Source organism: Salvelinus sp. IW2-2015, linkage group LG11 (genome assembly GCF_002910315.2).
Source record: "Salvelinus sp. IW2-2015 linkage group LG11, ASM291031v2, whole genome shotgun sequence".
Classification (NCBI taxonomy): domain Eukaryota; kingdom Metazoa; phylum Chordata; class Actinopteri; order Salmoniformes; family Salmonidae; genus Salvelinus; species Salvelinus sp. IW2-2015.
Genome location: NC_036851.1, coordinates 41398595 through 41644688, shown reverse-complemented (window position 1 = coordinate 41644688; position 246094 = coordinate 41398595). Strand labels below are relative to the sequence as shown.

At 42.7% G+C, this 246094-nt stretch overlaps 8 protein-coding genes, 1 non-coding gene and 5 pseudogenes across 27 annotated transcripts; 8 read left to right on the top strand and 6 right to left on the bottom strand.

Annotated features, from left to right (window-relative positions):
• Positions 1-3938: 3938 nt before the first annotated feature.
• Positions 3939-21578, top strand: LOC111970740 (RNA polymerase II elongation factor ELL2-like). 2 transcript variants are annotated; one of them, XM_070445745.1, is made up of 9 exons: positions 3939-4169; positions 10823-10870; positions 11733-11854; positions 12075-12226; positions 16196-16455; positions 17876-18000; positions 18112-18184; positions 18408-19137; positions 21524-21578. In XM_070445745.1, exons 2-9 carry the CDS (start codon positions 10847-10849, stop codon positions 21568-21570), a joined length of 1533 nt encoding a protein of 510 aa, XP_070301846.1. In that variant the 5' UTR covers positions 3939-4169; positions 10823-10846; the 3' UTR covers positions 21571-21578. The 2 variants fall into 2 exon arrangements, with proteins under 2 accessions (XP_070301846.1, XP_070301845.1); XM_070445744.1 differs by having other exon boundaries at positions 3939-4275.
• A 188-nt stretch (positions 21579-21766) lies between these two features.
• On the top strand, positions 21767-44336 carry LOC139022547 (RNA polymerase II elongation factor ELL2-like; annotated as a pseudogene).
• A 5793-nt stretch (positions 44337-50129) lies between these two features.
• Positions 50130-51931, top strand: LOC111970425 (glutaredoxin-1-like; annotated as a pseudogene).
• Positions 51932-58390: 6459 nt separating this feature from the next.
• On the bottom strand, positions 58391-90863 carry rhobtb3 (Rho related BTB domain containing 3). Its single transcript, XM_023997150.2, has 12 exons — positions 90268-90863; positions 89596-89824; positions 78506-78698; positions 74874-75031; positions 74328-74436; positions 72564-72968; positions 67364-67473; positions 66568-66677; positions 65386-65555; positions 64143-64309; positions 60748-60844; positions 58391-59903 (listed from the first exon to the last, which is right to left on the bottom strand). Coding segments are annotated over exons 1-12 (1869 nt in total). The 5' UTR covers positions 90270-90863; the 3' UTR covers positions 58391-59784.
• A 20217-nt stretch (positions 90864-111080) lies between these two features.
• LOC111970655 (Rieske domain-containing protein-like) lies at positions 111081-115217 on the bottom strand (annotated as a pseudogene).
• Positions 115218-117923: 2706 nt separating this feature from the next.
• On the top strand, positions 117924-122423 carry nudt2 (nudix (nucleoside diphosphate linked moiety X)-type motif 2). 6 transcript variants are annotated; one of them, XM_023997147.2, is made up of 3 exons: positions 117924-118094; positions 120428-120560; positions 121079-122423. In XM_023997147.2, exons 2-3 carry the CDS (start codon positions 120434-120436, stop codon positions 121399-121401), a joined length of 450 nt encoding a protein of 149 aa, XP_023852915.1. In that variant the 5' UTR covers positions 117924-118094; positions 120428-120433; the 3' UTR covers positions 121402-122423. The 6 variants fall into 6 exon arrangements, with proteins under 6 accessions (XP_023852915.1, XP_023852914.1, XP_023852916.1 ...); XM_023997146.2 differs by having other exon boundaries at positions 117925-118094; positions 120431-120560; XM_023997148.2 differs by lacking the exon at positions 117924-118094 and adding an exon at positions 118158-118244.
• Positions 122424-124121: 1698 nt separating this feature from the next.
• LOC111970739 (endonuclease domain-containing 1 protein-like) lies at positions 124122-125291 on the top strand (annotated as a pseudogene).
• Positions 125292-125696: 405 nt separating this feature from the next.
• On the bottom strand, positions 125697-136618 carry LOC111970423 (ubiquitin-conjugating enzyme E2 R2). 3 transcript variants are annotated; one of them, XM_023997142.2, is made up of 6 exons: positions 135995-136618; positions 135127-135316; positions 132070-132156; positions 131872-131969; positions 131006-131140; positions 125697-129011 (listed from the first exon to the last, which is right to left on the bottom strand). In XM_023997142.2, the coding sequence occupies exons 1-6, from the start codon at positions 136078-136080 to the stop codon at positions 128720-128722; spliced, it is 888 nt and encodes a 295-aa protein (XP_023852910.1). In that variant the 5' UTR covers positions 136081-136618; the 3' UTR covers positions 125697-128719. The 3 variants fall into 3 exon arrangements, with proteins under 3 accessions (XP_023852910.1, XP_023852911.1, XP_023852913.1); XM_023997143.2 differs by having other exon boundaries at positions 135127-135313; XM_023997145.2 differs by having other exon boundaries at positions 136297-136618.
• On the bottom strand, positions 128105-128266 carry LOC111970787 (U2 spliceosomal RNA; annotated as a pseudogene).
• Positions 136619-142159: 5541 nt separating the features above from the next.
• Positions 142160-168427, top strand: LOC111970422 (ubiquitin-associated protein 1-like). Of its 3 annotated transcripts, XM_070445767.1 has the most exons (8): positions 142160-142329; positions 143691-143786; positions 157341-157381; positions 157508-157632; positions 157874-158650; positions 158820-158966; positions 159890-159991; positions 165487-168427. In XM_070445767.1, exons 3-8 carry the CDS (start codon positions 157348-157350, stop codon positions 165625-165627), a joined length of 1326 nt encoding a protein of 441 aa, XP_070301868.1. In that variant the 5' UTR covers positions 142160-142329; positions 143691-143786; positions 157341-157347; the 3' UTR covers positions 165628-168427. The 3 variants fall into 3 exon arrangements, with proteins under 3 accessions (XP_070301868.1, XP_023852908.1, XP_070301869.1); XM_023997140.2 differs by lacking the exon at positions 143691-143786; XM_070445768.1 differs by lacking the exons at positions 143691-143786; positions 159890-159991; positions 165487-168427 and having other exon boundaries at positions 158820-159216.
• An 11697-nt stretch (positions 168428-180124) lies between these two features.
• LOC111970420 (DDB1- and CUL4-associated factor 12) lies at positions 180125-196389 on the top strand. Of its 5 annotated transcripts, none has more exons than XM_023997138.2 (10): positions 180125-180566; positions 187741-188031; positions 188192-188464; positions 188591-188651; positions 188786-188979; positions 189097-189162; positions 191577-191739; positions 191904-191915; positions 192697-192875; positions 195726-196389. In XM_023997138.2, exons 1-10 carry the CDS (start codon positions 180504-180506, stop codon positions 195882-195884), a joined length of 1461 nt encoding a protein of 486 aa, XP_023852906.1. In that variant the 5' UTR covers positions 180125-180503; the 3' UTR covers positions 195885-196389. The 5 variants fall into 5 exon arrangements, with proteins under 5 accessions (XP_023852906.1, XP_070301839.1, XP_023852907.1 ...); XM_070445738.1 differs by having other exon boundaries at positions 188192-188488; XM_023997139.2 differs by lacking the exon at positions 191904-191915.
• Positions 196390-198376: 1987 nt separating this feature from the next.
• LOC111970419 (ubiquitin-associated protein 2) lies at positions 198377-230051 on the top strand. Of its 4 annotated transcripts, none has more exons than XM_023997137.2 (27): positions 198377-198464; positions 199992-200129; positions 200328-200405; positions 200899-201009; positions 206844-207012; positions 208948-209031; positions 209176-209242; positions 209349-209446; positions 209753-209805; positions 210118-210188; positions 210653-210800; positions 210977-211268; positions 211667-211926; positions 215520-215707; positions 216025-216298; positions 216612-216648; positions 216743-216911; positions 218581-218629; positions 218730-219201; positions 219317-219408; positions 225814-225864; positions 225960-226050; positions 226228-226596; positions 226709-226813; positions 228427-228497; positions 228748-228930; positions 229295-230051. In XM_023997137.2, exons 2-27 carry the CDS (start codon positions 200034-200036, stop codon positions 229388-229390), a joined length of 3774 nt encoding a protein of 1257 aa, XP_023852905.1. In that variant the 5' UTR covers positions 198377-198464; positions 199992-200033; the 3' UTR covers positions 229391-230051. The 4 variants fall into 4 exon arrangements, with proteins under 4 accessions (XP_023852905.1, XP_023852904.1, XP_023852902.1 ...); XM_023997136.2 differs by having other exon boundaries at positions 208948-209082; positions 216752-216911; XM_023997134.2 differs by having other exon boundaries at positions 208948-209082.
• A 2072-nt stretch (positions 230052-232123) lies between these two features.
• LOC111970418 (nucleolar protein 56) lies at positions 232124-240134 on the bottom strand. 2 transcript variants are annotated; one of them, XM_023997132.2, is made up of 12 exons: positions 240038-240134; positions 236674-236763; positions 236461-236575; positions 236043-236207; positions 235616-235814; positions 235177-235364; positions 234733-234884; positions 234437-234537; positions 234000-234148; positions 233598-233719; positions 233000-233101; positions 232124-232738 (listed from the first exon to the last, which is right to left on the bottom strand). In XM_023997132.2, the coding sequence occupies exons 1-12, from the start codon at positions 240038-240040 to the stop codon at positions 232532-232534; spliced, it is 1593 nt and encodes a 530-aa protein (XP_023852900.1). In that variant the 5' UTR covers positions 240041-240134; the 3' UTR covers positions 232124-232531. The 2 variants fall into 2 exon arrangements, with proteins under 2 accessions (XP_023852900.1, XP_023852901.1); XM_023997133.2 differs by having other exon boundaries at positions 232124-232735; positions 240038-240133.
• Positions 234998-235121, bottom strand: LOC111970804 (small nucleolar RNA SNORA26). Its single transcript, XR_002878170.1, has one exon. It is a non-coding gene; the product is annotated as a small nucleolar RNA SNORA26 (small nucleolar RNA).
• Positions 240135-246094: the final 5960 nt, after the last annotated feature.

The following is a 246094-nucleotide window of genomic DNA, read 5'->3' as shown; positions in this document are numbered from 1 at the left end:
CGTGTGGCGCATCCTATCCTTCCTTAGCTTCATAGTTTGAGAGTGACGGTCCGCGCGGGGATAGGAGTCAGTTGATTGATCTCATAGCGCTCGGGTACGCCACCTAAAACTCCGCCCCTGTGCATTCTTTTCGAAGAAGCTAGCCCGGCGGAGCGAACTATGATCGTGGGGGACGGGAGTTTGCTGGCTGTTGTCCATGGCTCTGAAAGCGTGGAGACCATTGGCTTGAGAGGAAAAGACACCCTTCTCCATTTGGACTGACGCACGGCAATCTGTAGTACATCCGGGCGCGAGGAGGAGCCTCGCCAGGCAGGTGGCATGTGTTCAATAATACCGTTTTGAACTTTCATTATGAACAAGGTCATAGATACGTTATGTTGTCATGTAGCACTGTACAACAAACGGCTGTATGATACAGAGGAGAGTCCTCAGATCCACTCCCATCATTCCAGCCTCTCGCCTGGTGGCACCGGTGGTATGGGAGGTGGACGCGGACATCGAACGGGCGTCACGTTCAGAGCCCATTCCACCTGACTGTCCAGCTGGGCGTATGTACGTTCGTTTGATGTCCGCGATTTTGATCTGTTGGGCTCATACGTCACCCTCCTCTGGTCATCCTGGATCATGGTCGGACGGTGCGCTGCCTTTCTGGGAAGTACTGGTGGCCCACTTTAGCTAAGGACGTGGGTTTATGTTTCCTCTGTTCGGTATGTGCACAGTGCAAGGCACCTAGACACTGCCCAGAGGGAAATTACAACCCCTTCCCGTTCCACAGCGACCATGTATAACCTATCGTGGGATTTCGTGACGGATCTTCCCCCGTCGCGGGGTAACACCCACGATCTGGTCGTTGTGGATCGGTTTTCTAAGTCCTGCCGTCTCCTTCCTTTGCCCGGTCTTCCTACGGCTCTACAAACTGCGGAGGCTCTGTTCACCCATGTATTCGGCACACGGGGTGCCTGAGGATATAGTTTTCATCGGGGTCCCCAATTTACATCTAGAGTCTGGAGGGGTTATGGAACGCCTGGGGATCTCGGTCAGACCTCAGGTTTCCACCCCGAGAGTAACGGGCAGGTGGAAAGAGTAAACCAGGATGTGGGTAGGTTTCTGAGGTCCTATTGCAGGACCGGCCGGGGGAGTGGGCAGCTTACATCCCCTGGCGGAGATGGCCCAAAACTCCTCCGCCATCCTCTACAACCTATACCGTTCAGTGTGTGCTAGGTTCCAGCCGGTCCTGGCACCATGGCATCAGAGCCAGATTGAGGCTCCTGCGGTGGATGAATGGTTGATAGGTGGATAGGGGTGTGCACGCCCCCCGTTTCCTGTAGTTCACGATCAGCTCCTTGGTCTTACTGACGTTGAAGGAGAGGTTGCTGTCCTGGCACCACACTGCCATGGAGAGGCTATACAGACACCTTGGTGCCCAAATTGATGATGTATGTCGTGTAGCTGAGATCCAAGTCTGGAGATGAATGGATTCGGTTCAGTTTTCCTGATGAGCCCTTCCCAGCTAGCTAGTTTATATGCAGGGCTGGCTAGCTGGCAACAACAGCATCATGGCGCTAGTTAAAACGTGTTTAGTTTGATGGGAGAGGTCCACCTTCACATTTACCGCTACCCCAGTAATCACTCCTTTCAATGGGGCCCTGTTCCTAAGAGCAAAGCAAGAAACCGATCTTGCACTGAGTTGCGTGACACAAAGCGCCTGCTCCGTCTGGTTGGAAGAAAAACACAAATATCACAAGCCCACTACGGGTTACTTTAACTGACTCAACTGCACCCAACTCCTTTTCCACCCACCCTGAAACCACAAATGGATCTGCCAAAAGGCAAGGATCTACTTTTCAAAAATGTCACTCCTACTGGACCAGATTCTTCTTTCTCATGTCCATCGATGCAAGGCTCGGGCTCTGAGCTCTTCACCACACCTTCCCCTTCACTTAGCTTGCCATAACTAACTTCCATTTCACCTCTAGCACTCGACCTGGCATACTGCTCACTCTGTTTGTACTTGCCACCAGTCTTCACCCCCCTATCTCCCTTTCTATCACCATTTTCATCAAATTCAACCTCAACCATCCTCATTTTCTTCAATGCCTCCTTCCTCTTTTTCCTCTTCCATTCCTCACAGCTGAAACAGAAGACTGTCTCGTGCAGCAGTAAGTCCCCACACTCATAACAGAAGTTCCTGTGGTTCCCGCTTGTCTCTGTAGCCTTTTTACACTCAACTGTCCCCACAAAATCAACGCTCTTCTGCTCCTGCAGTAAGGAGAGGGAAGTACCTAGATAGTGTCTCCAAAATCAGGCCAGTGTTACAGCTAAAGCAYATTTATTGTAGGCAAGTTATTTTCACAGAAAATGTACAAATATTTTTTTTTCTTTTACAATTACACTGATAATAATTGAATGAACACTCTCCCAAGTCCCAACTTTGGCAGACAAGTTTCAAATTCTTGCTGAAGCCACAAGCACCAACTAGCTAGCTGGGAATGGCTCATCAGAACGACTGACTGAACCAAATCCGTTCCGTCTCTACTCGACTCTTGCTGCGTGACATATGTCATCAACTTAGGCACCAGGCGTGTCCATTTAGCCTCTTCCACACTGCCAGGTCACTTTTTGCTTTCAAGACATCTGGGAACTCCAAAAAATCTGAGGTCAAATCATGACGTCAGTGATCTTCAAGTCAGAAATTCAGACCTCTAGAAAGATGCCTGAGTTTCCGTCTTGGAATTCCGAGTTTGATGAATGTTCAAAAAATAAATCCCAGTTTGGATCTTTTTTATTTCTCCCAGAGTTCACAGTTGTCTTGAATGCACTGAAGTCAGAAGTCGGAGATCTGAGTTCCCTGTTGTTTTGAACGYGGAAACAATACAATCATCAAGTTTGCGGATGACACGACGATGGTAGGCCTGATCACCGGCAACTGGGAACTTGAATCTGGGAAATCTCTGACTTCCAACTTCAGTGCGTTCAAGACAACTGGGAACTCTGGGAAAAAAACAAGCTCCGAATGGGACTAATCATTTTGAACTGTCATCCAAGTCGGAATTCCAAGTCGGAAACTCTGGCATCTTTCGAGAGCTCTGATCTGAAGGTCACTGACATCATGATTTTACCTTGTTTATTCCCAGAGTTCCCAGTTGTCTTGAAAGCACCATTTCAGTCTTGCATGGCCACCCGCAAGTTAGCGTAAACAACATAAATCTTGTTCTGGAGGCAGCTCTGCAGAGTGGTCACTAGCCGGCACAGCCACAAAGTCATAAAATCTGATTTTAAACCTAACCCTGACCTTAACCACACTGCTAACCCTAATGTCTRACCTTAAATTAGGACCAAAAAGCTTTTTTGTTGTCATAATTTTTTACACTAAAGCCAAATTTGACTTTGCGGCTGGCATATCTAAGGGAAAATGACTCAGTTCTGCCTCCAGGGCAATACCTGCTGGCCACACAGTCTTGGGTGGACAAGCAGTACAGGATGGGACTAAGCACACCCCCTTGAGCTTCATAACAACATAGGCCTACTGGTAAATGCACGAGGGAGTACTTCGGGGGTACTCTGGTATAAGCAAAATATGTAACCAAAAAAGGTTGAGACAACTGCTCTTCCATGGTTACTGGTTTGGCCAGTATGCCTCTAATATTCTTTACTATGGGGGTCTCATCTTTATGAAACCCTACAATGAATATATATTGTTTTCACTATAAATTATTGTAAGAGAATCTGGATCGTGTCAGTGAAAAGCAATGGGAAAAAATCTTTGAATTTAATGTAATACCTGTCAGTAGTAAATAAATGTCAACGATAAAAACTTTGTAGGTGTCAGCAGCATACATTTCCACTAATTCCAAGTGGACATTATGATACCGTATTTTTCTATGACATAGTAGTGGACAGACCACAGCTGATTCGATCCATTATTTTCACTTCTCAAAAGAAAGAAATGACAAAYCCTAGCATTCATACACTGAAGGTGTGAAGACTGAGTAGGGCTGAAATTACATATGGAAATCACAAATTACATATGGMCAAAAAAAAATTGAACAAGCCCTTGGGGGAGTCCCTCCCTTGAATTTGTGTTAGGTAGAGTATCTAAATGCTCGGACATAAGACCAAGACGATGGTAGAGGGTTGGTAAAGATGGCGGCGCTCTCCGTGGATGGAAGGTATGGACTGAATTGTGGCCGACGGAATACAGACCAAGTCACTGTATTGCACGTAAAATTGACAGAGACAGCTTTCAGAGCGATAGAAAGGTACCAAACCTTTAAGGTAAGTTGAATACATGTCTTATAGCTTACCTTATACAACTACCGATGCTATCAAAACTGGTGAACTAACTGCCACGCACAGTCAGGTTGGTCAAACGTTATTCAAATTACCTTGCTAGTTAACGTAACTTACTGTCATACCAATAATGCATATGCCATGAAGTGAGTTAGCAATTTGTGGATTACAAATCAAAGTTTGAGAGAAATGGATTTGTGTAGTCGGTGTACTATAGTTAGCTACATTTGGTAATGTAGTTAACGTTAGCTGGCTAACCAAATGTAATTTCCCCAACAACAAAAAATTAACGTTTTCCCCAGCCAAGTCCACTTTTTTTTCCTACTCAAGTCAGTACTGAAATGTGACTGGTGAAATCGATGACTATTTTGATGGCAATTTCGCGTGACATCTTTACTTAACTTTAGCTAACTTACCGTATGTTCTTAAGCCAAGGATTGGCACTGTAGTCAGTGTTTTGGAGATGTTAGGAAATATATATATATATTTATTATTATTATTTTTTGGCTAGCTAAGGTAACTATCGTAACCCTTGATCATGAATGACTCTGTTCCATTACACATTACAGTAGCTAAGTCATTGGACGAAGGCGTCTTCTGTACGGGGGAGTTTTGTTAAGCGCACCGATGCTTGGTCTGAACATTAACACGCATCAGTTGTGGTAGCATGATAAGGACCTTATCTTTCATATCAGCGAGAAACAATTTTCAAAAAAACATAACGTTAAATGAATACACGCCATTATAGGGTTAGTGTTCCCACACGGCCATATCCCCATGTTACAGCGCGTGTTTACGGAAGACGGCCAAAACAGCAAAATACTCCCATCTAAACGTGAAGTCGAATATCAATTGCGATATGGTTCTAGAAACATAAAGCCCTTTACTTTCATATCACATCAAAATAATTTCACAAATTCAAAATACACACATACTGTACTTTTCAGTGACAACACCTTTTTGGCTGCCTTCCAYTACACACAGGAGTTCAGAGCATGCTAGATAGTAAATTAGCAGTACCTCTGAAAATAAGATAGAATAAGGTCCTTGGACCTTAAAGGTGCAATATGCAGAAAACGTTGCTAAAATCATAATAGTTTGCCTAATGTCAGTTTGTGACAAAACAAGCTGTCATTGTGTGGAAAATAATTGTACCATCTGCTGTGAAATATATTTTCCATAACAGAAAATATTGTATTTTCAGTTGTTTGAAGCTGGTGTACAAAACCGAAAGTAAAAGATGCAAAAACAAAATAAGAACAGGAAGCATAGGGACATAGAACAGATCTACYGCACCTGCTTTCAATGAGAATGACAGCTTTATAACTCACATTTCTATGTGAATTTGGTCGGGTCACCCAAAAAGTTACATATTGCAGCTTTAAGGAGTAATGGTAACAGGCTCCTAAAGAGTACATCTTTGGTTAGGGTCTATCGGTGACAAACGTCCTATAATACTATAATAAAGGAGATTGCAATCATAAGCTGAATTTATGACAATAGTCAAAAGTTAGACCGCCAATCTAGCTAGTTCAGAAAGCAATTATTCTGACTAGCTAGCTTGCTAGTTAACATCAACTTGCTGGCTAGCTATACTAAAAGTTTTAGTGGATACATTAAAGTGACAGTCCACTTAAATTATAAAATAAGTTGGCTAATGTTCCTTTTACCTTGAAAGTAGTCAGGGGTACTGTTGTCAACAGTGGATGTTAGTTTACTTAGCTAGCCATTGTCACCAGCTGCTACCATTAGGTCAAACCTGTTTAAGATTACTAAATGTGTATTTTACAAATTCACACCACCATGGTCTACCAATTTTTTTTTATTATTATTATTATTTTTTACATGTGTAGCTAGCTATGTTAGCACGTTTTATGAAATTCTCACCCAAAAATCACCTTTTATACAAAAAAAAGTCTAATTCACTCCGTTGTTACTTCTTATCTTCATCAATACATTGGTTTCATGCCAAACTATTTTTGGAATAGCAATACACCTTATTATAACAATATTTTGGCTACAGACCTATCCAGTTCCTCCACACTGAGTTTGTCAGTGTACGTTATGTTCATGATTCAACTATGTTCATGACTTAATTCTTGACTTAAATGTGAATGTTACATTGGCAAGCTCCCCAGGCAAGAAACTTTATTGCCAATCTTTATAATAAGCATATAGCATAGGCTACTTGACTGTGTTTTTATATAGAAATTATAGGCCTATTTAATGTTTGATCGGGTTATATGCTGTTTTCTTCAAAATACTAGTCGCTAGGGTTTTCACTCCTTTTACTTCTAATCTTGTGCTTGTTCTCTTAAAGCTACAGTAAAAGTTCATGACAGCATGAACCCTTTTAAACTAGTGCTTTTCAAGGACTTTCTGGATGGGAGAGGTTCCATTTGCACACGGATTAATATAACTAAGGCTATTTTATGGTAAGAAAACATTACATATGTTTGCAAAACAGTTCACACATTAGACCTACAAGATATTCACAGAAAAGGGCTAACAGCAATATATTTTTTTAACATAGTTTTGTCCAAATTTAGAAAATCTGAGGCTAAAATGTTTTTTCTTCTGTATTGGCCAATACATTTCCTCTGTCTAATCTAGTGTCCTGGTGGGCAGTAGTGTTGGTATGTGATTTGGATTTGGTCTCATTCCATGGCTTTGCATACCAGGCTTTTCTCAGTGGCAAACACAGAATCATGACTCAGGAAAAAAAAATGTTGTCACAGTTGCGCAAATTCCTATCACGTCAGCCTCTGGTGATTGTGGGCCCTTACGGACTCTTACCAAACCAATCTGTCGGGACCAAATAAAGCTAGCGTGTTAATCCCATGGCCGTACAACTTGTATTATCTGGAAGCACCTCAACAGAGATGCACTTAACGGGCCTCTGGGGCCTGTGATCAACTGGGGCCAGGAGTCCTGGGAAGTTCAATGGACTGTCAACAACACTTACATAATTCCAGAAACAAGCTAGTCAGACTCTGTAGCATATTCCCAGAATGTTCAGGCCATGGACCAATAAAACATTTTTTTTAAATCCTAATCCAAATTATTGGATTTGAAGTTGAGAAACTGGGCCTAAAGGATTTCATTCAGGGACGGTTGGGACTTAAAGTGTGTTGAATTAAGAAGTTAAGATCTTGGCCTGTTAAGTAGCCTAATTCAAGTCAGTGGTAGAAAGGGTGTCAGGAGGGGTGTCAGGAGCTGCCTTGGCCAATAGGAGCTTAGAACAAGCTGACAACAAGCCAATCGAAGTTGGAAGAAGAAGATGGGAAGATGGCGCCGAAGAACATGGCTGACGTTTTACATTCTCCCAACCAATTGTGCAATTATTATTATTTTTGCATTTTGTGTAACTTATTTTTTAACCTATTTTTTAACCTGTACATAACGTTGCTGCTACCGTCTCTTATGACCGAAAATAACTTCTGGACATCAGTTTCACACCTTTTGTGTGAAGAAAAGATGCCGGAAAAGGGGACGCAGATCGGGGATCCTTCTGAGAAGCCGGAGGCGAGCGAGTGAACTCTCAATGCCTTCCTCAAACATGCCCACCCCTTCCACATTCCTCAAACATACAAGTATTATACACCATTTTAAATATAAACTTCTTGTTAATCCAACAACAGTGTCCGATTTCAAAAAGGCTTTATTGCGAAAGCATACCTTGCGATTATGTTAGGTCAGCGCCTAGTCACAGAAAAACACAGCCATTTTCCAGCCAAAGAGAGGAGTCACAAAAAGCAGAGATCAAGAAAATGAATAAACAAACCTTTGATCTTCATCAGATGGCACTCATAGGAATTCATGTTACGCAATACATGTATGTTTTGTTCGATAAAGTTAATATTTATATCCAAAAATCTCAGTTTACATTGGCGCGTTATGTTCAGTAATGTTTTGCCTCCAAAAACCATCCGGTGAGTTTGTAGAGAGCCACATCAATTTACAGAATTACTCATAAACTTTGATATAAGATACAAGTGTTATAYATAGGATTAGAGAAACTTCTCCTTAATGCAACCGCTCTGTCAGATTTCAAAACTTTACGGTGAAAGCACACCATGCAATAATCTGAGTTCAGCGACCAAAACAAGCCATACAGATACCCGCCATGTTGTGGAGTCAACAAAAGTCAGAAATAGCGTTATAAATATTCACTTATCTTTGATCTTCATCGGAATGCACTCCCAGGAATGCCAGCTCCACAATAAATGTCTGTTTTGTTCGATAAAGTCCATATTTATGTCCAAATACCTCCTTTTTGTTCGCGTTTAGTTCACTCATCCAAATGCACAAGGCGTGAGCACAAAGTCCAGACAAAGTCAAAAAAGTTCCATTACAGTTTGTAGAAACATGTTAAACRATGTATATAATMAATCTTTAGGATGTTTTTATCATAAATCTTCAATAATGTTTCAACCGGACAATTCCTTTGTCATTAGAAAGGAAACGGAATGGAGCTCGTGCTCACGGCCACGTGCGATAAACAACTCATAGCTTTCAGCTGAGGCACCTACTGTGACTGGTCTTATTCGCTCCCCTTTCACAATAAAACCCTCAAACAACTTTCTAAAGACTGTTGACATCTAGTGGAAGCCTTGGGAAGTGCAATCTGACCCCATTTACACTGTCTATTGGATAGGCAATCACTTGAAAAACTACAAACCTCAGATTTCCCATTTCCTGGTTGGATTTYTCTCAGGTTTTTGCCTGMCATATGWGTTCTGTTATACTCACAGACATCATTCAAACAGTTTTAGAAACTTCAGAGTGTTTTCTATCCAAATCTACTAATAATATGCATATCCTAGCTTCTGGGCCTGAGTAGCAGGCAGTTTACTCTGGGCATGCTTTTCATCCGGATGTGAAAATACTGCCCCCTTGCATAACAGRTTAAATTAAGGTGAAATAAAATAAATAAAATAAAATCGTGATGGTAAGCCTGGTATGTGTATTGTGACAACACGAGCAAGTTTACTTGCGCTTATCATTTTTAGTGTACACTGTAAAGGGACATTTGCTGAAGGGAAGTTCCTGAAGTTTCAAAACAGCCAGGGAAGAACCTATTCTGCCGTGCCAATGTTTACTCATGTAGCTACCATTATCCGCAACCTGTTGATGTAATCTGACTACATGTGATTTACTTTATTATGATCAGACATACAGTGCCTTYGGAAAGTATTCAGACCCGTTGACTTTTTCCACATTTTGTTACGTTACAGCCTTATTCTTAAATGGATGAAATAAAAATAAATCTTCAGCAAACAGGTTGATGTAAATCTTTGCAAATGTATTACCTAAGTATCCTGCTTCCATTGATCACCCTTGAAATGTTTCTACAACTTGATTGGAGTCCATCAATCTTAAATGGAAGAAGTTTGGAACCACCAAGACTCTTCCCAAGACTTTCAGACCATGAGAAACAAGATTATTTGGTCTGATGAAACCAAGATCGAACCCTTTGGCCTGAATGCCAAGCGTCACTTCTGGAGGAAACCTGGCACCATCTCTACGGTGAAGCATGGTGGTGGCAACATCATGCTTTAGCGATGCTTTTCAGTGGCAGGGACTGGKAGACTAGTCAGGATTGAGGGAAAGATAAACGGAGCAAAGTACAGAGATCCTTGATAACCTGCTCCAGAGTGCTCAGGACCTCAGACTGGGGTGAAGGTTCACCTTCCAACAGGACAACGATCTTAAGCACACAGCCAAGACAACGCAGGAGTGGCTTTGGGACAAGTCTGAGTGGCCTAGCCAGCGCCCGGACCTGAACCCGATCGAACATCTCTGGAGAGACCTGAAAATAGCTGTGTAGCAATGCTCCCCATCCAACCTGACAGCTTGAGATGATCTGCAGAGAAGAATGGGAAGAACTCCCCAAATACAGGTGTGCCAAGCTTGTACTGAGTAAATGGTCTGAATACTTATGTAAATGTAATATTTCTGTTTATTTTATAAACTAGCAAAAATGTCTCATCCTGTTTTGCTTTGTCGTTATGGGGTATTGTGTGTAGGTTGAGGGGGGGGGGGATGTAATCAATTTTAGAATAAGGCTGTAACCTAACACAAAATGTGGAAAAAGTCCAGGTCTGAATACTCACTAATTCTGAGGTAATGCTGATATGTGACCATTTTGTCTGAGATGCCTATTATTTACACCGCTTTCAACATAAGAGGGAGTTCCATATTCCTACTCTAACTGTACTTTTGGCTCATTGCAAATTCATGAAACTATAAACATGCTTTTGCTAGCTAGCTTCTTAGCTAGTTGATTTGCCAGATGAAACACAATATATGCTTACCAATAGCATATGAGCTGTGACTGGTTGACAGAATGGCCTGCTTTTGTCACTTAATGAGAAACGGCTCTTTTTTTCCCTCTTTTTTTCAACCACATCTGTGATAATCCAGTTGTAACTGAGTGACATTCACATTATTGTTATGATGGAACAACTTACAATCAATGCTTATATTGAAAATGTGATTGTAGAGTCTAATCCCTYCCTCTCTTTTTCAGAATGTAACGTCCTCGCGGCCAACAATGCAATTCACGGGACTCCAAGGGGTAAGTATGTTCACATGTCAAATCTTCATTTTGACTTGAGAACTACAGTACTAGTTATGGGTCAACCCTGTGGGGGGTAAACCAAAATTTTAATGCAACCATTATTGAAGACTTAAGCAACCTATCATTTGAGCGCTGGTGGTATACACATTAAATACAATTCCTACCCTAGCTGGTGTAGACCCAAGGTTTTGTGTTTTCAGTGAAATATACATTTGTTAAGCTACGAGTTATATTTAGAGGCTTGTGGCCTAACTCTTTCCACCCTTCTGAAAGCATCTGGTTAACCTCTGACTACCTGGGCTGTACACTATGAATAGTTGAACTCTCCAATGTGTCTATCTATAAATACTTCTCTGGCAGTCTGCAGCTGGGCCCAGAGCAGAGGGAACACACACACACACACACACACACACACACACACACACACACACACACACAGAACAACTCAGACCTCTAAGATCTGCTTGTGTCATGCAAGCTCACGTTCTAATTAGTCTCAGATCTCACCTCTCAGATCAGTCTATATTGACAGATGCAACACACTGAACATCACTGTAAAGGGTTAATGTTACAAGACCTTGAGAAATTAGACCCAGTTGAGGGTTTTTTACAGATGGTTTGCTATTTGGCATGACTGACTCTGTCACATTCAAATATGAGCAAAATCTCTTCTTCCCGCCACCGGGCACTATAGCAGTAGAGGGAAATGAAATCCCATTTCCCTTCAGAATGATCGAGTACCTCTGTGCAATATGTCACTCCTGGCAGTTTCATGCATATAGGGAAGAGAGATGCTCCTTGTTTTCTGTGGTTGATTAATATTTTTTTTATTGATCTCCTTTTGATGTGAACCCCACAGCGTATTAAGATCCCAAGGACCGACTCTCCAGATGGATCTCAGAACTTTGACTTCTACCTATCCAATGTGGGCAAGGACAACCCTCAGGGAAGCTTTGAGTGCATCCAACAGTATGTGTCCAGGTAAGCACCCTCTGGAATGAAACCAAGCATGTATCAAATGCTCGCTACTGAAGACCCAGTGTAAATTGTTGTAAGCTGTTTCGTTAACTGAAATAATTGTCACTCTGGTGTCAGAATTTAATGTCATTGAGCCTTGTTAATGAGTAATTGGTTGAATTGAGATGGGTCCATGTTGAGAAACCCTGTGCTGTATGACTGAAACCCCCCCTGTCCTCTCCAGTTCGGGGACCCCCCACCTGGTGTCCCTGGGGGTGGTTCAAGACAAAGTCACGTTGTGTGCCACCAACGACTCCTACCAGGTGACTCGGGAGCGCATGACGCTGGCTGAGGAGGATGGGACCAAAGTCCTCAAGCCTGGAGGCCAGTTCAAAGGCAAGTTCCATCCATTTAAGCCCACATTTCCATTGTTTGCGCCTGACTAAGCCCTTTGGGTCCAGCCCTTTTTAAGGCTTGTTCACATTGGCAATTTGAAGTGAATCCACTCCAAAATTTTTGCATATCCGATTCAAATGTGTTGTTTTTCCTGCAGTCTAAACAGCCAAAATGCACATGGAATCAGATATTTCAAGACCCATTTCAAACCACATTCGTAGGTGGTTTGAAATCGGATACAAATCTGATTCCTGGCCATGACTTGTCTGAATGCATATAAATCAGATGTAAGTGGTTTTTAGAACTATTTGGCATATCTTGTTGCTTGCTAGCTACTCTGACAGTTTAACAAGAACGTGTGGTAGTTAACTAGCTTGTTAATTGTTTACGAACAAGTTAGTAAATGTGCTAGAAAGCTAGCTAGGTAGCTGATTAGCTTGTTGACTGCTGTGGTTAGCCAAAAAGGACTGATTTTGAAAGCTAGCATTAGTGCACTAACATGCTAGCTGTTCCCATAGACTTCCTATCATTGAATGACTATCCATTTAAAAGCGTGTCTCGGCAGATATAATTACGTATTTTTTTTGTAGCGGTGGCAACAATTCAGCAGTGTTTGGCCACCACTCCTAAATTAATATAGGGGAAACACYYACTTTGAGTATTGACACTGTCTGCCACCACAGCCATATCTGGGTTAGTCGCACTCTGCAAATAGTTCTTATTTAACGACAACACTGGTCTACAGCCAAACCAATTGTCTTGCCTTTCTATTTCTAATACACTACGACTGGATTAAGGTCGGCCGTGTGTAAAAGGGAAAGTAAATCTTGGGCTAATCTAATTTGGCTCACTCATCCCGTTTTGCCGGTGGAGATACGCTGCACATTCTCTCAATCTCCTTTCCCCTCGTAACAGCTCACTGTTGCTGTAACTGGCCATGCAAAATCTACCTCCACTGACCTGGGAGTGGACGGAGTTCTCCCACAGCAGAGGGCCATAAACTTAGTTTCACTGGCAAAGAGTTTTTCTTCAAGCGCCATGCAACAACATAGATTTGATGTCACCCAAATGGCCCATTTGCCACCAGTTATGTTTTTCTAAAAGGCAGTGTGCCCTATAGGCTTCTTTGTATGTGATTATAATTTTAGTACCTTGTGTTTTGCGCAACTATTTGACATGCCTGGATTTCAAACGTTTATTGAAAGATTTTTCATCAAACTGTTCGCTTTTCATTATGCCAGATGGTCCAGCACCATCATCAGACAATTGCTTTAATTTTTGGTGTGATTCTCATTACGGGATAAGGCCTAAAATACAGGATAAAATCTTTCTATGTCGCATGATTGCTCAAAACACAGCCAAACACAGTCTGAATAGGCGTTACAGTTTAGACGATCGTATAGCAACGTTCGTAAAGGGGTAGATGTTCAGGGCTTGTCCACAGTTTCTAATAGAAATAGAGTTCCAGTTATCTACATTAATTGGTATTGTTTATTTAACATGGCATTGCATGTTTTCTCAACAGTAAGCAGATGTGCGTCTTTGCTGGGATGGTTTTTACCTCCTAGGGCTGCTCTGGAACTATATTTAATTCTGCAATATGCAAGTTTAGGTGACCTGACCAAATTTGCAGATGTGTTTTTAGACATGTCATTCTCAATGAAAGCAAGTCTAAGAAATGGTAGATCTGCTCTATGTATGCTATTTATATGCTTCCCATTCTCAAGTTTTGTTTTTGCATCTTTCACTTTTGGTGTTGTACACCAGCTTCAAACACCTGAAAGTACAATATTTTTGCTTATGRAAAATGTATTTCACAGCAGTTTAGATGGTACAATGATTCTCTACACTAGCTTGTTTATTCACAAACCGAAATTAGGCAAACTATTAGAATTTTAGCAACCAGGAAATGGCTGAATAGTGCATCTTTAACTGCAGGAATCCATGAAATCTTTGCTCTCCGTACTCTCAAACTAGAAAAGTCAGTTAAACCAACCTTTCGGTCTAGTTTCTGCCTGTGGGGATTAATTTGCATATTGTGTCCCAGATGGAAACTGAGAGGGGAGCAGAGGAAAGGGGTAGAGTTTGGGCATGTAACAGCTGGCTCAGTAGAAGCACTCCTATTAACATGTGCAAAATTAGCCCTAACCTTCATTTATTTAGTTTGTTTAGGCTTTGTCCGTTATGTATGTTGGCCTGGGACCTTATGCAATGTTTGTTTTAAATGGGAGACCCATTTACTTGATGCCATTCAGAGTTTAGTACGCCAAAGTGAAATCATAAACACACAGCACTGCTACACGACACGGCAGGTCTGTTGGTTTGAATGACATGCATCAAATTTTATTGGTCATGTTGTGAATTGTTAGATACTACTGCACTGTTGGAGCTAGGAACACAAGCTTTCGCTACACCCGCAATAACATCTGCTAAATATGTGTATATGACCCATGAAATTGAATTTGATGCATGTCATGGCAGAAACTGTAATTCTGATAGCAAGCCAACAGAGCTGCTGTGATGGGTAGCTGTGTTTTTATTGTCTCCCATGTAAAGTCACTAGGCTGGCCAGCGCTGAAAGCAAAGCTGATTAGCAGCTGACGCAAGCAACTCACCTACTCCAGTCACTCACCAGGCCTTGAGACAGCAAAAATGTATGTGTGGTTTGTGCACATAGACTGTGAGATCTCTATCAGCATTTGCTCGGAGGAGGCGGCAGACGAGGGTACACGTTTTTCTCTAACCTTTAATCTTGTAGAGCGCTTTAGAATTTCATAATCACTGGAGAGCATTATGGAGAAATGTCAAGGCATCCTGACTAATCAGACAACTTATGAGCTGGGGGCCAGATTCTCTGGATCCTCTTAATGACATTGACTTTTACATTGGGAACTCAGTCTCTCCAAATCAGGCTTCTATGATGTATCTTGTACTAGTAACGTACAGTCAGTTCAAATTCAGTCCACATACAGTTCCGAACACACAATAGTTAAGTAGCAACTTTGACTCTTTAGGGCAGGGTTCCCCAACTGGCAGCACCCGGGCTGAATTTGGCCCACAGGTGGTTTTATTTGGCCCAACAACAAATAACTCTGAGCATTTAAAAATATATATTTTTATTGTTTGTCATAAGACTGTAAAAACACCAGGGAATCATCTCCAAGTGATTTTAATTTTGGAAATCTATTCAAGTATTCCCACGCATAATAGTGAGATACATGATCTTATGCAAATGTAAGCAATATTTGAAATTGTTTTAGTCATATTATACTTAACGAAAATATAAACACAACATGTAAAGTGTTGGTCCCATGTTTCATGAGCTAAAATTAAAGATCCCAGAAATGTTCCATACATACAAAGGTTATTTCCATAAAATGTTGTTCACAAATTTGTTTATCCCTGTTAGTGAGCATTTCTCCTTCACCAAGATATGCCACACCTGTCAAGTGGATTATCAAGAAGCTGATTTAAACAGCATGATCATTACACAGGTGTACTTTGTGTGGGAACAATAATGGCCACTCTAAAATTGTGTTTATATTTTTGTTCAGTGTATATCTGTTTCGACTTTCAATTTGACCAACCATCCGCTCAAGAAGAAATCTGCCTGCTGCTGAATGTAATTGATTTATCCCTGCTCTAGTGTTCCAAGTGCCTGCTGGCTTTCGTACTCATCTTTCAGTCAGTGTTCAATAACATTATTATGTTGTCATATTAATAAGAAAAACGTTTTAGTTAGTGACTAAGCTGCTAGTTAGCGAGGAGTGCCGTTTCTGCTGTAAACTCAATTGAGGTAAGCAATACAACATTTAACTGATTCATTTAAATGTCAGAGAAACAAATGATCAAATAAATGGATTGTGGACTTCTTAGGTTCCATAATGCCATGGTCTCAACGGATATTGGTTTTGGGCAGATTGTGTGCCATTTTTCTCAGCGTCACCTCCTTCGCCCCTCTAACTTCAGGTAAGAAAGTCCAGATCCGCAAGCCAGCGCCGTCAGGCTCTGAACCAGTCGCGGAGCGCAAGCGCTCCACCCCTATCAACCCAGCCAAGACCATCCGCAAGTGCCTTGCCAACAACCTGGTTTCCCAGCGCCCGTACCGCGACCGCCTCGTCCACCTGCTGGCATTGCGCTCCTACAAGAAGCTGGAGCTACTGGCCAGGCTGCAGCGGGACGGGGTCAGTCAGAAGGACCGCAGCTCTCTTGGGAGCACCCTGCAACAAGTAAGGCTAAGGCTAGCGCCTTGCAACAAGTGAAGCTGAGGCTAGCGCCTTGCAACAAGTGAGGCTGAGGCTGGCGCCTTGCAACAAGTGAGGCTGAGGCTGGCGCCTTGCAACAAGTGAGGCTGAGGCTGGCGCCTTGCAACAAGTGAGGCTGAGGCTGGCGCCCTGCAACAAGGCTGGTCTGAAAATGTGGTTTGATGCTCCGTATAGAGGGTGTGATGTAATTGCGGCACCTACAGAGGCATGCAGAGGCCAAAATTAAGCTCCGCACTACCGTGCGCCTTCCAAATTTTGTAACAATGTGGAAGGGCTAGCTCCGCATTGACATGATTGGTTAACGGTAGGTGGGGGCGGGAGGTCCTGTATAAACACAAACTCACTTCCTTCACAACTGCTCTGCGAAGCGCAAGAAGTATGAATGCCCTGCCTTCTGCAGAGGCAGTATCGCAGTAAATGCTGTACGCCACTGCAGACACCAGATTGACCATGCAAATCCTTTGAGGCTAGTAGTACCCCTGCAACAAGTAAGGAGGCGGCTAGTACCCCTGCAACAAGTAAGACTAGCAGCCTGCAACAAGTTTGGTTACAACTCTGCAACCATTATGGCTAGCATCCTGCAACAACAAAAGGGGGGTAGAACCCTAAAACAAGTAAGAGGGAGGAGAATAGTACTTTATTGGTTTCATATGAAACTGGGGGGGTTCCTAGCTATTTATGGCAAGTATGAGTAACTGGCAGCACTGTGTATGAGAAGACAAATGTTCCTGTTTACCCTTAGGACCCATTACCCTTCTTAGGCATTAAACACCAAATGCAAATCAGTCTAGGAGACCAATTCCCTGTAATACAAAGACCTTCATTCACAATTACTGAATTTTGAATGAAGAACCAAGCAGCAAGAACCAAGCAGCCATACATTAAAGTCAGTAGTCTTATTAGACACACACACACACACACACACACACACACACACACACACACACACACACACACACACACACACACACACATATAGCAAGAACCAAGCACGCACAGATCACACAGCAAGAATCAAGCACACAGACACACTTATACTAGCTATTGGAGATGATGTACTGAACTACTCAGACTGGTTTACTTTGCAACAGCAACTGTGGTAAGCTGACTATCCTTGCTTGGTATACAGAAAACACAATACTCATACTTGTTTGGGGATTTGCCTAGTGTTGTGATTGAATACAGAGATGCTGGATTTGAAATGCAGTGATTTCATACCCAGGTTGAGATGCAAGTAGGGCAGGCATTAATGGAAGAAAAGTCTAACTCTTAGGGAAAAAAGTAATACCAGCGGTTGTATTTGAATAGCTTTTAATGCTCCCAAATGATTGGAGAGCACTTTTTTTCAAATGGAAATCTTTTTTGTGGGTATATTTGTTCACAGGTGGCCAACCTGAACCCCAAAGATAACTCGTACACTATGAAGGACTTTGTGTACCGTGAGGTGCAGAGGGACTGGCCAGGCTACTCTGAGGACGACCGCGTTCAGGTTAATGCAATTCTGGCCCGGTAGGTCACAATACATTTCACCCTCCTGAACAGGCCCCTGCATTTCTTGCAAGCAGAACCTCGTGGTGACTATGTAGCAGCGACTCACAGTTGGTTCTCCCTCTCTCTCAGGAAACTGGGCCTTCCCACTGAGCCGCTTTCCTCCAGCAGTCCTCCTAAAGATGGCTTCCCGGGCTCCCCACAGGTAACGCTTCAACTCTACACTCTGTTAGACACACACCTTCAGTATTACTTGCACAAACCAGCGTGTAAGCTAACAGACAAGCCAAACCTGATGACCAGGTCTCTCCTGTAAAGAGACATTTTATCTCAAACCAAATGCTAATGTTTACTAAGATCAAAAATAGCCTTTTATCACTAATTCACAAAAGAGATATTTTGTGTTTTGTATTGTTTGTGTCTTTCAGAAGTGCCAGCCCGAGTTGCCGAGTCACTTCACTGACCCCTTGATGCCCAAGAAGCCCCGCATTTCCCATGTCACCAGCCAAGGGCCACCCACCGCCCCCACCTCGTCCTCTAGAGAGCGCCGCAGCGCCACTAAGGGGGACAACAGCCACCACAGCTCCGCTGCCACCACCAAATGCTCGTCTCTCCCAGCCAGGCCCACCACGGCTGGCCCGCCCCTCAACCACCTCCCCCCTCCCTCCCAGCTGCCCGTTTCTCACCGCCGTCGTCTGTCTCATCACCCTGGCCTGGACTCCAACTCCAACTCGCCCAGCACGCCTGAGGGCCGTGGCACCCAGGACCTGCCCCTTGACCAGAGCTCAACCTGCCTGGACCACTCCTCCTCACCGATAGCCAGGCCCCCAGGCAGGACCGCCGACCGCTATGGCTCCGGCATGCCGCCCCCGGCCAGCTCCAGCCGCCCAGCCCTCACCATCTCCTCTTCATCATCCTGTTCCTCTACCATTATCCCCCCTCCCTTGCCCAGCAGTAGCAAGAAGTCAAATAAGCACAAAGAGAAGGACAGAGAGAAGGAGCGGTGTAGGGAGGGGCGCAGCATCACATACGATGGCGTCAGCCCCCGAGAGGTACAGGTTGAGGACGGCCAAAGGCCCAGGAAGAGACACCGTGCCAAGGGGGAGGAAAGACGAAGGCCAGTCATCCCCGCCAAAAGCCCAGTCTGCTCAGACGAAGGTAGTCTACCTTAATGCCTTGGTTCGGCTCCATGCTTGAATGCCTTGTTAAGAAGGGAAAGGGATGAGTGCTTGCTCATCATGCAAGGCCTGATTCCAATCCATGGTTTTGTAATGACAGCAATGCACTACTGTATTAGACAACCAGGCATTGAAAGTGCACTGATGGTGTGAATGCTTGGAAAGGGCAAAGTGTATGCATGCTTTGAACACGATGGGCTGCTTGCGTATTGGAGTACGTTTCTCACTTGAGTTGTATGTATGTACAGTTGAAGTCGAAGTTTACATGCATACACTTAGGTTGGAGTCATTAACTCGTTTTTCAACCACTCCCCAAATTTCTTAACAAACTATCGTTTTGGCAAGTCGGTTAGGACATCTACTTTGTGCACGACACAAGTAATTTTTACAACAATTGCTTACAGACCGATTATTTCACTTATAATTCACTGTATCACAATTCCAGTGGGTCAGAAGTTTACTGTGCCTTTTTTGACTGTGCCTTTAAACAGCTTGGGAAATTCCAGAAAATGATGTCATGGCTTTAGAAGCTTCTGGTAGGCTAATTGACATCATTTGAGTCAATTGGAGGTGTACCTGTGGATGTATTTCAAGCCCTACCTTCAAACTCAGTGCCTCTTTGCTTGACATCATGGGAAAATGAAAAGAAATCAGCCAAGACCTCAGAAGAAAAATTGTAGACCTCCACATGTCTGGTTCATCCTTGGGAGAAATTTCCAAACGCCTGAAGGTACCACGTTCATCTGTACAAACAATAGTACGCAAGTATAAACACCATGGTACCATGCAGCCGTCATACCGCTCAGAAAGGAGACGTRTTCTGTCTCYTAGAGATGAACGTACTTTGGTGTGAAAAGTGCAAATCAATCCCAGAACAACAGCAAAGGACCTTGTGAAGATGCTGGAGGAAACGGGTACAAAAGTATCTATATCCACAGTAAAACGAGTCCTATATCGACATAACCTGAAAGGCCGCTCAGCAAGGAAGAAGCCACTGCTCAAAACCCGCCGTGGAAAAGCCAGACTACGGTTTGCAACTGCACATGGGGACATAGAAATAGAACTGTTTGGCCATAATGACCATCATTATGTTTGGAGGGAAAAGGGGGACGCTTGCAAGCCGAAGAACACCATCCCAACTTTGAAGCACGGAGGTGGCAGCATTATGTTGTGGGGGTGCTTTGCTGCAGGAGGGACTGGTGCACTTCACAAAATAGATGGCATCACGAGGAGGAAAATTTGGTGGATATATTGAAGCAACATCTCAAGACATCAGTCAGGAAGTTAAAGCTTGGTTGCAAATGGGTCTTACAAATGGACAATGACCCCAAGCATACTTCCAAAGTTGTGGCAAAATGGCTTAAGGACAACAAAGTCAAGGTATTGGAGTGGCCATCACAAAGCCCTGACCTCAATCTTATAGAAAATGTGTGGGCAGAATTGAAAAAGCGTGTATGAGCAAGGAGGCCTGCAAACCTGAGTCAGTTACACCAGCTCTGTCAGGAGGAATGGGCCAAAATTCAAGCTTGTGGAAGGCTACCTGAAATGTTTGACCCAAGTTAAACAATTTAAAGCCAATGCTACCAAATACTAATTGAGTGAATGCAAACTTCTGACCCACTGGGAATGTGATGAAATAAATAAAAGCTAAAATAAATAATTTCACATTCTTAAAATAAAGTGGTGATCCTAACTGACCTATGACAGGGACTTTTTACTAGGATGAAATGTCAGGATTTGTGAAACTGAGTTTAAATGTATTTGGTTAAGTTGTATGTAAACTTCCGACTTCAACTGGTATGTATGATGATTGATTAGTATGTATGTGCCAATTCTTCTACATCCAACCTTACAAACCAATTTTCTTTCATCCTTTGGACTCTAGCTCAACATACTCTGTATGTGTCCTGTAATTGGTGCCAACAAACCTCTGATCATGGGAGTTAATTTCACTGATATACCTTGTCTTTATGATAAGTGAAGATGGGTCCGCCCTGAGCAGCACACTCAGAAATCTGTCCACGGGTTCACTCTGACAACTGTTTCAAGACCAGTACTTTTGAATAGTTTGTTTTACATTTATGTTAGTTTAGTCATTTAGCAGGAGCTCTTATCCAGAGTGACGTATAGTTCATTTTAAGATGGGTGGGACAACCACATTAGTCATAGTAAATACATTTTTCCTCATAGTAGCTTTCAGCAAATTTAGAGCTGGTAAGAGGGAACAGAGTCAAGTGGTGTTGTGTTACAAAAGAAGAATTTGGGGGGGGGGGTGCGAGTCATTTATTTAAGGCTAGTAAGAGAGAGCTGTTCTGATGGTCAGTTGATGAAGGATTATTGCGATTGGTGTCTTTGTTATTCCCCAGACAATAAAAAGAGGCCAGTCCACTCCAGAAACTTTCCACCACTGTGATGCCAGATACTATGGTGATTACTTTTATTATGATTGATTTATTTGTTTCTATGTTGAACATGAAGCTTCCATAAGATGCTGTGCCATCAACCTTGTTTGGGATGGTACCCCCTTTTAGCCCTCTCAAATACAATTGATGGCACGTTGTGTGAGTTTCCTGATCACGTCCTGTGCTGCTGTCCCCTACAGTAAGTACATGGCAGTGGTGTCCATGACCAAGGCAGATTTACAAGGACAACTTCAAGCCGAGTATAGGGGTACCGCATCCTGCATGCCCGTGTGGAGAGATCACTCGCCACTTCACCCAGCTAGACGCTCGAGGCAGGGGCTGCCGCCTGGCACCAGAGAGTACCAGGTCAGATTAACAAACTACACACAGAACACCAGGTCAAATACAGACTAACCACCAGGTACCAGGTCAAAATACAACAAGCTATGCACATACTTAGGGTATACTACAATGCAGGTTCAATGAGTTAGCACTTTCATTAAACACCCAGAATTACTTTGATTTCTGGTTATTTAGAAAGCTAAATTTGATACTTTTTTTATTTCACTTTTATTTAACCAGGTAGGCTAGTTGGAACAAGTTCTCATTTGCAACTGTGACCCGGCCAAGATAAAGCATAGCAATTCGCACATACAAAACAGAGTTACACCTGGAATAACAAAACATAGTCAATATACAGTAGAGAAAAGAACAAAAAGTATATATACAGTGAGTGCAAATGAGGTAAGATAAGGGTTAGGCTAAATAGGCCATGTGGCGAAGTGATTACATATAGCAATTAAACACTGGAATAGTAGTATGCGAGAGAGATGTGCAATGAGATATGGGGTGCAAAGGAGGAAGAAAATAATAACAGTATGGGGTGAGGTAGGTAGATGGGCCAACCAACGAGAGCGGACAGGTACACTATGGTGGGTAGTGTATGGGGCTTGGTGACAAAACAAGGTGCACTGTGATAGACTGCATCCGTTGTTGTGTAGAGTGTTGGAGGCTATTTTATAGATGACATCACGAAGTTGAGGTCGTTAGGATGGTCAGTTTTAAAAGGGTATGTTGCAGCTGAGTGAAGGATGCTGTTTTGTGATATAGGAAGCCATTCTGATTTAATTTTTTATGATTGGAGATGCTTAATGTGGTCTGGAAGGAGTTCAGTCTACCAGACACCTAGGGTATGTAGTTGTCCGCGTATTCTAAGTCAGAGCCTCCAGAGTAGTAATGCTGGATGGGCGAGCAGGTGCGGGCAGTGATCGGTTGAATAGCATGGATTTAGTTTTTACTGCGTTTTAAGAGCAGTTGGAGGCCACGGAAGGAGAGTTGTATGGCATTGCAGCTCGTCTGGAGGTTAGTTAAGTGTCCAAAGAAGGGCCAGAGGTATACAGAATGGTGTCGTCTGCGTGAGGTGTATCAGAGAATTGCCATCAGCAAGAGCAACATCATTGATGTATACAGAGAAGAGAGTCGGCCCGAGGATTGAACCCTGTGGCACCCCCATAGAGGCTGCCAGAGGTCGGACAACAGGCCCTCCGATTTGACACACTGAACTCTATCAGAGAAGTAGTTGTTAACCAGGCGAGGCAGTCATTTGAGAAACCCAGGCTGTCGAGTCTGCCCATAAGAATGTGGTGATTGATTGAGTCAAGCCTCTGGCCAGGTCGATGAATACGGCTGCACGTAATGTCTCTTATCGATGGCGGTTAAAGTCGTTTAGGCCTTGAGCGTGGCTGAGTGCCCATGACCAGCTCTGAAACCAGATTGCATAGCGGAGAAGGTACTGTTGGATTCGAAATGGTCGGTAATCTGTTTGTTAACTTGGCTTTCGAAGACCTTAGAAAGACAGGGTAGGATAGATATAGGTCTGTAGCAGTTTGGGTCTGAAGTGTCTCCCCTTTGAAGAGGGGGATGACGCCGGAAGCTTTCCAATCTTTGGGAATCTCGGACGATACGAAAGAGGTTGAACAGGCTAGTAATAGGGGTTGCAACAATTTCGGCAGATCATTTTAGAAAGAGAGGGTCCAGATTGTCTAGCCTGGCTGATTTGTAGGGGTCCAGATTTCGCAGCCTTTCAGAACATCAGCTCTCTGGATTGGTAAGGGGATATGGTGGGGGCTTGGCAGGTTGCTGTGGAGGATGCCGGGCAGTTGACCGGGGTAGGGATAGAGCAGGTGGAAAGCATGGCCAGCCGAGAAGATGCTTATTGAAATTCTCAATTATAGTGGATTTATCGGTGGTGACAGTGTTTTCTAGCCTCAGAGCAGTGGGCAGCTGGGAGGAGGTGTCTTTTTCTCCATGGACTTTACAGTGTCCCAGAATTTTTTTGAGTTAGTACTACAGGATGCAAATTTCTGTTTGAAAAAGCTAGCCTTAGCTTTCCTAACTGCCTGTATATTTGTTCCTAACTTCCCTGAAAAGTTGCATATCACGGGGCTATTCGTGCTAATGCAGAACGCCACAGGATGTTTTTGTGCTGGTCAAAGGCAGACAGGTCTGGAGTGAACCATAGATATTCTATTCTCATTCTACATTTTTGAATGGGGGATGTATTTTAAGTGAGGAAGGCCTTTTAAAGAATAGCCAGGCATCATCTACTGATGGGATGAGGTCAATGTCATTCAGGATACCCCGGCCAGGTCGATTTAGAAAGCCTGCTCGCAGAAGTGTTTTAGGAGCGTTTGACAGTGATGAGGGGTGGTGTTGGTCGCAGACCATTACGGATGCAGGCAATGAGGCAGTGTTCGCTGAGATCTTGATTTACAGTGCCTGGTATCTGAGCATGTCTTTCTCCAAGCTGATACAGTTTCTTCAGAAGTATTCACACCCCTTGATTTATTCCACATTTTGTTGTTGGAGCCTGAATTCAAAATGGATTACGTTTGTTTTTTCTAACCCATCTACACAATTCCCATAATGACAAGTGAAAACATGCTTTTAGAAATGTTGTAAATTAATACTTTGTCATGTGTTGTGGACCTGGTTGTCGAACATCTCATTCCAAAATCATGGGCCTTAAATGGAGTTGTTAACCCCCCCCCCCCCCTTTCGCCTTAAAATAGCCTCTACTCTTCTGAGAAGGCTTTCCACTAGATGTTGGAACATGGATGCGGGGACTTGCTTCCATTCAGCCACGAGCATTAGTGAGGTCAGGCACTGATGTTGGTCGGTTAGCCCTGGCTCACAGTCTGTGTTCCAATTCATTCCAAAGGTATTCAATGGGGTTGAGGTCAGGGCTCTGTTCAGGCCAGTCAAGTTCTTCCATACCGATCTCGACAGACTATTTCTGTATGGACCTCGCTTTGTGCGCTGGGGCATTGTCATTCTGATACAGGAAAGGGCCTTCCCCAAATTGATGCCACAACGTTGGAAGCACAGAATCGTCTAGAATGTAATTTTATGCTTTTACGTTAAGATTTCCCTTCACTGGAACTAAGGGGCCTAGCCCAAACCACGAAAAACAGCCCCAGACCATTATTCCTCCTCCACCAAACTTTACAGTTGGCACTATGCATTCGGGCAGGTAGCATTCTCCTGGCATCCGCCAAACCAGATTCATCTGTCGGACGGCCAGATGGTGAAGCGTGATCCATCACTCCAGAGAATACGTTTCCACTGCTCCAGAGTCCAATGGCGGTGAGATTTACACCACTCCAGCCAGCACTTTGTATTGGGCATGGTGATGTTAGGCTTGTGTGGCTGCACGGCCATGGAAACCCATTTCATTATGCTTTGGTCATTTTCCTGTTGGAACGTAAATCTTCGCCCCAGTCACTTGCATTCTGAAGCAGGATCTCGTCAAGATCTGGTCACATGTGCCGAATACAACAGGTGAAGACTACCGTTGTTGTAAATATTTAACGCAATAAAATAACAATAACGAGGCTATACAAGGTATCAGTACCGAGTCAATGTGCAGTGGTACGGGGTAATACAGTGTATAAACATTATGTAGGTGTAAAAGTGACGAGGCAATCTGGATATTTAAGAGTTTGGCTCCATTCATTGTTCCCGCCATCCATCCAGTCCCTGCCGCTGAAAAGCATCCCTATAGAATGATGCTGCCACCATCATGCCTGACGGTAGGGACGGTGTTTGACAGGTGATGAGCTGTGCCAGGTTTTCTCCAGACGTAATGCTTTGTGTTCGACCAAAGATAAACTTTTTACCATAATCTTTTGCCTTTATGATCGGTGTCTTTCACTGGCCTTTTTGCATACTCCAGTCGTGCCTTTTTCTCAGGACTGGCTTCTGTCTGGCCACTCTTTCATAAAGCCCAGATTGGTGAAGTGCTGTAGATTGTCCTTCTGGCAGGTTCTCCCATCTCAGCCAAGGAACTCTGTAGTTCTGTCAGGGTGGTCATTGTGTACTTGGTTATCTCCCTGACCAAGGTCTTTCTTGCCTGGTTGCTCAGTTTGGTCAGATGGCCAGCTCTATGCGGAGTCTGTGTAGTTCCATATTTTTTTTCAATTTCCCAATGATGTAGACCACTGTACTTCAACATTCTAGAAATTGTTTTAAACATTTTCCCAGATTGATGCCTCATCACAATTCTATCTTGAAATCCAAGGAACTGTTCGTAGATCTCAATGGTATAGTTTCTGCTCTAACCTTTTTTTATTTTAGACGTGTGTTTCTTTCTAAATCATGTCTAAACAATTGAATTGCCCACAGATGTACTCCAAGTTGTAGTGACATCTCAAGGATAATCAAAGGAAATTGGATGCACTGGATCTCAATTTGGAGCATCATAGCAAAGGGGTGTGAATACTTATGTAAATATAGATTTATGTATTTCATTTTCAGTTAATTGGCTAAACATTTTTTGCATGTTTTCACTCTGTCGTTATGGGGTATTATGTGTGTGTCGATCTCTGAGAGAAATAATCCATTTTGAATTCAAGCTGTGAAATGTAAGGGGTATGAAGTCAAGGGGTGTAAATTAGAGGTCTTCACGGATCCACATTTACCTAAATACCTGAACTGGTCCGGATCCAGAATTATAAATGTCACGGGTCTGGATTGGATCTAATATGATTGTCTCAGGTATGTGTAATTTGAACTGACTTGTCTGGAAGGGCCCGTACAGATCCGAACGAGACTGCTGCAGTAGAGGGGGAGAGAGAAATTAGATATTTTATGTTGATGCTCTTGCTTTTTCATGAGTTGGGTGTGTAGCTTGTTGTTGGCCAATCATAAGTTATCAAAATCATCCTTAGCGCCTACTAACTTGATGAGACTCTCACAAACATGCAGTGATGGAAAAAGTACCCAATTGTCATACTTGAGAAAACAGTATAGATGCCTTTTTAATAGAAAGTTTCTCAAGTAAGTCAGCCAGTAAAATACTACATGGGTAAAATTATTTGGTTTTAAATATACTTAAGTATCAAAAGTAAAAGTATAAATCACTTAAAATGCCTTATATTAAGCAAAGCAGACAGCACCATTTTCTTGTTTTTAAAATTTAAGGATAACCAAGGGCACACTCCAACACTTACAAAAGATGCATTTGTGCTAAGTGAGTCCGCCAAGCCAGAGGCTTGCTCTAGGACACCCACAGGCCTCACAAGACTCGTCTGAAGGTCCCCCAGTACCAGTTGAAAACATTAATGGAAGTATATGAGACCGTTTTTAGTCCCAAAAAGAAGGGGTTAAATACATGTAAAATAAAAAATGGAGAGGGAGAGACTGAACAAGTTCCACAGATGTGGAATAATGTGTCCCTGAACAAAAGGGGAGGGGGGGGGGGTCAAAAGTAACAGTCAGTATCTGGTGTGGCCACCAGAGCATTAAGTACTGCAGTGCATCTCCTCCTGATGGACTGCACCAGATTTGCCAGTTCTTGCTGTGAGATGTTAACCAACTCTTCCACCAAGGCACCTGCAAGTTCCTGGACATTTCTGGGGCGAATGTCCCTCACCCTCCGATCCAACAGGTTCCAGACGTGCTCAATGGGATTGAGATCCGGGCTCTTCGCTGGCCATGGCGGAACACTGACATTCCTGTCTTGCAGGAAATCAAGCACAGAACGAGCAGTATAGCTGGTGACATTGTCATGCTGGAGGGTCATGTCAGGATGAGCCTGCAGGAAGGGTACCACATGAGGGAGGAGGATGTTTTCCCTGTAACGCACAGCGTTGATTGCCTGCAATGACAAGCTCAGTCCGATGATGCTGTGACACAGCATGACGGACCCTCCACCTCCAAATCGATCCCGCTCCAGAGTACAGGCCTCGGTGTAACACTCATTCCTTTGACGATAAACACGAATCCGACCATCACCCCTGGTGAGACAAAACCTTGACTCGTCAGTGAAGAGCACTCTTTGCCAGTCCTGTCTGGTCCAGCGATGGTGGGTTTGTGCCATTAGGCGACGTTGTTGCCGGTGATGTCTGGTGAGGACCTGCCTTACAACAGGCCTACAAGCCCTCAGTCCACCCTATTGCGGACAGTCTGAGCACTGATGGAGGGATTGTGCGTTCTTGGTGTAACGCAGGCAGTTGTTGTTGCCATCCTGTACCTGTCCCGCAGGTGTGATGTTCAGATGTACCGATCCTGTCCGTCCTGTCTCCCTGTAGAGCTGTCTTAGGCGTCTCACAGAAAGACATTGCAATTTATTGCCCTGGCCACGTCTGCAGTCCTCATGCCTTCTTGCAGCATGCCTAAGGAACGTTCACGCAGATGAGCAGGGACCCTGGGCATCTTTCTTTTGGTGTTTTTCAGAGTCAGTAGAAAGGCCTCTTTTGTGTTCTAAGTTTTCATAACTGTGACCTTAATTGCCTATTGTCTGTAAGCTGTTAGTGTCTTAACGACATTCCACAGGTGCATGTTCATTAATTGTTTATGGTTCATTGAACAAGCATGGGAAACAGTGTTTAAACCCTTTACAATGAAGATCTGTGAAGTTATTTGGTTTTGTACAAATTCTTTGAGAGACAGGGTCCTGAAAAAAGGACATTGTTTTTGTGTAATTTTTTTTTATAAAAAATATATTTCCTCAGCTTTTTTATATCCTAAATATAGGACAAACACTTCAAAACCTTGTTATTTTTTTTAACCTTTTTCTGTTTATGAATGTTATTCAATGTTTTTCTGGGCTATAGTAGTAAAGGCCAAATTCAATATTTGACGAAATTTCTATTTAAAATAAAAAATAAAAAATGTCTTTACCTAAAGTCCTGAAATTCCAAATCGAATAGTATGACTATGGATCATATAGCTATCTTAAAACAATTCCATATGTCAGCTTAGAACCCTCTGTCTCCCAATGGACTTTTAAAAATTAATTCAGACTTTTTATTTGAAACTATAGGCTGAGAATGCGCATGCACTGCAGACTCAATTAGCCTAGCTAGTATAACTAGCTTTTCCCAGTTTGATGCAATCAAGACATACTACATAATCATATTTGATGATAAATAACCTAGCTATGATAGCTATTAGTCTACTGTAGCGTGAGTCGGCCTGGTTGGTTGCTGTCTCTTCCACCCTGCTCCCCGTGTCACTCGCTCACAGTATAGCCCTTCCCCCGCCTGCTAGAGCTACACCTATCTCCTTCCTCTCGGGCTTTATCAGCTCCGATTTTAATAAAGTAGCTTAAAATACATATTCTGCTTCCCGCACTCTGATCGGACCGGGTCTGGATCCGACCAGGTCTCTATAAAAAAAAAGTAGTATTTTAATAATGCATATCGGGTCTGGGTGGGAAAGACCCAGGTCCATTTCAAAATGGGTCCAACTTTTTGGACCCTTGAAGACCTAGTATGATTACTTTGAAGGCACTGTATGCATTTTTGGTTGTTGAGTCAATTATACCATGTCCATTTTCAAGCTTGTCTTTCAAAAAATATATATAATTAAGAATATTTAGACAAATTTAGCTGGCTACCTCATTGATCCTGCTTTGTAGTATACCCCTCAGGTCATATAACAACTAGGTCTACACCAAAGAGTACCAGGTCAGATTTAAAGTCTGGTCTCAATGGAACACATGCTCATGTAAATGAAAGCAACGTTTTTCAACTTTTGCAGGAGGTACATGAAGACGTGGTGAAAGAGTACAACAAAATGAGACTAGTAAGTAAAACAAATACTTAAATAGCAAACTTAGTCAATTAGCTAGCTAATGTGTGTAAAACTGAATTTGCTAGGCAAAATAGTGTTTCCTTGCGTAGTTGCATCAAGACCCAATTTTGGGTCAAGCACTTGTTTTTGTGATGCAACTACGCAGCATAGCCATTTTGCGTCTTTGCATTACACACTTAGTGCATTCGGAAGGAATTCAGACCACTTGACTTTCTCCACATTTTGTTACGTTATGGCNCAGCATAGCCATTTTGCGTCTTTGCATTACACACTTAGTGCATTCGGAAGGAATTCAGACCACTTGACTTTCTCCACATTTTGTTACGTTATGGCCTTATTCTAAAATTGATTACATAAAACATTTTTGCTCATCAATCTATACACAGTACGCCATAATGACACAGCGAAAACAGGTTTTTATAAAATTATACAAAAAAAAGTACTGCTGTGCTAGCTGTACCACTAGAGATTCTGGGTTTGAGTCCAGGCTCTGTCATAGCCAACCGCGACCGGGAGACCCATGGGGCAGCGCACAATTGGCCCAGCGTCGTCCGGGTTAGGGGAAGTTTTGGCCATCAGGGATGTCCTTGTCCCATCGTGCACTAGGGACTCCTGTGGCTGGCCGGGCGCAGTGCACGCTGACACGGTCGCCAGGTGTATGGTGTTTCTTCCTGACACATTTGTGCAGCTGGCTTCCGGGTTAAGTAGGCATTGTGTCAAGAAGCAGTGCGGTTGGGTGGTGTTTCGGAGGACGCACGGCTCTCGACCTTCGCCTCTCCCGAGACCGTACAGGTGTTCCAGCGATGAGAAGACATTAACTGCCAATTGGATTCCACGGAATTGGGGAGAGAAAGGGGTAAAAAAAATATATATATTATACCTTTACATAAGTTTTCAGACCCTTCGCTATGAGACTCGAAATTGCGCTCCGGTTCATCCTGTTTCCATTGATCGTCCTTGACATGTTTCTACAATTTGTTCGGAATCCACCTCTGATAAATTCAATTGATTGGGCATGATTTGGAAAGGCATATCTGTCTATTTAAGGTCCCACAGTTGACAGTGCATGTCAGAGCAAAAACCAAGCCATGAGGTCAAAGGAATTGTCCGTAGAGCTCCGAGACAGGATTGTGTCGAGGCACAGATCTGGGGAAGGGTACCAAAACATTTCTGCAGCATTGAAGGTCCCCAAGAACCCAGTGGCCTCCATTCCTAAATAGAAGAAGTTTGGAACCACCAGGACTCTTCCTAGAGCTGGCCGCCCTGCCAAACTAAGCAATCGGGGGAGAAGGTCCTTGGTCAGGGAGGTGACCAAGAACCCGATGGTCACTCTGACAGAGCTCCAGAGTTTCTCTGTAGAGACAGGAGAATCTTCCAGAAGGACAACCATCTCTACAGAGATTCACCAATCATGCCTTTATGGTAGTGGCCAGACAGAAGCCATTCCTCAGTAAAAGGCACATGACAGCTCGCATGGAGTTTGCCATAAGGCACCTAAAGACTCTCAGACCATGAGAAACAAGATTCTCTGGTCTAATGAATTCAAGATTGAACTCTTTGGACTGAATGCCAAGTGTCCCGTCTGGAGGTATGCTGGCACCATCCCTATGTTGAAGCATGGTGGTGGCAGCAGCATGCTGTGGGGATGTTTTTCAGTGGCAGGGAATGGGAGACTAGTCAGGATCGAGGGAAAGATGGACGGAGCAAAGTACAGAGATCCTTAATGAAAACCTGCTCCAGAGCGCTCAAGACCTGACTGAGGCGAAGGGTCACCCTTCCAACAGATAGACAGCGAACCTAAGCACACAGGCAAGACAACGCAGGCGTGGCTTCGGGACAATGTCCTTGAGTGGCCCGGACTTGAACCTGATCGAACATCTATGGAGAGACCTGAAAGTAGCTGTGCGGCGACACTTCCCATCCAACCTAAAAGAGCTTGAGAGGATCTGCAGAAAAGAATGGGAGGAAGTCCCCAAATACAGGTGTGCCAAGCTTATCGCGTCATACCGAAGAAGACTGAAGGCTCTAATCGCTGCCAAAGGTGCTTCAACAAAGTACTGAGTAAAGGGTCTGAATACTTATGTAAATGTGATTTCCATTTTTGCTTTGTCATTGTGTGTGTGTGTGGATTGATGAGGGGACATTTTAGAATAAGGCTGTAATGTAACAAAGTTGGAAAAAGTCAAGGGGTCTGGATACTTCCCGAATGTACTGTACATGTGGTATAAATTAGCAATGACACTAATCACTAGCTACACTAGCGTTCAAAAGTTTGAGGTCACTTAGGAAATTGCTTGTTTTAAAGAAAAGCACTTTTTTGTCCATTTTAAAATAACATCAAATTGATCAGAAATAGTGTAGACAATGTTGTAAATGACTATTGTAGCTTGAAACGGCTGATTTTCKAATGGAATATCTACATAGGCGTAGAGGCCCATTATCAGCAACCATCACTCCTGTGTTCCAATGGCACGTTGTGTTAGCTAATCCAAGTTTTATTATATTTTAAACGGCTAATTGATCGTTAGAAATCTCTTACTGCCCTAAATGCCTCTGCTGATCCTACAGCTATTGTATGCAGTAATCATATGCCTATGAATAAGAGTAATACTGTTAGCATGGAGTTGGTGTGCCCAATTAGGAAGTCCATTGTGTGCAGCTCACCCTGCACTAATAAAAATAACCTGAACATGTCTACCTCTGCTAAGTTTCCCATTAAAGCAAGAAAACCCATTAAACGTCCCAGAAAGTGTTTAAATATAGCCCACATTAACATATGTAGCTTAAGAAACAAGGTTCATTAAATCAATTATTTTGCTATTAACAGATGACATTCATATTCTGACAATCTCTGAAACTCACTTAGATAATACCTTTTATCCAGGGGTTAGCAATACATGGTCGTAAGACCTATTGAAAAGACAGAAATGCCAAAGGTGGAGGTGTGGCTGTTTTTTAAATTCAGAACCACATTCCTGTAAAGCTTAGCGAGGATCTCATGTTAAATACCGTTGAAGTAATATGGCTACAGGTTCATTTGTCTCACCTAAAGCCCATTCTGGTGGGATGCTGCTATAGACCACCAAGGGCTAACAGTCAGTATCTGAATAACTTGTGAAATGCTTGATTATGTGTGTCATACCAATAGAGGGGTGTACTTTCTGGGTGATTTTAAATATTGATTGGCTTTCATCAGGCTGCCCACTCAAGAGAAAGCTTCAAACTTTAACTAGTGCCCGCAACCWGGTTCAGGTTATCAATTAACCTACCAGGGTAGTTACAAACAGTACAGGAATGACATCATCAACATGTATTGATCATCTCTTTACTAATGCTGCAGAAATTTGTTTGAAAGAAGTATCCAAATCCATTGATGTAGTGATCACAATATAGTAGCCATATCTAGGAAAACCAAAGTTCCTAAGGCTGGGCCTAATATTGTGAATGAGGTCATACAAGACATTTGTAGTGATTCCTATGTTGTGAAGAATATTTGTTGGTTCGTAGTGTGTAATGACGAGCAACCAGAACACTGCCCTTGACACATTTATGAAATTGCTTATCCCAGTTACTAATAAGCATGCACCTATTAAGAAAATGATTGAACTTAAATCCCAGTGGATTGAGGAATTTAAAAAGTGTATGGTTGAAAGAGATGGCAAATAGGTCTGGCTGTACAACTGATTGGCAAACAGTGCAAATTTAGAAATCATGTGACCTAAACTGAATTTAAAGAAGAAACTACACCAAAACAAAGATAAATGACAAAGAATGCTAGTAAAAAGCTTTGGAGTACCTTAAATTACATTTTTCGCAAAAAGCCAAACTTCGCTCCATCATTCAATGAATCAGATGGCTCATTCATCACAGAACCTACTGATATTGCCGACTACTTTCAATGATTTTTTTTAATTGGAAAGATTAGCAAACTTAGGCATGACATGCCAGCAACAGACRCTGACCTATATCTGACCAAATTATGATATCTGACCAATTATAAATTATTATAAGTCTAGCATTGTAATTTTGAATTCCGTAAAGTAAGTATGGAAGAGGTGAAAAAATTGTCTATCAACAATGACAAGCCACTGGGGACTGACAACTTGGAATGAACATTTCTTGAGGATAATAGCGGATGATATTGCCACCCCTATTTGCCATATTTTCGATTGAAGTCTACTAGAAAGTGTGTGCCCTCAGGCCTGAAGGSARGCAAAAGTTATTCCCCTACCTAAGAATAGTAAAGGCCCCTTTGGTCGACTATTTGAGCCAGTAATCAGCCTGTTACCAACCCTTAGTATTCCTTTGTAAAGAATTGTGTTTGACCCAGATACAATGCTATTTTACAGTAAACAAATTGACAACAGACTTTCAGCACGCTTATAGGGAAGGACATTCAACAAGCACAGCACTTACACAAATGACTGATTAGCTGAGAGAAATTGATGATAAAAAGATTGGGGGCTGTTAGACTTCAGTGCGGCTTTTGATATTATGGATTTACACCCCCTGCTATATTTTGGATAAAGAGTTACCTGTCTAACAGTACACAGAGGGCGTTCTTTTAATGGAAGCCTCCAAAAAAATCCAGGTAGAATCAGGAATTCCTCAGGGCAGCTGTCTAGGTCCCTTTTTTCAATCTTTACTAATGACATGCCAGTCTGTCTATGTATGCGGGTGACTCAGCACTGTACACGTCAGCTACCAYAGCGACTGATGTGACAGCAACACTTAACAGTTAGWTTCAGAATGGGTGGCAAGGAATAAGTTAGTCATACATTTTTCAAAAACTGAAAGCATTGTATTTGGGACAAATCATTCAGTAAACCTCAACTAAATCTGGTAATGAATAATGTTCAGTCGTGTGGTCAGGTGCCACAGAGGGACTTAGGAAAATTGCAATTGGCTCCGAACAGGGCATCACGGCTTGCCCTTGTAATGTTAGCTCTCTGTGTACATCCAACTATGCATGGCAATCTCTCCTGGCTCAAAGTGGAGGAGAGATTTAACTTCCTCACTGCTTGTATTTGTGAGCGGTGTTGAATGCACTGTCTGTTTGAACTACTGGCACACAGCTCGGACAACCATGCCCCACAAAACATGCCACCAGAGGTCTCTTCACAGTTCCCAAGTCCAGAACAGGCTATGGGAGGCGCACAGTATTTATTTGATMTTTTTAAGGGGTGGAATCAGCTTTAATATTGCGGATAGATTGTTGCTTCCATCAATGTAATTGTCTGCATCATTTCCAATCCCCCATATACAGTGGGGAGAACAAGTATTTGAAACACTGCCGATTTTGCAGGTTTTCCTACTTACAAAGCATGTAGAAGTCTGTAATTTGTATCATAGGTACACTTCAACTGTGAGAGACGGAATCTAAAACAAAAATCCAGAAAATCACATTGTATGATTTTTAAGTAATTAATTTGCATTTTATTGCATGACATAAGTATTTGATCACCTACCAACCAGTAACAATTCCGGCTCTCACAGACCTGTTAGTTTTTCTTTAAGAAGCCCTCCTGTTCTCCACTCATTACCGGTATTAACTGCACCTGTTTGACTCGTTACCTGTATAAAAGACACCTGTCCACACACTCAATCAAACAGACTCCAACCTCTCCACAATGGCCAAGACCAGAGAGCTGTGTAAGGACATCAGGGATAAAATTGTAGACCTGCACAAGGCTGGGATGGRCTACAGGACAATAGGCAAGCAGCTTGGTGAGAAGGCAACAACTGTTGGCGCAATTATTAGAAAATGGAAGAAGTTCAAAGATGAGTCAATCATCCTCGTCTGGGTGTCCCATGCAAAGATGCATCACCTCGTGGGCATCAAGATAATGAGAAGGTGAGGGATAGCCAGATACAACGCAGGCCTGGTCATGACCTGAAGAGAGCTGGGACCACAGTCTTAGAAAACTTAGTAAGAACTAGGGCGTCAATGGATTAAAATCTGCACGGACAAGGTCCCCCTGCTCAGCAGTGTCCAGGCTTGAAGTTGGCATGACCACCTGGAGATCCAGAGGTGGAAGGGAGAGGTCATGTGGTTAGAGAACAAAATAGAGCTTTTTTTGGTCCAACTCCCGCGTGTTTGAGGAAGAAGGATGGTACTCCCAAGCACCACCTTACGTGAAGCATGGAGGTGGAAACATATTCTTTGGGTGATGCTTTTTCTGCAAGGGGACAGGACGAACTGCACGTATTGAGGGGAGAGATGGATGGGGCCATTGTTCGCGAGATCTTGTCAAGGCACACTCTTCGCTAGTGAAGAAGCATTGAAACTGGTGTTCTAGATTCTATGGGGTTTTTATTTGTGGCTGGGGTCTTCGCAGACAGACCCGGAACGCCAGCCAGGGGCATAAGGAGTGGCTCTCATAAGAAGCATCTCAATGTCCTGGAGTGCCTAGCAGTCTCTCCAGACTGAACCCAATAGAAAATTTGGAGGAGCTGAAAGTCCGTATTGCCAGCGACAGCCCAAAACCTGAAGGATCTGGAGAAGTCTGTATGGAGGAGTGGGCCGAAATCCCTGCTGCAGTGTGTGCAAACTGGTCAAGAACTACAGGAAACGTATGATCTTTGTAATTGCAAACAAAGGTTTCTGTACAAATACTTAAGTTCTGCTTTTCTGATGTATCAAATACTCTATGTCATGCAATAAAATGCAAATTAATTACTTAAATCATACAAGTGATTTTCTAGATTTTGTTTTAGATTCCGTCTCTCACAGTTGAAGTGTTACTATGATAAAATTACAAGACCTCTACATGCTTTGTAAGTAGGAAAACCTGCAAAATCGGCAGTGTATCCAATACTTGTTCCCCCTACTGTATATATTTACCCCCAAAATATAAGCATATACACTTTTTTTTAATATACCTTTATTCCCTGCAACCCCCCCCCCCCCAAAATGAAGTAAACTAATAAACAGTAACACTTTTTATTTTTATTTTTTATTTATCCATTATTTTACCAGGTAAGTTGACTGAGAACACGTTCTCATTTGCAGCAACGACCTAGGGGAGAGGAGGGGGATGAATGAGCCAATTGTAAACTTAGGCTTCTACCTTCAGATTATACATATTTTACAGACACAATAGTTATATATTGTTTGTTTTTAGTCCTTCCTCTATTTCTGATGTGCATCCATCTATTTGTAACTGTGCTATTTCACAAAATTTCTGAACCTTTTATACATTTTTCAGACACCGTATGTTTTACAATGGTTATCTTGTTGTTATTAGTCCCACCCTTCAGCTCCATTCAACCCCTCCCATCTATCTCTTCACACCATCCATTTTGGATTTCTATTTGCCATATTTTTCAACTGTGCTGTGATGCTTCACAAAAGTACTGAACCTTTCTATTCTCATAGCTACTACAGATTGTAAATTTAAAGAAACATTTTTGCTAAAATAATGATTTATATTATTGATCGATTGACTGACTTTTCAAATCACCCAGTATTGTTATCTGCAGCGTTAGTACTTGGTAAATGATGCAAATCTTCAGCTGGACCTGTGACCAAAAACGAGCTACATATGGACAGTACCAAAATAAATGATCTAATGACTCTGCCTCTTTGCAGAAAARTCTGCAGAGCTGGGAAGATTGTATCCCCCATATATAACATTCTATTGGTTGCAAGAATTTTGTATAATTTAAAATTTCGAAGTTTTGAATCCGACGTTGTTTTGCGTGTCAATTCATAAACCATGTGCCATGGAATCGGTACATCAAAAATCGCAGTATTACATAGAGCCATGACTACATGGAACTCTACTACACCAAGTAACTTGTGCCAGTAAAATGTTATTTAAAATGTGATAATACACCTTATGGAACAGCGGGGACTGTGAAGCAACACAAACAAACATAGACACATGCATACAAACACACGATAACATACGCATTATACACAAATGTACACACAGATTAGATATGTGAGAGTAGAGGCCTGAGGGCATTTTAAAAATGTATAATTGCCTTAATTTTGCTGGAGCCCAGGAAGAGTGCCTTGGCAGCAGCTAATGGGTATCCATAATAAATACAAATACAGCCAAAGGGTGGGCTGGCTGGCTAGCTAAAGTACTCATTATGCATTAGTTTGCTAGTAATTAGCGCTGGCCACATTAGCTAAATATTAAAGGGATATTTTGGCAATGAGGCCGTTTTATCTATTTCTCCAGAGTCAGATTAACTCATGCATACCATTTTTGTGTCTGTCCAGTATGAAGGATGTTAGAGGTAGTTTCTGGAAGACTATGGGTATCTACTAGCATGTTTGCGAAACTACCTAGAACTTACTTCATACTGGACATTGAGACACACAAATGGTGTACACAAGTTTATCAGACTCTAGGGAAATAGATAAAGGGCCTCATTGCCAAAATCCTGACATATCCCTTTAATGACTTTAAAAATGGGCTAACCAAGGCTAAATCTTAATCATTCATTGGATTTATATAGCGCTTTTCTGTAACTTTACATGGTAGGGAGAAACTCCCCTCATCCACCACCAATATGTAGCACCCACCTGGGTGATGCACGGCAACCATTTTTGTCAGAACGCTCACCACACATCCGCTCTCAGGTGGAGAGAAGTGAGATATGCCAATTAGGAATGAGGTTAGGTTGGGAAYTTATCGTATGAGTGTTGACCCCAGGGTCATTGATAAGTGCCATGGGATTTTTTTATGACCACAGATTCAGGACACCTGTGTAATGTCCCATCTGAAAGACTGCACCCTATGCAGGGCAATGTCCCCTTCACTGCCCTAGGGCATTGGGATCTCCTTAGACCAGAGAGAAGACTGCCCCCTACTGGCCCTCCAACACCACTTCCAGCAGCAGCTGGTCTCCCAACCAGGACCGACCCTGCTTGGCTTCAGAAGCAAGCCAGCAGTGGGATGCAGGGTGGTATGCTGCTGGTGTGTTCTGTTGGTGTATTTATTTATTTTTCAATTTATTCCTCGTGTAATTATTTTTATTTGTTTCTCTCTGCATTGTTGGGAAGTGGAAAAATAAATGTAAGTAATGTAAGTAACATTAGATGATTAATTGACTTTGCTAAGCTTGGTTACAGCTGTCCAGGGAGGCAGACAAACAAAACAAGCATTCTGTACAGTTCAAGGGACTGTGTTTTATGAACCAAACACGACGTCGGAACGTTGAGCGGTCAAGTAACAGTAATTCAACCCCCCCAAAAAAACGTTATGAATGGCTCTCTAAACACTGCATATCAGGTAACATTATGGAGTCTAATTTCTTTGTGTATGTGTCACCCTGCAGCACAGCCCAAACTACCAGGTGGAGAAGCAGCGCTGCGAGTACCTGCATAACAAGCTGGCCCACATCAAGCACCTCATCGCTGACTTTGACCAGCGCAGTTCCCAATCCTGGAGCTAGAGCACCAGTTTCAAGACCACACAGTTTTGAGGTGGTTTAAGGGGTGTGCGGAGCAAGGGGGTTTCAACTGGCTTTTATTTATTCAGACCCCCTTGTCTCTGCTGGCCCCCCTTCTCGTAATTGTTTCTCCTGAAGCTCCTCTTCAATTCTACAACACTGGTCTACGAGGAAGGGAACTACATGYGTGTGGGGGTAGGGGGGATACTTAACACTTCTTGCTTACGAAGGACTTTATCCAAAAATGTAACTTATTTTTTAAAGAAGAGAAAATATTATACTTGTATTTAAGTTTTTWAAAAAGGGAGATGTATTTATTTTGGACTGTTCAGATGTGTGTGTGGTCCACACATGATTTATTGTTTAAAAAGTTTATATTTTCCGAAACCAATGCAAAAAACATGGGCCTTATGTGTTTGACTTTCTGAAGCCATTTTGCACACGAGAGGAGTGCACAGGGTACGCCACTCGGGATGAGTGGCGCAGTGGTCTAAGACACTGCATCTCAGTGCTAGAGGCATCACTACAGACACTGGTTCAAATCTAGGCTGTATTGCAACTGGCTGTGATTGAGAGTCCCATAGGGCGGCGCAYAATTGGTCCAGCGTCGTCCGGGTTTGGCCGGTGTAAGCCGTCAATGTAAATAAGAATTTGTTAACGGACTTGCCTAGTTTAAAAAAAGAAAATCCAATGTATCGTCCCAATTGTCAGAAGTTGCTTATCTTCCCTTCACCCTCTTCCTTCATGGTGAAGTAGATGGAGAGGAATCCACTTTAGACCATTGAGACGCAACACCAATATGTGTGTATGGGTTATAAGGGCCATGGGGGGGGGGGTAAATTTAGGAGTATTGTCCCCTGATAGCAGGGGGGCGCTAACCTGTGAAACATCAGTGTTTCTGTTCTCTGTGCAAAAGGGTGCCTTAAGGTGTTAGTTTACATGGGGGAATTACAACCACCTGGCTACAGGTCTCACACACACCAGCATGAAGTGTGTGTCTGGGGGGGGGGTCAAAAAGGGAATACAAAGGTCAGGGAGGTTTGTGTGTGAATGTGTGGGTGGGCGGCTATGTAAAATGGGGGGAGTAAGAGATTTTGGGGGGAACACGTGGGGGGGTGAGAAAATAGCTAGGTTTCCATCCAATTCATGACCGATTTTCTTGCAAATATTCTGAAATAGTCATTTTCCCACCAGACATGTTGCGGATAAAAGTCTGCGTGATGACGTAGTGCACATTTAAAAAAAATAAATAAATAAAAAAAAAAAAAAAAGTTTAGTTGGTTTCCATCGCATTTTCAACTACTGATGGTTTTGTCAGAGAAATGTTCCACTGGCAGTGGCATGTGCGCTCTAGCCAACAGCTAGCAGATACAGTGCTAGTAGGCTACCTACATGAGAGCGATTTTATTATTTTTATTTGTCAAACGGCAGCCAAGCATCGATCATTGTTACGAGAATAAGACCCTCAATATTTATTGGAAAAGAGCATCAAGCTCATCACTGTGCACTTTCACCAGCCTGTGAAGTAAATACCTTATTTCATCTGTAGCATAAACTGTATGCTTTCCCGAGGTGTAGTGGGAGGACCACATGATATGATTGCGTGACTCCCAAGTTTACATCGATATGATGGTTATATCAATATTTGCGCATAAAGGCAACCGCCATTTCTCACATCAATTTTATTGAAACAAAAAGATCCCACCTTGTCTAGTGTATTTTGTTTTGTCGACATTTGGAAAGTTGACCGACAAATAAGTTGTTGGATAGAAAGCATGTTGGGGAAAAAGCTGCTGTAGTCTTTTTTTTGTTTGACTAGCCAGAGCACTCAGGATCAACCTGGCTAAGGTTCGTGTTCGTAATTGGGGGGCTGTTCTAGAGTAGCCAATCTCTGGAAGGACTAGAGCGTTTCTTCGCCAGTTTATTTACTGGAAAACAGGCTGTTCTGTTTGATAAATTAATGCATCCACTAGAGGACAAATCTGTATTACGAAGACAAATGTATTATTTTCTCCTTGATTCCAGTTTTGTCAGTGCAGCAGAACTATGGAAGAACTGCGAATAGCATTTCTGTTTTAGTTTTTGAATTCAACTCATGCCGATTTAGTTTGACAGACAGATGAAGGCATGGATTGAGGATGAAAATCAACATCTTTATTTCATGATATCATTAATAAACAAGGTCTTGAGCTCAAGGGAAATATTATGTTTACAAACCTGTGTTAGAATGTTTGTCCCCCAAAAAATGAAATACTGTTCTGGTATATATCTGCATACTGGTTCAGCCTTTATTTATGAGACACTGATACTGGAGACAGGATATAAAATGTGTTCCCTGGAAGATGACATTTCTGTTTTGGGGTAGCATTCTAGTACTTATTTGAACTTTTTCTCTCTCTGCGTTCCAAGTGGGTGGGAAGGAACAAATCCAAAATTGTAAGTAAGAAACTGAAGATGATGCACTCTTGTGCATGATGTAAGGTCTGATAGTACTGTCGTCATATGATTGGGGCTTCTGTTGGATGGGTCTCTGCAGCAGAGGTAGTGTCACTTTTTAAAACAGGAAGGCCCTCTTCAGTCACAATTCAAACTATATTCCATCGTTACTACATTTCAGTTTGAAAGTCAAACTCTGCAAGGACCATGAGCTCAACATGCTTTAGAGGGATTTGTAGACATGAAAAATACTTATTTGGAGATCTCTGAAGCATCTTGACTAGAGGTCGACAGATTATGATTTTTTGACACCGATACCGATTATTGGAGGACCAAAAAAAAAACGATGCCGATTTGTATTATTTGTTTTATTTGTAATAATGACTGTTACAACAATACTGAATGAACACTTATTTTAACTTAATACATCAATAAAATCAATTTAGCCTCAAATAAATAATGAAACATGTTCAATTTGGTTTAAATAATGCAAAAAGAAAGTGTTGGAGAAGAGAGAAAAAGTGCAATATGTGCCATGTAAGAAAGCTAACGTTTAAGTTCCTTGCTCAGAACATGAGAACATATGAAAGCTGGTGGTTTCTTTTAACATGAGTCTTCAATATTCCCAGGTAAGAAGTTTTAGGTTGTAGTTATTATAGGAATTATAGGACTATTTCTCTCTATACCATTTGTATTTCATATACCTTTGACTATTGGATGTTCTTATAGGCACGTTAGTATTGCCAGTGTAACAGTATAGCTTCCGTCCCTCTCCTCGCTCCTACCTGGGCTCGAACCAGGACCACATCGACAACAGCCACCCTCGAAGCAGCGTTACACATGCAGAGCAAGGGGAACAACCACTCCAAGTCTCAGAGCGAGTGACGTTTGAAACGCTATTAGCGCGCACCCCGCTAACTAGCTAGCCATTTCACATTGGTTACACCAGCCTAATCTCGGGAGTTTATAGGCTTGAAATCATAAACAGCGCAATGCTTGAAGCACAACGAAGAGCTGCTGGCAAAACGCACAAAAGTATGGTTTGAATGAATGCTTACGAGCCTGCTTCTGCCTACCACCGCTCAGTCAGACTGCTCTATCAAATCATAGACTTAATTATAACATAATAAGACACAGAAATTCGAGCCGTAGGTCATTAATATGGTCGAATCCGGAAACTCATCTCGAAAACAAGACGTTTATTCTTTCAGTGAAATATGAAACCGTTCCGTATTTTATCTAACGGGTGGCATCCATAAGTCTAAATATTCCTGTTACATTGCACAACCTTCAATGTTATGTCATATTTACGTAAAATTCTGGCAAATTAGGTGGCCCAAACTGTTGCATATACACTGACTGCGTGCAATGAACGCAAGAGAAGTGACACAATTTCACCTGGTAAATATTGCCTGCTAACCTGGATTTCTTTTAGCTAAATATGCAGGTTTAAAAAATATACTTCTGTGTATTGATTTTAAGAAAGGCATTGATGTTTATGGTTAGGTACACATTGGAGCAACGATACGCACCGCATCGATTATATGCAACGCAGGACACGCTAGATAAACTAGTAATATCATCAACCATGTGTAGTTAACTAGTGATTATGATTGATTAATTGATTGTTTTTTTATAAGATAAGTTTAATGCTAGCTAGCAACTTACCTTGGCTTACTGCAATCGCGTAACAGGCAAGCTCCTCGTGGAGTGCAATGTAATCAGGTGGTTAGAGTGTTGGACTAGTTAACTGTAAGGTTGCAAGATTGAATCCCCCGAGCTGACAAAGTAAAAATCTGTCGTTCTGCCCCTGAATGAGGCAACTATCATTGAAAATAAGAATGTGTTCTTAACTAACTTGCCTAGTTAAATAAAGATTAAATAAAGGTGTAAAAAAAATTACAAAATAATCGGTGTCCAAAAATACCGATTACTTGAAATCGGCCCTAATTAATCGGTCGACCTCTAATCTTGACACTCATGAGTCCCAGCAGACTACTACAGTACAGGGTCCACTCCCAGCAAAATGGTGACTTTGTTGGAGCCTCACTCAAATAACTTGAGTGAATGGCTCGGTTTTATTTTTTTAATTTTTTTATGCTAGGCTACACACAACTCCCATGGTCTAGTCCGTCTCACTGCTCCCTCCTTCCTCCTTTTAAAGACTGCTACTAACAGTGCGTTTACACTAGGAAGCGGCATTGCGTGTGGAAACATTGGAAGCCATTCACTCTCAATGGAAGGAAAGCAAGAGAAAGTGGGCAGGGGGACCRTTGAGCGACGCGAGCATGGCCGAGGGAGCTATACAGGGTGGTACTAAAGTTGGGGAAAGCTRAACTTCTATTCTAATCCTCTGCAATATCGTGACACGAATGACCAATCGAAGCGCACCGTAGCTTCCAAACCCTACTGGATTGGCTGACAATGGCTGTTTATACGTTGCACGACCTAGCTTGCTTGTTAGCACCCACATGAGGGTGAGGCTAGCGTGAGAGGCTGGGGGAGAGGCTGTCCTCTCCGCGACCCTGCAGCAGCCAATTGACTGGTCAAAGGACATTCATTTAATGGGTCTTAGCAGCCTGCCATGTTAAGTGACTCATCAGAACTGCCAGGAAGGAAGGAGGGCTGGGGGAGCAGAAGCGGATTTTTTTTTGGGGGGGGGGTTCAGCAGTCTTACTGAGAAGTTGTAAAGGGCAAACAAGTGTTTTAAACACATCTCAATGTTTTGGTGTGAAAGATGACTCAGAACTGTATGGATTGTGAAGGAGTCCTGAACCTGCCCACCTGAAAATGCATTAAATCTGTAAAATAAAAGTCTACTTGGCTTTACATTGAAGATTGTAGACTTTCTTTTCAGTTGTATGCCATCTGCATATCCGTGTGATTATGGGCCTTGACCCCTGGTTAAGAGTTCTGTATGAATGCAACCCATGGTTATGAAGGCATGATTGGAAGCTTTGGAATGTTGTTTGATCATTTCCATGGTTATGAAGGCATGATTGGAAGCTTTGGAATGTTGTTTGATCATTTCGGGCTACCGAGACTTCACATTTTGTTTCATCATGATTAATGTGAAAAATCATACTGTTTAATATACTTGTCATGGAATGAACAGTCAGTCTCCTGGTTAGAATTGTAGACTGTTGAACAGCAGCAAACTGGACACTCCCACTGGCTTAATCTGTGCAAAGGTATGCAGATACTGCACTAGTGCACGCATGGAAAGGTCTTTTTTTGAATAGTTACAAGCAACATTGGTTGTACAGGGATTTTTGGGGGGGTTGTCCTTAAAATGTCCTTTAATATTTTCACACATGCAATGCATGCATGTTCCAGGGATTTCAAATTCTAGGACTGAGAAAATTATTTGCCATAATATATTTCACTTAACTATTGTAACTGAGGTGGTTCAGTGAACCACAGGGATGAGTAACCTTGCCTGAAGATGTGCTGGYTCCTAGAGAAAATGCCTACAGGCTTTAGCTCTACGGCCTAGCAGACTTATGGCACACAACTGACCCGGGTTCAAATCCAGCTAGTCACATTGGTGCAGCAACTTTGATTAAGTCAGTTGATTCCGAGGAGGTGGTCAAARGMGGGTGAATTGTAGCAGAGGTAGTTTGGTGAACCACCCTCATGAGTAACCAACCTTTCCTGAGATCTGAGGACTTGCGTTAGTTCCCCTAACACAGCCTTGTGCAGATGAGATGGGTTCAAACCCAGTCAGTCACACGCTATCAACAAATATACAGTGTACAAAACATTATGAACACCTGCTCTTTCCATGACAGACTGACCTGGTGAATCCAGGTGAAAGCTATGATCTCTTATTGATGTCACTTGTTMAATCATTTTCAGTCAGTGTAGATGAAGGGGAGGAGACGGGTTAAAGAAGGATTTTTAAGCCTTGAGACATGGATTGTGTATGTGCCATTCAGAGGGTGAATGGGCAAGACAAATATTTAAGTGCCTTTTGAATGGGGTATGGTGGTAGTAGGTGCCAGGTGCACCAGTTAGGGTCAAGAACTGCTACGCTGCTGGGTTTTTCACACACAACAGTTTCCCATGTGTTTCAACAATGGTCCATCACCCAAAGGACATCCAGCCAACTTGACACAACTTTGGGAAGCGTTGGCGTCAACATGGGCCAGCATTCCTGTGAAATGCTTTCGACACCTTGACGAAATAAGACTGTTCTGAGTGCAAAAGGGAGGGTGGATGCAACTCAATATTGGGAAAGTGTTCTTAATGTTTTGTACAGTCTTTTTTTTAAATCATTATTCCTTATGGCACCAGCGGTGGCCAACCCTGCACTAACACACACCAGGAATGTGCAATGCTGTCATCAAAGGAAAGGGTGGCTACTTTTGAAGAATCTAAAATATATTTTGCATTAACACTTTTTTTGGTTACTACATGAGTGTGTTATTTCATAATTTTGATATCTAAACTTTTTTATTTATTTTTATTTCACCTTTATTTAACCAGGTAGGCTAGTTGAGAACAAGTTCTCATTTGCAACTGCGACCTGGCCAAGATAAAGCATAGCAATTCGACACGAAACAAAACATACAGTCAATAATACAGTAGAAAAAATAAGTCTATATACAATGTGAGCAAATGAGGTGAGATAAGAGAGGTAAAGGCAAAAAAGGCCATGGTGGCGAGGTAAATACAATATAGCAAGTAAAACACTGGAATGGTAGATTTGCAGTGGAAGAATGTGCAAAGTAGAAATAATGGGGTGCAAAGGAGCAAAATAAATAAATACAGTAGGGGAAGTGGCRGYWGTTTGGGCTAAATTATAGATGGGCTATGTACATGTGCAGTAATCTGTGAGCTGCTCTGACAGCTGGTGCTTAAAGCTAGTGAGGGAGATAAGTGTTTCCAGCTTCAGTGATTTTTGTAGTTCGTCTTCCAGTCATGTGGCACAGAGACTGTAAGGAAAGATGACCAAAGGGGAATTGGCTTTGGGGGTGACCAGTGAGATATACAGTGGGGAAAAGTATTTGATACACTGCGATTTTGCAGGTTTTCCTACTTACAAGCATGTAAGGTCTTGTATTTTGTTATCAATAGGTACACTTCAACTGTGAGAGCCGGAATAAAACAAAAATCCAGAAAAATCACATTGTATGATTTTTAAGTAATTATTAGCATTTTATTGCAAGACATAAGTTTTTTTGATACATAGAAAAGAGAACTTAATATTTGGTACTTGAATCCTTTGTTTGCAATTACAGAGATCATACGTTTCCTGTAGTTCTTCGACCAGGTTTGGCACACACTGCAGCAGGGATTTTGGCCCACTCCTCCATACAGACCATCTCAGATCCTTCAGGTTTTGGGGCTGTCGCTGGGCAGATACGGACTTTCAGCTCCTCCAAAGATTTTCCTATTGGGTTCAGGTCTGGAGACTGGCTAGGCCACTCCAGGACCTTGAGATACTTCTTACGGGCCATCCTTAGTTTGCCCTGGCTGTGTGTTTCGGCAGTCGTTGTCTGCTGAAGCACCCAGCCAGCGACCCATCATCAATGCTCTTACTGAGTGGAAGGAGGTTGTTGGCTAAGATCATCGCATAGCATGGCCCATCCTCCTCCCCTCAATAGGTGCCGTCGTCCTGTCCCTTTGCAGAAAAGCATCCCCAAAGAATGATGTTTCACCATGCATGCTTCACGGTTGGGATGGTGTTCTTGGGGTTGTACCTCATCCTTCTTCTTCTCAAACACGGCGAGTGGAGTTTAGACCAAAAGCTCTATTTTGAATCATCAGACAAATGACCTTCTCCCATTCCTCCTCTGGATCATCCAGATGTCATTGGCAAACTTCAGACGGGCCTGGAATCGGCCTGCTTGAGCAGGGGGACCTTGTGTGCGTGCAGGATTTTAATCCATGACGGCGTAGTGTGTTCTAATGGTTTTCTTTGAGACTGTGGTCCAGCTCTCTTCAGGTCATTGACCAGGTCCTGCCGTGTAGTTCTGGGCTGATCCCTCACCTTCCCTCATGATCATTGGATGCCCACGAGGTGAGATCTTGCATGGAGCCCCAGACCGAGGTGATTGACCATCATCTTGACTTCTTCTATTTTCTAATAATTGCGCAACAGTTGGTTGCCTTCTCACCAAGTGCTTGCCTATTGTCCTGTAGCCCATCCAGCCTTGTGCAGGTCTACAATTTTATCCTTGATGTCCTTACACAGCTCTCTGGTCTTGGCATTGTGGAGAGGTTGGAGTCTGTTTGATTGAGTGTGTGGGACAGGTGTCTTTTATACAGGTACACGAGTTCAAACAGGTGCAGTTAATACAGGTAATGTAGTGGAGAACAGGAGGGCTTCTTAAAGAAAACTAACAGGTCTGTGAGAGCCGGAATTCTTACTGGTTGGTGGTGATCAAGTACTTATGTCATGCATAAAATGCAAATGAATTACTTAAAATCATACAATGTGATTTTCTGGATTTTTGTTTTTAGATTTCCGTCTCTCACAGTGTGAAGTGTACTATGATAAAATTACAGACCTCTACATGCTTTGTAAGTAGGAAAACCTGCAAATCCGGCAGTGTATCAAATACTTGTTCTCCCGCACTGTACCTGCTGGAGCGCGTGCTAGAGTGGGTGCTGCTATGGTGACCAGTGAGCTGAGATAAGGCGGGGCTTTACCTAGCAGAGACTTGTAGATAACCTGTAGCCAGTGGGTTTGGCGACGAGTATGAAGCGAGGGCCAACCAACGAGAGTGTACAGGTCAGAATGGTGGTAGTGTATGGGGCTTTGGTGACAAACAATGGCACTGTGATAGACTGCATTCAGTTTGTTGAGTAGAGTGTTGGAGCTGTTTTATAGATTACATCCAAGTCGAGGATTGGTGAGGATGGTCATTTTTACGAGGGTATGTTTGGCAGCATGAGTGAAGGATGCTTTGTTGCGATATAGGAAGCCAATTCTAGATTTAATTTTGGATTGGAGATGCTTAATGTGAGTCTGGAAGGAGAGTTTACAGTCTAACCAGACACCTAGGTATATTGGTAGTTGTCCACGTATTCTAAGTCGAGCGCCCAGAGTAGTGATGCTGCGGGCGGCAGGTGCGGGCAGTGATCGGTTGAATAGCATGCATTTAGTTTTACTTGCGTTTAAGAGCAGTTGGAGGCCACGGAAGGAGAGTTGTATGGCATTGAAGCTCATCTGGAGGTTAGTTACAGTGTCCAAAGAAGGCGCAGAGGTATACACAGAATGGTGTCGTCTGCGTAGAGGTGTATCAGAGAATTGCCAGCAGCAAGAGCAACATCATTGATGTACAGAGAAGAGATTCGGCCGAGATTGAACCTGTGGCACCCCATAGAGACTGCCAGAGGTCAGGCAACAGCCCTCCGATTTGACACACTGAACTCTATCGAGAAGTAGTTGGTAAACAGGCGAGGCATCATTTGGAACCAAGGCTTGTCGAGTCTGCCATAAGAATGTGGTGATTGACAGAGTCGAAAGCCTTGGCCAGGTCGATGAATACGGCTGCACAGTAATGCTCTTATCGATGGCGGTTATGATGTCGTTTAGGACCTTGAGCGTGGCTGAGGTGCACCCATGACCAGCTCTGAAACCAGATTGCATAGCGGAGAAGGTACGGGGGGATTCAAAATGGTCGTAATCTGTTTGTTAACTTGGCTTTCGGAGACCTTAGAAGACAGGGGTAGGATAGATTATAGGTCTGTAGCAGTTTGGGTCTAGAGTGTACCCCCCTTTGAAGAGGGGGATGACCACGGCAGCTTTCCAATCTTTGGAATCTCAGACGATTGAAGCAACATCTCAAGACATTAGTCAGGAAGTTTGGTCGCAAATGGGTCTTCCAAATGGGACAATGAACCCAAGCTACTTCCAAAGTTGTGGCAAATGGCTTAAGGACAGCAAAGTCAGGTATTGAGTGGCCATCACAAGCGAAAGATAGGTTAAACAGGCTAGTAATTGGGTTGCACACAATTTCGGAAGATCATTTTAGAAAGAGAGGGTCCAGATTGGTCTAGCCCGGCTGATTTGTAGGGGTCCAGATTTGCAGTTCTTTCAGAACATCAGCTATCTGGATTTGGGTGAAGGAGATATGGTGGGGCTTTGGAGGGTGGCCGGCAGTTGACCAGGGTAGGGGTAGCCAGGTGGAAAGCATGGCCAGCCGTAGAGAAATGCTTATTGAAATTCTCAATTATAGTGGATTTATCGGTGGTGACAGTGTTTCCTAGCCTCAGAGCAGTGGGCAGCTGGGAGGAGGTGCTCTTATTCTCCATGGACTTTACAGTGTCCCAGAACTTTTTTGAGTTAGTACTACAGGATGCAAATTTCTGTTTGAAAAAGCTAGCCTAAGAAAAACCCTTGAATGAGTAGGTTGGTCCAAACTTTTGACTGGTACTGTACACGCCTAACATGTAAATGGGAAGTAAATCAATCTGTAGGGATAGTGAAGCCTTATGACTGCAGCTGCCTACATTAGATGTGGTTGAATGATTTGTTGTTGTTGTTTTTTTTACACTGCCCCCCAAAAAATCGGATAACAAAATTGCTATTTCAGTGTTCTAATTGGAAAAAATGACAGGGTATCAAAAATAATACCATACTGCAGCTTTAGTAAGTGGGATATCCTTCGTTATATAAACACACCTTTTTTTAGACGCTATACCGAAGTTGACTGATCAATAGTTTGTCCGAGCGTTYCATATAACATTTCCAAGACATTATTTGTTGTCTTTTAACCAACGTCAGAATGGCACAGGAATTTGTGGAAACTAAACTTAGGGTAGACAGAGTTACAATATTTCTAAAACCATTGTGCYCGTATTGTGCCCGTATTGCGTGACGGCTAAAGAGATCTTGTCAAAGTATACATTCAAAGCTGGGCATTTAGAATTTAGAATCACAGGACGGAGAGATATGAGCAGTTTACARGACTACTTTTTGGAGATAACTGGGGCTCGGACGGTGAGTTTCTTATTCGAGTCTTGYCAGTATTTCAATACCTTATTCATTTGTTGTTGTGGGTGCAATACTGCATGCAAATTTGTATCTAGACAGTTGCGCGCGAGTTCAAATATAGATGTCGCTCAATTTAAGCTTTTTGAGAAGTGCTTTTCGGAGTTCACGTCGAGCGTAATAACTCGACGTCTCATTTTTTTGCAATGTCATTTGTATTGTYGTTCCAACAATAAGCAAACGAATATTGTACATGTTTTTATTTTTTTGTTTGTGTTTTGATCAGCCATCTCAATGACAACGCAATCCATGAACGTTGATTGGCTTGAAGCTCATAAACTATTCATATTCATTTCACTAGCCGTCATCACTGAATTCTGAATCCGTAATGAAGGTAGCATTTTGCTCATGCACAGCTTCACATTCACCTGTCCTCAAGTGAATTGTCATGCTTGCATGGATACATTACACAGTAATTTGATATATTGATTTCAGTCTGTTACATATCCCATCAACAATGAATAGGGCAGCGATCATCAAACAATTTGTTCTAGTCCTCCTAAGTGTCATTTTTGGTTAATGCTGGCCAGTTGATGGACATTATGAGGATTCCGCATCTCATGAAGAACTTTACATGGCCTAAGAAATGCTGGTTCTGCTTTTGCGATTCTTAATGACATTTTGCTGTGTGTGTGTGTTTGTAGGTCCCACGGGTGTTTATCGGTGAGGAATATGTGGGAGGGTGCAGTGAAGTGGCAGAGCTGGATGAGAGTGGGAAATTGGAGGGGATGCTGCAGTCCATTGGCGCTCTGCAGTGATGCACACACACTACCCCAGGTATGTGCACAGACACACACGAAAGGGAGTGAGGAGAGGGAAGCGCAAAGGATTAATTTGTAGAGCTGGAAGATGGGGAGAGAGTATGAGGGAGTCATTTGTCTCTTTGGTAGGCCCCCAGACTGGGTGGAGCCGTGGTGGTGCTTCAGGAGGCTGGAGACCAGAGTTCAGGGACCAGAGAACCACACCACCTGCTGGCCAAACAGGTCCTCTACAACCACCTTGGGACAACACATAGCCTAAGTCCCTAATGTAGATTTAAATAATATTTCTGTCCTTTTAGTTTACCCTTTTTGGCTCAGGATTGCCCCCAGAGGCAAAACTTCTCTATATTTTCTTTGTCATAAGCTTCCACCAAGGTACAGCATATGGATATTCTTCTCCAATAACTGAATAAAAAATGCATGGGTTGAATTGTTGGTAGCATCGGTCCAGCCCTCCTCCTTCAGAGCAAATGTGAGATTAGTGAGTCTGGCAACGCAAGATTAGATTGTTTGCAATGCATGTGTCATACGCAGTATATAAGGCAGAATGAAGTGAAGAGTGAAACAAGCTCTTTTACCTGCATCAAGGTATCCCTCAGCCTCTGTGCTTCTATGATTTTCATTTATTGGATGAAATAAAATGCATCACAACATGCATTTTCAGGATGCCCAGCCCACATAGGCTTATAAGACACTGTATTTGCTGTAGCAAAATAAATATTTGTATATGCATATGTAACAGTATAACTTTAGTCCGTCCCCTCACCCCGACCCGGGCGCGAACCAGGGACCCTCTGCACACATCAACAACAGTCACCCACGAAGCATCGTTACCCATCGCTCCACAAAAGCCGCGGCCCTTGTAGAGCAAGGGGAACCACTACTTCAAGGTCTCAAAGCGAGTGACGTAACCGATTGAAACGCTATTATCGCGCACCACCRCTAACTAGCTAGCCATTTCACATCCGTTACACATAGAGATCCCTATGTACATACAGTATGTCTAATATACACCAGTTGAGCTGTCAGTCACAACTGCTGCCATGGGCGGATTGGTCGTCTGGCAATTCTGGGCTGGTCGAAATTCACAAAAAAAGAAATATATATATATATATATATATTTCATTTTCACACATTCTCACACACACACACACACACACACACACACACACACACACACACAGTTGAAGTCAGAAGTTTAACATACACCTTAGCCAAATACTTTTAAACTCAGGTTTTCACAATTCCTGACATTTAATACCGAGTAAAAATTCCTTGTCTTAGGTCAGTTAGGATCACCACTTTATTTTAAAGAATGTGAAATGTCAGAATAATAATAGAGAGAATGATTTATTTCAGCTTTTAATTCTTTCATCACATTCCCAGTGGGTCAGAAGTTTACATACACTAAATTAGTATATTTGGCAGCATTGCTTTAAATTGTTTAACTTGGGTCAAACGTTTCAGGTAGCCTTCCACAAGCTTCCCACAATAAGTTGGGTGAATTTGGCCCATCCTCCTGACAGAGCTGAATATAACTGAGTCAGGTTTGTAGGCCTTCTTATACCCGCACATCTTTTTAAGCTATGCCCACATAATTTTCTAAAAAATTGAGGTCAGGGCTTTGTGATGGCCACTCAATACCTTGACTTTGCTGTCTTAAGCCATTTTGCCACAACTTTGAAGTAGCTTGGGTTCATTGTCCCATTTGGAAGACCCATTTCAGCCAAACTTCCTGACTAATGTCTTGAGATGTTGCTTCAATCGTCTGAGATTCCCAAAGATTGGAAAAGCTGCCGTGGTCATCCCCCCTTCAAAGGGGGAGACACTCTAGACCCAACTGCTACAGAACTATATCATCCTACCTTGCCTTTCTAAGGTCTTCGAAAGCCAAGTTAACAAACAGATACCGACCATTTTGAATCCCACCGTACCTTCTCCGCTATGCAATCTGGTTTCAGAGCTGGTCATGGGTGCACCTCAGCCACGCTGAAGGTCCTAAACGATATCATAAACGCCATCGATAAGAGACATTACTGTGCAGCCATATTCATTGACCTGGCCAAGGCTTTCGACTCTGTAATCACCACATTCTTATCGGCAGACTCAATAGCCTTGGTTTCTCAAATGACTGCCTCGCCTGGTTCACCAACTACTTCTCAGACAGAGTTCAGTGTGTCAAATCGGAGGGTCTGTTGCCCAGACTCTGGCAGTCTCTATGGGGGTGCCACAGGGTTCAATTCTCAGGCCGACTCTTTCTCTGTATTCATCAATGAATGTCACTCTTGCTGCTGGTGTTTAACTAATCCCACCTCTACGCAGACGACACCATTCTGTATACCTCTGGCCCTTCTTTGACACTGTTAACTAACCTCCAGACAAGCTTCAATGCCATACAACTTCCTTCCGTGGCCTCCAACTGCTCTTAAATGCAAGTAAAACTAAATGCATGCTCTTCAACCGATCGCTGCCTGCACCTGCCCGCCCGTCCAGCATCACTACTCTGGACGGTTCTGACTTAGAATATGTGGACAACTACAAATACCTAGGTGTCTGGTTAGACTATAAACTCTCCTTCAAGACTCACATTAAGCATCTCCAATCCAAAATTAAATCTAGAACGGCTTCCTATTTCGCAACAAAGCATTCTTCACTCATGCTGCCAAACATACCCTCGTAAAACTGACCATCCTACCGATCCTCAACTTCGGCGATGTCATTACAAAAATAGCCTCCAACACTCTACTCAACAAATTGGATGCAGTCTATCACAGTGCCATCCGTTTTGTCACCAAAGCCCCAATACTACCCACCACTGCGACCTGTATGCTCTCGTTGGCTGGCCCTCGTTTCATACTCGTCGCCAAACCCACTGGCTCCCGGGCACCTACAAGTCTCTGCTAGGTAAAGCCCCACCTTATCTCAGCTCACTGGTCACCATAGCAGCACCCACCTGTAGCACGCGCTCCAGCAGGTATATCTCACTGGTCACCCCCAAAGCCAATTCTTCATTTGGCCGCCTTTCCTTCCAGTTCTCTGCTGCCATGACTGGAACGAACTGCAAAAAATCACTGAAGCTCGAGACTCATATCTCCCTCACTAGCTTAAGCACCAGCTGTCACAGCAGCTCACAGATCACTGCACCTGTACATAGCCATCCAACTACCTCATCACCATACTGTAATTTATTTATTTATTTTGCTCCTTTGCACCCAGGATCTCTACTTGCACATTCATCTTCTGCACATCTACATTCCAGTGTTTAATTGCTATATTGTAATTACTTCGCCACCATGGCCTATTTATTGCCTTACCTCCCTTATCCTACCTCATTTGCACACACTGTACATTGACTTTTTCTACTGTAATATATTGACTGTATGTTTGTTTTATTCATGTGTAACTCTGTGTTGTTGTATGTGTCGACTTGCTTTGCTCATCTTGGCCAGGTCGCATTGTAAATAAGAACTTGTTCTCAACTAGCCTACCTGGTTAATAAAGGTGAAATAAATAAAAATATCCACATAATTTCCCTACCTCATGATACCATCAATTTTGTGAAGTGCACAGTCCCCTCTTTGTCCCCATGTGCAGTTGCAAACTGTATTCTGGCTTTTTTAGGGCCGTTTTGGAGCAGTGGCTTCATCCTTACTGAGTGGCGTTTCAGGTATTGTCGATATAGGACTTGTTTTACTGTGAGATAAAGATACTTTTTGTACCTGTTTCCTCCAGAATCTTCACAAGGTCTTTTGCTTTTGTTCTGGGATTGATTTGCACTTTTCGCACCAAGTACGTTCATTCTAGGAGACGGAATGCGTCTCTTTCCTGAGCGGTATGACGGCTGCATGGTCCCATGGTTCTTGTACTTGCGTACTATTGTTTGTACAGATGAACTTGGTACCTTCAGGTGTTTGGAAATTGTTCCCAAGGATGAACCAGACATGTGGAGGTCTACAATTTTTTTTTCTGAGGTCTTGGCTGATTTTCCCATGATGTCAAGCAAAGAGGCACTGAGTTTGAAGGTAGGTCTTGAAATACATCCACAGGTACACCTCCAATTGACTCAAATTATGTCAATTAGCCTACCAGAAGCTTCTAAATCCATGATATCATTTTCTGGAATTTTCCAAGCTGTTTAAAGACACAGTCAACTTAGTGTATGTAAACTTCTGACCCACTGGAATTGTCATACAGTGAATTATAAGTGAAATGATCTGACTGTAAACAATTGTTGGRAAAAATACTTGTGTCATGCACAACGTAGATGTCCTAACTGACTAACAGTTGTAATGACTCCAACCGAAGTATATGTAAACTTCCGACTTCAACTGTGTTGAGTGTGTGTGACCAGATTTCCACTGGTCTAATGTCCTTTGCTCATGTTTCTTGGCCCAAGCAAGTCTCTTATTTTATTTATTTAACTAGGCAAGTCAGTTAAGAACAAATTCTTATTTACATTGACGGCCTAGCTAGGAACAGTGGGTTAACTGCCTTGTTCAGKGGCAGAACAACAGATTTTTACCTTGTCAGCTCGGGGATTCGATCTCGCAACCTTTCGGTTACTGGCACAACACTCTAACCACTAGGCTACCTGCCGCCCAAATTATTATTGGTGTCCTTGAGTAGTGGATTCTTTGCAGCAATTTGACCATGAATGCCTGATTCACGCAGTTTCCTCAACATCAACTGTTCAGAGATGTCTTACTTAAATTCTGCAAAGCATTTATTTGAGCTGGTAACTCTAATGAACTCTGGGTCTTCCTTTCCTGTGGCAGTCCTCATGAGAGCCAATTTCATCATAGTGCTTGATAGTTTTTGCGATAGCACTTGAAGAAACTTTCAGTTCTAGACAATTTCCGGATTGACTGACCTTCATGTCTTAAAGTAATAATGGACTGTTTTTTCTCTTTGCTTATTTGAGCTGTTCTTGCCATAATATGGACTTGGTATTTTACCAAGTAGGGCTATCTTCTGTATACCACCCCTACCTTTTCAAAACACAACTGATTGGCTTAAACGCATTAAGAAAGAAAAATTCCACAAATGTATCTTTTAACAAGGCCCACCTGTTAATTGAAATTCCACGTGACTACCTCAAAGCTGGTTGAGAGAATGCCAAGAGTGTGCAAAGCTGTTATCAAGGCAAAGGGTGGCTACTTTGAAGAATCTCAAATATAATATTTGTTTAACACTTTTGGTWACTACATGATTCCATGTGTTATTTCATAGTTTTGATGTCTTCACTATTATTCTACAATGTAGAAAATAGTCAAAATAAAGAAAAACCCTTGAGTAGGTGTGTCCAAACTTTTGACTGGTACTGTAATAGTAATTAACCCTTAGGATAGGGAGAGACATAACAGCCCGGCATTTATATTTGCAATATAAGTAGTTGGGCTTTCTTAAGGTATTATGAGCCAATGGTAATCTATAAGGCATTTATACAGTAGTTTTTCTGCTTCATCTTATGTGTTTATTCATTCACTAGGATGTTGCTGGGCCCAGCACAAGCATTGTGTTCCCCTGGTCTTCTGGTACCATTGCTGTGGGAAAGTATGCTAAGCTTAGCAGAGACAGCTCAGAGGTCAGTGCAGTGGAGGTAGGATGAAAACAGAGACACAGATGTACTGCCAGTTCCTTAATATGTTGGCTCTATATGGAATAGCAATTAACACAGGGAGGTAACAGAGGCACAGTTATAGTGGTGAGTTGTATCTCCAGTGGTGCTTTTACATGTTGTATGTGTCTTAAACATGAGCTAGTTAAAAAACGAGGAAGACTTTCACTGGTACAGTAAATGTTGAGAAACGCTGTACKATAGTGTACTGCAGCCATACTCAACGAACGGGGTCAATATAGACCGAAGGTCCCGGCTTAAAAAAATWATACTTTTAACTTGCTGCTRTTGAGAATTGTAATAGTACAATGCACAAGCATTCATTTCGAAATGAATTTGGTAGTRCGTGGGTATATTTCCTCTTATATCATTTACTGACAGAACCTAGAGCTAATTTTAACGTGTCAGCTAAGTAGTGGAACTGGACATTTCTATCTAAGTATTGTAGTTATCATTGCCAGTTTACATGCCMWGGGGCCTCAACCCCYAGAGGGCCCACATTGATTTTGTTGAGTCACTCAGGTATCCCAACACACCCAAGACATGGCAAAATGTTTAGAATTGCAGGACAWTTGCTTCAAAATGGCAACATTTCTAAAAAGGGGTGGGAACAGTTTTGTGTCGCATCGGTCGCGAGGTGTTTTTTTTTCACTGAGCCAATAAATGACAATATACATCCAGACCTTTGCCATCTAAGAAATGTGTGACCCGGACCTTCTCAAATAGTAGTTGATGTACTGCCTATGTCATGTAGCAATTACTGCCTGTGGGTGGACTACCTGGCCTGATGACTCCTTGCTGTCCCCAGTCCACCTAGCCTTGGTGCTACTCCAGTTTCAACTGTTCTGACTGCGGCTATGGAACCCTGACCTGTTCACCGGATGTGCTACCTGTCCCAGACCTGCTGTTTTCAACTCTCTAGAGACACCAGGAGCGGTAGAGATACTCTGAATGATCGGCTATGAAAAGCCAACTGACATTTACTCCTGAGGTGCTGACCTGTTGCACCCTCGACAACCACTGTGTAATTATTATTATTTGACCCTGCTGGTCACCTATGAACATYTTGGCCATGTTCTGTTACAATTTCCACCCGGCACAGCCAGAAGAGGACTGGCCACCCCTCATAGCCTGGTTCCTCTCTAGGTTTCTTCCTAGGTCCTGGCCTTTCTTGGGAGTTTTTCCTAGCCACTGTTTCTACACCTGCATTGCTTGCTGTTTGGGGTTTTAKGCTGGGTTTCTGTACAGCACTTTGAGATATCAGAAGGGCTGTATAAATACATTTGATTTGTGTGTGTATGTAGCATGGGGGGGTTAGAAATTGTTTCAAGTCATATTGTGTGTGAGTTTATACAGTTTAAATTCAAGAGAAGCAACTAAGCTTCAGACTAACCTTCAACACATGACGTACTGTATGTGCATTATTAATGCATACTAACACACTCGTGACTGCTCAGTAAGAGATGTCTTCAGATGTACAATAACGATTCAGTAGGCGGTGTGCCAACGTGTACTTCTAAAACATGTTTTTATTCCGAGTGACTCAGGTCACCATTATCACTGTACACAACCATCCCCCATGGCCGGCTGGTCACCAAATAAAACACCTACACCCTCTAGTCTCCACATGCAGTTAGCTCTTCTCCAGACGTTACAAAACACCCCCTGGTACAGGCAGTACACAGTACAAAAATAGTTGCAGCACCATCAAATTATAATCTCATGGCAAAAAAAATACACATTTGAGGTGTGGTCAAACCAGAGGTGTTGTTTGGCTAGGGTTTCAATGATCATGTGTGCGCGTGTGTGTGTTAAGTCTCCAGGTGCCCCAATGCTGTTAAACATGGGTGCTCTCTTTTTGAGGATTTAGCATTGCAGAAGAACCCAGTAAGACAACCATGTAGGTCCACTATGTACTCAGTTATGGTGGCCTCGACCCAAATCAACTCCTATAGCCCTAGACATTTCTGGATGAAACATTATGGATATGAAGGAAGGGGACATTAACAAGTGTGTAGGGTGTAGTGCCATGGGTTGATTTGGGACTGGAGGATTGTGTCCATAGATTAAATAGACATCCTCTATAGATGCACAATCAATGGTCACGTTCATTAGACAGAACACTCCCAAACGTTTTAGATGCGTTTCAGCCTGTTCCTTTGAACGTTTCCCGTGCATATATGTTCATTTGAGCACCATCTTCACTTAAATAAAAAATATATGCATCTCCTGTGTGGAGATGGCAAAGATGATCACTGTCCATTCTACATGGATACACAGTTAATTTGCCTTGAAAAGGGTTAGGGTTCGCCATGGACACAGCCATTTCTCTACCAATAATCTCCGGGCCATAGATGCATCCTCTATGGACAGGTTATGTTTTTGCAGCTGCACAGTGCCTGAAGAAGGCTTTACATCTCAGGAACCACAAGTATGCTATAGCAATCTTCTGAAATATGCAGCCACCGCGACTGCAAAGATAAACCTGGAATGTAGCCATTTTCTTTTTTCCACCCTAGTATGTCATTTTGAAATTCTCCCTGGTTAAATAGATCAGTCATTTTGTCCCAAAGACAGTCAGGTGTTGATCTTAAAGGACCAGGGTGCGTCAGTCTTGCATTTCACCTCCCGTTGACGTCGCCTTTTGACCTTTTCTGCTCCACGCTCAACCCTCTGGGTCTTCTTTTCCCAAGCTGCCTAGCTTTCTGTTCCCCTTATTCACTGTCCAATTCAGGCAGATAGCTTGGAACTAAAGTCTGGTTTGTTTATAGCGTCTTCTCTCCTTCTCTCTCAAGTCCTCCCTGCCAACCTTTTCCCCCTCTTCTTTGTCCTCTGTCTCTTGCCCCACACCTTCTCCTCTCGGTCTCTCACTATTTCTCCAGGGTGTGGCGGCRGGTGGGTGTCACATGACGAGGCAGCGGGACTTCTTGAGTTTGCGTCGGCGCTGCTGATACTCGCTCAGCTCCTGCAGGTAGCCTCGGGACGGCCAGCGCAGTCTCTCCACCTGTTCCCGCTCCTCCTCTGTCAACCGAGACGACAAAAACACAAGGTTGCCGTGATGATATCACCATGGCGGCATGTTAACCTCTCGCTCTCGCACACAAACAGTGCCAGGATACATTTTTCTGTCATTGCCTAAACAAACATTTTCAATGAAGCCATCAAGCCGCCTAAGTGTTCTGCCTGATACCCCTGTGCTTACATACACCTGAGAACTGCACCAGTGTGAATAATGTGTAGTAGGCCTACTGTCTAGTCTTTGTATCTCTTCACTTGTGCCCTTCCAGACCCGTCCATTTGACCTGATATATGCACTTGTGTACGATGACATTGTTAATGGAAATAAACCTGTTGTAGATGCTACTAAACGTGCATTGTGTGCTTATTAACCAGTGTGTCTTCTAAATCTGTCATAACCACAGACCCCGTGGCTTGACAGGCATTAGGAAAGGTAAACGCCAATTTAGCGTCGTAGGTGTGCAAGCCCTATTTTACAAAATTGTACGGTGTAAATGTTTTTTTACACGCTTTAGCAATCCACTATTCCACTACATCGGCAGTCATAATTATTAATGTCACTTGTAATATGTCCCCTTTCAGAATTTGTCCTCTACATAATAATCTGTGCTATTAAAACTGACAGTATGTCTACTGAATGGGTTTGCAGTTCACTTTATCATATGATAAATTATATACAAAAACCCATTAGCTTTCACAACAGCTTGCATCAGCCATAGCTTATGGTGACTGTCATGCAGGTCCAATTGCTCAGTTGGTTGACGCATGGGGCTTGCAACACCAGTTGTACTTAGTAAGTAGCTTTGACTTATTAATATGCCCTGTGATCTGCCCTATGGTTTCTCACCTGAGAGCTCCAGGAAGTCAGGCTTGTGGCTGAAGATTAGGTAGTTATTGGCTATGAAGTGGAGTAGCCATACATACAGCTGCTCTGCATTGTGGCACTGTGAGAGAGGGGAACAGTGACCATGTTTACATACTCACAGTATTCCTGATAGTAAGTAGCTCATATCCCGCTTCAGGTTTTATTTGATATCCCACTCACGAGTATGCCTGTATCCATGAACCGAATATTCCAAATGTTTAAATGGCTTAGTTACTGAAGTATGGACACTGACTGTAGGCTTATAACCTCTCATATGTACCATAATATTAACTCCTGCAGAAGTATGCATTTCTTGCATTAAAATGATCGAACAAATATTAATTTTATCTCGAACAGGAGTGGATAAATAATTTCTTTCAGCATCTCATGAGAAAATGCAAATGTACTGTAACTTTTGTTACATTTGACACTTCTACAAGCAGACAGTATTTCAACCGCATAAAATATGCACACCAGACCAACTGAAATCTTATCAGAAATGTGTTAAATCGTTTTCTCAGCTTTTCATTCTCTTAAAACCAGTCAAACTGATGACATTTTGCACAGGAATCTTTTCACTGTTTGAGTTCATGCGTTTTTCTCCCCGGTCCCTAAACGAAAGACAACTTTACCGTTGTTACATCGATATAATTCATTAGTAATCTAGTTAAGACAATATTCTGTGGAKCACTACTTTATGGCAACAAGTTATAACAGAAGAGAAGATGCATGTATCTAACTATAGTTGATAAATAAATGGCCTACCAAATGTCGGGAATTATAAACAGAAACTAGGGGTGAAAGTAGCCAGTAGGCTATATGGTCCAATACGGACTATCAGCCAAATTAATTATTATGGTGGATCAAACTACTCAGATAGGTTACTTTAAGTTATTTGTTTCACAATCAGATGAAAACATCAACACACAACATCCATGATATGCAAAACGGACTCCGCAGACTGTGAAAAACAGTAAACGGGCTAAGATGTTTACATGCCATAGTATCAAGTCTAAAATCGGCATAGCCCAGGCTTCTTATCCAAGTTTCTCATAACTGAGATTTTAACTAAATATAGGGATATGATGTTTATATGCATCAACTCAAAACAGAATACTTGAGTATCCCGAATAACAATGGGTCATTGGTAGTAAATGTGGTACGTGTCAGCTGTTTGAGGAAATATGTACTGTCACTAAAAAGAGAGGGATATGGAGGAGGTAAGTCAGCTATGTTGTAGCTTTTAAAATAGAAACTAGAAGACAGAATACAACAATGACTTCCACATGGAAATGTCATTTTCCAACCCTGTGAAATGTGCATGCATGCATATGCTCTCCTTGCCTCAAGCTTTTTTAACTAATGACCTGAAAGCTGGATAGGTGACAGCACACTGGTAGAAACGCTTCACAGCTTAGGATACAAGTGGCTTTCACCAACCACATCCTCTCAGGTTTGTGGTAAGGATTGTAAAAAAATATATAAAAAATACTAGCATTATTTAATAATTTCTCTCTTTATTGGCACAGAGTTATAAACCTTGTTGAAACCAAGGGGTGCATCTCAATAGTCAAGTGTTTTCTCCTTGTCTCATCTCTCTGGAAAGCAATGTGGAGGATGCTGCTGGAGAAGTTTGTCAGTGCAGATAAGGAATGGATACAAGCAGAGGAATATTATTTAGAACCATGGTCAGATGATAGACCCATGGTCTTTGTCAGGTTGTGAAGGAAAKGAGACCATTGAGGATTGTGGGAGCTAGCCACATACACAGAAAAGAGAACACATACATACTCTTGCTGAATACCAAATCCTTCCCCTAGGACAGGGCTGTTCAATTCTGGTCCTGGAAGGCCAAAACACATCTGGTTTTCATGCCCTCCTTCAAACCAGGGACTGATTCAGACCTGGGACACCAGGTGAGTGCAATTTACTACCAGTTAAAAATATGAACCASAAGTGATTTGGCCCACAGGGACCGGAATTGAACAGCCCTGCTCTAGGCACTCCTGTATATCTGAATATGAGTTTATGGTTGTGAGAATCTTCACCATATTGCTTCCAATGTTTTGGAGACGTTAAGGAGTAGGGGTCGATTTGGAATGGAGTCGGAAGTTCACATACACTTAGGTTGGTGTCATTAAAACTTGTTTTTCAACCACTCCACAAATTTCTTGTTAACAAACTATAGTTTTGGCAAATCGGTTAGAACATCTACGTTGTGCATGACAATAATTTTTCCCAACAATTGTTCACAGACAGATTATTTCACTTATAATTCACTGTATCACAATTCCAGTGGGTCAGAAGTTTACATACACTAAATTGACAGTGCCTTTAAACAGCTTGGAAAAATCCAGAAAATTATGTCATGTCTTTAGAAGCTTCTGGTAGGCTAATTGACATCATTTGAGTCAATTGGAGGTATACCTGTGGATGTATTTCAAGGCCTACCTTCAAACTCAGTGCCTCTTTGCTTGACATCATGGGAAAATCAAAAGAAATTAGCCAAGACCTCCACAAGTCTGGTTCATCCTTGGGAGCAATTTCCAAACGCCTGAAGGTACCACGTTCATCTGTACAAACAATAGTACACACGTATAAACACCATGGGACCACGCAGCCGTCATACCGCTCAGGAAGGAGACGCGTTCTGGAGACGCGTTCAGGAAGGAGATTCGTACTTTGGTGTGAATAGTGCAAATCAATCCCAGAACAACAGCAAAGGATCTTGTGAAGATGCTGGAGGAAACCAGTACAAAAGTATTTATATCCACAGTAAAACAAGTCCTATATCGACATAACCTGAACGTTCGCTCAGCAAGGAAGAAGCCACTGCTCCAAAACCTCCATTAAAAAAGCCAGACTACGGTTTGCAACTGCACATGGGGACAAAGATCGTACTTTTTGGAGAAATGTCCTCTGGTAAAAATAAATAAATAAATAAATAAACCTCAATCCTATAAAACATTTGTGGGCAGAAATAGCGTGTGCGAGCAAGGAGGCCTACAAACCTGACTCAGTTACACCAGCTCTGTCAGGAGGAATGGGCCAAAATTCACCCAACTTATTGTGGGAAGCTTGTGGAAGACTACCTGAAACGTTTGACCCAAGTTATACTATTTGAAGGCAATGCTACCAAATATTAATTGAGTGTATGTAAACTTCTGACCCTCTGGGAATGTGATGAAAGAAATAAAAGCTTAAATAAATCCCTACTATTATTCTGACATATCACATTCTTAAAATAAACTGACCTAAGATGGAATTTTGACTAGGATTAAATGTCAGGAATTGTGAAACTGAGTTTAAATGTATTTGGCTAAGGTATATGTAAACTTCCGACTTCAACTGTATATCTCTCACACACATACACTAACCTTAGCCCTGCGGAGAAGGCGGATCACACTGATGCTGGTTGATGCCAGCTCTCGGCTAGGCATGCTCTGGAGGTAGGCGCATACACACACCTCACACAGGTGCTGCAGACGCTTCACCTGGTACATCTCTGCACAGACCAGCACGGCCATGGCCTGCAATACACTGGCTGGACACACACACACACACACTCAGTCAAACATACTGGAACCTCGTTTAGAAAATGATCATACTCATGCACAAATTTGATTGTAAATTGTGGTTGAAATGCACACTTGTGATTTATAACACACACACACACGTCGCTGTACTGTCATAGCACATTAACCAGCTGGGAAACATATCAACCCCAAGATAACATCACAAACACACAAAATCCCTCCCGCTTCAAACAAATTGGCCTACAGTACTATCCTTCATATCGTAGTGTCACGGTGTCCACTCCAATTGCTCTTGATCTTCCCCCAGCCTGTCAATCATTTTGGGGGMGCTGTCAGTCAAATCCCTCTGGGGCTTATGAGATACTGTTAGTTCCATCTGAGAGTAAATCCACCGCCATTCATTTTCCCAGCCTGTACTGAGCAGCACTGAGGACCTGGGGCATGTTCACTGACAGGTTGCAGATAGAAATACATCTTTATCTTAAGTTTAGGATTCTGTTCTCCTGGGTTTGTAAGCTTTTGCTCCAGCCCTGCTGAATCACACCTGCTTCTAGAGAATCAGCTGCTCATAATAATGACCTTAATTTGCTGAATCCAAGTGTTAGTTAGAGCAGGGTTTCCCAAACTTGGTCCTGTGTCCCCTCCTGGGTGCACGTTAAATTGTTTTGCCCTAATACTACACAGCTGATTCAAATAACCAACTCATCAAGCTTGAAACACTGAGTAAGAGCAAGGCTGCAGCAAAAGAGTGCATACTCCGTAGTTGTCCAGGAGGAGGGTAAGCCACCCCTGGGCTGTGTGCGAAAACGTTTCTAGCCCTCAAATTCTTGCTTCACACGTCCTTGTTTCCTCAATTACACACACTCCCCTAATAGCACATTGGCGGAGAGGATCCACGGTCCCTCCCTCGGACCTCCTCTTCCAATGAACTTAGAGAGTGAGGTGAGGAATTGAGGAAACAAGGGCGGAGGAAKAAAGGATTTGACAGCTACCGGTAGTAGCGTTTTCAGATACAGCAGTCTAAAGTGGGTGGGCCCCGGCCTATAATGAGCCTGTTTTTGTTCCTGCACTGCAGTGGACCCACCAGGACAGCAGGTGTCAGTGTAAAGGTACTCCAGGAAGGAGAGGAAGGTGTCAGAGGAGACTCCGTGGATGGGCACCACCCGACTCCGTGCCTCCGCATACTTCCCGCTGAACATAGCCGCCATGACATCACAGCGGGCCACCAGGACCGCCCGGTGAGCCGGTAACACACTCCCTGAAACACAGTCTGTTTTTAAATTGAATCCTTATTTTGACCAACTTACTGAGAATTAGAATCCATTCTCCTTTATACAGTCTCCTTCACAGCAAGACCTCCGGGAGAGGTTGCTGGAGGAGAGGGGTTGAATGGTGGTTTTCGGTAACATGCTGCTAATCGTTTCCCTGACAGACCCCAGTTGTAAGACGGAAGGTTTTCACGATACAGCTGAGGATAATAGCTACAGCTATTGTCGGTTTCTTGTACTTTTCTGACAAGCTTCCACATTACAGCTTCACATCAGCCAATCATATCTACTGAATGATCTTCTCATACACAGTCTAGGTGCAAGGTGAATTTAATCTAAAACTGTCATAGTTATAAATTGATGCCTTTCAGGAATGGGTCATTTTAATTAACCCAGACCTTATGACCGCTATAAAGCATGACATAATGGTTGTCTTGAAGTATTTTCCATCTAATGACAGGCATTGTTACACTCATGAAAGTGCTCTCTACAGTTGGATGCAGCACAGGTGAAGCAAAGTGGACATTTTGAAGTGTCAGGAGCAGAAAAGAAATGCATTTCATTATATGGGTTATTGTAGATGATTGCTAATGCACTTGGAGCCTGGCGTCACCATGCAGTAGTTTCTCATTGTTAAAAAGAAAAATGTACAGTTGCTGCATCAAAGGCATTAAAAAAATTTACACACATATCTGTAACATAATATCAGGGGATTTTTAACATTACTGAGTGTTTATACCCCAAAAAAGATACAATAATTGCACATAAAGACATGAATTGTACATACATTTCTAAAGGACCTTGTTGCACTGTGGTTATTGTATAGCAAGTGTATGTCATACGAAGCACCCTGAATTATGTTGACCGCATTTTCTCTATTCGGTGCAATAATGAAATGGACTGACTCCCTGAGAGCCCCCCAATGAAGGAATCAGCTAATCATGTTTAATAAAAAAAGGTGACCTGGCACTACATGTAATTGTCTGGGGTGTGTGAACTTGCCTTGCACCATAAAAATTACATCAGAGTAGAGAGGAGAATTGAAGAGGTTGACCAGAGACTGAGGACCAAGCTGGGCGGCTCGGGCGTTGGGCGTGTCCCTGGGACCCTACAAACACAGACGCGCACATGCACGCACACACAAACCAACACACACACACACAGCGTGGGTTAAGTCTGAGAATTCCGCCACTGTTGGTGTTTACAAGCATAAGTGCCATTTCATTCTGAGCTTCCACATCCAGCTCCCCCGTGGCATCAAAATAGCCTGTCTAACAGCCTGCCTCAGCAGCAGGTAACTCCACTGTCCCTGGCCTCACTGCCAAGACCGCCTCAATGGAGCTGGCTAATGCTGAAACAGACTGGCAGGCAGGCTCGCTTCCAGAGCAGTCTGCATATCAAACCCATGGCTTCATTATGCTGCATTTTGTTATAACATCGCATGGATCATTGATTTTCAGCTGCTTAGTCAATTCCACTGATGGTTTGAAACCAAACATATGAAATGCTCCTTGAAAAGAACTAGTGCAAAAGTGACACTTCGTTTTTGATGGAATTGAAAAAGAATGAACTCAACCCTCATCACCAGATCTAATTATGACCCTGCATGTCACGTGTCTCCTGATGTTAAGTCCCACATCACATTGCCTTGGCTCAATCTGAGAGTTTACCCTATCCCAAATGAATMATTTAGTGCACTGCTTTTGACCAGAGCCACATATTGTGTTATATCGGGGTTAGGGTGTGTGCGTGCGTGCGTGCGTGCATTTGTATCTGTTCAAGCCTCTGGGTCACCTTGTCTCTGCCCAGGAAGGAGCGGATGCGGTCCATGAGTTGAGCCACGGCCAGAGAGTTGTTAAGCTTCTCCCCCATGGCCTCCTGGAGGTGCTCCCACTCCCACGCCCCTGGATCACACCAGAACCACAGGCACACAAACACTCATATATACCACAGAAACAGACAGACTTATATATAAACATTAACATATATATATATACACACACACACACACGTTTGGTGTCACTTAGAAAATGTCCTTGTTTTTTAAAGAAAAGCAAATATTTTGTCCATTAAAATAACATCAAATTGATCAGAAATACAGTGTAGACATAGTTAATGTTGTAAATGACTATTGTAGCTGGAAACATCAGATTTTCGTGGAATACCTACATAGGCGTACAGAGGCCCATTATCTGCAACAATCCCTCCTGTGTTTCAATGGAAAGTTGTGTTAGCTAATCCAAGTTTACCATTTTAAAAGGCTAATTGATCATTAGAAAACTATTTTGCAATTATGCTAGCACAGCTGAAAATTGTTGTTTTGATTAAAAAGCAATAAAACTGGCCTTCTTTAGACTAGTTGATTATCTGGAGCATCATCATTTGTGGGTTCGATTACAGGCTCAAAATGGCCAGAAACAAAGAACTCTCTTCCGAAACTCGTCAGTCTTTTCTTGTTCTGAGAAATGAAGGCTATTCCATGCAAGAAATTGCCAGGAAACTGAAGATCTCGTACAACGCTGTGTACTACTCCCTTCACAGAACAGCACAAACTGGCTCTAACCAGAATAGAAAGAGGAGTGGGAGGCCCCGGTGCACAACTGAGCAAGAGGACAAGTACATTAGCGTGTCTAGTTTGAGAAACAGACGCCTCACAAGTCCTCAACTGACAGCTTCATTAAATAGTACCCGCAAAACACCAGTCTCAACTTCAACAGTGAAGAGGCGACTCCGGAATGCTGGCCTTCTAGGCAGAGTTCCTCTGTCCAGTGTCTGTGTTCTTTTACCCATCTTAATCTTTCATTTTTATTGGCCAGTCTGAGATATGGCTTTTTCTTTGCAACTCTGCCTAGAAGGCCAGCATCCCAGAGTCGCCTCTTCACTGTTGACGTTGAGACGGGTGTTTTAATAAGTGTAGTTATTCCATTCCATTCTGTTTCTCAAATATCCCCACTTTCTCTCACACACAGGTGTGCATGTGAGCCCACACACAAGCAATTCACAGAGATGCCATTTAGACAAATATATTTAGCTGCAGACACACATACACACACACACATGCTCAGCCAGTCACTCTTCCTCACATGTATGTAAAGGCATGAATCAGCCAGGTCCCAGCTTGCCAACTTGAGCACTACAGTAATCACTTTCCATAATGAATGAGAAAAGCCACAGACAACACACACACAACTTCTCCCTCAACGTCAGCACGACAAAGARGCTGATCGTGGACTACAGGAAACGGAGGGCTGAGCACGCCCTCATTCACATCGACGGGGATGTAGTTGAGACGGCCGAGAGCCTCAAGTTCCTCGGTGTCCACATCACTAAGGACCTATCATGATCCAAACACACCAACACAGTCGTGAAGAGGGCACGACAACACCTTTTCCCCCTAAGGAGGCTGAAAAGATTTGGCATGAGCCCTCAGTTCTACAGCTGCAACATTGAGAGCATCTTGATTGGCTGTATCACCACTTGGTGTGGCAACTTCTCAGCATCGGACCGCAAGGCACTACAGAGGGTAGTGTGTACGGCCCAGTACATCACTGGGGCCGAGCTCCCTGTCACCCAGGACCTCTATACCAGGCAGTGTCAGAGGAAGGCCCTAACATTTTTCAAAGATTCCAGCCACCCAAGTCAAAGCCTGTTCTCTCTGCTACCGCACGGCAAGCGGTACCGGAGCGCAAAGTCTGGGATCAAAAGGCTCCTGAACAGCTTCTACCCCAAGCCATCAAACTGCTGAACAATTAATTAAATGGCTACTCAGATTTTCAGTTTTTCACTACTATCTACAGGATCAAAAGTATGTGGACAGCTGCTCGTCGAACATCTCATTACAAAATCATGGGCATTAACATTGAGTTGATCCTCCCTTTGCTGCTATAACAGCCTCCTCTCTTCTGGGAAGGCTTTCCACTAGATGTTGGAACATTGCTGCGGGGACTTGCTTCCATTTAGCCACAAGGACATTAGTGAGGTTGGGCGATTAGACCTGGCTCACAGTCTGCGTTCCAATTCATCCCAAAGGTGTTCGATGGGGTCAAGGTCTAGACCTCGCTTTGTGCACGGGGGCATTGACATGCTGAAACAGGAAAGGGCCTTCCCCAAACTGTTGCCACAAAGTTGGAAGACAGAATCGTCTAGAATATCATTGTATGCTGTAGCATTAAGATTTCCCTTCACTGAAACTAAAGGGCCTAGCCCGAACCATGAAAAACAGCCCCATACCATCATTACTCCTCTACCAAACTTTACAGTTGACATCCAGGCAGGTAGGGTTCTCCTGGCAYCTGCCAAACCCAGATTTGTACGAAGGACTGCCAGATGGTGAAGCGTGATCCATCACTTCAGAGAACGTGTGTTCAATGMTCCATAGTCCAATGGCGGCAAGATTTACACCACTCCAGCAGATGCTTGGCATTGCACATGGTGATCTTAGGCTTGTGTGCGGCTGCTCGGCCATGGAAACCCATTTCAGGAAGCTCRAACAGGTCTTGTGCTGACGATGCTGCCAGAGGAAGTTTGTAACACAGTAGTGAGTGATGCAACTGAGGACAGACAATTTTTACACGCTACGTGCTCCAGCACCCTGCGGTCCCATTCTGTGAGCTTGTGTGGCCTACCACTTTGTGGCTGAGCCGTTGTTGCTCCTAGACTTTTCCACTTCACAATAACAGCACTTACAGTTGACTGGGGCAGCTCTAGTAGGGCAGAAATTTGACAAACTGACCAGTCGGAAAGGTAGCATCCTATGACGGTACTATGTTGAAAGTCACTGAGCTCTTCAGTAAGGCCATTCTACTAACAGTGTTTGTCTATGGAGATTGCATGGCTGTGTGCTCAAGTTTATACACCTGTCAGCAACAGGTGTGGCTGAAATAGCCAAATCCAATAATTTGAAGAGGTGTCCACGTACTTTTGTATATATAGTGTACATGTACATTGATTAAAGTACTATCACCTAACCTAAATGTACATATTACCTCAATCATTCACCCAACTACCTTGTACCCCAGTACACTGACTCGGTACCAGTGCTCCTTGTATACAGCCTGTAAATAGCCTCGTTATTGTTATTTTATTGTGTATTTTATTATTAAATTTTTATCTATTTGATAATTTTATTTTTAACTGCATTGTTGGGAAAGTATACACTTGTTGTATTCGGCACGTGACAAATAAAATTAGATTAGAAACACACAGAATGGAGACTGCAGATAGTCGTAGCAGTAGGTTTCATACAGTGATGGTAAATTATCCATTGTAAAAGAAGACAACATTATCTCACTTACAGTGGGCTCCAAAATTACTGGCACCCCTGACTGGCAATGCACAAACAATACTTAAAAAAATATAAACAATATAATTATAGAGAAACTCAAAATACCAACATGTGAAAAATACTGTACTTTATTAATGTTTCAATGGAACCCAACTAAATAATTAATTGATTTAATTAAAAATCAATGTCTTCCAAATCAAGGTTTCAAAATGAATGGCACCCTTAAATATTATTGTAAATAACATCTACCAAAATTAAACCAGGAATTAAATTCCACTTATTTAAGTGTATCTAAGTGTCAAGGAACTACGTATATTGAGCCATTACATCACTTCCTTTTTTGCTAGGTTATAAAAATGAGGTAACACGCATGCAATATCCCTTTGTCATCCAACATCATGAAGAAAACAAAAGAACTGGCAGTTCAAAAAAGACAGATGGTCGTAGACCTTCATTAATCTGGTAATGAATTAATTAATCATTAATCTGGTAAAGAAGATCCACAAACGACTGAATATACCACTGAGCAGTGTTGGGGCAATTATTAAAAATGTAAAAAGATATGGAACAGTTGAAAACCTCATGGGTAGAAGACGCAAATGCATTTTGCCCCCCAGGATAGGGAGGGGGATCGTGAGAGAAGCAACAAAATCCCCAAGAATCACTGTGAAAGAATTGCAGGCCTTGGTGGCGTCTTGGGGTCACCAGATTTAAAAAAGCACTATCAGACGCCACCTCCACAACCACAGGCTCTTTGGAAGGGTTGCCAGAAGAAAGCCCTTAATGACCCCAAGACACAGACGCAAGCGCTTGGAGTTTGCCAAACGTAATTTAAATTATGATTGGAAGAAGGTGCTCTGGTCAGATGAGACCAAAATTTAACGTTTTGGTCAGATACAGCATCAGCATGTTTGGCGTCGAAACAGAGATGCATACAAGGAGAGGCACCTCATACTCACGGTGAAATATGGTGGTGGGTCAGTGATGTTTTGGGGCTGTTTTTATTCCAGAGGTCCAGGGGCACTGGTTAAGACTGATGGCATAATGAATTCCACCAAGTACCAGGCAATTTTGGCTGACAATCTGGTTGCCTCTGCCAGAAGGCTGGGACTTGGCCGTAGGTGGACTTTCCAACAATGACCCAAAACATACCTCAAGATCCAYACAGAWATGGTTCTGTGACAACAAAATCAWTGTTCTRCCATGGCCATCTCAGTCGCCGGACCTCAATYCAATCGAAAACCKGTGGGCTRAGTKGAAGAGGGCAGTTGATAAGMRCAAACCCAAGAATGTGAAGGATCTTGAAAGGATCTGCATAGAGGAATGGTCCAAAATCCCTCCAAATGTGTTCCTTAACCTTGTCAAACATTACAGGAAAAGACCATGCTGTTATCCTTGCCAGAGGTGGTGGCACTAAGTACTAAATGAGGAGTGCCAATAATTATGAAACCTTGATTTTGGTGAAATGTATTTTGTATTAAATAATTGTATGATTTTGGTGGGTTCCATTGAAACATTAAAGTACAGTATTTCTCACATGTTGGTATTTTGAGTTTATCTCTATAATTATATTGTTTATATTTTTTTAAGTATTGTTTGTGCAGGCCAGTCAGGGGTGCCAGTAATTTTGGAGCCCACTGTAGCTACAGCCTCGCTTTCTATCTCTGCTCCATGTGCTTATAGCAAACAGTACTTGAACCAGTAGTTTACCTCGGTAGAGGAACATGAGCGTCTCCCACAGGCACAGGCACAGCAGCGGGTCCTTTACCACCAGGCGTGATAGCCGTCCAGCCAGATGCCCATCAGGCCGCAACCCGTCCTCTTTGCCCAGACCCCCATCCCAGGTGGAGAGCAGTGATGGGGGTCCCCCGTCTCCCCGGCCGTCCCCCCGGCAGGCGCAACGAGAGATGGGCCTTTCCCTGGCCTTGGGCCCCAGCAACAGCTGTCTGAAGTAGGGGCTGACAGCACAGAGGACGGCGGCATGCCCCCAGCCCAGCTCCTTCCCAGAGTCCCCAGCGTAGAAGGCTACATCGGCAAACTGGACGCCGCGCTCCAGCAGCCACTGTAGGTCCTGAGAGAAGCTGGACTCCTCCACTCGGATGGGCGGAAGACGTGCTGGATGGATGGATGGCGAGAGGGAGAGAAAGAGAGAGATTAGAGAGTTGGGCGAGGGGATGAGGGAAAAGCAGAGTATTAGCTGGAAGGTAAACAGAGACAGTGTTAAGGTAAATCAATGTCCTATTATAATCCTATTTCTGCTTAATCCACGCTGCACCCCTGTGCACCTCATCACTTTTTTATTGCCACTCAGTTTTAGCCTGGTTTACAGGAAAGCTTCTCCAGGAATCAATGCACTTCATATTTAATGGATGTTGCACTACAGAGCGAGAGAGAGTTAAGTAGAGTTGGACGGGCCCCAGGCAAGTCAACCCACCCACCCACCTACTTTGGCAGTGCTGCTCTTCGCTGTCAATCACCAAGTCAAAGTTCATCAAACATAGTGGCTAAATGGCAAGGCTGCTATATTTAGTATGTTTACTGTAGCTTAGCCGTGTGCTCTGTACATGAACACAGATAGGTGTAGTATTTGTACTACACATTCACAGGAATAAACAAACAAAGAATGAACCCTATAGGGYGAGGGGCTGACTAAAAGATAATTCTAAACTTTGATAAAGCAGTGAAAGTTTATGTTCTATATTGAGAAAAGGAAGCAAATGTGCAATCACAGTTTTCTACAACCAAAATGTGATCATCTACTGAAGCTTAAGATACAGCGACAAAGTTTAAACAACGTTTCAACCAGCATGATATGATCTTCGTCAGGTCACCTGTATAATGATGTATTTTCACTAACCTTCAGTCGAAGATCCCATTTGGGCAGGAAACTCCCCAATTATTTATTCAGCTCCTCTGGCATGTTTGGATATGCACAATTACTCTCTTTTCATAATTCCTAATTAATCTCATGAGCTAAAAATAGTCCTGATATTCTCATCTCAGATCTCACAGATCTTGAATCCAAGCTAAATAAATCCCCCAAAAGTAAGGTATCTATTAGATTGGTCCAGCTGTATACATTTTGTAATTTGACTATGCTGTGTCTACTATACATTTGGTTAAAACACCCAACTGTGTAATTGATTGGTTAAAATGTAGTCACATATAGTTGGGTGATTATCAGAAGAAAAAATATATGTATAATTCAAAACATCTAGTGGCATGTTTATAACAACAGTAGCATGTGCAGGGAGAACAAGAAAGGGTTGAGAATTATACCCTGAGGAACACCACAAGTAAAGTTGATATAATAGAAAGGGTTGAGAATTATACCCTGAGGAACACCACAAGTAAAGTTGATATAATAGAAAGGGTTGAGAATTATACCCTGAGGAACACCACAAGTAAAGTTGATATAATATACACATAGAACTGATTTAAAGTTGCCCCTATTCTAGTATTACAGTCTCTCACCTGGTTGTTCCAGATGAGGGGGGCGGGGCTCATTCAGCTTGTTGCCACGCCTCTTTTCTGGACGGTCGTTGGCCTTCTGCTTCAAACATTGAATCATGAAGTACTCCAGCTGAATACATACACAAACACACCCTAGTTAGCATAAACATACACACCAAGATAAAATTGTGACATAATTAAAACATTTTATAATCACACAGCATCCAGTCCCATTCTTATCTCCACTAGCACTATGGCCAATAACATAATACTCTGGCATCTAAATCAGGGATGAGCAAATTCAGTCCTCAGGGGCTGGAGTGGTGTGACACTGTTTCCCGACCCCTAGCAAACACAGCTAATTGCATTCTATACTGAAGATCATATGATTAGTTGATTAATGGAGTTAGCTGGGGCAAAGGTTTGACACCAATCAGGCCCCTGAGGCCTGGCATTGCATCCCTGCTCTACATCATCAATGATGAATGATAACATTGATCACACACCAGTCATAAATCACACCATCAAACAATGATCACTTCATAACTGGCAGATGCCGACACTCACCACGCTGCCAAAGTAGCGGCTCACAAAGACATGGTTGAGGGAGGGTAGCTCCAGATAAGTGGCCCCCAGGTCCCTAGAGAGCTGCAGGCCCTCGCTGTGGGGGACGCAGCTGCTCCAGTCTGATGCACATAGGGGGCATGTGCAGGGGGGCCCCTCATCTAGACAGTGAGAGGACAGGAGAGGTGAGTGAGACAGGATGAAATGTACCTCCTCTAAATGTCCACCACAGGAGGCTGCTGAGGGGAGGACAGCTCATAATAATGGCCGGAACAAAGCGAATGGAATGACATCAAACACATGGAAACCATGTGTTAGATGTATTTGATACCATTCCACAAATTCCGCTCCAGCCATTACCACAAGCCCGTCCTCCCCAATTAAGGTGCCACCAACTTCCTGTGATGTACACACACTCAGTGCACAAAAACACGGTACCACCCACAAAACTTCCAGCAGAAAATCTCACGATTATATGTTATCCATCATAGATATAAGCACATACTGACATTCAGATGGATTTACAATGCATGCATAGACATACCCTGCATATGCATACTTCAGCCTACATGCAGAGAGACAAAGTCAGAGAGCGAGAATATAAAGAAAAAATTACGCATCTATCAGAATCCTAAATGTGTACTTGTAAGCACAGCAGTGTTCTAGAATATTGGACCGTTCATACTTTTCGAATTCTCAGTGCGGTGTAGCAATTTCTCCAACAGTCACCYCATTCAAATTAATAGAGTACACGTACGCAGAGCCGTGTTGGTTGGGATTTTTGGGGAGGTGTGCGTTTGGGCTTTTGAGTCCCTTGCGGATGGTGGACTCAGAGCCACGCAGCTATGTCACAATGGGAAGCCGGATTATCGCATCTCTGTGTCTGTGGACTCTGGATTACATTTAAGAGGGAAATGTAGGGAGAAGTAAAAAGACGTGGTGAAGGAGCTAGAGAGCGAGACAGAGTGGGGCGGTCTGCTCAGTGCCAAATGCAAGGAATAAATCACTCTGCTAATAAAACTGCAGGCATAGAGTGAAAGGTAGACACTGTCTGTTGTGCGTTTGTGCGTGTGTGTGTGATGTGTGCTGCAATGATTTTGCCCTAAGTCACCTAACCAAGGCAACAGGAAACAACTGCACACAGCTGTCATCCACCACATTCATTTGGGGATAGCTTTAGCACAGACAATAAAGCAGTGACAAAACAATACAAAAACAGGGTGTCAGATCTACCACCATCCCACAAGCCCCCTCTCTCACCACCAAAGAGTTATCAAATACTATTATGATCTTGCAATGAAGCTCTGGCAAGATCTTAAAGCATCTCACCAAGCTAAAAATAACCCATCATGAATGTGGTGTATTCGTTTACACCACTGAAATAAAAAAGATGGGGACACACAGAAGCATAGACATTAAAGTGGGCATGATGGTTAATACTTTGCTAGTTTAACACCACTGACCTGGGTGATACCAGGTGTCACTGTACCACACAAAGTGTGTGTGGGTGTGTGTGTCAGGGTTTGGACTGTTTGTTGTTTAAACCATGAAGACGTTTTACTTAGATGCAAAAGCCTGGGGCCTGTTTGAGATTTAATCATAAAATGAGAATCATCCTCTTAACTGAAAAGACAAATCCACTCCTTCAGCTATTTCCTCTGCTCCTACAGTATGTAATGTAGCCATACTTTCAAAAGACACAAAATGCTATAGATTATATTTTTGGATGATATTAGTTTAGTTTCAGTTTATTGCATCGTAACAGAGTTATGTCAGATGGCATTAACATGGTTGGAAGCCATAACCTATTATGACTGGTGTGAGAGGCCTCATATCCAGTCAATGTCAGTGTTTCTAAAAGTGCTTTGAGTGAACCATTGACTGCAATGGATTGTAAGACTGCCGAGCAAAACTTCCCCACTCGACTCATTATACAAAATGTCATCTTTATTTAACCAGGCAGATTAATAAAGACAATGACAACCTGGCATGTGGTAAGTACATGGCAGTGGAGGATCCTCAGATGAGGAAGGGGAGGACCATCCTCCTCAGTGAATTTAATAAAAAAATACACATTTTAAAACATTTAAAAAGTTCAACTTTTTAGATAAAACTATACTAAATATAATCACGTCACCAAATAATTGATTAAAACACACTATTTTCCAAATAAGGTCTGCAGTAGCCTCAACAGCACTCTACAGAGTAGCACCATGGTGTAGCCGGAGGACAGATAGCTTCTGTCCTCCTCTGAGTACATTGACTTCAATACAAAACCTAGGAGGCTCACGTTTCTCACACCCTGCCATAGACTTACACTGTAATTATGATAACTTCCGGAGGACATCCTCCAACCTATCAGAGCTCTTGCAGCATGAACTGACATGTTGTCCACCCAATCAAAGGATCAGAGAATGAATCTAGTACTGAAAGCATAAGCTACAGCCAACTAGCACTGCAGTGCATAAAATGTGGTGGGTAGTTGACTCAAGGGGAGATAAAGAAAATAGTTGAACAGTTTTTAACAAATGAATTTATTCCTAAATGAAGGAGAAGCAAGAGAGAAATAGAGAGAGAGAGAGAGAGAGAGTGTGTCATTTTTTTCAGTTTCACTTACTTAGCTAGCTAATGCAGCTAGCTAGTTTAGCCTACAAAAACACCCTGCTCAAACAGAGCATGTTGCTATGTTAGCTAGGTGGCTATGACTATCCAACAAAACACTGGAACTGTTCCAAGTCAAGGTAAGCTTTTGGTTTTACTAATTTATTGCCACCGGGGCCTGCCGGGGTAACTGCTTACTGACTGTACACTGTAACGTTACTGCATGATTGTAGCGAGTTCACGAACGCGTTAGTTCTATTAGCCTAGCTGACTATGACGTTACTTTAGCTAATATGGTGACAACGATCTAGGCTGTGTGTAGCGGTTTGGCTTGGAAAAAATGTTCCGCTTGGTCCCATAAAGCTGATGTGTTGTGCATTGAAGTCCACAGGCGATGGGAAGAGGTGAAAGGAGGAGAGTGCATAATGTAGACGCAAGAAGGAATACAACGTGGCTGCTATGAAACTGTGAACTGTGTGTGCGTGTGATCAGGGGTGTATTCATTCCGCCAATTCTGTTGAAAAACGTTTCTTCAACAGAAGCAAACGGCACAAAACGGGGATAAACATACCTGAATTTGTCCAATAGAAACTCTTGTTTGCAACTGTAGGGCTAAGGATTACACCCTAGATCAGCTAGATGCAGGCAAGAGTGTGCAAGGCGGTATTGAATGTCACTGTCTGTCCATGTGTCACTGTTTGTCACCTCAAATGTGTCTCTCAACCTGTGTGCAACTACGTTGTAAACTTTCATTCATAGGCTAGGTTGTTGCAACCTCATGATGGGTATAGGGAACATTTGATGTAGTGTAGTAGCCTAAACCTACCGCTGTTACATTTAACTGGGTGAATGGAATATGATGACAGTCACCCAATATGTTGTAATAGAAATAAGGCCACGCTCATAAAACAAATTGTCCTCCCTCATCTGAAACGGCACTGACCGTCACTGGTACACGGCAATACAAAATATAGCACAAGAACACAACGGGACAAAATGGTGTTGTGGTCGAGGATAGACCAATGTTATCTCACCGTTTAGGCGGGCGCCCACAGCAACCAGAATAACAGGCATGCCCCAGTGGTGTAGGAGGGGGCGAAGTCTAGGGGCGTATCCGTTGCGCACTTGCTGGAAGGCCAGCTTGTCGTTGACCGAGTACTTGATAACAAGGATGTCAGCCTGTTCTAGAACGCTCCGCACGCTGGCCCAGTCACTGTCCAATAGATCCTGTCCACACACACACCAATCTCATTAGTAATGCATGAACATTATAGCGGACATTTCCCGGACCCAGATTAAGCCTCATCCTGGACTAAAAAGAAATGCAAATTGAGACTTGCAATCAGTCTCCATCAGACCTGGGTTCAAATATTTTGGAAATCATTTCAATTTCCTTAGTTGTGCTTGATTCAGCTTGCCTGTCTTAAAGGAACCAATAGAGTGGCCTCAAAAAGTTATACMCCACCCATCTGATACTGCAGGCAGGCTAAAGCCAACGCTCACATATTTAAGAGATTTCAAATAGAATTTGAACCCAGGTCTGGCCTAAACCAAACAGGCCCCAAAGGTTTTATACTGGAAAAAGATTGAAAATAGTAACAGTAGCTGTGGTATGCTTAATTACATGCTATCTCATCTACGCCCTCAGAGAAGTGGTTAGATTTGTTCCGCTGTCCTTGCTAAAAACGGTTTTGGAATTCAAAATGCGGTTACATCTCAAGAGCACGCGTCACAATCAAGCCAGCCGGGTAAWCAAACATCAACAGTGGCTGGCAGAGTGACTCACTAACTCCTTTATGATGACAATGGTCTTGTGACAAAACAAAGGCCTTTCTTCCCTGCCTGCTTATTGGACTGGCTTGGCTTGGCCCCTGATAACCTCCGTCTGTCTCCACTAATCAAATCTATCCTGAAAGGGAAAAGATTAGCCATCGTTGTGGAGAAGACAATGGTCTGCCTATTTCCAGCCATTCTAAACATTTTGTCATGGGGTGCAGAGAAAATGTTGCAGTTTTAAAACATATTTTCTTGCAATTCTATACATTTTACCATGTCTAATGTGTACTCGTGATATTTGAGTGACTTGAACATTACTACAAAATCTATGGGCTAAAAAACCTAGCTACAAAACGTAGCTGACAATGCCTAGTTGATCTGGACATTTATGACAAGTTATAAATAGCTCTCTAAGGTGCTTCATTCTATAGCTAGAGGACTCCTAATATCTCTAGGATACATCTCCAGGAGTGATAAGTATATTTTTTGTCTTTATCTGTTGTTGTTTAGTACTGTCTTTTCATTTGCAAGGGCCATCCACTTTAACTGCTGCCTGAATTCACAGTAGCCTACTTGATGTGTGAACTGCTGACCGCTCATAACATCAACCAGGAATAAGGTGCAGGGCACTTTGTGACTTGTTTTGGTAATCAGTTGCTGTATTGGAGGGGGAGTGGTTTCTCCTCTCCTAGGCAATCATCAATTAATACTGGGAGCTTTGCTCTTCACCTCTGCTAGGCAATTAGCAATTAGTGTTAGTACTTCAGTCTCCCCTGGTTGCTCAGCAGCAGCTGTAAGAGGCGGTCTCATCGGAAATACTAAGACCGTTGGGAAAACAAAGACTGCTCTGTGAAGTTATTTGAGGAAGGAAAGAGAGGAAGGCTCCACACCACTCTCTCACTTATCTTGCCTAGTACCTAGTTACACTACATGACCAAAAGTATGTGGACACCTGCTCGTCGAACATCTCATTCCAAAATCATGGGCTTTAATATGGATTTGGTCCCCCCTTTGCCGCTATAACAGCCTCCACTCTTCTGGGAAGGCTTTCCACTAGATGTTGGAACATTTCTGTGGGGACTTACTTCCATTCAGCCACAAGAGCATTAGTGAGGTCGGGCACTGATGTTGGGCGATTAGGCCTGGCTTGCAGTCGTCGTTCCAATTCATCCCAAAGGTGTTTGATCGGGTTGAGGTCAGGGCTCTGTGCAGGCCAGTCAAGTTCTTCCACATCCATCTCGACAGACCATTTCTGTATGGACCTCGCTTTGTGCACAGGGGCATTGTCATGCTGAAACAGGAAAGGGCCTTCCCCAAACTGTTGCCACAAAGTTCTAGACAAATCGTCTAGAATGTCATTGTATGCTGTAAAGTTAAGATTTCCCTTCACTGGAACTAAGAGGCCTAGCCCGAACCATGAAAAACAGCTCCAGAACATTATTCCTCCTCCACCAAACTGTACAGTTGGCACTATGCAGTTGGGCAGGTAGCGTTCTTCTGGCATCTGCCATTCTCAGATTCATTCGTCGGACTGCCAAATGGTGAAGCGTGATTCATCCCTCCAGAGAACATTTCCACTGCCCCGGTAAGCTGGTAACTGGTAAGCTTTACACCCCTCCAGCCGACGCTTGGCATTGCACATGGTGATGTTAGGCTTGTGTGCGGCTGCTCGGCCATGGAAACCCATTTCATAAAGCTCCCAACGAACAGGTCTTGTGCTGACATTGCTACCAGAGGAAGTTTGGAACTCGGTAGTGAGTGTTGCAACTGAGTACAGACGATTTTTACACGCTAYGTGCTTCAGCATTCGGCAGTCCTGTTCTGTGAGCTTGTATGGCTTACCACTTCGTGGCTGAGCCGTTGTTGCTCCTAGATGTTTCCACTTCACAATAACATCACTTACAGTTGAGCGGGCAGCTCTAACACTGACTTGATGTGAAGGTGGCATCCTATGACAGTGCCACGTTGAAAGTCACTGAGCTCTTCAGTACGGGTCTTTTTTTCTTTTTTTTTACCTTTATTTAACTAGGCAAGTCAGTTAAGAACAAATTCTTATTTACAATGACAGCCTACCAAAAGGCCTACTGCGGGGACGGGGGCCTGGGATAAAAAATAAATACAATATAAATATAGGACAAAACACATCACAACAAGAGAGACAACACTACATAAAGTGAGACCTAAGACAACAACATAGCATGGTAGCAACACAACATGGTAGCAGCACAAAACATGGTGCAAACATTGGGCACAGACAAYAGCACAAAGGGCAAGAAGGTAGAGACAACAATACATCCGTCAAAGCAGCCACAACTGTCAGTAAGAGTGTCCATGATTGAGTCTTTTAATGAAGAGATTGAGATAAAACTGTCCAGTTTGAGTGTTTGTTGCAGCTCGTTCCAGTCCCTAGCTGCAGCGAACTGAAAAGATGAGCGACCCAGGGATGTGTGTGCTTTGGGGACCTTTAACAGAATGTGACTGGTAGAACGGGTGTTGTATGTGGAGGATGAGGGCTGCAGTAGATATCCCAGAAGGGGGGAGTGAGGCCTAAGAGGGTTTTATAAATAAGCATCAACCGGTGGGTCTTGCGATGGGTATAGTTTACAGAGGAGTATAGAGTGCAGTGAAGTGTCCTATAAAGAGCATTGGTGACAAAACTGATGGCCGAATGGTAAAGCACATCTAGCCGCTCGAGAGCACCCTTACCTGCCKATCTATAAATTATGTCTCCGTAATCTAGCATAGGTAGGATGGTCATCTGAATCAGGTTTAGTTTGGCAGATGGGGTGAAAGAGGAGTGATTAYGATAGAGGAAACCAAGTCTAGATTTATCTTTAGCCTGCAGCTTTGATATGTGCTGAGAGAAGGACAGTGCACCGTCTAGCCATACTCCAAGTACTTGTATGAGGTGACTACCTTAAACTCTTAACCCTCAAAGGTAGTAATAACACCTGTGGGAAGAGGGGCATTCTTCTTACCAAACCACATGACCTTTGTTTTGGAGGTGTTCAGAACAAGATTAAGGATTGAGAAAGCTTGTTGGACACTAAGAAAGCTTTGTTGTTGAGCATTTAACACAAAATCCAGGGAGGGGCCAGCTGAGTATAAGACTATCATCTGCATATAAATGGATGAGAGAGCTTCCTACTGCCTGAGCTATGTTGTTGATGTAAATTGAGGAGAGCGTGGGGCCTAGGATCGAGCCTTGGGGTACTCCCTTGGTGACAGGCAGTGGCTGAGACAGCAGATTTTCTGACCTTATACACCTCACTCTTTGAGAAAGGTAGTTAGCAAACCATGCCAAAGACCCCTCAGAGACACCAATACTCCTTAGCCGGCCCACAGGAATGGAATGGTCTACTGTATCAAAAGCTTTGGCCAAGTCAATAAAAATAGCAGCACAATATTGCTTAGATAGAATCAAGGGCAATAGTGGCTTCATTGATTAAGGTTGCAGTGACACATCCATAACCTAAGCGGAAACCAGATCGCATACCCGAGAGAATACTATAGACATCAAGAAAGCCAGTCAGTAAATTATTGACAAGTTTTTCCAACACTTTTGATAAACAGGGCAAAATAGAAATAAGCCTATAACAGTTAGGATCAGCTTGATCTCCCCTTTAAAGGACGAACTGTGGCTGCCTTCCAAGCAATGGGAACCTCCCCAGAAAGGAGAGACAGGCTTGGCGATGATAGGGGCAGCAACCTTAAAGAAGAAAGGGTCTAAACCATCTGACCCRGATGGCTTTTTGGGGTCAAGTTTAAGGATCTCCTTTAGCATGTCGAACTCAGTGACTGCCTGCAGGGAGAAACTTTGTAACAGGGCAGGGGGAAAAGAGGGAGAAGCATCAGAGATAGTCGCATTAGAAGGGGTCGGAGATGAGGAAATGTTGGACAGGCAAGGAGGCATGGCTGAGTCAAATAGGAATCCTGACTTAATGAAGTGGTGATTAAAGAGCTCAGCCATGTGCTTTTTGTCAGTAACAACCACATCATCAACATTAAGGGACATGGGCAGCTGTGAGGAGGAGGGTTTATTCTCCAGGTCATTAACCGTTTCCAGATCTTCTTGGGGTTAGACCCACAGAGAAAGAACTGCTCCTTTAAGTAACTAACTTTGGCCTTCCGTATAGCCTGAGTGCACCTATTTCTAATTTGCCTGAACGATAGTCAGTCAGCCTGAGTATGCGTGTACTGAACCTTTCACCAAATCCAATTCTTGAGGTGGAGAACTCTGCAAAATCACGGTCGAACCAGGGGCTGAACCTGTTTAATTCTCATTTTCTTTATGGTGGTGTGTTTGTTAACAATACCACTGAAAATATCAAATGCCATTGTCAGTAACAACCATTCTACTGCCAATGTTTGTCTATGAAGATTGCATTGCTGTGTGCTCGACTTTATACCCGTCAGCATTGTTTGTGGCTGAAATAGTCGAATCCACTAATTTGAAGGGTGTCCAAAYACTTTTGTTTATATAGTGTATTTTCTGATGATTTCCTTTTGTTCTTTTGTAGCTTTGTCAACTGTATGCGTTTTATCTATACCCTGTTTGCTCCTCTCCCTGCAGGCTTTACAGACACTCCCCAGCCCTTGGCTGCAACCCTTCTATACTGAACAAAATTATAAACGCAACATGCAACAATTTTACTGAGTTACAGTTCATATGAGGAAATCAGTCAATTGAAATCAATTCATTAGGCCCTACACTAAGAATTTCATATGACTGGGAATACAGATATGCATCTGTTGGTCACAGATACCTTAATAAAAATGGGCCTCAGGATCACATCATGGTATTTCTGTGCATTCAAATTGCCATCGATAAAATGCAATTGTGTTCGTTGTCCTTAGATTATGCCTTCCCATACCATAACCCCACCGCCACCATGTGGCACTCTGTTCCCAACGTTGACATCAGCACACCGCTCACCCCCACACAACGCCATACACGTGGTCTGCGGTTGTGAGCMGAGTTGGATGTACTGCCAAATTCTCTAAATGACGTTGGAGGCGGCTCATGGTAGAGAAAATGACATTCAATTCTCTGGCAACAGCTCTGGTGAACATTCCTGCAGTCAGCATGCCAATTGCACACTCCCTCAAAACATCTGTGGCATTGTGTTGTGTGACAAAACTGCACATTTTAGAGTGGCCTTTTATTGTCCCTAGGACAAGATGCACCTGTGTAATGATCATTCTGTTTAATCAGCTTCTTGATATGCCACACCTGTCAGGTGGATGGATTATCTTGGCAAAGGAGAAATGCTCACTAACAAGGATGTAAACAAATGTATGCACAACATATGAGAGAAATAAGTTTTTTGTGCATATGGAACATTTCTGGGATCTTTTATTTCACCTCATGAAACATGGGACCAACACTTTACATGTTGCGTTTATATTTTTGTTCAGTGTAATTTAGTGTATCCTATGCACACAACCCATGTGAAACTCCAGGTCTCTGGCCGTGTTTGGAACTGCCGATCTGCAGTCAAGAACGCAGAGTTCATCTCAGCCTATGCTACCCCTATGCTACCCAGTCCCTTGACTTTTTTGCCCTGACAGATCACCCCAGAGAACACTGCTACTCCAGCTGCTCTCTCTTCATCTGACTACGTTTTCCCTCATAGACCAAGAGCATCTGGTCGTCGCGGTGGTGGCACAGGGCTACTAATTTCTCCTAAGTGGAGATTTTCTCTTTTCTCCCTCTTTTACCTGTCCATCTCCTCATTTGAATTCCATGCTGTCACTGTTACTTGTCTACTCAAGCATAACATTGTTATCATCTATCGCCCACCAGGTGCCCTTGGAGAGTCCCTCAATGAGCTTGACACCTTGATAAGCAAATTTCCTGACGATGGCTCACCACTCTTCGTACTTGGAGACTTCAACCTCCTGACATTTCCAGATCTCTCTTTTCCCCTCCTTACCTCTTCTGACCTCACCCTTTCCCAATCCCCTCCAATTCACAAGGCAGGCAATACGCTTGACCTCATCTTTACTAGAGTCTGTTCTCCTACTAATGTCACTGCAACCCCCTTTCAGGTCTCTGATCATTACTTTCTTTCCGTTTCTGTCTCCCTTTCTCCAACCCTAGCCACTCAGCCCCTACCCAGATGGTCATGCGCCGTCATAATCTTYGCTCTCTATCTCCCACTACTCTTCTATCCTATCATCTCTCCCTTCTGCTAAATCCTTCTCCCTCCTTTCTCCGGATTCTGTCTCTTCGACCCTACTCTCCTCCCTTTCTGCATCCTATGAGTCACTCGCACTGCCCCCTTTCCTCCCGGCCGGCTTGGCCCTCCCCTCCTGCTCCATGGCTGAGTTACTCATTGCGAACTTACAGAACAAGGCTGCAGGCATCTGAGCGAAAATGGAGGTAAACTTCCGGAGGACCTATCATCTTTTCACTTCCTCCTCTCTACATTCTCTTCCTCTGTATCTGCTGCTAAARCCACTTTCTATCCCTCTAAATGTCAAGGTTCTTCCTCTAACCCTAGGAAACTATTTTCCACCTTCTCACCCCTTCTTAATCCTCCACCCCCTCCTTCCTCCCTCTCTGAGGATGACTTTATCAACCACTTTTTAAAAAAGGTTGACGACATCTGCTCCTCATTCACTCAGCCTATTGAGTCCACTGGTCCTGCTGACACAGAACTACCGTACGCCTTGACTTCTTTCTCCCTCTTTCTCCAGACAAAATCCTTTGACTAGTGAGGTCTGGCCGCCCAACAACCTGCCAGATTGATCCCATCCCCTCCTCCCTTCTCCAAACCATCTCTGGAGATCTTCTCACAAACAACAATGCAAAAACATTTACAAATATTAAAAATAAACAAAGGACATCAAGGACGACTAAAATCATAACAGCGATGCCAACTGTATATGTTTGAATGCATGTCTGGCACTATTACACATGTGTGTGTGTGTTCGTGTATGTGTGTATTTGAATGAGAGTGTGTGTGTATATGCATGTGTACAAACACCTGCACGGCATCAGCCTCTGGCAAACCGGCATTAGCTGTAAAAACACTGCCTCTCAGTGTCATTCAAACTTACTTTTTATTATGTTTTATTTTGACTTTATTTTTGACTTTTATCTTTGACCATCATTCACAGCAACTCCACTCCCACTTGTCTCCAATTCCACCCACATCCCAACCCTCAGCTTCCCTCAGCCCATCCCACCTATCTCTGCTGGCCACCCTCTTCGGATTTCTACGCAACATATCTTTCAACTGTGCTGTGATGTTTAACGTACAATTTCAATCTATCTAATTGAATAGAATCCACAGAGTTGTTGAAGATAAATACTTTTACTAAGAGTATTAGTATATTAGTAATTGACTGACCCGGTCTCTCCWGATCTCCTAACAGTACTATTTCTAGGGTCAATTTTAGATCAATGCTATGCATTTTCAGCCATTCCTGAACCTGAGACCAGAAAAAGGCTACCTGAGGGCAATACCAAAATAAATGGTCTATTGATTCTGTATTCTTAAAACAAAATCTGCAGAGCTTCAATGATTTTATGCCCCAAATATTCAACATTTTGCTGGTGACAAGAATTCTATATAATAATTTTAGCTGAAAAGCACGAAGTCTTGAATCTTGTGTCGTTTTATATATCAACTCATACACCCTGTACCATGGAATCGGTACATCAAAAATCTCTTCCCAACTACTTTGCAATCTGTATGGCACAGTTGTCAACATCCTGGTCATCAAATGAAACTGGTATACTTTCCTATTTATGCCATTTTTATTCCTTCGCCAGTTTTGATCCTTTATATTGGGCAGACAGACCAGTTCCCTACCGCCTCCTCCTGCCACCTGCCTCCTCCATTTTGGGGGTAATGCTGTAATCAATTGGTTGTACTCTTGGATTGAGTAGACCTTCCCATACAATTCTGATAACTCCATGAAGCACATAACTCTACCATTCCAATTTACAATATAATTTAAGAACAATATACCTTTACAAACATCTTTCTTATAAATACAGGTATTTTATCAACCAGCACATTTGAGTTCAGCCATAATATTTGTTGTAATATTTGTTCTATCTTTTCATTGGAATGAAATTGAAATTGTAGCCAGCTCTGCAATGCTTGTTTGAAAAAGAGAGAAACTTTGAAAAAGTAGCATTTTCAATTAATCGAAAATGTGACATGGTAATCTGCACAAAGGCAAAAAGGCCATTTTTAAACAATGGATTAACTTTTCTTAGTAATCTACTTGAGAACCATTTAGGGTTCAAGTAAAACGTTTGAATAAGTGAAGCTTTTAGAGAGAGGTGTAGTGCTTTTATATTTAATAATCTCAACCCACCCAATTCCTATTCATTATATAGATAGGCATGCTTTATCCTGTATCACTTCTTTTTTTTCTTTCCAAATCACTTGAGAATGCTGTCTCTGATCAACTCTCTCATTATCTCTCTCAGAACGATCTTCTTGAACCTAACCAGTCAGGCTTCAAGACGTGCCACACAACCGAGATTGCTCTTCTCTGTGTCACGGAGGCTCTCCGCACTGCCAAAGCTAACGCTCTTTCCTCATCCTCCTAGATCTATCCACTGCCTTCGAGAAACGTGAACCATCAGATCTTCCTCTCCACCCTCTCAGGGCTGGGCGTCTCAACCTCTGCACACTCTTCGATTGCATCCTACCTAGCAGGCCACTCCTACCAGGTGATGTGGAGAGGATCTGTGTCTGCACCACGTATTCTCATTACTGGTGTCCCCYAGGGCTCGGTTCTATGCCCTCTTCTTTTTATACACCAAGTCACTCGGCTTTGTCATATCCTCACATGGTCTCTCCTATCATTGCTATGCGGATGACACTCAACTACTTTTCTCCCCCCCCCCCCCCCCCCCCGACACCCAGGTGGCAACATGCATCTCTGCGTGCCTGGCAGGTATCTCAGCTTGGGTGTCACCACCTCAAGCTCAACCTTCACAAAACCGAGCATCTCTTCCTCCCAGGGAAAGCCTGCCCGCTCAAAGACCTCTCCATCACGGTTGACAACTCCCCAGTGTCGCCCTCCCAGAGTGCAAAGAACCTTGGCGTTACCCTGGACAACACCCTGTCATTCTCTGCAAACATCAAAGCAGTGACTCGCTCCTGCAGGTTCATGCTCTACAACATCCGTAGAGTACGACCCTACCTCACACAGGAAGCGGTGCAGGTCCTAATCCAGACACTTGTCATCTCCAGTCTGGACTTCTGCCAACTCGCTGTTGGCTGGGCTCCCTGCTTGTGCATCAAACCCCTGCAATTTATCCAGAACACAGCAGCCTGCCTGCTTTTCAACCTTCCCAAGTTCTCCCATGTCACCCCACTCCTCTGCACACTCCACTGGCTACCAGTCGAAGCTCACATCCAATACAAGACTATGGTGCTTGCCTACGGAGCAGCCAGAGGAACTGCCCCTACACCCACAAACCCTATACCCCGAGCACTACGTTCTGCGACCTCTGGTCTCTTGGCCCTCCCACCCCTACGGGAAGGCAGCTCCCGCTCAGCCCAGTCCAAGCTCTTCTCTGTCCTGGCACCCCAATGGTGGAACCAGCTTCCCCCTGAATCTAGGACAGCAGATTCCCATCTTCCAAAAGCACCTGAAAACCCTAACTCTTCAAAGAGTTTCTAAATAATCCCCTTTCTCACCCCCCCACTTATTTATTTTTTTCCTAAACCAACACTTGCACTTCACTCTACCCCCCCCCCCCCCCCCATTCTAGCTGGATTTTGCTGATATGTGGTTGTCCCACCTAGCTATTTTAAGATGAATGCACTAAATGTTAGTCGCTCTGGATAAGAGCGTCCGCTAAATGACTAAATGCTAAATGCAAATGACAAGAGAAAAACTGATGATGCACTATCCAATTTCGAAATTGCACCTTGTGCATTCTACTATTACAACTTTCAAGAGTAAGTAAATGCCGGACTGAGTTCATTTGCAAAAAAATAAAACACTCCCATAGGGGACGACGCTTGTCTGTTTTAACTCTCAATAATTTCTTATCACATTACAGAACTGTGCAAGTAATTTGGTCTCTCACTTGCAACACCCTCAAACCCTATTTCTGTACTCCCCCTTTTCCAGCCCCCTTCCCTTACTCTAGCACAGCCCCCCACACACTCACCCACCCTAACAGCTCCAGGGCCAAACCTACATAACAACCCTCTGACTACACACACACACACACACACACACACACACACACACACACACACACACACACACACACACACACACACACACACACACACACACACAACACACACACACACACACACACACACACACACACACACCACACACACACACACCCACCCACCCAGCTAGGGCAGTCCTGCACCACCACAGTGACGTCTCCAAACACGCGGGATGTGTACTCCATGAAGGCCGAGTTGGACAGACTGCTCTCCTCAGGTCCTCCAGCCACAGCTCCATGGCCCAAGTAGCTCCACAGCAGGCCCCCCTGGAGCTGGCCCTGACCCATGGCCTCTTCCCCGGGCCTCACTCCCCCAGGGCACTCGCTGCCCAGCGCAACAATATGAATGGACCTGTAAGCAAAGCACACCAGCGGGGGACACAGTGAAAGTCGGAACCTGGTACACCATGGGGGTGAATGTCATGTGTCTCTCAAATGCATTGTTGAATGCAGCAAAGGAGGGAATGTAATTTAGGGGGAAAGTGTGGTGAACATGTCTCTAATGCTGTACCTGTGAGGGATGCAGCAAGGAGGAAATTAAGAAGTGCATTTTTCCCTTATTATACATGTCTATCACGGAGACAATGCATCACGTTGTGTCATTGAGCGAATGACACTTGACAGGCGATGCTCCGTCTGAATTTTTTAGATTAGAAAATAATTGGAGAATTGCATTATTATTATTACTATAAATATTATTATTATTATCATTAGGCTATAATCCTATAACCTATTTTTGGCAAAACGTGTGGTGCACGCACATACATGCAAGGGGAGGTACAGAGAGCAACTTACATGGTCACCACGGTTTTCCGCTGGTCAATGCCTCTTAAACACGTTCTCCCCCGATGCGTTTTCACATGAGTCCGCAGTGAAAGGCTTTTCCGCAATGAGTCTCTGGTACAGGGACGCTAATCCCTCATATCGGTGGCTCGCTCACCGCGATCACGTTTGGATTGTTGTATTTCCTTCTCGTTGTTCATTCATAAAGCACAACCTCCTACAGTTTACGGTAATGTCCTGTCCGCATAGAGACGTTGCGTCCAGGCATGCAAGAATGTAAACACCGCTTGGATCTAGCCGGCGACATGGACTACCAATGCGCTAAAAAAAGAAACAAGTTGTAAATTGGTTTTAAAAAATGAAAATAAAAAACTAGGCGGAGAAAGCAGAACATGAGGCTCGTGCCACGGCTCGATCCAATGAAAATTGACGTCACCTTATAAAACAAAGTCCCCTGGGCAGAGGAAGAAAAGTGGGGAGATAATGTACAGAGAGAGACCGAGAGCGAGAGAGGGGGAGGGAGAAGGGGGAAAGAATGGAAAAGAGCAACAGACCTGGAGAGTGGACTCGCCTGACTCAGCAACAAAGACTAGACACACACTTACAGTGCATACACACACACACGCCAACAACACCACACGTCCACAAATGACGCGCAGCCCAAATTGCATTGTTATGTTCACACTCTACGCGGCCCTCTCAACACACCCACTGTTTCCTCCATAGTCTGTATAAAAAAACTCGCCCGTTCGTTGACCTAATCTTATTTATTCTTATTATTCCAGCTGATATTAATGAATGCAAGTGATTGGGTTTGACAACATGGTCTTTGATTTGCATTATTCAGTGGATGTGAACACAAATAAATCCAACAGAAGCTAAATTAGGAGGGATTATCGTTAAAACATGTCACTTCGACAAAGTGACAAACACTGGACCGCTCTATTCTCACAATAATAATATAGTGATTGCAAGATAATTGTCTATGCCAACATTGCGCCTCTCAGCAATTTATGATCGTGTATAATGAATGAGGCTAATTTACTCTCCCAATCAATGTATGGAATTGACTTGCAATTCTTGAAGTCGTGACATGATCGCCAATAGGGCCTATTCACCAAGACACTGCATTATGCAATGATAATGACATGATCATGGTATGGTAATTGAATGATAACGGTGTGATAATGTCATGATAATGAAGCAGTGTTGAAGCTGGCATATATGCTAATTAAGCTTGAGTCGATGGAACAATTGGTGTTAATTGATTGATGCAGTGTGATACTGTARTATTTGTATTTATTACAGATCCCTATTGGCAGCAGCTACTCTTCCTGGGGTCCAGCAAAATGAAGACAATTTATACAATTTTTAAAACATTACAATACATTCACAGGTTTCACAACACAATGTGTGCCCTCGGGCCCCTACTCCACCACTAACACATATCTACAATACAAAATCCATGTGTACCTGTGTATAGTGTGTGTGTTAAAGTGTGTGTGTATGCATGTGGCTGTGCCTATGTTTGTGTAGCTCCACCGTCCCCACTGTTCCATAAGGTGTATTTTTATCCGTTTTTTAAATCAAATTTTTCTGCTTGSATCAGTTACTTGATGTGGAATAGAGTTCCATGTACTCATGGCTCTATGTAGTACTGTGCCCATCCCATAGTCTGTTCTGGACTTGGGGACTGTGAAGAGACCTCTTGTGGCATGTCTTGTAGGGTATGCATGAGTGTACGAGCTGTGTGCCAGTAGTTCAAACAGACAGCTCGGTGCACTTAACATGTCAATACCTCTCACTTTTAATGAGTTATGTGCAGTAGGTAGAGTCCCCTTTGGACAAACCCCAGGATCTTAATGGGGTTGTTCTCTCAGGGGGACAGACATGAAGACAAATCAAATCAAATTTGATTTGTCACATGCGCCAAATACAACAGGTGTAGACCTTACCGTGAAATGCTTACAAGCCCTTAACCAACAATGCAGTTCAAGAAATAGAGTAAAGAAAAGATTTACTAAATAAATTAAAGTAAAAAATGTTATAAAAAGTAACACAATAAAATAACAGTAACGAGGCTATATTCAGGGGTACTGGTACCGAGTCATTGTGCGGGGGTACAGGTTAGTCGAGGTAATTTGTACATGTAGATGGGGGTAAAGTGACTATGCATAGATAATAAACAGCAAGTAGCAGCAGTGTAATGTAAATAGTCCGGGTGGCCATTTGATTAATTGCTCAGCAGTCTAATGGCTTGGGGGTAGCCATTAGGCCTATATGTAACAGGGGTTGTTCGGTGAACCGCGCTCATGTGAAGAGCATCTTGCCTAAGTGAGACCTGAAGATTTGCATTGACTCCCAGAGCAAATGCCTTTGCACCTTAGCTCAGCGGGCTAACACTGTCCGAGCCCAGGGTCACGTTGGTGTTCTGACTTGGATGGATCTCTGCGAGGAACAAGAGGTAAAAGCGGGGGGTGAAGTGTAATGCAGGTGTTTCAGCTTGCGCGATAAGTAGCCTTTAGCTTAGTGGGCTAACACAGTCTTCTGCATAGAAGAACAGGGTTCAAACAGAGTTGGTGAACTCAGACCTGCACTATGACTGACATAGCGAATAATGTTTTCTATTTTATATTCATGCCTTCAAAAGAAACAGTCGTATACTTTGCACTGGAATGCTTACCAAATGTGCCCTTGTCTGGAACCAAATAAATCCTAAGAGCCTATTAACCTACCTTTCCATGACATGACTCTCCTAAAAATAACATCTATAACTCAACATTGTTTGATTGTGCATGCCTACGTTTGTGAATTGCATTACCATATTATAATATTTAATTTCTTAGTTATTATTGTGCTCAGCTTTATGTTACCTTGGGCATTTGTCATGTCTTGATGAAATGCAATGCGTCACATAAGGGCTTGTGGCTCTATTCGCGTGCATCGGAGGTTACTGCAGGTCAGCAGAAGAAAACAGGATCATTCACGCACGAGAGCATATTAATATGCCCCCCACACAAATTCCCGGACCACTGACTTCTGCTATTCAAAGGGCGATAGAGTACAACTATGTCGATCACTCTCAACTCGAAGCATAATAATGCTCCTTTGTGGTGAGAAATTGGCTGGTAATATGTGGATTCGATTTTCAAAGGAACAATTACATTTTCTTCTAAATAGTACCAGATAGGGGTTCTTTGTCTTGTAACCATAGCGGAACTCTTTTTGGTGCTACAGTATATAGAACCCTTTTTTTAAGGTTCAATAAAGAACCATGCTCATAAGGTTCTAAATGGAAACTGTATGGTGCTATAAATAACCCGTTCATAAGGTTCTAGAAAGAAACATTAAAAAAGGTTCTATATAGCACCAAAACAGGCTTTCACTATGGTTACAAACATTTTGGGGATATACAGAACCCTTTCTTATGGTACTTTATATAACCTTTATGGAGAAGGGTTCTATAAATAACATTTCTCAATCTCTAAGGTTCTTTGTAGATCCTTTTGAAGAACCATACAGGGTTTTTTATTCTGTACAGCCATATYATATTGTTAAAATTCCATAGGTGGTATTATTGTGTTAAGGTGAATCAAGTGAGCTACCTCTGGAACAGCTGGGGGTCCCTGAGGAGGTCATTGAGAACCACTGACTGATTTAGTCAATCGTTCACAATTGACACAATTCCATTCACTGGTCATAGTGATTAGATCAACCGGATTGAGCTATGAGTAAACCACGCTCCAAAACATTCTAATGAGCCGCCTACCCTACATTTTAATTATCACAAAAAGTTAAAAAACCCTAAGCACCATTGAAGAGCTCAAAGGGTTATTTGAGGCATTATGGTTCCACATTGAACCATCACCCTTCCCAAAGAAACCAAGATTTCTTTGTGTGTACTGTCACCTCTTTAGTTTGAATTTGAAATCTCATTGCATTATTCTATAGACTATAGCCTGGCATTGCACTATTCTATAGGCTATAGCCTGGCAGGGAAATGGAAGCCTGGTGTCTTAATCACATCATAGGGCCATTTATTTGGGCTTGAAACTACACTGAACTAAAATATACAGTACCAGTCAAAAGTTTGGACACACCTACTCATTCAAGGGTTTTTCTTTATTTTTACTATTTTCTACATTGCARAATAATAGTGAAGACATCAAAACTATGAAATAACACATATGGAATCATGTACTAACCAAAAAAGCGTTAAACAAATCAAAATATATTCTTCAAAGTAGCCACCCTTTACCTTGATGACAGCATTCTCTCAACCAGCTTCATAAGGTAGTCTGGAATGCATTTCAGTTAATGTTAATGTGTGGAATTTCTTTCCTTCTTAATGTGTTTCAGCCAATCAGTTATGTTTTGACAAGGTAGGGGTGGTGTACAGAAGATAGCCCTATTTGGTAAAAGACAAAGTCCATATTATGGCAAGAACAGCTCAAATAAGCAAAGAGTGACAACAGTCCATCATTACTTTAAGACATGAAGGTCAATCAATCTGGAAAATTTAAAGAACTGAAAGTTTCTTCAAGTACAGTCGCAAAAACCATCAAGCGCTATGATGAAACTGGCTCTCATGAGGACTGCCACAGCTAAGGAAGCACCAGAGTTACCTCTGCAGCGGAGGATAGGTTCATTAGAGTTAACTGCACCTCAGATTGCAGCCCAAATAAATGCATCACAGAATTCAAGTAACAGACACATCTCAACATCAACAGTTCAGAGGAGACTGCATGAATCAGGCCTTCATGGTTGAATTGCTGCAAAGAAACCACTACTAAAGGACAACAATAAKAAGAAGAGACTTGCTTGGGCCAAGAAACACGAGCAATGGACATCAGACCAGTGGAGATCTGTCCTTTGGTCTGATGAGTCCAAATTTGAGATTGTTTTGTTCCAACTGTCGTGTCTTTGTGAGACGCAGAGTAGGTGAACAGATGATCTCCACATGGCAGCATTCGTGCAAAACTGAAAGCGTGAACCACCACATTTAACCATGGAAAGGTGACTGGGAATATGGCCGAATACAAACAGTGTAGTTATTCCCTCCGCCTTCCCCACGTTTCAAGATGGCCACCATTGTTCCTGTACCCAAGAAGGCAAAGGTAGCTGAACTAAATTACTATCGCCACGTAACACTCACTTCTGTCATCATGAAGTGCTTTGAGAGGCTAGTCAAGGATCATATCACCTCCACCTTACCTTTCACCCTAGACCCACTTCAATTTGCTTACCGCTCCAATAGGTACACAGACGATGCAATCGCCATCACACTGCACACTGCCCTATCCCATCTAGACAAGAGGAATACCTATGTAAGAATGCTGTTCATTGACTACAGCTCAGCTCACCTGACATGGACTCTGATCCCCCCGACCAAGCCATGGTAATGGCGCCTATCATTCAATCTGAACAGACTGCTGGCTAAGGTGGAGTCACTATTCACTGACCTATCCACACAAATAGCTATTCTCGCCACCGAGGTCAACATAAAGATCAACTCTGTTAAGGAAGCGAGACATGACATCCGTCTGAATAGCCTGGAAGATGGCGCAAATATTTACTCCGACAAAGTGGTGACACTGGAATAGCAAGTCACCTGGCTATCATCAGATGTCGTCAAACTCACTTCCAAGGTTGAGGACCTCGAGAACAGACAGCGCCGGGGGAACGGTCACATTTTCGGCATGAGAGAGGGACTCGAGACCGTAGGCGGAATGCGGCCTAGCCTGTCCATAGCTAAACTTTTACAGGAAAGTCTAGGCCTCGATTACGCCCCCACCCTTGACCATGCGGACAGAAGCATACAGTCCGCACTGAAGAATGGGGAGCTGTCCAGACCCATAGTAGTTAAATGCCACTATCTTCAGGAGAAGGAGGATGTCTTCCGTAAGGCAGCGCAAGCGGCTCCATCACCCACGGTAATCAAGGCCAAAAAGATAATCAAGGACAAGAACCACCCAAGCCACTGCCTGTTCACCCCGCTATTATCCAGAAATCAAGGTCAGTACAGGTGCATCAAAGCTTGGACRAGAGACTGAAAAACAACTTCTATCTCAAGGCCACCAGACTGTTAAACAGCCATCACTAACACAGAGAGGCTGCTGCCTACATACAGACTTGAGGGGGGGGGTTGAGGAGTATTTCTGTCTGCAATAAAGCCCTTTTGTGGTGAAAAATCTCATTCTGATTGGCTGGGCCCGACTCCCCAGCCTGGCTCCCCAGTGGGGGCCTATGCCCTCCCAGGCCCACCCACGGCTGCGCCCCTGCCCAGTCATGTGAAATCCATAGACTAGGGCCTAAGGAATTTATTTCAATTGACTGATTTTCCTCTATGAACTGTAATTCAGTAAAATCTTTGAAATGGTTGCGTTTATATTTTTGTTCACTATAGATTGCCAAAGAACATAATTTATTTAAGCATGTAGCTGCCAGGAGGGCTGCAACAGCAGTTTACTAGCCCCAGGCACAAACATTCAGTAGCCTACCATGGACAGTGCCTTGATCAGTGCAAACTAAAATAACATCACCATGACCATGCAACAATGGGTGGGGCTAGGGCTGTAGGAAGCTTGGCCTGCTGACAGACTCTGCCATGGTTTTGCTATTGTTCCCATTCCCCTGACAATTTAAATTGTGAAATAAATAGGCTAAAAATCTATTGCAATACTGCTATTGGACTCTTTTTGGTAGACTCATCCCACTACTAAACATGAGTAGACCTACACATTGCGTAGGTCCACTAAGCTTACTGTCCACTATGACATCTAGATGGACGTCATCTCTTTATGTTATGTGCGTTGTTTTTCTATTTCGCTGTTTTTCTTCTTCTGGTGTTGAACACCCGGGACACATGCAAGGTTAGAACATGTAGGATGTTTCATATAAATATCATATGGTTATGTCCATGTCACAATTCTTTCCCCCATGTTTTTGGTTCACATTTCATCTCATTAGAACGTTTTTCTTGTAATTTATATATTTTTCTTAAATAAATAACCTGGGGATAATGTTAATTTGCTGCTTAGGCTATAATAATAGTTCATTTAATCTTGTAGGCAACACATTCGCAGTTAAAAGTTAAAATTGCAGTATAGGTCTATATAGATAAATATTTTGTTATTATTGCAGGTCATCAATGCAGCAGCTGGGTTGGTTTTGCGGCAACCTGCTGAAAGCGTTCTCAGAGAGAGGTAACCGACACAGGTCTATTGGCTATCCTTTCTAGACCCAAATTTACCATATTAACCTATATTGCAATAATACACTTGCCTTATTATAGCCCAGGTGTTGCAGCGGATCGTCATCAATGTGTTTGACGAGGTCAAAGAGGAATGGTCCAAACTGACCGGAGACAACACATTCAACCACTCCCAGGTGAATATAGCCTAGGCCTACCCATATTTCTGAAATTATAGCGATGACATAAACATCTCAACAGCCAAGTGGTCAAATTAACTTTGACTAGGTAGGGCCTATACAATGTTACACGAGTTCTTCTCAATAGGCCTGTCTATTTCAACCGTACAGAAACCTTTAGCCTACTCTAGAAACAAGGGTGCTTCACCTACCAAAAATAGGCTAACCTGAGTAAATGGGATAAAACACTTCACGTATTTTGGTGACACACAAGGACTGAACTTCAGTTGTTAACCCCCTCACAGCAAAATGAGCTTTCCCAGAGGTCGTGCACGGCCAACTTCGGGCGCAGGAGCGAGCCGGGGACCATGTGGGCTTTTCCAGCGGCTGGAAGTGCGGGGATGCACCAAGCATCTCAGCTAACCCCAGCGCTGCCGTGAGGGATGCCTTGGCGAGGGAGAGCATGGGACCGGTCTCAATCTCCCATGTCGACCAAGGACTGATGAGTTAACTGTGCGCTACCCCAGCCTGTGGAGAGAAACATCATCCCGTGACCGCCTCATGCAGTCCAATCATAACATCGACATGAAAAACAATTAAATCCCAAGAAGTGTTATTTTTTATTTTTTTGTCAATAGCTTATATTAGCTTAGAGAACCACTTCAAGTGTAGAATCATAGATTTTTGTAGGTAGTTTGAATCACTGGCCTAGTTTTCCTTTCCACACATTCAGTTTAATGGTAACAATATCATTATGTACCTATTCCTGAGAACGAGAGAGAGGGGATTTCAATGCTGCCTTAAAGCACTGAATACACATTTTATGTGGGCCTACTTACTTACTCATGCTCATCCTTATTGGAATATAAGGCCATTAGATTATAGGCTGCTACAGATGTAGGATCTTAATTGTATCGCCCTGTTGTTGCAGGAAACTGTTAAGAGAATTTTGTTCTCATGTTCATTAACCAATTCAATTAAACTACTATCTGCTATATCAGGATTTGTAGGATACTGATATAAATGAAACAGACAGAGGCCAGCTTACAATAGTCAGAATGTTTATTTACGAGAGCTCTGTATCATTTCCTGTACATTGGTCTATATACCTCACATTTCATTATAAATGTACCTCCTCTCCGAGACAATGACAATATAGTTCACAAGTCTTCTCCTACTCATACATTGTCTGCCACTGTTATACAATCTACTACAAGCCCAAGGTCTCGCCTCTCCCTGGGTGGGACAGAATGTCCTATAAGGAACACAGTAGTCCAGCTTGTCTGTCGATCGCTCCTCTTATCATTTGTTTCACACTTGCACCCTGCTTACATACTAAAAAGGAACAAAAAGTCCCTGTTCTAATTCTGACTAAACTACACTCATCCATCAGATTTATAGATTTATGATTCTAATAAATGTCATACAATCATACAATAACAGGGTAGAATTCTGTTAGTTATAGTTCTACTTAAATATATACATCATTTAGTCATTATTCATAAAATTCATAACAATCCACCCTTTGACTAAATATTATACACACAATCCCACATCTATTTTTATTAGAAATATCAATTATACCCAAAAAATCTAAATCAATATCAACCACAAAATCAATATATTTATTTACAATGACTGTTCTAGGCCTACATCAGAATCATAACTCTTCTTGTCAGGATTTTTGTTATAATCTTCATCAAAAAACAGTCTAAACATCAAAACAAGAAGGAACCTAAACATAAAAAATGGTTTCATCTAACATAGGCTCCTCGTAAGTGAAGGAGCCGGGTCCATCTACTAGGTCTGGGGGCATGTATTCATCATTCCACTGGTCCGAGCTCGGAATCGGTCCGTATCTCACCATCTGTTGCGTCATTGATTTCTCCAGAGTCCTGGAAATGAGACCTCTCCCACACAGAATCAAACAACATCCGCACAAAACCAACACAGTCACACAGGTGAAGGTTGCCCACAACACAGTGATTATGACATTTTTCCATTTCCCAAACACACTATCAAACCAATTTGTTAGAGCATTATCTACCCCAGAGTTCTCTGCCAGGGCTTTGGTCACTGATCCGTCTGGAGCTGTGTTATCGGGGATGAAAGTACAACATTCTGCTCCGAAACTCATACACCCCCCACCCTTTTCAGCCAGTAACATATCCAAGGCTATTCTATTCTTGCAATACCATCAAACTAATTGCAGCTGTTATCACCTCCCTAGTATCGCATCTCTAGTATAGTTGCTGAAACGCTGTGGGTTATAGTAGATATAATTAATTAATTGAATTTGTTGAGAGTTGACCACCAGAAGATGCTTGATTCCAATCCAGAACTCATCAGGTACCCCCCTTGGAACTCCAATGCTATCAATTAAAACTCTATTGTCAAAAGATCCTGACGGAGCACTCCTTCTTTCTCTTCTACCTGGCCCTAGGTCTTTGTGTTTGATAAGGGTGAAGGGCATGCCTAACTGCACTAGTGCACAAATACCGGTCCAATTGGTAGGCAGGTTGGGCCACAGCTTCATACCTCCACACAACCACCAGACCTCCGCTCTAGGCCTCTTTATCTTATTAAATTCCTGGAACTCAACCACCCAGTCAGGTCCCTCATTGTCTTGTCGGTTGTAACGTTCTCTGTCCTATTGCATGTTCTTACTTCCCCTACGTGTGTGATGTAGCGAGCCATACAATAATAATGTCCTCCTGTAACTGTGAAAGGGGGAAGTCTGGATGTAATGGGCACCTGGGGATACAGATAATGCAGATCAATGCAACTGTCATTGTCTGGCTTCCCTGCCTTCATCAACAGCTTTACCATACAGACCATTCCCCTGGGTGAATCAATTCCATCAAATGGAAAGGGGATACTTGTCAACTGAGGTTTTGCTGTGGTGCAGGCATAACATTCTTATTTCGCTACTGATCTGGCTGTATACTGAATCCATTCTAACCATAGGTTAGAATCCCCATAACCAGTTTCCACCTCAATCACTTCCTTAAGATCTTTCGTCTGAACTATCCGCACCGGCCCTTGGCTCTGGACGACTCCACTGTCAGTATCTGTTTTGTCAGGGGCTCTGCTTGTATTCTGGCTGACTATAGAGCTATCACCTGCCCTAACCTCTTCTTCCCGGAATGGCACTAGGGTATCAACTGAAACCCTCACCTTCACTACACTCCATCTTCTTCCATACTGGGTATGTGGATTTATGTAGCCCTCTCTCTCGGTGTGAGCTATGACCTGTTTCCATGAACTACACGGGGACCAGCACAGATATCTTCCATAATGRCTCATAGTYCTAGACTGCYAAGGAGTCAGAGACCCCATTTGGTCTACATAGAACTCCACTGASACATCCTTCCCAATCTCCACTCTCACTTCCTGTTTATCCAGATCAAGTGATCTCTTATGCTTGGTTAATACAAAATCCTCATCATCTAAACTATGGGTCAAGTTACCACCTTCTGCATTCTCGGATGGGTCATGGTGTATTAGGAAGATGGCTCCCACTATAAGACAGCTCAGACCAATCAGCACTCCTGTAATGCCCCACCCTTTCCCGGAGCACACATCATCATCTAGAGGCCAGCCCATACTTTCACTTCTATGAACGCACACAGGGAGGATAGGGCGGGGTCAGGGAATCTTCGTTAGAGAGGTAACCCCCGAACCCTATTGGTATTCGGTTCTTCTCCTAACTCTGTGATTGTTCGAAAGTGTCAGTGTGTCTTACCCTCTTGCAATGTGTGATATGAACCCAGGTAGTTCTTTCAGCTATTCTCACAGCGAAGGCTGTCACCAGGAGTACTTGGTATGGCCCCTCCCAACGGGGCTGCTTCCCKTCTATTCTCCTCAGGGACTGGATTGAGTGAATCACCTTCTCCTGTAATTCACCTGTAGAGCATAAAATCTTGGACATACAGGTTTGGTTAACAAACAGTCTTCTCATTTGTTCTGCTAGTATATCTTCAACTTCTATGCCTACTTGTTCTGGTCCCTAACTCTGTCATTCTATTTGTTCTATCTGATTAGCTAAAATGTCATCCATTATTTAAAGAAATAGATCCTAGTAAACCAACTCTAGGGATAATATCTTGACCTAATATTTTAGCTTATCTATTACAATTTTTTTTTTTTTATTAGTTTATTATCCAACAGGCCACAAAGTGTCCTATCCTAGGCCCCGTCCTATCCTAGACCATCAATACCTATCCCCCCTTTGATACCTGGCTCCGCCCAGGTATCAACATTGCCGCATATCTAAACAATGACTTAGGTAAGATTAGTAAATTATCCTTATGTCTGCCATTATCTTGTAGGAGCGCCCCTTTCATTCTCTACATGTCCAATTCTCCCTGGGGCGTTCGGTCATGGCCATCCTGTAACAATTCTCTGTCAAGTGTCTTATCTACTTTAACTTCTTATGGCTGCAGGGGCAGTATTGAGTAGCTTGGATGAAAGGTGCACAGAGGTGCCCAGAGTAAACGGCCTGCTCCTCAGTCATAGTTGCTAATATATGCATATTATTATTAGTATTGGATAGAAAACACTCTGMAGTTTCTAAAACTGTTTGAATTATGTCTGTGAGTATAACAGAACTCATATGGCAGGCAAAAACCTGAGAAGTTCCACTTCCTGTTTGGATTTTTTCTGAGGCTGCTAGATTTTCAACCAAGCTCCCATTGAAATTACAGCGAGATATGGATGAGTTTTCACTTCCTACGGCTTCCACTAGATGTCAACAGTCAATAGAACTTTGTCTGATGACTCTAATGTGAAGGGGGGCCGAAGGAGACAGGAATGATTCACCACTGCCATGAGGTGACCACGCATTGTTCACGTGAGAGGCAGCTCCATTCCATCGCTCAACTGAAGTCAATGTAATTCTCCGGTTGGAACGTTATTCAAGATGTATGTTAACATAAGTCTACCATTAATCCAAGGCTATGCCTTTTCTTTCTTCTCATTGGTTCAAATTACAACTATGTCAAAGAACTATAAACTCATTCATAATTATCAATTACTCAATTTACCTTAAAATCAGTATCACAAATGACCTTAAATTCATTATCCAAATGGCCCTCCCATGAGGCTGATCAGACCACAAGGGAAAGCCATGATAGAGGTCAAAGGTCATACCACCCTTTTACAGTCGTGTTCCATACTATATTAGACAAATTAAAGAAAAACCATCAAATGTTTTCTACATGTTGTATCCCAGGTGCCCAGTACATTCCCTTTATCAAAATAATTCACGTGTTTAATTAAAACTCAGAAAATAAACCTTCTAATATTCCATATGTGTGTACCCCTTTAAGATATCGTCTCTAGGAAACAAGAAATCTCCTCAAACCCAAAGGCTAAAAAGAAACAAAACATTACATTTCCCGGCCTCTTCAATTTGGTAGAAACATGCCTCTATCTCAATCGCTCCCTTCAAGATTACAGCCCCAGAAAACATTTCCAAAGCCATTACACACACAACTGTGATTAACGTGCACTGTCCCTTTAAAATAAAATTAACTCAACCTGCAATCCACTTTGTGAACCTGTCATGGTTACACGTAATGGAAACAGATTATAATGTTAGTATACCTTAACTTCCTGTTCAATTGCACTGGTGTTAGCTAAACAATCACACCAAAAATCGATAACCAGAAACTATCTCAAAACTTTTACGATGTCACATCCTCAGGCACAACACCCTTGCCTGGCTGCAAAAGTGCATTGAGAGCGATGTCAGCAGCAGGCGCTCAGCTCGTGCCCAGGCAGCAGCAATTTCAGCGAATGGCAAATCATTGTTGGCTGACTGCAGCAGCAGTAGTACAGGTTCAACAAGCCAAACCCAATGAATATAGTTGGTCACGAATGTTTGATCTTGAACAGAACTTACAACATCAATCAACATCTCTCAATCAATATTGTACTGCCAGAAGTACAAAAAAGAGTGGGAGTCTGTACCTGAACAACTGTCAAATCAATTTAAGTAATATTCTACGTAATGACGCAGTTTTACGTTATCACGCAATGATATCACAACGTCATTTAGCAACAAATCAACCTGCCTCCAGCAACTTACCCTGAAAATGAGTTGGCAACTCTGCAACCAACTCTCCTATTCCTGCCTCCAGGCAAAAATATACCCCCTACTCAAACTGAGTTCTGCTTTAATTCTATCGTAAGAGTAAAACCAAACTTTCCAACTTTCTCTACTCCAAAATTTAAAAGTACCATGTACTTCGCTAAATTTATAACGTATGTCAGTCAATCCATAAGAATAAAAACATTTCGATGGGCACAACTCTATCGTAATTATCTCTCCGTTATTATTTAGAATTCATTCGATTTAGGCAACTGTCTCTTCTATGATTCTGCATTTTAAATGCGACTCCATTCTTAATACATTATTCCAGCGGACCATTTAGGCAAGACAACGTATTCCATCGAAATCGCCCCGCTATTATTTAGAATGGATTAGTCTTTCAATTTAACCTAAACAAGCTATTAAGACGTTCAGTTTATATCCTAAACAAACACTAACTAACCGTATCTCTCCCGGCAAAACATATCAGTATTTGAATTACAATCAGAATGAATTTTAGTCTATCGGTGCCTAGGCTGAGATACAAACCCGAGTCTCCCGCGTTGTAGGCAAGAGTTTTACCCCTGGACCACCAACACTATTGAAATAATGGAGACGCAAATAACCCTATTATTATAATTGTCTGTAGTCGTAAACTCCGACACCGAGACAATTCCCAGAAAATAGCCCTAATTTAAAGGTCCAAGTGTTTCCCCAGCGAGGATTCTCATTAATCTCGCTCTCGTTGTCTCTGCCTCTCTCTTTCTCTCCCGATTGTCGCGCCTGACCTTCCCCTTAGTTGAATTACAATTTCGGTGGTTGTGTCCTACTCGGTCACAATGTTTGCAGGGAGCATTACACTCCCGGGCGAAATGTCCTGTCTCATTGCAATTGAAACATTTTCTATCGTCTGATCCTGTCCATTTATTCCCTTCTCTCTTAGGTCCCTTACCCTTAAGGCCTCCTTTATGTTTGTTTACAATTACCCCGATAGTTACTGTCAGATGCTCCGACTCAACCTGTTCGCTCTTTTTACAGTCTCGGTGGTTATGGCCTACTTTAGTGCAGTGTTTACACGGTGTCTCACAATCTCTAGCAAAATGACCCGGKTTGTGACAGTTAAAGCATCTATCTCCCCCTTTCTTTTGACTGTCTCTATCCACTTTCTCAATAAGGTTGCTAAATCCTGTCCTCCTTCCCCTACCCGTGGGTTCGGTAAGGCAATTAGGGGATATTGACTGACCTCTTCTCCTTCCTCGGCCTCTAGCCACTCTGACTCTACCCCCCTTCTCCCTGGGCTCTGATTATGTGACTTCAGCCTTCTGAGGGATAAAGCCTGGTCTCTACCCCTTTTCTCCTCTTCCTGTCGCTTGTGTACTCTGCGTCCTAGTTCAGTTATCTCCTTCATGACTGTCTCTAAAGTAACTGGCCCTATCCTTTCCTCTTCCTCTTCTATCCCTCCCTTGGCTCCCTTGGCTCCACATATGGGGGTGGTGGTTGTGGTACGGGTAGCACCGGCTGCCGTCTCCTTACCACCACTATTTCATCATCAGGATTATCTCTCCACGCCCGATCGGCCAGAGAGGGATACAATTTAGGCTTATGGGGAGCCTCCTGAGGAGCTGTGGGAATTCTCGTTTTCTGTTCCTGGCAACCTACATCTTCTTTCCCTGGTATTTCCCTTTTCTCCCTCTGATCTCTTCCTCGCTTCGGCTAACCACATACGAGCGGTGTCGAGCCCTTCTGTCCRTTGCTTCTCTACCTTGTCCCCACAAGCCCTATTTATTTGTTTAATCATYGATTCCAGTTTTTCTTTATTTAAACATCCGTCAAATTCATACTTCTTCCTCCACTTTAAACCAAAATAGACATTTATTTTATCCTTTCGCTGCATATACCGCTCATCTCCTGTTAATTCCGGAACCTCCTTTGAGGATTTATTACCCATGTTTAATAAATCCTTGTAGTTACTATGATATTTCTCACAATCTATGTGTATGTATTTCTATGATCTATGTATGTGCTCTTTTTCCCGTTATCCAATTACTATAGTTGCTCTCCTGCCTGACTATGTGTGTGTCTCTTTATGCTCACAATCTATGTGTATCTCTTTAACCTATGTGTATCTATAGTTCTGTTCTAGGGTATATTTACACACTCTATGTGTATGTGATGTTTGATGTGTGTTTCTCCTTTCTGGAAACTTTATCTATAGAGTTGACTGTCGATCGGACATTAGGTCTCACCCGTACAACTATCTGTTGTGTCTTAGGACTTTTAAAGTTAATATCTTGTATCTCACTCCGTTATATTAGGCTTCCCTCTCCTCCTTTTTGGACTTTATTTCAGTATTGAATAGGTTAAGTTATCTTGTTCGCATAGAATTACCTTCCTTTCTCACCAAGCCTAGTTTATATCCTCACCTGTTTTAATATATCTATTGCTACTTTTCATAGTCTCAGACTACTTCCCATATACAGATAGACTATTTAGGTCTTAGGACTTTATTTAGGTATGTCTTTTGAATTGGGTCTATGGCTAATTTACCGCATAAGTTATCCTATTTGTACAAAACGACCATCCTACCTAACAACACCTGTTTAATATCCCTTCCTTCTGTTAGTTTTATTTGTGGTAGTGCACCTTACCTCAGGTCTTTTCGGAACTGCCTTCCTTCCTATCGATTTCGGTTAAACTACAAAGTAGAAACCTAGTGAATCTGTTTAGAATAATTAAGCACCTATTATTGATTAATTCTAAGCATTTTTAGAACATCAAATCAAAGATATCTTAAATCATTCCCCCCAAATTCGTGAATAAAGATTACTGACCTTGTCTTGTAGACTGGGAAAAGCAATGTAGGTTAGATCTCGTCACCACCTCTGTCGTGTATCAGTTCACTACATTACAGATGTAGGATCTTAATTGTATCGCCCTGTTGTTGCAGGAAACTGTTAAGAGAATTTTGTTCTCATGTTCATTAACCAATTCAATTAAACTACTCAGTCTGCTATATCAGGATTTGTAGGATACTGATATAAATGAAAACAGACAGAGGCCAGTCTACAATAGTCAGAAAGTTTATTTACGAGAGCTCTGCTTATCATTTCCTGTACATTGGTCTATATACCTCACATTTCATTATAAATGTCCCTCCTCCTCTCCGAGACAATGACAATATAGTTCACAAGTCTTCTCCTACTCATACATTGTCTGCCACCTGTTATACAATCTACTACAAGCCCAAGGTCTCTCCCCTCCCTGGGTGGGGACAGAATGTCCTATAAGGAACACAGTAGTACAGCTTGTCTGTCGATCGCTCCTCTTATCATTTGTTTCACACTTGCACCCTGCTTACATACTAAAAAGGAACAAAAAGTCCYTGTTCTAATTCTGACTAAAACTACACACATCAGATTTATAGATTTATGATTCTAATAAATGTCATACAATCATACAATAACAGGGTAGAATTCTGTTAGTTATAGTTCTACTTAAATGTATACATCAATTAGTCATTATTCATAAAATTGATAACAGAAACAGTACAAACTTGTAGTGACTTCAAGGTTTAAAAAAAGCTTATAAAAGTTGTAATTTCCACTTTAAAATGTCAAACTTGATTTGCCCAACCTAAAAATGTATCAATCCATGCAAAAGGTTTCATTATAATCCACACACTAATTCACATKTCCTGTTGCTGAGGGATTATTTTCCTGCTGTGAGTAACTGCTTAAATTAAGATTCTACATCTGTACACATCTAAACCAGAGCAAAACAAGCCATCAGCACTCATTTTATTATCTGAACCACAGGAGTCTTGTGCTTTTAAGGCAGTGGAAGCCGCTGAGGGGAGGACGGCTCATAACATAGGCACATGCACACGCACACGCACTCGCACACGCACACGCACACACACATGGTAACATATGCACTATACACACACGTACACATGGATTTTGTATTGTAGATATGTGGTAGTGGTAGAGTAGGGGCCTGAGGGCACACAGTGTGTTGTTTTTTAAATTGTATAACTGCCTTAATTTTGCTGGACCCCAGGAAGAGTAGTGCTGCCTTGGCAGGAACTAATGGGGATCCTTAATAAATATAAATAATAATGGACATTTGATTATGAAATACAAAAAATAATTCACATTTGACTTGTAGCTCCTTCTCAAGTTGGATGAGTTAAGTCTACCTGGAAACACAGGAAGTTGGTGGCACCTTAATTGGGGAGGGCAGGCTCATGATAATGGCTGGAACGGCGCAAATGGAATGGCATCAAACACATGGAAACCGCTCCAGCCATTATTACGAGCCTGCCCTCCCCAATTAAGGTGCCACCAACCTCCTGTGTTTCCAGGTAGACTTAACTCATCCAACTTGAGAAGGAGCTACAAGTCAAATGTTCAAAAACAAAAAACATAAACCCCTACCCCACACATTAAGGACAGAGACATGTAGTTAGTCGTTTTTAGTTCAGTGCAATTTTCCAATAATGGATGGACCAGGAAACGAACAGGGTCAACAGCCAAGAGGAGGAAGAAGAGGAGCAAGGATGCGTGGTGGAAGGCAAAACAGAGGAAGAGGCAGAAGAGGTCATAGGCGCATATCTGATGACATAAGGGCCACTATTGTAGACCATGTTGTCAATCATGGCCTTACAATGGCTGAGGCGGGTCGAAGGGTGCAGCCGAATATTGGGAGATCAACCGTGTCCTCAATAGTTCAAACGTTTCGAAGAGAGAACAGGTATGTCCACCAATGTACAGTGCACTGTTACTGTATATAAGCAGTATACTGTATACTTCCTACAATGCTTCATATTACAGTAGTCCACTTGTATTTCACAGCATACAGAAATATACTCTATACAGATACATACTGCACCTTACATGCACCCACCTGTATGTTTTAACAGTAAAATGTGTGTTCGCATGTTTATTTCTATGTCAAAGTGTGCGAGTGCCAACTGCATTTTTCACCCACATACGACGTGCAAGATTACCTCAAACCTAGGTGGCAGAGGACGCCTTTCACACCTCAACAGGAGGACGCATTTGCAACCATGTCCGAGCAAACAATGCCATGAGACTCAGGGAAAATACAAGAGACCATTATAGAAGCACGCAACCCATCGTAACATGGTGCTGCATAGAAAACCAGATGAGTATGAAACAGCTGTACCGTGCTACCATTCCAAAGGCAAATAGGACAAGTTAAGGAGCTACGCTACCAGTATGTACAGGTGGTAAAACATATATCTATGTAACTACTTTACCAGCAAACTTTATATAGTGATACATAGCTACCAGTAAGCATAACTGCACACATTTCCATTGCTGTGGAAGAAGAACATGCAATATATGATACATTTTATGTCACTCTTCCTTACCAAAACAAATTCAACTCCTGTGTTTCTGGATATAGTGTATAATGGAGTTGGAATCAAGTGAACCCTCTCACCACACTTTGTATACGTGGATGAGCGCTGCTTCAACCTGACCAAATGCAGAAGGCGGGGCTCGGGAATATCATCGGTCACAGAGCTACTGTGGATTTGCCAGGCCAATGGGGAGGAAAATATCAGCATGGGTGCTGCTATTTCGGAGCATGGTGTCCAACCCATATCCCCCTTATAGGGCCATACAACACCCCAGCATCTACCTCAACTTTTTAGAGACTCTCTTCTACAGCAGGGTTCAAACTCAAATACCCAGTGGGCCAAAAATGTAAAACCTGAACAAAGTCGCGGCCAACAGTTAACAAGATGAAACCTTTAATATGCGGTTCCCAAAACAGACAGTTTTCTTAACACTTGCAATATGGAACAAGCGATCGCTTATTACCATACCAATATATAATTTAATAGTGGAGACAATGCAACAATCGCAATTCAAATGAAAAAAAACCACATAAACAATGGCATTCATTTATTACAAATAAATAAAATTTAAAAATAAAAATTGTATGCCTCTTTTCGTATTTGCAGCCTTACTGATTTAGAATACCAAAATAAACTTTTTCCACTGGCTAATAATTTTACAACTAAAATGATAATAAACTCAATCAACCATTCAAGCCCATGCCTCTGTTAGCAAGAAAAAGTGCCACAAAGAAAACATTTAATTATTGCACACTGATCTAATCTGATGTGCCCCAAGCCAATCTACCCTGGCATCTCTTCTTCGGATGCCTTAGTCATCAGAATGTCTGGGCTCAGCTCTGCAGCTGAACAGAAATCTCAGTATCGAGCGAAGGTGCTTCTCAGTCAGACGCTTCTCCTTGTGAGTTGTTTTTGGTCATCCCTCATCGAGCGAGAAAAAGTTGCTCGCCATAGATAAGTGCTGTCCGAACATAGGAGAGACCAACTCTGAAGCAGACCTGGGTGCGGAGCTGAGGCAATTGTGTTCAGGAATGAGACCGTGAGAACTGTGAACGGCGCCCACAGCCATCATACTTTCCTGACTTCAGCCGTGTCGTTGCCACTGGAGTTCAAATCAGCTCCATGTGCTATGTGCTTGTGCCATTTCCACAATCAACTGCGAAGGGAATTATCTAAGCAGTTCAAACCTACATTTGACTATCGAAGTCGGCAAATCGCCGGCTAAAAACTCACGCGCGAGAACACTGATTTTTCAGCATAACTGTGCGCATGGGGACACACGGCGGTAGAGATCTGCGCTTTTATGGTTTGGCAAGGCAGGGAAAATGGCAATGTTTCCTTGCAGCATCTGATTTCTCCACAGGCACAGTTTAGTTTAAGGCCCTCACTGCCACGTACAGTCTGTGATGATGCGCCCCCGACCCCTTGAAGCTGCAGGTCTAGCGCATCGAGATAGGCTCGAGATGTCACAGAGAAAGATATTCCTGCCTTCCCACTTGTCCAGAAAGCTCCTGTTTTCTGCCTTTCTTTCGCCATTTTTGGAAGGGTGATAGCGCCGCTGACAGTTTGTAGCGTCTCATGTTGCTATGACTACTGTCAACCAGAGGAGGGGCGTTTCGTCTCCTGTCTGCGTTGGGCACGCGAAAACAACAGCAGGAGCATTATGGGATTCGTAGTATTAGCGGTGAAATGCGCTGTATAATACCGGCGGGCCAGCTCTAGTAGTAATTTGTATTGTCTCGCGGCGCAAAATATAATTACCGCGGGCCAAATCTGGCCCGCGGGCCAGAGTTTGACACCCATTGCTCTACAGGGCTCTCAATCCCTGATGCATGACGGGTCCTGTTTAGAGAGGATTTCCCAAAGTATGTGGTCATTTGTAGATAGAATGCTGAGTTCCCATCGAGCAAAACATTCATCTTAAAAGGCAATAGCCCGTTTGGTACTCCACTCCACGAAGGGATGCTCATAGAATTCCTCCCACCTTATTCACCATTCCTTAACCCAATTGAGGAGTTCTTTTCAGCATGGAGGTGGAAGGTGTACGATCGTCAGCCACACACACAGATGACACTGCTGGCTGCAATGGATGCAGCATGTGAGGACATCACAGTAGACGCCTGCAGAGGATGGATAAGGCATTCCAAAAGATTATTTCCACGTTGCATTGGAAGGGAAAATATCCGGTGTGATGTGGATGAGAATATGTGGGCCGACAGACAGGAACGTCTGGATGTGTAGAGACAGCACAACAGTGCTGCGGGCAAAGTTGTGCCTTAGGGGTGGTTTCCTGTGTTTCTTTCTAATTTAGTTTTTTCCTTTGTGCCCCTTGGGTTGTCCAGTCTCTTTCAATCAATAACCCACATACAGTAATATGTAAATAGTACTGTTGAAATTGATATATGCCATAGAAGTGCAGCCTTGTGCATTTTCAATACAGTAACTGTCATCCAAACTGTAGCCTAAGTTTACATCAGGTAATACTGTCAAAGTACACAGTTACATTGACAACATGCCTAAACATTTTGACGACCTTATTCGTGAACAATGACTCAATGACTTATCATTCTGATGACACTGACATGATCATTGGCATGAATATTTACTTTTGAGAGATGTACTAAGGATTTTTAGTGACTGACTAGCTTAAGAAACATATCTATTGTATATTGCAGTTTGTACAAATTGTTCTGAGAAATGCACTTATTATTTTGCACATGTTAGGGATGATGTGAAAAATGCACCAAAGCGACTGAGAAAAACTGTAATAGTTTGACGTGGCATCCTCTCCTTGCCTCCTTCCCCTTCCCTTCAGATCAGTACAGATGAAAAAGCGAGGAGAGGAGGCAACTTGAGACTATTGACATGCAGCCAATTAGTCCATCAGGAGGTTGTGGCCTTAGATTTCTTAGCGGCATCTTCGGCCTCCATTCTCTCTCTCTACTTTGCCCTTGTCTCCCTGGAAGTAATCAGACTCGATAAAACGGGACACGTGGGACAGTGTGACATAGACATCCCCATCGGTATCGGTCACCATGTGGATTCTTTGCTTGATGCCCTTGGAGTACCACCTTGGTGTCGGCACAGGGTCATAGGGGTTGGTGGCCCTATAGATGCTCTCCCCCTCGGCGAGAGAGATCTTGAACTTGTGCTATGGACACACAATGCACAGTTTGCCGTCAAATTCCTGCAAGAAGAACCAAATTAAGACGATAAGGTCTTGATCAATTTAGATTTAGATTGAGCGTATATGTACAGATGAAAATATATGTCGCTAGCAGAGGCTGATGGGAGGAGCTATAGGAGTATGGGCTCATTGTAATGTCTGGAATGGAATTAATAGAACAGTATCAAACATATTGAAACCATATGTTTGACTCCTTTCCATTCATTCGATTCCAGCCATTATAATGAGACAGTCTTCCTATAGCTCCTCCCACCAGCCTCCTCTGGTCACTAGTACCTTGTTTCCAACCAAGGTGCATGAATAAAGGAGCAAACCGAAAATGTGAAAGATATGCATCAATGTTATATTTATTTACGATAGAAACCAATTATTTATTTGATGACACTGTTAAAAACACGGCACACGTCACAAACACCGACACCGACACCGACACAGGCACACACAGACACACACAGACACACACAGACACACACAGCAACCCTGGAGCAGTTTGGGGTTTGTGTGCCTTGCTCAAGGGCACCACGACTGTAGGTGGCACCTGAAATATTGATTACAACAAAGATTAAATAGATTACAATACTAGGTAATTTACCTCTATGTCTCCATTTTGCAATGGTCCTCCAGCATCTGTCCAAAGAGGAGAAGATCAGAGTATGCAGAATAAGCAAACAGTTTATGGCACTGTAACCATACCGATGTTATGTGGGAAAATGTCCCATAGATAGTGACGTAAATTTACCACAGTGGTCGAGAGATGCTTCCCAAGAGCATTTATTTAATTACAGTAGATTGATAGCACTTTATTATTTATTTATTTTTAACCCCTTTTTCTCCCCAATTTCGTGATATCCAATTGGTAGTTAGTGTCTTATCTCATTGCTGCAACTCCCGTACAGACTCGGGTGAGGCGAAAGTCGAGAGCCATGCGTCCTCCGAAACACGACCCTGTCACGTCGCACTGCTTCTTAACACATTTCTTGCTTAACCTTGGAAGCCAGCCGCACCAATGTCTCAGAAGAAACACCTGACGACTGCACTCAGCTTGCATGCACCCGGCCCGCCACAAGGAGTCGCTAGAGCACGATGGGACAAGAAATCCCGGCTGGCCAAACCCTCCCCTAACCCGGACAACGCTGGGCCAATTGTGCACCGCCTCATGGGTCTCCCGGAGGCCCTGATAGATACCACTTTTGACATATATAACAGCCACTGAAGATTATGCAGAATGCATCTTCAAAGCTAGCTCGAGTCACAGATCTGTTTGCGGTCTTGCCCAACTCCGATGTCATTGTCACACTAAACAAAAGCTCTGTTAACACCTTGCACAGTATGTGATCTGATCAAGATGATCAGGATGTGGAATTGGAGACAAGTTGAAGTAGAGTTGCTGGGCGGGGGATAGAATGACGGTCCAAGATAAAAGTATTAAAAAAATTAAGTCAAAATAAAACATAACAAAAAGTAAGTTTGAATGACACTGAGGAGCAGTGTTTTTACAGCTAATGCTGGTTTGCCTGAGGCTTATGTGTTTGTACACATGCATATACGCACACTCTCATTCAAATGCAAACGTGCACATATACCGACACACACAGGTAAATAGTGACATACATGCACTCAAACATATTCAGTTGGCCTTGCTGTTATGATTTATGTTGTCCTTGATGTCTTTTTTTTTTTTTTTGCATTGTTGTTTTTTGTTTTCCTTTGTCTTTCTCTTTTTTTCTCTTTTGTTTATTTTGTTGGTTGTTGGTGCATTTGGGGGGAGGGGGGAACTTGGGGGTGGGGAATGGAATAATTGTTTAAAATATATATATATATTTTCTTTTTGGGGGGGGGGGGGGGGTCTCGGATGGTTGTGGGGGATCTTGGAGGGCTGGCGGTTGGGAGCTTGGCTGATGGATCGCTGGTTCAGGTCCCCGTTTTTTACCTTGTGGGAGATCTGTCGACGTGCCCTTGAGCAGGTCTTTGACCCTGGTTGCTTCTGTGTGTCGCTCTGGAAGGGAGTCTGTTAGATGACTAATGTGATGTAGTTGTTGAGCTGCTTCACTGCAAGTATATTGTATGTTTTAAACATTCAATAAGAAATAATAAAAATGTAAAAAAGAAGATAATCCAATCAAGGTTTGTTGGGTCTACACATGGTATTAAAATTAGTCTCTTATCCATCCACTGTGTCCAGATTTCCTAGTCCATCTCTGTATGCAAACTATTTGACAGATATTCTCTCATAATAATATGAATGTCTTTATTTTAAAACAATGATTGATGCCATAAGTCAACGGTGACACCTGTTAATGATTTTCCATGGCGGTATAATGATGATTTAAATGATTTGACCATCTATATATGTTTACACTTGTCAAATATCCAGATACAATGAGTCCCTGACTACCTCCAGAGGTAGACTGGAAGATCTGATCACAATTAGATCATTATGCGTCTTTTAATCGTCTACACTTGTCTAAAAATATAGGCAAAATCATAATGGGGACAAGATGAGGACAAAGGATGTATGTTAGCCCATGTATAGGGGGTTAATGACAAAGGAGCTGGTAATGGCAAGACGGCACAAACAGATCTGGTACTCAGGCACATGAAGGAGCAGTGCTTCTACTCACGGTAGCAGTGGAAGTCCAGAGCGTAGAATATCTCCTGGTGATAGAGCACAAGTATGTCCCGGTCCTGAACGACCACTTGGCTTTTATCAGGTCCTCCTTCTTGCCCACAAAGTGCGAACCTGTTGCAGGCTCTTGTCTTTCTTCCCTCTCCTCCATGGATATGCTGATATTTCAAAMACTGCTTACATATTGTAGAAAAACATGTGAGATTTTTAGCATAGCTTTCAACTGTCCTAACAGAGTTTAAAAAGTTCAATATTTAATGGTGTGTACATAAACAGTAACAAAATGCTTTGGCCTAAAAGGCAGATGCAATACATAAAGTATTTGATTTCTCACATCTTCAAAACATGAATTACAAAGTGATGACTTTGCGACTAATATGTTGTGTCTGTGAGTATGTCCATATAATTTAAGTGACAGTGTAGAAAATCTCTCATGGCTACTTGATGGAATCTGACCCTTAAGTATTTGATGTATTACAGAGCGGAATAATGAGCATATCAGTTCAAGTTGAGTAATTTCTGAGAGCACATAAATAGTAAGAGCAGCAGCAGGAGTCTGTGCCACATGTCCAACACCCTCTGGCAAAACCATGCCATGTAGTAAGCTGCATATTTCATGTTGCAAAAATATTAATCGCCTGATGCATTCTAAATAATATAGGCCTATTTATAGTGTCATCAGAAAGTATTAACACCCCTTAACTTTTTCCACATTTTGTTGTGAATTTAAAATGTATTAAATTTAGATTTTGTGTCACTGATCTACACACAATACCGCATAATGTCAAAGTGGAATTATGTTTTTAGAAGTGTTTACAAATTCATTAAAAATTAAAAGCTGAATAAGTATTCTACTTAATAGAATAAGTATTCTACCCTTTTGTTATGGCAAGTCTAAATAAGTTCAGGAGTAAAAACGTGCTTAACAAGTCACATAATAGGTTGTATGGACTCACTCTGTGTGCACTAATAGTGTTTAACATGATTTTAAAATGACTTCCCCATCTCTGTAGCCCACACATACAATTATCTGTAAGGTCCCTCAGTCGAGCAATGAATTTCAAGCACAGATTCCACCACAAAGACCAGTGAGGTTTTCAATGGTTTGCAAAGAAGGGCACTATTTGTAGATTCTTAAAAAAAACAGACATTGAATATCCTTTTGAGCATGGTGCAGTTATTAATTACACTTTGGATGGTGTATCAGTACACCCTGTCACTACAAAGATACAGGCATCCTTCCTAACTCAGTTGCCGGAGAGGAAGGAAACCACTCAGGGATTTCACCATGAGGCCAATGGTGATTGGGTATGCTTGTCATCGGCAAGGACTAGGGAGTTTTTTTAGGATAAAAAGAAAACGGAATAGAGCTAAGCACAGGCAAAATCCTTCCTTACAAAAAAGTCCTACAGGAATCTTGCAGGATTGTTTTCCTGAAGGACCACCGGCATGATTCCTACAGGATCCTGCAGGATTCCTGCAGGGATTGTCCAATAGGAAAGTGGCCAAAAAAAATCGTGTACGATATCCTGCAGGACTTCTTATTCTTGCACTATATATATTCTGCAGGATTCCTGTAGGACTTTTTTGCAAGGTCTAGAGAAAAACTTGGTTCAGTCCTTACAAAAAAATCCTGTGCGATATCCTGCAGGACTTCCTATTCCTGCAGTATATATATTCTGCAGGATTCCTGTAGGACTTTTTTGTAAGGGTTAGAGGAAAACTGCTTTCCAACAGACACTGGGAGACAAATTCAACTTTCAGCAGGACAATTACCTAAAACACAAGTCCAAATATGCACTGGAGTTGCTTAGCAATACTACATTGAATGTTCCTGGGTGGCCTAGTTACAGTTTGACTTAAATCAGCTTTAAAATGTATGGCAAGACTTGAAAATGCCTGTCTAGCAATGATCAACAATCAACTTGACAGAGATGGAATCATTTTGTTAAAAATAATGGACAAATATTGTACAATCTAGGTTACCCAGAAAGACTCACAGCTGTAATCGCTGCCAAAAGTGATTCTATTTTACATAAATAAAAAATGTAATATATATATTTATTCCACTTTGACTACAGAGAATTTTGTGATTGTTGACAACAACAAAAAACTCTTAAATCCAAGTAAAGGGGTGTGAATACTTTCTGAAGTATTCAGGCCCATAATCATTTGACCCATAGAATATGCATTTTATTTTAAAAGAAGATTGTTTAAATTTAAAAAACGACCCCTCCTCCTCTCTCGCCCTCACTCTCTACTCCCTTTTCTTTTTAATAAAGTAAAAACACATTTCCATTTTTTTTATTATGTCATATAGTGTTTTCTTTCTACCTTGGTAGCAGCTTGTTCTCCTCTCTTACTGAAGTTGTAATGAACTCATTTTAGATGCACCCAGTGGCCTGGTCTAATAAGAAGGTACCATTTCCTTATCTTGTCCCACCGGCCCATTTCAGTTGGTCATATCTACCCATCTCACTCTCCCGAGTGCGCACGTTGTTTTTTWAAATCTCTAACACAAGGTGGATATTCGCACAGACAGACTAGAATGTTTGATGTAAGACAATTTTTTGAATACATCAAATGTTATCAGTATTATTTAGTAAATTGATTAATTGTTATCAGTCATTGCATGAATTCCGTGATAGCCTGCTAAAGATTTCATAATACAAATAACATCTTAACTATCACAATGTTATCTATGTTAAGCCTTTGAGATATGCGCTGTCATTTTTGTTGTTTTTAATTAAGTTTATTTATTATTTTTTATCCAACGCAGTGATAACATGCACTTTTCCTCGAAAATACGTAATATCACGATTCCAAAGATATACGATATTACAGCGAACAAGTTAATTATTTCACATCTCTGAAAATATTTGTAATGTTGTACTTCTTGTTCACAAAATTAATGCTAATGTTTGGTTTTTGAGCTAGCGCCCAATGGMCTACCATTCACGCCTTGAAGGAATGCTCCCCTTGTCCCCAAATCACCCAAAATGCAACGCGCGGCCCATTGACGACGCATGGGCAACGTGCACAATGTGCGTTAATAGTAATCCAATGCAGTTTCCCATTTCCTCAAAAGTATCTCTGGACATTCAGCCTACTTTCACGCTATCCTCGAGTTGGGACATCCCTGCCCCCATTGAAGTTCCGATTTAATTTGGTTAAGGTAAGGGTTTAGAGGTAGGGGCGTCCCAGGAATAGCACGAACTATTCAGCCAATGGGAACGCGAAATTAGAATGAGGAAAGCTATGTTCAAGAGTGTCTGAAATCAAGAAATGTTCATCAACACCCGCGCTCCTTACAAGTATTTCTGATGTAACTTGAGTAATTTCACAGTAAGTTAGTGTAGTGAATGATATAACTTATTTCAGAAACATGGTAGACTAGTGTGAGACCAAGCTAGCGAACAATGGACAAAATTCAATTTTTCCCAGCGACAATTTTTTCAAGAGAATATGTAATGCTAACGCTGGTTTACCGCATTCAGTGTTAACCGTTTACGGTTATGGCGAGACGATGTTGAATTATTGTCTTGCATTGTCTATGTTTATTTGGGGGCATTGCTAAAATCCTGTAAATGTAGTTATATAGCTTGCTGCATTTTAGAGAGGCTACTGTATGTACAGTAACCACGAACTCATAGGCTAGTTTCAGTAGCCAATGATTCAACAACATAGTATTTCAAATCAATGTGTGCTCTACTAGGCCTAGTACAGCCTACCCTAATTGTTATTAAATAACATAATCATTGGAGTGTCATGAAGTAAGTCATCATGGAGTTAATGTTTGAGTGATCATAAATGCATTTGTGAATGTACTGTACAGTGCATTCGGAAGTATTCAGACCCCTTCACTTTCTCCTCATTTTGTTACGTTACAGCCATATTCTAAAATGGATTTAATTATTGTTTTTCCTCATCAATCTACACACAATACCCAATAATAACAAGTTTTTAGAAATTTTAGTAAATGTATTAAAAATAACAAATAAATACCTTATTTACATAAGTATTCAGACCCTTTGCTATGAGACTCGAAATTGAGCTCAGGTGCATCCTGTTTCCATTGATCATCCTTGATGTTTGTACAACTTGATTGTAGTCCACCTGTGGCAAGGCACACACCTGTCTATATAAGGTCCCACAGTTGACAGTGCATGTCAGAGTGAAAACCAAGCCATGAGGTCGATGGAATTGTCCGTAGAGCACTGAGACAGGATTGTGTCGAGGCACAGATCTGGGGTAGGGTACCAAAAMAAATGTCTGCAGTGGCCTCCATCATTCTTAAATGGAAGAAGTTTGGAACCACCAAGACTCTTCCGAGAGCTGGCCGCCTGGCCAAACTGAGCAATCAGGGGAGAAGGGCCTTGGTCAGGAGGTGAGATGCACTATTGTAAAGTGGTTGTTCCACTGGATTTCATAAGGTGAATGCACCAATTTGTAAGTCGCTCTGGATAAGAGCGTCTGCTAAATGACTTAAATGTAAATGTAAATGTGACCAAGAACCCGATGGTCACTCTGACAGAGCTCCAGAGTTTCTCTGTGGAGATGGGAGAACCTTCCAGAAGGACAACCATCTCTGCAGCACTTCACCAATCAGGCCTTTATGGTAGTGTGGCCAGACAGAAGCCACTCCTCAGTAAAAAGCACATGACTGCCCGCTTGGAGTTTGCCAACAGGCACCGAAAGGACTCAGACCATGAGAAACAAGATTCTCTGCTCTGACAAAACCAATATTGAACTCTTTGGCCTGAATGCCAAGCATCACATCTGGAGGAAACCAGGCACTGCTCGTCACCTGCCCAATACAATCCCCACAGTGAAGCATGGTGGTGGTAGCATCATGCTGTGGGGATGTTTTTCAGTGGCAGGGACTGGGAGACTAGTCAGGATCGAGGGAAAGATGAACGGAGCAAAGTACAGAGAGGTCCTTGATGAAAACCTGTTCCAGAGTGTTCAGGACCTCAGACTGGGGTGAAGGTTCTCCTTCCAACAGGACAACGACCCAAAGCACACAGCCAAGACAATGTAGGAGCGGCTTCGGGCCAAGTCTCGGAATGTCCTTGAATGGCCAAGCCAGAGCCCGGACTTGAACTTGATCGAACATCCCTGGAGAGACCTGAAAATAGCTGTGCAGCGACGCTCCCCATCCAACCTGACAGMGTTTGAGAGGATCTGCAGAGAAAAATGGGAGAAACTCCCCAACTACAGGTGTGCCAAGCTTGTAGCATCATACCCAAGAAGACTCGAGGCTGTAATCGGTGCTTCAACAAAGTACTGAGTAAAGGGTCTGAAAATATGTTTTTTTTTAAATACATTTGCAAACATTTCTAAAAACCTGTTTTTTCCTTGTCATTATGGGGTATTGTGTGTAGATTAATKGGGGGGGGGGGRACTATTTAATCAATTTTAGAATAAGGCTGTAAAAATGAGGAAAAAGTGAAGGGGTCTTAATGCTTTCCTCATGCACTGAGGGTAATGACTATTTCTGTGCTTCAGCAGGTGATGGCCTTGCGTGCGTGTGGATTCATTGTGTTTCGTCGGCTAGCACAGTCTTCACCTCCCCCTGACAACATTGAGTACCTTCTCCTACAGACTTCATATGGCAAGCACCACTGGACCCCACCCAAAGGTATGGTGCATATCAGTGGCATATTAGTGTTCATACCCTTTTGGGCTGTTATAACTGGCATAATATCACTCTTATGAGGGTCATAAAGGTCTATTGACAGCAGGCTACATATTTTAGTAGCTAACACTTTACTTGAGGTGTAGCCTACTGTCAATAGTCCCCTTGTGAGTTGTATAAGCATGACATTACATTACGCCTGTTAAAACAGACCTGGAGTATGAAAATCAACATGCCATTCATGGCATCTGACCCATGTCATGTTTTGTGACACATGTTCTCTAATGTGCAGAATAAGGTGTAGAATACATGCTCTATTCTAGCTTGCACTATCTTTGATCCCATACCAAATCATGAAACACACAAATACCTTTTGTTATGTCATTAGGGCACACTGTAGCAAAACATTTTGCAACAGAAAACAAAAAGGTTCTGATTGATCAAGACCAGGAAGTCCCTCCCTGTTTGTCTGTTTTCTTTTGTTTGGTGCCTAATGAACACAACCCTGTGCTGGTCTCTAGGCCACGTGGACCCTGGGGAGGATGATCTCACCACCGCTCTGAGGGAGACGCAGGAGGAAGCAGGGCTGGGGGAGGAGCATCTGCAGGTGGTGGATGGCTTTCTCCAGGAGCTGCGCTACGAGGTGAGAGGGCGGCCCAAGACGGTTCTGTACTGGCTCGCGGAGCTGAGGGACCCCAAGATGGCCGTCACGTTGTCGAAGGAGCACCAGGACTACCGCTGGGCCAAGCTGGAGGAGGCCTGCTCCCTGGCCCAACATAAAGACCTACAGGACACCCTGAGGGCAGCACAGCAACACCTAGGCACAGAGCAAGGGAAACATTAAGACACTAGTATACACAATGCTGTGCTAGGAATTGTGAAGAGCAAGCTGTAAAAGCAGCGTGTTTGTAACCTTGTCCCCAGGCTATTGGGCACAGATGCGCGAGACTAGTGTCTGTGGGACTGCACAGCCTTGATAATTAATGGAACAGAAAGTGTGAATCTAAAGTGAGTTATAATTCCTAATTCTATGGTGGTAATTTGGTCTGAGCAAGTCATTGAACCCCTGTGTCACATACTTATATCCCCAAGGAACTGCCACCAAACTAAGGGTCAGAAAAGGATCATATCTGTACTTTATTGACTACCCCTGTGCTTGGAAACCAGTGGCCAAATCATTCAATAGACACAATAAGTGTTTTATGTGTTAACATTGTGTGATGACCAATAACGTTTTTGTCTTGCACTTTAAACAAGATTAAAAACCATCCCTTAAATATGGACCTTTCAATATGCAACTTCAGCATTGACTCACCGGTCTTTCGCCCTTACTCCTGAGATATTTAGGGAAAATATAAAGTAATATGATTTTGATTTATGATCACAATGAGTGGGCAAATCTATACACAACTATGTGATAGTTAATTGGACAATCTCAGTACTGCTGAGATTTGCACTCACCTCGACTGTACTGTGATCCTGCAACACATCACCACTAGGGGTAGACAAAAACTAGTTGAATTTCACAGGAGGTGCACCAATTCATTCTCCGGTCAGCCAGGGCACAATTCAACCAGTGGCTCATTTCATGCTTGAGAAACCAGATGGGAGGTACTTTTGACAATAATGAATCTAGATTAATATTTCAGGTAAAATGCGCAGCCCAACATCCAATGGAGACTCATGCACCCCTGTTGTAAACATATTCAGGAAAAGCCCCAGAGCATTCACCCAATTCAAGTCCTCAGACCTACCACTTCCAATGGCTTCCTAAACAAGTTCCCGTGAATGCAAAAGGACATGGTTAAATTCACCTGAAGTAAATTCTGTTAAACTGTGTGTCCTTTTAAAGTTGCAGTAAACTCATTGTGGCATTTGATTTTTTCCTACACCAGAACTTTCACTCATCTTCCATAATCACATAGCCTAACAGCTCATAAAACTTTCATTAGGAATTGCATTAAAATGGAGGGAGGGAGGGCTGAGAGAGGGAAGGAGGGRGAAGGAAACGGAGAGGGAAAGCTTGATACCGGGACTGGCTGTGTGTACATAACTAATGTTGCCTAACAATGATTGAACCAGGAAAGAAAATAATTCTTAATTTCCCCCTTTATCCAAATCCAAAGATTGAAACCTGAACACATTTTTAAATAACAGTTTTTCTCCTGCTTTTCAGTGCAAGGCAAACAAAGAAACATCTGATCCTCAGGTGAGAGAGAATGTGATTTTGGGTAATGAAAGGAGAAAGGATGTCCAAGTGAACAAAAAATAACTACTGTAGAAAAAAGGTCTTGTCCACTGACTGTTTGCTGATTGAGCTTTAAATTAAGATTTTAGTTACAGAAAAAATGCTTTGACGGATTACCATGTGAGGGTTAGATTTCGACTCAGGAATCAGTTTTTTGCCAACCCATCCCACTTCAGGGTTCATGCAGCGTCAGGTCAGTATACCCTTCAACCCTCTGTGAAGAACTAAGTAATATCCTGACTGCATAATCATAGAAAGGGCTACATACTCTGAACTATGCAGATGCAAGAGTGCATTTTGTGCTGCCCGAACAGGGATCGAACTAGTAACCTTCTATACAACACCACTTGTAAATCAAAGCCAACCATCTTAGGCAACAGAGCAAGAGATAATCTGGTCACTCTATGCTCAACAGTTGCCTTTAGATCTCATGGTGAAGGTCACTGATTTACTCCAGCCAACATGCTACTGGTGAGTTTCACATCCACTACACAGACTGTTTTGTTCTAACAAATATTATTCATATAAAGTTAATGTTTAACTCAGGATGGCAGAAATCCACATCCAAGGAACTGCAATGAGGTAGGAGTGAAGACAGTCTGTCTCATAGATTAGACGTAACAAAGTAAATGTAAATCCGGGAAACTCAAATTACTATGATATGCTACGTTTGGTATGGTTACGTAATACAGATGGTTGGGGTAAAAACTTAAGTAGCTACTTTGCGACTACTTAGCATGTTAACTAACCCTTTTAGCTAACCCTTCCCCGAAACCCTTAGCCTAGCTAACATTATCCACCTAGCCAGAATTTGTAACATATTGTACGTTTTGCAAATTTGTAACATAAAAAGGATTGTGTGATGGAGATCCACAAATTAATACACGCCATTCAAAGCATAACATATACTAAATGGAGTGTCTCGGCTTWACGTACAGAATAATACAAAATTCTTTGAGACCAGGTTGGTGATGAATATTTATCGCATGGGGCTTTCCCTTATTCACCTGATGCAAATTAATCAAAACTTCCTCCAGCCTTGCGATCTCAAGGATCCTGTTGAAAACCTATTTAAAGCAGCTAGTCAAGACTCGGCTCTAGTCTACTCTACAAACTGGTATCAGCATCTGAACTTTTATCTCAGTGGAATAGTCTTCATGCAGGTGATGATGAGGGTGTTTATGCCAATGCATCTCTCTGCTCTTCTCCTTCCTCCTGTGATCTCTCATGTGGTGGAGAGGTTCAGTGACGTTTGATTGTCAGGGATTCTTCATGGAGGAGACGACTCCAAATATCTCAGGTATTTTGGTTGATGGGAACGTCCAGGACCAGAACCGCTTCATGCCGATTTGCCTGTTGTACAAGAACAAATACAGGTATGCAACCCTCTACGACACAAAAAACGTATCCCTGTGTTCTCAGCCTACACCTTCATTGGTGCTACTAAAGGAAGACCAAATGTAACATGGATGATAGAACCTCAGCTTGAAGGGGGAAACGAGACAATGAGTCTGGAGTCAAAATGTGTAAATTACACACATCAGGCTGTGAACAAGGACTRTAGGAACTCACTGAACACAACAGGGGTGAACAGAGGTCACCTGTTCCCAAATTTGCACGCGTTAGACAATGATACCAAGATTTCCACCTTCACCCTAACATTTAACATTTAAGTCATTTAGCAGTGTTCCTCAGGTAGTGTCCTCCAACAGCGGGAGCTGGTGTCGTATGGAGTGCAAAGTCAGACAAAGGCTTTTGGATAACTGCAATGATAATAACAATAAGACAAAAGGCTTTGTGGTGACCGGAGCGGTGCCCAGTAATGGCACTGTGAACTACACTCTGAACAGAGTGAACATCCCATCTCTCCTGTGGACAGCCTACTGTTGTTTCAACAGCAAGGTGGGACAGACTGGACAGTGGATGGCCGAAGCACACTGGAGTCTGAACGAAAGGGAGGAACCCCCAAAAAAAGACTTGCCCCCGTAAACTCTGGCAGAGCTGCATGACATGCTGAACTCATTCTACCCAGGAGGTGTCCGGCTGTTTCCAGAGCACTGTCCGAGAGATTTTATGTCTGAGGACAGGGGACTTAAAAACCTTGAAGATTGTGAGTGTCTCTCCACCTCCCCCTCCACCAGCATTGTTACTACTGCTCACTCTTGCGGAGATCTGGGGTTCAAAGGTCCTGCCCTTTGTTTATGGGTCCTGGTGATGTGGTGCGCATTGTAAGCATGGGGACCACATTTGACCTGTGCTTGAGTTAAGTTGATCAACCTCATTCAGAAGACAATCATCCAACTTTGTCTAGGCAGGAAGGAATTTGGTTTTATATGTGTATATCATTTTTTTKGGGGTAGGGGTCTAAATGTATATTCCGATACACCAACAGCAGTGAAATGTTTTCTTGGGATTGAATAGTTAACATGCTTTGACTCACTTGATCTATCATTGCAATGCCATTTTTTAAATGCCACAAATTGTATCACTACATTATGAATATATCATATTAAAGTAATAAATCTAAATTTTTTGAATGTGCAGTTTTGTGGTAAATCCAGTGAGAAACGTGGGCGTTTGGATACTTTCAAGATGAGGATATCTTAATTAACTTGTTCCAACTTGTTCATCTCAGATCAGTGTTTACCATGTAGTGGAACGCCTGCGTTCACCTATACAATTGTGTTGGATCAGATATTATAGTTCAAGGAAGAAATATGCACTTGAAAACTAGTTAAACTTCCTGCTTTTCAAAATGATTTGTTCTCCCATTTCTTAAAGTATGTCAAAGTACAGCAGCTGCTTTCTGAAAAACAGAAATGAGATCAATACCAACTAGCACCATTGACAACAGATAACACTTATTTGAAGACATTCTAGACAATTGTCAATTCAACATTTTTAGAATATAAATTTAATAGGTGACATTTGCATCCTCACAACACAATAGGAAGAGGAAATTAAATGAAAAACTACAAAACAAAGGAGGACTGCATCGTCCATATCACTGGCTGTGGAAACAGTGAAGTAGTTTGTCCAAACGTGACCATTTGCAGCCACAGAGGGAAAAGCTCCTCAAAACACTGGTACACACATACTTCGCAATAGTGAGATCCTGACAGCCTAGCATGTGGTCCTTCTAAACGAGTGTCATTTTGACCTAGGATTCAGAACCAGGTAAATGCTGTTCCAACTGCCTGCTCCTCGTCAACACATAGAAGGCAAAGGTCAGTGAGAATAAGAACGCTGGGTCTCAATACTCAATGGCTTCCTTCCTAGTGGAAATGTATCCATTCCTTTCACCTATCAGTGATCACGAAGAAAAACGGGGTGAAGAGAGGAAGCCATTTAAAGAGTATTGAGACATGGTTCGCCCCGGTAGTTGACATCATATCCCTGAACGTCCAATGGCTGAGGAGAAGAACAATCCATTTGTGATCCATCAGTCAACTATTTTTGTTGACTTGAAGCCATCCCCAGTGAGGGCATCAGTTCAACAGAGCAAGGGAGGAGAAAAGTTTTCATTTTGATTCTGTTAGTCTTCCTCAGACTGATTAGTCAAGTCTCTCCCTTATAGTTGTTAAAAACAGGACATATTTCACACATTCATCCATAAATGACTGATGGTTGTAGCGTTACTGGAAGTGGTCATGAAACATTTCCTTGGCATAGAGTCCAGGCCAGCACCTCCTTGTGAGTGCGAGGTGTAACAGGTTCTGTGTTCCATTGAACGGGGTAATGGTAAAACACACTCACACGGAAACGTGAAAACTGCAGACCTAATGAGCACAGATGATAGGTTGACTTGTCTGTGATGTCACCTCACTTACACAACCCAAGTATTTGCAGCAGAGTTCCAAGAAGCATCATTTTTTTCCACCCAAAAAATGCACTTGTGCTCCATGTGTAACTCTGAATCACCAATGCAGCATGTGCTCAGTCACGAATTAGCAAAATCTACTTTCCTGGCTGATACATGTTGATGACTAAATGTGCTCTTTTAGCTATATATGTGCTAACTAACATAAACAATGGCTAATGCCTTTTGGCATGTGTAAATAGTTGATTAAAATACAGAMTACCACTTATTCAATTTCACTTTCCATTTTGACCACCTGACTGGCTCGCATAGAATTCCAGGACTTTGCGCCAATTCCAAGAAAGCATATCAAGAACGCGACAAGGAGCCTGGTCTGGTTTAGTTTTGTGAAGCATGGCCAACAGAACAGGGCAACACAGAAATAATAAAGAGAAGGAAACCCTGAATGGAGGTTGGCGGGGAAAAAGATAGGAGACATGGGGATCAATAGTGTTGTTGGAGATTTGAAGTTCCCTCTGTAAACACACAACCACAAAAAAGAAAAAAAGAATCTAAACAATACCAAGCTCAAGCTGAGGAGCAGTTTGAGTGAGCCCTCTCCAGGGATGTAGTAGTAAAGACATAAGGTGGGTAAACGCTGAATGAGTGCCAACACTTTTCACAACATATAGAGGTGCGTAGACGGCGTTAAGGTGCGTTTATCCTCCACTACATCCCTGGTTCTCTCCCAGTGAGAGTCTATGGAGGCCCTGAGGTTTGGAGGCAGGGAAAGGAAGGATGGAAAGAGTGAAGGAGGATGTAACACTCCGGTGGTTGTGTCCGAGACGGCACATCCTCTCAGTACCCCATAAAGGCTCATAGTTATAACGTTTTGCTACGGAAAACAAAAATTTGCATTTCTTACTGGACAATTGAAGATGGTAGTCCATCCCTGTTTCAGTCCATTTTGGTACCTAATGAACACCCCCCAGTTCTACAGGGATCAGAGTTCAGAGGTGAAACAGGAGGTGTGGGGTGAAGGTGGGGTCGGTCAGGGCAGAGTTTGTGTTGTGTCTGTAGGTTAAAGTTGATCGCCTTAAGAGTGAACAAACACACAAACGGACAGAACGACTGAGGCTGGCTGGCTGACAAAGCAGTGAGGGTGATAAGACAGAAAGAAGGAAACATTGACAGAGCAAGACAGCATGCTAGACAAAACCCGAGATTCAGCCATCCAGACAGTGAGACAGACTGAGAGAAAGCGCCAGACAGCCAGACGTACAACACAAAATGAAAGATTAACATGGTATGAATGGGCCAAGAGGGGACCAAGTTCAGTGAGTTTGTCTTGAAAATTTAAGATTTAAGCCCAGAACATTCTTCTAGCAAATACATCTAGTGACATGACAAAAAGCACAGTTGTTGGACATAAACAAAAGCAACCGCACCCAATGCTGTAAAGCAACACGAACACCACATTTCATTTAGCAGCATCTTTCTTGTGTGTGCTCCGTTACCAGAGGCACTGCAATACCGGGTGGTTCCGTAGAGCAGACAGATTAAGCCCATTTTCCATCTCCCCGTTCTAAAATTTTGTTCAGATTCTAAACTGACAAGAACAGATACTACACTTGATCTTAGCCTAAAAGGCGGAGATTATCTGCACATTTTGCAACAAACTAGCTCCCCTGGGGTTTGGATGTTTGTTTGTGTTTATGTTCAACAACTATCTTCTTTCTATCACGCTATCAGACCAGGGAGGCAGGCTTTGACTATATGACCATTGAGTAAGGAAACCAAAAGCATGCGTTAAAGTCACATTTCAAAAGGAGAAATTAAAACATTTGACTCCATCTGTGCTAAAAATATAATTTTAACTACACAAATTATACTCGCTGAGATATTCAATATTTTTCGTTGTTGTACGCGCCTTTAATTGGAATCCACTCAAATTGAGGAGTCCTATTTGTCCAGTTATTATTTGACTATCAATGCACCAGACGACGTACATGTGTTTATCTTAGGGGATGTTCTAAGCTTAACAGGATCAGAAGGGAGGCTAGGATTGGACGTAGCAGGGTGTAAGGCGTCAATTTAAGGCGTCCATCATCATCATCAAGAGTCCTCGTTCCCAGAATCCTCCTGGTCGTCGTCATAGCAGCGAGTAGAGACGCCTCCTCCTTCACTTGTCCCACCTGCCTCTCCTCCTGACTCCATGTCATTATCTTCCTCCTCTTCATCCTCTTCTTCCTCCTCCTCCATGTCATCGTCGTAGAGGTCGTCGTAGAGTAGGTCTGAGCTGCTGTCCTGGGAGGGAACCCGGGTCTGGACGCAGTACTCTGCCAGCGTGGTGGGTACCTTGACACCGTCGCGCTCCGCCTCCGCCACCGTGGACACCACCTGCTTCCTGTGGGAGGGGAAGAGAAGTCATAAAGGTCTCACCCACTGTGTGTGTGTATGGTAGGGCTGTCCCCGGCAAAAAAAAATCTTGGTCAACCGAGAGTCATCCTGTGCTTTCGACCAATCGATTGGTCAAAATGTTTAAACATATAGACAGACGACACACCCTGTGTTTGAATAAAACCAACTACATACGCACTGAGCTTGTCTGATGCTTTAAGCACACGGTTTGATTAAATAATTAAGACWCAAATGGCTCAAGAAAGAGCCCAATGGTCACACTGTGTTAAAAAATGTTTCACAGTGAGAGCCTGTGTGACTGACAAGTTGTCTCGCTCTCCTCCCTAATGCAGCAAAAAGGCACCACAGCACAGCAAGTGTGTATTGCTCTGTCCGTGCTGAAACTGCAACATCATTACAGCCATTTAGTTGATTACTTGTTTAACTGAAAAAAGTTATTATATATATATCTATATGACTTGCAGAATAAATAAAACATTTAAAAACACTAAATGTACGAGAGAAATTTGTATTTTATATATATATATATAGCCTTTATTACAGCATACTAATTATTCAAAGCTCCATTTATTTAATTTCAAAACTAAAATGATTGATTGCATTTCAAAACATGAATGTCTCGTATGCTGTGTGATGACATGAACAAATTAATAATTGATCCACCGATACAGTAGCCTATATTTTGAATTATAGGCCTAAGTAAGTTACAGTATTAAGACTAAACAGGATGCGCTCTTAGGCCTACAGCTCGATGGTGGTTATACAAGGCTGCTATTCTAAGCCTACTATTGATAATGACATTACTTATTATTATAATGATGATCATAATAATTGTAATTATAACAATAAGAAGGAGATCAAGAAAAAGGAGAGTATAGGAGCGAGACCTGCGTGCATATTATGTGTGACAAATAGGTGCTGTTAAATTACAATATTATTTTTCTGCCTGTTTGGAACAGTGTAAACATTAAATAAATAAGTAATACCCGTTTGTAAAGCCTTTATTACAGCATAGCAAGGATTAAAAACAGCCGAATCTGTGAAATTGCTTTATGTGATATTTTGCATGAGGCTTGGTGCTCACGGAATAAGTAGGCTATTAAACGKGGCGGCAGGTAGCCTAGTGGTTAGAACGTTGGACTAGTAACCGAAGGGTTGCAAGCTCGACTCCCCGAGCGGACAAGGTGAAAATCTGTGGTTCTGCCCCTGAACAAGGCAGTTAACCCACTGTTCCCTGGTAGGCCATCATTGTAAATAAGAATGTGTTCTTAACTGAACTTATCGGACTTGCCTAGTTAAAGGTTAAAAAAAAWTCATGAAATAAATAACACTCAAAACAGGCAACAGAAGCAGGATCTATCTTACTTATGTAGACATACTGTATATGGATGATTTATAAAGCCAGGCTATTGATTATAGACCTAATTAAATTGGGGTTTCTTTCCTCTCTCCTCAATTTTCTTAGACAATTAGGCTGAGGAAAAGGCTGTTTCCTTGTCTCTGCTGCTGCAGCTGCCTCCGCTGCATTGTTCTCAATCCCAATATGATGGTTAACTTTGTTATTATGCACGTAGCAACATAGGGAAAGGTGCCAAATTCTACAGGGAACTGAAGATTATGTTTCAGAACAGCAGACAGCGACCGTATCCAACGTGGGAGAAAGGGCATTTGTTATAAAATATTCGATTTATTAGTGTTGCACCAACATTTTTACATTATATAACCACATACAATTTCCATATCACGTCTTAGAGTGATGGACAGTGCCATCCCCACAGCCTCCACAATGGGTTAATCCACTGAGACAGGCGTCTTGTGCACCATGAAAGAAAATAAAATATTGGTCGACCAACAGCCTATCAACCAAACAATCGACCAGTATACTAAATGGGGTCAGCCCTAGTGTGTGTGGGTAACCCAACTTGTTTGTTGTGAAAAAGGTACTCAATGGTTGGGTTAGTGTGCGTATGTTCTTCCTACCTGATAATCTCTGCGTACTCCTTGTCCTTGCCCTTGCTGTCCCTCCACTTGCGGAACATAACTGAGGCATCCACGTTGGCCGGGGAGAAGGTGTTGGGCTCATTCAGCAGAGAGATCACACTCAGCAAAATGGTCCTGTACACACACACATGTCACTAATATGACTTTATGTCCTCTAAAACATACCCATTACCTGAACATTACCTTATAGTGTATAGTTTACCTTAGCTTACCTTCTAAGTAATGTGGCCTTTATTTCCTTGAGTGGGTGAGTTATCTGACCTGACTTCCTCTGTGAGAGCAGTGTTACCTCACCATCCCCCAGTGTTGCTCCATTAGATGCTACTTCCTMTKGGTAGTTGGTTMAACACACACTCMGAACTTTCAACCTGCCCCGGTGGTTGAGGAATTGTCCCACGAAGGGTCATGTGTCTGACACTTTTACTGCTGTTAGGGACTGTGTCTATTCCTAAGCTCTGCATTTTAAACATTAGACACATATTTGAGCAGTTATGATGACACACCATATTGTATTTTTGTCTCCCCCAAGTATCCGGTAAGTTGAAGTCAATGGCTCTCTCTCCATTGCAGAGTTTAAAAATAAAATAGTAACACAAAAACACAAGAATGGAGCTATACACAGGGAGCACCAATGAAGTGAGCTAGACCAACCTACATCAAATACATCTAATAAATAATTTCAAATATGTAAACACACTTTGGTTTTATAGCTTGACCCACATGCAAGGTGGGGGGACTTTTTACTTTTAAGACTATTCCATTGGTTCTGTTGTTCCATTGAGCTAAATTAAGCAAACCTCAAGTATTTATATGTGTTGAACCAGGTTTGGAGCTAGGTGAGGTACCTGACATTCTGAGTGGGGTTCCACCTCTCTGAGGGGAGCTCCCCGCTCTGGGGGTCGTCGACGGGAGGGTGAAGGATGGAGATACACACGTCACCGTTCTGTTGGAACACGACCTATCAACTTCTGGATGGAGAAAACTCTTCAAATATGTTTGAATTCATATACATTGGGAATACATTAACTGGGCTTAACTCTTACCTCATAGATGTTGGGATGCCACATCTTTGTTAAAAAACGGAAGGTCGGAGGGGAGTAGGGGTAGTCAATGGGGAACTTGATGTGAGACTGATAGAGACACACGGAAATTGCCATCAGCTTCAAACATTTAATTGAATTGACAGCCAAATAACCCTGACAATTACAGTTAGATACAATTCAGCATGAGAATGATCCAGGTTTGTAGGTAATTTTAGTGTGTATGAGCTACTGGGTGCCACGTGTGTGTGTGTTTGTGCCTGCATGTGTACATGTACAGAAGTATGTGCATGCACGTGTGTGACTAAATGTACTTCTCTATCGCTACCTCTCACCTGTCTATATGAATTGTGCCAATTCAGCAAAATCTAATCACACACAGAGCTTGTTATATGTGCAAAATTCCAGGCCTGTGCCATCATCACGCTACCATAGCCATTCAATTTGACACAAATATACTGCCTCACTCCATTGTGTAATCCACTATATAAATGAATCCACTATCAAAATGAAACCAAAGAGAAGTGTGAGCACATTCTGTCCAGCAGCCCCAGCCCTTTGGGGAGCACTGCTCTCCTTCCAGATAGCATTAGCACCATTTCAAAACATGCCCTGTGCAGACATGTTGAGGTCAGTGTAAACTTTACCTTTGACACTCTTCACTACACTCCCCTTTTGGATCAGTTCCCTCTATGGCGCCTATATGTTTAAATTCTAAACAGAGCACCTATAACAGGTGCAAACAGTAGGTTACTTGTTATAGGCATACCTCTGCCTCAACCACTAGCTGAAAACCTAGTCTACAAATCCAGAAAAGGTTGGAATGTGATAATGACATTTAATGATTGTAAACTGGATTTATGGTTGAGAAGGCATCATATAAAAGGATATTTTTGTTATCTGTTAAGACAGTTTTATATCTGGTCCGATAGCCAGACTAAAGCATGTGGTTGCCCAAAAAACATTTACACAACCAGTATACAACCTGACCATGAAATCACTCACAAAATATGTTATAATGATCATTTCATCTATGTCAATGCAATCAGTTTTGCCTTCTTGGAAGAGTTTGCATGCCCTGGGGTGGATGTGAACTCTCTCACCAAACTGATATGCTAATGTGGAGGACTAGCCACACTGAATAAGTTATACAGGGAAAAAGGAGAAGAGGCTCATCATGCCCTTCTCTCTCTACCTCTATGCTGAGATGCCATTTATATCCATCCACAGCTAAAAATAGGAGTCTGGAGCATAACGATCACACTGCAAGGGGGAAAGAGGCCGGGTGGGTAGGGAGAGGCCAGGTAGGGGGAGGAAGAGGTCGGGTAGGAAGGGGGGGAAAGAGGTCGGGTAGGAAGGGGGGGGAAAGAGCCCGGTAGGGAAGGGGGGGAAAGAAGGCCGGGTAGGAAGGGGGGGCGAAGAGGCCGGGTAGGAAGGGGGTGGAAGGCCGTGGTAGGAAGGGGGTGAGAGGCCGGGTAGGAAGGCGGTGAGAGGCCGGGTAGGAAGGGGGTGAGAGGCGGGTAGGAAGGGGGTGAGAGGCCGGGTAGGAAGGGGGTGAGAGGCCGGGTAGGGGAAAGGGGGTGAGAGGCCGGTGTAGGAAGGGGGTGAGAGGCCGGGTAGGAAGGGGTGTAGACGAGGCCGGGTAGGAAGGAGGGTGAAGGCCGGTAGGAAGGGGTGTGAGAGGCGGACCGTGTAGGAAGGGGGTGAGAGGCGGGTAGAAGGGGCGGGTGAGAGGCCGGGTAGGAAGGGGTGAATGAGGCCGGGTAGGAAGGGGGTGAGAGGCGTAGGAAGGGGGTGAGAGGTCCGGGTAGGAGGGGGTGAGAGCGCGGGTAGGAAGGGGGTGAGAGGCCTGGTGGACGTGATGGGCTTGGTGGAAGGGGTGAAGAGGCGGGTGCTGAGTGAAGGGTGGGTGAGAGTCCGGTAAGGCAACCGGGGTGGACGTAGCCCGGGAGCGAAGCGGGCTGAGAGGCCTTGGGTACTGCGAAGCGGGGGTGCAGAGCCTGGCGTAGGTCAGCGGCCCTGTGTCGGATGAGAGGCCCGCCTGGGCTAGGTTAAGGCCCTTGCTCTTGTGTGCACGCAGGCTCCAGCGCTCAGGGACATGCTGGGGTGTAGATATGGCAACGTGCGTAGGTATAGGGTGTGTAGACCGGTAGCCGGGTATGGAAGTCGCTTCCGTGGTTGAGAGGCCACTGGGTAGTGACGGCGCGCGTGAGGAGGCCGTGGTTATCCGTCGTGTAAGGGGGTGAGAGGCCGGTGCTGAGTTGAAGGGGTGTATGGACTGGGTCCGGCGCTAGGATCCTAGGGGTTGTATGAGAGGCCGGGTAGTAACGGGGCTGGACGATGGTGTCAAGGCGTGTAGGGAACGGGGCTGAGATGAGTCCTGGTGAAGGAGGGGGTGAAGTGCCGGGTTAGCAGCTACACCTGGTGTGAGTATGGTGTGATTGTAATGGTGGCATCCGGGGTAGTCGTCCTTACGTGTGGATGTAGTCAGTGTCCCGTGTGTAGGCAATCGGGGTGAGAGGCCGGGCCTCTAGGAACGTGGGTGAATGTGTTCCTCCGTGGCAATAGGACACGGGGTGAGAGGCGCCGTTGGTTTAGCGCTAATCGCCGGGTGAGAGCCCTCGCCGGGATTGCAGGTATTTTGAATGTGTGTTAGGATTAGTACGTTGGTATTAGTCATTAGGTAACGGTGTTCGAGTCACAGAGTTGTGGCGCCCCACTGGCCTTACGTATTGATATCTCTTTGGGGTTCGAGGAGGGCCCGGGTAGGCAACGGGGTGAGTAGGCTATGGTTCGTACGGAACGCGGGCTTGAGAGGGCCGTAGGAACGGGTAGGAACGGGGTGAGAGGCCGGGTAGGAACGGGGTGAGAGGCCGGGTAGGAACGGGGTGAGAGGCCGGGTAGGAAAGGAGCAAGTGGGAGAATGGAAGACTGAAATAGTGACAGGGAGTGAGAAAGGAGGGAGAAACATCCGAACACGTCATACACAAACATACTACACAACGTGTTGTGCATCCAATGAATGACCCTCCCTTCCCCATCCCTCTACAGTTGCCTCACCTTAAAGTAGCCTCCCTCGTACAGTGTGTTAGGGGGGCCAAAGATGGCCACCTCCCAGTTGTAAAGGTCCGACTCCTCCACCAGGCCGATGCGGAAGCCCTCAACCGGCTGATCCTGCAGGGACTTGAGTTCCATCATCAGGGCCTTCTGGGAGCTGGGCGTCGAATGGTGGGCCATGGCTATCCCACTTCTGACACCAGTCGGCACATAAAGAGAGGGAGAGTGGTAAATTAGGGGAAAAGGAGAGAGGAGAAAGGGATGTTCAGGTAACTTTAAAAAGTGTACAACACTCAAATTTCAAAATTTCCTCCTTGTGGGTTGGATAATTTAATTACGTTTTAATAATGCCACAACCAAATCAAACAATGCCAAGTTCACGTGTTAGTCGGAACTAGGAAACTCGGAAATGTCAGACTTGCTAAGTGGTTGTAGTTATACACGTGCCGCGTTCAACCAGTTAGCAAGTCAGAAATATTCCTAGTTCAGACAAGCAAATCAACGCGGCACAATAACTGGGCCTTGTTGGCTTACTGGCTACAATAAATACATAGGCATGTAACAATATTATACATGTATATAAGGGAGGCGGTTAAGCTGGAAAAATTCCCGGGACCTAATGAGTAATATCAACAAACAATAGTTTAACTAAGAAAAGATTTATGAGTTAGGCTATTAAGGACAAGTTGAATGCCGTTTGAGTACAGAGAGGGCAATGACGAGACTAGCAAACGGCAACATCATATGTAATCATTAGTTACGAACTCAAAGCAGGACAAGCTCTGTATTCGTGTAGCAAAGCCTGGCGCTGACTGCAACGATTAGGCCTTTGACAACTCAAACGGATTCAAGTTAATGACACACGAATTACCTATATCCACTCAGCGTTTGTACGATATTGTACCGTTTCAATGGGATAAAGCAAGACGTTTCTTTTGTAGCTAACTGCTGAAGCATACACAGTCAAATCAATGGCACATATCAAGTTGTTGACAGTGTTCTATCAAGCTAGGCGACAGGAACACAGTGAAATAATGTTGTCCTCGCGTGGTATTTTTCTTCTTTGTGCCACTCTTTGAACTTGGCGTGTGGGTTAACACCAACGTTAGAACATTATTTTAGCCATTATTGGGTCCAAAACTCTAGCGACGACTTGCTCTCGCTGACATTTACCCAGTCTCGCCTGGTTAACGTTAGCCCCCGTTTGGACAGGCAGGCGCTCAGCTGACTCCCTGCTTGTTTGTTTATCTGCTCTTTTCTGGCAGCTCGAACTTCTCCACACGTCAGCTCAACCTCCACCAAGTAACTTGAAAAAAGAAACAGCCTTCTCTCTCCACAACATTTCCTCCACCGCCACGTCGAGAGGTCTGTAATTTATCGAGCTAACTTTCGTGGAAAATGCAGTCCGTCGAAGCTTTGCACTTGCGAACTACACTGAATTTGATCGATTTCTATTTTCACCCTATCGATGCTTCCGGCTATCATTGCGCGTGTCTGTCTCTCCACGACGTACTTGCGTAGWTAGACTCACGTCCGACATGCGCGGTCCTCTGAGGTGCATTTTTTTTTTCTTGTCTGGTAGGTTTTGTAATGCAATGACAGTTTACATAATTTAACGTAATTTAGGCTKATAGTTTTTCCTCATGTATAATTTACAGATAGAGTTGAGACTATGGACTGTCAATAGTGACATCAAAATATGGTGAATTGGAACCCATGCACAGATTCTAATCTAGGGCAGGGTTACCCACACTTGTTCCTGGGGGCCTCCCCTGGGTGTACGTTTTGGTTTTTGCCCTAGCACTACACAGCTGATTCAAATAACCAACTCATCATCAAGCTTTGATTATTTGAATCAGCTGTGTAGTGCCTGGGCCAACACCAAAACGTGCACCCAGGGGGCCCCAGGACCGAGTTTGGGAAACCCTGATCTAGRGTATAGACCCTCAATGGTAATTGGTATGTGTAGGCCTACTCATTGTCAAACTAATACCATTAAAGGAAAAACAAGTTAGTCACTCTAGAACATGTTAGAATGCTTACGCTAGTCTTGTCACCAACGAGAGGTGCGTGTGTGATTCTTTTTGCTTTGCCGGAGAGAGCATTATCGAATCCAAGAGATGGTGCATGCTAGACCCTTCAGAAAGTATTCATACCCCTTGACTCATTACACATTTTGTTGTTACAGCCTGAAATCAAAATTTATTAAATAGTTTTTTCCCCCTTACCCATCTACACACAATAACCCATAACAACAACGTGAAAACATGTTTGTAGAAATGTTTGCAAATTTATTGAAAATGAAATACAGAAATATTGAATTTACATAAGTATTCACGACCCTGAGTCAATACTTTGTAGAAGCACCTTTAGGCAGCAATTACATCTGTGAGTCTTTCTGAGTCTGTAAAAGCTTTCCTTGTTATTTTCAACATTCTTCAAGCTCTGTCAAATTGGTTGTTGATCATTGCTAGACAAGCATTTTCAGGTCTTCCCATAGATTTTCAAGTAGATTTAAGTCAAAACTCGCCCACTCAGGAACATTCACTGTCTTTTTGGTAGGTAACTCCAGTGAAGATTTGGCCTTGTGTTTTAGGTTATTGTCCTGCTGAAAAGTTAATTAATCTCCCAGTGTCTGGTGGAAAGCAGACTGAACCAGGTTTTCCTCTAGGATTTTTCCTGTGCTTAGCTCCATTCCGTTTATTTTTTATCCTGAACAATTCCCCAGTCCTTAACGATTACAAGCATACCCATAACGTGATGCAGCTACCACTATGCTTGAAAATATGGAGAGTGGTACTCAGTAATATGTTGGATTGGATTTGACCCAAACATATCACTTTGTATTCAGGACAAAAAGTTAATTGCTTTACGACAATTTTTGCAGTATTACTTCAGTGCCTTGTTTCAAACAGGATGCATGTTTTGAAATATTCGTATTTTGTACAAGCTTCCTTCTTTTCACTCTGTCAATTWGGTTAGTATTGTGGAGTAACTACAATGTTGTTCATCCATCCTCAGTTTTCCCCTATCACAGCATTTAAACTCTGTATCGGTTTTAGTCACCATTGGTCTTATGATGAAATCCTCGCCGTCAACTGAGTTAGGAAGGACACGTGTCTTTGTAGTGGCTGGGTGTATTGATACACCATCCAAAGTGTAATTAATAACTTCACCATGCTCAAAGGGATATTCAATGTCTGCTTTATTGTTTATTTTTACCCATCTACCAATAGGTGCCCTTCTTTGCGAGGCATTGGAAAACCTTACTGGTGTTTATGGTTGAGTTTGTGTTTGATATTCACAGCTCGCCTGAGGGACCTTACAGATAATAGTGTTTTTTTCCAAATAAAATAAAATGTTATTTGTCACATGCGCCAAATACAACAGGTGTAGTAGACCTTACAGCGAAATGCTTACTTACAAGCAACAATGCAAGAAAAATACATGTTGAATAAAAAATAGATGAGTAAAATGTTTCTTTTTTWAAATAAAGATTTATTTAAAGAGCAGCAGTAAAATAACTGTACAGGGGGTACCGGTACATGGTCAATGTGTGGTGGCACAGGTTAGTCGAGGTAATATGTACATATAGGTAGAGTTAAAGTGACTATGCATAGATAATAAACAGAGAGTATTGGCGCTCCGGTACCGCTTGCCGTGCGGTAGCAGAGAGAACAGTCTATGACTAGGGTGGCTGGAGTCTTTGATGATTTTTAGGGTTTTCCTCTGACACTGCCTGGTATACAGGTCCTGGATGGCAGGAAGCTTGGCCCCAGTGATGTACTGGGTCGGACGCACTACCCTCTGTAGTGCCTTACAGTCGGAGGCCAAGCAGTTGCCATACCAGGCAGTGATGGTAGTGATGCAACCACAGCCCCATCGATGAGAATGGGGGCATCATTCAAAAATCATGTTAAACACCATAAATGCACACGGAGTGAGTACATGCAACTTATTATGCAACTTATTATATGACTTGTTAAGCACCTTTTTACTCCTGATCATATTTAGGCTCGCCATAACAAAGGGGTTGAATACTTATTGACTCAAGACATTTCAGCTTTTCATGTTTAATTAATTTATTAAAAAACATAAATCAACTTTGATACAATGGGGTACTGTGTGTAGGCCATTGCATTTTAAAAAGCATTTAATCTATTTCAAATTCAGGCTGTAACACAACAAAATGTGGAAAAAGTAAAGAGGTGTGAACACTTTCTGAAGTACATTCGTAAAGTATTCAGACCCCTTCACTTTTTCCCACATTTTGTTATTTTACAGCCTTATTCTAAAATGTATAAAATTATTTTTTCCCTCATCAATCTACAAACAATACCACATAATGACAAAGTGAAAACAGTTTTTTTGAAGTTTTACATAACTATTTAGATCCTTTGCTATGAGACTCTAAATTGAGCTCAGGTGCATCCTTTTTTCCGTTGATCATCCTTGAAATGTTTCTACAACGTCATTGGAGTCCACCTGTCGTATATTCAATTGGTTGGACATGATTTGGAAAGGCACACACCTGTTTATATAAGGTCCCACAGTTGACAGTGCATGTCAGAGTAAAAACCAAACCATAATGTCGAAGGAATTGTCCGTAGAGCTCCGAGACAGGATTGTGTTGAGGCTCAGATCTGGGGAAGGGTGCCAAAAAATATCTGCAGCATTGAAGGTCCTCAAGAACACAGTTGCCTCCATCATTCTTAAATGGAAAAAGTTTAGAACCTCCAAGACTCTTCCTAGAGCTGGCTACCCCGCCAATCTGAGCAATTGGGGGAGAAGGGCCTTGGTCAGGGAGGTGACCAAGAACCCGATGGTCAMTCTGACAGGATGGGAGGACCTTCCAGAAGGACAACCATCTCTGCAGCTCTCCACCAATCAGACCTTTATGGTAGAGTGGCCAGATGGAAGCCACTCCTCAGTAAAAGGCACATGACAGCCCGCTTGGAGTTTGCCAAAAGGAACCTCATGACTCTCAGACCATGAGAAACAAGATTCTCTGGTCTGATGAAACCAGGATTGAAGTTTTTGGACTGAATGCCAAGCGTCACGTCTGAAACCTGGCATGATCACTACAGTGAATCATGGTGGTGGCAGCATCATGCAGTGGGGATGTTTTTCAGCAGCAGGGAGACTAGTCACGATCGAGGGAAAGATGAACGGAGCAAAGTACAGAGAGATCCTTGATGAAAACCTGCTCCAGCCAAGACAACGCAGGAGTGGATTCGGGAAAAAGTCTCTGAATGTCCTTGAGTGGCCCAGCCAGAGCCCGGACTTGAACCTGATCAAACATCTCTGGAGAGACCTGAAAATAGCTGTGCAGCAGCTAGAGGATCTGAGAGGATGAGAGATCTGAGAGGATCTGCAGAGAAGAATGGGAGGAAGTCCCCAAATACAGGTGTGACAAGCATGTAGCGTCATGTAATCACTGCCAAACGTGCTTMAACAAAGTACTCAGTAAAGGGCCTGAATACCWATGTGAAATTTCAGTTTTTTATTTTTAATAAATTTGCAAACATTTCTAAAAAACTGTTTTTGCTTTGTCTTTATGGGGTATTGTGTGTAGATTGATGAAGATTTAAAAGAAAAATCATTTTCAGAATAAGGCTGTAACGTAACAATATGTAAAAAGTCAAGGGTTCTGAATACTTCACGAATGCACTGTATATGGCTCTGATGCATGCTACACGAATTAATGGGAAGGATAGACAATCCAAAATTATGATAATCTAGATTTCTCAATCACTAGGTATTGAGGCATTTTCCTAAACTGGATCTTTGCATCATAAAGGCTACTGTGGTACAGTACACTTGCATTTGACTGTTGATGACGATGACATCACTATTGATTTGATCATGTCAGTTCTGATTGTATCCTTGATCAAAGCTTTGGATGGAATATAAGTGTGTGGCTGATCTTAGTTTCATTCAAGGCACAATCTGGGATATTACCTGCTGTTCAATTGTCATTTCAATTAGCATGTCATATTGTAGGGAACTTAGACTAACACCCAGCCATCTCGTCAAGAGACTCAGGATTGAGTTGGGCTACCCCCGAATTCATTATGTTGGTGTTAGAAGTGGGATGGTTCCCTGGTATGGCCATTGAAAGTATGGGCACAAGGGAAGTGTGAGAGTGAAGCATGGGGACATGTTTTTAGAATGAAGGGCGTTGAGTAGTGACCTTGGAACAACACCTTACCTGGACCTATTTGTGTAATGCATAAGGTGTTGGACTAACAGTCACATGGACCTGGGTTTGGATTTGAGAGTGGTTACATTTCCCCAGCACCATCCCTTAACTTTATACCAAACCAAACCTTAGAATTGTGGCTTTAAAGAGATTTGTAGCCGTGATCAGATGAAGCTTTAGTGCTATTTTGTTCTGAAAGGTCTTCATGCATAATGCTGATGTATCTCATGGTGATAAGCTTTTGGGCAATATCATACCAACATTGGATCCCAAGCCAGTCACTGTTTTATGAAAATTATCAATAAACTCAACGACATTGGCATGGTTATGGTTCTCAAGGGAACACTAACCATGCTTTCCATGTAAACACTTGACTGACTAGCCATCATGATCTCCTGATCCCTATTCAGTTCAGACGATATTCGAGGGGATTAAATAATGAATGAATCCAGARTAGATGACAAAAATCTTATAAAGAAAATGTCTGGGAACATCTCTTCAGTGTAGCCAAAGGAACGATAGACMAAAAAAATACTATACATTGCACTGGCATGTGTCATTTTTTGATTTAATTAGCTTTTTTTATTTAACAAAATTACATTTTGTGTTTTCTGAGAGAAATGACATTCGTTGTCCAATTTCTGTTATGGTTGTGTAATCCAAAAGTGTATAATTTTCAATTTTTTATGTAAAAAATATCTTACAAAAAGGTACACAACAAACTATTATGTGCAATTAAATGTGATGAGAGAATGCTGTGAATAAAATTACATAGCACCCTGTATGTTTATTTATCTACACTTGTGTCGTCATCAAGTGAAAACGTGACTTCAAACAGGAACCATAGGAAGGAAGGCGAATAAATCAAGATGGCGTTCCACTATGAAGCATGAAAGAGATTTCGATTCCAATAACATTTATTTTAATATAAAGTTTGAAGAAGGTGTCTTTGCTTTGAGGTGTACGTACGTTTTTGGAGAAGCAAGACGGAGCAGATAATACGGGTAAGGGGGTTAAGGGGGTTAATGGAAGATGTTATCTCAGTTTTCTTTCAGGGGCGGTGGCGGAGAGGGAGTGAACTAGCCAGCACTGTTTAGTGCAGGCCACCAAACTAACATTAGCTAACTAACGTTACCTAAAATGTCCACATCGAATATTCTTTATTTCTGATTGTATTCCTAGCTAGCTATGTTCCAGACTTTCAGTTAAGGTTTACGTTAACTTGTGGGTTATTTTGTGTCAGCTATCTAGCTAACGTTAGCTGGTCATGAAAAAGTTAGTTAGCTCATTTGTAGCTAACGTATTAATGTTAGCTAACTAGCTATAGGAGTCTGACTAAGTTACCGTCCTATGCTATGTTAGCCTGCTGTCTTTATCCTCTTGAATTATCTTAATCCAACAGTTACTCGCCACTTGTTTTCCAAGGATAAATCACTCAAAATACCAGCTAACTAGGTCGATAGTCACAAGCTGAGACAACCGAGCTAGCTGTCTACAGTCAGTAAGGGGTACTTTTAAAGCCATTCTGACATCTAGAAAATACACCTTACTGACTGTGGACTGTCATAGTTAGTTACGTTTTCGAGTACGTTCTTTACACATCACATCTATTTCATTAATTAATTACTTAACTAGTTACTGGAATGTTACTTCATAAAAAGTTGGAGCTACTCTTGCTACCTCTGTGGATGAGTCATGCAAGTATGACTCGTTCAATGTTTCCAAGATGAGATTACAGTTGGCTAGCTATAGCTGCTTGAAAATGTCACGTGTTTTTGTTGATTAGGGTTTGAGTTAAGTGCACTAAAATATGTTGCTAAGGACGGGTGGCCATTGCATCGACTGTCATTGCATCGACATTCCGACTGATCGAGCTATATTTTGCTCCATGGTACGCTGATGAGTCCACCCATGACTTTATTTACTTGTTTTTTTATTTCACCTTTATTTAGCCAGGTAGGCTAGTTGAGAACAAGTTCTCATTTACAACTGCGACCTGGCCAAGATAAAGCAAAGCATTGCGACACAAACAACAACACAGTTACACATGGAATAAACAAGCGTACAGTCAATAACACAATAGAGAAAAATAAGTCTAAATACAGTGTGTGCAAATGGCGTGAGGAGGTAAGGCAATAAATAGGCCATAGTAGCGAAGTAATTACAATTTTAGCAAATTAACACTGGAGTGATAGATGAGCAGATGGTGATGTGCAAGTAGAAATACTGGTGAGCAGAAAAGTAAATAAAAACAAGATGGGCTATGTACAGCTGCAGTGATCGGTTAGCTGCTCAGATAGCTGATGTTTAAAGTTGGGGAGGGAAATATGTCTCCAGCTTCAGCGATTTTTGCAATTCGTTCCAGTCATTGGCAGCAGAGAACTGGAAGGAAAGGTGGCCAAATGAGGTGTTGGCTTTGGGGATGACCAGTGAGATATACCTGCTGGAGCGCATGCTACAGGTGGGTATTATCGTGACCAGTGAGCTAAGGCGGAGCTTTACCTAGCATAGACTTATAGATGACCTGGCGCCAGTGGGTCTGGCGACGAATATGTAGCGAGGGCCAGCCGACGAGAGCATACAGGTCGCAGTGGTGGGTGGTATATGGGGCTTTGGTGACAAAATGGATGGCCCTGTGATAGACTGCATCCAGTTTGCTGAGTAGAGTATTGGAAGCTATTTTGTACATGACATCGCTCAAGTCGAGGATCGGTAGGATAGTCAGTTTTATGAGGGTATGTTTGGTGGCATGAGTGAAGGATGCCTTGTTGCGAAATAGGAAGCCGATTCTAGATTTAATTTTGGATTGGAGATGTTTAATATGAGTCTGGAAGGAGAGTTTACAGTCTAGCCAGACACCTAGGTATTTGTAGTTGTCCACATATTCTAAGTCAGAAGCGTCCATCGTAAGGATGCTAGTCCGGCAGGTGGGTGCAGGCAGCGATCGGTTGAAGAGCATGCATTTGGTTTTACTAGCATTTAAGAGCAGTTGGAGGCCACGGAAGGAGTGTTGTAATGACATTGAAGCTCGTTTGGAGGTTAGTTAATACAGTATCCAGAGAAGGGTCAGATGTATGCAGAATGGTGTCGTCTGCTTAGAGGTGGATCAGGGAATCACCCGCAGCAAGAGCGACATCTTTGATATATACAGAGAAAAGAGTCGGCCCGAGAATTGAGCCCTGTGGTACCCCCCCATAGAGACTGCCAGAGGTCCGGACAACAGGCCCTCCGATTTCACACACTGAACTCTGTCTGAGAAGTAGTTGGTGAACCAGGCGAGGCAGTCATTTGAGAAACCAAGGCTGTTGAGTCTGCCGATAAGAATACGGTGATTGACAGAGTTGAAAGCCTTGGCCAGGTCGATGAAGACGGCTGCACAGTACTGTCTTTTATCGATGGCGATTATGATATCGTTTAGTACCTTGAGCGTGGCTGAGGTGCACCCGTGACCAGCTCTGAATCCGGATTGCATAGCAGAGAAGGTGCGGTGGTATTCGAAATGGGCAGTGATCTGTTTATTAACTTGGCTTTTGAAGACTTTAGAAAGGCAGGGCAGGATGGATATAGGTTTATAACAGTTTGGGTCTAGAGTGTCACCTCCATTGAAGAGGGGGATGACCGCGGCAGCTTTCCAATCTTTAGGGATCTCAGACGACTTGCCTAAAAAGTGTTGTGATCCCGAAGTATGAACTGCTTCTGGTGGCCTTCTTACATAACAGTAAACAGTGTTTTAAAAATGTGTGCAGTCTGGTTTTCTTAATATAAGGAATTTGATGTGTACCTTTTTACTTAGTACTTTTCCCACCATTGTACATTTTAAAACCAGGTGCTTTTAAACTTTTACTCAAGTAGTATTTTACTGGGTGACTTAAACTTTTAATTTAGTCATTTTAGGGCACTGAGTGGCGCAGTGCTCTAAGGTACTGCAGTGCTAGAGGCGTCACTACACACCTGTGTTCGATCCCGGGCTGTATTACAACTGGCCGCGATCGGGAGTCCAATAGGGCGGCGCACAAGTGTTGTCTGGGTTAGGGGAGGGTTTGGACGGGGTATTCCGTCATTGTAAATTAGAATTAGTTCTTAATTGACTTGCCTAGTTAAATAAATACATATATGGGGTACTAGTACAGAGTGGATTTTTCCTGGGGTATGAGGAAATTTAGGTAAATATTTACATATACAGTGCCTTCAGAAAGTATTCACACTTGACTTTTTCCACATTTCCTTGTTACAAATTGGGATTAATGTATTTAATTGTTATTCTTTTTCATCAATCTACACACAATTCTCTGTCAAAGTGGAATGAATGTTAACATTTGTAAAACATATATGGGAGGGAAAAAAATGGTATTAGGTAAGTGTCTATTTTCAAGCAGTCAGCTAAAAAATAAATGTATTTAACCTTTTATTTAACTAGACGGCTGCAGTTAAGAACAAATTCTTATTTACAATGATGGCCTACCAGGGAACAGTGCCTTGTTCAGGGGCAGAACAACATATTTGTTTTACCTTGTCAGCTCGGGGATTCGATCTAGCAACCTTTTRGTTACTGGCCCAAAGCTCTAACCACTGCCACCCCAGGTGACTAGGCCACTCGGGAAAATTCACTGTCTTGGAAAGCAGCTCATGTAGATTTGGCCTTGTGTTTTAGGTTGTCCTGCTGAAAGGTGAATTCATCTCAGTGTCTGGTGGAAAGCAGACTGAACCTGGTTTCCACTAGGATTTTGCCTGTGCTTAGCTTCATTGTGTTTTTTTTTTATTTTTTATCATGAACAATTCCCCAGTCCATAACGATTACAAGCATACCCATAATATGATGCAGTCACCACTATGTTTGAAGATAGACTGTTCTCTCTGCTACCGCATGGCAAACAGTACCGGAGCGCTAAGTCTGGGACCAAAAGGCTCCTGAACAGCTTCTACCCCCAAGTCATAAGAATGCTAAATAGTTAACCAAATACGTTACATGACCAAATGTATGTGGACACGTGCTTGTCGAACATCTCATTCYAAAATCATGGGCATTAACGTGGAGTTGGTCCTCCCCTTTGCTGCTATAACAGCCTCAACTCTTCTGGGAAGGCTTTCCACTAGATGTTGGAACATTGCTGCGGGGACTTGCTTCCATTCAGCCACGAGCATTAGTGAGGTCGGGCACTGATGTTGGCCAATTATGTCTGGCTCGCAGTCGGCGTTCCAATTCATCCCAAAGGTGTTTGATAGGGTTGAGGTCAGGTCTCTGTGCAGGTCAATCAAGTTCTTCCACACCGATCTCGACAAACCACTTCTGTGTGGACCTCGCTTTGTGCACAGGGGCATTGTCATGCTGAAACAGGAAAGGGCCTTCCCCGAACTGTTGCCACAAAGTTGGAAGCACAGAATTGTCTAGAATGTCWTTGTATGCTGTAGCATTAAGATTTCCCTTCACTGGAACTAAGGGGTCTAGCCCGAACCATGAAGAACAGCACCAGACCATTATGCCTCCTCCACCAAACTTTACAGTTGGCACRGAATTGGGGCTGGTGGCATTCTCCTGGCATCAGCCAAACCTAGATTTGTCTGTTGGATGGTGAAGCGTGATTCATCACTCCCGAGAACGCGTTTTCTCTGCTTCAGAATCTAATGGCGGCGAGCTTTACACCACTCCAGCCRATGCTTGGCATTGTTCATGGTGCTCTTAGGCTTGTGTGTGGCTGCTCAGCCGTAGACACCCATTTTATGAAGCTCCCGATGAACAGTTCTTGTGCTGACATTGCTTGCAGAGGCAGTTTGGAACTCGGTAGTGAGTGTTGCAACCGAGGACTGATGATTTTTGCATGCTACAGCACTTGGCTATCCCGTTCTGTGAGCTTGTGTGGCCTACCACTTCACGGCTGAGCTGTTGTTGCTCCTGTTCTGTGAGCTTGTTTCCACTTCACAATAACAGCACTTAGTTGACCGGGGCAGCTCTAGCAGGGCATAAATTTGTCAGACTTGTTGGAAAGGTGGCATCCTAAGACTGCACCACATTGAAAGTCACTGAGCTCTTCGGTAAGGCCATTCTACTGCCCATGTTTGTCTATGGAGATTGCATGGCTGTGTGCTACATTTTTATACACCTATCAGCAACAGTTGTGACTGAAATATCAGAATCCACTCATTTGAAGGGGTGTCCACATACTTTTGTGTGTATAGATAGTCCAGGTAGCTACATTCTACTGTCTGCATCGACTCCTTTTTGACTCTGCACACATAATGGACGACACACACACATGCACACTCGTCACACACTTCCACACTCATCACATATGCTGCTGCTACTGCCTATCTATCCTATTGCCTCATCACTTTACCACTACGGCCCTACCTACAGTACCTTCAGAAAGTAATCGCACCCTTTGACTTTTTCCACATTTTGTTGTTACAGCCTGAATTTAAAATGGATGGAATTGCATTTTTTAACTGACCAACACACCATTTTAATGTCAGTGTTAAGTTATTTCTATCAATAAGGATTCAACTCCTTTTATGACATGCCTTTAAAAAATGTGCTTAACAATTCAGAAGTTACGTGTACAATAAGTGTTTAACATGATTTTTGAATGACTACCTCATCTCTGTACCCCACACATASAATTATCTATTAGGTCCCTCAGTCGTGCTGTGAATTTCAACCACCAGGAAGGTTTTCCAATGCTCGCAAAGAAGGGCACCTATTGGTAGATGGGTAAAAATAAACAATAAAGCAGACATTGAATATCCCTTTGAGCATGGGGAAGTCATCAGTACACCCAGTCACTACGAAGATACATGTGTCCTTCCTAACTCAGTTGACGGAGAGGAGTTCATCATAAGACCCATGGTGACTAAAACAGATTGAGGTTAATGGCTGTGATATGAGAACTGAGGATGGATCAACAACATTGTAGTTACTCCACCATACTAACCTAAATGACAGAGTGAAAAGAAGGAAGACTGTTCAGAATTAAAATATTCCAAAACATGCATCCTGTTTGCGACAAGTAATAATGCAAGAAATGTGCAAAGCAATTAACATTTAGTCCTGAATGCAAATGTATGTTTAGGGCAAATTCAACACAATGCATTAGAGTATCATTCTCCATATTTTCAAGCATAGTGGTGGTTGCATCGTGCTATGGGTATGCTTGTAAACATTAAGAACAGGGGAGTTTTTCAGGATTAAAAAATAAACTGAATGGAGCTAAGCACAGGCAAAATGTTAGATGGAAACCTGTTTGTCTGCTTTCCACCAGGCACAGGGAGATGAATTCACCTTTCATCAGGACAATAACATAAAACACAAGGCAAATCTACACAAGTTGCTTACCAAGAAGACTGAATGTTCCTGAGTGGCTGATATTTTCAAGTAGATGTTAGTCAACTCTGTCAAAAAGTGGTTGTCTAGCAATTATCAACAACCATTTGACAGAGCTTGAAGAATATTACAAAGAATAATGGGCTAATGTTGCACAATACAGGTGTGGAAAGCTCTTCGACTAATCCAGAAAGACTCACAGCTGTAATTGCAGCTAAAGGTACTTCTACAAAGTATTAATTCAGGGGTGTGAATACTTATGTAAATTCTGTATTTCATTTTCAATACACTTGCTTAAATGTCAAACTTGTTTTTACTTTGTCATTATGGGGTATTGTGTGTAGCTGGGTGAGAAAATAAGTCCAGGGGTATAAATACTTTCTAAAGGAACTGTAATATGCCCCTATGGACATACCACTGTGTTTCTACAAAGGGGGCCTGTATGGTAGCTTTTTGGGAGAGGGGGCTCCCCTAGGTACAGGTTGGGATATAGTTTAGTGTGTTCGGGAAGTATTCAGACCCCTTGACTTTATCCACATTTTGTTATTGATGAGGATTTTATTTTATTTTAATCCAACTACAAACACTACCCTGTAATGACAAAGTGAAAACAGTTTTTTTTAGAAGTTTTTGCAAATTCATAAAAATAAAAATAAACTTATTTACGTAAGGAAAGGGGGATACCTAGTCAGTTGTCCAACTGAAATGTGTTTTCTGCATTTAACCCAACTCCTCTGAATCAGAGATGTGCGTTAATCGACATCCACGTCTTCGACGCCCGGGGGAACAGTGGGTTAACTGCCTTGCTCAGGGGCAGAACGACAGATTTTTTTTTTTACCTTGTCAGCCTCGGGGATACGATCCAGCAACCTTCCGGTTCCTGGCCCAATGCTCTAACCACCTGCCACCCCATAAGTATTCAGACCCTTTGCTATGAAACTCGAAATTGCTCAGRTGCGTCCCGTTTCTGTTGATCATCATCCTTGAAATGTTCCTACAACTTGGAGTTTCACCTCTGGTAAATTCAATTGATTGGACTAGATTTGGAAAGGTGCTCACACCTTATAAAATGGGTTAAAATTATGTATAGTAACCCTAGGTGTAAAATAGTAAATAATGGCTACATCTCAGAAAATTTTAAACTATCTAGAGGAGTAAAACAAGGTTGTCCACTATCGGCATATCTATTTATTATTGCCATCGAAATGTTAGCTGTTAAAATTAGATCAAACATTAATATTAAGGGATTAGAAATCCGTGGCTTAAAAACTAAGGTGTCATTGTACGCTGATGATTCATGTTTTCTTTTAAAACCACAACTAGAGTCTCTCCAGGGCCTCATAGAGGATCTAGATACCTTTGCTATCCTCTCTGGATTTAAAACCAAATTATGATAAATTGTACCATATTACGTATTGGATCACTAAAAAATACACATTTTAATTGCCATGTAGTTTACCAATTAATTGGTCTGACGGAGATGTGGACATACTCGGTATAAAAATCCCAGAAGAAATGATCTCACTCCAATAAATTTTTAAGAAAGTTAGCAAAAATAGATAAGATCTTGCTACCATGGAAAGAAAATACCGTATTTGTGGAAAATCACCCTGATTAACTCTTTAGTCATATCACAGTTTACCTATTTGCTTATGGTTTTGCCTACACCTAGTGACCTGCTTTTTATTATATGAACAAAAAATATTCCATTTTATTTGGAACGGCAAGCCAGATAAAATTAAAAGGGCCTATTTATATAACGAATATGAATTCGAGGGCAGAAATTTTAAATATTAAAGCATTAGACCTCTCACTAAAGGCATCAGTCATACAAAAGTTATACTTAAATCCAAACTGGTTCTCTAGTAAATAGGATGAGACATTCGTACCAATGTTCAAGAAGGGCCTTTTTCCCTTTACAGATTACACCTGCTCACTTTCGGTTGTTTGAAAAGGAAATAATCTCCAAAATATCCTTATTTTTTAAACAAGCCTTAGAAAGTTGTTGCAATTTCAGTTTAATCCACCTGAAAGGACGGAATAAATAGTACAACAAATATTTTTGTTAAATTCAAATATAGTAATGATTAAAAAAACTGTATTTATCGAAGAAATGTTTAAAAAAGGTAATTTTTGTGAATGATATCATAAATAGGACTGGTGGAGTTATGTCACACATGCAGCTAACACAGACATATGGAATGTCTGCTCTACCCAAAATTACAACCAATTAATTGCAGCATTACCACAAAAATGAAGAGGCAAGTAGAAGGGAAAAAAGTAAGGAACTTGTTATGTCGGCCCTGTATTAAAGAACAAATGGTTAAAGAAAAGTGTGATAAAAAAACATATACCAATTTCATTTAAGGACCAAAAAACTGACAGCTGTGCCATATAAATTGCAAAATAGTTGGGAAGAGATTTTCGATGTACCCATTCCATGGTTTATGAATTGATACGCAAAACAACGCCGGATTCAAAACTTTGAATTTTTCAATTTAAATTACTGTACAAAATTCTTGCAACTAATAGAATGTTATATATATGGGGTATACAATCTTCCCAGCTCTGCAGATCTGTTGTGAGGAGGCAGAGTCATTAGATCATTTATTTTGGTATTGTCCATATGTAGCTCGTTTTGGTCACAGGTCCAGGAATGGCTGAAGAATTGCAACATTTGCCTAGAACTAACGTTACAGATAGCAATACTGGGGGATTTGAAAAGCCATAGTCAATCAACAATAATATAATAATATTTTAGCAAAAATGTTTATTTTTAATTTACAACCTGTAGAAGCTATGAGAATAGAAGGTTCAAATCTTTTGTGAAGCATCACAGCACAGTTGAAAATATATGGCAAATAAAAATCCGAAATGGATGATGTTGGAAGATAGATGGGAAGGGTTGAGTGGAACTGAAGGGTGGGACTAATAACAAGATAAACAATGTAGGGCATACGGGATCTGTGAAATGTGTATAGGTGCGGAGCTTTTGTGAAATAGCACAGTTACAAGTGGAAATAAAATTGGTGGGCAACAGAAATAGAGGAAGGACTAAGAACAAACAAGAGAGAACTATTATAAAGTAGACTGTGTCTGTAAAATGGGTATAAGATGTAAAAATTGAAGGTAAAAGCAGAAGTGTTTATTAGTTTACTCCAATTGGGGGATMGGTGGTAGGGTTGCGGGGAATAATAATAAAGGTATATTCTTTAAAAAGTATGTATGTCTATATAGGTATGTGTATGTATATATGTGTATATGTATGCATGCGTGTATGGATATATATATTTACCCCAAAAAATATGGGGGATTGGAAATGATGCAGACAATTACATTGGAAGCAACATTCTTTCCGCAATATTAAGCTGATCCACCCCTAAGATATAATTTTATTTTTTTTTAAATACAAAAATAAATAAAAGAAAAATACTAAAAATATACWAAAAAAGGGTGCTCACACCTGTCTATATAAGGTCCTACAGTTGACAGTGCATGTCAGAGCAAAACCCAAGCCATGAGGTCGAARGAATTGTCCGTAGATCTCTGAGACAGGATTGTGTCTAGGCACAGATCTGGGGAAGGGTATCAAAATAATTCTGCAGCATTGAAGGTCCCCAAGAACATCCTTCTTAAATGGAAGAAGTTTGGAACCACCAATACTCTTCCAAGAGCAGGCAGCCTGGCCAAACTGAGCAATTGGGGGGAATGGCCTTGGTCAGGGAGGTGACCAAGAACTTGACGGTCACTCTGACAGCGCTCCAGAGTTCTTCTGTGGAGATGGTTGTCCTTCTGGAAGGTTCTCCCATCTCTGCAGCACTCCACCAATCAGGCCGTTATGGTAGAGTGGCCAGATAGAAGCCACTCCTCAGTAAAAGGCACACGACAGGCCGCTTGGAGTTTACCTAAATACTTTCAGACCATGAGAAACAAGATTCTCTGGTCAGATGAAACAGAGTGAACTATTTGGCCTGAATGCCAAGCGTCAAGTCTGAAACCTGGCACTATCACCGCAGTGAGGCATGGTGGTGGCAGCATCATGCAGTAGGAATCTTTTTCAATGGCAGGGACTGAGATGCTAGTCAGGATTGAGGGAAAGATGAACGGAGCAAAGTGCAGCGATATCCTTGATGAAAACCTGCTCCAGAGCGCTCAGGACCTCAGACTGGACCGAAGGTTCACCTTCCAGCAGGACTACGACCCTAAGCACACACCCAAGACAACGCAGGAGTGGCTTCAGGACAAGTCTCAATATCCTTGCGTCGCCCAGACAGAACCCGAACTTGAACCCGATCGAACATCTCTGGAGAGACCTGAAAATAGGTTGGATGGGGAGCATCGCTGCACAGCTGACAGCTTGAGGATCTGCAGAGAAGAATGGGAGAGACTCCCCAAATACAGGCGTGCCAAGCTTTATCCTAGTCTTCGAGGCTGTAATTACTGCCAAACGTGCTTCAACAAAGTACTGAGTAAGGGTCTCAATACTTATGTAAATGTGTTTCTTTTTCTGGATTAAACATTTCTTTGCAAAAATGTATASTACCGTTCAAAAGTTTGGGGTCACTTAAGCTAAATATGTCTTTGTCAATTTTTTTAAAATAACAAAATTGATCAGAATAGTGTTATTATTATTATTATTATTATTATTTAACCTTTATTTAACCAGGAAGGGCTCATTGAGATTTAAAATCTCTTTCAAGAGCGTCCTGGCCAAGATAGGCAGCAAACTACAAGTAATCTAGTAAAAACCATAGGATTCACAAGAGTTTAACAAAATTAWAAACATTGACAGGTCAGGGAATCAGTCTCAAGATCATTCATCAGTGATTTAAAAATACCAATCGGGATAAGTTCTTCCAGTTTAAAAGTATTTTGTAAGGCGTTCCAAGACGATGGCACAGAGTACATAAAAGCCCTTTTACCAAATTCAGTTCGGACATTTGGAACAGTTAGCAGGTCCAGCGAACAAACAGAGTACCCACCACATTTCGGAACAATAAAAATGCCCAAATAAAAAGGTAGTAAACCCAAAATGGCTTTGTAAATAAAATTATACCAGTGACTGAGCCTACAAGTGACTAGAGAAGGCCAGCCAACCCTGGTATACAAAGTGCAGTGGTGTGTAAGGGTTTTGCAGTTTAAATAAATCTCAGTGCCATGGTAAAGGGTGTCAATTGATCTCAAACACTGAGCGGAAGCATTCATATATCAAATATTCCCGTAGTCTGGTAAAGGCATAAATGTAGCTGATACTAGCCTCCTTCTGGCTTCAAAAGAAAAACAGGCCTTATTCCTAAAATAAAATCCCAATTTCAGCTTCAATTGTTTTGTAAGTTGTTGAATATGCAATTTTAAAAGAGGCCGTCATAAATTAAAATTCCAAGATATTTATATGAGGTTACAGTCAATGCCCTGACAGTTAATAATAGGTGAAAAGTTCAAAGGTCTATTTCTTGCTTTAGAAAACACCATTAGTTTAGTTTTGCCAGTATTGAGGATAAGCTTCAATTGACACAAGGTATGTTGAACAGTATAAAAAGTATTTTGCAACTTCTGGAAAGCTTTTGTAAGAGACGAGGCATAACAGTATCAGCATAAAAATGAAGTTGCGCATTTTGGACATTTTTGTCAATTGTTTTTTATATAAATAGTGAATAAGAGAGGACCAAGGAGCACACCATTACAGACAGACAATTTAACAGACATGAGTCCATTAAATTGAGTGCACTGAGTTCTATCAGACAGATAGTTAGCAAACCATGCAACTGCATGCTCCGAAAGACCTACACTCGACAATCTCTGCCTTAGTATAGCATGATCAATTGTATCAAAAGCCTTAGAGATCAATAAAAAGTGAGACACAGTGCTGTTTTTTGTCAAGGGCTACAGTGATATCATTTAAAACCATGGCTGCTGTAATTGTGCTATGCTTCTTCCTGAACCCCTATTGGTACATTGATCAAATAAAAAGTAAGTAAAATTTAAAGTTAGTAAATAAAAACTATTTTAGCTGTTCACTCACGGGTTTCAAGTATTTTCACCAGGGGTGACAGCATTGAGATTGGCCTATAATTATTTAAAAGAGTTGGATCTCCCCCTTTTAAAAGTGGTAGGACAAATGCTGATTTCCAGATCTTTGGAATTTCATTATGTTCCAGGGTGTGTAGACATTCTTAATGTTGTAAGTGACTATTGTAGCTGGAAACAGAATATTTTTTTAAATGGAATATCTACATAGGCGTACAGAGGCCCATTATCATCAACCATCACTCCTGTGTTCCAATGGCATGTTGTGTTATGTAATCCAAATTTATAATTTTAAAAGGCTAATTGATCATTAGACAACCTTTTTGCAATTATATTAGCAGACGCCTCAAGTCCTCAACTGGCAGCTTCATTAAATAATACCCGCAAAACACCAGTCTCAACAGTGAAGAGGCGACTCCAGGATGCTGGCATTCAAGGCAGAGTTCCTCTGTCCAGTGTGCGTTCTTTTGCCCAGCTTAATATTTTATTTTTATTGGCCAGTCTGAGATGGCTTTTTCTTTGCAACTCTGCCTAGATGGCCAGCCTCCCGGAGTCGCCTCTTCACTGTTGACATTGAGACTGGTGTCTTGCGGGTACTATTTAATGAAGCTGCCAGTTGAGGACTTGTGAGGCGTCTGTTTCTCAAACTAGACACGCTAATGTACTTGTCCTCTTGCCCAGTTGTGTACCGGGGCCTCCCACTCTTTCCAATCTGGTTAGAGCCAGTTTGCGCTGTTCTGTGAAGGGAGTAGTACACAGCGTTGTATGAGATCTTCAGTTTCTTGGCAATTTCTCACATGAAATAGACTGACGAGTTTCAGAAGAAAGTTATTTGTTTCTGGCCATTTTGAGCCTGTAATCGAACCCACAAATGCTGATGCTCCAGATACTCAAGTAGTCTAAGGCCAGTTTTATTGCTTCTTTAATCAGAAAAACAGTTTTCAGCTGTGCTGACATAATTGCAGAAGGGTTTTCTAATGATCAATTAGCCTTTTTAAAATGATAAACTTGGATTAGTTAACACAACGTGCCATTGGAACACAGGAGTGATGGTTGCTGTTAATTGGCCTCTACGCCTATGTAGATAGTCCAATCGAAAATCAGCCGTTTCCAGCTACAATAGTCATTTACAACATTAACAATGTCTACACTGTATTTCKGATCAATTTGATGTTTTTTTAATAGACAACGTGCTTTTCTTTCAAAAACAAGGCCGTTTCTAAGTGACTACAAACTTTTGAACGGTAGTGTATAACCTGTTTTTGCTTTGTCATTATGGGGTATTGTCTAGATTGAGGGGATTTTTTAAATTGATTTTAGAATAAGGCTGAAATGTAACAATGTCTAAAAGATTATAAATAAAGTCAAGGGGTCTGAATACTTCCAAATGCTCTGTATAATGGTGGATATGGTGTTGATGTCTTGGTTTTGTCTTGGTTCAGGGTGTTTTCACACTTGGTCCCTTTAAGCGAATTTTTGTGTACTCAGTGCAGTTCGCTTAGTTTTTTTTTGCAGTGTGAACTCKCCAAATGAACTCAGACCCTTCAAAAGATCCCCCGAACTGAAACCATCTCGTGTGGTGGTCTGAGTTTGGTTCTCTTGAATTCTGCGGTCTGGTTCTCCTTTTTTGAAGACAATTTTAATGCAAAGCTCCCCAGGTTTGCATGTCATTATWCCCGCACCACACACTAGACTACTATAACACATTTTCCTCTGGATATTGATTAGTGATTGTCAAGGACCCACAGACATTCCAAAATGTCTTTGTTCAGATTGTTTGTTTGCATTAAGTGATCAATAGGCTGAGAGCTTCATAAGCTGTTCATTGATTGTGGGGTTTGAATAGTGTGAGAAGACGACATGTTTGTTGAGAACCAGATTTTGTACTCTATTTTAGCTCTTAACRGGGTAGTAGCCTACCTTGGGTGTACAATTTTCTTTTTCAATTACAGCGTTGATTGAATAATTGCGGAATAAATAACAAATGTATTTAAAGCCCTTTTTACATCAGCCGATGTCACAAATTGTTATACAAACCCAGCCTAAAACGCCAAAAAACAAGCAATGCAGATGTAGATGTAGAAGCACGGTGGCTAGGAAAAACTACCTGGAAATGCAGGAACCTAGTAAGAAACCAGGTTATGAGGGGTGGCCAGTCCTCTTCTGGCTGTGCYGGGTGGAGATTATAACAGAAAATTGCCAAGATGTTCATAGATGACCAGCAGGGTATTATAATAGTGGTAGTTATTCTGTTACCAATCAAATGCACATATTAATAGCATCTTCTGATTACAATTCTGTCTCATATTTTAACTAAATGCAGTCAATCTATTAGTGTACAAAATGTATAGCTAGCTGTCCAATAATGCTTTCTGATTGAATGGCTTGTCCTACACATTGTAAAAGCCCAGAGTGCATGTTGGAAAGAGATATTGGTTCCTTTCTTAACATAGCAATGTGAATGCAAAGAGGACCACAAAATAGTTGAAGTGAACTGGCAAGAGTTGAGTCCTCATTCAAAGGCAAGGGCAGTGTRAAWACAAAGAGAACTGACTTCTTTTGCTCTTTGTTTTTACCCCAGAGTTCACTTTAAATAGGACTGTGTGAAAACACCCTCACTGCTTCCTCTAAGGCATCTCCCACTTATTCAAGAGCCCTGTGTGTTTTTTACAGACTCTAAATGGCTGCGAGGAAGTCTGATACCCACAACAATGGTGAGTGTGTCTGTCTTTCGGGCTCTTCCTCTGTTCTCCATCTGCTCATTTTGTTTAAAAATATTCCTACATTTGCATCATGGTGTCATTTTTCATTTAGGCCAATCACTCATCCTGTTTTTCCAGGACCCATCAGCTACCTTGATGACGTTCCCTTTAAAATCAACGATAAGTTCCGCTGCCCTGCCAAAGTGGGGCTTCCTGTTGGCTTCTGCCTGCCCGACTGTCTCTCTGTGCTCGCAGACCTGCAGGTAAGCCTTCTGACTTGTGTCACTGCATCAAGCATTTCAATGACGGGGCTGCTTGGGGGTGATTTATCGCTTCCCTGTAATATTAGTCTGTATTAGGGGGGCACCTCTGTAAATGTTGAAAATAAGATATCTCATGACTCGACCAGATTCACCCGGGTTGATTAGTCTCCATTCCTTTAGTCCTTTGTCTGCTGCTCCGCTCTAACTAGGCATGCTGGTTGTCTCTCTTTGGGCACTGCAGTATGACTTCTCCCTGGAGAGGCGGAGTGTGCGCTGGGGGGCTGAGCTGGCTGAGGCCAGGGCGGCGGAGGCCCGAGCTGCAGAGGTGGCCAGGCTGGTGTTGGAGAGCAAGGAGCACTCACCCCCCGCACAGGACCCTGACGGGGGATTGGCCGGCGGGGGCAAGAGGCCTCGCCCCGCCGAGGAGCAGGACGCTCTCCCGCCCGCATTGAATCCGCTGATGGCCTCACTGCGCCACAACGCCATCCTCACCCCGCTGCCCGCGCCCGCCAGGCAGACCGCTCCCAGCATCCCGGAGCCACAGTATCTTAACCTGGCTGACTTTGAGCGCGAGGAGGACCCCTTCGACAAGCTGGAGCTGAAGACGCTGGACGATAGGGAGGAGCTGCGCAACATCCTCCAGAGCCAGCCCCAGCAGCAGTCTGTATCCCCACCTGAGGAACCCCAGCCCGAGCTGGCATCGCGAGGCAGCACGCCTCCACCCCAACTCCCCGCCACCAGCCTTCCGGMCAAAACGGCCTTTTCCCTCAACGGGCTGGTGGCGCAACTGGACATGGACAGAGCTGGGGGTCTGGCCCAGGGACGGACAATGGACCCAGACCGGCCCTGCAACATCCGCTCGCTGACCTTCCCCAAGCTGTCGGACCCCGGGGAATTGTCATTTGACTCCTACTCTCCAGCCCCTGTACCACCTAGCCTATCCACCGGCAGCCCACCGGCACCCCAGCAGAAGACAGAGGAGCCACCCAGGCACACCCAAAATGGGGCACCAAAGCAGGTAAGCTTACACACAGAAGGTGAAGTGGGCTTTGCTTAGTTTCAATGACTAAATGTATGGCTTAATTATTTCAAACTTCTGAAAAGCTTAGAGGTTTTGTGGACCAGAGGAAGATGCTTTTTTTGGACTCTTATACAGATGTGATGCTAAGAAAACTTTCTCTGCATAGATAAATGTAGGTCCTCTCCCGTGCGGAGCGGCACTGCTCAACCTGTCTCCCAGTGGGCGGCAATGTGTGGAGACCATCGTGTCCATGGGGTACTCCTACGAGGGGGTCCTGCGGGCCATGCAGAGGCGAGGCCAGAATGTGGAGCAGGTACACCCCTCCGCTCTCCCTCCCGGTCACAGCAGCCTAGGCCCATTTTCTCTACACAGATCTGTTATAAAGAAATGTTCTATTTGATTCTGTGCTGTCATTCACTCACTGCCCATTGCGCCCAGAGAATTTTCTGTGTGTCATGGTTGACTGAAGTCATCAGGTGTCTGCGTTATGTGATTGTGTTCACAAAAAAGTACACCAGGCAACAAGTTGAGGATGGTAGTTGTGAATAAATGAATTGCGTTTACGCAGTGTTTTCTTTTGACTCAAAACACACCATCCATCACCTTTGTTTGATGCCTCAACACTATGATGGCATTGCAGTGAATGATTACAGTAGTACTGTAGGAGACACTCGTTAGGGGCTAGTTAACTCCCGAGTTGCGCAGTGGTCTAAGGCACTGCATCTCAGTGCAAGAGGCGAATCCAGGCTGTATCACATCTGGCCGTGATTGGGAGTCCCATAGGGCATCGCACAATTGGCCCATCGTCATTTGGGTTTGGCTGGGGTAGGCCGTCATTGTAAATAAGAATTTGTTCTTAACTGACTTGCCTAGTTAAATAAAGGTTACAAAAAAACATTTGAATAAACATTGGCTAACAATGGAATGACACAGTGGTAGTTGACACATTTGACAGCTAGCTTCCAAAATGAAAAAAAGTGTCAAGCATCACGCMAGTACAATATTTTATAATGTGAATTTAGCTATCCCTCTAATCAACAATGAATATGAATGTATTTCTATTAAATGCCAACATTAGCTATTTCATAAATTCACCTCCAAAGATTTGGTCACCATATTTTCAGTCATAATTATCTTGCTCTCAGCTTGTACAACCACCTAGTAAATAGCCAGTCTTTGACTTGCACATGAAGCCCTCACCAAAAGATCAACAATATCTGTCATCCTGTGACCCAGGTGCTGGAGTACATGTTTACTCATACACGTCTTTGTGAGCGGGGATTTGAGCCCAGTGCCGTAGAGGAGGGCTTAGAGATGTACCAGTGCTCTGAAGAGAAGGTGAGTCCACCCACTGTCCCTACCGTCACATACACTGATATGCACGTTTATACAGATGAACTCAGCATGCAGAACCAAAAACTGTTAGGATGACTAGCCAGCCAACTCCATTATCTCTGATGTTTCAACACACAAATTTTGAGTGGCATAAGGTAAGGTTCACTTCCAGTTTTCCCTGAACTTAGATAAACCAAGCATGTGCCCTTCTCCTCCCTCCACCTTTCTTCTCAAATGTGTGGCGGCCTAGGGAAATCCTTCTCTCAATATCATCTTGATATTGACTATTTCTGAAAATTGCAAACTGTCCCAAATCCAGATATATTTCAGACCCTGAGTTATGAGCTTTTAAAGTTGACTTCGGACAAAATAATAAAAAATTACAACTGCATTCTAAGATGCTGTTATTTTTTTCTAATTCCATTAACACTTGAGAGAAGAACACCAACACTGATTGATTGTTTCAAAAGATTTATTGTCACTATTCTGAACAAAAATATAGACACAACATTTGAAGTGTTGGTTTGTTTTTTTATGAGTTGAAGTAAAATATCCCTGAATTCTTCCATATGCACAAAAAGCTTATTTCTCAATGTTGTGCAGAAATTTATTTACCTCCATGTCAGTGAACATTAATTACTTTGGCAAGATAATCCATCCACCTGACAGGTGTGGCATATTAAGAAGCTGATTAAACAGCATGATCATTACACTGGTGCACCTTGTGCTGGGGACAAAAGGCCATTCTAAAATGTGCAGTTTTGTCACACAACACAATGCCACAGATGTCTCAAGTTGAGGGAGTGTGCAATTGACATGCTGACTGTAGGAATGTCCACCAGAGCTGTTGCCAGAGAATTTAATGTTAGTTTCTCGACCATAAGAGAAACGTTGTTTTTAGAGAATTTAGCAGTACATCCAACCGGCCTCACAATTGCAGACCACGTGTAACCATGCCAGCCCAGGACCTTTGCATCTGCAGTGGTGGGAAAAAGTACCCAGTGGTCATACTTCAGTCAAAGTAAAGATACCTTCATAGAAAATGACTCAAGTTAAAGTAAATGTCACCCAGTGAAAGTCTAAAAGTATTTGGTTTTAAATATACTTAAGTATCAAAAGTAAAAGTATAAATAATTTAAAATTCCTTATTAAGCAAACCAGACGGCAAACACAGATAGCCAGGGCCCCCTCCAACATTCAGACATAATTTACAAACAAAGCATGTGTTTAGTGAGTCTGCCAGATCAGAAGCAGAAGGTATGACCAGGGATGTTGTCTTGATAAGTATGTGAATTGGACCCTTTTCCTGTCCTGGTAAGCATTCAAAATGTAATGAGTACTTTTGGGTGTCAGGGAAAACATATGGAGTAAAAAGTACTTTATAAATATTTAAAAAAGTACATTATGTAAAGTTGTCAAAAATATAAATAGTAATGTACAGATACCCCCAAAAACAACTTGAGTAGTACTTTCAAGTATTCTTTAAATTAAGTACATTACACCACTGCACATCCAGCTTCTTCACGTGCGGGATCGATTGAGACCAGCCACTTGGACAGCTGATGAAGTTGAGGAGTATTTCTGCCTGTAATAAAGCCCTTTTGTGGTGGAAATACTAATTTTGATTGGCTGTGCATGGCTCCCCAGTGTGTGGGCCTATGCCTACCCATGGCTGCTCTCTTGCCCAGTCATGTGAAATCAATAAATTCCTTAAATTATTTACCTCAGTGAAATTGTTACATGTTGTGTTTTATTTTTGTTCAGTATATGTATATTTTTACCTGGCAACTGCTCTTTTTTTTTTTCTCATTAATTTACTAGAACAAATTATTATACTATACAATACATTACACTGCCTTGAGTTATTACACATTTCGTTGTTACAGCCTGAATTCTAAATGGATTTTATTTGTCACATACAGATGGTTAGCAGATGTTAATGCCAGTGTAGCGAAATTCTTGTGCTTCTAGTTCCGACCATGCAGTAATATCTAACAAGTAATCTAACCTAACAATTTCACAACTACCTTATACACACAAGTGTAAAGGAATGATTAAGAATATGTACATAAAAATATATGAATGTGCGATGGCCGAACGGCATAGGCAAGATGCAGTATATGGCATAGAGTACAGTATATACATATGAGATGAGTAATGTAGGGTATGTAAACATTATATAAAGTGGCATTGTTTAAAGTGGCTAGTGATACATTTATTACATCCATTTTTTTCATTATTAAAGTGGCTAGAGATGAGTCAGTATGTTGGCASCAGCCACTCAATGTTAGTGATTGCTGTTTAACAGTCTGATGGCCTTGAGAGAGAAGCTGTTTCTCAGTCTCTCGGTCCCTGCTTTGATGCACACCCATCTGATGACGAAGTGTAAACATGTTTTTAGAAATGTTAGCAAATTTATTTACAATTTTAAATTTTCATAAKTATTCACACCCATGAGTCAATACATGGTAGAATCCCCTTTCTCTAAGAGCTTTGCACACCTGGATTGTACAATATTTGCCCATTTCTAACTCGGCCACTCTGGAACATTCACTGTCTTGGTAAGCAACTTGTGTACATTTGGCCTTGTTTTAGGTTATTGTTCTGCTGAAAGGTGAATTAATCTCCTTGTGCTTGGTGGAAAGCAGACTGAACCAGGTATTCATCTAGGATTTTGCCTGTGCTTAGCTCCATTCAGTTTTTTTATTTTTTTTTATCTCAAACTCCCCAGTCCAAAGCATACCCATAACATGGTGCAGCTACCACTATGCTTGAAAATATGGAGAGTGGAACTCAGTAATGTTGTATTTGACATAACATTTTGTATTCAGTACAAAATGTTTTTGCAGTATTACTTAATTACAAACAGGATGCATGTTTTGGAATATTTTTTTATTCTGTACATGCTTCCTTTTCACTCTGTCATTTCGGTTAGTATTGTGGAGTAATTACAATGTTGTTGATCCATCCTCAGTTTTCTCCTATCACAGGCATTAAACTCTGACGGTTTTAAAGTCACCATTGGCCTCATGGTGAAATCCATGGTTATTTCCTTACTCTCCGGCAATTGAGTTAGGAAGGACGCCTGTATCTTCGTAGTGACTGGGTGTATTGCTCACCATCCAAAAGTGTAATTAATAACTTCACCATGCTTGAAGGGATATTCAATGTYTTTTTTYCCCCGTCTATCAGTAGGTGCCCTTCTCTGCGAGTCATTGGAAAACCTCCCTGGTCTTTGTGGTTGAGTCTGTGTTTGAAATTCCCTGCTCGACTGCTGGACATTACAATTATCTGTATGTGTGGGGTACAGAGATGAGGTAGTTATTTAAAAATTGTGTTAAACTCTATTGCACACAGTGAGTCCATGCAACTTATGTGACTTAAGCACCATAACAAAGGAGTGGACTACTTACTGACAAGACACTTCAGCTTTTCGTTTTTTTAATTATTACAAATTTCAAAATACGTAACTCCACTTTATCAAAAGTTAAGGTTTGTGAATACTTTCTGAAGGCACTGTACACCTGATTATACCAAACAACATATGGAACACCTTCCTAATATTGAGTTGCCCCCCCCCCCCCCTTTTGCATTCAGAACAGCCTTAATTTGTTGGCATGGACTTTACAAGATTTTGAAAGCGTTCCACAGGGATGCTGGACCATGTTGACTGCAATGCTTCCCACAGTTGTGTTAAGTGGGTGGTCGACCCTTTTTGATACACACACAGGAAACTGTTGAGCGTGAAAAATCCAGCAGTGTTAAGGTTCTTGACACACACCGGTGCACCCTACTACCATACCCTGTTCAAAGGCACTTAAATATTTTGTCTTGCCCATTCACCCTCTGAATGGCACACACACACAATCCATGTCTCAATTGTCTCGAGGCGTATAAATCGCCTTTAACCGGTCTCATCCCTGTCATTACACTGATTTTTGAAGTGGATTTAACAAATTACATCAAGGGATCATAGCTTTCACCAGGTCAGTCTATGTCATGGAAAGAGCAGGTTTTCTTAATGTTTTGTATACTTACTGTATATTTGAATTGGAACCCAAATAATGTGATTATGAACCATCAACAACCAATCCTTAAAAATAAAAATATAAAATTAAGATCCTTTTGATTTGACTGTATGCAACACTGGATGGCAAAAATAATGAGATTTGAAGTTCAGCTTGATGAACAGGTACTGGAAAGTGTTGCTGACGTCTCCATGGCCAGGAGGAACWATCTTATCTGCTGAGATAATATTACATTTTTGTTTTTCATACATGCAAAGTAAAAACAATAAAAATACTACAAGACAATCACACAAAGCATAAATATAACAGTAGAGGCAAATAAAATAGTACAGTACTAGTGTGTAAAAGCAAATAGTGACTGGATAGTACCAGGTAACTACGACCTGGTGTTGTTGAAGCTCCAGATGGCAGTGGGTAAGAAGGATGGAATTCATATTGATATTCATTAATTTGACTCTCTCTCTGACAAACACAGAGATTTCTAACACACACAAACCACTAGGTCGTCATTCTTACCTTAGCCAGAGTGCTCCATGGTGAAGACCACCTTGTATCCAGCGCTGACAACCAGATCTTTGAGCCTGCCCATGATTTTATCAGTCTTATTTATTTGGGTCCATGTTAAAGTAAATTGTCATGGAGACAATGTTGAAACCACTCAAAGTAATCCTTGATTAGCGGTTATTCAGAGCTCAAAGTAATGACAACTAACTACCTAATCAAACAAAACAACATCGCTATTGATCTGAGAAGTCAGCTTCAACGATGATTGATGACTAATTAGAAAGCGGAAAGACTGCGTGCGTTTCTTACTACTAGGCTGATTGGAGCCCAATCCCATATTGCACTCATTCACACCGCCTCAAAGATTTAAAGCATTGGATTGGTGTAGCTGTGTTGGTAGGCAGTGAAGGCAAGTGGCCAGGGCAAGCATGAGATGTGATGCGGCTCAAAATGACATGGTTAACGAATGACAGCAAGATGCCTCTCACTTCCAACAAGTTTAGGATAGGGCATCGATTGCATTGCTCCCTTTTTTTAAATAAAAAAAAATTCTGAACTGCAGAAATTGCTGCAATACTGCTAATATATTTTTTCTCACTTTTCATGTAATTTTGGCCTGCTGATAGGCCTACCAACCGATCAAGCAACATTAGAAGGTGTGAAACTCTCATGAACGTTAGCTCCTGTGTAAGGCCACTTGAAGACAAAATGAAAATCCAACCCACTTGTATTCATAACTACATTGTTGATTGTAAATAACGACTTTATACTACTACGTTACTAACCAGATAGCTAATTATTGTCTAAACCAGCCTAATTTCATTGATCTGTTCTCATAGATCGCCTTGCAAATGTTTGTTAAAAAACAATCTGTTTATAAAAAATAACAAATCTAGTTAAATTGTACAGAAACAATACGTAACAAGAATTCCCAATTACAATGTATGTTTTTCATGATTTCTTCAGGCCTTAGAGTTCCTGTCGCTGATGACGCGGTTCGGCGAGATGGGCTTTGAAAGGGACACCATCAAGGAGGTGCTGCTGGTGCACAACAACGACCAGGAAAAGGCTCTGGAGGACCTCATGTCCCGTGCCGCAGCCAGCTGAGTCCCCCCCCTTTAACCATCCACCCACATGCTCCTTGCTGGCTTCCTCACCCCCCCCCCCCCCCCATGTTTCAACAGTGTTACAGCACAGAGGGGTGAACTCCGACCCAACGCAGCTCATGACTTCCGCTCATGATCCCACTCTGTTCCACTCTCACACAGTGACTCCAAGTGAGCAAACGCATACACTTCCATAGTCTATTCTTCTGTTCTTAGAGTGTGGGGGGGTAAATGGAAGAATGAGGAGCACCTGCGATTTGTGGTGGTTCGTTTGTGCTGACCACACCAAGGATACTTGCTTGTTTTTTTTTTTACAATTCCTAGCATGTCAATCAACGTGTGTGCACTGTGATGCTTGGAAAGGAGGCATGAACTTCCCAAAGGAGCATAGAGGAGGAGACCCAATGCTGCACAGCACTTTGGTGAGTGTGTCTGACTCTGTGGATGGGGACAATGGGCCCCGAACTTAAAGGAACCACTAGCCAGGCTCTACTTTCTACAGATGCACAGTTAACACTCCCAGCTAACTAAGCTGCCAACTTCCGCTGCCCAACATAGGCCTACAAAATTGTAGAGCGGAGGGGATGCCAAGCGGCCCATGTGTGACTAACTGACCGACGGACGCCAGAACCTAAAAACACAACTGGCATCGTCGCAGAACAGTGAACTGAGTTCAAGAAGTGCCCCCTCTGTTCCCGTGACTGGCGTTCACCGATCTCCCTCATCTTTTCTTTGCTGTCGTTTTGCTTGTTAATTTGTCAGTTTGTTCAAAAGGACACACATTGTTATTGTTTCCCGAGTCCTTGTATAGAGATTATTTCTTTGCTTTCTGTTTTAGGAACTGCATTAACAAACCCTTAAAAGTAATAACATAACTGCTACTACTGCCCGTTGGCTCATTCTGCACTGGAACGGACTGCAAGACCAGTGGAGAAGAGGTGGTCAAATTATTATGCAGGAAACATCACGTCCAAACGCATACTAACACTCACTGGCACAGAGAAATGTGACGATCTGTACAGACACACACACCTCACCAACATAGATATTGACTTCTTTAAAATTACACTGACATTTAGTAATAAAGAGATGAAATATAATCTAAAATGAGAACCTTTTATGAGAAGCAAGCACTAGGATGCAAGTGGTGCTTTGAAATGGTCCCTATTGGTTTTGATTCACAGACTGGACAGAGCTGGGGGAAAAKAATTGTTTTGCAACCTAAACTTTCGTGCAATATGTTTTATGATGTGTGACTGACTGGCATATTTTTGGGTCTGAGTAGTGAGTAACTCCCAAAATGACAGATTGCCTTTGCTGGAGACACGCTCACTGGAGGAGGAAATCTGGAGAAAACATTTGATTTAATTGTCTGCTGTCATTTACTCCCCTCATTACTGAAGATCAGGCTCTGTTATCAACTATGATTGTGGTCTTTGTCACACACTTTGTCACACACATGCTAATCTGAAAGTGTTTTCGCCTCTTTGCCTGGTGTCATGCATAAGAATTGGACTGGCAAATCTTCCAAGAACGGGTCAGAAGATCAAACAGCTTGTCAGTTAAATATTAACCAAATGCGTTAGGGTGATTTTATTTTATAATTCTATTTCATATAGCTATGTTTTCACCTTGCATTGACCCTTTTTATTTTGACTACTGACCTGTGTATGAGTCTACAGGTGTTTTTGAAGTGCCATGATGATGCTCTCCATTTCATGTGTGAATCTTGTGTGCAGAAAAGCAGCTTTCCTCTCCCAACCAAGCAGCCAGTCGATTCAAGCTTCATGATTACTTTCCTAGTGTAATGACCAATGTCTTGATCTCTCTGGTAATCAAGGGGATCTCATGTGACAAATTACAACATTAACATTTGATTTGAAGATTCAGAGCTGAGAAGTTGAATGCAGTACATGGGAATGTGACTGAAAATTGGCACTTACCTCTGAGGTTGTACCTAGTTCTACCATAAGAAGACATGAACAAACCAATTGTTACAGATTTACATTATCACATAGGCCTACTATTGTAAGAAGAATCTGTTATTGAGAGCATTGTAAGTCGCTCTGGATAAGAGCGTCTGCTAAATGACTTAAATGTAAATGTACTGTCTGTGGAGTTTGATCTTTGTATTGATAATATGTTGCCAATACGTGTGTGTGCGTATGCATCTGAGAGTGGTAGAGGAGAGTAGACCGAAGGGGCTTTCTGGCATTATAAGACACTGGACCCTACGGTGTTCACAGAGCGCTTTGTACACAAATGTCAATGTGAACTGGTCTAGAACTTCCCCTAAATAGGTGTCTTAACATCTAAGCGATTAAAACACCCCAGATTCCATTCTCAATTATTAGACTTGAGTATAGYGTCTAAACGCAAGGCCTCCTCCAGATCTTGCTCTGAACTAAAGGCAACATTTTGCCTCCTGATAACTGGTCAATTTCCTTTTGACATGACTGGCTTCTTTGGGGWGGGGGGCACAAGATGCCAAGCCACATGGTGATGGTTGTGGGGAAAAAATATTGCTGGCCTGCTTTCTGCATTGTGGACATTATTCGGTCTAATCTTAACTTGAGATCTTGGTTTTGTAGTAAGCCTCGGAGTCAGTGAGAGACTTGAAGTGTGGGTCTGATATGACATCTGGATTTTGATGTCTTAATTATAAAAATAAGGAGTGGTGTTCCTGGTAGCCCCTGAAATGTGATTTAAAAAATGTCAGTTTACTCCTGAATCATTTGGCAGTTCTTCAATGTTATTAAATGTACACATCTTTTCAATGGTGTGGCTGTTACTATTTATAAGGTGTGTGGGTTGTTTTTGTGCAAGGTTTTTGGAAAAACAATGAATTTGTTAGTACTCAAGCAGATTAGAAATTATCAATATTTCATAGATTGGGGTGTTTTTCACATAGTGTGTACAGCAGCACAATGGTGAAGCGACAATAACAATGCAAAGAGATTGTTCCCTGAGCATTATGGGTAACGGCAAAAAACTTTCAGTGTTGTGTGTGGTCAGCAGAAAAAAACAATAATGGAGCCATATTTTTGCTGTCTCAGTCAAAGCAGATGAGCTGTTCTGTTCATATACCATTACTGTGTCATCACAGAGCATATAACGGTTTTGTTCCATGCCTGGTTCCATTTTGGAACCTTACCTTTTGAAAATGCCAGAGTGTAAAATTACTTTTTGTGTTCACAGAGATCTCTAAGCTGTATAGGTGAAAGCAATATGGTTACAGCTAGACTTTGCCTATTGAGCAGCTGAGTCRAGCAATAACCACACTGCTTACTACTACTAAGTAACCAGTCTTCTAGGACCTGTGAACACCACAAGTACTGTAGCCTGGTCTCAGATCTGTTTTTGTTATATTGCCAACTCCAATGCTGTCATTGTCAAGCCAAACAATAGGCATGATAATGAGTGACAAGGAGTTTGTATGATAGCACAGACAGACTGGGACTCAGGAAACACCAAAGAGAACTAGATTTAAATGGAACTAGGCTGAACGTGGGCTAAAAGCCATGGCATGACAATGTAGGCTATGACCTATATTTGTTTTTCCTGTGTGCTTCCTAAATATACCATGTTTATTTTACTTTTCCTGATCTTGACAGTGTTGAGAATATAGACTTTGGTGATCAGACTAGATTATGTATTTTATTGGCAGGTCGTGACCAGTTGCTCAACTGTTCCAATGCAGCAGAGGTAGCCTCAGACTGATCACCTTTCCCAACCCTGACCCCTGTATGGTCTAGTCACTATTCTCTTGTGTAACGTAGCCTAATATTGGACTAAAGGAACCTAACATTACTCCTTATTGTCCAAGGACCTTACATGTTCTGTTTAAAGGCGAAATGGCTCTGGAAGCCAAAACATTCAAATACTCCCATCTAAACATGAATCGATTCTCAATTGCGKTTCTCTTCTATTAACATAAATCCCTCTCTCATATCACATCAAAATATTTTTGCAAAATGCACACCTACTGCAGACTGTTTTTAACCGCGTTCAACACAGTTGCAGCTGACAGTAKTTTTCAGTGACAACACGTTTGTGGCATACTTACGCTTACACACAGCTGTCCGGAGATGGCTAATTAGCACAGGTGGTGCACTCTGTCTTCAGTCTGTTTTCCGTAAACAAGCGCAGGAACATGGAAATATGGCTGTGTGGGAACACTAGCCATAACCTTATAAAAGTGTGTAGGTGTTTTTATTTTTTTGAAAATAATTTTTCGCAAATATGAAAGATAAGGTCTTTATGCTTCTAAAACCCAAGCAACGCGTGTTAACATTGAGACAGAGTGTCGGGGCTCTTARCACAACTCCCCCATACAGAAGACGCCTTCGTCCAATGTTTTATGTGTAATGTAATGGATCTGAGAGTCATGATCAAGGGCTGGTGTAACGTTGCAATGACAYGAACAGGCAAGCACAAGTCGTTTATTTGGATCCCCATTCGCTTTTGSAGAAGCAGCAGCTGCTCTTCCTGGGGTGCACAAAAAACACAAAACATGACAAGTAACAAAACATTGGTACACTTGTAGACAAGGACATTCACACAAATGTAAAATACAATGATATTTAAACAATATAATACAAACAATACAACAAAACATTATGTCCCATCACAGTCCCTGCAGTTAAGGTAATTTTGTTGTTTGTAATTGGAGATGGAATGGAGTTCCATGCGATCATCATGGCTCTGTATAATACTGTGCGTTGCCGTGAATTTGTTTTGGACTTGGGGACTGTAAAGAGTCCTGTGGTGACAACTCCAGTGTCCCCATCCCAGAGTGCAAAGAATCTTGGCGTGACCTTGGACAACACCCTGCCGTTCTCTACCAACATCAAACCAGTGACTTGTTCATGCTTTACAACATCCATAGAGTACGACCCTACCTCACACAGGAAGCGGCGCAGGTCCTAATCCAGACACTTGTCATCTCCCATCTGGACTACTGCAACTCGYTGTTGGCTGGGCTCCCTGCTTGTGCCATCAAACCCCTGCAATTTATCCAGAATGCTGCAGCCTGCATGGTGTTCAATTTACCCAAATTCTCCCATGTCACCCCGCTCCTCTGCACATTCTGCTTTTTGGATTCCAGTCAAAATTTGCAAACACTAAAAGACCATGGCACTTGCTTATGGAGCAGCAAGAGGAACTGCCCCTCCCTACCTTCAGGCTCTGCTCAAAACCTACACCCCAACACCGAGTACTCTGTTCTGCCACCTCTTGTCTCTTGGCCCTCTCACCCCTTCGGGAGGGCAGCTCCCACTCAACCCAGTCCAAGCTCCTCTTTGTCCTCTTTCCCCAATGGTGGAACCAGCTTCCCCCTGAAGCTAGGACAGAAGAGTCCCTGTCTATCTTCCAAAAAACATCTGAAACCCTACCTCTTCAAAGAGTATCTTAAATAGTCCCACAGAACCCCCCCCCCCCAAAAAAAAACATGTATACTGAAAAAATATATAAACGCAACAGATCGGTTCCATGTTTCATGAGCTGAAATGTAAGATCCCAAAAATGTTCCATATGCACAAAAAGCTTATTTCTCCCTGTCAGTGAACATTTCTCCTTTGCCAAGATAATCCATCCACCTGACAGGGGTGGCATATCAAGAAGCTGATTAAACTGCATGATCATGAGACAGGTGCACCTTGTGCTGGGGACAATGAAAGGCCACTCTAAAATGTGCAGTTTTGTCCTACAACACAATGCCACAGATATTTTGAGGGAGTGTGCAATTGACATGCTGAGTGCAGTAATGTCCACCAGAGCTGTTGCCAGAGAATTTAATGTTCATTTCTAGACCATAAACTGCCTCCAATGCGGTTTTAGAGAATTTGGCAGTATGTCCAACCGGCATCACAACTGCAGACTACGTGTAACTAGGCCAGCCCCTGACCTCCACATCCGGCTTCTTCACCTGCGGGTTCGTCTGAGACCAGCAACCAGAATTTCTGCACAAGCTGTCAGAAACCGTCTCAGGGAAGCTCCTTTGCATGCTTGTTGTCCTCACCAGGGTATTGACCTGACTGCAGTTCGGTGTCGTAACCGACTTCAATGGTCAAATGCTCACCTTCGATAGCCACTGGCACGCTGGAGAAGTGTGCTCTTCACGGATGAATCCCGGTTTCAACTGTACCAGGCAGATGGTGTCGTGTGGGCAAGCAGCTTCCTGATGTCAACGTTGTGCACAGAGTTCCCTAAGGTAGCGGTGGAGTTATGGTATGGGAAGGCATAAGCTACCGACAACGAACACAATTGCTTTTTATCGATGGCAATTTGAATGCACAGAAATACTGTGATGTGATCCTGAGGCCCATTGTGAAGCACCTTTTTTATTAAGGTATCTGTGACCAACATGCATATCTGTATTCCCATCCATTGATTAGGGCCTAATTAATTTTTTTCAATTGACTGATTTCCTYATATGAACTGTAACTTAGTAAAATCTTTGAAGTTGTTGCATTTATATTTTTGTTGAGTGTTATATTTCCAAAAGCCTTTTGTGAACTAACACTCACTTGAATCTTTCCCCCTTACTATATCTGACTTTGCTGAYAGTAAGTACACAATGAAGTAGCTATGACTATGATATGTGGTTGTCTCACCCAGCTATTTTAAGATGAATGCTGTAAATCCTTCTGGACAAGAGTGTCTGCTAAATGACTTAAATGTAAATATCTTGTGGAGAATGTATGGGTGTCTGAGCTGAATTTTATTTCATTATGCAGACAATCTGGAATTTTCATTACATTACTACATCTTATAAAAACTAGTAGAGAAGCACTTAATCTCTCATTAACCCTCAACCAGGAAAGACTGGCATGCATGTTGCTGATGTTAGTTCTGTATGTGCAGTTAACGGCAAGGTGTGCTGCTCTGTTATGAGTCAGCAGTAGCTTTTTGAGGTCTTTCTTTTGCTGCACTTTACCATATTAACGGACAGTAATTAAGATGGGACAAGACCAGAGCCTGAACAGCTAGTACAATTGATTGTTGTGCCAAAAAACATAACTTTTTTTTTTTTAACAGCTTCAGAACCACTGTCAATATGACTTGACCATGATAATTGACCTTCCAATGTTATACCTAGGAGTTTAGCTTCCTCAACTTGCTCAATGGTTGCGATTTAGGTCTTAGAATGTTTTAAACCAAATACAATGCTTTTAGTTGTATTTGAGACCCGTTTATTATTATCACCCATTCTGTGACTGACTGTAATTCCTTATTTAGAATGTCAATGAGCTCACTGACTTTGGGTGATGAAATGTAGTGGAATCATCCACATACATAGTCATTCTAGCTTTGTGTAAGACCAGTGGCAAATCAATTGTAAAAATAGATAAGAGTAACAGCCCAAGGCAACTGTCCTAAGGGACACCGCACTGTACATATCTGCTGTTAGAGAAGCTTCCATTGAAGAACACTGGGTTCTATTGCATAAATAATTCTCCAACCACTTGATGGTAGGTGATGTAAAGCCATAGCAAGTGAGTTTCTTCAATAACAATKTATGATAATTAACATCAAAAGCTGCACTTAAATCTAACAATACAGCTCCAATTATCATCTTATTATCCATGTATTTTAACCAATCATCTGTCATCTGAGTCAGTACAGTACAAGTTGAGTGCCCTTCTCTATATGCATGCTGAAAGTCAGTTAATTTGTTCTCTGAAAAATAGCAAACACAATTCTTACCATCAGTTTACTAAGAGCAGGCAGCAAACTGATTTGGGCAGCTGTTAGAGCCAGCAAATTGTGCTTTACTATTTTTAGGCAGTGGAATTACTTGAGCTTCCTTCCACACCTGTGGACACAGACACATTTAAGCTTTTGCCAAAGATATAGCAAATATGGGTGGAAATTCAGTCTGCTACCATTTTCAATAGTATCCCAACAATGTTGTCTATACCTGGCGGCTTATGGATAACAATTGTTTTTCCACCTCCCACATTAACTTGACCAAAGTCTTTCATTATTAGATATTTTATATCACTTTCCTAGTGAAATAGTAATTGAAATATATAAACATATATTTCAATGTTTAAACATATATTTCAATGTTTTTTATTTAACTAGGCAAGTCAGTTAAGAACACATTCTTATTTACAATGACAGCCTACCCCGGCCAACGCTGGGACAATTGTGCACCGCCCTATGGGACTCAAAATTAGAGCTGGATGTGATGCAGCTTGGATTCGAACCAGGGACTGCAGTGACGCCTCTTGCACTGAGATGCAGTGACTTAGACTGCTGCACCACTCGGGTGATTGGTAATATTGAAAGATTTTGTTATAAATGACCCATCAACTTCAATGAACGATGGAGATTAATTTAGTTTTCTGCCCATGATATCAGGTACTCAAGTCTTTTTCCATTGTGTTTTATGTAATTTATCTTGGTTTTGTAATATAATTTCTTTTTTTTTGTTAAGTTTAGTCAACATTTCTCAAWTTAAGTTATGTTAACCAATCAGCGGAGCAGCCTGGCTTCTTTGCCACCTCTTAGGCATCATTTCTTTGAACCATGCAGTTTTTCAATTCATCATCAATCCAGAGGGCTCTAACAGTTTTTTGATTTTATTAGGATCTCACATTCCTATTACCTTTACATAATACGAGTTATACATAATACACACCTCATAATACACGAACCTCATGTGCATATATGAATATAAACATAACATATTACAATATCCTCTAAGACCAACTTTAGTTGTTCAAGACATTTGTGAATTAATCTCTTAAAACAACTATTTGGCAAGTTTTTGGAACATTCTGGCAAGAAGTTCCAGGTCTTTACTGCCCTGAAACTAAAAGCTATCTTGCCCAGCTCTAATTTGGGGTTTGGTGGTCTAAAGGAGGCCTAGGTTCTGCTCTGTGTTACGACAGCGTTTGTCTTTCACCATATTCAGTTTATCATATATACCGGTTGGTCTTTCAGTGGTTCATTTTATGAAAAGGGATTTGTGTATTTTCTGTCAGTTCCTTGACAGTCGACCATTTGAGTGCATTATGTAACTCTTTGGATACCTGTTGTAACCACATTGTAGAACCATTCTGGCTGCCTTATTTTGTGCTATCTGCAGTYTCTTTAGGTCACCAACACTTCCATTACTCCAGACGACAGTAGTTCATTTGACTATGGATGAGAGCTTGTGAGGTTGGTTTTAAAATTTGCTCTGGCATATATTTCGCAATCCTTCTGTGCATACACGAGGTTCTGATTTTGTTGCAGAGCTGTGAAATGTGTGCTGAACAAGAGAGACAGTGTGCTGCTAAACAACAAACAGCCGCATCTCTAAATCCTCTTCTGTGGGTGTCCCGCCAACTGTCAGCTGTAAGGAGGGTAGCGTCTTCCTTCTCCTCCTCCTCTTGCCTTGGTTTCCTTTATATTTAGCACTCATTTGTTTTGGGTTATCCAATTTGAAATACTTATGTCAGCTTCAAGAGCCTTTTTCAGCTGCCCTACAGAATTGCCTGTTACATAGACAGTGGTATCATCAGCAAAAATGGTTGCCATATATTTGGATAGCACCAGAGGGAAAAGAGTTGTATACAGCAAGTACAACATTTTATGGCTAATTTCCCTCTTAAATTAAGTGGAAAATGTTAAGGGTGCCCATGAGGTCCCTTAAGTGCTTCATTCAGTATGGGTGTCAATTTATATATAATTTTTGGAGTTGAATGTTGCTTTCCTCTGCCCTGGTTGCAGATGGAAAATATCTACCAGCAAGCTAGGTGTATAGCTAGCTAGCTACTTAGCTAAACAATGGAATGTGCACAATCCATGGCTACCTGGCTAGCTCGCTACCTACCTACTATGTAAGCTCACCTGACGTGCTAGGAAGTAATAGAAACTAGTTGAGAAAAAAGTAACTCCAAGAAACATGTTTTATTATCTTCTGAATCAATTTGTTTATCCTGTCTTGAATGTAGAAGTTCAATTTTGTGATCTCCCAAAATAAATGTGATTTTATTTGACAAGAGATCACCTTCATACAGTGAATCGGGTCATCTCCGTTGTAACCAGAGAATTTCTGCCATACATGCCTTCAAACTACTGTAAAACCCCTTAAGTATGCCATTACCTAAGGAAAACATTTGCGCGGCTCTATGCAACCGCCTTAAACAATTCCCATAGGTAAGGGGAAATTATTCCTTGAGGTAAATCCTTAAGGGATACACTGAAGATGTTTTATGCCCTAAGTTATTGATCTGTTAAATCAACCAGAGCTGTTGCAGTCGAGTGATCCGTACGGTATGCATGCTGGTAGGCTGTGATCATTTTCATTTGTTCTATATACTCCCATACATGGTTACTGACATTTGCTTCCAAATTCTTACTAAATGATGACAGTAGGCTAATTGGTCTACTTTTTGATACATTAAAAAGAAWTTTTTTTGTATTTTGGAATTGGACACAATTTTTTGTATGCTTCCATTCATTTAGGAAACTTTCCCTTGAGTAATGGGAGGTTAAAAATAAGCTTAATTAGAGCTGCAATATTGGGTGCTGCTAGTCAAAGTCGTTTTTTGTCAATGAGATCGAGCCCAGGTGACTTGTCCTCAGGTAAGCACATTAATGCTTTGAGCACTTCATCAGTTGATACCTGTGGTAATGTGAAACTGCAGGCTTTTGATGACATGATTTGGTCAATAGAATAAACAATGTCCMTTTCATTGACAGAATGACTCATATTCTGCCTAACATGCTGACCAGACCGCTCGCGCGCATGTTGATTTTGTCCACCCACACCAGTCGATAAGCAAACTTTTATGGCAATTGTGATGTCCTCAAGCACTGCAATTACAGCCAGTGGGAACTGATATTTCTTTGGAGCAAAGCTATGCAGCATTAGTGAAGATATGATCAATWCAAGTGGATGTCACATCTAACACTATTGGTATGCACTCTATTTGGTTGTGCGATAACCTGGATCATATTACAGGCATTAGTCACAGTTAGAAGCTTCCTCTTGAGAGGACAGATAGTAGCTAATCAGTCAATGTTCAGGTCACCCAGAAAATAGACCTGTGTGTTAACATCAAACACACAATCAAGCATTGCTGCACACAAACAGTGCCTTCAGAAAGTATTCACACCCCTTGCCTTTTTTTCACATGTTGTGTTACAAGGTGGGATTAAAATAGATTTGATCGTTGACAAAAAAAAATACAATTAACACAATGCTCTGTCAAAGTGGAAAAAAAGTCTAACATTTGTAAGAAATTTATTTAAAAAAAAAAATAAGTGTACAAAACATTATGAACACCTGCTCTTTCCATGACATACTGACCAAGTGAATCCAGGTGAAAGCTATGATCCCTTATTGATGTCACTTTTTAAATCAACTTCAATCAGTGTAGATGAAGGGAGGAGACAGGCTAAAKATGTATTTCTTAAGCCTTGAGACAATTGAGACATGGATTGTGTATGTGTGCCATTCAGAGGAGGAATGGGCAAGACAAAAAATGTAAGTGCCTTTAAACAGGGTATGGTAGTAGGTGCCAGACGCACCATTTTGTGTCAAGAACTGCAACGCTGCTTGGTTTTTTACGCTCAACGGTTTCCTGTGTATATCAAGAATGGTCCACCACCCAAAGRACATCCAGCCAACTTGACACAACTGTGGGAGTCAACATGGGCCAGCATCCCTGTGGAATGCTTTTGACACCTTGTAGAGTCCATGCCCCCATAATTTGAGGCTGTTCTGAGGGCAAAAGGGGGGGTTCAACACAATATTAGGAATGTGTTCTTAATGTTTTGTACACTCAGTCTATCTTCATTAGATAAGTATTGAACCCTCTGAGTCAATCAACATGTTAGAATCAACACCTTTTGTCTTTCTGGGTAGGTCTGGAAATAATTTGAAAAATTCTTCAAGCTCTGTCAAGTTGGTTGTTGATCACTGCTTGTCAGCCATTTCCAAGTCTTGCCATAGATTTTCAAGACGATTTTAAGTCAACTGTAACAAGGCCACTCAGGAACATTAAATGTTGTCTTGGTAAGCAACTCCAGTGTATATTTAGCCTTGTGTTTAGGTTATTGTCCTGCTGAAAAGGTGAATTTGTCTCCCAGTGTTTGTTAGAAAGCAGACAGAACCAGGTTTTCCTTTAAGATTTAGCCTGTGCTTAGCACTATTCACTTTATTTTATCGTAAAAGATTCCCTAGTACTTGTTGATGACAAGCATAACCATAACATGATGCAGCCACCACCATGCTTGAAAATATGGAGAGTGGGACTCAGTGATGTGTTCTGTTGGATTTGCCCCAAACATAACACATTGTATTCAGGACATGAAGTCAATTTCTATCCCACATTCTTTGAAGGTTAACGTTAGTGCCTTATTGCAAACAGGATGCATGTTTTGGAATATTTGTATTCTGTACAGGTTTACATCTTTTCACTCTGTCAATCAGGTTAGAATTGTGGAGTAACTACAATGTTTTCATCCATCCTTAGTTTTATCCTATCACAGCCATTAAACTCTGTAACTGTTTTAAAGTCACCGTTGGCCTCATGGTGAAATCCCTGAGCGGTTTCCTTACTTTCCGGCAACTGAGTTAGGAAGGGCGCCTGTATCTTTGTAGTGACTGGGTGTATTGATACACCATCCAAAAGTGTAATTAATAACTTATCCATTCTCAAAGGGAATAGGCCCACACACTTTGGAACCAGGCCCAGCTAATCAGAATGAGGTTTTACCCACAAAGGCCTTTATTACAGACAAATACGACGATCCCGCAGGTGAAGAAGCCGAATGTGGAGGTCCTGGACAGACATGGTGGTCTGAGGTTGTGAGGGTGGTTGGACGTACTGCCAATTCTCTAAAATTACGTTGAAATCGGCTTATGGTCGAAGAATTGAACATTCAATTCTATGGCAACAGCTCTGGTGGACATTCCTGCAGTCAGCATGACAACTGCACGCGCCCTCAAAACTTGAGACATCTGTGGCATTGTGTTGTATGACAAAACGACACATTTTAGTGGCCTTTTATTGTCCCCAGCACCAGGTGCACCTTTGTAATGGCCATGCTGTTAATTCAGTTTCTTGTTATGCCACAYGTGTCAGATGGATGGAATGTCTTGGTAAATGAGAAATGCTCATTAACAGGGACGTAAATAAATGTGTGCACAAAATTTGAGAGAAATACGCTTTTTGTACATATGGAACATTTCTGGGGTCTTTAATTTCAGCTCATGAAACATGGGACCAACACTCTCTTGACTTTATATTGTGATTGCCAACTTTCATAAATCAGGTGCACTGACCTCGTTCGTCTTTGTCACCCACGTGGGTATAACCAATGAGGAGATGGCACGTGGGTAGCTGCTTCTGTTAAAACAATGAGGAGATGGAAGAGGCAGGACTTGCAGCGCGATCTGCGTTAGAAATAGAACTGACTTCTATTTTAMAGGCTGACTAYACTGCTCGGCTGCGCGAGCGTTGCAAAAATAAATGTAGATATCTATGTTATTCAATTATAGCACCCACACTGCTCTCGCTCGCGCCAACGAGCATCTGCGTTGCCAAGGGCTAAAATAGAAGTAAGTTCTATTCTGACGCAGATCGCGCTGTAAGTCCTGCCTCTCCCATCTCCTCATTGGTTTATAGAAGCAAGTACCCACGTGCCATCTCCTCRTTGGTTATACCCACGTGGGTGACTGAAAGACAAACGAAGTCAGTGGCGGTAATGCACCTAATTTATGAAAGTTGCCAATCGCAATATAAAGTCAAGAGAAGAAAAAGCCTGGAAGGAGGAGAGATGACTAGAAACGATTCGGTTGACCGTTTTATGTGTGGATTAATTGGCGGAGTAGAGGACCTTGTGCATTTCAGGTAAAATAACAACTCAATGTTTATATCCCAGGACAAATTAGCTAGCAACAGCAAGCTAGCTAAAAATAACAAATTAGCTATCAAGTGCAAGCTAGCTAGCTAAATTGCCATTAATGTTTAATGCTTTTTGACCTGTCCCCAAATTAATATAATTGGTTCAGAGTTTGTTTTGATATTTTAACCTGCGTGTCGTGATTGCGTTTGGTGTGGGGGGACAAAATACATTTATGCACGATGGCTCACGGGCGCAGCTGGTTTGGGTTCCGTGTTAGYCCTTGGCAACGCAGACACTCGTTGGCGCAATAATTGAATAATATAGATTTCTAAATTTATGTTGCAACGCTCGCGCTGTAGTCAGCCTGTTACAGAGTGACTTCTCTATAATTTTGGGGGGGATTCCCTGTCCAGGAAATATTACAATATCTTCTATGTGATGCACATTCATTTTGGCACGATCAATGTAATCTGTTAGTCTCATACATTTGATGTTTGCATGAAATCTGAACTCTGAATTGAAAAAATATTGTGCTTTTTAAAAGAAATCATTGGAGCAAAGAGTTCGGAAGCATAAATATGACGCCAATGACAAATGGTCCGTGAACGCGCACGCTTTACCGTAAACATGCACGTTCGACCTTGTTTTTGTTGATGTTTAACTTGACTGCGGCTGCGCGCGGCAGAATGTTGTTGCCGTTGGTGACGCGATTTGTAAAGAAAGAACAATTGGATAAAATATAAAAATCGATTTGTACTGTAGGGGAGTCGCATATTTWGCCTCCTCGACCGAAAAACATTTTAGTAGGTTACAAGCTAATCTACGCGCGTAGCTAGAGTTTGAGTTTCGGAGGCCRGAGTGGAAGCTAGCTAGTCAACCTCACCCTTATGTGATCGTCCTTCCACGTCGCCAGGCGCTGCTATACTCAGAGCAAGACAACAAAATAGCTTATCGCCATTATATGACCCAGTACTTAGCGTCATTATTTGGCCTCCATGTGGGTGAGGGATTTGTGTGTGTCAGATTATGGCGAGAAAAACAGTTAGCAGGAAAAGGAAGGCAGGGGAGTCCAAGGACCAACAACAACAGGTATGAGGAAACAGACTGGTGTTTCAGTCAATTGCCGTTAGCCATTCTAGCAAATCTTGGTTAGCCTAGTTGGCCAGCTAACGTTACCACTTTGCGTTGACTGGTTGAGCTASCTAACTACTAACATATTCGTAGCGAATTTAGTTCGATAGCTAACGCCACGCAGATAAAAAGCACGTTCGTTTTTTAAAGTGTAACGTTACAGTAACTAAACTATTAGTAACATTAACGTTAGCTTCCTAAGGAACTCAATCCGTGTTACTAGCTAGAATGCCATGGCTAACGTTAGCTAGCTCACTGGCTAGTGTGCTTGCTTATGTTAGTTCATGTTTCTATTTTAAATGTTTTATGTCGTTTAACTGTCCTTTTTTTATTACATGGACCGTTTCTCTAACTGGTTGGCTAGCTAATTTAGTTAGCTAGTTAAATTAGACTTGTGTGAGTGTTTCTAGTTAGGCCCTAGGCCTACAACCACTAATGTTTTTTCCTAAGCACCGGATGTTCTATTGGATCGTAGGGGATGGATGGAAAAATATATAGAAGAGTCATTCTGAGAATGGAATACAATTTCAGTAACTGTGTAAATAATAGATATTTTAGCTAGGTTATGTCCTATTCGACTGGATAAGGGTGGTTAAGCTATGTGTTGTATACCGACTGCAGTTGCGTTCAACTCAATTTCAGTACTTATTTTAGATTTGGTTGGTTAGGTAAACATTTTTATGAATTAAATGTAAAAAATAGTTGTTAAAGTATTGCCCCCAAATTCAGTGCCACATCCGGCATTGTGTTCCAATGTTGATGTACCACGGCCACATACAAAGCCCATACTGCCGAAATGTCCAAGTAATAACACTGGTAGTTCCTATGTTACAACAATGCAAGTATTAATTGACGACCAAGAAATCCAAAGGTGACATGTTAATTGAATTCATGCACATATGACACCTGTTTTTATTTAATTTTTAACTTTTATTTAACTAGGCAAGTCAGTTAAGAACAAATTCTTATTTACAATGACGRCCAAACCCAGACGACGCTGGGCCAATTCTGTGCCGCCCAATGGGACTCCCACTCACGGCCGAATGTGATGCAGCCTGGATTCGAACCAAGGACTGTAGTGACTCCTCTTGCACTGAGATGCAGTGCCTTAGTCTGCGCCACTCGGGAGCTAGCAATAGATAGCTACAGTAGTTAAAACAAACTTGCTAGTTTTGCTAACCAAACCATCTGTCCTAGCCTGCCATTGTTGAATTCGATTTTCATAATGTCAGTAATGTTTTCAATTTTACTATTGCTTTCAAAAGCAGCTCAAACATAGAACATATAAGAATGAACTTTAGCAATTGAATTCTACCTTGTAAATATACAGTGTGTTTATAGGGAAATAATCGATCCTCTAAAATACTCTTCAAGACAATCAGGAACAAGTATTCAACAATGCCATGGTATAAAGACAATTATAAACTGTGTGGTTCAAGCCCTGAATGCTGAGTTACTGAAAGCTGTGGTATGTTAGACCGTATACCATGGGTATGACAACATGTATTTTTACTAGGGATGCACCGATAGGAACGTTTTGGCCAATATATATTTTCCTTGCCAAAAAAACGATAMCGATATTTACAATTTTACCGGTCTTTTAAGCATTCTAGTACAGTTAAATAGTTCACACACTGACCAAAAAGTTATTTTGTTGGCATTTACGTATTTAAAACTTTTATTTTTATTTCACCTTTATTTAACCAGGTAGGCTAGTTGAGAACAAGTTCTCATTTGCAACTGCGACCTGGCCAAGATATAGCATAGCAATTTGACACATACAACAACACAGAGTTACACATGGAATAAACAAAACATACAGTCAATAATACAGTAGAAAAATAAGTCTATATACAATGTGAGCAAATGAGGTGAGATAAGGGAGGTAAAGGCAAAAAAAGGCCATGGTGGCGAGGTAAATACAATATAGCAAGTAAAACACTGGAATGGTAGATTTGCAGTGGAAGAATGTGCAAAGTAGAAATAATGGGGTGCAAAATAAATAAATACAGTAGGGGAAGAGGTAGTTGTTTGGGCTAAATTATAGATGGGCTATGTAAAGGTGCAGTAATCTGTGAGCTGCTCTGACAGCTGGTGCTTCAAGCTAGTGAGGGAGATAAGTGTTTCCAGCTTCAGAGATTTTTGCAGTTCGTTCCAGTCATTGGCAGCAGAGAACTGGAAGGAGAGACGACCAAAGGAGGAATTGGCTTTGGGGGTGACCAGTGAAATATACCTGCTGGAGCGCATGCTACGAGTGGGTGTTGCTATGGTGACCAGTGAGCTAAGGCAGGGCTTTACCTAGCAGAGAATTGTAGATAACCTGTAGCCAGTGGGTTTGGCGACGAGTATGAAGCGAGGGCCAACCAACGAGAGCGTACAGGTCGCAATGGTGGGTAGTGTATGGKGCTTTGGTGACAAAACGGATGGCACTGTGATAGACTGCATCCRGTTTGTTGAGTAGAGTGTTGGAGGCTATTTTATAGATGACATCACCGAAGTTGAGGATCGGTAGGATGGTCAGTTTTACGAGGGTATGTTTGGCAGAATGAGTGAAGGATGCCTTGTTGCGAAATAGGAAGCTGATTCTAGATTTAATTTTGGATTGGAGATGCTTAATGTGAGTCTGGAAGGAGAGTTTATAGTCTAACCAGACACCTAGGTATTTGTAGTTGTCCACGTATTCTAAGTCAGAGCTGTCCAGAGTAGTGATGCTGGATGGGCGAGCAGGTGCGGGCAGTGATCGGTTGAATAGCATGCATTTAGTTTTACTTGCGTTTAAGAGCAGTTGGAGGCCACGGAAGGAGAGTTTTATGGCATTGAAGCTCGTCTGGAGGTTAGTTAACACAGTGTCCAAGGAGGGACCAGAAGTATACAGAATGGTGTCTGTAAATGGTAAATAAAGTAACCTTTATTTAACTAGGCAAGTCAGGTAAGAACAAATTCTTATTTACAATGACCGCGTACCCCGGGCCGAACCCGGAAGACGCTAAGCCAATTGTGCRTTGCCCTATGGGACTCCCAATCACTGCGGATATGATGCAGCCTGCAGCTATGTCCCCACTTACTTGCTGTGCTGTTTCGTTGTTCATTTGTTCAGTATCAACCAGGTTTTCATCATACATGTCAAGCAGTGAAGTTTCAGCTCTGTCCGTGGCCTCTTCCTCTGTACACGCTGTTACTGTGTCCGTTTCCATTTTGTCCAGCTGTATCTGTAACATTTCATGTAAACTCTGTTTCTTGTCTGCRTCGAAGTAGCGGTCCTTGTACCTAGCATCGAGCATGGTGGTGACACAGTAGAGGCTCAGAGAGAATGCCACTGCATCACTTTTTCACAGCCTCTACTAGAGTACTTTTCGACTTAACCCGATGGTTTGTGTTGGCATTTTTGTTGAGCAGGCATTTCAATGCCATGACAGGGTATCACGTCTGCTGCAGATGCAGTTGAGCTTATTTCTCGAGTCAGTTGTTCGAATGGAGCTAGGAGTGTTCATGTTTCAAACATCTCAAATGCCATTTCAATGGCAGCAGTGTTATGAGAACCAGCACATTCTTGAGCATGCAATACGGCTTTCCTCAGTACGAAATCCTCGTCGACCCACTGTGCTATCAGACTCATAATGCTCATGGGGCTGACATCGCTGTAACTCCAGTAGGGCAACATCTGAAAAATAGCGCATACTTGGTAGGGTGTACCAGTGCTCGTCCAGTCGGCAAAAGCCAACATCTTCCACGACAGAAAGCGGTTAATTTTCAAGGGCAATGAATTCCATTATCTTGGCTTTAATGGATTTCGCCTTTAAGTTGTCTCGCTGAAATGTTCTTACTCTTTCAAATGACTGCTTGACTTGTTGACTGCTCGATCCACACAGCAGACATTGTGGGCTAGGTTAAGAAGGCTGTGCAGCGCTATATATATTTGTTGTGTTGTCATTACGTCATCTACCTACGTTATATACGTATGCATGTCAGCTTTGACATCGGTTTTGCACATCTCCGTTGAATTAGACATCGGGCTGATGCCAATGTTGGCATTTTTAGCTAATATCGCCCGATTCCGATATGCTAACCGATATATCGTGCATCCCTAATTTTTAATGCTTTAATTATGTTGATAACCAGTTCATAATAGCAATAAGGCACCTCGGGTGTTTGTGGTATATGGCCAATATACCATGGCTAAGAGCTGTTTCCAGGCACTCCGCGTTGTGTCGTGATTAAGAACAGCACTTAGCCGTGGTATATTGGCCATATACCACACCCCTCGGGCCTTATTGCTTAATTAACACAGGTCTCATAAACAATTTCAAGCACAAGCCCACATGCTAGTGAGTAGCCAGATAATCATTATATTTCAAGTTTAGCCAACTAGGATCTATTTTTCTAGCTTACAAGGCAGTTGAATTGTTATGAACACACCCTTCTGTCCGTTTCCAACTGTTTGAACAGCATGCTAGCCTGTCCATGTTGAAATCAAGTAGCCTACCTTATTTCTCAGAATGAGAACTAGTTGACAATTCCGTATATACTTGTGCCTTATGGTTATTGCACTTTTTTTTTAAACGCAGACTAAACAGCAAGTATAGCAGTCTTTGGCTAAAATGCTTCTACTGGTATTGCAATGCCGAGTGCGACAAACTGAGGAATTATTTMCCAGAATCAATGTTCATTCATACTCTCATTTTAGTAGTCTGCTCTGCTCGCAATTTGAATTGAGATATAAGAAGGGTATCGTTAGAAAGGTTAACTTTTCAATAGCTAGGTTTCCATCCAATTGGTGACAGATTTTCATGTGAATATTCTAAAATCTGCATCAAATCAACATGTGCATTTTCCCATCAGAGATGTTTCCATTAAATAGAGTTGTTGCAGGTAAACGGCAGTGCGTGCACATAAAAATACCTTTTGCGGTTCAATTCCCATCTACTGAATAAAAAAATACAAGTTCAATGGGTTTCCATTGCATTTTCAACTCTACTAATGTTTGTCTCACGTAAAAAAAAAAAAGAAGCTTTATATAGCATGTGTCCCCTCTGGTATTGGCACGTGTGCTCTAGCTGAAAGCGCGCAGATGAGGTACTGTAACGGCACACTGTTGACTAGAGCGCATGTATAGCCTACATGATGAGATTAAAAAGAGCAAGATTGTTTATTTGTCAAAAGGCAGCCAAGTATCGATGATGATGTCACCAGAATAAGTCCCTCGATATTTATTGTAAAGGAGCATCAAGCTCATCACCTTGCACTTTCACCACCCTGTGATAACTTATTTCATCTGTAGCCTAATAAACTGCATGCTTTCCTGGCGAGTCGTAGTGGGAGGACCACACGTGATATCAACAGAAAGGTATACAAGTTCCAGTATATAGTGTATGAGGTCATAGAAGAAGATTTGTAGTGATTCCTTTGTTGTTGATGTAATTAATATTTGTTGGTCTGTGGTGTGTAATGAGGAGCAAGCAGACACTGCACTTGACATATTTATGACATTTCTTATTCCAGTTACTAATAAGCATGCACCCATTTAAGAAATTACTATTGATGAGCAAATGAAAAATTGTATGGTTGAGAGGGATGAGGCAAAAATGAATGGCAAATAAGTCTGGCAGCACAACCGATTRGCTAACATACTGCAAATTGAGRAATTATGTGACTAAGCTGAATAGAAATAATGAACTATTCTATGAAACAAAGATGAATGATAGTAAAAGCTTTGGAGTACCTTAAATGAAATGTTGGGCAAAAGGGCAAACTCATCTCTGTCATTCATTGAATCAGATGGCTCATTCATCACAAAACCCACAGATTTTGCCAATTACTTTAATTTTTTATTTTTCTTTGGCAAGATTRGCAAACTTAGGCATGACTTAATGCGGCTTTTGACATTATCGATCATAGTCTGCTGGTGGAAAAATGTATGTGTTATGGCTTTACACCCCCTGCTATATTGTGGATAAATAGTTAACTGTCTAACAGTACACAGAGTGTGTTCTTTAATGGAAGCCTCCAACATAATCCAGGTAGAATCAGGAATTGCCCAGGGCAGCTGTCTAGGTCCCTTTTTTTCAATCTTTACTAACGACATGCCACTGGCTTTGAGTAAAGTGTRTCTATGAATGTGGCTGACTCAACACTATACACGTCAGCTACTACAGCGAGTGAAATCTCTGCAACACTTAGCAAAGAGCTGCAGTTAGTTTCAGAATGGGTGGAAAGAGTAAGTTAGTCCTAACTATTTCTAAAAAATAAAAGCATTGTATTTGGGACAATTCATTCACTAAATCCTAAACCTCAACTGACTACTTTAATAAATGTGGTAATCCTGGATTGTTAACTMTCATGCTCAAAGCATGTTGATTTCAAATTAACTAAGATGCGGAGAAGTCTCTCCATAATAAATAGTTTCTTTGCCTTTTTAACAACAGCAAGGCAGGTCCTACATGCCATATATTTGTCACACCTGGACTCCTGTTCAGTTGTGTGGTCAAGTGCCACAGAGGGAATTACAATTGGGTCAGAACAGGGCACCACGTCTGGCCCTTAAATGTACACGCAGAGCTAACATTAATGATATGCATATAAACCTCTCATGGCTCAAAGTGGAGCAGAGATTGACTTCCTCACTACTTGTTTTTGTAAGAAGTGTTGACATGCTGAATGCACCGAGGTGTCTGTTTAAACTACTAGCACGTAGCTCGGACACATGCATATCACACAAGAAATGCCACTGAAGGTCTCTTCACAATCCCCTAGTCAAGAACAGACTATGGGAGTCGCACAGTACTACATAGAGCCATGGTTATGTGGAACTCTATTCCACATCAGGTAACTGATGCAAGCAGTAGAATCAGATTTAAAAACCAGATAAAAATACACCTTATGGAACAGCAGGGACTGTGAAGCGACACAGACACATGCACATAAAGTCAAACTGTCAAAATACGTTCTCTAGCCTAAAATACAATTTTGTTTATTGAATTGCAGGAGCATGGGAAATTTTATGAACATTTTGTTCCATATTCACTTGGAATGACCCTGTTCTAAATAGTCAGTGTTCTTGATTTACTTGGTGCTGTTCATTTCATTTAAACCTTGTACTAACCTTTCTCCTCTCTTTTTCTCTCTCCTCCGTCAGGTGGCCTGGTGCCAGTCGGCGAGCAAGCGGACGCGTGTGTCCTCCTCGTCCCGGCACGCTCAGCAGTGGTGGCGTAGTCAGTGCTCGGTGGTGTGTGCGCTCCGGGGCCGAGAGTTTCGGCCGCAGCAGCAGCATGAGTGGCGGCTCCAGCGTAGCCTGCGGGGCTTTGCTGCTGGCCGCCTCCCGGGCATCCTCAAGGAGCGGGAGTTCTCCCTTGGCCGCCTCAACAAGGTGTTTGCCTCCCAGTGGCTCAACCACCGCCAGGTGGTGTGTGGAACCAAGTGCAATACGGTGAGACATTGGCCTCTTGTTTTACTCTACTCTGCTTTCTTCTTTCAAAATGGAAAAAAAGTGTATACACATTTGCTGTTAACCGGAAAACCTTGAACTGAGCTATTATGAACCAAAAAATGCGACTTCTCTTAACAGATTTCTTTTTTCCTCTCCCCAGCTATTTGTGGCAGATGTTCTGACAGGGCAGATCACCCGCATCCCAATGCTGAAGGACCGACACGGCGGAGGGGSCCCCGGGGGGGTTGCGGGGACAATAGGGGCCCCCTTCCTCCCTGGTAGTGGCTCAGTGTCTGGGCTGGACCAGCAAGGCTGTGGGATCCACGCCATCGAGCTTAACCCCTCCGGCACTCTGTTGGCCACCGGCGGAGACAACCCTAACAGCCTGGCCGTCTACCGGCTGCCTACCCTGGATCCCGTCTGCGTGGGGGACGTGAGTGGTTCCCCTCTCTTCTTGGTGTGTTGGTACTGAGCTACACAAAGTGAGACAGCACTGGTGGCTGAGACAGCCTAAGCAAGCCGGATCATACATTGAAACAAGTTGTTCTCTGTTTTTCAGGATGGCCATAAAGATTGGATCTTCTCCATTGCGTGGATCAGCGACAGAATGGCTGTGTCAGGTGGGTGTTAAGTGACACACTGCTAAGCCATTGGAAGACCTTCACACTATTGTTCATCTGCGATAGTTTTTTATGTGTGTAATATTGTCTCTGTATAAAATCAACCAACCAATCAATGTGATGCGGTTCTTCAGGGTCCCGGGACGGTTCAATGGGGCTGTGGGAGGTGTCTGAGGTGGTTCTGAGCCACTCCATGAGACAGCAGGACGAAGAGGGGGTCCCCTGCTACTCCCACATCTCCCACCGTGCCCTGGAGGACATCCCCAAGGAATACACCAACCCCTACAACTGCAAAGTGCGCGCCCTGGCCTTCAACAACAACCACAAGGTCAGACATACCTCCCTCCTAGACAAACCACAGCCTGTGTTCTAGTAAAAATCTGTGTTGTGCTATAGCCCTGTACTTACGGGGACCTACACACTATCTTGTTTTGCCTTCTCTCAGGAGCTTGGTGCAGTGTCCCTGGATGGCTATTTCCACCTTTGGAAGGCAGAGCAAAACTTGAGCAAGGTCTGTTTGAGTACATCTGTTTCCGCTCTGCATAGCAATGCTTGTTTGGTTCTGTGACTGTGTACTTGTTTGGGGACATTGGAGATTATGAAGACTTGGCTGGTGTCGTCATGAGTCAATATTAAACAGTACTGCATTTTTGTTGAATGTCCTCGCATACCAAACATTTCTGGTTAAGACGATTGTGTAAATAAGGAATTTCTGTTTTTTTATTTGAATTTCTAAAAACATGTTTTCGCTTTGCCATTATGGGGTATTGTGTGCAGATTGAGGATTTTTATTTATTTAATCCATTTTAGAATTAGGCTGTAATGTAACAAAATGTAGGTTATGCATGCCATAGCAAAGGAATAGGCCATTTGGCAGGGCCTGCTGTGGGCTGCCCGGTCAGCTCTTTACTGCGTGGTACAGACAATTTTGAAATCGGCGATGCATCGACGATGGCTGTCAATCATCTTCGATATCTGATACCATTGTAACATCATCAAACCCTAACGCACATAGTTGTTCAGTCCCTTTGTTATGCGACTCGAATTTGAGCTCAGGTACATCGTATTTCCATTGATCATCCTTGAAATGTTTGTACAACTTGATTGGAGTACACATGTGGTAAATTCAATTGATTGGACATGATTTGGAAAGAAACACACCTGTCTATATAAGGTCCCACAGTTGACAGTGCATGTCAAAGTAAAAACCAAGCCATAAGGTCTAAGGAATCAGTGGAGGCACAGATCTGGGGAAGGATACCAGAACACAGTGGCCTCCATTCTTAAATGGAAGAAGTTCGGAACCACCAAGACTCTTCCTAGAGTTGTCTGAAAGGCCAAACTGAGCAATCTGGGGAGAAGAGCCTTGGTCAGGGAGGTGATCAAGAACCCGATGGTTACTCTGACAGAGCTCCAGAGGTCTTCTATGTAGATGGGAGAACCTTCCAGAAGGACAACCATCTCTGCAGCACTCCACCTTTATGGTAGTGGCCAGATGGAAGCCACTCCTCAGTAAAAAGGCACATGATAGCCCGCTTGGTGTTTGCCAAAAGGCATCTAAAGGCCTCAGACCATGTGTGGTCTGATGAAACCAATATTGAACTCTTTGGCCTGAATGCAAAGCATCATGTCTGGAGGAAACCTGGCACCATCCCTACGGTGAAATTGTTTTTTTCTCTCAATGTCGGTTGATCTGAAGCTTATTTTAGTTTTTATAGAGGACACTCTGGTGTCTTATTTTAAAATCCACCTTTGGTATTTTCTCTCCATTTGATATGAATATGACTTACTTTTTTATGCATGCTGTCTTCTGCCGTGCTATTTCATTATTAAACAATGCATTTATTTATCTAACCAAGTTCTAGGCTATCTCAAAGTTTGAAGTTGTTTTTGAATAACCTAAAAACATGAAAGCAGCGACATGTAGAGTAGGCCTATTTACATAGGCTACATTTCTAATAATAGCCTATTATTAGAAATGTAGGCTACAACATACACTGAGTATACCAAAGATTAGGAACACTTTCCTAATATTGAGTTGCACAACCCCCCCCCCATTTCCCTTCAAAACAGCCTGAATTCGTTGGGGCATGGACTCTACAAGGTGTGAAATGTTCCACAAGGATGCTGGCGCATATTGACTTCCACTCCTACAGTTGTCAAGTTGGCTGGATGTCCTTTGGGTGGTGAACAATTCTTGATAAACACGGGAAACTGTTGAGCGTKGAAAAACCCAGCAGCTTTGCAGTTCTTGACACAAACCGTTGCGTCTGGCACCTATTACCATAACCCGTTCGAAGGCACTTCGATTTTTTTTGTCATGCCCATTCACTCTCTGAATAACACACAGACACAATCCATGTCTCAATTGTGTCAAGGCTTGTCTATTTATTTTTGTAAAACGAAAGTGATTATCTCCCCAATTTTAGTGATATCCAATTGGTGGTTAGTCCTTGTCACATTGCTGCAACTCCCGTACGGACTTGGGAGAGGCGAAGGTCGAGAGCCATGCGTCCTCCAAAACACGACCCCGACAAGCCTCGCTGCTTCTTGACACAATACTCGCTTAACCAAGAAGCCAACCGCACCAATGTGTTGGAAGAAACACTACACCTGACTACCGTGTCAGCCTGCATTGTGTTCGGCCTGCCATAGGAGTCGCAAGAGCCCGATGGGACAAGGACAACCTGGCYGGCTAAACCCTCCCCTAACCCGCTGGCCAATTGTCGCCTCATTGGTTTCCCGGTCGCTGTCGGCTGCAACACAGCCTGGGATTGAACCAGGATCTGTAGCGACGCAGCTAGCACTGCGATTCAGTGCCTTTGACCGCTGCACCACTCGGGAGGCCCCGGTGTGTGCAAGCTTTTGACTGGTACTGTACATGTCTATCCCCGTCTAACAAGCCTGTGTATCTGTTGTTCATAGCTGCTGTCCACAAAGCTGCCTCACTGCAAAGAGAATGTGTGTCTGGCATATGGTCAGGACTGGTCGGTGTATGCGGTGGGCTCTCAGGCCCATGTGTCCTTCCTAGACCCCCGGCAGCCCACTCACAACATCAAATCAGTCAGCTCCCGGGAGAGGGGAAGTGGTAAGGAATTGACACCACACTACAATGTTTGAAACACACACACACACACACACACACACACACACACACACAGGGTGTATTGGTGAATATATATATATATATAGAACACTATAGCATACATTCTGTAAACTTTCTGTAACTTTCATTTCATTCCATTTTTCCAGAGGCAACACGAGGTACTACAAACACATTCCACCAAGAAGCAAAACAAAACCCAAACATTCGCCAAGACCCGCTCTGCACTTATGCTGCCTTCAAGTGGTGTCGGAATTATTGGAAATAGGAGTTACCGACTCTGAAATTTCACTTGAATGACCCTCCATGTCGGGATTACGAGTTGGAAAGGCGGGAGAAAATAATGAAACCCGAATTTACGAGTTGTGCCGTTTCATCACTGTCCTTTTCAACCAAAAGATGATTAAACAAATCCATTTACATTATTTGTACATTATTTTAATGTGAATAATGTAGCTAGTTTGGCTATATTGTTAACGTATTGGCTATATTGTTAGCCAGCTAGCTAAAATATTATTAGGAACGTTAGCTAGCTAGATTTATTATTAGCAACATTAGCCAGCTAGCTAAATTATTATTAGCAACGTTAGTCAGCTTGCTAGATTTATTATTAGCAACATTAGCCAGCTAGCTAAATTATTATTAGCAACGTTAGTCAGCTTGCTAAATTATTATTATTATTATTAGCAACGTTAGCTAACTAGCTAAAATATCATTGGTTGAAGAGTTGTTCCGAATTCAAAAGCACTTGGACACACTGATGTCGTATTTACGACTTCACCAACTGGGAAATGCGAGTTTCCGAGTAGCATTTGAACGCAGCATTACAATGAAGTGCAGAGGCAGTACTTTTGAAAGGAACATTTATTACAGCTTTTTTAAAGACGTTTATAAAGCTATTAAAGGCAAGGTATTAATTTGTTTGCGTGTGCTCGTTCACAGGCATCCGCTCTGTGAGTTTCTATGAACACATAGTGACTGTGGGCACAGGCCAGGGCTCCCTGCTGTTCTATGACATCAGAGCCCAGAGGTTCCTGGAGGACCCTTCCAGCCCGGCCGGCGGGTTCCGGCAGCGCCCAGGAGAGGGCATCCTCAAACTCACCACAGGGAAGGGCTGGCTGGTACAATTATTTTATTTATTATTCCCCTTTTGTATACCCCTCTCAGGAACTTTTAACTTGAAGTGTCCTGCTATTACTATATACACTACATGACCAAAAATATGTGGACACCTGCTCTTCTCATTCCAAAATCATGGGCATTCATATGAAGTTGGTACCCCCTTTGCTGCTAATACAGCCTTCACTCTTCTGGGAACATACTGGGTATACATACTGGACCTCTGAGACCCTGAAGCGACATTTGTCTGGATTTAGTTTGAGATTAAGAGCTTTTATCCTGTCCCTGATCTGGCGGAGCGGCTCGTCGTGTTCCTGACCAGGATGTCGACCATAATGATTTTGACAGGGTTGTTCTGTGAATAGCTGCTCCTCCATGCACCTCCTGAAACACTTCACTCCATGTAGAGATTACACAGGGCGTGCGTAGGAAGTGATATCTGCCCCCTGGGGTCAGGTTGTGAGCTTTGACGCTTCATTAAGTGTGCTCTGCCAGAACCAAAACTTGGCATCCAACATGAAGAATAGCTTTACATCAGGCACGTCTGAGATCACCTGCTCCACTGTTTTCATGGGATGATGTGGCCTGAGGAGTGCTTTGTTGAGATGGACTGGATCAATGCATATTCTCACTCTTCTATCCTTTTTCTTTACAGCCACCATGGCTGARACCAATTCCATGGCCTCTTCTCTCGTGATGAGATCTTGTCCTTCCATTCGGTCTATCTCCTTGATCACTTTTTCCTTCAAATCAAATTTTATTGGTCACATACATATTTTTAGCAGATGTTATTGCGTGTGTAGCAAAATGCTTGTGTTCCTAGCTCCAACACTGCAGTAGTATCTTTATGGCGAGTGGCACGCTTCTGGGAGCCCACGCTGTGGGGTAAACAGTCATCCAGCCGCATGTGGTAAACGGCTGGTAGCTTACCCACTGTGCTACAGTCAAACAGGTCTCTGTATTCAGTCTGCTCAGGGGCTTCATGCTGGACTGCATGCACTTCAGGTTGGAGATGAACTAAGCCCTGTCTGATACTGTCAGGGAGGGCAATGAGTGGTTTGACTTCACGATACACCACATGGAATTGTAATTTTCCACATGTGAAGTCCAGAGTGGCAGTAAAAGTCTTAATCACCTGTCCTCCATAAGCCATTAGATTCACTGTGTTTGAGTGGTCAACAGGAGTGCTTGGGTCAACGTGTTGTAGCCCCAGTGTACATTTTTTGTTTAATGTTCTCACTGCTATTGATGGCTGAGAGATCTGTGAATATCTCTCCCCTCTCTGATGTTATATCCACATTTTCACAGTTTAGTAGATCTGCTGGTTCAGGTGTCTCCTGTGTCCCCAGTTCATTAACCCTGTGTGAATACCTGCCTCTGCATGGATTGGGAGGAGCAGCCTGTGCTGGTCTGTTTGTACTACACTACATGACCAAAAGTATGTGGACACCTGCTCTTCACACATCTCATTCCAAAATCATGGGTGTTAATATGGAGTTGGTCCCCTCTTTCCTGCTATAACAGCCTCCACAATTCTGGGAAGGCTTTCCACTAGATGTTGTAACATTGCTGTGGGGACTTGCATCCATTCAGCCACAAACGCATTAGTGAGGTCGGGAACTGATGTTGGGCGATTAGGCCTTGCTCGCAGTCGGCGTTCCAATTCATCCCAAAGGTGTTCAATGAGGTTGAGGTCGGGGCTCTGTGCAGGCCAGTCAAGTTCTTTCACACTGATCTCCACTAGCCATTTCTGTATGAACTTTGCTTTGTGCATGGGCGCATTGTCATGCTGAAACAGGAAAGGGCCTTCCCCAAACTGTTGCCACAAAGTTGGAAGCACAGAATCGTCTAGAATGTCAATGGATGTTGTAGCGTTCCTTCACTGTAACTAATGGGCCTAGCCTGAACCATGAAAAACAGCCCCAGACCATTATTCCTTCTCCACCAAACTTTACAGTTGGCACTGCATTCGGTAGTGAGTGTTGCAACCGAGGACAGACGTTTTTTCCACATGCTACGAGCTTCAGCACTTGACGGTCCCATTCTGTGAGCATGTATGGCCTACCACTTCGCAGCTGAGCCGTTGTTACTCCTAGAAGTTTCCACTTCACAATAACAGCCCTTACAGTTGACCGGGGCACCTCTAGCAGGGCAAAAATTTGACAGACTGAATTTTTGGAAAAGTGGTGTCCTGTAACGGTGCCACGTTGAAAGTCACTGAGCTCTTCTGTAAGGTCATTCTACTGCTAATGTTTGTCTATGGAGATTGCATGGCTGTGTGCTCAATTTTATACACCTGTCAGCAACAGGTGTGGTTGAAATAGTTGAATCCACTCATTTGAAGGGATGTGCACACACTTTTGTATACAAAGTGTATCTCCTTAATGCTGTTGTAAGAATGACATGAAATACTGGTTACTCCAGCATTTCTAGATTGTGACTATTGACAATATTATCATGACACGGAACATATTTCTGAACAGCTGACTTTAGAGTACACTAAAAGAAACTGTGATTCAGTGACGCCTGACCTCATGTGTTGGTAGTCTATCTTGGACCTGCCTTGACAAGATGCTAGCACAAGACAACAAGAACCATTTCCCCCTCAGTGTTCTTTCACCCTTGTTTTCAGCAGCGGTGTTAGGTCTCAAAAATGATCTTAATTWAAAAATATATTGCTCCATTATAATTTTTGTACATGCTTTATATCTGGTTTTAGTTGTTAAAGCTGTTTACACCTGAAAATATATTTCCCCCCATCCCCCCCAGTGGAGGCCACAATTTAAATACATATAGGGGAAACACTGATGTCATCCCCTCCCCTCACACCTGTTTCTCTCGTTCTCCCTCAGAACCACGACGAGACGTGGAGGAGCTACTTCTCGGACATCAACTCGTTTCCCAACGCCGTGTACACACACTGCTACGACGACTCCGGCACCAAGCTGTTTGTGGCCGGCGGACCTCTGTGCTCGGGCCTTCACGGCAACTACGCAGCCCTCTGGAGCTAGCCTTCCCTTCTCCTCCTCAGTCTCGCTATTCTCTCCTTACCCCACTACCCAGCCCCCCTCTCTCCTCTTCTCCTCTTCTTCCTTTTAACGTTTCACTCACTGTTGTCCCTCCTTAGTGGACTCAGGAGCATGATCTTGGACCTTTTCTTATCACGGCTTCCATATTGCCAATGTGTATCTCGTCAACACCTCTTCCATATTGCCACTGTGTATCTCGTCAACACCTCCTCATTGCATCCCTCCATCCTCCCTTGCACTTTGCCCTGTTTATATTCAGTTTATTCATCTCTGCTCCCTGTTTTTTTTATATAGATGATTAACCAGGATGTTGTAATGAGCTGAGAGGTCCGCTTTTGAAAAACTCAAATGAAAGTTTAACGTTTTATTACAATTTTTTTGTCTGTTTTTGGGAGTATGTCATACTGGCATAGACCGTTTCCTTGTGCGGACATTGGCGACACTCACCTTACTGTTCCCCTTCTCTCTCTCTCTCTCTCTCTCTCTCTCTCTCTCCGAAACTGATGGCAATATAAAATATTGAGGATGGGGGGAACATAAGAGACAAAGTTCTGAAGGAAGGAACAGGAGTATAGTTAGACTTTTCTAAGAAACTGAAAAAGAATATGGTCATTGGTTGGTAGTGTACCACCCTGTGCCATGGCAACCAATAAGAGCCGTAGCGATGGAAAAACTACCCAAACAGACGCAAGGTGAGAAGAAGCAGAGGATGAGTACAACCAATCAGACAGCGGCAGCCACTTGTTTTTTTGTTTTTCCCTGACTGATGATGTAAAGGAGTGATGACTGTAGATGCTAAATGCCGTAGGTATTCTGCAATGAATAATAATCCTGAAGAATGCTTATTTTATTTTGATTCTGACTGTGTGATTTGACATAAACGTACACTTGTTGATATTACTACTATCTTTATTATAATTTATTTTCCCCCTTCTCACTATCACCCTTAGTAATGGTTTATGGCCGGGGCATTCAACGTCAGGGCCGTGCGGAACGCAGTGWCTGCTGGTTCTCTTTCTTCCCAGTTACTGGTCCATTCATGTCAGTGGTTGTGTATATCACAAAGCACGATCATTAAGTCAGCTAGCTAACTTGGATAAACATTCATACATGGCTGTTGATGTTGTGGATTATCCCTTACTTACACCATTTCAAATTCAACACCCTCTTGCTTTTTGAACTAGGAAATATGGAGTTGTTTGAGGACATTTTTGAAACATTATCTTGCTAACTCTTTGATCCTGCTTTGTGACATAACCCCGTGGTGTCCATGTTCTAAACCAGCTGCTGATTTAAAAACAAGGATGAAAACCTGCAGACAGTGCTGACCGTAAGCGCCTGAATCCCAAATCAGACCCTTGTCCTTTCCTCCTAGGCACTTGTGTAGATCTGAGAGAATTTAATAGGTGTAAGCAATATGGTGACAKCTCCATCAATGCCCTCTGATAGGCCAGGTGGCATTGTTGCCATTTTGCCAAGACTTTCCCAATATTAACAGATCTTAGCTGTATTCACTAGAAGCAAGCAGAATGAAGCAGGGAGAGACTTACCTGAATTGGCCCAATAGAAACTCTTGTTTTCATTGGAAAGGTTTTTTCCTTTGGAGTAAATGGTTCGCTATGGTCATGGTCTGAATGAATACATCCCTGGACAAGCGCATAGGATGTAGGGGCAAGGGGTTGGGGTTGAATACATCTGGAGGCACCATCGTTTTTGTCACTTTTTATTTTTTTTATCAAGGGATGAGTGTAGTTGCTCTTTTCCTTGTGTGCAAAGGCAGGGTATATTTGAGTGACTGTTGCCTTTCTATAGTCTTTCTGTGAAAGACTTGTAGGCTGACATAGTTTTGCTTTTTGGAACTTTGAGAGTTTTCATGATAATGCGAGAACAAAAAGAGACCCAATTACGACCATAAGTTGAACAAATAACCACTTTTAAAGTGTATTTTATAAATGTGTATGTGTGAAATGCATACCTTTTTATGTATATGTTCCAGGAAGTGTGTGAACTGACCCCTGTCTTTACTTTGGTGGTGACCTATTTTATACCTTTACACACCTCATGAATGTTTTTAGAAATTACTGAACCTGGGGATATTGTATGATGTCAACAACAGCCGAAACCAACCTATACATCTTTAAAATGAAAATAATGATAAATTAAAAATATGTAATATTTCTCTTATTTCATATTGCTGTTTGTGTGGTTTGTTTCATATTTGTGCCGTAGTTATTAACTCAATCACTCAAATTGCTCATTGAGTGATGCTGTAGCCCTACAGTACTTACGAAGTTCAATTCATTGTACGGACAGGGTTTCTGTGTTACTGACAAATTACTGATACATTATTCATAGACATCATAGGTGACCCTGGCTATACTCTAAAACTTTTGCTTATATCAACGACCCTTTATGGCTTGCTGTGAATATCAATGACTCCCAAGAGGACGACGCGGGTCTGCGCACTTGTCTGCCACTGAGGAAAGCAACGACAGCAGCTACGCTGTATATCACGTGACCTTGTCTGCTGCTGACTGAGTAGAGCGTGTTAGCGGTTAGCAGGTAATACAAAAAACAAATCTCGTTCAGGCACTCAATGTTTATCTTTATACTTGAGCTAATTTAAACCCTTGTATAGTCTTGTCCCTCTTGAAGTGTAATATCACCGATTCATTCGTCTCTTTAAAACAGCTTTTCACTCTTTATTTCGTTATTTTCTATTGGCTTGTTCCCTGGCAAGTAATGTCGGAGCTTTTATCATACGCTGTGGCCATTTTCGTCAGAATTGAATTGATAAAGCTTTGTGGTTAGCTAGCAAACTAGCATGATTTGATACTTGAAGAACGGTTGTTTATTATTGTCACTTGGGGAGAACCCCCGGTGGTCAACATTCAATAATGTATGAACAGGAATGTCCGTTCGTCGTGTTTTGGTATATTTTTTTGCAATAAATAGCCTAAATTGCATTGCCAGCTAGCTAGCTAGCTACTTAGCTAACTAGGACAAAGGGGTCCCACTGTCTGTCACTGTTGTGTATTATTTGGCAGCTAGACTAGAATACACATTCGTGTATTTGAAACGCTCGCGCTTGCATTTGAGTTAACGTATCGAACGTGTGAAGACAAACGGAATTTGTTAAATGTCATTTATATAGGTATGCATTATTTTTTAATTCTAACTTAATTATGGCAAGCTATCAATAACAAGTATTGTTTGCGTTTGATGGCCGTGATTATATTGGCTAACAGTTCTATATTTTTACCGTTCGAGTGTGTTTGTCATATATTGTGTAGCTAGATTAATGATTTATGAGTAGCCAGCTACTATTAGAGGTGATGAGGCCAAATTCGATAGCTACGGTAACTTGTTTTGTTGTTGCACAACAGCAGTGAAATCTCTTGGCGAGTGTTATGATCCAATATCTCATTAGCTTTCATGATAATGAACTCGCTTTGTAAATACAAATATAGGCCCTGTCAGACTAGTTGCTAGGTACCCGAGTCCACTGCTTTCGCAAAGGCAAACTGATGTTGCTCCTCTAAATAATCATATTTTAGAACCCGTATTTTTGGATGCATTACTGTAAGTTGCCAATGGTAGCCCCTGACCTGCAGCTGCATTGTCCGATATGAACCAAGGAGTGTAATGTGTGAAGTTCTCACTATTCAATCTCCGTATTCAATTTATACAGTCTAGTTTATAAAGTATGTCTATGGATACTGTTCACGGTAGATTTATGCCAATACAGTCAGATCACTGTGTGTGTTTAGACTTGGTGTTGCGCAATCCCATCCGACTTTGTTGATGTGTGGATGTCTGATACTGGTTACTCGTGTCCACAGACCAGGGAATGCATTTCAGCTCAAAAGAAACTGCAATAAAATAAAATCAGGACTATCCTAACAACCTAGGCCTAAATTTAAATAAGTGTTTGTCTTTTATCTGTAATTTATTTTTATTTAACCTTTATTTAACTGTCTACAGTGAGTAGGGAAAATACTGATTGCATTATTGGTGTGACTTYCTATCCACATTTGACCTTTGTTCCTCCCCACCCCAATCCCTCTTTCTCTCTGTTTTGTCTTCCAGATTTTTCTATTTTGTACATACATTGTTTTGTATATACTGTATATGATGACCTCGTTGGGTGGTGACAAAGCCCGGGGCACTCGGGATAAAGTGCTGCCTGCTGCCACCCACACAACTCAACCACAGAAACAGCTCCAGGTGAGGGACACAGACACACACACACAGTACAATTCACTTGATCATACTTAGCAGGTCTTCCGGTGTTAATGATTTTCTTCAAAACATTACTTCTCCTCCCTTCTCTTTTCCTCCTCCCCCACCTTCTTCTTTTCCTCCACCACCTTCCTCTTTTCCTCCTCATTCATCCTTCCTCGCTCTACCTCTTCTCACCTGCAGGCGACCGCAGAGCAGATCCGGCTCGCCCAGATGATCTATGACAAGAATGATTCTGATTTTGAGGACAAAGTGAACCAGGTGAATGGGTGGGCATTGCCGAGGCCATTGTGTCAGTGCTGAATGCTGGCGTGTGTCTGTTGGGGTGTTTGTTGCCCATTAAGAGGCCTACCTTAATTCCACTTGAATCAGCAGGAATGAACACACTTGTGCTGTGCTCACCTGTTAACTTTGGAAACCATTCTAAGCCTGTGAGTGTATGTTTGTGACTGCATGTACTAGAAAAAGAGGGTACGCACTAATATAATAAATATATATATATATATTATGCAATTTTAGAATAAAATGCCCCCCCCACACACCTCAATTCTAAGAGTGCAGACCTTTTCTAATACTGTCTATGCAACTAGAAGTGACAAATATTTCCTTCTGTGATAGACACACACACAAGCTGTACATACTATCAACATACATCAGTATACATAGGGTCCTTGTATATTCTGTCATGTTTTGTTGTGGATTCAAATGAAGCACTCGTGTATAATTGTGTGTGCCCGTGTGTGTACGTCCATAGCTGATGGAGGTGACCGGAAAGAACCAGGACGAGTGCATGGTAGCGCTCCACGACTGCAACGAGGATGTCAACAGAGCCATCAACTTCCTCCTTGAGAGCACCTCTGACACGGTAGGGCACAGGGGACTAACGCTAATGCTACCTTTTCAATTTCCTTCAACCACTTTCCTTCCCTCTCTGGGTGATGGGCAGCTAGTCGTAGCTAGCTTAGTTTTGCACAGTCGCCTCAAAGCCTCATTTTTGTCTTCTGGCACAAAACAATGTGCTACGTTTTCATATGTTTTGTGCTCTAATGAATATGACCCTGAAGTATATGTCTCCCCCAAAACATAACAGCTCAAATCAAATTTTATTGGTCACATACACATCGTTTGCAGATGTTATTGCGAGTGTAGCGAAATGCTTATTCTTCTAGATCTGACAGTGCAGCTGTATCTAACAGGTAACATCTCACAATTCCACAACAAAACCTAATACACAATCTAGTAAAGGAATGGGATAAGAATATATAAGTATGAAATAAATGTATGAGCAGTGACAGAGCGGCTAAGATGCAAAAGATAGTAAAGAATACAGTATACACATATGAGATGAGTAATGCGAGATATGTAAACATTCTTAAAGTGACATTATTAAAGTGACTAGACATTTATTAAAGTGGCCAGTGATATCAAGTCTGTAGGTAGGCTGCCGCCTCTCTGCTAGTGGTGGCTGTTTAACAATCTGGAGGGCAGGTAGTTTGCCCCCGGTGATGCGTTGTGCGGACTGCACCACCCCCTGGAGAGCCCTGCGGTTGAGGACGGTGCAGTTGCCGTAGCAGGCGGTGATACAGCCCGACAGGATGCTCTCAATTGTGCACCTGTAAAAGTTAGTGATCGGTGACAAGCCAAATGTTTTCAGCCTCCTGAGGTCTGTGTGCGTGGACCATTTCAGTTTGTTGGTGATATGTACACAGAGGAACTTAAACTTTCCACCTTCTCCACTGCTGTCCGGTCGATGTGTATAGGGGGGTGATCCCTTTGCTCTTTCCTGAAGTCCACGATCATCTCTTTTGATTTGCTGACATTGAGTGAGAGGTTATTTTCCTGACACCCCACTCCGAGGGCCCTCACCTCCTCCCTGTAGGCTGTCTCATCGTTGTTGATAATCAAGCCTACCACTGTAGTGTCATCTGCAAACTTGATGATTGAGTTGGGGGGGTGCATGGCCACTCAGTCGTGGGTGAACAGGGATTACAGGAGGGGGCTGAGAACGCACCCTTGTGTGGCCGCAGTGTTGAGGATTAGCGAAGTGGAGATGTTGTTTCCTACCTTCACCACCTGGGGGTGGCCCATCAGGAAGTCCAGGACCCAGTTGCACAGGGTGAGGTTCGAGACCCAGGGTCTCAAGCTTAATGATGAGTTTGGAGGGTACTATGGTGTTGAATGCTGAGCTGTAGTCAATGAACAGCATTCTTACATAGGTATTCGTCTTGTCCAGATGGGATAGGGCGGCAGTGTGCAGTATGATGGCGATTGCATCGTCTGTGGACCTATTGGGGCGGTAAGCAAATTGGAGTGGGTTTAGGGTGACCGGTAGGGTGGAGGTGATATGATCCTTGACTAGTCTCTCAAAGCACTTCATGATGACAGAAGTGAGTGCTACGGGGTGATGGCCATTTAGTTCAGTTACCTTACTTTCTTGGGAACAGGAACAATGGTGGCCATCTTGAAGCATGTGGGGACAGCAGACTGGGATAGGGATTGCGTGTGTCTGTAAACACACCAGCCAGCTGGGCTGAGGATGCGGCTAGGGATGCCGTCTGGGCCGGCAGCCTTGCGAGGGTTGACATATTTAAATGTTTTACTCACTTCGGCCACGGAGAAGGAGAGCCCACATTCTTTGGTAGCGGGCTGTGTCAGGGGCACTGTATTGTCCTCAAAGTGCGCAAAGAAGTTGTTTAATTTGGCTGGAAGCAAGACGTCGATGTCCGCGACAGGGCTGGTTTTCTTTTTGTCATCCGTTATTGTCTGTAGACCCTGCCACATACGTCTCGTGTTTGAGCCGTTGAATTGCGACTCCACTTTGTCTCTATACTGATGCTTTGCTTGTTTGATTGCCTTATGGAGGGAATAACTACACTGATTGTATTCGGTCATCTTGCCATGATTAAATGCGGTTGTACATGCTTTCAGTTTTGCGCGAATGCTGCCATCAATCCACGGTTTCTGGTTTGGGAAGGTTTTAATAGTCATAGTGGGTACAATATCTCCTATACACTTCCTTATAAACTCGCTCACTGAGTCAGCGTATACGTCAATGTTATTGTCTGAGGCTACCCGGAACATATCCCAGTCCACGTGATCGAAGCAATCTAGAAGCGTGGAATCCGATTGGTCAGACAGCGTTGGATAGACCTAAGCACGGGCGCTTCCTGTTTTAGTTTCTGCCTATAGGAGGGGAGCAACAAGATGGAGTCATGGTCGGATTTGCCAAAATGAGGGCGGGGGAGGGCCTTGTATGCATTGCAGAAGGTAGAGTAGCAATGGTCGAGCGTGTTACTCGCTCGTGTACTGCAATCGATATGCTGATAGAATTTAGGTAGCCTTTTTAACAAAGCTGATTTGAGAACATCCCCAGCTACAATATATGCAGCCTCAGGATATATGGTTTCCAGTTTGCATAAAGTCCAGTGAAGTTCCTCGATGGCCGTCTTTTGTATCCGCTTGCAGGGGGAAATACACGGCTGTGGCGATAACGGAGGAGAGTTCTCTTGGGAGATAATACGGCCGGCATTTGATTGATTCTAGGTCAGGTGAACAAAAGGACTTGAGTTCTTGCATGTTGTTACAATTACACCATGAGTTGTTAATCATGAAACATACTCCCCCACCCTTCTTCTTACCGGAGAGATGTTTATTCCTGTCGGTGCGATGCACTGAAAATCCCGTTGCACTGAAAATCCCATTGTTCCTGTACGGGCTCCGACAGCATGTCCCAAGCTAGCCATGTTTCCGTGAAACAGAGTATGTTACAATCTTGGATATCTCCTTTGGAAAGCAACTCTTGCCCTGATTTCATCGACTTTGTTAACTAGGGACTGGACATTAGTGAGTAGTATACTCGGAAGCGGTGGGTGGTGTGCGCGCATCCGAGGCCTCACTAGAAGACCACTCCGGTACCCTCTCCTCTGGCTGCGTTGTTTTGTGTCGGCCTTTGGACTCAGTGTGTTACTCATTGAGCTATGAAAGTGAGATGCAAGCAGATTTTCTCCCTGTGTGATCACTAAATAATGGTATGTTACTCACATCTGATCAGAGGCCTTCTGCGCTCTTTTAAGGTCCTTACTACTGAAAGTGTCTGTTCCAGGTGCGTATAAGTCAAAATAACAATACTGGAAGAAATAGAGACCTGCACACTGTCAAAAAAAGGAACAGATCCAAAACTGAGGCCTGAAGGCAAAAGAAAGATATTTATTGAAACAACATGGTGCCCAAAGAATATAGCACAGTGCAAACAAGTGCAGAAATAACATGTGAAAACAAAACCCATGTTACTCATATCGAAATTAATGACACAATGCATCTCTACGTGTCCTACAAATAGAATATGGGAGTTCAGAGCGTGATGTCAGATATGTCATATCAGAATGAGTTCTACATCCAATATCCAAAAAGTGTGAAGTTAAATGTAATGTGTTGTATTGAGGTGTGAATATCAGGGACAGGTTTTTGTGCAGCATGTGCAGAAAATAGTGTTTTTGAGAGACAACTGCAAAGTTCAAGGAGTTGGTCTGATGGTGCCCTCTATCATCGGCCTCCMCCCATGCTTGCAGGAACAATAGAGTAGCTACATTTTCTGTAGGCAATGAATCGCTCCATGCCTTGCCACAGCCCTTCCAATCAAGCCCAATCTACTACTGCTGCTCCCGCAACCCTGTGGTCGTGAATCCTTCATGATGTCTGTCTTTGTCAGTGACGTTGTGAGACTGCAGTAGGAGGGGTATACAGGGTCACAACTAGAGGTCGACCGATTATGATTTTTCAATACCGATACCGATTATTGGAGGGCCAAAAAAGTCGATACCGATTAATCGGACAATTTTTAATGACAATTATAACAATACTGAATGAACACTTAYTTTAACTTAATATAATACATCAATAAAATCAATTTAGCCTCAAATAAATAATGAAACATGTTCAATTTGGTTTAAATAATGCAAAAACAAAGTGTTGAAGAAAGWAAAAGTGCAATATGTGCCATGTAAGAAAGCTAACGTTTAAGTTCCTTGCTCAGAACATGAGAACATATGAAAGCTGGTGGTTCCTTTTAACATGAGTCTTCAATATTCCCAGGTAAGAAGTTTTAGGTTGTAGTTATTATAGGACTATTTCTCTCTATACCATTTGTATTTCATTAACCTTTGACTATTGGATGTTCTTATAGGCACTTTAGTATTGCCAGTGTAACAGTATATCTTCCATCCCTCTCCTCGCCGCTACCTGGGCTCGAACCAGGAACACATCGACAACAGCCACCCTCGAAGCAGCGTTACCCATGCAGAGCAAGGGGAACAACTACTCCAAGTTTCAGAGCGAGTGACGTTTGAAACGCTATTAGAGCGCACCCCGCTAACTAGCTAGCCATTTCACATCGGTTACACCAGCCTCATCTCAGGAGTTGATAGGCTTGAAGTCATAAACAGCAGAGCTGCTGGCAAAACGCACGAAAGCGCTGTTTGAATGAATGCTTACGAGCCTGCTGGTGCCTACCATCGCTCAGTCAGACTGCTCTATCAAATCATAGACTTAATTATAACATAATAACACACAGAAATACGCGCCTTAGGTCATTAATATGGGCGAATCCGGAAACTATCATCTCGAAAACAAGACGTTTATTCTTTCAGTGAAATACGGAACCGTTACGTATTTTATCTAACGGGTGGCATCCCTAAGTCTAAATATTCCTGTTACATTGCACAACTTTCAATGTTATGTCATAATTACGTAAAAYTCTGGCAAATTAGGCGGCCCAAACTGTTGCATATACACTGACTCTGCGAGCAATGAACGCCAGAGAAGTGACACAATTTCACCTTGTTAATATTGCCTGATAACCTGGATTTCTTTTAGCTAAATATGCAGGTAAAAAAAWAWATATACTTCTGTGTATTGATTTTAAGAAAGGCATTGATGTTTATGGTTAGGTACACATTGGAGCAACGATACGCACCGCATCGATTATATTCAACGCAGGACACGCTAGATAAACTAGTAATATCATCAACCATGTGTAGTTAACTAGTGATTATGATTGATTGATTGTTTTTTATAAGATAAGTTTAATGCTAGCTAGCAACTTACCTTGGCTTACTGCATTCGCGTAACAGGCAGGCTCCTCGTGGAGTGCAATGTAATCAGGTGGTTAGAGCGTAGACTAGTTAACTGTAAGGTTGCAAGATTGAACCCCCCGAGCTGACAAGGTAAAAATCTGTCGTTCTGCCCCTGAACGAGGCAGTTAACCCACCGTTCCTAGGCCGTCATTGAAAATAAGAATGTGTTCTTAACTGACTTGCCTAGTTAAATAAAGATTAAATAAAGGTGTAAAAAAAAAAACGATTGTTATGAAAACTTGAAATCGGCCATTCCGATTAATCGGTCGACCTGTAGTCACAACCACATGTAGTGGTATGTCGATTACATAAATACATTATCTCACATGGACTATTTTGAAGTTCATGGGAAAGGAAGAAGTTCAAGCAGTTGTAGGATCTGACTTGTAACCTTTTAATCTGTCGTTCTCTTCCCCTTCTTTCCCTTCCTCTACTCTTATCACCCCCTCTAATTCCATCCCTCCACCTCTTGCTCCCATTTCCCTATACACCCCCCCTTTCAAAGCAAGTGAGGATGTGTCAATAAGGAGAGATCAAACTTTTTAAAACTTCTCTCTCTCTCTCTCAGACCTCATGGGAGACAGTGGGGAAAAAGAAACCCCTAGCGAAGGACGGTCCTGCGGAGGGCAAGGAGAACCGGGAGAAGAGAGGAGGAGAGAGGGAGGTCAGCAGGGGCCGCGGGGGAAGCAACCGGAGAGGCAGAGGGGCCAGCAATCGCAGCCGCCAGGGGGAGAGAGGTAGGGGGCCACGGAGTCTCTCAAATTCTATCCATTTGTTAATAAACAAGGCATTATAACACTGCCTAATTGATCACCTAAGAGCCAGGGTGAATGATAAGTCAAAGTCTGCAGCTCTCTAGGATTTCAGTTGTTTATTACCTTTCAAACCAATATGTTTTCCCGCCAACTTTAGCATCCCACCAACCTTTTCCGCCTTTTCTTTATATCTGAATGGTGTTGCCGGTATCAAGGCCTAAACTTTTATTTCCGCGAACCGACCTAGTCATGATTGCGGTAAAGGCCTGCCTTCGGCTTAGTATGAAATGTAGCCGTAATGTTGAGACGCGATTGGCATGCACTATGCTCTTAAGCTCTTGGTTGCTACTATCCTCTAAACTTTGCGAGGCATGTCACTTCACCTATTTCTTTGCATAGCCCACCACATGCAATGTTTTCTTAGCCACAACGGGATGGCTCCATAGAGAATAACTGGGAATAAATATGACAGAATTACGAAAAATATGGGGATAAAGTAGGCTAATGTCATTGAAGGCATCATCAAATTGTTGCTTCCTGAAACTCAGTCTTCCAATTATTATAATACATTTGAAGCAATAGTCTGACGTGTGGTCAACTATTTGAGCACTGTTTCCTGCCGCTTTGAGACAAGCGTGGGGTCTTGATAAATCAATACATTTCAGATTTTTCTTTTCACCGATTCGCTGTTTGGCTATTGGTTAGGCTACAATTAGGCTGTGGAAATGTTAGCTAAGTTGAGGTGCGTTCTGCTCATGATCATCTTGTCTAGTTGGCTCATTCATTAGCACTGATCAGAACATTTTGCCAGCATGCTATCCAACAAGTTGATAATTTTGCTCTTGACTTGCAGTCAGGTCTACTCCCAACCAAAAGCCTGTGTCTTAATCAACCAATGGGATTTTGTTTAACTGACTCTCCATCTGTATATTTGGTTAATTCTCTGGCTGGGAAAATAAGTGGAGGTGGTTTAACTCATCTATTCGTTTGCTCATCTATCACTGATCAGAAACATTTAGCATTCAATAATGTAGCCTAAATAAAGTTTAGACCTATTATTTTTGCTCGATTGCATGTAGATGACTCCAAAAGCCAGCGGAGGTTGTGAAATGACTCGCATGCTTTTGAAAGTATAGATTGATGATGAAGATACTCTCAATGTAAGACCCTATGCCTGCTGCCGACAAAGTGGAGTGAGGGTAGGAAAGAGATAAAACGTGGATCAAAAAAGCGGAAGTGTGGGAAAATATTATTTGTATTTTATTCTGTTACATTATATTCTTATGTGTTGACTGTGATCAGGGTAGCCTAAGTGAGTCCTCTGTTAAAATAACTGTTGATTTCATGAGCATGGCGTAGGCTGTAGGGTGCACAGACCAGTAACTTAATTAAACTCAAAACATGCCTTTCTATTCTTTTGAAAATACATTTTATTAGTCTTATAATGTTTCTTAGGACCTGCCTAGAACACATTAATAATGGGTTTCTTTGTGATGGCGTATATTTAATGGATGTATTAAAATAGACGTCCACCCACATCGCTCATGCCTACTCCTATTCCTGAACTTGCCGGCATGTGCATGGGTGATATAAAAGACTTATCCCGGCAAGAATGTGGTAAAAATGGGACTGTATGATTTGGGCTCTATAAAACATTGCCAGCATTTTTTTTAAAGCCAATACACCATATAATCTGTCTGTAAAGGGTATTAGAGTCTGTGTGTTTATTTCATTGACCATACCTTGGATTAGGGAACACTGCATGGAGCATTTACTAAGAATTTATTGGCAGCCTATTTGTCACTAAGCCATTATTAGTCATTGATGCACTATTTAGCAGAATTGGTTAAAAGGCAACACATCATTTTACCCAGTTACTAAGTCCCTTCCCCTTTCTCTTTCTGTCTCTCTGAGCAGTGCGGCCAGAGGAGAATGGTGTGGAAGCGGTCCCTGTGGACAGAGGGTCAGAGCGAGGCCGCAGGGGGGGGCGAGGGGGTAGAGGTGAGTGTCATTTAGTGGCACTTTCTCATGTGTTCCAGTCAACACTCCCAGGTAACTTGTGGTATCTTAACTACACACAATTTGTTTGGTTCCATGCTTTCTATGTGTTGACCTAGTGTGTGTCTGTCTGTGTGTGTGCTACAGTCGGATCTGGAGGCAGAGGAAGGGGCAGGGTGCCAGCGGGAAGCAGGTTCTCAGCCCAGGGAATGGGGTGAGTTATGGAATACACACACCTACACACACCAACTCTTACACACACACCTGTCTGGTTCCTCGTACACTGCTTTTTCTTACACCTAGACCCCTCCTCTCCTCAGGACCTTTAACCCAGCAGACTACACTGCAGAACAGAGGACAGGGGCCACACAAGATGACTCCTGGGAGTCAGGAGCCATCAACAGCACAGACGGGACAGGTGAGGCCAGGACCATGAAACACTGGGCTTTTCAAAAAATTGTGTGCACACATCCACCAATTTCCCCAGGTGCAGAGTTGAAAAAATATCACATCATTACTGCATCGTTTTGAACATTGGTCAGGATGTATTCATTGGTCAGGATGTGTTCATTGTTTTTAATGTTCCTTGTAGACTGGTGCTAGGGAAATGTCCCTGGACTTCAGTTCATATTCTAACGCCTCTTCATAAAGCCTCTGTTTTTCCCCCTTCATCTCTGACCTGTATTCAATAACCTCTAACCCCTCACTGGTGTTCCCCATGCAGTGGCCTGGAGGAGTACACTGGAGGACTGGGCTGCTGAGGACTGGAGCGAGGATGTGAGTCTGAGTACTGGGGAGTAGTGGTCAGGGGGTGGAGGGATCTGTGAGTCTTATGTTCACGTTTTGGAGATGTATCTTCAGATGGAACAAATACAATATACAAGTTATCATACAGCGTTAGTTGTTTGTTAAAAAGGTTTATGCTAGTTGATATGGAGCTTTCCTTGAAGTGGACAGTGTTAGATCAGTGTTGACAGTRTGGACAGTGTTAGATTGTAATTGAACAAAACCATAGATTTGCTTGCATCTCACAACTCTGCCTATTGCATTTGTCACCAACTCAGTAACCCTCTCGCTGTCTTCCCTCAGCTCTCTGAGACCAAAGTGTTCACTGCCTCAAGTGCACCGGCACCTCAGAACAACATCACACCTGGGCAAAGGTAACTCCCTGCTCAACATCCGCACAACCAACTAGGGCACATTTCAACACTGATTTTGGTATTGTGTTTGTATATATATGGGCTCCCGAGTGGTCCAGCGGTCTAAGGCACTGCATSTCAGTGCTAGAGGCGTCACTACAGACCCTGGTTCGATCCCAGTCTGTATCACAACCGGCTGTGATTGGGAGTCCCATAGGGCGGCGCACAAAATATAGGACAATACTAGTGCCCAGCGGTGCACAAAACAACAGTTTTACCTCTTTGCCAGGTTTATTCCATGGAGTGATATGTTTGGCCCAGCTCTATACATGCACAATATCCTGGATGTATGGATCCTTCACCTGTAGACAGRGTTTTCATAGTGGCTGTGATGTATATCTCTAAAGCAGGTCCCCATTCTGACTGTGTATGTGTATAATAGAAATAGTATTATGTTGTAATAATTGTATGTGTATCTCCTGTAGCCTGGACCATGCGTCTATGCTGCAGAAGCCAGTGGGAGGAGAAGAGGCCCCCTCTCAGAGCCTGGTCTTCACAAACTCCCACCATCACCCCGCCCGCAACGGGTCGGCCATCGGCACAGGCAGTACCAGCTACGCACATGCCGCCCTGGTGAGCCATACCCTGCCACACACTCGTTTCCTTTACAGTTTTCAGATACATATTTCCTGTACATGATCACCATATTTTTGTTGTATTATCATAGCGCCCCATTAATTCTGAAAATATGTCTTAAACAATTTGCGAGCACCCCAATCTAACTCTCTGTTTCGCTCGCTCCCTGCCAGTCGTCAGTGCTGGGGGCAGGTTTTGGGGACCTGGGTCAGTCTAAGAGGAGTCAGTCCAGTCCAGGGGCCCAGATCTTGGAGCAGCTGAAGGGCCCAGGCCTGGGTCCTCTCCCCTCCTCCCAGGCAGCCCCCCCTCCCAGCACACAGGGGACCAGCAGCACCTCTCTGGGGAGTAGACTCCCAGGGTTAGGAGTAGCACCACCGGTCCTCCCTCCGCCTTCCACTTCCAGCTGGGACATCAAGACCCCAGAGCCTAGCACCACCACCACCTCACTCACCTCCCACTTCAGCCGTGAGACACACACACACTTGTTTTTCTATTCTCGTGGGGACCTAAACTTTATTTCAATTCAAAATCCTATTTTACCTAACCGCTAACCCTAATTGTAGCCCTAACCATAAACCTAACCCCTAAGTTTAAAAAAGCCTTTGTCCTAGTGGGGTACGTGGGAAGAATTTTCCTTGTTTTACTGTCCTTGTGTGGACTTTTGGGGATTTCACATCCCCACGAAGATAGAACACCCACCCACTCAAATACTTTTTGTCAGATTTAATTWGAGATTTAACAAATTCATCTATCATTTCAAATACCTGGCATATGGCTTCAAAAAATACATGACCAAATGTCTTCATGTGGTGTTTGTGTCCATATGCCTGGCTGATCTGTGTTTGTGTGTTTTTGCCCTCCAGGGGAGTTTAGACTGCAGCCTGAGCCGTCCCTGGTGCTGAGCCATCTAGTCCAGAGACACGGCGCCCCCTCTCTGCCCATGGCGCGCCAGTCCAGCCCCCCGCCAGCCCAATCCCCCTCCCCCAGCCAGGGACCCCCCCTGGCCGCCATCGGTGCCAAGCCTGCCCCCAGCGCAGGGCCGGACCCTCAGGGCAGCAGCTCGCTGCAGCACCGCATTCCGCAGCTAAAGGCTCAGAAACGAAGGATACCTCCCACCTCCAAGGTAAGGAACCAAAGTCAAGTCTTTCCTCGATTCCCTGTGTGAAGTCAAGGAATCAAAGACGGGGGGAATCAAGGAAAGACCTGAGATTCACCCAGTGTGCAGGTCAACCTTTGCTATTAAGGCTCTTAGCCTAGTTCTAAACCAAATCAAATCAAATTTTATTAGTCACATGGGATGATTACATCAGGTGTAGGTAGACCTTACAATGAAATGCTTATTTACGAGCCCCTAACCAACAATGCAGTTTACAAAAAATACAAAATAAGAAATAAAAATAACAAGTAATTAAAGAGCAGCAGTAAAATAACTATAGCGAGACTATATACGGGGGGGTACCGGTACAGAGTCAATGTGCGGGGGCACCGGTTAGTTGAGGTAATATGTGCATGTAGGTGGAGTTATTAAAGTGACTATGCATAGATGATGATAACAGAGTTGCAGCGGAGTAAAAAAGGGGGGAATGCAAATAGTCTGGGTAGCCATTTGATTAGTTCAGGAGTCTTATTGCTTAGGGGTAGAAGCTGTTTAGAAGCCTCTTGGACCTAGACTTGGCGCTCCGGTACCGCTTGCCGTGTRGTAGCAGAGAGAACAGTATATGACTAGGGTGGCTGGAGTCTTTGACAATTTTTAGGGCCTTCATCTGACATCGCCTGTTATAGAGGTCCTGGATGGCAGGAAGCTTGGCCCCAGTGATGTACTAGGCCGTACACAATACCCTCTGTCGTGCCTTGCCGGTCGGAGGCCGAGCAGTTGCCATACCAGGCAGTGATGCAACCAGTCAGGATGCTCTCGATGGTGCAGCTGTAGGACCTTTTGAGGATCTGAGGACCCATGCCAAATCTTTTCAGTCTCCTGAGGGGGAATAGGTTTTGTCGTGTTCGCTTCACGACTGTCTTGGTGTGCTTGGACCATGTTAGTTTGTTGGTGATGTGGACACTAAGGAACTTAAAACTCTCAACCTGTTCCACTACAGCCCCATCGATGAGAATGGGGGGCGTGCTCGGTCCTCATTTTCCTGTAGTCCACAATCATCTCCTTTCTCTTGATCACGTTGAGGGAGAGGTTTTTGCCCTGGCATCACACGGCCAGGTCTCTGACCTCCTCCCTATAGGCTGTCTCGTCGTCGTCGTTGATCAGGCCTACCACTGTTGTGTCATCGGCAAACTTAATGATGGTGTTGGAGTCGTGCCTGGCCGTGCACCCCTGAGAGGCCCCTGTGTTGAGGATCAGCGTGGCGGATGTTGTTAYTTACCCTTACCACCTAGGGGTGGCCCGTCAGGAAGTCCATGATCCAGTTGCAGAGGGAGGTGTTTAGTCCCAGGGTCCTTAGCTTATTGATGAGCTTTGAGGGCACTATTGTGTTGAATGCTGAGCTGTAGTCAATGTATAGCATTCTCACATAGGTGTTCCTTTTGTCCAGGTGGGAAAGGGCATTGTGGAGTGCAATAGGTATTGCATGATCTTTGGATCAGTTAGGGCGGTATGCAAATTGGAGTGGGTCTAGGATTTCTGGGATAATGGTGTTGATGCGAGTCATGACTAGCCTTTCAAAATACTTCATGGCTACAGACGTAAGTGCTACGGGTCGGTAGTCATTTAGGCAGGTTACCTTAGTGTTCTTGGGCATAGGGACTATGGTGTTCTTCTTAAAACATGTTGGTATTACAGACTCAGACAGGGAGAGGTTGAAAATGTCAGTGAAGACACTTGCTAGTTGGTCAGCGCATGCTCGCAGTACATGTCCTGATAATACTTCTGGCCCTGCGGCCTTGTGAATGTTGACCTGTCTAAAGGTCTTACTCACATCGGCTGCGGAGAGCGTGATCACACAGTCTTCCAGTACAGCTGGTGCTACCATGCATGTTTCAGTGTTATTTGCCCTGAAGCGAGCATAGAAGTAGTTTAGCTCATCTGGTAGGCTCGTGTCACTGGGCAGCTCTCGGCTGTGCTTCCCTTTGTAGTCTGTAATAGTTTGCAAGCCCTGCCACATCCGATGAGCGTCAGAGCCGGTGTAGTATGATTCAATATTATTCTTGTATTGACGCTTTGGCTGTTTGATKGTTCATCGGAGGGCATAGCGGGATTTCTTATAAGCTTCCGGGTTAGAGTCCCGCTCCTTGAAAGCGGCAGCTCTAGCCTTTAGCTCAGTGCGGATGTTTCCTGTACTCCATGGCTTCTGGTTGGGTTATGTACGTACGGTCACTGTGGGGACGACGTCATCGATGCACTTATTGATGAAGCCAATGACTGATGTGGTGTACTCAATGCCATCGGAGGAATCCCGGAACATATTCCAGTCTGTGCTAGCAAAACAGTCCTGTAGCTTAGCATCTGCTTCATCTGACCATTTTTTTAATGATTTAGTCACTGGTGCTTCCTGCTTTAATTTTTGCTTGTAAGCAGGAGTCAGGAGGATAGAATTGTGGTCAGATTTGCCAAATGGAGGGCGAGGGAGAGCTTTGTGTATGGAGTATAGGTGGTCCAGAGTTTTTTTTATTTTTTTTATTTTTAATTTTAGCATTTAACATGCTGATAGTTTCCCTGCATTAAAGTCCCAGCCACTAGGAGCACCACCTCTTGGTGAGCGTTTTCCTGTTTGCTTATGGCGGAAAACAGCTMATTTAGTGCGGTCTTAGTGCCAACATCAGTCTGTGGTGGAATGTAGACAGCTATGAAAAATACAGATGAAAACTCTCTAGGTAGATAGTGTGGTCTACAGCTTATCATGAGATACTCTAGCTCATGTGAGCAAGACTTCCTTAGATATTGTGTACCAGCTGTTATTTACACAAATACATAGTCCTGCCGCCCCTTATCTTACCAGACGCCGCTGTTCTATCCTGCTGGTGCAGTGTATTACCAGCCAGCTGTATGTTGATAACGTCGTCGTTCAGCCACGACTCCGTGAAGCGTAAGATATTAGTTTTGAATGTCCCGCTGGTAGTTTAATCTTCCGCGTAGGTCATTGATTTTATTTTCCAAAGATTGCACGTTTGCTAGCAGAATGGAAGGAGGTGGGGGTTTATTCAATCGCATACGAATTCTCAGAAGGCAACCCGCCCTCCGGCCCCYTTTTCTCCGCCTTCTCTTCACGCAAATGACGGGGATCTGGGCCTGTTCCCGGGAAAGCAGTATATCATTCGCATCAGGCTCGTCACTCGTTAAAGGAAAAAAAGGATTCTGCCAGTCCGTGGTGAGTAATCTCAGTCCTGATGTCTAGAAGTTATTTTCGGTCATAAGAGACGGTAGCAGCAACATTATGTACAAAATAAGTTACAAACAATGCCAACAAACAAACAAAAAAACACAATTGGATAGGAACACGTAAAACGTCAGCCTTCTTCTCCGGCGCCATCTAACACACCTGATTGATCTAATCAATGTCTTGATGCTTAATTGATCAATGCCTAGCATTGTAGAGCATTGCTCTAAACCAAGAAGCTAAGGGCGTTTGAGGGTATTGGGGATCAAGAWAAGCAAATCTTTGCAGATCCTTACACAGGCTGATCTTCTCAGATACAAGGATTGTAAATGATAATGTTACCGACAGTATGCCCACTCTGCGTGAGAGCTTTCCCTCCCCTCCTGTCCAGATCCCATCGTCGGCGGTGGAAATGCCCGGCTCTGCCGACATCCCCGGTCTCAACGTTCAGTTCGGAGCGCTGGACTTTGGCTCGGAGGCGGCCCTGCCGGACTTTGGCCCCGTGGAGACATGTGTCAGCGTGGCCTCCAGGGCCCCCGCCCCACAGAGCCAGACCAACCTCTACTCCAAACCCCTCAGGTGGGTCACAATTTTTACCACAGGTGTATTCAGTTAGGTTAAATGTTGCAGATAGAAAGTAATGAGTTTACGTGATTCTCCTTTGTCCTGATTGTAGATTGTCTATCTGTTCTGCACAACATTTCTATGTTATTCTATGCCTAGCTATATGTATTCTGTTATGTTGCACTCTCCTGAACAGATCACAGGGGTGGCCAACAGACTGAAGACCATACAACCACACCCCTTGGACTAGAAGTCTATTTAAATACTTTATACTATGAACTTGTACTTATGGCATGTTTATAACTAAAACCTTCTTCTCTGTTTGTCACCAGTGAATCTATGGGCACCCCTCTCTCCATTCCCCTCCCTCTGTCCTCCTCTGAGCCCATCTACCACTCCCCGTCGGTGGCCATGCCCAGCCTCGCCCCCTCCGCTATGGGTATGGTCAGCTCCTCCACTCCCTCCTCCTCCATTTCCTCCTCAGTGCCCTCCTCCTCCTCCACTTCTCCCTTCGTCTCACTGGGAAGCGGTTATGACTGTGGGCCTGTGGCCCCTCACTCACGCCTGGCCTTCTCCCAGAGCAAAGAGGCCCCCGGACCAATCATGGTGAGTCAATGTTTAGGTTATCTATCTAACATTGAAGGCCACCGGAGTCAAAGTCGTTCGGCACCAAACGGACTGAAACATGGAGGAACGACCTGAACTTGTCCAATAAGAAGCGTTTGTTTTTATTTTCCGTTGCAAAACGTTTCGCTACGGTGTGCACTAATGAATAAGACCCTCCCACACAGTGTCATGGCTTGTGTAATTGTGAGACGCACCAGTTGTTGTATGATAAAATAATTTCCCACTGTCGGATAATAAAGATAAGTTGACTTGAGTGAAGAATACAAACTTGGTCGTTTGCTCGTCTCAACAGAACGGTCTGAACGGTGTGAGGACGTCTGCGATGGACAGTAAGTAACACATTTCATTAAATCAATCATTCAGTGCTGCTACTTTTGTAGTTAAATTATGTGATTGTTTCTCCCTCTCTCTCTTTCTTCCCAGCTTCATCAGCCTCCTCCACGCCAAAGCCAGAGTCTCCCTCTCCGAGCATCAGTACCAGCAGTGCTCCTGCCCCCTCTGCCCTCATGCCCTCCTCCATACCCCCCCACAGCTCAGCACTTCCCAGTCTGCCACACGACATGCCCTCTGCCAGCTTGGCAACACTGAGCAGGTAACACACACGCCTACTCACTTTTCCCTTGACGTCTTTGGATGTGTGCTTGTATTGACGTGAGTGAGAGGCAATTTATGCATACAGAATTCAAGTTTGCCACTATAGGCTACAAATGCWGTTACCTTCTAGTATCTATTGAGATGAATATACTTGATTGTGAATATATCTAAATCAAGAGCAGAAGGCAAGTGGTGTATATATAAATTAATGAATGTCCTTTATACAATGCATTCGGAAAGTATTCAGACCCCTTCCCTTTTTCCACATTTTGTTACGTTACAGCCTTATTCCAAAATTGATTAAATAGTTTTTGTCTTTCTTATCAATCTACACACATTACCCCATAATGACAAAGAAAAAACAGGCTTTTAGACATTTTTGCAAATGTATAAAAAATGTAAAATTGATATCACATTTACATAAGTATTCAGACCCTTTACAGAGTACTTTGTTGAAGCACCTTTGGCAGCGATTACAGCATCGAGTCTTCTTGGATATGACGCTAGAAGCTTGGCACAACTATTTGGGGAGATTCTCCCAATCTTCTCTGCAGATCCTCTCAAGCTCTGTCAGGTTGGATGGGGAGTGTGGCTGCACAGCTATTTTCAGGTCTCTGTTTGATCGGGTTCAAGTCCGGGCTCTGGCTGGGCCACTCAAGAACATTCAGAGACTTGTTCCGAAGCCACTCCTGCGTTGTCTTGGCTGTGTGCTTAGGGTCGTTGTCCTGTTGGAAGGTGAACCTTCACCCCAGTCTGAGGTCCTGAGCAATCTGGAGCAGGTTTTCATCAAGGATCTCTCTGTACTTTGCTCCATTCATCTTTGCCTTGATCCTGATTAGTCTCCCAGTCCCTGCTGCTGTAAAACATCCCCACAGCATGATGCTGCCACCACCATGCTTCACCATATGGATGGTGCCAGGTTTCTTCCGGATGTGACGCTTGGTATTCAGGCCAAGGAGTTGCATTTTTGTTTTTCATGGTCTGAGTCCTTTAGGTGCCTTTTGGAAAACTCCATGCGGGGTCATGTTCCTTTTACTGAGGAGTGGCTTCCATCTGGCCACTCTACCATAAATGCCTGATTGGTGGAGTGCTGCAGAGATGGTTGTCCTTCTGGAAAGTTCTCCCATCTACACAGAAGAACTCTGGAGCTCTGTCAGAAATTTCCCTGACCAAGGCTCTTCTCCCTCGATTGCTCAGTTTGGCCGTGCGTCCAGCTCTATGAAGATTCTTGATGGTTCCAAACTTCTTCCATTTAAGAATGATAGAGGCAACTGTGTTCTTGGGGACCTTCAATGCTGCAGACATTTTTTGGTACCCTTCCCCAGATTTGTGCCTCCACACAATTTTGTCTCGGAGCTGTGCCTCCACACAATCTTGTCTCGGAGCTCTACAGACAATTCCTTTGACCTCATGGCTTGGTTTTTGCTCTGACATGCACTGTCAACTGTGGGACTTTTTATATAGACAGGCGTGTGCATTTCCAAATCATAAATTCTGTTTTTTATTTATAATCAATTTGCAAGAATTTCTAAAAACCTGTTTTCGCTTCGTCATTATGGAGTATTGTGTTTTGATTGTGGGGGGGAAATCATTTAATCCATTTTAGAATAAGGCTGTAACGTAACAAAATGTGGAAAAAGTTAAGGGGTCTTCTCTCTACATTGTAGTCATGGCAGCAGTAGTCATTCCTCAGTGCTCGGCTCCAGCTCTCTCACTGTGAGTATGGCATAACACACTCACACGCACATTTATTTTAGAGAGGTCTATACAGAGTACAACCTCCTCCTTAACTCTCTCTCTATCCCTCTCTTTGTAGTACACCAGTGTGGACAGTAGTGTGAGCTCTCTGGCGCCCTCGTCTGGCTCCTACTCAACTGGCCAGGCCCCGGCCCAGTCTCTGCACCAGGCCCAGTCTCTGCACCAGGCCCAGTCTCTGCACCAGGCCCAGTCGCTGCACCATGCCCAGGCCCAGTCGCTGCACCAGGCCCAGGCCCAGTCGCTGCACCAGGCCCAGGCTCAGTCGCTGCACCAGGCCCAGGCTCAGTCGCTGCACCAGGCCCAGGCTCAGTCGCTGCACCAGGCCCCGGCCCAGTCGCTGCACCAGGTCAACAGCAGCATGGCTCACATCATGGGCACCATGAGCCACATGAACAGTATGGTCAGTAGCATGGGTGGCACCAGCGGGCTACACGCCAGCCAAGCACTGGGGCTCAGCGCCAATGGAACCACAGCCCAATCAAACCTCTCCTCGGCCCCCAGGACCGCACCGCTGCTCTCCTCCTCAACTGGTACTCACAAATATATTTGTGTACACACACACACACACACAATTAGCCAGAAACATGAAGCATACAAGTGAAACTGTAGTTGTCTAGAAGCCGTGTGTGTCCTTGTATTATCCAGGTAAAGCTCATCCTAACCTGTCCCAGGGAGGGCCCCCACTACTGCCCAACCAGTACATCATGGGCCCAGGAGGCCTGCTGCCAGCCTACCCGGTAATGAGTGAGTGTGTGTGTGCATTAGTGTTGCACGGTATACCGCAACTTCGGTACTTTTTCAATACTACAACATAAAAAACAGTTTGGAACTAGATTATTTTAACTTTCGGTACTTCTGTCAAATGTGTCTCACGTCATATACGGATTGAGAGGATCGTGTCTGTCTAGTAATTTTTCTGAATCTTCTTAAGGGGGCAGAAGTGAACTAGCCAGGCTTCTTGCGAATGTGCCACTTTTGAAAAGCAAGCAACAGCATGCCTTCTAATGAAAACATCATACCTCCACGTCCCACAACTTCACAGAACTGGCTCCGAAATGGAAATGCTTACAGAGCATATGATGGCCAGCCCACCAAAGCAAGTATTCAAAAGGTGTTGAAAAGCAGTGCAGTGCAAGGGAGGTTTATTTGCAAAAGAACAAACTATTTTACACATGACATTTGCATTGTAACGCTATTCTACTAGCAACTCAATTCAAATGATTTTTGAGTGACAATGACATGAACAAATATTCAGCATGACATTCATGTGAGCATTATAATATGATTACAACCCAAAAGTAATGTAAAATGCACTCATAACTTAGCTATGACGGCAATATATTTAGGCTACTTAGCTTTGCCTGGGCTTGCTAGCAGTAGCCACTAGCCAGCCAGCAGCCCTGGGCGGACCATTGCCCCTGGGAGTTGAAATGCACTCTGGGAGTTGTAGTRTGCTGTGTAAAATCCATTGTATTTCAATGGTGTGTTGACTATTGCAGTATAGAAGCTAAAGAAATTAGCTTCAAAGTGTTTTTATGTCATTGTGGAACTAAACTATTACAATCAGTTATTTAGCTATAATGAATCATAGGTCTAATGAATGTAATTTGATCCAATATAATGTTCATATATGAGCAAATTAATGCTGATATGTATTAGGGCTATCCCCGACATAGAAAATTCTTGGTCGACTGAAAGTCATCTGTTCTTTTGACCTATCAATTGGTCAAAATGTTTAACCGTGTAGCCTATTTTTCTATATATAGACACACCCTATGTGTTTTAATAAAATCAACTATATATGCATTGAGCTTGTCTGATGCTTTAAGCTCACTGTTTGATGAAATGAGACAAAATGACTCAAGATAACCAGAAGAAAAAAAMCTTAACCTGTCCCGACCATCCTCCTCCCGCTCCTACTGGCTTTCCCAAATTCTGCCAGTACTCTTCCTGAAGTTGCCGGTAATAAGCTACACGGAGTCGGTGAACTTTCTCATGTGGAATGCCAGTTTATCTTACCATTTCTACCGATCTGCGTGCCAGTTATGGTTTTCATATGCACATTTTCATGGAACAGTTTAATTTATAATTATATCTTTGTATCTGTCATTAATGTGGTTGATCAAAATTCTATCTAAATGAAAATGATACAAACCAAGAAGTAACTTCTACTGCCATTGCCAACTATATAAAAATAGCCTATCAAGACAAAAAATTCAAACATTGCAGCCTRCAGGTTGAGAATATCCAGATAAAAATAAATATTCAATGAATTATATTGGCTACGCATGGCCTGTCTGCAACGAACTTGAAACATGGTATCAACTATTAACTTGGGTCCGGTCTGAAGCTCCTTGCAACATTGTATAAAATATTCTGGGCCCGCAGTGAGCTTGGGAGAGACAGCTGTAGGCTATTTGTTTTTCCACTGGATCAGAACATGACATTTTTGTGGTTAACGAAAGGGATAGAGCTGGAAAGATTTTTCATATACATTGAGTAATTATTKTCATTCTCAATGGATGTAAAAACAGACWTTGTTTGCTTGCTGTTTGAGGTGAAGAAAACATTACTTTGAAAAGCTTCACAGCTCATTAGTGGTGGTGCATTAAGCCAATCAAAAATACTATCAGATCTCCAAAGGTTTATATGGTACATATGCGCTCAGGCCAGGTGGCCTATAGGCCTACTTCTGTGTAATCAGGTGCGCATCCTTACTCAACATTGACAGGAGCGCTCCAAACAAAAGACAATGATTAAATTGACAAAACTCGTTTCTAACAAGTGTGGCATAGGTTGTTCGCTATGCAAACAATGTGTCCACTCTGACAATGAGAACAGTAAATAAAAATTATAATATATTGAATGCATTAACAGCCATTACCGTAACCAAACAAACATTGTAGATTAGAAATTATAGAAATKAATGGTAAATGTACTACTGGTGATATATGTAATGGGGAATTGATAGACACTAACAATCAAACAATTCACACAATGAAGTTATGAAAACATGAATGTGCACAAATTGGCCGGAGAGAGCGCATTCTGGAAAGAGACGTGCGTTGTGCAGCAACACTGCCCTTAGACTGTGCCATCCACGCAATGGATTAATCTCGGCCTCTGCATTCGCATTAGTTCACTGAGATGGGTGCAAATAAGACAGGTGTCTCGTGTGCCATAAAAAAAATATATATATATACAGTGCATTCGTGAGGTATTCAGACCCTTCCCTTTTTCCACATTTTGTTACATTAAATTAAATGATTTCCTCATCAATCTACACACAATACCCCATAATGAAAAAGCGACGACAGGTTTTTAGAAATTCTTGCAAATGTATTAAAAATAAACAACAGAAACCTTATTTACAAAAGTATTCAGACCCTTTTCTATGAGACTCGAAATTGAGCTCCGGTGCATTCTGATCATTGATCATCCTTGATGTTTCTACAACTTGATTGGAGTCCACCCGTGGTAAATTAAATTGCTTGGACATGATTTGGAAAGGAACACACCTTTCTTTATAAGGTCCCACAGTTGATAGTGTGTGTCAGAGCAAAATAAAATGTCCGTAGAGCTCCGAGACAGGATTGTGTCGAGGCACTGGGGAAAGGGTGCCATTTGAAGGTCCCCAAGAACACAGTGGCCTCCATCATTCTTAACTGGAAGAAGTTGGGAACCACCAAGACTCTTCCTAGATCTGGCCAAACTGAGCAATCGGGGGAGAAGAGCCTTGGTCAGGGAGGTGACCAAGAACCCGATGGTCACTCTGACAGGGCTCCAGAGTTCCTTTGTGGAGATGGGAGAACCTTCCAGAATGACAACCGTCTCTGCAGCACTCACCAATCAGACCTTTATGGTAGAGTGGCCAGACTGAAGCCACTCCTCAGTAAAATGCACATGACAGCCCGCTTGGAGTTTCAGAAACAAGATTCTCTGGTCTGATGAAACCAAAAATGATCTCTTTGGCCTGAATGCCAAGCGTCGCATTTGGAGGAAACCTGGCACCATCTCTACGGTGAAGCATGGTGGTGGCAGCAACATGCTGTGGGGATGTTTTTCAGCGGCAGGGACTGGGCGACTCGTCAGGATCGAGGGAAAGATCAATGGCGCAAAGTACAGAGAGATCCTTGATGAAAACCTGCTCTAGAGTGTTCAGTACCTCAGACTGGGACGAAGTTTCACCTTCCAACAAGACAACGACGCTAAGCACACAGCCAAGACAATGTAGGAGTGGTCTCTGAATGTCCATGAGTTGCCCAGCCAGAGCACGGACTAGAACCCGAGCAAACATTTCTGGAGAGACCTGAAAATAGCTGTGCAGCAACTCTCCCCATCCAACCTGACAGAGCTTGCGATGATTTTTAGAGAAGAATGGGAGAAACTCCCCAAATACAGATGTACCAAGCTTGTAGTGTCATACCCTGTAATCGCCAAAGGTGCTTCAACAAAGTACTGAGTAAAGGGTCTGAATGCTTATGTAAATGTGATATTTCAGTGTTTTATTTTTAATACATTTGCAAACATTTCTAAGCCTGCATTTTTCCCTCATCAATGTAGAAAAAGTCAAGGCATCTGAATACTTTACGAATGCACTGTATATTTGCTACTGCTCGACTAAAAAAAATATTGGTCGACCAACAGCCTATCGAACAAACAATCGACAAGTTGAATAATTGCGGTCAGCCCTAATATGTATCCAATTACATTTTAAAATAGTTTAGATGATTAAAATGGTCTCATATGGTTTTGCCGAAGGAACATTTTAAATATTGTTGTTTAAAAAGGTGTTTTACTGAAAGAAATTGAATATACACTGAACAAAAATATAAATGAAATATGCAACAATTTCATAGATTTTACTGAGTTGCAGTTCATATCAGGGAATCTGTCAATTTGAAATAAATTCATTAGGCCCTAATCTATGGATTTCACATGACTGAGAATACAGATATGCATCTGTTGGTTACAGATACAATACCTTTTTAAATAAATAAAAAAGGTAGTGGGGTGGATCAGAAAACCAGTCAGTATCTGGTGTGACCAAAATTTGCCTCATGCAGCGCTACACATCTCCTTAGCATAGAGTTGGTTGTGGATTGTTGTCCCACTCCTCTTCAATGGCTGTGTGAGGTTTCTGGATATTGGCGGGAAGTGGAACACTGTGATACATGTAGATCCAGAGCGTCCCAAACATGCTCAATGGGTGACATGTCTGGTGAGTATGCATGCCATGGAAGAATATGGAACATTTTCAGCTTCCAGGAATTGTGTACAGATCCTTGCGACATGGGGCTGTGCATTATCATGCTGAAACCTGAGGTGATGACGGTGGATGAATGGCATGACAATGGGCCTCAGGATCTCCACACATTTATCTCTGTGCATTCAAATTGCCATCGATAAAATGCAATTGTGTTTGTTCGTAGTTTATGCCTGCCCATACCATAACCCCACCGCCACCTTGGGGCAGTCTGTTTACAACATTGACATCGGCAAATCGCTCACCCACACGACGCCTTACACGCTGTCTGCCATCTGCCCGGTACAGTTGAAACCAGGATTCATCCATGAAGAGCACACTTCTCCAGCGTGGCAGTGGCCATCGGAGGTGAGCATTTGACCACTGAAGTCGATTACGACGCCGAACTGCAGTCAGGTCAAGACCCCGGTGAGGACGATGAGCACGTACTAAGAATGCACTCAACATGCTGTATAGGGCCATAAGCAAACAAGAAAATGCTCATCCAGAGTCATTGCTCCTAGTGGCCGGTGATTTTAATACAGGGAAAGTAAAATACGTTTTACCTAATTTCTACCAGCATGTCACCTGTCAACTAAAGGACAAATCTAGATTACCTTTACTCCACACGCAGATATACATACAAAGCTCTTCATTTGGCAAATCTGACCACAACTGTATCCTCCTGATTTCTGCAAGCAAAAACTCTAGTGACGCGCTCAATACAGAAGTTGTCCGATGAAGTGGATGCTAAGATATAGGACTGTTGCGTTAGTACAGACTAGAATATGTTCTGGGATTCATCCGGTGGTATTGAGGAGTTTACCACATCAGTCACTGGCTTCATTAATAAGTGCATCGACAATGTCATCCCCACAGTGACTACGTACATATCCCAACCAGAAGCCATGGATGACGGGCAACATCCGCACTGAGCTAAAGGCTAGAGCTGCCACTTTCAAGGAGTGGAACACTAATCCGAACACTTATAACAAAAATATAGCCGTTATCGTTACTCATTGTGTATTTATCACTACATGTTATTACGGTATTACTATTATTTCTCTTATTTTCTTTCTCTGCATTGTTAGGAAGGCCCTGTAAGCTTTTCACTAAGTCCAGTGGCGTAATGTACTTAAGTAAAAATACTTTAAAGTACTACTTAAGTAATTTTTTGGGGTATCTGTACTTTACTATTTATATTTTTGACAACTTTTACTTTTATTTCACTACATTCCTAAAGAAAATAATGTACTTTTGACTCTATACTTGTCTATGTATTTATTATAAGTGTCCCTGACACCCAAAAGTACTTGTTACATTTTGAATGTTTAGCAGGACTGGAAAAGGGTCCAATTCCCACACGTATCAAGAGAACACGTGGTCATCCCTACTGCCTCTGATCTGGCCGACTTACTAAACACAAATGCATAATTTGTAAATGATGTTGGAGTGTGCCCCTGGCTATCCCTAAAATGTAAAATCAAGTATATTTAAAATAAAAAAATAAAAATGGTATACTTAAGTGTATTTTAGAAATTAGATTTACTTTTGATACTTAAGTATATTTAGAACCAAATACTTTGACTTTTACTCAAGTAGTAATTTACAGGGTGACTAACTTTTACATGAGTAACTTTCTATTAAGGTATCTATACTTTTACTCAAGTATCACAATTTTTCCACCACTGACTAAGTCTACACCTGTTGTTTACGAAGCATGTGACGAATAACATTTGATTTGAATATTGTGATACTAAACCTGGTTTCAGTAACACTAGTGTGCGTGTGTGCAACTGTCTCACCTGTCGCATAAACTACTTTCAAAGCATCTGTCTTTTGTTATCTGGATTTACGATTCCTCCAATTGAGTGTACTTGCCCTGTGTATTCCACAGCAGATCTATGGCTATGAGGACCTCCACATGCTACAGTCCAGACTGCCTATGGTGAGTCTCAACCTTTTACCCTTCACTGGGAGTGTTTGTGAAAAGACAGGACAAGCATTAGGATGTCTTTTCTGATCCTGTCTCTCTGTGTAAAGCCCTCTTTGCAGGATTATTACGGAATCACATTCCCTGGCCCCACAGCACTCTCTGGCAGAGATGGGAGCCTCGCCAATAACCCCTACTCAGGTAAGCAACTCTGGCAGCGCTACTCTCAAACTTGTCGGTCAACTTATTGGAATCAGCCAATTGAAATGTTCCAGAGAAACAAGTTCCTGTAAAAAAAAATGTATTAGTTAGAAAATAGCATCCGGCACAATCACAGACACTTAGCAGACACCTCCATGTCTTCCACCCCTTCTGCAGGTGAAGTCACAAAGTTTGGCAGGGGTGACTCCACCTCCCCTGCACCCCCCAGCAGCTTGTCAGCCCAACAGCAGCCCCAACAAGGCCAGACCCAGGCCCAGCCTCAACCCCCCCAGCCTCAAGGCCAGCCCCAGCCTCAGGGCCACCACAGCAGCCAGCAGCAGCAGGCCTTCCTCCCGCCGGGCTACAGCTACACGGGCCTGCCCTACTATCCTGGGATGCCCGGCGCTGCCTTCCAGTACGGCCACACCATGTTCATGCCCCAGGGACAAGGGCCAGCCAAACAGCACGGTGTGGGTCTGGGTAACCCCTCAGCAAGCCCCTTCCAGCAGCAGCCCAGCGGCTACGGCCAGCACACTTTCAGCTCAGGTCGGTTACAGTGAGATGGCGAGCGAGCGAGACGCACACAAACACCAACAATATAGTCGACCTCTGAGGAAAGGACAGAGTTGATGTCAGTATGTTGTTGTGGTGTCCTCAGGGTATGAGGACCTGACCCAGGGCCAAGCAGGAGTGGACTACAGCAAAGGCTACAGCAACTCATCCCAGAGCCAGGCCAAATCTGCTGCTACAGGTGCTGGTAAAGGTACATCACCCATCACTTCACTGTCATCTTACCTACCATCTGTCCCCCTATTGTTACCATGCTTGAACTAATTTGTCTCTTGAGTTGTCCATGTTTCTGTCTTTTTAATTTTTGAAAATTATAACTGGTTCTCAGCTAACTTGCCTGGTTAAATGAAGGTTAAATAAATAAATAATATTGTCAGTAACTTGTCATTTCAATAACATCTGATGCATTATTTTGAAAGTATATTGTCATAAGCTGTCCTGGCATGATTTATGATTGGCTGAAAGCTTTGGTATATCAGACTATACCATGGGTATGACAAAAATTACTTTTTACTGTTCTAATTAAGTTGGTAACCAGTTTATAATAGCAATAAGGGGGGTATTCAGACCCTTTGCTATGAGACTTGAAATTGAGCTCAGGTGCATCCTGTTTCCATTGATCATCCTTGAGATGTTTCTACAACTTGATTGTAGTTGTGGTAAATCAAACCATGAGGTCGAAGGAATTGTCTGTAGAGTTTCGAGACATGATTGACTCGAGGTACAGATCTGGGGAAGAGTACCGAAAAATGTCTGCAGCATTGAAGGTCCCCAAGAACACAGTGGCCTCCATCATTCTTAAATGGAAGAGGTTTGGAACCACCAAGACTCTTCCTAGAGCTGGCCGCCCGGCCAAACTGAGCAATCAGGGGAGAAGGGCCTTGGTCAGGGAGATGACCAAGAACCCGATGGTCACTCTGACAGGGCTCCAGAGTTCCTCTGTGGAGAAGGAGAACCTTCCAGAATGACAACCATCTTTGCAGCACTCCACCAATCAGGCCTTTTATGGTAGAGTGGCCATACGAAAACCACTCCTCAGTAAAAGGCACATGACCACACACTTGGGGTTTGCCAAAAGACATCTAAAGACTTTCAGACCATAAGAAACAAGATTATCTGGTCTGATGAAACCAAGATTGAGCAAAGTACAGAGAGATCCTTGATGGAAATCTGCTCCAGAGTGCTCAGGACCTCAGACTGGGATGAAGTTTCACCTTCCAACTGGACAACAACCCTAAGCACACAGACAAGACAACACAAGAGTGGCTTCGCGACAAGTCTGAATGTCCTTGAGTGGCCCAGCCAGAGCCCGGACTTGAACCCGATCGAATATCTTTGGAGAGACCTGAAAATAGCTGTGCAGCAATGCTTCCCATCCAACCTGACAGCGCTTGAGAGGATCTGCAGAGAAGAATGGGAGAATCTCCCCAAATACAGGTGTGCCAAGCTTGTAGCGTCATACCCAAGAAGACTCRAGGTGGTAATCGCTGCCAAAGGTGCTTCAACAAAGTACTGAGTAAAGGGTCTGAATACTTATGTAAATGTGGTATTTCAGTTGTTTGTTTGTTTTACTTTTTATAAATCAGCAAACATTTCTAAACCTGTTTTTGCTTTGTCATTATGGGTTATTGTGTGTAGATTGAGGGGGGAAACTATTTAATCAATTTTAGAATAAGGCTGTAACTTAACAAAATGTGAAAAAGGTCAAGGTGTCTTAATACTTTCTGAAGGCACCGATGCCCCCCTAATTCTGTGATTTGAATGTTTGTTTTCAACTATAGTATTTTGTATTTTGTTGTACGCTAGGCGGCATCTCTGTAACGTCAGGCAACACCGGGATCCCAGAAATCAGTGGCAGTGTTTACAACAAGACCCAGGTGAGATCTTTGATGTAGTCATGTTTGTATTTCTTATTTTTTTTWGTTCATTACCATACCCATTAGTCCACCAGGGCTTATTTTCCTAGGATAAGATACACCAACACATAATAATCTCTTGTCAATTAGGATTGAAATTCTAGTCCTTGCCAGAGCTTAACAGTGATGGTATTTGTTTCTCCATGTTTGTTTTCCACCAGCGAAACCTAATCGCTGACCTCTACTTTGCTCTCCTTCCGTCTTTCTCCAGTCCTTTGATAAGCAGGGTTTCCATACGGGGACTCCCCCTCCCTTCAACCTGCCCTCAGCTCTGGGGGGTCCTGGAGGGGCCCCGGGGGGCTATGCTCCTGCCCCCTTCCTCCACATCCTGCAGCCTGCCCACCAGCAACCCCACTCCCAGATGCTGCACCATCACCTGGCTCAGGACGGACAGGTAACACACACTCCTCTCAAACACTCATCCGCCTGTAGTCTACAAGGTACTGTATAAACTTGCTTTAACATGCCACACAATGGCACTGGTTAGATGGTGGTGGACAATCCTATATGTGCTGGTGGGGTTGCAGGCTTTTGTTCCAGCCAAGCAGTATAACCTACCTGTCAAGTCTTCAATCAAGGCTGATTTAGGTCAATCAGATATATTGCTGCTTGAACAAAAGCCTGCACTCACACAAGCCATCACATAGCCCACCTCTGGTTTATATTCCCATTACGTCTTTKTTGTGTATCAGTGTGGTACCTTACTTGTGATGGTCATGTCCAGTTTGTGACGGTGTACTCGTCTCCTCCGTTTGCAGGGCGGTCCTAGCCAGCGAGGCCAGTCTAGCAGCATCCAGCAGAAGAGCCAGGTCAACAAATCCAGCTACGGCAGCTCCCCATACTGGGGCAACTGACAGGGCTGTGTGTCTGAGTGTATATACTGCAGCGTGCCCACCTATCTTGACTGATCAGACCATCGAAGGACAAACCATTTTACAGCACCGAGCTAAAACACACTACCACCCATCCCCCCCCTACTCAATATTCCCCCTTTCAAATTTATGGCTGTTGTATGTAAAATATATTTATGTATGTATTTATACAGTATATATGTATTGGTAGGACATGAAATGTGGTTTTCTGCATTTGTTTTATTTTTTTGAAGGATGTTTTATTTCAAAATGTCAGGAAGATGAGCATCAAAGATCATGAGAAGTAATTATGAAGTTGATGGTGAATATACTTGAACCAGAACAAGCATCATGTGGCGTGGCCGATTTTTGTATGCATACATGACCCTGATGTACATTACTGCTAAGCATCATTTTTCATGGTGAAGCCTTTTTTTTTAAACTTATTTTTTTATTTTTTTTTGTAACTTCGGTCTCTCCCATCTGAACTCTTTTCTATTGAGGGTGACTTAAGTTGATAGCTTGAGTTTTTTTTATTTTTGGCCCCTTTATCCCAACATTTGATTCCCACCTTTAGTTGGCTGACGTGTGACAGCCAGGCATTGGATGTCAATAACATTGGTTTAATCTTCATTGTCCAACAAATAAAAGTTCTGAACAGTTATGAATTATAAATGTATTTTATTGGATTATTATACAAAACATTGCAGGTCCACATGATACCGTACTGTAAACCAGTCACTCATAGCATATTCTTGTGATTCAACACATGTACTCAACCATTGGTTTAGTCACTCAACTCACAGGGTGAAATAAACTCCTTTCCCACTTTGAAACTAAGATACAAAGGTTTGATCTTTGGAAGCTTGCTTACATGTAGTGACAACATGCCTTGTACTTTGTTTAGTTATTCAAAGTTCACTAACGTTCCATTAGCTGTGTTCGGGAATTGTCTACTCTGCATGACACCCCATTTACGTGGCAACAATCTCAAGGATAAGCAAGCAGGGACTGTCCATGATTTGATTCATACATTTTTTTCCTTAAATTTGCAATCTGCAGTTTCATGAATACCATGTATGACCATTATGCAGAAGGCAGGCTCTTAAAATGTATATTTCCAGTTGTAAACTATTGTACACAACACAATTACAGAAAAGCAACAATACAGATTGCTAGGGATTTGAGTTGACATGATGCAATGAGCGCGCAACTAGCTGCAGTCATTCCTGGCTCAGGAAACTTCAAAGATAAGATTGCATTAGCTGCAATTCTAGCCACATGGAAATACACTGAACCAAAATAAACGCAACTTGTGACGGATTTTACTGAGTTAGTCAATTGACATAAGGTATCTGTATTCCATAGATTAGGGCCTAATTTAAGATAGGGGTGTAGATCATAAAAACAGTATCTGGTGACCTCTTCAATGGCTGTGCGAAGTTGCTGGATATTGGCGGGACCTAGAAAATGCTGTCGTACACGTATACCCGTCTGCACATTATGCCCTGAATCAAAAATCGCTGAAGCTGGAGGCTTATATTTCCCTCACCAACTTTAAACATCAGCTATCTGAGCAGCTAACCGATCACTGCAGCTGTACATAGTCCATCTGTAAATTAGCACACCCAATCTACCTACCTCATCCCCATACTGTTATTTACTTTTCTGCTCTTTTGCACATCATCTGCTCATTTATCACTCCAGTGTTAATCTGCTAAATTGTAATTCTTCTATGGCCTATTTATTGCCTACCTCATGCCTTTTGCTCACACTGTATATGGACTTAATTTTTTCTACTGTGTCATTGACTTGTTTATTGTGTTATTGGCTTGTTTATTCCATGTGTAACTCTGTTTTGTCTGTGTCACACTGCTTTGCTTTATCTTGGCCAGGTCGCAGTTGTAAATGAGACCTTGTTCTCAACTAGCCTACCTGGTTAAATAAAGGTGGAAAATATATATATATCCAGAGCATCCCAAATATGCTCAATGGGTAACAAGTATGCGGACCATGGAGGAACTGGGACATTTTCAGCTCCCGTGAATTGTGTATAGATCCTTATGACATGAGGCTGCGGATGAATGGCACGATAATGGGGACTCAGGATCTCATCACAGTATCTCAGCATTCAAATTGTCATCGATAAAATGCAATTGTGTTTGTCTAGTTTGTCTGCCCATACCATAACCCCACGATGGGGCACCGTTGACATCAGCAAACCGCTCACCCACAACGCCATACACGGTCTGCCCAGTACATTTGAAAACAGAATTCATCCGTGAASAGCCCACTTCTCCAGCGTGTCAGTGGCCATCGAAGGTGAGCATTTTCCCACTGAAGTCAGGTCAAGAATTGCAGATGAGCTTCACTGAGAAAACATGTGTAGAAATTCTTTGGTTGCGTAAACCCAGATTCATCAGCTGTCCGACTGGCTGCTCTCACAACCCCACAGGTGAAGAAGCCAGATGTGTCCTGGGCTGGCACGGATACACGGTCTGCAGTTGAGGCTGGTTGAACGTACTTCCAAAATGACGCCTGAATCGGCTTATGTCTGAGAAATGTACATCCCTGCAGTCAGCATGCCAATTGCACATTTTAGTGGCCTTTAAACACACATGGTGCATCTGTGCAATAAACTTGCCATTTAATCAGCTTCTGGATATGCCACACCTGTCAGGCATAGATTAGAAATGCTCACTAGCAGRGAAGTAAACAAATTTGAGTGAAACTAGCTGTGTGTATGGAACATCTATGCAATMTTTTATTTCAGCTGATGAAACATGTTGCATTTATATATTTTTTCCAGTATATTTCAGACATCAGGTAGGTAGCGTATATAATATTTAGTTGAAAAATGGTTGAAAGCAAGTTTACGCTGAACAGATTTGATAGAGAAAATGGACATGAAAATATTTACATAACGGGGATGTATAATTACATTAACCTCAAGGCACTGAGCTGAATATTCACTTTCAGTGTGAAGTGCGTTGAGGATAGGGAGGGGAAGGTATAAAATTGAGACAAACACTGATTACACAAGTCAATCTGCTTCCAACCTCATTGGGCGGTTTAAGTAAAAAATAAATACATTAAAAAAATTACTGTACAGAACTAAGAAATGTGCAGTCTCATCCAAATCCTCTATTCAACATTTTTCTTATTTTTCTTCTTCTCCGCCTGGGGGGCCTCTTCAGCCACCACCTCTATTGCCTCACTCTTTCGTTTCTTTTTCTTTTTGGCTATGCGGTCTCCATTCTCGGTTGCTGGAGCCTCTTCCTTCATTTGGACAGCTTCCTCTGCTGCATGTTTCCTTTTCTTCTTTACCACAGCGACGTCACATTCTCCCTTCTCACCATTAGCATAAACCCATAATAGAAAACACATTAGGATGTTTCATAATTTCGCCATGGCATAAGTTTTAATTGCAGTAGGACAAGAGCTGTAATGTCCGACTCACTTCAGTGATTTGGTCTACAGTAGAAGACCAGCCAATGGTTCGGAGTCAAGTTAGTTTAGCATGTCGTACACTGAGAGAGAACCATGTAGAAGGGTCAAATCCCAAATCTAAACATGCTTTCAGTTTCCGGACACAGCTAAACCAATACATACCTCTTCATCGCCTGTGGAAAGGGCTGCCAGCTTCTCCCGCTTCCTACGTTTCTTCTCCTTTTTCTCCAATTTGATCTTTATCTCAGCTGCCACCTCTCCTGCCTAGGAGTGGTAAGCCAAACAGCATGGTTAAACAGYGAATACTTCTAGAAGACTAGCTGCTAGTGGCACTGATGTGCTTTGGAGCTGTGTCAGGCTCATTAAATCAGTTAAACCCCCACGTTTGAGTCGGGGAAAGTGTCGTCATCACTCAGCAGATTAGCTAAACATCTACAAGGAAAAAGAGTCCTAAAAGCAGGGTTCATACACATTGACAGATGGAATTTCATTACTTGTAACCAAATTTCCCATGACCAACACATACAAAAGTACACGTAATGTATTGACACTGAGGCTGCTCTCTGATCCCATGCTTAAAATTCAATTTACAGAAATGTCCATTACGTTTCAGATTTGATGATTTTCTAAAACTCTTCCAGGCCTAGAAATCAAAATGTAAAAATTCCATTACTTCTCGGATTTTTATTACCGTACAAAAACTGTAAAAGCATGCTCACAAACCCAAGAAAATTAATCCCATGTCAGTGACATAGCTCACCTGTATCACAGCCTCTTTCATGACATCCAGGTTCTTGCGAGGCGCCTCGCCCGTCTCGTAGAATGACAGGCGCTCCTCCACCTGGTCACGCAGCTTGTCGCCAAACACACAGGTGGGCACCTCTGTCAGAGGGAGGGAGAGGAAACGTCAATACCACCACAGGAGAGCACAGGGCAGCAGTAGTCAAGAGACCAAAGCCKTGCTCAGTATTTAGCTAGTCACCATCATCTACCCAGAGGTGGATTACTGTTGACGAAAAATAAGAACATCATTGCAAATAATCCAAAAGAGTCATAATAAACAGGACCCGAAACAGACCGCTGAGAGGACCTTGATCTACTAGGCCCAAGCAAAGTGTGTCCTCTGCTCTCCCCATGGGTTAACAGACATCGTAACACTCACCAGAGAAGGCATCGATTCGTGAGGCGATTGTGCACTTGTTGGCAAGGTAACGGGAGATACGCCCTTTGTTCTTGGCGGCAGCACGGCCGATGAAAGTTGAGTGGAAGATGAGACCGTACTTAGGAGTGTTGCCACGGGTCTTCAGAGCCCTGTGTGGTGGGAATGGATGTTGGGTTTCCAGCGAAAGTCACTTTGGAAACATGTTCCAACCGTTGATTGTTGATTCTTCTACACAATAATTTATTGGTTGAGTATGGCATGTAGGAGTTACAGTATCTACCTCTGCGCACTAGGCAGCTGCTCAGACTGTGGGGGTGCGTAAGGGAGAGGGATCACTCTGAAGGGGTCACACCACCAGTCACCCTTCTCTGCTTAGCCCCAGCCCTGCCATCACAGTAGCTGCCAGTTTCCCCAGCAGGGAGTGGGTGCCCCAGTACCTGAACAGGGCCTTCTCAGCGCCCAGGATCTGCACGGTGGAGGCTGGGTACTTGGCCAGGTTGGTCAGGCTGCCAGCATGGGAGATCAGACGTGCTCCCACCTAAAGGAAGAAACACCACGTCAGAGGTTGGCCGATGAACATTTCCCCATGAGCGAAGGTGTCAGGGACTGTCAGCACCGATGGAAGACTCAACACAAAGAATTCAGGGGATTGACAGATTTGGTATAAACATCATTCGGTCCCCTTAGGAAGAGTATGTAGATTGGACATTTGCTGAATCTAATTACTACGCACCACATCTCCTATAAGGGCAGCCAGGTTGGGGGCCACCTGGCTCATCTTAGAGCGTAGGTACTCCTGGAGTTCCAGCCTGTAGGCGGCTAGCGAGACCACACGGTTGGAGAACCTCTCAATGTTGATCAGGTCAATGGGAGAGATGTCCATGCCTACAGAAAGCCAGGGGAAAACAGTTTCAGCAGCAGTCTCGATACCCAGACACGGAAATTCAATGTACAAACATCTCCACTGTGAAGACAAGGGAAGATGACTGAAATATACGTTTTGTATCTCCCGACAGGATCCGCAGTGAGGATTTGAGCCTACACTACAGGTTTATGAGAGAACCATCATACTCTACCCCTCTGTGTTGGTCATATAGGACACTTAAAGTCCCAGATGGGCAAAAAAGGGGGTGGTTTTATAAGTGTGTATAATATACTGTGTGGCTTGGCAACTGACCCATGGAGCTGCGGGATGCCTCCAGGACAGCCTGGGCCTTAGCACTGTCCATCACTACCTCCTCCAGGCTCTCTAGACTCTCCTCGCTCAGCTCCTTTCTGTTGCCAATCAGCTGGGCCATCTTGCAGTACGTAGAGTTGTCAGTCACTATCTTGATCAGCTCTGGGAAGTGGTAGCCATACCACTCACTATAAAGCAGAAGGGGAGGGGCGAGCAGAAGTTGTTAGGATAGTCTCAACCAGGTTGAAGGCATACCTGACATTTATACTGCGGGAMTGTCAGCACCGATGGAACACTCAACATAAAGAGTTCAGGGGATTGACAGATTTGGTATAATCATCATTTGGTCCCGTTAGCAAGACTGCCAAGTGGATGGTTGTTGGGTCTACTACTACGTACCCTATGAGGGAGACTTGACATTCACAGCAGCTGTACGTACCGCACACGCATGGAGAACGTGTTGATGTCCTTGTCCAGCTGGTCCAGGAGAGCGATGGACTGGATGATCATGTTGTCGGACCTGTTGACGTTGAACTTGACCTTGGCTCTGGAGTAGCTGTGGCCCAGACCTAGTTGGGCCTTGGAGGCAGCCTGGGCAGTCAGCCCCTTTACCAAGGAGTGGAAGTGGAGACGCACACCTTCAGGGGAGAGATGGGTAGTGACATTGAGTATGCACGGTGGAGGCACTTTCACGACCTGTTCAGATTGTCAGTATAAACCATCACGAGGGTCAGGGGTTGATTATATTGACATCACCACAGGCCAGGTATCGCCAGCTACACACAAGTTACTAGTCACAACATAAAAGATGAGATGACAACCCCCCCCCCCAAATTACTTTTACTGTAGTTCATGCGAGTCCTCACCTCTCAGTATCTCTGACACCACTCCACCAGTCTGGATAGACAGGCCCAGCTCCTCCTGCAGAGCTCCTCCTATCTTGGCATCACCCACCCCCAGCATCGCTTTCTTCTTACCCCCTATGGGCAGGTTAGTCTCCAGGAACAGCTTCAGGTCAGCGTGGACCACACCTGAAACAAGTCAGGGTGTCATGAGGAAATGTTTTAATTATTTATAATAGACTAAGATAAGATAATCAGTTGGGGGTGTGTTGAAACATACATAGTGACTAATGCCATCTGGTATCATAAAGATAGCCAGGCCCAGATGTTCAGGTTTGATGATATGTGTCAGCACATTGATTCAGTGGATTGACAGATTTTTGATACAGCTTTACATCTGAGCAAGGACTAGAACGTAAGTAAATTAAAGCAAACAACTCACCTTCCGATATGGCGTTAATATTTTCTAGCGCAGCCTGAGCAGACTTGAATGGGAAGAAAGCAGCGAGGCTCACCATACCATGGAATTTCCCCATGTTTAGAATGCAGTCTTCAACCTGTGGAATATGGGTAATTAGTAACTTGGCTCAACGGTCATCAATTATGGGTATATCCTAATAAAAATGTTAACATATTTGGAAGTGGTTATTCGTACCTGAGGCAAAAGCATGCCAATTTCTTCCACCTCCTTGACAACAAAGAGTGCATACCCGGCTGCATGCTCAAAGAGCACGTGCAACAGCACCTGCAAAAGACAGAGCAGGTTAAAATGTTTGTCACTGTTTTTACAGTATCGAATGTAGCTAACCAAATAATGGAATCAMAATGCAAGTAGCGAAACATTATGGGGCTTGGGCAATAACGCACTGCTTGCATTTAGCTGAGGAACATGCAACTCAGTTCACACACACACATAGGCAGAGTCAAGTTTTGATAACGTTGTTGCTCACACATCCCGCTACCAGGTGAGTTACCGTCAGTCAATTTGAATAAAAATGTAATTCTGAAAACATTTAAACTGTACAACTTCAGTCCTTCCGCGGTGTTGAAATTCATACGTTTACTATTATTTTGTAATGGCGAATATACTTTCCCCCCTCGTGTGCACCTACTTAAACTGAGAGTCAGTTGGGTCCATGCTATCTGGAATCCTTGTGACAACCATTTTTATTTTAACCAGGCAAGTCAGTTAAGAACAAATTCTTATTTACAATGACGGCCTAGGGACAGTGGGTAAACTGCCTTGTTCATGGGCAGAACGACAGAATTATCAGCTCAGGGATTCGATCTAGCAACATTTTGGTTACTSGCCCAATGCTCTAACCACCAGGCTGGCTACCTGCCGCCCAAACCATACCACCCATTGAAGATGAAATAAATGGTTAGAGTAAGGGTATGGGCGTCCCAAGGATTCTTGAATGGGCAGACCGATTGAATTGGCACATGCTGACTTCAGCAACAAATGAAAACATCAGTTGTATTCAATACGTATTTATTAAAAGTATGAATTTCAGGACTGCAGTTGTACAGGAAAGCGTTTTCGGAATCAACCGATGACAAAACCCAACTCTGCCCCGATATGCCCTCAACTATCACCCAGCCGGTATACTGCCATGATGGAAATAGCCACGCGGTGCAGATAATGACAAGTGGACAAGAGAAAGGATGTTTAGCGAGAATAAAGTCACATGCCAGAAGTGGACTATGGTCAGCGCAGCCTACGGGTCGTGTGACGTGATAATGTATACCCAACAAAAATAAATGCAACAAGTTAGTTCATAAAACAAAAATCTGTCAACTTAAATAAATTCATACTGCCCTAATCCCGCATTTCTTAAAGTGTCGGTCGCGACCCACCTTCCTGTTAATGGCGGGTCGCAACGTGTCAGTGTACATTTATAATCGTTTAATTATTTACTGGAACTGATTTGGCCAAGTGCACCTGCACTCTCTGCTGAAGCAGCGGTCTCTGCTCAGTTTGGCAGCTGTGCGAGTGGGAGATGCCTGTGTGCTTCGCAGTTTACCGGATATTTTTTCTGCAGTTATCTTGAAGATTACTCCGTGACACACGATGCAGCGCTGTCATTCAGGCCGCAGATGCGCTGTCAGCCATTGACTTGTCATTCCCACTCGCCACCACTCACCGTTGTCATCAAATGGACTCATGCTAGCCACAGGTTCTGACTGAGCTCAATTGTTATGAAACGGATATACAGCGATGAGTTTCTCTCTTTCATACAAACTTATAACGAGGAGCGCCCACAATGTGTTTTGAGCGGTGAAGTGCTTAGTAATGAGACTCGCACGACGAAAACATTTATAAAACAACACGTCCTGACCAAACATCCACAGCAACCTGATGGAAAACCCAGGGAGTTCTTTCAGAACAGGGCAGAATGCGCCAGGAAAGTGCTTCGACAGTGGAAAAGTCAGCTAGCAAGGCATTGTTGTCATTTTATAACAGGTGATAAGCAGTAATAAGGGAGTACTAACTAACTCATAGTAGTAGATGTTAGTTTCTCTTTCAAACAATTCCCTGGCTTGTACACAGCTAATAGCTAACATTCACCAAAGCAAGCTAGCTACTGATAGTGCAACCCTAAGTAACAGTACAGATGAAAAATGATCAGGCCTACCGTACATCTTACTGTAGAAATTATTGTTGAAAACTAGTCTAGGTTGGAACTGTTGCTGTTAAAATACAATAATTGATTCAATAACTGATTGAAGCAAGATGCTTTTTGAGGCAAACACACTCACACCGTTCTGGGTTGCTCATCTACAGCAGGAAGTGGTCTCCTGTCTGACTGAGAAAGCAGTAGATGTTCTGGTCCAGTTTGGCACCACATACCTATGTGAGTCGGGGTTCACAACTCTGACATACTTAAAAAACAAGTACAGGAAGAGTATGACCTCAGTGTTGCACTTGCAAAAACAGAGCCCAGAATATACATGCTCTCATTAGGAATGTCTGTTTCCTGGTCTACAGAGGTGATCAATCAGTTTATTCCAGTTCAGAATAAAAAAAGATGTGTTATATTTGAACAGCAACAGTTCCAACCTAGACTTTAACAACAATAATTTCTACAGTAAGTCTGAACATTTTTCACCTATACTGTTACTTAGGGTTGCACTATCAAAAGGCCTGTGTGTGTGTTCTGTTATTCATTTTAATAGCAACAGTGCCAACCTAGACAGATATGCAAGAGTGTTTTTAATGGGGGAAAATAGGTGGGGAAAGTTTAAGAACCCATGCCCTAATCTCTGGATTTCAAATAACTGGGCAGGGGTGCATCATGGGTGGGYCTTGGAGGGTATAGGCCCACCCACTAGGCAGCCAGGCCCAGCCAATCAGAATCAGTCCCCGGGTTTCTACACAAAATTTGAGAAACTTTTAGTGTCTATGGTTAATTCCTATTGCGTTTAGATTTAAGTTCAATGTAGGTACTAGACAGTATTTCTCCAAAATACTGTAACGTGAAACTATTAGAACTTGCGCGTCATTAAACCAAGACTACGGTCACCACGTGTTGTGGGGATCAATACGCAGTACCCATGTCATGCACATTGTAAAGATATTTAAACTAGTCCATTACCTACTTAACAGTTATAGCAAATGTTTAGCAAATTAGGCTGTTATCAATAGCTATGTTAAATGTGTTCATTAAATCACGTATGCTTTCCTTTCGCAAATCTGGATTTTTAACTAGACTGAGGCCTAGTCGTGAGGCTGCCAACACATTCCCAATCTTTGCTGAGAACGTTAACGTTGGGTAATGACCGTCAATTTGGAATAGAAAGCTAATTGCATGCAGTAAATATTTTATTCTGATATAAATCAAACACGTTTTTGTAACTATTAACTTGTTAACTCTTCACCTTTCGACCCTGAAATGGAATCTATGCCATATAAGTTAGCTAGTTGGGTAAACTAACGTTATTTTCCAAAGCATGTTTAATCATGAGTAGTTTTTGTTGGTATTTCGAATGCTGAAACGTATAACAAAAACATATCTTACCATGATTGCACAATCTCTGATGGTATGCGTGTCCTTTCCTCTGCTTCACGAATGCATAAAGACTCTTTTAGTTTTCAACACGCGGCTACATGACGGTATTACCGTGGGGTCGACTTTGTATCGCGAGATTCATGAACTCTGCGTCATGTCGTGCGCTACCTGATTGGTGAATGGTGAGCTCAGTTGGGAGGGACAGAGAAGATGGAGGGGATGCTGTAAACGAGGCTTATGGTCTTTAGGCAAATTATTGCAATGGGGATTTCTATGGAGTATCACAGCCATAATATCAGCCTATATAAATACCTAGAGATCTGCAAATGAATACAATCTTTAATAAGTATTTAGCTTAATCTGATTTGAATGTAATTCATTAGTCAGTCATTCAAATTGTATTCTATATTATTATTTGAAATKAATTTTAAATTAATAATGTCAATGGAGTTAGATTCTGCAATTCAACACTGTTCACACATTGTCAATACTTGAAATTCATTCATTTTCTATCTTCTTTAAAACATTTACAAGCTAACTGTCAGTGATTTTTTTTTAAACAATGCCCCCTTCAACTTTGTCATGAAAATGTAATAGCAAAAGCAATATCCTCCAACAGTGCTTAATTTGTAAATTGGGAGGTGCCAGAATAAAAAGTGAGCGGAGAGGGGGGTGACATGGGGGGTTCTGAGGTTTCAGAATGCATGAAAAAACAACAACTTTATAATAAAGCTTTGCATGTATTAGCATCGCTTTTGTGTGCTGGCATAGAGCAATAGAGTAGAGGCACTTGGAGAAATAGAGTAGAGGCACTTGGAGAAATAGAGTAGAGGCACTTGGAGAAATAGAGTAGAGGCACTTGGAGAAATNGAGGCACTTGGAGAAATAGAGTAGAGGCACTTGGAGAAATAGAGTAGAGGCACTTGGAGAAATAGAGTAGAGGCACTTGGAGAAATAGAGTAGAGACACTTGGAGAAGTTGCACAGATGAGGAATTTTTTAAAGCCTTTTAGGCCTTTTATAAACACATTTCATGTGATTCTACATAATTGTAGATGACTGGAGACTTTAGCAGAATCTTGTTTTAATACCTCACAAATGATCGAAATAACAGGCTACTTTGACACTGACAAACTGAGAATCTGAGATGAATAAAAACGACCTTGTCTTGAATCCATCAATAGCCTTTTGGCCTAGGTGTGTGGAGACACTGTACAATATGAGGAAGAAATTTGGGGTGGCAGGTAGCCTAGTGGTTAGAGCATTGGACTAGTAACCAAAAGGTTGCAAGATCAAATCGCCGAGCTGACAATGTAAATATCTGTTGTTCTGCTCCTGAACAAGGCAGTTAACCCACTGTTCCTAGACTGTCATTGAAAATAAGAATGTGTTCTTAACTGACTTGCCTAGTTAAATAAAGGTATAATTTGTTTTATTTCAGACTCACCCAATGTTGCTCAGCTCACTCACCAGCGATGRTGATACGCTCATGCCAAAAGCCTATTTCTCTCTCTTGTTTTACTTTGTCAAACAATGCTACTCTCTCAATAGGCCTATTTGGAAGTTGATAACATATTTGGTTGCCTACACAGTTCAGTCTTCTCCTTTAAGCAGAATCCATTTGCTTTCCAAATCGATGTTGCACAAGGACTGTTTTTGCTGCATGCTGCTCACTGACATTTGCAGCGCATTCCCTACATTAGGCATGCCTTGGGATTGGGCTACACACAATCCACAGCTAGGGTATATTTTTTTTATAAGCTATTGATCCTCTGTGGTTAAATTATAGGCCTACTCCTGGTGTAGTCTTCTGAATTATAAAGTCATTCTATAACTTTGGCAAATGTATTTCAATTTTTAGGGGTGCTGCGGCACCTCCAACACCCTATGATTCTATAAGGAAATAAATTATTAAGTGCAACTCTGGAGAGATGACAGTTGCAGGCTCATGTCATGTTTATCAGAGCAGAGAGTGGGAGAGAGATCATAAAAAGTTCTCATTCTAGTTCTGTGAGAGATAGAGAGAGGTGCCTGTAGCCTCTCTCATCACAGCAATGGCCAGTTGTGGAAAAAGTACCCAATTGTCATACTTCAGTAAAAGTAAAGATACCTTAATAGAGAATTATTCAAGTAAATGTGATAGTCTGATTTAATTGGAATTTTTACAATGCACACAGTGAACTATAACTAATTGAACTCTGCACGCCTGGTGAAAAGAGATTTGTGTTGTGGGTTATAAAATAAGCAGAAAGGGTCGTTAAACTATGGTTGAACTGACCCAACTTAGCCCTGAGGTGTTTAGATAAGGCTGTAGGTAACTTTTTAGGTCTTCCATTATCTTGAGTTGTCTGCTAAAGTGGTAATAAATTATAGTGAGCCTTCAGGAGGATAGATTATATTGTGTGTCATGTGTGTGCGCTGGGAAGTTGGAATTAACTTTTGAACCTGTTTTCTATTTGTCAGGACAAGGAGACTTATTCTGTAACCTATGACGTCATATCTTGTATATAAACCTGTTGTTTATGGTCAAATGGGAGCGTGCTCCGAGAATAAATACTATTATCTAATTTTAATAAGACTGTATCCTGTCTATTTTATRTTAATAAGTATCTTACAAATTCTTATAAATAGACAGATTGAATTTAATTAATGAGTACATYAGAGGAATTATCTAATTCCTCCAACAGGGGCTCAGTGAATGTGGCCTGGAATGTGCACAGGTGGGTCATGGCGTCAGAGGAGACGCTGTAGAAGGGCAGAGTGCCATCTGGCCAGTCCAGATACACTCCTACTCTCTGGGGTTCGGTTCTGGGGGTTGGGTTAAGAATATTAATCTCCGTATTATTGTGGAAGGCAATAGACACCAAGACTTGTCATTGCTTCCCAGTTTACAATCCTTTTCATCTCCACACCTGCTGATACTTTTATATGACACTCCTATATCACACTCCCCAATCAAATCCGCCTCCCAGTAATGGCATTTGGTAAGAGGCTCTCTACACAGCACCTGTGACATATCCTCAAATCTCTCTGGGTCATCATGATATGGCTGTTCCTCTTCCACCCATGTCCCCTTTCTGTTCTCCTCAGTCAGTGAGATATTTATGTTTGCTGTGTTTGGGTCTAGTGTGACCATAGTAACATCTGCACAACCAAGAGAAGTCAGAAAATTGTATCAGAAGCAGTGGGTCAATAGCAATTACATTAAATTGCAATATCATTAGCAAAGTCACTTACACTTTTTAAGCAGCTCCGGTCTTAACCAAAACTCTAAATTTTGGGTCAAACAGTGGGAGAGGCAAAGGAATAGACATTAAGTTAGTGACAGACACATTGCTTGTAATGTAACGACCCTTGCTTAGGTACTAGACTTGGGCAGTGATTGGGGAGAGTGGGACCTAAGACACATTTTACACAGTTATCATACAAACTTTAGTTTATCCAATCTACAGTGTGGATCCCCCAGTCTAGGAGAGAGTGGCTTCACTCCTGAGTCTCYTGGGAGATTGAAGCTCAGGTACACCTCTCTCAGGTGGGAGGGGTTAGAGCTCAGAACAGAAGCCAGAGAAGCACAGCTTTCCTCTGTGATACCACAGAATGACAGCCTACAGAGAGATGTCAACATGATTTTACAACAGGACTGCTGGAGGTTGAATACAGTTATGTAAGCACAGCTAGTCCAGTGGCATACCGTCAGGGCCTTCAAAGCCTGATATTTACAATTCAATTGAAACGTATAACACATACAGTACCAGTMAAAAGTTTGGACACAACTACTCATTCAAGGTTTTTCTTTATTTTGATTATTTTCTACATTGAAGAACAATAATGAAGACATTAAAACTATGAAATAACATTTGGAATCATGTAGTAACCAAAAAAAGTGTTAAACAAATCAAAACATATTTTATATTTCAGATTCTTCAAAGTAGCCACCCTTTGCCTTGATGACAGCTTTGCACACTCTTGGCATTCTCTCAACCAGCTTCATGAGGAATGCTTTTCCAACAGTCTTGAAGAAGTTCCCACATATGCTGAGCACTTGTTGGCTGCTTTTCCTTCACTCTGCAGTCCAACTCATCCCAAACCATCTCAATTTGGTTGAGGTCGGGTAATTGTGGAGGCCAGGTCATCTGATGCAGCACTCCATCACTCTCCTTTATCAATAGCCCTTACACAGCCTGGAGGTGTGCTTTGGGTCATTGTCCTGTTGAAAAACAAATGATAGTCCCACTAAGCGCAAACCACATGGGATGGCGTATCACTGCAGAATGCTGTGGTAGCCATGCTGGTTAAGTGTGCTTTGAATTCTAAATAAAGCACTGATAGTGTTACCAGCAAAGCACCCTCACACCATCATACCTCCTCCTACATGCTTCACGGTGGGAACCACACATGCAGAGATCATCTGTTCACCTACTCCACGTTTCACAAAGACACAGCGGTTGGAACCAAAAATCTCACATTTGGACTCATCAGACCAAAGGACAGATTTCTACCAGTCTAATGTCCATTGCTCGTGTTTCTTGACCCAAACAAGTTTCTTCTTCTTATTTGTGTCCTTTAGTAGTTCTTGCCATAATATTTACATTTACATTTTAGTCATTTAGCAGACGCTCTTATCCAGAGCGACTTACAGTAGAGTGCATACATTTTATTACATTTTTTTTTTTTTACATACTGAGACAAGGATATCCCTACCGGCCAAACCCTCCCTACCGGCCAAACCCTCCCTAACCCGGACGACGCTATGCCAATTGTGCGTCGCCCCATGGATCTCCCGGTTGCGGCCGGCTGCGACAGAGCCTGGGCACGAACCCAGCCCAGCCTGGGCGCGAACCCAGAGACTCTGTTGGCGCAGCTAGCACTGCGATGCAGTGCCCTAGACCACTGCGCCACCCGGGAGATGGACTTGGTAATATGGACTTGGTATTTTACCAAATAGGGCTATCTTCTGTATACCACCCCTTCCTTGTCACAACACAATTGATTGGCTCAAATGCATTAAGAAGGAAAGAAATTCCACGAATTAACAAGGCACACCTGTTAATTGAAATGCATTCCATGTGACTACCTCATGAAGCTGTTTGAGAGAATGCCAAGAGTGTGCAAAGCTACTTTGAAGAATCTCAAATATATTTWGTTGAACACTTTTTTGGTTACTACATGATTCCACATGTGTTATTTCATAGTTTTGATGTCTTCACTATTATTCTACAATGTAGAAAATAGTAAAACATTTAAAAAAACTCTTGAGTAGGTGTGTCCACGCTTTTGACTGGTACTGTATATTGAAATTACATTTTTGATTATTGAAAATTATATTTCTGTATTTAGCCATCTCTCCCTTTGCCCACCTATGTATTTCTCACCTAAGTATCTCCAGTTTACAGTGTGGATTCTCCAGTCCAGCAGAGAGCAGCTTCACACCTGAATCCTGCAGGTCATTGTTACTCACATCAAACTCTCTCAAGGGAGAAGAGTTTGAGCTGAGAACTGTTGCCAATGTGTAACAACATGTCTCTGTCAGAAAACACTGACTCATCCTAAATGCGAAACAAAGATACAAAAATACAACAAGCAAGGTAACAAGATATTAAAGTTGCATTATGCAGAAATCGCTCCGCCAATTCCTAGTTGCTAAAACTCTAATAGTTAGCCTAATTTCAGTTTATGTGACAAAATAATATAGTATAGTGTAGAGAATGATTGTATCATCTAAACCACTGTGAAATATATTTTCCATAAACAAAAATATTGTATTTTCAGCTTTTTGAAGCTGGTGTATAGGACAAAAACAAAACTTAAGAACGGGAAGCATAGAAAAAGCACACATAGAACATATATACCACTGCTTAGACTTGCTTTCAAGTAAAATGATACATCTATAACTCACATTCTATGTGAATTTGACCAGGGTCACCCAAAAAGTTACATATTGTCACTTTAAAAATACAGTTGAAGTCGGAAGTTTACATACACCTTAGCCAAATACATTTAAACTCAGTTTTTCACAATTCCTGACATTTAATCCTAGTAAAAATTCCCTGTTTTAGGTCAGTTAGGA

What these genes read in the sequence shown, in the direction of transcription:
- rhobtb3 (XM_023997150.2), bottom strand. An exon ending in CCCTCATCTGGAACAACCAG is followed by an intron (nt 72,969 to 74,327) that starts GTGAGAGACTGT and finishes CCATCCATCCAG; the next exon opens with CACGTCTTCCGCCCATCCGA. An exon ending in CACTGACACCTGCTGTCCTG is followed by an intron (nt 64,310 to 65,385) that starts GTGGGTCCACTG and finishes GTGTGTGTCCAG; the next exon opens with CCAGTGTATTGCAGGCCATG.
- LOC111970740 (XM_070445744.1), top strand. Translation starts at nt 4,144, where the DNA reads ATGGCGGCGCTCTCCGTGGATGGAAGGTATGGACTGAATTGTGGCCGA. An exon ending in GCTTCCCGGGCTCCCCACAG is followed by an intron (nt 18,185 to 18,407) that starts GTAACGCTTCAA and finishes TGTGTCTTTCAG; the next exon opens with AAGTGCCAGCCCGAGTTGCC. An exon ending in CCCAGTCTGCTCAGACGAAG is followed by an intron (nt 19,138 to 21,523) that starts GTAGTCTACCTT and finishes GTTATTCCCCAG; the next exon opens with ACAATAAAAAGAGGCCAGTC.
- nudt2 (XM_023997147.2), top strand. Translation starts at nt 120,434, where the DNA reads ATGGCCTTGCGTGCGTGTGGATTCATTGTGTTTCGTCGGCTAGCACAG. An exon ending in CCACTGGACCCCACCCAAAG is followed by an intron (nt 120,561 to 121,078) that starts GTATGGTGCATA and finishes GCTGGTCTCTAG; the next exon opens with GCCACGTGGACCCTGGGGAG.
- LOC111970423 (XM_023997142.2), bottom strand. Translation starts at nt 136,080, where the DNA reads ATGCTTCAGCAGTTAGCTACAAAAGAAACGTCTTGCTTTATCCCATTG. An exon ending in ACGAGGGAGGCTACTTTAAG is followed by an intron (nt 132,157 to 135,126) that starts GTGAGGCAACTG and finishes TGTCTCTATCAG; the next exon opens with TCTCACATCAAGTTCCCCAT. An exon ending in GGCATCCCAACATCTATGAG is followed by an intron (nt 131,970 to 132,069) that starts GTAAGAGTTAAG and finishes GTGTTCCAACAG; the next exon opens with AACGGTGACGTGTGTATCTC.
- LOC111970418 (XM_023997132.2), bottom strand. An exon ending in ACGTTCTCCATGCGTGTGCG is followed by an intron (nt 235,365 to 235,615) that starts GTACGTACAGCT and finishes TCTGCTTTATAG; the next exon opens with TGAGTGGTATGGCTACCACT. An exon ending in TTTCCACAGGCGATGAAGAG is followed by an intron (nt 232,739 to 232,999) that starts GTATGTATTGGT and finishes GCTAATGGTGAG; the next exon opens with AAGGGAGAATGTGACGTCGC.
- LOC111970419 (XM_023997134.2), top strand. Translation starts at nt 200,034, where the DNA reads ATGATGACCTCGTTGGGTGGTGACAAAGCCCGGGGCACTCGGGATAAA. An exon ending in CAGCCGCCAGGGGGAGAGAG is followed by an intron (nt 207,013 to 208,947) that starts GTAGGGGGCCAC and finishes CTCTCTGAGCAG; the next exon opens with TGCGGCCAGAGGAGAATGGT. An exon ending in AGGCCCCCGGACCAATCATG is followed by an intron (nt 216,299 to 216,611) that starts GTGAGTCAATGT and finishes TCGTCTCAACAG; the next exon opens with AACGGTCTGAACGGTGTGAG.